At 37.3% G+C, this 221331-nt stretch overlaps 1 protein-coding gene and 2 long non-coding RNA genes across 5 annotated transcripts; 2 read left to right on the top strand and 1 right to left on the bottom strand.

Annotated features, from left to right (window-relative positions):
• Positions 1 to 16360: 16360 nt before the first annotated feature.
• Positions 16361 to 137798, top strand: LOC141278316 (uncharacterized). Its single transcript, XR_012330834.1, has 4 exons — positions 16361 to 16572; positions 135472 to 135562; positions 136882 to 136983; positions 137353 to 137798. It is a non-coding gene; the product is annotated as an uncharacterized lncRNA (long non-coding RNA).
• LOC109550809 (uncharacterized) lies at positions 58600 to 102465 on the bottom strand. Of its 2 annotated transcripts, none has more exons than XR_002177485.3 (5): positions 101780 to 102465; positions 90540 to 91890; positions 75772 to 75953; positions 69585 to 69740; positions 58600 to 60162 (listed from the first exon to the last, which is right to left on the bottom strand). It is a non-coding gene; the product is annotated as an uncharacterized lncRNA (long non-coding RNA). The 2 variants fall into 2 exon arrangements; XR_002177484.3 differs by having other exon boundaries at positions 69585 to 69743.
• A 4278-nt stretch (positions 137799 to 142076) lies between the features above and the next one.
• On the top strand, positions 142077 to 195773 carry SNX2 (sorting nexin 2). Of its 2 annotated transcripts, none has more exons than XM_019940897.3 (15): positions 142077 to 142233; positions 163956 to 164073; positions 168762 to 168925; positions 170296 to 170362; positions 170919 to 170962; positions 172674 to 172815; positions 176792 to 176870; positions 182559 to 182634; positions 183562 to 183675; positions 183932 to 184025; positions 185362 to 185567; positions 191921 to 192064; positions 193271 to 193351; positions 193476 to 193547; positions 195288 to 195773. In XM_019940897.3, the coding sequence occupies exons 1-15, from the start codon at positions 142126 to 142128 to the stop codon at positions 195336 to 195338; spliced, it is 1560 nt and encodes a 519-aa protein (XP_019796456.2). In that variant the 5' UTR covers positions 142077 to 142125; the 3' UTR covers positions 195339 to 195773. The 2 variants fall into 2 exon arrangements, with proteins under 2 accessions (XP_019796456.2, XP_019796457.2); XM_019940898.3 differs by lacking the exon at positions 142077 to 142233 and adding an exon at positions 142788 to 142810.
• Positions 195774 to 221331: the final 25558 nt, after the last annotated feature.

The raw sequence follows: 221331 nt of genomic DNA on the forward strand, positions 1-221331 counted from the left end.
ATTCATGGTTGTTTGTAGCTTTTTAAAAAGCAGAACATCTTTCTTTGTAAACTTAATGAGAAGAAAATTAGCAAACTGATAAGTAAGTTGCCTGAAAATGTTTCCAATTATCAATTTATTTTTTATTTTAAGAAAGTACCATCAGAGGTAACTATTCTAACTTAACAGGGTAAGTTTATATATATATATATATATATATATATATATATATATATATATATATATCTCAGACATCTTTGCTGCTCCAAAGAAAAGTAGACAATCCTTGGTTTAAGGCTAAGCACATCCCCAAAGAAAGAAAGAAGAAAGAATTAGAAAGGAAAGAAAAATGCTCAGACCATCTGTAAACTTGGACCTGCATCTTTGTGCTTCAGGGACAGTTGTGACAATTGTCCTGATGAAAGGGAATTTATGGGTGTAAGTCAGTTGTGCCAATGTAGCTCTGGCATATAGCTGTGGGTGCAGCTGGTGAATGCAAAATCAGCCATTTGCAAGAAAACATTTTTTCACCTTCACAAGATCCTCAAAGGTTTTCCATCAGCCTTTCACTATGAAATAATCTGTGTCTGACTTATTCCTTCTTAGACCATTGGAAAGACATTGAGGAGATCCTTGATCAATTTATATCCCAACATTGCATGATCTTAAGGAAGAAATTTTCAATCACTTCAAAAATTAGTTCCTCAGTAACTGACTTGCTTATACTATTATGGTAAGAATTGATAAAGTAGATTAAATAGGTAAGATTTCTACCTACAAAAGTGTGACTTGAATTCAACTTGCTCTCAACCCACAACATGTGGCCATTATGAAAATGCTAGCGAAATAGTTCTTTGGAAGAAAGTTTAAATAACCATGTCAGACGGTCATTTTTCTACCATTGGTTCTACTTCAATGCTCCCAAAACAGCATTATTTTATTTTTCTTATTAATTTAATTTATTTAACCTGAGACTTTTATAGGATGGAGAGGGAAATTTAACGTAAGTGCAGGATAATAGAGAATAATGAATTACGATTTCCAAGGCTATGCTTTCTTTTAGTTTTTGACATATAAGCATTTTTCAGCATATACAGTACACTTACTCATACAACTGAACTTTCTCCCCAGGGCTGGGACTGAGGGGAGGAGTACAAAACTTGAGGAGACAGGCTCTCTCAGAGTCGAGTGAACACACTTCAGCTTTGCCCCCTGGGTGCCTTACTTGCCTCACCTTAGCCCTGGCCCTGTTGGTCCCAGTCCCACAGGAGTAACAGCCAATCTGCTAAATTCACATTCATATAGCTGTTATTTTGTCCAGGCACAAGCGTCTGGTCATATTTGCTTCCTAACTCTCCATCCAAGTGAAAGAGAATAAATAACTGGCTTCAAATTCTAATTGCAGGCTAAGAATTATACCATTAATTTCTATTCTATATGGAAAGAAAACTCATCCTGTTTTATTAAGACAACTTTGTTCTTAATATTGTGTGGAAGATATCTTGGGTGCAAATTATTGCGTGATCCTGTTTTCCTAATGACTTGGGGAAATACATGGTTTATGTCAAAAGCTGAAACTTTGACCACAAGATTCATGATCAGTTTTTCCCATCACTGATTGTGATTGAAGCAAATTACAATACCATGTCTTCTTACAAATTCTTTCATTGATCCACATTTGTTTCTTGCTTTTAATGTTGAAACATACTTTTCAGATTCGTGTCTAGCATTGAATTACCTCAGGCAAGTGACGATTCTTCTGTACATTATTTGTGTTATCGAATAGTGATAAGTCTATGCAAAGCTAAGATCTTCTGCTGTAACAAGATGGTAGGTAATAACGAGAGCATTTAGAAAATATGACTTAATCCTAAAATATTGTGTTTGATTTCAATAATACATATCAAATTGTGGTTTGAAAATTTATTGGTGATATCATTGCAGAGTCCTAGAAAGGACCTCTGGCAATTGCTTGTGTAGTAAGTCATTGCTTTCCAAGCAAAGCATAAGGCCCAGTCAGTATCTTTATGAGTAAAGGATCTTGTGGAGAGAAATGTTTGGAAGTCTGTTTCTGAAGCATTTCAAAAAGGCTAGGGGAACAATGGCTATCTTCCCATAGGAAGAATTTAGAATTGCACTTCACAAGAGTGGGCTTGACAGCGTGAAGCAAGGGTTTGTCCATCTCTGGTTTGGGGGATATAGCTGAGTGGCAGTCATCTGTCCTTATCTGCAGAATCCTGGCTAACCTTTCTCTTCACCACATTATATTCTTCCTTATCATGCGCAGTAAACGCCGCTAAGGTACTAGCACATGGCATTCATTGGGCATTGTGTTTATATATAGGTTTAAAGAAATTGTCAGTTACAGCCAGGATCCCAGGCTAAGGGGTGGGAGAAAAAGGGCCTCCCCAGCCAGTTGAAGCACCGTCTCCATTTTGGACTCTCAGCCCTCGAGTCAAGTAGAAGCTTCTGGAAGTTCCCCCAGCAGAAGCACATGCTCTCTGGAGACCGTGGGGGAGACCTAAACTGTGGAAAGCACTATCGATCAGAGAGAGGAACAAGCCCTGATAGCAAATCCAGTAGAAACCTCACCACCTTTTTTTTTCTGAAGACCTTTTCAAATCCTTCTCTAGTCACTGAGTAGAAAGCAGTAAATTAGAGCAGCAGGCTCAGAATTTGGAAGCCTCTGGTAAGTGGGGCAGGCTGAGTTATTGCTTTCTGTAACCCTCCCGCCTGCCCAGGAGTCATACATAATTGAGAAGGAGGTAAATAAGAATTAAATACCTTAAGTCTCTTTTTTTCCCTGTCCTTTGATTACACCACGATTTTATTTATGATTCCCCAAAGAGAAAGAAATTTCCCTTATGTGCCATTGCTTTTGTAAATTGTTCAAGAATCACAAAAATGAAATACTTCACAGCGGGTTTTTCTCTGTTGCCTCTTTCCTGCTGTACTGACCCCTTTAAAGTGATGCTTTACCTCGTCCACAGCCACCCTATCCCCACCTCCTCCGAATACAACTGCCTTCATTTCACTGTATCTTATTTACCAAAGAAGATCAAATACGTCTCAAGTCCACACTGAACCTGGTGCCATGTTCACTGGCCCTGGCCAGGTTTTTCATCATATGATATTGTTCTGTGTCTCTGGGGTAGTGTTTAAGGTAGACAGTTCACATTTTTTGTTTTGTATTTGTGTTAAGAATTGAGTGAGCAGCTACACTCAATTCTGTGAAGAGTGAACAGTGAATAGAGGAAATGCAAACAACTCAGGTTTGGTTTGGTTTCAAATATTATTTTCAGTAGCTTGGGTGGAGCGGGGGCACATAAGAAAATGTTTACCTGAATTATCTGTGCAGTCTCCCAAAGTTGCACATTTCTTTGCCCAAACAGATAGAATTTGATATATGAGCTCTCTGAATCTGGAAGTTTCTAGCAATTGGTTCTTTTCTTTAAACAAAATTTCAGGACTTTTTTTTGTATCACTTAGTCCCACCACCAGGAAATTTAAGAGGTTGGGGATACAGATTCTTTTTTCATGTCATCTTCCAGCTGGAGGGAATTCCTTTTAATAGAAAGGATTTGGAGTGTGAATAACAGGTTAAATGATGTCAAGGCACAGACCAACGTGATACCGTAATGATGAAACCTTCATATAATGATTCTTACCAGATTTTAAGGGCGGGTGGGGAGGGGTGAAATGCACTGAGAAATAAAATCTGCCACACATGACAGGCAGGATTCTTTTTTGACTCAAGGTTACCAAATATTCTGACCTTCTACCCTTTGAGATTTTTCTACCACTCCAGCAGAGCAGAGAAAAACATGCTTGAGGAAGAAATAAAGCCCAAGATAGAGGACAAGTGACAGGGCAATGGCATGAAGGGGTATTTTATTCGAGGGAATGCAACTATAATAGGAACTCAGAGTCAGAAAATTGAAAGTCTCTTTCCCACCCATTTATTGAATTCACTTTAAGCTCCACAGTCTGCCTGGAATGAAACCCTGGGATTTTTTCCCCCTTAGTAAATTTCAGTCATATGTGCCCTTGTACTGTGTGCACTGTATTTTTTCATAGATACTCTTTATTTTATATTATCTATTACTATGTACATTTTACATATGTATATTTCAGTGTACTATATTCATCGTATACCTATTCATATCATATATATAAAGAATGGTATACCAAAATCATGTTCTATATGGGCAATTTAAGAGATTTCAAGAGTCCTTTTGGCTCTACTCAACTTTCACTTTATACACTGACTCTACAAATTAATCCCCATGTATGATCAGTGTAATAATTATGCTGTTTTGGTTAAGTTTCAGTGCCTAAGCTCAGACAAGTCATAGCTTCAGTAAATGAAAGACCCTGCATGTTCATTCATGCAAAGTCTGTCAGAGAGTTTTGAGGAATCACAGAAAATGGAAGAGATGCCAGAGGAGTAAGAAATAGAAAAATATACCAATTTTCAAAAGGAGGATAAAGATATATTCCAGAAATTAAAACTATAAAACTCATTTGACACTGATCTCTAGCAACAAAAAGCAATTTCAGGATATTTAAATAATTTGGAAGCATTTAGGAAATGATTACAATTAGCCAGCATGGTTGCACTAAGAATAATTCATAACAAGGAAAGCTAATTTCTTTATTCTATCATATTCTTCCACTGCTTTTTAAGGAAAAGCCATAAAGATGGTATATCTTAATTTATTATATTCTAATGGGAAAAATGAAGAATACCGTTAACTTATGAATTGCCGTCAAATGAGAGGGAGCTTTTAGTCAAGTCCTTCACTAATTTGCACTGAGTTTCATCTTGTCCAATATTTTTCTTTAATATCTTGGATGAAAAGTGTAGAGCAATTATATCTTGTTTGTGAATTACAAAAAGCTAGACAGGAGAGCAATTTCAGAAAATTAGTATTACCAAAAAAATCCTCAGTAAACAACTTGAAGAGCAAAGCTTATAAAACTTTATTTACTAAGAAGAAATGTAAAGGTCATCACTGAGTACAAATCTTAACTTTGCATGCACAGAATTAGGCAGATCTGTCTTAAGTACAGAGCTTGTGGAAAGAACTAGACTTTTTTGTTGATTGAAGGTGTAACATGAGCCAGTCGTGTGAAATATCTGCCAAGAAAACACCGGCAGTCTTTGGTTACATTTCCAGTCCCCAAGAAAATGGGAGGTTATCTTCCCACCAAGCTGCATACTAGTTGACCACACGTGGAGTATTGTATTGACTTCAAGGGAACACATCTTAAATCTAATCCATCGTCAACATGACAGAATTTCAAATATTTGAAGACAGCTTTCAAGCTGCCTCCTCCAAGCTCAGTATTGCTCTTCTTAACAGAACAAGGTGTGTCATCAGGACAATTCCTTGTTAATAATACCGCTCTCTGCACATTTGTCAACAACTCTTTGTAAATGCGTCACACGGGATTGGATGGGATGCCAGATGTAGAATGGCTAGTATAGAAGGGTGTAGGACCTTCACCTGCCCTGTGCAAGTTATTTTTGTATTTATCAAGTCTAAGATTATAGTGAAGCTACATCACACATTCATGTGACTTACAGTAATACTACTATACGTTTCAGCAAAAACAAATAAAAAGGAACATTGCCCACCCACTAAATATGCCTCTGAGTAAACATGAGATGAGAATGTGAATCTGGACACTCATGGGTCATAAATTTAATATTTCCTAAAGTTAGGGCTAAATATGATTCAAGAGTTTACAGATGGGTGTTTTTCCTCACCCCTAGATACATTGCCACTCTTTATGGGAAATTTTAGATTTTCAAGGTATTTGACTCAGTGAAAATCTTGTCTTTTTTTGACTTTTGATAACCATGTAAGATGCAACTCTTCTGTATATCTTGTTTTTCTTGGCAGTAACCTCACATTTTTTAACTTATAGGCAATTTTTAACATCACCAAATGCTTGTTAAATCAATTCTACTCTATATTATACTTCTAGAGTTGTTTTATTTTGTTTGAACCTAAGTATAGAATTTTATGTTTAATTCCTAGTATATTTCTTCCTATTTGACTCATCATTACAGATGATTGCTTTGTGGTATCAAATTGCTATTATACTCAGCCTTATGTCATCCAGTTTCCATGATAAGCCAAGGCCTGACCCCCCCCCCTTTTGGTCACCATTAGAGATTCATTAAGACGTTTGCATGAACTATATTTCACTGATTCTACAAATGCACATTTTTCCACATTTTTACATCTTTGAAATTATGTCTTAAAATCAGTGAGATCGTCAAGAGACAAGGAAACAAGCCATAGACTAAGAGAAAATATTTGCAAAAGACACACCCAATAAAGGACTATTATCTAAAATATACAAAGAACTCTTGAAACTTAATAAGAAGAAAATGAATAATCCAATTAAAAGTGGGCCAGGGGGCTTCCCTGGTGGTGCAGTGGTTGAGAGTCCGCCTGCCGATGCAGGGGACATGGGTTCATGCCCCGGTCCGGGAAGATCCCACATGCCATGGAGCGGCTAGGCCCGTGAGCCATGGCCGCTGAGCCTGCGCTTCTGGAGCCTGTGCTCCACAACGGGAGAGGCCACAACAGCGAGAGGCCCGCGTACAGCAAAAAAAAAAAAAAAAAAAAAAAAGTGGGCCAAAACTTTAATAGACATCTCACCAAAGAAGACTCTGATGGCAAGTAAGCATATGAAAATATGTTCAATATTATATGTAATCAGGAAATTGAAAATTAAGACAATGAGATACCACTATGGAACTATTAGAATGGCCAAAATCCAGAACACTGACAACACCAAATGCTGGTGAGGATGTGGAGCAACAGGAACTCTCATTCATTGCTGGTGGGAATGCAAAATGATACAGTTACTTTGGAAGACAGTTTGGTGGTTTCTTACATAACTAAACATACTCTGACCATATGATCCAGTAATCAGTCTCCTTCAATTGAAAACTTACCCACACAAAAACCTGCAAACAGATGTTTATAGCAGCTTTATTCATGATTGCCAAAACTTAGAAGAAGCCTAGATACCCTTCAGTAGGTGAGTGGATAAACTGTGGTACATCCAATCAATGGAATATTATTCAGCAGTAAAAAGAAATGAGCTATCAAGCCATGAAAAGAATGGAGGAACCTTAAATGCATATTATTAAGTAAAAGAAGCCAGTCTGAAAAGGCTACATAGTGTGTGGCTCAAACTATATCATCTGGAAAACACAAAACTTTGGAGACAGTAAAAAAATTAGTGGTTGCCAGGGGTTGGGAGTAAAGAAGGATGAAAAGGTAGAGCACAGATTTTTAGGACAGTGAAACTACTCCGGATGATACTACAATAGTGGATACATGTCATTATACATTTGCTCAATCCCATAGAATGTACAACACCAAGCGAGAACCCTAATGTAAACTATAGACTTTGGGCGATAATAAAGTGTCAATGTAGGTTTATCTATTTTAACAAATGTACCATGCTAGTATGGGAGGTCAACAGTGAGGGAGGCTATGTATATGGGGGCGACTAGGGGTATATGGGGCCTCTGTACTTTCCATTCAATTTTGCTGTGAACCTAAACATTTTCTAAAATATAAGTTTACTAATAAAAAATCAAAATCAGTGCGATCTTAAAATACCTGTTGGCCAGGTGACAGCCCTGACATAGCGGTCATCACCTGTGCATACAGCAACATAGTCATTGCTGCTCATATTATCAGCACTTCAAATGAATTATGTGCAGTGTTGGGACTTTTCATATTAACTTTAAAATATCTTCAAAAATATACACTATGATTCAACTTGGAAACAAAAAGATATTATAGATGTGAACAGCACAGAAACAGAGCGGGGGGTGCATATTTGATGTTAGTGCAGCAAAGAATTGCCATTGCAGTAAATGACCCAAACTATATTTTCTCAAGAATATAGGACCTAGGAAAGGATAGTCACCACACATGCATGAAGTCATGCTGTATTTTATTCCTGAGATAAGCACACAAAGACTATCACATGGCAGTAATGTATGTAAGCGAAAATTTTAAAATCCCTGAGGCTAGAGCAAAGAAATTTTATGCACTGAGAAAAAGCTGTTGTGACAATGTCATATGACTTAAGTCATAAAAATACAAAAGCAAGTCTAGTCAAATAGGAAATGCTGAAAAAAAGCTGAGTATTCTTTAACATGCCTCAGAATTAGACTGTCAATGCTAAAGGAGTCTCTACAGAGACCTAGGAGCATAAATAAGTTTAAAAGCCCTTTCAGTAAGTGTAAAATAAAAATTCTAAGTGATTAGAAAGCACATAATAGTTTTAAAGGCAGCAATTTTTTTTAGTAGTATACAAAATAATGGTGAGTCTTATAAACAATAGCATCTCAAGTCAAAGAAATATGATTTTACCAACTTACAGACTTAATCTATACATTCATTGATGATAAAACTTCCATGGTCCCTTAGAAGAATTGACGAGTGAACTGGCTAGTAGGCATTTTCCCTTGATAGATGGGAGGGTCAATATAAAACACTGCACATGCAAGGTCTACACAGGACAATAAAAAGAGTTGTGCATGGTTGTAAACGGGTGAATACAATCAACAGAGCTGCCTAATTCAATTAAGTAATTCAGTGACTGAAACTTGATGCACCTGGATCAATTGGAGCAGAACAAGCATAACTACTCTTAAACATACTGTTCTGGTGAAACTTGTGTACCTGTGTCTGTACACTTTGAAACATTTGATCAGTTAAAAGAACCTAAAATCCTAATTTGGGAGGCAGGAAATTTTTTTTAAACCAAGTTTATAGTTACAGGACACCCTAGTCTAAAATAACTAGTCAAAAGTAACTAATCTAAGCACCTTCACTACTAGAATTGCCTCTTAATTGTTCTACCTGCATCCATTTTGGCTCCCATCAGCCTATTCTCCATGCTTTTCTAAGTGCAAATGCACAAACACTAACAAATTTTAACATCTGAGTCATTTCTTCTTGCTCTTAAGAAAAATTCAAAACTCCTTCCCATGGCTTGATCCGGATTCCCTCTCTAGCCACATCTTACTTCATGACTGTGCTTTTGGCACAAGAACACAATTTTTCAGTACCTTATTTGAGCCATGTTCCCACTCATCAATGAGTTCTCTGCTTGGCGTTCACTTACCGTTTTCCCTCATTTGGTAAGCTCTCATTCATCCTTCGGCTGCCAACTCAGTTGTCACTTCCTGAGAGAAGCCCAGTCTCCCTGACTAGGTCAAGTTCACCTGTCTCACACACTTACAGTACCACGTCTCTCTATCTCATTGCAGTTAACATGGTTAAAAAGAAAATATTGTTATAACAAACGGCGGAGGAAATTTGTTTAATAAAAAGGGCTGAGAACATTCTAGAATTGAAGAAAGACATAGTCTGAGATTGAAGAAACATGGAAAATCCCAAGAAAAATATAAAAGCAAATTGATGCCTAGACACTCATAAATAAATTACAGAAAATCAAAACTAAAAGTGAAAATCTGTAAAGAGAAGACATTACTTAGAATGGCAATCACATTTAGAGAAGAATTCTAGTTAGCAGCAATAAAAGATAATAAAATAATATCTTCAGAGGCGAATGAAAATATTCTCAAATCAGAATTCTATAAATAGCCAAACTATTATTCAAGAATTAAAAAAAAATCATTTTCAAAGACCAAAAGATTATTTTACCTAGAGACTGCAATGGTTAATTTTATGTTTCAATTTGGCTAGGTCATGGTACCCAGATATTTGGTCACACATTATTCTAGATGTTTCCATGAAGCTATTTTTTAGATGATATTAACATTTAAACCAGTAGATTTTGAGTACAGCATATTACTCAACAAGATGTGGGTGAGCCTCATCTGATCAGTTGGTCTTAATAGAAAAAAACTGACCTCCCTGAAAGAGTAAGAGAGTTCTGCCAGTAGATAACCTTCCAATTCAAACTGCAACTCTTCCCTGGGTTTCCTCCACAATCTCATGATCTCATGAAACACTTCAATCTTTCTCTCCCTCCCTCCCCTCCCAATTCTCTTCCCCTTCTCTTTCCTTCCCCTTCCCTCCCCTCCCCTCCCTTCTCCTCTCTTTCCCTCCCTCTCTTCTGTTTCTGTGGAGAACCCTGACTAATACATAGAACTACACTAAAAAGTCATGTATTAAAAGTTATACTTTGATAAGGAAAAAAAATAACCCAGAAATAAGGGATGGATTACACTATTACAAGGACAATAAGGAGAAAAAACCAGAAAAACAGTAACATGCTGACAAATATAAATAAATATTGACTGTTTAAAAAGCAAGGACAGGGAGGGGCTTCCGGGAAGATGGCGGAAGAGTAAGACGCAGTGATCACCTTCCTCCCCACAGACACACCAGAAATACATCTACACGTGGAACAACTCCTACAGAACACATACTGAACGCTGGCAGAAGACCTCAGACCTCCCAAACGGCAAGAAACCCCCCCACGTACCTGGGTAGGGCAAAAGAAAAAAGAATAAACAGAGACAAAAGGATAGGGACGGGACCTGCACCGGTGGGAGGGAGCTGTGAAGGAGGAAAGGCTTCCACACACCAGGAAGCCCCTTCGCGGGCGGTGGCTGCGGGTGGCGGAGGGGGAAGCTTCGGAGCCGCGGAGGAGAGCAGAGCAACAGGGTGCGGGGAACAAAGCGGAGAGATTCCCGCACAGAGGATCGGTGCTGACCGGCACTCACCAGCCTGAGAAGCTTGTCTGCTCACCCGCCGGGGCGGGCGGGGCTGGGAGCTGAGGCTCGGGCTTCGGTTGGAGCACAGGGAGAGGACTGGGGTTGGTGGCGTGAACACAGCCTGCAGGGGGTTAGTGCGCCATGGCTAGCCGGGAGGGAGTCCGGGGAAAAGACTGGACCTGCCGAAGAGGCAAGAGACTTTTTCTTCCCTCTTTGTTTCCTGGTGCGCGAGGAGAGGGGATTAAGAGCGCTGCTTAAAGGAGCTCCAGAGACGGGCGCGAGCCGCGGCTAAAAGCGCAGACCCCAGAGACAGGCATGAGACGCTGAGGCTGCTGCTGCCACCACCAAGAAGCCTGTGTGCGAGCACAGGCCACTATCCACACCCCCCTTCCGGGGAGCCTGTGCAGCTCGCCACTGCCAGGGTCCCGGGATCCAGGGACAACTCCCCCCGGAGAACGCACGGCGCACCTCAGGCTGGTGCAACATCACGCTGGCCTCTGCCGCTGCAGGCTCGCAGAATAAATCCAAGGAGAAACGTGCTAAGACACATATTAATCAAACTGTCAAAAATTAAATACAAAGAAAACATATTAAAAGCAGCAAGGGAAAAACAACAAATAACACACAAGGGAATCCCCATACAGTTAACAGCTGATTGTTCAGCAGAAACTCTGCAAGCCAGAAGGGACTGGCAGGACATATTTAAAGTGATGAAGGAGAAAAACCTGCAACCAAGATTATTCTACCCAGCAAGGATTTCATTCAGATTTGATTGAGAAATTAAAACCTTTACAGACAAGCAAAAGCTGAGAGAGTTCAGCACCACCAAACCAGCTCTACAACAACTGTTAAAGGAACTTCTTGAGGCAAGAAACACAAAAGAAGGAAAAGACCTAGAATAACGAACCCAAAACAATTAAGAAAATGGGAATAGGAACATACATATCGATAATTACCTTAAATGTAAATGGACTAAATGCTCCCACCAAAAGACACAGATTGGCTGAATGGATACAAAAACAAGACCTATATATTTGCTGTCTACAAGAGACCCACTTCAGACCTAGAGACACATACAGACTGAAACTAAGGGGATGGAAAAGGATATTTCATGCAAATGGAAACCAAAAGAAAGCTGGAGTAGCAATTCTCATATCAGACAATATAGACTTTAAAATAAAGACTGTTAGAAGAGGCAAAGAAGGACACTACATAATGATCAAGGAATTGATCCAAGAAGAAGATATAACAATTGTAAATATTTATGCACCCAACATAGGAGCACCTCAATACATAAGGCAAATACTAACAGCCATAAAAGTGGAAATCGACAGTAACACATTCATAGTAGGGGACTTTAACACCCCACTTTCACCCATGGACAGATTATCCAAAATGAAAATAAATAAGGGAACACAAGCTTTAAATGATACATTAAACAAGATGGACTTAATTGATATTTATAGGACATTCCATCCAAAAACAACAGAATACACATTTTTCTCAAGTGCTCATGGAACATTCTCCAAGATATATCATATCTTGGGTCACAAATCAAGCCTTGGTAAAATTAAGAAAATTGAAATTGTATCAAGTATCTTTTCCAACCACAACGCTATGAGTCTAGAAATAAATTACAGGAAAAGATCTGTAAAAAATGCAAACACATGGAGACTAAACAATACACTACTTAATAACGAAGTGATCACTGAAGAAATCAAAGAGGAAATTTAAAAATACCTAGAAACAAATGACAATGGAGACACAACAACCCAAAATCTATGGGATGCAGCAAAAGCAGTTCTAAGAGGGAAGTTTATAGCAATACAATCCTATCTCAAGAAACAGGAAACATCTCGAACAAACAACCTAATCTTGCACCTAAAGCAATTAGAGAAAGAAGAACAAAAATCCCCCAAAGTTAGCAGAAGGAAAGAAATCATAAAAATCATATCAGAAATAAATGAAAAAGAAATGAAGGAAACGATAGCAAAGATCAATAAAACTAAAAGGTGGTTCTTTGAGAAGATAAACAAAATTGATAAGCCATTAGCCAGACTCATCAAGAAAAAAAGGGAGAAGACTCAAATCAATAGAATTAGAAATGAAAAAGGAGAAGTAACAACGGACACTGCAGAAATACAAAAGATCATGAGAGATTACTACAAGCAACTCTATGCCAATAAAATGGACAACCTGGAAGAAATGGACAAATTCTTAGAAATGCACAACCTGCCAAGACTGAATCAGGAAGAAATAGAAAATATGAACAGACCAATCACAAGCACTGAAATGGAAACTGATTAAAAATCTTCCAACAAACAAAAGCCCAGGACCAGATGGCTTCACAGGCGAATTCAATCAAACATTTAGAGAAGAACTAACACCTATCCTTCTCAAACTCTTCCAAAATATAGCAGATGGAGGAATACTCCCAAACTCATTCTACGAGGCCACCATCACCCTGATACAAAAACCACACAAAGATGTCACAAAAAAGAAAACAACAGGACAATATCACTGATGAACATAAATGCAAAAATCCTCAACAAAATACTAGCAGACAGAATCCGACAGCACATTAAAAGGATCATACACCATGATCAAGTGGGGTTTATTCCAGAAGTGCAAGGATTCTTCAATATACCCAAATCAATCAACGTGATACACCATATTAACAAATTGAAGGAGAAAAACCATTTGATCATTTCAATAGATGCAGAGAAAGCTTTTGACAGAATTCAACACCCATTTATGATAAAAACCCTGCAGAAAGTAGGCATAGAGGGAACTTTCCTCAACATAATGAAGGCCATATATGACAAACCCACAGCCAACATCATCCTCAATGGTGAAAAACTGAAACCATTTCCACTAAGATCAGGAACAAGACAAGGTTGCCCACTCTCACCACTCTTATTCAACATAGTTTTGGAAGTTTTAGCCACAGCAATCAGAGAAGAAAAGGAAATAAAAGGAATCCAAATCGGAAAAGAAGTAAAGCTGTCACTGTTTGCAGATGACATGATACTATACATAGAGAATCCTAAAGATGCTACCAGAAAACTATTAGAGCTAATCACTGAATTTGTTAAATTCGCAGGATACAAAATTAATGCACAGAAATGTCTTGCATTCCTATACACTAATGTTGAAAAATCTGAAAGTGAAATCAAGAAAACACTCCCATTTACCATTGCATCAGAAAGAATAAAATACCTAGGAATAAACCTACCTAAGGAGACAAAAGACCTGTATGCAGAAAATTATAAGACACTGATGAAAGAAATTAAAGATGATACAAACAGATGGAAAGATATACCATGTTCTTGGATTGGAAGAATCAACATTGTGAAAATGACTCTACTACCCAAAGCAATCTACAGATTCAGTGCAATCCCTATCAAACTACCAATGGCATTTTTCACAGAACTAGAACAAAAAATTTCACAATTTGTATGGAAACACAAAAGACCCCGAATAGCCAAATCAATCTTGAGAACGAAAAACGGAGCTGGAGGAATCAGGATCCCTGACTTCAGACTCTACTACAAAGCTACAGTAATCAAGACAGTATGGTACTGGCACAAAAACAGAAAGATAGATCAATAGAACAGGATAGAGAGCCCAGAGATAAACCCACACACATATGGTCACCTTATCTATGATAAAGGAGGCAGGAATGTACAGTGGAGAAAGGACAGCCTCTTCAATAAGTGGTGCTGGGAAAACTGGACAGGTACATGTAAAAGTATGAGATTAGATCACTCCCTAACACCGTACACAAAAATAAGCTAAAGATGGATTAAAGACCTAAATGTAAGGCCAGACACTATCAAACTCTTACAGGAAAACATAGGCAGGACACTCTATGACATAAATCACAGCAAGATCCTTTTTGACCCACCTCCTAAGAAATGGAAATAAAAACAAAAATAAACAAATGGGACCTAATGAAACTTCAAAGCTTTTGCACGGCAAAGGAAACCATAAACAAGACCAAAAGACAACCCTCAGAGTGAGAGAAAATATTTGCAAATGAAGCAACTGACAAATGATTAATCTCCAAAATTTATAAGCAGCCTATGCAGCTTAATAACAAAAAAACAAACAACCCAATCCAAAAATGGGCAGAACACCTAAATAGACATTTCTCCAAAGAAGATATACAGACTGCCAACAAACTACAATGAGATGTCATTTCACACCAGTCAGAATGGCCATCATCAAAAAATCTAGAAACAATAAATGCTGGAGAGGGTGTGGAGAAAAGGGAACCCTCTTGCACTGTTGGTGGGAATGTTAATTATACAGCCACTGTGGAGAACAGTATGGAGGTTCCTTAAAAAACTACAAATAGAACTACCATATGATCCAGCAATCCCACTACTGGGCATATACCCTGAGAAAACCATAATTCAAAAAGAGTCATGTACCAAAATGTTCATTGAAGCTCTATTTACAATAGCCTGGAGATGGAAACAACCTAAGTTTCCATCATCGGATGAATGGATAAAGAAGATGTGGCACATATATACAATGGAATATTACTCAGCCATAAAAAGAAACGAAATTGAGCTATTTGTATTGAGGTGGATAGACCTAGAGTCTGTCATACAGAGTGAAGTAAGTCAGAAAGAGAGAGACAAATACCGTATGCTAACACATATATATTGAATTTAAGAAAAAAAAATGTCATGAAGAACCTAGGGGTAAGACAGGAATAAAGACACAGACCTACTAGAGAATGGACTTGAGGATATGGGGAGGGCGAAGGGTAAGCTGTGACATAGCGGGAGAGAGGCATGGACATATATACACTACCAAACGTAAGGTAGATAGCTAGTGGGAAGCAGCCACATAGCACAGGGAGATCAGCTCGGTGCTTTGTGACTGCCTGGAGGGGTGGGATATGGAGGGTGGGAGGGAGGGAGACGCAGGAGGGAAGAGATGTGGGAACATATGTATATATATAACTGATTCATTTTGTTGTAAAGCAGAAACCAGCACACCTTTGTAAAGCAATTATACCCCAATAAAGATGTTAAAAAAAAAAGGAAGGACAATAAAATACTAGACATCAATACATAGAAAATATGAGGGACATAGAGTAAAAATGCTCTAAGTTTCTTGTATTAACAACCTTAGACTTATTAAGTATGCATTTAAAAATTGAGGGGTAGCCACTTAAAAGGACAAGTTTTGGATTACTTCTAAAAGATCAGATTAAAGAAAATTCACTTAAACCAAGACAAAAAAGAGAAGTAAAGCAAAGGAAAAAAAAAGAAAGGAAATTTGAAAACATTATCGTCATCATCATAAATATCAATAACCTCAATAAAAGTCACTAGATAAATTTGCTTATTAAGAGACAGAGACTCTCAGATTGAATGAAATACAAAATCCACATGGATAGGTCTTATATAATGTTGACTAAAAAGAGGAAGTTACAGAAAGAGAATTAATGTAAATTTTTAAAACTCAAAAAACAATTCTATATATAGTCTATAAATATATTCCTATGTACTAGAAGTACGAAAACATGAGCACACATCTACTTCAGGTTGCTACCCACGTCTAGGGGGGAGTGGAAATGGGATTTATTTTTGAGATATGTGCAAAAGAGAAAAACACTCTCTGTTTTGCAGTTTAGGTTCTTTCATGGTTATTACCTGCCATGTCAGGTGAGTCCCATCTGGATGACCGACTGTCCTATACCAAGGTTGAAAACCGATTCTACAGTGTCACCTGGAGTGTGTTAAGAAATGGGCTTTATTGCTTAAAGAGAAAACTCGTGTGGAAATCATGATCTGCAAGGGAAGACGCCACGTCTCCATCACTCTACCATCCTACAGAGATCGGTGAGTCTATGGGCTGTTGGAGGGACATTGCCCTTCTGTTTTTCTGCTTTTTTATAGGGTAAGGCAAGAAAGCTGCCTTATTAATTGGGGAGTACACTGGCTGCCTGGTGCCAGGAGGTCAGGATTTTGGATGTTAGCTGTTTACAGCGTTGTCTGGGAAAATTAGCTGCCCTTCACTTGAAGATCCTGGGGCCCACAGAAGTTTGCCAAACCGCTGCCTGGGTTAGAGACCACGAGAGCTGTGGGAAGCCGAACTTGGGTGTAGACTCTCCAGCAAGGAGTTGGGGGTGCCAGTAGTCTCAGCTGGACTGTTGCCCAAACAACCTAGGGTGGGTTCCAAGATCATTTTCAAAAAACATAGATCAATGCACTATGGTATCTGTAATGTTTTATTTCTTTTTTAAAAAGGGGGCAGGGGGAGGAGTGGGGAATCTAAAACAAAGACCACAATATACTAACAGTTGTTCAGCCTCAGTGGTATGTACATAAATGCTTGTTTCACTCCCTTCTGCACTATATTTGAAAGACCCCCTTCCCGGGAAAGCGGGGGTGGGATGAATTGGGAGATTGGGATTGAATAGATACACTACTATGTATTATAAAATAGGTGACTAATGAGAACCTACTGTATAGCACAGGGAACTCTACTCGGTGCTCTGTGGTGACCTAAATGGGAAGGAAATCCAAAAAGACGGTATATAAGTATACGTATGGCTGATTCACTTTGCTGTACAGCAGAAACTGACACAACAGTGTAAAGCAACTATACTCCAATTAAAAAAATGTTTTAATAAAAATAAAATAAAAGCCCCCTTCCCCATCCTCCAATCCCACTGCTTCCCTAAATTGTAATAATCACTGCTAAGACTTTGGTGTTTTTCCAGATCGTATTTTTCTATGGGTTAAAATATGAAAACGTAAAATATAGAGTTTGTGTGTTTGGTGGAGGAGGATCACTCTTGCTGTCATTTTGAGTTTTGATGTTAAGGCTTTTTGTTTGTTTCTACTTGCACTTCTGGAGATTCTGGATTGTTACATATTGTGTTGGCTTTGTGCCCCTTTGTGACTATGATAGATTGGGAATTAGTCTCTCATAACATAAGTATAACAGAATAAAAACTCAAAGTCTAATTCACATATTGTAAAAAGATGACTAAGAAATTTTATCATAAGGGTTGTTGGATAATCTGTCCCTTCATTGTCATTATCATCCATTAGAAGTCAAACAGATCCTGAAAAGATTTTTTTTCCTCCACGTAGAAAGTCGTTTTGATCAAACATGTGAAACTAGGTCTTGTGACCAGCTTGCTTCCTGTGCTTTGACTTTTACTTTAACCTTTACGAAAGGAAGTGAGCATGGTTTGCGTGTGTGCAGATGCACACGTGCGTGCTCTCTCTCCTGATGCTAATATCTCTTCATCTTCTGCTTCCTTTACTGAGCTAGAAAAAGGTTCCTTTCCTCCTTGGTTGAAGCACGAATTCACAATCTTTTTATTTGTCACTTTTTAGCCTGTTCTAGAATGTCTCCCTTTCTCTCCATTAAAGAGGGGTAAAATAAAATACCTCATTTTACACCTCTTAAAAGTAATTTTTATTTATACCACAACCCTTGAAGTTCACATTTTTTTCTGAAGGAAACTCCCCTGGCCACCCCCTTCCCTTCACAAGGCCACTGTTTGATCTAGTTACATTTTTATATGGAAAATATTTTCAGCAGCTCCGGTTGCTGATTTTACAAAGAATAAAAACAGAAATGGTCGCTACATTTGGCAGGAACACTTAGACCTGCGGAGTAAGCCACTGATATATTCCTGCTGCACAAATGATTTGTTTTGCTTTGTGAACTTGGACAAGCAACTCTTTCTTTTTCACAGCAAAATAGTCGGTAAAGGGGAAAAGACCAGCGCACCAGGAGGGAGCACATATTCTGTTCTTTAACCAACTTTTAAAAATATGTTTTACGTCAGTATCTAAATTACATTGCGCAGGCTGGTATTTTTTTATTTTTATTATTCAAACTCTTCTGAAGGTGGGTGTGAACTAATCCTTTTGTTTGTATCTCTGGGTTGGCTTTGATGAGTTAGATATTAAGTATGACTGGTCCAGGTGTCACATATTGATGCAGGGCATAAGTGTCAGCATTTAGATGGAGAATAATTGGATTCATATCTGTGTTATGTTTTCAAATTGCTGGGTCAGTTCTGGGTCTCCTGCTGTAAATTCTTCACTGCAGGTCCAAGTAAAAGGAATGTGACAGATTTAATACCTAGAATAAGTTATTAACTGTAAAGATGCATAAAACAGTGGCACTGCTGAGCAGAGAACATTACACTGCTCATAATTCTATAAATGAAAATTAAAGTGTTTTTTATATCAGGGAAATATTTTTCTTCATTAACTCTCCTGCTTTCCTCAAGGAAAGTCTTTATGTCTGATCTCAAGTTGAACAAGCACTTTTTGGCCATTTAACTCATGGATGTTTAAATTCTAAGATCCAAGTGTGAGAGGATGAATTTGGTAAGAGAAGGGAGTTGTTTGGAATGTTTCACTTCCCAACGGTAGTCAAGTGGCTACTGTTGACTGCAACCATGATCTTTCCAGAGAACAACATGTAGGCTGAATACCATTATAAAGACTCTGAAATATCACAATTTTTTGTCACAGTGTACTTGCCTTTCTGTCCTGGCCAAAAGGAGGGAGAATTGGATTCTAGCCCCACCAATTAATTAGAAAATTGTTAGACAGGAAGACAGGAAGGGGGAAAAAAAGAAGAGAAAGAGAAAGAAGCCAAGAATCCAGGAGGAAAAGAGATGGATGTTTTTCACCCCTCCCTGCAAGCACCAGCATTTTGAGCGATGACTGGTGCTGGTGGATAGCTTGGATTTTTCTGGGGCAGAATGTCAGCAGTGGCTAGTCGGTGCCTGTGGGACCACGCCACTCCCACCCTGAGAAAATTCTCCATTTCTGCAGCACCTTTTATCACACAAACCCAGGATGAGCGGGGAAATTCAACGCCACACCTAAATTCGCTCTGCCGTTCATTTTATTAAACATTGACTGAATACCCCCTATGGAAGAAGCCAGTCCTGGTTGATACAGAGTGTAGTATAAGTTACACAGGAGTTTCTCAAACTTCAGTCATTCAATACCACTTTATTTATTTAGCATACTTTTATGGAGACACCATTTTAAGCACTTTATGAATCTTAGCCCATTTAATCCACTTAACAGTCCAGAGCCCCCTTTTATGACAGATGTTGAAACTGAGGCTCAAAGAAATTGAGTAACTTGCCCCAGGTTACACCTTTACAAATTTTGCCATATCTACATCTCATTCATACATTATTTACCTACTTACTTTCTTTAAATTATTCACTTTTTTCCACTTAAATGAAAGTGTATTTAAGAAATCTTATCAGTGCATAAATGGGAAACAAACAATACTATGAGTCTAATGTGATAATTATGCTTCCAACTATATTTGAAGATAAATACGTATGCCACTTCACACTCATTAGTGTGGCTCTAATTTGTTTAAATGGAAAGTAACAAGTGTTGGCGAGGATATGGAGAAATTGGAAGTTTCATGTACTGCTAATAGGAATGTAAAATGGTGTCGCCATTGTGAAAAACAGTTTGGCGGCTCCTCAAAAAGTTAAGCGTAGAATTACCATAAGACCAACAATCCCACTGCTAGATATATTACCCAAAAGATTTGAAAACAGACACTCAAACAAATACTTGCACATGGATGTTCATAGCAGCATAATTGATAAAAGCCAAAAAGCAGAAACAACCCAAATGGCCATCAACTGTTGGATGGATAAACAAAATGTGGTACATCCACACAGTGGTATATTATTTGGCCACAAAAAGGGATCAGTTATTGGCACATAATACAAAATGTATGAACGCTGAAAACATTATGCAAACTGAATGAAGCCAGACACAAAAGGCCATGTAATGTATGATTGCATTCATAAGAAATATCCAAAATAGGTAAATCTATAGAGACAAAAATTAAATTTGTGGTTTTCAGGGGCTGGGCGAAGGGGAGAATGACAATTGGCTGCTTAATGCCTGTGGAATTTCTTTTTGGGATAATGAAGATGTTCTGGAATTAGATAGCAGCGATCAGAATACTTTGTGAATACACTAAAAATCGTGCATTTTAAAAGGGTGAACCTGATGATATATGAATTATATCTCAATAAAGCCACTATTTAAAAATAAATAGCAAAAATGGTAAAGGTGCTTCAGGGATACTGCAAATATTTTATTTATAAAGAACTACTTTTCTTTTCAAATAAGAATTTCTCTGATGCTTTTCCACTGAAACAAAACACAAAATAAATGGATGGTGAGGCTAGTAAAAAAGAATATTTAGATAGATATAGATATACACATACATACAATTGCATTTAAAAGCTGTATTTGTGTCCCGCCTAGAATAATTTCATATATACTATCAGAAGTAAAGGCACCAAATTTTGGGGAACATTGCTGAATATCATAGAGGGTAAGTTCAAGTGTCAGCAAGCTTGAGTTTGAATCCCAGATCTATAACTTACTATGTGAATTGAGAAAGTTTCTTAATGTCTCTAAACCTGTTTCTTCATCTGTAATATGGGGAAAATAATTGCTAGTAGTGAGGTGCCAGTATCAGGTAAGCCTGGGTCATTAACTTACGAGAACATTTCTTGAGCCCCTGCTCTATGCCAGTAAGGCAATATGCTAGAAGCATTATGTGTAATTTCATTAAATCCACACAGAAACCTCATGAGATCCAATTTAAACATAGAACCAAGAGGACAGCCTTCACTGTGGACAGTTCCACTAAGCACTATTGAAAACCTAATGCCTTCTAACCTCACAGCCATGCAAGTTATTATGGATGCAGAATTATCACCTTCTTCAAATTCCTTAAATTCAGTCTATTATCTTATGGACCATACTTTGTTTTTAAGATTTTAAAACATCAATTTATTATATAAAAAAAAGAATATGTCATTATTCTGATCTCTCATAAAATCTGTAACAAAAAATTATTTACATTTTATTTATATTTTATATGTTACCAGTTGCTAGTATCTTGCATATACCCTCTAAAAGATTATGTCTTAGATTGGTGAAAGAATTTACCCAAAATTCTATAAAATTTACCCAGAAGAAAAGATAAATAAAGTACAGAAACCATTATTCAAATTCAAATTTTAATTGACACTGGGGTCTTGGTGTATCCTTCTGGCATCTGAGAAGCCCACGCATGTACAATAACATTCATTAACTAAAAATAAATTTCACATGTGCAGATTCAGTGACAGTAATAATAAACAAATGCCAAATCACTAAAATATATTACACCCTTGCACCAGCAATTGAAATGAGCTTGGAGTCTCTTAAAGTCCACGTGGCAATAAAAGTATGGCCCCCGAATGAATCAGAATGGTGCGCATGAAACCCTTTTTCTTTTAAAGAGTCTATATAACATGTCCTGAAAGTAATAATTCAAATACTAAACATACTATTACTTCTATCTCTTGGTCTCGTATTTGACTGAATTCTTAGGAACCTACCTCACAGGGAGATGACCACTCAACTTTGCAAGGCAGTCAAGGTTTCTAAAACAGGCTATGTTTATAAGAGAGGGTCAAAAAGAACTAAAACAACTCTTAGTGCATCTGAGTTAATCCCTAGTTTAGTTTTTCTGAAAGTTCCCGATCTGTCCTTAATTATTTCTATTCAACTCACCCTTTACACGTACATAGTCAAGTAGGGAGAATTGGACCCATGGGTTTTACATTTTCATTAAAAGCCAGAGGTAAAATACAACCGACTTGAATTGTGGGTGGCAGCTCACTTCATGATTTCTTCAGAGGAAATTTGAACACATGGAGCTGGGCCGTGCAGCAAGATCACTACTTGCTTTGCAAGTGGGTGCATGTAGGCATTTGGCAAGCATTCACCAAAACTTCTTTCATTGGCCCATAGCTGAATTATTGTCCTTTCTGCTACCTTTCAGTTACCAAAGTAAAAAGGTCAGTTTCTTTATACTTAAAAAATAGTGCAAATGCAAGTTCTGTTAACAATAACTGCTTGTAACACACTTCCATTTCTATTAACCGTGTTAGGGCCGTGTTACTTTCTATAGTTCCTACGTTCTGGGAGCTGGATAAATGCTCCCTGACAATGCTAAGCCGTAATACATGTATATCTATGAATATATGCAAAAGTATACAAAGTATCAAATTTTTAAAAATCTGTGTGTGTGTTTCCATGTAAGTATTACTCTTCACAGTTACCTAAAATGTAAAGCTAGATATATGTATATATAAACACATACTAAATTAGAAAAGTATAAAAGTGTGTGTCTTATAATACACATACAGGGAAAAGACATTCTAGTTCAAACTTTAAATAATGGCTAAATACTTAGAAAATATCATCTGCTTACAACAATAAAATACTGAATACATTTATTATTCAACCCGCATAAGCACTCCTACATTTCATTAATGGTCTTAGATTTGTTTTCTGTTAATTAAATCAAGAAAGAATAATAACAACATAGGCTCCCTGGGAAAACATATCTGTAGTCATCTTTTTTTAATTAGAAATTTTAAAATTCTGTCTGAAAATAAAAAGAGAAAGAAAGCACATAAGTAAAGATAAAATGAACTGGGAAAGCTTGATGATGTATATGACAAATTAAAATTAAATAATAAATACATAAATAATTTAAAATCTATTGGGAAAAGATAAATATCTCAGTAGGAATGTGGGCAAAGGCCAGGAGCAGGCAAGTCACAAAAGAAAGAGTATAAATAGCCAATAAACATGTAAAAAGATATTCAACCTTAGTTGTAACCAAAATAAAGCTAATTTTCTTACCTAGAACAACCCCAAGTGTTTAGAAACTGATAACACCAAGGATTGGTGATTTGTCTCAATACAGGCACTCTAATTTTGTGGGCCAGGGGATAAACTGGTTCTACCTTTATGGAGAGCAATCCAGCAATATTATCAAGATGTAAATGTGCTTACCCTCAGAAACCACAATTCCAAGGAAATTCTTAAGGAAATAATTAAATGAAAGAGCAAAAAGTATGCATATACATATCATATAAATATCAACGTATACATACGTAGATGCATATTTCTACGAGTGTGTATATGTATGTTTGTATGCATGCAGTGGCATTGTATATAATGTCCCAATAATGTTGAAATAACCCAAATCTCCAAAAGGACAAGATCAATTAAATAATTTATTATGACCCTTTCTTACAGTGAAATAAACAACTATTTAAAAAATAATAATGTAGAATTATATTTATTAACAGGAAAACTCCAAGCGCTATTAAGTGAGTAACTAATCTTTGTTTTTTTTTGAGCTGCACTGGGTCTTCGTTGCTGCGCGCGGGCTTTCTCTAGTTGTGGCGAGCAGGGGTTATTTTTCGTTGAGGTGCACAGGCTTCTCACTGCAGTGGCTTCTCTTGCTGCAGAACGCAGGCTCCAGGCACGCAGGCTTTAGCAGTTGTGGCTTGCGGGCTCTAGAGCGCAGGCTCAGTAGTTACGGCGCACGGGCTTAGTTGCTCCTAGGCACATGGGATCTTTCTGGACCAGGGATCGAACCCAGTCCCCTGCATCGGCAGGCAGATTCTTAACCACTGTGCCACCAAGGAAGTCCAGTAACCAATTTTTAAAACAGTTTTCATCTTGTTTTTCTTTTTTTGCAAGAAATATGCATAACAAAAAGTCTGAAGTTACACTAAAAAACCATTTTTATCTCTGAGCAGTGAAAATTTTTGTATAATTTTTTTCTATCTTTCTATATAGTTTAAATTTTTTGCAATGTATATATTATGCTTATTAGAAAAATAGCTAACTTTATCTTATTTACACGTTCTTCCTCAACTTAAGGAATAGCAAACAACATGACTGTACAAGTCAAACTGTCAATACTGAGCCTCCTGGTTATCACTTGTCACCTTAACCATTCCCTTCTCTCTATTTAGAATCATCCAATTTCTAAATTGCAATTTCTAACTGTCCCTTGATCTGTGACCACAAGTAATCAACTGGAGTGATAGAAGAGTTGATTCTTTTCTTTTCCTAACACTCCTAGCACAGTTCTGGTACAAATACATATAATATTTACTCAATAAATATTGCTTCAATTGTACTTTCTCAAGGACCCTGGAAGCTTTTCAGTGCTGTACATGGTAATCTGATATCTATTTAAGGGCTAAATTGGATTATCTAAAGAATGAAACTATATTTCCCTGAGGTTTCTTCTAGATCGAACTAATTAGAGCTAAACTATAATATGTAGGAGGAAGGGATTTCTCTCATTTGAAAATAATAAAACAGAAGAGTCACCAAACTGATAGGACAGTTATTTTTCTACATTACTAAGCAATTATGAAGCGTGACAATGTGAATTTAGGGTGCATTTTATAAGAACCTCCTACTAGAGTTGGTATATGACTTGGGGGTTGAGTTCAGAGTACCCTTAAAGACCTTTTCTTGTTGTCCAGTGAGAGGCTATCACAGATCGGTAGGCGGGAGCCCACTCAGCAGGTAAGGTAGAAGGCAGTGTTTTTAGTTCACAGGAGTTGAGCAGAGCATGGCACATTCATCTTGTAGGCTTGTGCCCTAGGACCTTTTACAATAATAAATTCAAAAAATTGTATCATCCATTCATCACTATCCAAGTTTTAAAGTATAATTCAGGTCCTTAGAGATACTGGATTATATTGCAATTCTTTGCCACTGACTCATCTTTAACTAGAGAACTCACTACTTTGCTAAGTTTTTATATCCTTATCTGTAGTGCTAAGATAATAGGTAATCCTTAAAGAGTTTAGTTTAGATTGCTAGACTGAAACTTAAATATTAAATAGTATGATGTCATTCGAGGATCTGTTGTATTTATTACTATGTTCTTTAGGTGGGGGAGGAGGAGTTCTTCATTTTCATTCAAAACTTTGTTTTTTTCTAATTTGAAAGTAATACATGCTGACTGAAGAAGAAATTGTGACAGTCCATAAAGGAATGCAAATGAAAATAGCTCAACTAACAACATTACTATTTTGGTACATTTCTTATAGCCAAGAGGTTAAGAATGTGAGCTGTGGAAACAGACTGCCTGGGTTCAAAACCCAGATCTACCATTTACTAGTTTTGTGACCTTGAGCAAGTGACTTAGCATCTCTGTGCTTCAGTTTCTCAAAGCAGGGGGAAGGCATAAGAGAGGGCACCTTAATAGGTGGTTGTGAGAATTAAATAGGTTAATGTATACGAAGTGCTTAGAACAATGCCTGGCACATCATCTCAGGTTAACAAACTTTAGCTATTATTTCCTTTTTTTAATTTATACTTTAAATACGTAGAATCTAAACGTGTGGAATCATACTGTTTTGTATTCTGCTTTTTCACTTAACCATGTACCTCGAACATCTTTTCCTTTTCCTTTTATTTCATGAATATCTTTCCATGTCAATTAATATGGAGCTATATAATCACTTTTAATCACTACATAGCATTCAATTGTATGGAATAATCAAATTATTTAACCAATCAAAGGAAACAATTCTAAAGGATCTATTCTACGATAATATAATCTCATGATAAAGGTCCAAATTAGGTTAATAAGCCAAAAAAAAAGTAAAATTGTAGCCTGCTAATAAATCTTTAAAGTTTTTTAAAGCTGGCTTTTAAAACTAATGTAAGAAAAATAAGGGGGAGGGGAGGCGGTAGCACATAATGATCACTTTTTTTAAAACCCACTAATATGCAATCCTTATAATGTTCTTTATTGTTTATCCTTGGGAAATAATCTTAAAGGCTATCAAAAAAATTTAGGTGAGTTTTGGTTGGTTTGACCACCTATAAGATCTTGCTTTCGATTGTTTCAGAAGGTAAACTATCAATTAACTCTGATTATCAACAATTATGAAAAATAACAAAGATTTTAATAAGAAGAAAGCCAAATCAGGAATGACCTCAGATATTTGTCTTATAAAATATAGAGACCATTTCAGTACATGTTTCTATAGAGAACTTTTTTGGTTATGGGACCCTATAAAGTTTATGGTCTTATAGAAATTTTTATTGCTGTTTTCTGTTTTATAATGTTTACAATGCTGATGTCGAAAAAAGAGTCATCTTATCTTCTTAGTCTTAACACCCAAGGTTTGATTTCACAGTCAGGTCAGACTTCTAAGTTTTTTTGAGGTTTTTTTGGTTTTTTTAAATTTATTTTGGCTGCATTGGGTCTTCGTTGCTGCGCACGGGCTTTCTCTAGTTGCAGCGAGCGGGGGCTATTCTTCATTGTGGTACGTGGGCTTCTTGTTGTGGTGGCTCCTCTTGTTGCGGAGCATGGGCTCTAGGCACTCGGGCTTCAGTAGCTGTGGCACGCAGACTCAGTAGTTGTGGCTCGCAGGCTCTAGAGCACAGGCTCAGTAGTTGTGGTGCATGGGCTTAGTTGGTCCACAGCATGTTGGATCTTCCCGGACCAGGGCTCAAACCCGTGTCCTCTGCATTAGCAGGCAGATTCTTAACCACCACACCACCAGGGAAGTCCCAGACTTCTAAGTTTTAAAGTCACCTTCTTGTAGTCTGGAGAGGATATATATGGCCAGCAATATCATTGTAGCAATCTTAAAGACCAATCCAAAAAACCCCCAATTCCAGAAATATTTCACATCCCTTTTTCATTAGTTCTTTCTGCGTTTACCAGTCATTATAGATAGCAATGATGCAACTTACAGCATTATTAATCCACACTGGGGAGGGGATGATCAACCTTAAATAAATAAATAATTACTATTATTTCCGTTTTCTCCTGGCCCAATCCAAGTTCTTCAAAACCCCGAGTCTGTGCTAAATCTGAAATCTTTCTATATGTGAAGGTAACTTGACTTACCTGCAGGCTCGGTGTTTTGGACTTGGCCAGGTTCATTCACATTCTAGATGGATTACAATGGACATATATTTTCAAAGAAAGGACTTAGTTTGTGACCAGAGAATGTACAACCTGAGTTAAGAGACACTAAATGCTCAACTTGGGCCTCATTTTTTTTTCATATACTTACTCAAGGTTCCCAAACTATCCATGACTGAGAATCACTTGAGAAATTTTTAATGCAGGTACTCAGACCCAACCTCAAACCTACTGAATTAGAAACTTTAGGAACAGAGCCTAGGAATTTGTATATATAACACTTTTCCGAAGAAATACTAATGCAGACAGCAGACACCTGTCTCTGGACTGGAATATAGGAGCCTCTTTTCTAACTGCCTAGGTTTAACAATATATTCATTTAACCATATATTTCTAAAATCTTATTGTGGATATTTCTGTGGGCAATACCAAAGAAGTACCCTGTACTCAAGTGTACTGAGCTAGCATTTCCCAAAACACATTCCATGAGATGTCTAGAGATATTGCATGAAAACAGTGAGTCATGGTCAAATAAATGTGATAAACTCTAGGTTAAACAGATTTAACATATTTCTTCTCTTCCAGATTTCTCAGGGCCTTTAATACGTTATGATTTTTCAAGAGGGAATCCAAACTTCTTTGTACGTGGAATTCTTTTTTCACAGAGCATATCTTAGAACTAGTGGTCCAAAGAATACAGTTTTGGAAATGCTGGCCTACATTATCAATATCTTATGGACAATAACCATGACTTTATACATTTTTAACCCCTCATACTACCTAAAACAATTTTAATAACACATATAGGGTTAGTTAGTTTAACAAATTCTCAGAATCTAAAGGGTAGATTTATCATCCAAGATGATTGAAATTGCAAGTACCCACAGAGTAAATCTATCATGGACTGTATTACTTATTTGTATTCCTTGTCTACTTCTGGAGTGTTGGCTCATACTGGTGCCACCAGTAAAGCAACAGTTCACTTCTGAATTACCAATCCATTTGTCTCCTACCAGTATTCAAAAATTAGGCTTCTTAAGTGCTAATATTTATGCTAAGGAGGAAGCTGTGTTGTGGAATAGTGTTGGAACTGTGTGTTGGAATAATGTTGGAACTGTGACAGCAGAAACACCATAGAAGACAAGGAACTTAGCATGCCTTGGAGGTGAGAATGGTATATACATACACCAACCGTTCTAATCAAAGCAGATCAGAGCTTATAGAGGAACATAAGGACGCCAAGAAAGAATATATTTCCTAGCCCAAGGAAAAGAGCTTATTAGTCCCATGACTAATTCTAGCATAAGTACCTTGTTGGGCATTATCTTGCAGGCAGTGATACAGGAAACCATTATACAGCATGAAAAAGTGAACTTGGCAAATAAAGGATAAGAGGAATATCAAAATAATTTCTATCATCAATTCTCCTTTTCTAGGGCTGAAGCAAAGTTGTTTAATATTTTAGTTTTCTTCATTCTAAATGACATGAAAATGCTTCCATTTAACTGGGGGAGGGACAGCTGGAGTAAAAATCAAATGACTAAGAACTTAGAACTTTTACACTTTATCTTTCAATATAGAGAAGAAAAGAAAAAAAGACGATATCTTAGAGTGGTTTGAAACCAAATTGTTTCTCATAGTCTGCATCATGCTTTGATGAACTGGGGGTGGTTTTCATGATGTCATCCACATGGTTTAAATAAACAGTGTACTAAGGTTAACAAGCTGCAATAATAAAAGAACTAGTGGGAGATTATAGTTGAGCTAATTTGATCAACTACTTTTACTTCCAGAAGTCTGTAGATGAGACAGAAGCCAGTATACACATTTTGGCAGATGAAAAATCAGTTTGGTCACCACATACCCGAATGGTAATGAACATTCTTTCAAACTTCATTTTTCATCCCCAAAAGAGGAGAATCCCACTAATGCCAGTCACTGCTGCTCAAAAGCAGCAAAAAAGATAACTGTAAATAATTTTTGGAGCCAGAAACTTGCATTCCGTTGGATAGACTGAGGCTAGTCTATTGGCTCCTCCATTGTACCCTTAAATGTTTAAGTTTTCCTCTCATTATTTTCCTGTTAAAAATTAATTGGAACTAGGAATAACTATCTAAAGGTTTTAGTTACCATATGCTATGCCCTCTTTAAAAGTTGGTATTTTCTAATTATTACTCAATTACATGAAGCTAGAAGACAGTTTCGTATACATGGAGCATGTGAGTGAGCTGAGCAGTGAGCTTCAGATATATGAGGTGGGTTTATCAGCTTTCTAACATGTTGAATACAAGGAAATAGATCTTTCTGGTATGTAAATAAAAGAAATGGATCATAAAAGAAAGAGAGCTATTTGAATTCCATAATTGCTCACTCTATACAAGACACTAGCTTGGTGTACAGGTTACAAAGTTGTATAAGTTATGGACTCTGACCTCATTATCTACCAGAGATGATGACACTTGCACCAAACTATAACACCAGGTAGATAAGCCACAGAAGAGGCATAAAAAGATCTGTAGAAGAGTCAAAAATGGCAAGACTTCATCTGGTGACAGGAGTCAAGAAAAAATTCCTGAAAGAGCTTTCGTTTGAGTTGTTCAGGTCAAGGTGCAGGTATTTGAACATAAGGAATAAATCATAGGTAGCATGGAGAGAGGAAATGAGTTCTGTCCAAGGAATACTGAGGCATTTCTTTTGGCTTGCTCAGAGAAATTTGTGTACGTAGAAGGGAAAAATAAGGGTAGAAAGGTAAGTTGGGATTATTTTTGAACAACTTTGAATTACATGAAATTTAAAGTTGGACAAAATAGTGTAAGGAGTTATTGAAAGTTTTTCTAAAGAATATATCAGAATAAAAAAATTAATCTAGAAACGGTATGTAGACACTATTGGAGTTGGGAGAGTTTAGGTATACGGAATCAGAAACATTTATTAAGATAAGTCTGGTTGAAAGGTAATGAGAATCTGCCCTGGATGGCAGTGGGAACTGAAATGAAAACACAGAGGTATTGTGCAAGCAGAATCTATAGGACTTAGGAATTCCCTGGCGGTCCAGTGGTTAGGACTCCACACTTTCACTGCCGAGGGCCCAGGTTCAATCCCTGGTCGGGGAACTAAGATGCCACAAGCCCCATGATGAGGCCAAAAAGAAAAATCTATAGGACTTGACCATTGCTTGTGTGTAGTAATGAGATTGGAGAATTGAAGAGATGGATTTCAACCAAAGATGGATAACAAATGTTGGTGCCAATATTAGTGATACAAAAAAATGAGAAAGTGGGGTTGGTTTGATGGGTTTAGTTAGGTACATTTAAAATTTGGACACTCCAACTCAAAAACTTATACAGCTTAGAAAGTTTAGTAGAAGGGAGATATATTGGGAGTTTAAGAATCAGCTGATGTAGAAAGGAGTGTGAGTCCCTTCCAGCAAGAATTTGGGGTTCTCATTCAACAAATATTTAATGAGCTCTTAATATGTGCCAGGCACTGTGCTGGGCATGATTAGGAAAACTTAACTATATAAAACAGAGGGTGGGCTTCCCTGGTGGCGCAGGGAAGAGTCCTGCGATGCAGGGGAGTCCGCCTGCCGATGCAGGGGACACGGGTTCGTGCCCTGGTCCGTCCAGGAAGATCCCACATGCCGCGGAGCGGCTGGGCCCGTGAGCCATGGCCGCTGAGCCTGCGCGTCCAGAGCCTGTGCTCCACAACGGAAGAGGCCACAGCAGTGAGAGGCCCGCGTACCGCAAAAAAAAAAAAAAAAAACCAAAAACAGAGGGCTTAAAGTGTTCAGAATCTAGTAGTTTCCCACTCTGGTTTTTATCACTTATTTGCTGTATAACCTAAAGCAATTAACATTTCTGCAATACTTTGCTTATTTATATCTTAGGAAGATTGCAATGTACATATTAAACCACTTAGTGGTGGTTGTAGATTTTTAGGAGTCAAATTGTTTAGGATCATGAGGGAGTTACTGGGAAATGCTGTTACGAACAGTCATGAGGGCTAACGGAGGCAAGAGATGAGGTAAAAGCCAAAATCCCTGTCAGAGTGGAGGAGCACGACACATAGGAAATGTTTTAGTGAAGCCCCTGAGGTTAGAACCAAAGCCAAACTTTCCACTAGTGCGTCACTTTCCAACAGCGTGAGCCAGCTGTGGTTCTGAAGCACTCCCACGCCAAGTTCAAGCACTGGATCCAGAAGCCCGAGGAATGATATATAAAATTTCTGAAGAGGGACTCTGTACAGTGGGAGACAGTAGAGGAGTGTGAAGATTGTAGGAGTCTTCTTACAGTGATGGTGTTTAGTCATTCGGTTGATACTTATTGAGCGCCTACTCTGTGTGCTTGGTGCTACTTGCTGAGTGAGCAAAATAGACATGGTCCTTGACATCATGAGGTTTGTAATCTAGGGAAGGAGACAAATATTAAATCTCTAGGCTGTGATAGGTGCTATAAAAAAGAAGTGCACAGTTCAGTGAACGCCTCTGATGGGAGGCCTTTCATTTAGATTGGGGAATCAAGATGGCTGCTCCAAGGGAATGACATTTGAACAAATGAGGGATAAAGCCAATAAAATCCTCTATTGGGGTGGGAGGTGGACCACTATTCAGACCTATTCCTATTCCTGACTAGTAGAACATCCAATTGTAGAATCCTGAAAGAACAAAATAGCAAAAGTTTAAAAACACCAAAGTTGAACCCAGTGACTACAGTACAGAGAGAACAGGAAATATATAAGGTCTAGCCATGCTTATCACGGAAGCACTGTGTGGTAAAACCAGTGTCTGCCATCAAAATTCATGTGACATGAGGCAACTTATTGAGTCTGTGCAAGCCTCAGCTTCCTCCTCTGTAAGAGAGAAATAGTAAAAGTACATATTCCTGTGGTTGTTATGAGAATTAAATAAAATAATCCATAAAATTCACAGCATCGTCTCTAGCACTACCCCTTAATAAATGTTAGCTATTGGAAAGGATTTTTTTATTGAGATATAATTCACATATCATAAAATTCACCCCTTTAAAGTGTGCGATTTAGTGGTTTCAGTATAGACATATAGTTGTGCAACCATCACCACTATCTAATTCCAGAACATTTTGTCTTCCCGCAAAGAAATCCCATGCCTATTAGGAGTCATTCTCCATTCTTCCTTTCCACAGTCCATGGCAACCACTGATCTACTTTCTGTCTCTACAGATTTGTGTATTCTGGACATTTCATATAAGCAGAACCATATAATATGTGGCCTTCTGTGTCTGACTTCTTTCACTTAACATAATGTTTTCAGATTTCATATATGTTATAGCATGTATCAGTACTTCTTTTCTTTTTATGGCCAAATAGTATTCCATTGTGTGGATATACCATATACATTTTGTTTATCCATTTATCAGTTAATAGACATTTGGATTGTTTATAGTTTTTGGCTTTTATGAATAATGCTGCTATAAGTATTAGTGTACAGGTTTTGTATGGACATGTTTCCAGTTCTCTTGAGTATATACCTAGGAGTAGAATTCCTGGAACAAATGTCAACTCTATGTTTAACTTTTTGGGGAACTGCCAAACTGTTTCCTAAAACCATTGCACCATTTTACATTTCCACCAGCAATGCATGAGGATTCCAATTTCCCCACATCCTCACAAACAATTATTATGTGTTTTTTTTTGTTTTCTGGGTTTTTTTTTTTTTTTTTTTTTTTTTTTTTTTTTTGCAGTACGCGGGCCTCTCACTGTTGTGGCCTCTCCCATTGTGGAGCACAGGCGTGGGACGCACAGGCTCAGCGGCCATGGCTCACGAGCCCAGCCGCTCCACGGCATGTGGGATCCTCCCGGACCAGGGCACGAACCCACGTCCCCTGCATTGGCAGGCGGACTCTCAACCACTGCACCACCAGGGAAGCCCCTTTTTGGGTTTTTTTTAGTTTAGCCATCCTAGTGAGTATGAAGTGGTATCTCATTGTGGTTTTAATTTGCATTTCCATAATGATAATATTGAGCATCTTCTCATGTGTTTAGCCATTAGTGTACTTTCTTAGGAGAACTGTCTAATCACAGCACTGCCCATGGTTTAATTGGGTTATTCATCCTTTTGTTGTTGGGTTAGGTAAAGATTTTATTACAAGGTTTTATTCACTCCCATGGATCCTGGAAAAAAATCAGCTCTCTAAGATGGAGCAAGTCATTATTACTTGCTAGCTGCTACAGTAATAATTCTGAAGCAGAAGCTTCAGAATTAGCAGGCATGGAGGTTCTTTCATGGCTACGAAAAAAAAAAAAAAAGCAGGGTAGACATGTTCTCCTTACTGTTACCTCCCCTTCTCTAAACCCTTGCCCTCCTCCCTCTCCATGTTGAAACTCTATCTTACCCCCTCTTTCCCACCCCTGAGCACTCCCATTTCTGTCTCATGTGACATCTTGAACCATTTCTATATACAAGTATAGTCCAGAGAGGCAGGAAATTAAAGGGCTGCCTGTCTCATGACCCCTTCCAAGCACAGGGCCTGGAAGATGGTAAGAGTAAGATCAAACACCTTTCCTTTTCTGACCTCTTGTACTTAAGTCTGAACCTTGTCATTGCTGAGGCTGGCAGAGGCAGCATGAAGGTGGAGGTGGGGACAAGCGGGAATCCAAGAACTAGTGACAGAAAGTGAATTCTTCTTCCTTAGGAACTCTGTGTCCTAAGGCAAGTTACTTACCTTCTCCAGAGTTTGGTTTTCCTCACCTGCAAAATAAGATGATATCTTGCAGATAATAAGTTTGGATTTCCTCTGTCTTACAAGAATTTTGTGAAGATAAAATGAGCTAATGTATGTAAAAATGCCTCGTAATATGTTATATAAATGAAAATATTATTGCCTAGGAGTGAGAACTCAATTTCTGTATAGTGTCACAATTGTAGTTGAATAAGCTTTAGAAAAGTGAGTATCTTTATACAACACTTCTGGGTAGCTTCTGCAACATATAGTTTATATATGGAGTATAGTTTTTCATATGGGAGTTTTGTTTTGTAATTCCTAGTAGTTTGCAAAGGCTTTATTTGAAAATGAACTAATAAGTTAAAATCCCCTACATTCAACTTATTCACCCAGAAGCATGTAAATAAGAACTTATTTCTCTACACAGATATTTTATCTCCAAACTAAATTAAATACCATTATATACTTTAAGTCAAAATCTGAACTAGCATTTTTATCTAATTTATGTTGAGCACTTATGAAGTTCCCAGTAGTATGATCAGCATTACTTCATTTAATCCTCAAACATTCAAATGGGAAAAAAAATTATTGTCCCCATTTTCAAGATAAGAAAACTGAGACTTCACAAAGTCATGATCACCCATACTAAAAGACTAACCTGGAATTGGGAGTTTAGTCCATTTGGCCTCAGATCTCAGCCTTCGAACCCCCATGTTTGTGATATACCAAAGAGAAGAAGATTTCTGAAGAAATGGAGGGTGATTCTTCTGCATTCATTTGTTTTATTTATTTTCACATTTCATTAAAGGATTACTTTGGAGAGACTCCACAAAAGAAATCCGAAAAATTGGAGAAGATAATTGATTTATGGACAAAGGCTGATTGATTCCTATTTGAGCTTTAGTTAAGAAATGAGGGAAATTTTACTGAGTCAGAATTGTTAAAGATATGAATTACTAAAGGGAGTGGTAATGGGGTGGAGGTGGGGGGAATAAAGGGAGTTGCAATATCTACTTTTCTGAAGGGCTCCAAGCAGGTTAAATCTCATCTTCTAGAGACTCTGCTAAATTCAATTAGGAAACTAGAGTCAAAGGAGTGAAAAAAGCTAGTTAAATGATAGTCGCCACAAGAATATTATAGCTTATGAATGTTTATAAAGGAAAAATTCAAGTACCAAAGAGAAAAAAGAAAAACTAAAAATACCTTAAAAACCAATAATGTTACTAAAAGGACAAAAAAGGACTAAAAAAATGTATGAGTTAAATGTAAGTAAACCCACATAAACACACATTCATATACCCACTTTTAATTATATATATTATATATAATTATAAATATATATAAATATATAATTATATATATGTAATTTTAATTAGTTCTCAGCAGTAAGGGTAGAAATTTTGTTGTAGAACTAATCAAATCAATCCAAACTAAGTTCTATAAATGTACTTGCATGTCACATTCACACCATACTAAATCCTACCTCTTACATCTTTTAAAAATTTTGATTTTGGGGCTTCCCCGGTGGCGCAGTGGTTGAGAGTCCGCCTGCCAGTGCAGGGGACACGGGTTCGTGCCCCGGTCTGGGAGGATCCCACATGCTGCGGAGCAGCTGGGCCCGTGAGCCAGGGCCGCTGAGCCTGCGCGTCCGGAGCCTGTGCTCCACAACGGGAGAGGCCACAACAGTGAGAGGCCCGCATACCGCAAAAAAAGAAACAAAAAAAAAAGTCTTGATTTTGTTCTTTTTACTTTATGTATGTCTCATCTTGTTGCCGATTAGAAACTTGCTGTTTTTAAATTATTCAGTTGGTTCGGCCTTTAAAAGAAAGGACATGAACTATACTTCTACAAAGTATAAAATTAAAATATTTATTGCTTTTAAATTACCAGTTTAAAATAAAGCCCAGCACTGAGGATTTTTAAATTAAAAGCTTCATTCTGTTTCTCTTACTTTTTGCATGTACAATGCTGGACAGAACATAGATTCTAACGTGAACAATGAGTGAATAATGAAGGTAGAATTGAACCTCTAATGAGCAACATAATTCTTTTTCCAGAAGGTTAGACTACCAGTTTGCCTAGCAAGCTGTAGAAAGAATTTTTCACAAATCCTGCCAACTCAATACTTCCTTTTTATCAAATGTAGTTTCTTATTTTCATTCCACTTGGAGAATTAAGTTTGAAATACTGTCTGGAGTATTCTGCCTCAAAGTGTGACATGCTACTTTGTTTGATGGATGTCAGGAGCCTATTAAATATCATCACAGAGTAATGTATTTACTATGGAAGCAGTTGAGTTATTCCAGCAGTCTCAACAAACCAAATGCTTCTGTGAATAACAGCTGAGTTCTATCAGTGCTTCAAACGGGCCTAGACTAACTTAGGATGTAAGTATACAAGTAACTCATGACTAATTATCAATGGAGTTTGGTTCAAAGAGTAGCCAACATTTTCATAGATGGTTTTCACTGTACTAAGACATGCACTTTGGGACACATATATGTGCGTGCACACACACACACACACACACACACACACACACACACAAATGTGCACATGCCTGAATCAGGGATAAATCCATTCTAAAATAGTCCATTTTAATCACCCTTCCAGATATTTAGCTGTGGAAAGCTGTATGATGCCAAATTTTACATGGACATATCATTCCCCAAATACATTTTTTTTAAACTGCAAGTTGTAGACTTTATTTGAACTCTAAGTCAAAGGAGCAAACTGGAAAACAAAATAATATTTATGAAGCAATTGGAAATTTGAGTACTAACTAGATTCTCTTTCTTTTTACATCTTTATTAGAGTATAATTGCTTTACAATGTTGTGTTAGTTACTGCTGTATAACAAAGTGAATCAGCTGTATGTATCCATATATCCCCATATCCCCTCCCTCTCGCATCTCCCTCCCACCCTCCCTATCCCACCCCTCTAGGTGGTCACAAAGCACCAAGCTGATCTCCCTGTGCTATGCGGCTGCTTCCCACTAGCTATCTATTTTACATTTGGTAGTGTATATATGTCTATGCTACTCTATCACTTCTTCCCAGATTCCCCTTCCCCCCACCCTGTGCCTTCAAGTCCATTCTCTACGTCTGCATCTATATCCCTGTCCTACCACTAGGTTCATCAGAACCATTTTTTATATATTCCATATGTATATGTGCTAGCACACGGTATTTGCTTTTCTCTTTCTAACTTACTTCACTCTGTATGACAGACTCTAGGTCCATCCACCTCACTACAAATAACTCAATTTCATTTCTTCTTATGGGTGAGTAATAGTCCATTGTATATATGGGCCACATCTTCTTTATCCATTCATCCATTGATGGACATTTAGGTTGCTTCCATGTCCTGGCCATTGTAAATAGTGCTGCAATGAACACTGTGGTGCATGTCTCTTTCTGAGTAATGGTTTTCTCAGGATATATGCCCAGTAGTGGTATTGCTGGGTCATGTGGTAGTTATATTTGTAGGTTTTTTTTGTATTGTTTTTTGCAGTGCGTGGGTCTCTCACTGTTGTGGCCTCTCTCATTGCGGAGCACAGGCTCCGGACGCACAGGCTCAGCGGCCATAGCCCACGGGCCTAGCCGCTCCGCAGGATGTGGGATCTTCCTGGACCGGGGCATGAACCTGTGTCCCCTGCATCGGCAGGTAGATTCTCAACCACTGCACCACCAGGGAAGCCCAGATTTTATTCTTTTTGTTACAATTGTAAATGGGAGTGTTTCCTTAATTTGTCTTTCAGATTTTTCATCGTTAGTGTATAGGAATGCAAGAGTTTTCTGTGCATTAATTTTGTATCCTGCTACTTTACCAAATTCATTGATTAGCTCTAGTACTTTTCTGCTAGCATCTTTAGGATTCTCTATGTATAGTATCATGTCATCTGCAAACAGCGACAGTTTTACTTCTTCTGTTCCAATTTGGATTCCTTTTATTTCTTTTTCTTCTCTGATTGCTATGGCTAAAATTTCCAAAACTATGTTGAATAATAGTGGTGAGAGTGGGCACCCTTGTCTTGTTCCCGAACTTAGAGGAAATGGTTTCAGTTTTTCACCATTGAGAATGATGTTGGCTGTGGGTTTGTCATATATGACCTTTATTATGTTGAGGTAGGTTCCCTCTATGCCCACTTTCTGTAGTGTTTTTATCAAAAATGTGTGTTGAATTTTGTCAAAAGCTTTTCCTGCACCTACTGAGATGATCATACGGTTTTTATCCTTCAGTTTGTTAATATGGTGTATCACATTGATTGATTTGGGTATATTGAAGAATCCTTACATTTCTGGGATAAACCCCACTTGATCATGGTGTATGATCCTTTTAATGTGCTGTTGGATTCTGTTTGCTAGTATTTTGTTGAGGATTTTTGCATCTATGTTCATCAGTGATATTGGCCTGTAGTTTTCTTTTTTATGACATCTTTGTCTGGTTTTGGTATCAGGGTGATGGTGGCCTCGTAGAATGAGTTTGGGAGTGTTTCTCCCTGTGCTATATTTTGGAAGAGTTTGAGAAGGATAGGTGTTTAGCTCTTCTCTAAATGTTTGATAGAATTCACCTGTGAAGCCATCTGCTCCTGGACTTTTTGTTGGAAGATTTTTAATCACAATTTCAATTTCAGTGTTTGTGACTGGTCTGTTTATATTTTCTAATTTTTCCTGATTCAGTCTTGGAAGGTTATACTTTTCTAAGAATTTGTCCATTTCTTCAATAAAAAGGTTGTCCATTTTATTGGTATATAGTTGCTTGTAGTAGTCTCTCATGATCCTTTGTATTTCTATAGTGTTGGCTGTTACTTCTCCTTTTTTATTTCTAATTCCGTTGATTTGAGTTTTCTCCCTTTTTTTTTTTTTTTGATGAGTTTGGCTAATGGTTTATCAGTTTTGTTTATCTTCTCAGAGAACCAGCTTTTACTTTTATTGATGATTGCTATTGTTTCCTTCATTTCTTTTTCATTTATTTCTGATCTGATCTTTATGATTTCTTTTCTGCTAACTTTGGGATTTTCTTTGTTCTTCTTTTTCTAACTGTTTTAGGTGTAAGGTTAGGTCGTTTACTTGAGATTTTTCTTGTTTCTCAGGTAGGATTGTATTGCTATAAACTTCGCTCTTAGAACTAATTTTGCTGCATCCCATAGGTTTTGGGTTGTCTTGTTTTCATTGTCATTTGTTTCTAGGTATTTTATGATTTTGATTTTTGATTTCTTTGATTTCTTCAGTGATCTCTTGGTTATTTAGTAGCATATTGTTTAGCCTCCATGCATTTGTATTTTTTACAGCTTTTTCCTGTAACTGATATCTAGTCTCAGAGCATTGTGGTCGGAAAAGATACTTGATACAATTTCAATTTTCTTAAATTTACCGAGGTTTGATTTGTGACCCAAGATATGATCTATCCTGGAGAATGTTCCATGGGCATTTGAGAAGAAAGTGTATTCTGTTGTTTTTGGATGGAATGTTCTATAAATATCAATTAAGACCATCTGGTCTAATGTGTCATTTAAAGCTTGTGTTTCCTAATTTATTTTCATTTTGGATGATCTGTCCATTGGTGTAAGTGGGGTGTTATTGTGTTACTGTCAATTTCCCCTTTTATGGCTGTTAGCATTGGCCTTATGTATTGCAGTGCTCCTATGTTGGGTGCATAAATATTTACAATTGTTATATCTTCTTCTTGGATTGATCCCTCCATCCTTATGTAGTGTCCTTCTTTGTCTCTTGTAATACTCTTTATTTTAAAGTCTATTTTGTCTGATATGAGTATTGCTACTCAAGCTTTCTTTTGATTTCCACTTGCATGCAATATCTTTTTCCATCCCCTCACTTTCACTCTGTATGTGTCCCTAGTTCTGAAGTGGGTCTCTTGTAGACAGCATACATACACGTCTTGTTTTTATATCCATTTAGCCAGTGTGTGTCTTTTGCTTGGGGCATTTAATCCATTTACATTTAGGGTAATTATCGATATGTATGTTCCTATTACCATTTTCTTAATTGTTTTGGGTTTCTTTTTGCATTCTTTTCCTTCTCTTATGTTTCCCACCTAGAGAAGTTCCTTTAGCATTTGTTGTAAAGCTGGTTTGGTGTGCTGAATTCTAACTTTTGCTTGTCTGTAAAGGCTTTAATTTCTCCATTGAATCTGAATGAGATCTTTGCTGGTAGAATAATCTTGGTTGTAGGTTTTTCCCTTTCTTCACTTTAAATATGTCCTGCCACTCCTGTCTGACTTTCAGAGTTTCTGCTGAAAGATCAGCTGTTAACCTTATGGGGATTCCCTTGCATGTTATTTATTGCTTTTCCCTTGGTGCTTTTAATATTTTTTCTTTGTATTCAATTTTTGATAGTTTGATTAATATGTGTCTTGGCATGTTTCTCCTTGGATTTATCCTGTATGGGACTCTCTGTGCTTCCTGGAGTTGATTGACTATTTCCTTTCCCATGTTAGGGAAGTTTCAAGTATAATCTCTTCAAATATTTTCTCAGACTCTTTCTTTTTCTATTCTTCTTCTGGGACCCCAATAATTCGAACGTTTGTTTGTTTAATGTTGTCCCAGAAGTCTCTGAGACTGTCCTCAATTATTTTCATTCTTTTTTCTTTATTCTGCTCTGTGGCAGAATTTCCACTATTCTATCTTCCAGGTCCCTTATCCATTCTTCTGCCTCAGTTATTCTGCTATTGAATCCTTCTTGAGTATTTTTAATTTCATTTATTGTGTTGTTCATCATTGTTTGTTTGCTCTTTAGTGCTTCTAAATCCTTGTTAAACATTTCTTGTATTTTCTGCATTCTATTTCCAAAATTTTGGATCATCTTTACTCTCATTACTCTGAATTCTTTTTCAGGTAGACTGCCTATTTCCTCTTCATTTGTTCGGTCTGGTGGGTTTTTACCTGCTGCGTAGTTCTCTGTCTTCCCTTTTTGTTTAACTTACTGTATTTGGGGTCTCCTTTTTGCAGCCTACAGGTTCGTAGTTCCTCTTATTTCTGATATCTGTCCCCAGCAGATGAAGTTGGTTCAATGGCTTGTGTACGCTTCCTGATGGTGGGACTGGTGCCTGTGTTCTGGTGGGTGGGACTAGATCTTGTCCCTCTGGTGGGCAGGGCCACATCTGGTGGCGTGTTTTGGGGTGTCTGTGAACTTAGTCTGAGTTTAGGCAGCCTCTCTGTCAATGGGTGGGGTTGTGCTCCTGTCTTGCTAGTTGTTTGGCATGGGGCATCTGGCAGTGGAGCTTGCTGATGGTTGGGTAGAGCTGGGTCTTAGTGTTGAGACAGAGATCTCTGGGAGAGCTCTTGCCAATTAATATTACATGGGGCCGGGTCATATTTGGTGGTCCAACGTCCTGGACTCGGCTCTCCCACCTCGGAGGCTGAGGCCAACACCTGGCCGGAGCACCAAGACCCTTTTTGGAAGTCTGAGGTCTTCTGCCAGCATTCAGTAGGTGTTCTGTAGGAGTTGTTCCATGTGTAGATGTATTTTTGATGTATTTGTGGGGAGGAAGGTGATCTCCATGTCTTACTCCTCTGCCACCTTGAAGGTCACCCCCTAGATTCTCAAGTTGGCTCCACAAGCTTCAGGTTTGTTTAGAAACTCCAGTCCCTCTTTTAGCGCTCCTCCACCCCAGCCTAATTGGCTCTGTAGTCTATGCATGGGAAGGCTCCAAATACATTTTTATAAAATAAAATTGATGCTATTGAAAGCATGGATTTAAATCTAGTACTTTGAGATAGTTTTGAAAAATAATCTGTAAATTATTTTAAGAAAATATTTATGTTACCTATGTGTTCTCTATAATTTGGTTTACTCTTCATTTGAGCAGGGGTGGGGGGAGAGTATGTTACTTCAAAAGTATTTGTTAAGCACATGTGCACATGAGCTCCTTGAATAAGGAGAATTTAAGTGCTTTTTGGTGGGAAAATATTATCCTCACTGCTCTTTTCTCTTTCCTCTCCAAGACATGACTCATAGCTATTATAGTTCTCAGTTTCCAATGTGCTCATTTGAAATAAATGATGCTAGAATCCAGAGAATCATTTAGAGCCACTCAAAGCATTTATTAAAAGGGTTAACAAACCAAAATTTGTCATAACAAACTTTAATCAGAAAAAAATGAAACAACAAATGTCTTTGAAGAGACAGGAAGACACAGAGACCTGGAAAATTTGGCTTTGCTGCCTGATCATTTGGCTTTGCTGCTTCATGAGGGAGTGGAAAGAGAACTAGGCTAGCAATCACAGGAGCTGGGTTCTGGTCCTGGCTTCACTACCTCTTAGCTCAGCAGACTTCAGACAGCCATTCATCCTTCCTAAGCCCCTATTTCTTCATTTGTTAAAAAGAAAAAGGGAGACAATAGTACCTGTTTTCCTTTCCTCTCTATGAATGGTAGTCCATAACCAGCAAACAATCCCCAATCCTGAATCTCTTCTCTCACTGCCCCTTTGCCACAGGCCTTAAATAAAGCCTCGATCTCCAATGAGGACATTTCTCTCAGAGTAGTCTTCCTCCAATCTTATATTTAAAAAAAAAAAAAACTTCTGTCTACTCCTATCTTTGCTCTTTTCATCAATTTTCCCCCTCTCTCACCATTATTCTCCCTCAGTCATCAAAGCTCTGGCCCTAGGCCACCATGTTGCTCTCCAACTCAAGTCTTCCCATCCTTCAGGTAACTTCAGGTGCTGTATTCAAGAGTCAGGCAGGGGCTTCCCTGGTGGCGCAGTGGTTGAGAGTCCGCCTGCCGATGCAGGGGACGCGGGTTCGTGCCCCGGTCCGGGAAGAGCCCACATGCCGTGGAGTGGCTGGGCCTGTGAGCCATGGCTGCTGAGCCTGCACATCCAGAGCCTGTGCTCCGCAATGGGAGAGGCCACAACAGTGAGAGGCCCGAGTACCACAAAAATAAAAGATAAAAAATAAATTAAAAAAAAAGAGTCAGGCAGGGTGGGGTGGGGTGGGGTGGGGTGGGAGAGGGATACATTAGGGGTTTGGGATGGACATATGCACATTACTACACATAAAACAGATAACCAACAAGGACCTACTGTATAGCACAGGAAACTCTACTCAATATTTTGTAATAACCTATAAGGGAAAAGAACCTAAAAAAGATTTATAATTTTTATGTATGTAAGAAAAGTTATACATATATATATATATGTATAATGGAATCACTGTGCTGTACACTTGAAACTAAACAACATTGTAAATCAACTATACTTCACTAATAAAAAAAGAGAAAAAAGAGTCCATTCAACATACTGTCCCCTTAGTTCCTTAATTTCCTCATCTGCAGTCACTTTCTCACAGGATTGCTTTATCATCACCCCTAGCTATCCCACCTCTACAATCTTTAATTCATATATCCCACACTTTAAACACAAATTTCCATTCTCCCAGCACCTTTGTTCAACACCTCCACCAAACCTGCCTCCTGACCTCACTGGAGCCTCAAGCCTTCAAGATGCCTCTACTCTCTCCCAACCCACTAGTCCTTTCCTCTCTTCACTTTCCCCTACATCCAGCTTGGATTGCTTTCTTTATCATTTCAATAACTCTTGTAAAAACCTTTGCCAAATACCTTGTGCTTCCCTATTTTCATCTTACACATTTTGCAACATGCTCATCTTAGATACAACCAATAATCCAGTTTCTCCAGGCCTGCATCTGAGGAGCCACATCTTTTTTTTTTCAGAAAACCCCCAAACAGGGCAGATGGAAATGACTGAATTCATGACCACCAACCTCAAGAGGACCTTCAACCCTTCAGGGCAATTCTTTCATATTTCTTAGGCCATTTTTCTTTCCTACTCTCCACAAAGGCTATTTCATACTTCTCTGCTCTCAAGCCCACAACTTTCCTATTCTGAAAAGAGCCTCATCTCTTCCTTCAAAATAATTACAGAAGTTTTCAGCAAGGACTCCCTGATCTACTTTTAACCAAAACATAAGAAGCTACCTATAGGAACCTGACCTCCAGTTACTATATGTAGGGCCTCGACCAGTAGCATCAGCATCATCTATGGAGTTTTAGAAATGCAAACTCTGGGAGGGAGAGGGAGAGAAATCTGTATTTTAACAAGCCTTCCAGATGATTCAGGTATAAGCCCAGAGTTGGACTACTACTGTAGCAGAACTATTCCTCATCCTCTTAAAGGCCAACAATCAAGCTAAGCTCTAGATCTCTTCCCCTCTTATGTTCTCAGGAATTTTTCACTGTCTAGAATCCCTTCTCTTTCCTGTATATTCAGCATCTCCCTCTCCATCTTTCTTACTGACATGAAACATGTTCAAATATTCTGTATGAGTGATCACTTTACTGGGGATGTTTTACCGTATTGGCACCTTCCCAAAACAGTTCATGCCCTTGACTTCAAAGACATTATATTCTTTTGGGTTTTTCCCTACCTCTCTGGCTAGTTCTTCTCTTTCTCCTTTGCTGGCTCATCGCTTCTTCTCTGCCATTAAATGTTGGGAGTTTGCCTTTTCATTGTACACTAGCAGTTTCACTAGGTAAATTTTTCTACTTTCATTGCTTTGAGTGCCATCTATATACAAATTTATATTAACACTTAATATAGACATTTGCCCAGTTCACAGCATTTCTTAAGCATCCTAAAGGCATTCCAAATTCCACATGCTCAAAATTCAACTCATGATCCCCCTCCACTAAAACTAGGCACTCCGTAGTACCCATCTTTCCAATTAAAAAGTACCATCTTTCTCTTTGTCATTTCAAATATTCAATCCATTATAAAAATTCATCAATTTTACCTCTTAAATGGCTTACAATATCTGTTTAATTTTCTTGGTATTCACCACAAATACTCTAGACCAAACTTCTGTCCTCTTCCTTGTGGACTACTGAAATGGTTTCCTAAACAGGTCCTTTTCTCTTGCTTCCCTCTAATCCCTCTCCTAAAACACTTGAATGGCTTCCTATTAATCCTAGGATAAAAACTGAAGTCCTTTACTTGAATTACAGACCCTGCACCATGTATCCCTCATATGTGTCTCCAACCTCACTCCTGTCACACTCCCCACAGCTCTCCACTTGATCATCACACTGGCCTTCTTTCAGTTCCTGCAAATCTCCATCCCACCCAGAGCCTGCACTGCCCAAACTGCTCATCCTTTCCCCTTTACCTAATTAACTCCCACCCTTCCTTCAAATCTCAATTCAAACATTGTTTTTTCTAAGAAATTTTCCTGAACCAGCCTGATAACGGTTCACATTATAACTTCATATTTATTTGTGTGATGATTCAATTAATGCCCATCTCTCCCATTATAGTCTAAGCTACATGGAAACAAAGGCAATATCTGGTTTGTTAAGCATGATATCCCCAGTACTTTGCACAGTTCCTGGCACATAGTAGACACTCAATAAAATATGTTGCATATATAGTTATAAGATAATTTAATGATAAAGTGCTTATTTTGTGTCAGAATTAATGATCCTATATATTTTTTGTTTGGTTGGGGGTTTTTTGGTTTTTTTAATTGATTTATTTTTTTACTGAAGTATAGTTGATTTACAATGTTTTGTTAGTTTCAGGTGTGCAGAAAAGTGACTCAGCTATCTATCTATACATATATATAGATATAACTTTTTCAGATTCTTTTCCCATATAAGTTATTACAAAATATTGAGTATAGTTCCTTGTGCTATACAGTAGGTCTTTGTTATTTATCTATTTTATATATAGTAGTGTGTATATGTAACTTCCAAATTCCTAATTTATCAGTCCCACACACCTTTCCCCTTTGGTAACTATAAGTTTGTTTTCTATGTCTGTGAGTCTGTTCCTGTTTTGTAAATAAGTTTATTTGTATCACTTTTTCTAGATTCCACATATAAATGATATGATATTTGTCTTTGTCTGTCTGACTTACTTTACTTAGTATGATAATCTCTAGGTCCATCCATGTTGCTGCAAATGACATTATTTCATTCTTTGTTATGCCTGTGCAATATTCCATTGTATAGCACATCTTCTTTATACATTCATTTGTTGACAGACGTTTAGGTTGCCTCCATGTCTTAGCTATTATAAATAGTGCTGCTATGAACTTTGGGTGCATGTATCTTTTATTTTTAATTTTCATTGGAGTAGAGGTGATTTACAATGTCGTGTTAGTTTCTGATGTACAGCAAGGTCAATCAGTTATACATATACATATATCCACTCTTTTTTAGATTCTTTTCCCATATAGACCATAACAGTATTGAGTAGAATTCCCTGTACTATACAGTAGGTCCTTATTAAATATCGATTTTATATATGGTAGTGTGTATATGTCAATCCCAATCTCCCAATTTATCCCTCCCCCCCTTACCCCCGTAGCCATAAGTTTGTTTTCTACATCTGTAACTCCATTTCTGTTTTGTAGATAAGTTCATTTGTACCCTTTTTTTAGATTCCATATATAAGCAATATCATATGTTTGTCTTTGTCTAACTTACTTCACTTAGTATGACAATCTCTAGGTCCATCCATGTTGCTGCAAATGGCATTATTTCATTCTTTTTTATGGCTGAGTAATATCCCATAGTATATATATACCACATCTTCTTTATCCATTCCTCTGTTGATGGACATTTAGGTTGCATTCATGTCCTGGCTATTGTAAATAGTGCTGCAATTAACATTGGGGTGCATGTATCTTTTCGAATTATGGTTTTCTCCAGATATATGCTCAGGAGTGGGATTGCTGGATCATATGGTAGCTCTATTTTTATTTTTTTAAGGAACCTCCATACTGTTCTCCATATTGGCTGTACCAATTTACATTCCCACCAACAGTGTAGGAAGGTTCCCTTTTCTCCACACCCTCTCCATCATTTATTATTTGTAGGCTTTTTGATGCCATCTATTCTGACTGGTGTGAGGTAATACCTCCTTGTAGTTCTGATTTGCATTTCTCTGATAATTAGTGATGTTGAGCATCTTTTCATGTACCTTTTGTCCATCTGTATGTCTTCTTTGGAGAAATGTCTATTTAGATCTTCTGACCATCTTTTATTGGATTGTTTGGTTTTTTTTGATATTGAGCTATATGAGCTGTTAAATTTTTTGAAGAAACCCAAGTCATCCTATAGCCTTAGATAAGACCCAAATGTTCATTCTAAAAAAGAGACGATTATTAGAAAGTAGACTCATCTACCTATGGATCACAGTCTTAATCAGAGGCCAATCTCACAAGGAGAAGGGGTCATCATTTGTTAAGTACAAGAAAGTAGAGGAGAGAAGCAAGCATAGCACTACACAGCTACTATAATATCCCACACTAATGCTGCTTAGATACTGTCCAAACAGAAAAGCTACATTCATGTCAGGCCTCAAAGCTTGGTTGTCACTGTGTGTGTACTGCTTCATGGCTATTCTCTCTGGGCCAAGTATAGTCAAGGCTTTCCACCATGAAAATATTAGAGCATCACTCTTGCATCTTTCCCTCTCACCCTGAAAATGCTTTTATATATTTTATATAGCAGAGAGATCACAGGCATATGAGAAAACACAGTATGCCGGGGGGCGGGGGGGGATTCCTTAAGCTTAGAAAGGCAAATCATCAAATTGTGCCAATTACTTATTTCTGTAATACTTCAGTGTATGAACCACAATTTATACACCACTACCATTAAAAACTACAATATCTGTATGCAATTATAAAAATAATTAAACTATGGATTTACATAGAAACTAGTAGTGAGACAGGACCACTAACCTTAAGAAAGATCTATTTAGTCTACATGAACAATAAGTCAGAAATCTTTCTAACACTGTCAGGTAATCAGTATGTCACAGCTTTCCCCCATGAGGGGAGACAAAATCTAATGATCATTGACTCCATCTGAAAACAGCCAAAATCACATCAACAGATGGGTGACTCTCAATTAGCCATTTGTTAACCAATGTGGATGTCTTGGCAGCTCTCATGCAACTTCAACAAAATGAAGGAAGGAAGGCATGAACAAGGATGAAGGGATGAGTTCTCCTGGATCACATTTTTAATTTTTCATGACCACTTATATTCCTGATAGAAAAACAATTTGATGGAAAAATAATAACAAGAGAAAAAGAGACTCTTAGCCAACACAAATGGGGGCCCTTTCTCCAAGACCTTTATGGGTTACTATGTTTCTCAGAAAAGTTAACTTTTTGACTTTAAATCTGCTAATATCAGAAATATTAAAGGAAGAGGATACAGCCCTGAGTAATGCTCTATAATTATTAAAATTATAAACAAATTATTAATTTATAATAAAATTTATTCAGTATTTTCCTTTTAATAGCATTGGTTTTCATGCCATTAGAAATTTACAAATGTTAATGTTCAAGGACACATCTGAAGGCTTAAAATAGAGAAAACTATCTCCAAAACAAAAGCTTACCACCTTTAGACCAAAATATATAAGAATCACCAAGATGCTTGTTAACAATGTAGATTCCAAGGCATGTCTCCATAAATTTCAATTTAATAGAACTGAGGTATGGACAAGGAATGTGAATTTTAGTAAGTACTCCAGATGATTTATCTGAAGAGTACACCTTAAAAAAAACTGTCATGGAAAAAGAAATTTAGATTACTCTTATTCTTTAAATGTTAAAGAAAAGTAAAACCTTACCTCCTACAAATGCAGTGCAAGAGCAAGGTACAATATTTTAATATCCTCAGTTTTTCATATGACATATTACCAGGACATGCCAGTAGATTCTAGATCCAGTGTTTCTCAAACTTTACTGTTCATAATAATCCCCTGGGGATCTTGTTAAAAATGTTGATTCTGATTCATTAGGTCTGGCGCAGGGCCCGTGGTTCTGTGCTTCTAATAACCTCCCAGGTGATGATGTTGCCAGACTGCAGGTCACATGTTGAGTCGCAAGGTTCTAGACAGTGGTACTCAAACTTCAGCACGCATCAGAATTACCTAGTAAAAACACAAATGGCTATCCACACCCAAGTTTCTGATTCATGTGACCACAGAGACAGAGATTGGACTGATGCAGCTGCAAGTCAAAGAATACTGGCAGCCACCAAAACTCCAAAACACACAAAAAGAAAGAAAGAAAAAATGTATTCTCCCCTAGATCCCACCCTGGAACCCAGCCCTACCAACACCTTGAGTCTGGAGTGGTGCTGGAGAATGTGCACTTTTAACAAATTCACAGGTGATAATGATACACTTTGTAAATTACTGTTCTAGGCCATAGTCTTGGGGAGGTATTATCCCTGAGAAACACCTTTCAGAACTTAGATTTTTCTCTTTTCTCAAACTCTTTAAAGAGTTCTGGCAATCAGCAAAACAAGGTATCTCCACAGATCCTAAAGAAGAGCACAATCACTGTCTCCTGTTATTTCCCTTCTCTGGTCTTTTGGGAAACAGAAAGGACATGAACAGTAAAGGAAAGTGCATGTCTTCAATTTAAAACAGATGAATAGAGACTCATTTTAGGCAGAGATAAGAAGAGTTTGTGTACTTGGAATTTATAGCTTATTTTTACCCTAGTACAAAGCTTTGAAATGATGTCACTTTCCTCTAAAATCTATAACCTAATGACCGTCAGACAAAAATCCCTCTAGGGAGGCACTTATAGGATGGGGGCGGGTGACTCTGGGCTGACAAGCTCTTTCCATCACCTTCATGAGACTCCTATTAGTTCTTTTAGCCAGAAAGTGCTTTCTGTGATGGAACGTGCCAGCATCCGTATGGGGCTCGAGCTAGTCACCACCATGATGTGGCTGAGCAATGAGTGAAGTGGTACAGCTACGCTCAGGCTTCCCTGAAGAACCCGAAATGTCCACATTTTTTTTGTTTTTTTAGTTAGAGAATTAAGGGTCTTATTAAAATGTGCTTTAACTTGTAGGGCTAACCTGTAGACATCACTAGTCTCCACCTTGGCTTGAATACATCCATGTAGTCAAAAAATAGCTTTGAGCATCTGCCGTGGGCCAAACACGGGTCTAGGCACTGGAGATGCTTGTCAGAAGAGTGACAAGATCTCAGCTCACATGGAGCTTACACTGAAAGTGGGGAGGGAGCTAGTAAATAAATAAGAGAACAAGGCCACTTCAGAGAGTAGTAAATGATGTGGAAAAAATAAAACAGTTTGAGATGATTTTAAAAAGGACTGCTTCTTTACACTGCATGATTAGGGAAAGTTTCTGTGAAAAGGTAATTAGTAAGCTAAGATATGAGCAACAAGAAAAAGCCAACCATGGTGTTCATCAAATTACCTAGCCAAAGTCACTTACTATTTTAGTGTATTTTTAGGGCATAGGAGACAATTTTTGATGAGGGAGGAACAGGGAAAAATCAGGAAAGTCTAAAGAATTGGGTGCTGCTTTAGCAACAGGACTGGTGGGTGTGTGGGCTGCCATAGAGGCCTTGGGTTGCCAGAAACTACAGGAAGGCATGAGTTTTTCTGGATGGGTTATATTCTGAGCCACACCTCTCAACTATTTTTGAAATCGATGCATTAAAAATAGTCAAGCTCCAATCTGGTGAGGTTCTAACCCCAACTGAGTCATTGCAGTGGTGAAATACTTAATTATTTTCAGGTTTGAGCAGCTGTGAGGGCCAGCCCCACAGGCACACACTTCAAAGACTTGGCAGTTGTTCTCAATCTTTCTATTTCTGAAGCAGCAAAGAGCAGCACTGAACTTTTGCCAGTCTGGACAATATGGTCAATCAAAGCTTACTGAAGACCCCGACTGGGCAGATCCATGTTTGAGGTTCTTCAGTGAATTCAGAAGAACAGGATACAGCATCCCAGCGTCCCAGCCCAAAGTGCACCCAGAAACCCATTCCCACCTCCTCCCCTGCAATGCCCCCCCAACTCCAGTTTATTCCCATCTTTCATCTGGATAGATTCAACTTTAAAGGCAGGTAGAATTTTCTAGTCATTCAAGAATAATCATCGATTCACATCTTGCTGATTGGTTTGTCATTCTTAAAGTTTACTGTCAAAAGGTATGGCACTCAATGTTCTGAAGGGTTTCCATTCATAGGTGGAGAAAACAAGAAGGGCTTGGGTGGCAGTTGTCAGTACCAGCATTGGTCTTGGTTAAATATGTGAAGCGTGGACATTTTCGATGAGATCCTCTTCCATCTGCGGTCCTCTCTTGTTCTTCCTTCTCTCCCACATGCTTCCCAGGGCTTGCTTCTGGGTAACCTGCTTTTATATTGGTTCTCCATTACACCATTCCCAAATTCTGAAAAATTTTTCATTCTCCTTTCTGCATCACAATCTACCTCTTTCCCGTTCCTTCAAATCCCCGTTAGGCAACTGGTTAATCTGAAAAGTTGATTCTAGAACAGTGCTACTCAAAGTGTAAAGCCCCTACCAGCAGCAGCAGCATAACATGGGAATTTACTAGAATGTAAAATATCTGCCCATCTCCAACCTAATGGATTCTGGGGGAGGGAAGTAGTCATCTGTGTTTTAGATGCACTTTACATGATCCTTACATATACTTATAATTGAGAAACACTGTTATGGGGTATAAATAAGAGATTGTGGATTATTGTCACTTCCAGACGTCGTGTGTCTGCTTTTTAAAGAGGCACTGGGAGCCTTCTTCTAAAAGCATAGCTATGTGAAAACTGGGGAGATGTCCTATTGTGTACCACTAACCATCCTACCTACGTGGGATGGAGCCACTGGCTTCTACGGCCCTGAGAACCACACTGATGACAGAGAGGCTAGTTTCAAACAGGGACCTCAGAATGGACACTCAGAAGCCATCAGAACATCTTGTTTGAAGCTCCTGACAGGTAGCTTAGAATACCGTGGCACTCAGCCACAGCCCCAATGTTCGGAAGAGAAAGAAAAAGAGCTCCTAAAACATCCTCCCTCACGATGCTAATGGCCCACCTCTAATGACACATCATTTATTGAATGTGAAAGGAGGTCTGATATGGGCAAGGTGTGATGACCTGGCAATTTATTTTACTTACTGGTGTCACAGACATGTTTCTGTGGGCTCAGCAGGGTCAAAGAGCTTAAAACGTTATCTACAATAAGACAAACATGTAATTTTCCTCTTGCTTTATTCTTCTATTTTGCTCTTAATGATTAATTAAGAGACATTCCTCTACTTGAGAAATTTGAGATGAGGCTGTACCAACCATTAAGATCATTCATAATAGCTAACATCTACAAAATTAAGCTTGCTTGGGAACCCATGGGCCAGAATTTCCAGCTGAGGAAGAATTTTTATTAAGCCTTATGTGCCCCCCGCCAAATCTTTTCTGTACAGTAACATCCTCCCAGGCATAAATTTTCCATCAGGATTCAGCCTTCTCTGTAAAGTCTTTTAGGATGATGTGTCTTCTGGCTGGCAGTGTTTGAAAGTCAAGCAAACAAGCCTTCCAGGGCTCACATTGAGTTAAGAAAACATTTTCTGCATGACATTTAGGGCCAAATTAGGGACCAAAGTCCTCATTCTTTTACTCAAGACTAGGTTTATGTCTCCACAGGCAATGTGAAATGGAGTGTGGAGAAATGATCTCATGAAATAAATTAATTTAGACAGGATGCCTGGTTTGCTCATACCCCACAGAGTGTGTGTGTGTGTGTGTGTGTGTGTGTGTGCGCGTGCGCGTGCAAGTGCCCGCGCCTGTGCATGTGGGTTTAAGAGCAGGTTAGGGAAACAGTAACAATGAAGAGATGAAGGGAGAGCTCTACACAGCGGTAAGATCAGGCTTTTTCTCTAAGCTCCGCCACTTACCAGTCATGAGACCTTAGGCAAGACTTCCTGAGCCTCTGTTTCCTCGACTGTTATATGATTTTATGAGACCCATTTGACTATTTCCCTCAGGGTTGTGAGGAACAGAAGGGTAATTAACAACAGTATTCCATACTGATATATCAAGTTCAGTGTTACCATCATTCACTGTCCCTTCTAATATCTGCACAATTAGAGACACATTTTCTGGGGTACGTGTTCGCATGCCATGGCTTTGAACTTTCATTCTTTCCCACCTGGACCTTGGAGCCACACACTTACCAACACCAGATGAACTCGCTGTCCCAGTAATGATCCCAATCATAGCTGCCTCCAGAACAAGATATCAGAATAGGAAATTGAATCTGAGCTTCTCATATGGAAGGCCAGGGCATTAGTCATGGTGAGCACACTGGGGGTTTTTCATCTGTGTTTGACTGGTTAGGTTCAGTAAATCGCTTTCATTTTTCGTCAAGAGATTCCAAGTTTTATATATTTATTATCCCTCTCATTATTTCACAGCCAGCAGCGTATTTTACTTGTAGCAGTGCCTAACTTGGAATAATTTTGGAAACCACAGTGCTTATGAGGCATGGCTTACTGGGGCACCAGCAAGCAAACCTTGCTCTTTATTAACAGACTGGGTTAAATATTGCTTACATTTGCACCGTGGTGTGCCCTGCCATTTCACCTTCTTTTCCTGAACAACAGCTAGAGAACATGGGTATAATTCAACCTGGACCTCCCCATCCCCCTATCTCCACCTTGTCACAGTTTCAAGGAAGCTGGTATAAATATAATTTATGTCACTCCCCGCATTCATACTGAAAGGTATTGACCATTGAGTGGCGATGGCAATACCGTTATTTTCACAGCAAATGGCTTCAGTGAAATATAGTACAGGGTTGCCTCTTCCTCCTTCAAGCCACAGTCTACTCTTAAAAAATTAGTGTCCATGGGTGGTTGTCAATATAGATCAACCTAAGGGGAAAAATATGTCCACTGAGAAGTTCTTTGGCCTGAGACTATAATGCACAAGGAACATGGTGATTACAGATGGATTTTTGCCTCTATATATGTTTTTGTTCTTTTCCCACACTGCCCCCTCTGTGAGTTCACTTGGCTCATATTTTACTAGTATGACCATAAAGGAGTGAGTTTAGGTCACCCAGTTTATTTAACAAAACACAATTTGAGTCTCTGCCTTCAGAAATCAAATGTCTATATGTTTCAGTTAGTGTTATTTTTATAAATTTATTGAGATTATTGAATTGACACATTTTTCGCTAGTAAGGAAGATTTGGGTCATTCTTGTGAGTTCCCATTCAGACAATAAGATGAGATGGGAGGAGGAGGAGAGAGGTAGTATTAGAATAAGAGGAAAAGAAAGAGGAGGAGGATAAGACGGAGGGTAACATCCATGCTTATTCACTTTGGAATCAGGAGAGTAATAGAGAGTCTTACAGCAGGAAGTATCTAGAATGTCATTAATCGTATCTCAGTCTGGCTCTTGTGCATGCAAAGGACCTTAACAAATCAGTCACACTATTCTCTTTCTTCAGCTCACCTCAGAAATTCATGACGATACCACTGTTTTAAAAACTTAGGAAAAGACAGTCCTATAACTTTCTGAGTTTAAACTGGGCTAAAAATGGGGTTGTTGAACTGCTTTATCCCAGCACCTAGCACAATGCCCAGAACACTCAAAAAATCATTTTGGAGTGATGAGTGAGTGAACAGAGAATGTTTTCCTTGGATCTGTACTAACTAGCTCAGGTACAGTATGGTAACGTGGTTATGAACCGAGACTATGAAGCCAGATTTGGTTTCAAATCCCAGCTCTGCCATTTCTTTGACCTTGAACTTTTTTGTATCTCAGTTTCCTTACCTGTAAAGTTAAGATATTAGGATCTACTTCATAGGATTGTAGTGAAGATAAATTGAGTAGACTCTTCTTAAAATAGTGCATGACATAGTGAATCTATTGAAGTGTTTGCAGGGCAGCCATGTTGCATAACTCTATGGAACATTTTCCACACCACAATCTACATGAATAGCACCCCCTAGAGTTGTGCAGTGTACAACCTTCAAAGTCACACAGTGGCCCTGACCCTTTGCTATTATTAATTATTATACTCTGCTTAGACTCATTTTCTCTTATTCCTTTTTTGCTCCAGTATCCAAAAGTTATGCAGAGAAATATGTGCATGTGTTATCTGAAGTGCAAAATAAGAAATACCTTTTGTACACATGTAAGAAAATTAAAGCATTTTCTGTACTATGTGCCTTTTTAAATATTTTCCTTCCCCAAGCATGTGGAAAAACCTTCCAAATGAAGAGAATAAGGTCTATTCATTCAGGTAATAGCAATACACTTGGCCCAGGACCAAATCAGTTTCTTTAGGTTGAGAACATGCATACCTGCCAGCCTCAGCATTATTCTGTGATAGCCTGGAAGAAAGGAACAGTATTGAGAGAGGTCAAAAAGGGCTGCCCAGAAGTATGTCTAGTGGAATGTCTAGATCCCATCTCCAGAAACCAGGAACCACTAACCACCTAACAGACCAAAGCAGAAAAACCTCCATTGTGCCAGTCCCCTCTGATGGACCATAATTTTTGCCTCATCAGAAACACGCAAAGACAACTGCCTTAAGAGCATGGAGAAACCAGTTCCCACCCCTTGAGTTCTAGCTGCTCCTTCCTTCTCAGTGTTCAAATCAGTGTCCTTATGTGGCTTACAAGGACAACTTCACAAACAGAAAGATAGTTTTCTAAAAAAAATAATAAATAAAGGGGAACATATGTATATGTATAACTGATTCACTTTGTTATAAAGCAGAAACTAACACACCATTGTAAAGCAATTATACCCCAATAAAGATGTCTAAATAAATAAAGGACAAAAATTAACTTTAGAAACTCAGATTCTTTTCAGATGGAGAATTCCTTTCCTCCAAGAAACTTGCATTTAAAACTCAGTTAACAAAAATCCTCTCAGAAGCTGAAGTTTGTTTTTTAATATTTACCACAAGGTAATTAAATAGCCATTCACAAAAGTCCAGTGAGGAAATGAAGATGCGTTACCAAAAAGAGGAAGGATTTGCGCGCTTTTTTTTGCCATTCCTAGAGGTTAAAAGCAAAAGAATTGCTCCTCCCCCCAAGTTATTATATAAAGATGCCTGGATAAGTAAGGATTATAATCCCTAGAATTGCAAAGAAATAAAGGAGAATAGGAGTAGTTTCTTTCACGCTGTCGATTTCTCCTACCTCACCACCCTTTGGCCCAAACCTACTGAAATACGTGACAGAGGCCAACACTAAATTCTGGACTGATCTCAACTTGCCATTGTCTGAAGTTGAAAAATAAGAAAGGAAGAGACAAAGAGATGGAGGAAGGAAAGAAGGAAGGAAGGGAAAGTGGAAGGAAGGAAGGGAATGGAATTGGAGGTAAGACATTCAGTGTATTTGCTTTCTGCAGCAAATAATAGAAAATACCACAAGAGATGAGCCCTCCAGGGTGGATGTATCCAGGTCCAGCAGAAGCTTTCCATCTTCCCACTTCTCATCCTTGGCATATAGACCTTTATCCTCAGGATAATGAGGTGACCAAGCACCTGAAGAAATCTCATTCACATTTGAGGCAAAAGTAAGGCAAATAGGCCCAAAGCTTTCTAGTTGATGGTCTTTGTCTTTTTATTTGCAAAAGGAAGCCAGTCTTAGAATACTTCCCTCTATATCTCACTGGTAGAACTGTACCTGGTGATCACCACTGGATGAGACAGGTCTAGGGAATTTCAGATTTCCACTTCTGAGTTAGAGGAAAGCAAGGAAGATGATTGGGAATAGGTGTAGATTCGGCCAACCCAGCTCAGCAAAATGGACTGCAACAAATGCATTTAAAATGAAAGTAATTGAATTAAATTAGAAACCTTCCAGAATGTCCTGAACTGTTTTAGAGCAGCATCTGTGGTTGTAATGAGAACCTGACAATTAAATGCCAAGTCAAACAACACACTTGTTCATTCTTTATGCAGAGTAAGTATTATGGCTCTAAGAAATCTGGAGAAAAGGAGTATTTGCAATTCATTTGACTGGGGTATATTCCAGCTTTTGTTATACTGTATGGCGTAGAGAGTAAGAACATGGACTTTGGAGCCAAAGAGGCTTAGGTTCAAATTCTGACTCTATCACTTATAAGCTGTATGACCTTGGATAAGTAATGGGTTAGTTTCTATAAAATCCTATTTGTTCGGGCTTCCCTGGTGGCGCAGTGGTTGAGAGTCCCTCTGCCGATGCAGGAGACACGGGTTCGTGCCCCGGTCCGGGAAGATCCCACATGCCGCGGAGCGGCTGGGCCCGCGAGCCATGGCCTCTGAGCCTGCGCATTCGGAGCCTGTGCTCCGCAACGGGAGAGGCCACGGCAGTGAGAGGCCCACGTACCGCAAAAAAAAAAAAAAAAAAAAAAAAACCTATTTGTTCAGAGTAGTACTTAAATCCGATAATTATGTAAAACACCATGGCAGAACCTGCCAACTGTGCTCCACTTCTTTCTTGGTGGTAGAATTGTACTTGGGAAATACCTGCCCAGCCATTGACTACATTTCCCAGACCTTCTGGCAGCCAGGGGCAGCCAGCTGACTAAACCCCACCGAATAGAATTTAAGCAAAATGACACTTCTTAGACCATAAACACTGCACAACACAATCCGCCACACTGAATTTCCACTTCCTGCTGACTGGAATGGCCCCAGAGGGACTGTTGGAGACCACACAGACTACTGTGCGCCTGAGCCCCTGAGTGACTGGAACAACTAGTCCAGACTCTTACCTGAGAGAGAAATAAATTTCAACATTCCTTAAGCCACTAATTTATTGTTCAGTCTCATTATAGTAGCTTAACCTACCTTAACATTGATCCTGGCACACAGTAAGCCCTCAATAAATTGTAGCTACCCCTCAAATAATCAGGAAGAAGGAAATGTCATTGTGTATATTTTTTGCTTTTGCAATGAAATCACGGTATTAACACGAATAAGCAACTGAGTCCCTCTGTTTCCCTGTTCTAAAATCTATAAAGTTATCTTTTAACAGACTATTGCATGTTTATTAAATTAACCTTTTCAAAGACCATTGAGCACCTAAGGCTAAATTCTAATAGTTTAGTGAAAAATAATATAAGAGTGAGTGTTGATACAATTACCACGTTACTCTTACACAAGAATTCTTAAGCAAAGACTGTTGTTATTGAGGAAATAATAAGAATACACTAATCTAAGAAAGATGAAGGAATAAAACCCTTGGGGAACTCTCTGATCATATAGTTTCAAATAAAACTCTAGTGATTCAGTCAGAGCCATATTGACTTTAAGAAAATAGTAACTTAAGTAATCGTAACTGAGTTCCATTCAAGTAAAAATATTTAACATGCTCAAGGTTCAAATATATATATATATTTGTGTGTGTGTGTGTGTGTGTGTGTGTGGTACGCGGGCCTCTCACTGTTGTGGCCTCTCCCGTGTGGAGCACAGGATCTGGACGCGCAGGCTCAGCGACCATGGCTCACGGGCCCAGCCGCTGCACGGCATGTGGGATCCTCCTGGACCGGGGCACGAACTCGTGTCCCCTGCACTGGCAGGAGAACCCCCAACCACTGCGCCACCAGGGAAGCCCGGTTCAAATATTTTAAATCATAGAAATAAATTACCCAACTACACAATGATAGGAGAATTTGGGGTTTTGTACATCTTTCACTTGTTAGTTTTTTTAATTCCCGAAGACTTTCTTTTCAGTAAAAGAATTTATGTAAAGTATGCCTCCTCTCTTTTGACCTCTACTCTCACAACAAAGTAGGAGACCGCTTTATAGAAAGTGAGTCATTTATATATGCATACATATCCCTTTTTTCCTCATAATTTATAAATCTAAATTTAGTTCTCCTGGCTCTGGGGAGCATTGTAGAGCAATCCTGAAGGAACTAACTTACTTGAAACAGAGAGTCATGGATTCTTTTGATGTATAGCAATTAGACGGGGGCATTTGATTAAAAAGAAAAAATCGGTGTAGACAGTTACCTTCTTACAGAAATCAATATATAAGAGTATAGAATAAAGGACGCACCTAATAAGCAACTTATTGCCTCAAGTCCAATATGAATATACTTTTCTTTTTTAAAAAGAGAAGTTAATCACAGGTTCCCTATTTTAAAGTCTTTTTAAAAAATATTTTCATGTTTATTTTCCTTTTGGACACTTTTTTTTAGGCCGTGCTGCACAGTTTGCGGGAGTCACCCCCCTGCAATCAGGGATTGAACCCACACCCTCGGCAGTGAAAGCACAGAGCCCTAACCACTGGACTGTCAGGGAATTCCCCAAGGATTCCCTATTTTCAAGAAGTATATTAGTTCCCTAAGAAATGATCACCAAATGGTTTTTTTTCCCTTTGATCCCTAGAATCTATATTTTCTGCCTTTAATATTTAGGATTAATATCTAGATTCATAAATATGTGTTCTTTTAGTGTGACAGATTGCCTTAAACTTTGACTTTTTCATCTTACCCACACTTTTGAAGTGAATTTATAAACATGTATTTAAATTTTGGCTACATTTCTATACTTTTGATATCTAATTGAATATTAGATAAACTATGATATATTCACATACTTCTTTAGCATCTATTAAGTGCACAGCACTGGGGAAAGCACCCCTAGCCCCCTTTAAAAAGATAGAACTACAAGGTAGAGCAATGGGCAAGACCTTTGAAACCTCTTGGTTGACCATCCTCTATCTCTGAGGAGGGAAAAAAAGTTGGAAGCAATTTTTCCTATATCCAGGATCACAAACCCAAGTCACAAAAGCCTAGCTCTTCTCATTCCCAGTTCAATACTCTTAGTGCCTCAAATATATCATTTATTCATTCAGCAAAAATGTTTATCAAATATCAACTATTTGCTATTTCAAGTGCCAAGCACTGAGGATAAAATGAGGTGGGAAGTTTTTAAATTGCTTTAACAGCTGTTCTCAAAATGCTTCTCAGAGAGAGAATGGTCTTGGTTTGTGAAAATGCCTTGATAGAGGCTGAGGGTAAAAAGTAATCTTTAGGAGACTTAGAATTGGCTGAGCCAAAGCTTCAGGAAGAAAAGCCTGTTGATGATGCTGTTCAGACTTGGAAGTCGTACGGAGGCACACAATGAATTGCAGTTTTCTTCATCACTGTAAACAAAATGGAAACAACCAAAATACCTATTAAAATTAGAATAGAAAATGACTTTTTGATGGCTATGCCGTAAAGTACTAAGGAACAGCTTATAATAATGAAGTCAATAATATGTACTAACAGGGAAAACTCTTCCAGACATATTACCAATTGAAAAAGCAAGCTATGGAATAGCTCAGCCATTTCATACCAGTTATGTTAAACATACTCCAAAATACTCTATACTTTGCAAAGGAAATATATATACAAAGAGCAGTTATCTGGAAGGATACACACTAAGCAGACAGCAATGCTCACATCATCTCCGTAGGAGACCTAGATTCCACATGCTAGTCAAAAAAACTTGACCCATATCTTTAGAGTTTTAATTTTTACCAGGAGAATATATTTTTTTTAACATCTTTATTGGAGTATAATTGCTTTACAATGGTGTGAGAATATATTCTTTTGTTGCTTATATAATCAAACTTTAAATATTTTAAAAATAATTTTAAAATGAAATGAACTAAAACAACATATTTATGGATTTATGAATTCTTATTTATGGATCCTAAATTTAAATATTTTTTAAATAAATCAAATTTAACTTGAAATATTTTAATAGCATTAAAGCAAAATATAAAGGATATTGACATACTAGTTGAATTTTATGATCCATAATAGAATAAGCAAGAATATTTAATAAATAAGAATGGTTATTAAAGGAGATATTTGATACTCTTAAATTTTCTTAAAATACAGTTTCATAAAATTACTCTCATAGGTCTCACTTTCATATTTTATTAATTTATTAATTTTTTTTTAAAGAATATTTACAACCTAAAATGGTTTTGACCATGAAAAGGATTAGCTGTTGTGGACTAAATATTTATAGCGGCATGAGATAAGTAAGACCTTGTAAAATCTAGCCCCTTTTTAGCTTTAAGAAATAGCAGTAAACACAAGAAGCGTGATCTAATATGCACCCCAGTGTGGATCAAGAAATTTTACTTAGTTTATATGTCTTTATGTCTTGGGGAAAATATATTAAAGTACAATTTTAATGAGAATTTTCAAAGCTATTTGATTTCCTTCCTCTTGATAATCAAGACTAAAACTGCAAGTCCCTTCTTCCTGTATAACAAAAGTATTCTGATCCTGTGAGAGTTTGTGGTCACTTCAGCACCACCTCTCTAACTATGAGTTTTACCTATAATCTTATCTGTATGAGATTATCTTGACTCAGTCTTAAGAAAGTTGTATTTAAAATTCTGAGATAGTAACTTCTGTGAATTACCTGTCACTGTGGGAAACATGGGGAATGAAGGACTAGATCAAGGCTGTTGAGATTTTTTAACTTGTTTTTCCAGAAATATCAGATCTGAACTTAACAATTATCCACGTAAATAGAAGGGAACAGCCAAAAGTTATTTCTATTTTAATGTGGAAGGCATTAGATAATTTCTGAAGTAAATTTGCCTCCTTAATTATGTTTGTTTACATTGACTCTAAAATGAGTGTGGTTTGTATTCCTGAGCATGTATGGATTGATTTTCAGAGAAGGTGCTCAGAAGTAAGACAGGAATACACATGGTTTTAATAATGACTGTGGATACCCTACGAAGTACGTAATCCACACAAGGATAATAAAAGACCTTTTAGTTCACTCAATTATCTGGTTAGATAAATATAGACGAGCCAGGCTTCCCTTGTCCTTTTAGCACACTTTTGGGTGGCCTCCTTCCAGGTCCACAAGTATAGGCTCTAGGAATACATACTCGTTGTTATTCCAGGTAAAATATTTTTTACAATCGGTGAATCATTAAACCCAGCGAAGGTCACTCACACTGTTAATATTTTCTTCAAGATATTCTTACACAAGACCCAGGAAAATAGGCAGAGAAGAATTCAGTCTATGTGAGTAAGGACAATTACGAATCCTCAGAACCAAAGCTCCCACCATCTCTGTCCTTCCTGCCTTCATTTTTATCCTTTCTTCTTCTTTCATCCAGGTCTGAAGTATTTCCCACAAGAACCCAGGGCAGATCCCAGTTCTCCTAGGACATGACATGTTGGTTTTTCAAGGGAAATGCCTTCTCCTGAAGTTTTTTAAGGTTCCCCACCCCCCTGAAAAAAAAGATAGAATAAAAACTAAAGACGTTGAGAGACCACCTTTCTCCTTTCAACTTTAATTCAACTTCAGATTATTCACAAAGGCTCAAAGTCAAATAGTGTTATATAAGTGTTATATACAGTTAAAGGTGGGGGTGTGGGTAGGTGGCAATCATCTAATTCAGAACAGTCATTTGTAAATGGGAAATGGAAATGGAGTCCCACAGAGAATGAGTGATTTGTCTAAATGCACATTGTGAGTTGATGGCCAACTCTGATCACCTGGACCCAAGACCTTAAGACTTCCAGGGAAACCCTAACCAGAAAAATAAAATTAAGAACTATATTTAATATCTTATAATAACCTTAATGAAAAAGAATCTGAAAAAGCATATATATGTAAGTATATATATGTGTGTGTATGTGTGTATATATATATATATATATAATATATATGTAAAACTGAATCACTTTGCTGTACACCAGAAACTAACACAACATTGTAAGACAACCGTACTTCAATTAAAAATAAGTTAAATCTCCTTCAGAAAATATTATATACTTCAGTATGAACCCTAAGACAAGTAGCTTGAGAACTATGTCTAATTTGGGTTTTTCTGTAGTGCAACTAGAAGACTACCTGGGGTTGACAATATTTCAAAATTTCTTTCCTAATTATGAACATCTATTTATCTGGATGACCTAGTCTCGTATTTTTCCAGTATATTCAAACTGAGTGTGTGAATCTTTGCAAAAGTAGTATTTCTTGAGTTATTTTTCCGGGCCCTTTTAAAAGTCCCGCTGTGAAAACTATTCAAGCTAGAATATGCTAATAAGGAATGGAACTCTTTCTGCTGATAACATGGTTTCCGTTAGAGCATAGTCTACATTTGTAGTTGAAAACCTTATTAGTTGAGTTACTATTGTATGATCAAAAATACTTCACATTTGCAAAAAGAAGAAAAATATATTAGAATAAGGTCAGTTTGACAAAAGTGTGATATTTGCAAAGAGAGCCAAGGGTTATCCATCTAAAAGGCCAAGTTAAATAAGATACAATTAGACCTCATTTGGCCCCCTACCTCTCAGGATTAGTAAACTCACATTTCAGCTATCTTGGGGGAATGAGTTTCGCCTTAATTATCTTGTTTCCTTTGGCCCATCCACATTATTCAGACTCTTCTGACAGGCACTTTCAGCAAATATCACACTTCCTTGTGTCTTGCTGACCTTTTTTTCAAACTGGCTTTTCCTTTTCCTTCTTAAATGTTTTTGAAGAGATATCATATTTTATTTTGCTTAGAAAGATAAAATAAAGGACGAAAATGTATTCATCTACATGGCCATGAGAAGAAAACAGACATCAACAATGGAATTTTTAGAAAAACATACTCCCAACCAGTTCTGAAGATGCAGTCTTGTCTACAAGATGTACATGGCCACTAAACCTATGGTCTCCTGCTACACAGTGTGATCTCAAAGATGAAAAAATTCAGAGAAAAATATCTGAAATGCCAAAAATTAGCACAATGGAAAAATTTAGACCAAAAATTTAAATTTCAAAGGTGCTGAATGTGAACTAACTTGAAGTGACATAACACATTACTACACTTCAAGAGGATCTGAAGTTACCAGAAGTCTCCAGCATTTCTACCCGTTACCTCCACATCAGTTTCCCACTCTGGATGCCTCTTACCATCTATTTTTTCTGCTCTCAAGTTGCCAAGACTCACATGAGAAAGGCATAAAGTGTGCTGACTACTACAGGTTCATTCTTTGTTAATACCTTCAGGGTGTAGAAACACATGGACTTTGACAAAAGACAGGCCCTCATCTCCACCCTATCTAGAGTCTCTTTCTGGTGGTCTTATTCCTTCTCACAGCCTGAAATGTCATCTCTTGGTGCCCTGTGTCACCACTACCTGTGCTGGACTGGGAAGCTCCCCAGATTTCACAACACCTGAATTTGTGTATAAGTTCCACCACTGACTAGCTGAATAACCATGAGCAAATTACTTGAATTCTCTGCTTCTCATTTTCCTCCTCAGTTAACTCAGGGTAATCATCTTTATCATGGAAAGCCACTGTGAGGAAAGGTATATAATGTCCATAGTATAGTGTCTGGTACATAACTGGGTCATAATCATAATACTTCACTGTGACTCAGCAATTTTTCCTTTCTTTCTGTTTGACTTTATTGCATTCCTCACAGGAGGTACTCTAGACAGCTTCCACAGCCCTAAGATTCCCAGCTCTCCGTCTCACTCTTGGCCACCTTGATGTCTATACAACAAGGAAATCAAAGCCATCCTGCCAATGGTTCATGGCCCCCTCTCCAGCTGTCCCAACACCCTACCGAGCTCAGAGTTTCTCAGTACTTCACTCAGACTTTCCTTCGGGCTGTCTCACAGGGAGAGGCACCTCCACCCCTTACCCAGGCATACTGCTTTACTGTGGTCTTGTCTCATACTTACTTTTTCTATCACCTCTTATTCCCTTTCTCTCTCATGTGTTAGGGATTGAATAAATGTTTATTAAAAGTAGGTTTTCTTCCTACTCCACCAGTTCCTTCTTCTCTCTCTACAGTTGTCCAGGTATCCTAATTCAAAAATTAAATTCCTGAACTCTGCTCTCTTCTTGAGATAGTCCTCCCTCTGATCTTTTACCAAGTCCTCACTGTAGCAACATTTAGGGACTCAGGAGCCAGGCTGCCTCTTCCACTTACTAACTGTGGGTTGTCCTTAGACAACCAACTTAACCTGTGTGAACCTCAGTTTCTTTATCTCTAAGTGGAGGGGAAATAGAGTTGTTTTGAAGATAAGTGAGTTAAACCATCTAAAGCTCTTAAAACAGTGCTTGGTACATAGTAAGTGCTCAATAAATATGAGGTGTTAAACTTCCTCACCAACCACATACACCCCTTGCCTTCCAGCCATGCTTCCTCCATCCCCAGACTACCAGAGGCTTGAAATTTATTTCTTAAAGGTACTAATGGCCTCCTCATCTCCAAATAAATATTATTTCTCATTTTGCCCCTCATTCTCCTTAAACTTTGTACAGTTTCACCCCACCCTCCTCTGGGATATCCCTTGTCTTGGGATAAGGGAGGAATTAACTGTATGCTTTTCCTATGACTCTCTCCTATTCAGGTATGAGACTTGAGAGTAGCTCTGCTCCCAGGGGGCAGAATGGAAGTGTGAGGAAGGAAGTAAAGACAGACACCCTAGGGTTTTTGTTTTTTTGTGGGTATTTTTGCCCTTCAGTCAAAAGTGTTGGTAGAAAGGCTGTGTGATTCTCCCCCTCCCTTGCCTGGATTGGGTTCTCAGAGTTGGGGAGAGGAGGAGATCTAAAGAGAAATGTAAGATGATTAGGTGCAGCAGCCCTTTGGAAGGAGACATGGAACAGGTCCCGCACCTGCAGCCATCAAGGCTAAATCTACAGGGAGCAATAGAGTACGAATGAAGCCACGGTAGGCTGACACAGCCCCCACCAAAGTTTCCTTTGGGCCCCTGAATGGCTCAATAAGACAACAGTGCTCAACATTCCCATTCCCCAGAGAGATGAGGAAGTACTAATGGAAGACCGTAAGATTCAAAGTGGTCTTATGGTCATGTTGAAAGGACTCAGCTGTGAAGGGCAGCATGGACCGTGGGACTGGAAACCCGGTGGGATCACAAACATCTCAGAGGACACTAGTGAGCTTGGAAGCTGGCAACTAAAACCTTGATCACAAGGCTAGGGCAAAACCCTACCAGGCCAGCCACACACCTCTCCCAGTGCTCCATAGACTACATGCCACACAGAGGAGAAAAGACAAGGAGTAACACAGCCTCCCTAGCACAGAAATTGTCCTGTAGTTCTTTGTTTACCTTAGTACTGTACACACAATCATCAACAAATTTGTGTTGAATTGAGTTAATGCATTTCCTTGCTTCCTTTTGTTTTAAATTAAAATGGCACAGAAATCATCCCCCCATCTTTTTTTTTTTTCACCTTCACCTTAAATGACACATTAAAAAACAATATTGGTTCTGGATAGATGAAGAAAGGCTATGAGAGGACAAATTTAAGCATCAGTACAGTACAGCTAAGAAACTAATTTGGTCTGGAATGTTCAATAAACCACTAGAGGGAGTGTGTAAAGGTGTGATTGAAATAGGATAAAAAGTGCACTATGATGTTTAACTGGCAACCATGAATGCATGGTTGCCAGAAACAATCCTCTCTCCTTTATTGAAAAAAAAATGTAAATACTTAAAGTTAGAGGGTGTGTAGAATATCTACATATTTATTTCAGATCACACAAAAGTGTAGTTCAGTCACTAGTTTATGTAGACACTGAATTTTTTAAAATATGAAATGTAGGAATTTATAGCCACTCTATGCTATTCAGCCTTAAATAGAAACTTAATATGAGTTAACTCCCAGTCCTAATGTTATATTTTAGAACCATTCAATTCAAAAATTATATATTAAATCTCATCTCTCATTTCAAAATTGCAGAAGGAACTTTAGTGATCATTTTACAGTTGAAGAAAAAGAGGTCCAGAGTAGTTATCAATTATCCAAGTTCACATACCTAGCTAGTGGATAAACTCATACTAAAAACTTTGAGTCTAAATGAATAGAACATTTTAACAAGAAGGAAAGTTACACAGCAGATTTCCTATGTAAGATCCCAAGTAACAAAGTTTTCTTAGAACTTAGTGCATCCAGAAAATTCAAAATAAAATAATAATTTTATTCCTTACCGCTCAAGCTAAAAGAGAATTGGAATTTTTAAAATGATAATATACAGTATTGGGAAAGATACAGGGACATGGTTTTTCTCATTTATCTTGGTAGAAGTATAAACTGGTAAAATTTTTTTGGAATATAATTTAACAGAAAGAATTTAAAATTTTGAAACATAGATTCACATAAAGATTTATATTCAGTCATGGTCATTGCCACATTTTATATAATAATGAAGTAATGGAAACTTTATAAATGTCTAACAATCAAGGAATAAATATATAATGTGCATCCAAAAGATGGCATTCTATACAACCATGAAAAGTCATTATTCTGAAAACTGTTTAGTAACATAGGGAAACACATTGAGTATAAAATATATTACTTATATAGAAATACAAGTGTGTGTGTGTGTGTGTGTGTGTGTGTGTGTGTGTGTGTGTGTAGAATGAAAGAGAATTATTTTTAGCAATATAACTCCAAGTAATTTTCTCTTTATAATTCTTAGTGTTCTGGGTCACTGTAAGCAAGACAATTACAAGTCTTTGATTCTCAGTTAGAGAAAGTGACAGGAACGACTGCCACCTGGCTACTTCCTACTCATCTCACTGAAATTTTTTTAAATTTATTTTATTAAAGTATAGTTGATTTAAAATGCGTTAATTTCTGCTGTACAGCACAGTGATTCAGTTTTATATATATATATATATATATATATATATATATATATATATATATATATATATATATATATATATATACACACATTCTTGTTCACATTCTTTACCATTATAGTTTATCACAGGATATTAAATATAGTTCCCTGTGCTGTTTTTTATCCATTCTATATGTAATAGTTTGTCAGTGGACATTTAGTTTGCTTCTATGTCCTGGCTATTGTAAACAGTGCTGCTATGAACATCAGGTACATGTATCTTTTCAAATTAGAGTTTTTGTCTTTTCTGGATATATGCCCAGGAGTGGAGTTGCTGGATCATATGGTAGGTCTATTTTTAGTTTTTAAGGAACCTCCATACTGTTTTCCATAGTAGCTGCACCAACTTACATTCCCACCAACAGTGTAGGAGGGTTTAAACTTGCTCTTGAAAAATTCTGTTGGTTTACCAGTGAAATCACTCTGCTTTGCTTGAAAATTACACTAATGCTTCAATGGTTTCATGTCACTGTATAAAAGTTTCATAACTGGCCTTGTACCAAAAATTAGGGGCATGTTGACTGCCAGTCCGATTAAATCCAATGTTCAGATATTTAATTCTTTACTCCTGATTCATCTTTTCCTATTTCAGCTGCCTGTGTGAAATCTTCCAAGTGCTAATTCATTTGTCTCAGACCATGAGAGTCACGTTTTTTAGTGACATGAAGTTGGAGCCTTTGTGTTTGATCTATTGATGCATTCTTGTGAACTATATATTTTAAAATATATAATAATAGCAACTATAAAAGCAAATTTCACACATGGATGTTAAATTTCAAAATTTGGAAAAATGTATGTAAACAGAATTGTTCCATTTTTCCCTCTGAAACCAGCTAGAGCTCTCCAGGAATAGCAAGGAGCTTCTAGGGAACAACAAAAAAAAAGAGTCCTTTTAGGAGGTATTCACTGAAATCATCAATGGTAATCTGCCTAGGATTCCACAAAAGAGATTGTGCACTGAGGAGACAGGTGGGGCAATCTTTAAACCCTTTCCAAATCTAAGATTCAGTTACAGGCAGAAAGCAAAGTAAGCTCTCTGTTGTAGCACAGGACTCTATAAAGTTTCCATGAATAACAAAAATTATCATAGAACTGATTGTAATCAAACCAGCAAAGCACCATCATTTCTATCTAATGGATCATGAAAAACGTATTGATCCAAAAATATTAATACTCCATGTATTAAAATAAAATCCTAACTGTATATAAAAAAGGAGCCCCAATGGCTAAGGCACCTGAATAATCTCTAACAAGAAACATATTGCCTTAATTATTAACCTCTAGCAATAAAAATATGAGAGGAGCCAATTGGTCTTTTTTCTCCAACAGCTTTATCTAGTTCTCTAAAGGATGTCTGAAATCATCTAAGTAATATAAAAACTGGTGAAATCCTAAAAGGAAATTAGCAAATTTTAAGGTCAATATAAATTTCTTTCTTTTGGACTCAGTATATTTTGGTTTGTTTCGCTTTAGATGCTCTCTTTATATTTCCAAGTTTAAGTTATGGCTGTGAATAATAAATAGAGCACAGAAAAAGTGTTCCGCACTAATTTTTTTCCTCAAACACCTAAGATACTCTATGTCCTAACATTGTAACTCTAACCTCTAATAATCCAGTCAAATTTTATTACAACATTTTTGGTTTTAAGAAATGTTAGAAACCAAGAAAGGGCAGAAAGAATCAGTGAATATAATGATAAATAATGGTGAGTAATGAATATAATGGTAGGAATATTTAACAAAACCTTCCCTTTGGTAACAGATTACCAACCAATAAAGCAAATTTACTTAGATAAAAACAAAATATCTGAATTTTTAAAGTCCATACTATAGTTTTGAGATAACATGAATTTTCTACCATATACAAATACTATTTACTTCTTAAATGGCTCTAAGCAGTGTTGAGGAAAGTGAGTGAAAAACCTCATGGATGAGTTCCCAAAGACCTCCTGGCTGGATACATTTCACCAAATTTATGGGCATAATTTCCGTTTCTTGTAGAGTTCTTCCCTTAGACGAAGTATGTAGTTCCAGCTTCTTACCATGAATTAGAAAATAAGAACAGAGAAAATAGACATTTTTTTAAAATGTACATGTTCTATACTGTATGATCATATTGTTTAAAATGTGAAACAGTGATTATGTTGCTAATAACTGAATTTATAGACAAAAATTAGTTTTTCTCCCTCAAATTATTTTTGAAATACCTCTTTACCTTAAATGCTATAAGCATTTCCCTTCCGGAATTCACAGAGATTGAAAAAAGCATAAAGATACTAAATGCAAACTGAGTGAAACAATCATTTAATAAAATATGAATCCATAAATATCTGTGTCCCATGGCACAGCAACTCAAAATACATGAATGGAGAGCCCTATTTCTTATTTTTCTTTTCTTCAGAGAGATAATGTCATATCTTTTTTTTTTAACATCTTTATTGGAGTATAATTGCTTTACAATGTTGTGTTAGTTGCTGGTGCATAACAAAGTGAATCAGCTATATGTATCCATATATCCCCATATCCCCTCCCTCTCACATCTCCCTCCCACCCTCCGTATCCCACCCTTCTAGGTAGTCACAAAGCACCAAGCTGATCTCCCTGTGCTATGCGGTTGCTTCCCACTACCTATTTATTTTACATTTGGTAGTGTACATATGTCCATGCCACTCTCTCACTTCGTCCCAGCTTACCCTTCCCCCTCCCTGTGTCCTCAAGTCCATTCTCTACATCTGCGTCTTTATTCCTGTCCTGCCCCTAGGTTCTTCAGGACAATTTTTTATTTTTTAGATTCCATATATATGTGTTAGCATACTGTATTTGTCTTTCTCTTTCTGACTTACTTCACTCCGTATGACAGTCTCCAGGTCCATCCACCTCACTACAAATAACTAAATTTTCTTTCTTTTTATGGCTGAGTAATATTCCATTGTATATATGTGCCACATCTTTATCCATTTATCTGTTGATGAACACTTAGGTTGCTTCCATGTCCTGGCTATTGTAAATAGAACTGCAATGAACATTGTGGTATATGTCGCTTTTTGAATTATGGTTTTCTCAGGGTATATGCCCAGTAGTGGGATTGCTGGGTCGTATGGTAGTTCTATTGTTACTTTTTTAAGAAACCTCCATACTGTTCTCCATAGTGGCTGTATCAATTTATATTCCCACCAACAGTGAAAGAGTGTTCCCTTTTCTCCACACCCTCTCCAGCATTTATTGTTTGTAGATATTTTGATGATGGCCATTCTGACCCGTGTGAGGTGATACCTCATTGTAGTTTTGAGTTGCATTTCTCAAATGATTAGCGATGGTGAGCGTCCTTTCATGTGTTTGTTGGCAATCTGTATATCTTCTTTGGAGAAATGTCTATTTAGGTCTTCTGCCCATTTTTGGATTGGGATGTTTCTTTATTTGATATTGAGCTGCATGAGCTGCTTGTATATTTTGGAGATTAATCCTTTGCCAGGTGCTTCTTTAGCAAATATTTTCTCCCATTCTGAGGGTTGTCTCTTCGTCTTGTTTATGGTTTCCTTTGCTCTACAAAAGCTTTGAAGTTTCATTAGGTCCCATTTGTTTATTTTTGTTTTTATTTCCATTACTCCAGGAGGTGGGTCAAAAAGGATCTTGCTGTGATTTATGTCAAAGAGTGTTCTGCCTATGTTTTCCTCTAAGAGTTTGATAGTGTCTGGCCTTACATTTAGGTCTTTAATCCATTTTGGGTGTATTTTTGTGTACGGTGTTAGGGAGTGTTCTAATTTCATTCTTTTACATGTAGCTGTCCAGTTTTCCCAGCACCACTTATTGAAGAGGCTGTCTTTTCTCCATTGTATATTCTTGCCTCCTTTGTCAAAGAAAAGGTGACCATATGTGCGTGGGTTTATCTCTGGCTTTCTATCCTGTTCCATTGATCTATATTTCTGTTTTTGTGCCAGTACCATTCTGTCTTGATTACTGTAGCTTTGTAGTAGAGTCTGAAATCTGGGAGCCTGATTCCTCCAGCTCCATTTTTCTTTCTCAAGATTGCTTTGGCTATTCGTGGCCTTTTGTGTTTCCATACAAATTGTGAAATTTTTTGTTCTAGTTCTATGAAAATGCCATTGGTAGTTTGATAGGGATTGCACTGAATCTGTAGATTGCTTTTAGTAGGATAGTCATTTTCACAATGTTGATTCTTCCAATCCAAGAACATGGTATATCTCTCCATCTGTTTGTATCATCTTTAATTTCTTTCATCAGTGTCTTATAGTTTTCTGCATACAGGTCTTTTGTCTCCTTAGGTAGGTTTATTCCTAGGTATTTTGTTGTTGTTGTTGCAACGGTAAATGGGAGTGTTTCCTTAATTTCTCTTTCATATTTTTCATCATTAGTGTATAGGAATGCAAGAGATTTCTTTTCATTAATTTTGTATCCTGCTACTGTACCAAATTCATTGATTAGCTATAGTAGTTTTCTGGTAGCATCTTTAGGATTCTCTATGTGCAGTATCATGTCATCTGCAAACAGTGACAGTTTTACTTTTTCTTTTCAAATTTGGATTCCTTTTATTTCTTTTCCTTCTCTGATTGCTGTGGCTAAAATTTCCAAAACTATGTTGAATGATAGTGGTGAGAGTGGGCAACCTTGTCTTGTTCCTGATCTTAGTGTAAATGGTTTCAGTTTTTCACCATTGAGAACGTTGGCTGTGGGTTTGTCATATATGGCCTTTATTATGTTGAGGTAGGTTCCCTCTATGCCTACTTTCTGGAGGGTTTTTATCATAAATGGGTGTTGAATTTTGTTGAAAGCTTTTTCTGCATCTACTGAGATGATCGTATGGTTTTTCTCCTTCAGTTTGTTAATATGGTGTATCACATTGATTGATTTGCATATATTGAAGAATCCTTGCATTCCTGGGGTAAACCCCACCTGATAATGGTGTATGATCCTTTTAATGTGCTGTTGAATTTTGAATTCTGTCTGCTAATACTTTGTTGAGGATTTTTGCATCTATGTTCATCAGTGATATTGACCTGTAGTTTTCTTTTTTTGTGACATCCTTGTCTGGTTGTGGTATCAGGGTGATGGTGGTCTCATACAATGAGTTTGGGAGTGTTCCTCCCTCTGCTATATTTTGGAAGAGTTTGAGAGGGTTTGGGGTTAGCTCTTCTCTAAATGTTTGATAGAATTCGCCTGTGAAACCATCTGTTCCTGCGGAGAGCCCTATTTCTTGATAGAAGATGTTTTACCCCTACAAATGCAGTTTACTTAAGTCCCTAATTCTTTACTCACATTTTCAGGGTGACTTAATAGATGCCAAAGCTTCTGTTAAAATTAGGTCTATGACAAGCAACAATTGTGCATTTGTAATTTAAAATAACTGTTTTGAAGTTTGGTTTCTAATAGGTTAAAATTTTGCCATTTTCAGGCATTATGTAGACGTTGAAATAGTACTACCTATTGAATGCCAGTGAGGTTGTATATTTTTTACATAGAACTTTTTTTACGTAGCTCCATAGAACTATTTTAGAAACATGAAGACAAACATGTACTCAAGGCCAAAATAATTCCAAAAGGCCTAAGAATCAGGCCAGAGACCTAATAGAAATTAATCAATTATGTTTTTTTGTTTATGGGGCTGAGTATACTTTATTGTTTGGTGGTTTTTTTGTTTTTGTTTTTAGTTTTCAAAGAAATCTGATCCTAGAAGTAGCAGAACACCTATGTGATTTGCCAGGAATATTTATGCTATTAAATGCATCAAAGAGTAAAAGCCAGATAGAATCTGTTAGAGATTTCCCAGGATTACCTGACGATTTGGGGATCATGGCATTCTAGAGCAATCACGAACTCTAAATTTTGTAAACAAAGTTTAAAGTGATATTTTTCTAGGTGTTGTGTAATCTTTGAACCTCACTTTACTCATCCCCAAAAGGGATATACTAAAGCCTCAAAAGATTAGAGATAATATATTTAAAATGCATAGCATGTGGTGGCCACTGTACTGTATATGAATGGGAAAAAGGACATAACAAAAGCTGCTGAGGGAGACATCAAAATTCTCATTCACAAACTGTTTTGAAGTCAGATCTTACGGTAATGAAAAAAAAAGTAAGTAAAAAATCATGTAAATTAGGATAATCCATTGGGGAGGAGGAGGAGAGGGGAAAATAGTCCAAGCCCTCTCTGACAAAATTTTAAATCTCTATTCTGTAGTGATCTGGAGGTTTGATCTTAAAGTCATATTTGCAGACCTCCAAGAGCGTAGATCCAGTATGGTGTTGTAGCCAAAAGTTAAATAAAACCCCAGGCCTTGTCAGGAAAGGATATTGGATACAGAAGAGTATCTCATCTCAGAACTGCCTTATATGGAATAATGCATAGAGTTCTGGTTGCTAAACTAAACTATAATATAGAGTCAAGAAAAATAAAAATCCAGAGAAGGATATATAAGAAGTTTGTGACATACAAGTTTTGATTAAAAAGTATACATATCAGAATGCTTTCGAAGTTCAACTCAATCACCTTTAATGGGAGGAAGTACCTAGGCAATGCCTATGATCACCTCTTAAGTCTTATTACCATTTTCTTCCTTTTTAAAAATGTTTATTTTGAAATAATTTTAGACTTAGGGAAAAAGTTGCAAAAGACTTCCAGTATACCCTCACCCAGATTCCCCAAATGTTAATATCTTACATAACCATAGTATAATTATAAAAACCAGAAAATTAACATTAATATTATACAATTAACTCATCTATGGTACTTATTCAAATTTCACCAGTTGTCTCACTAATACTTTTTTCTGGGTCCCATCCAGTAGCTCACATTGCATTTAGATGTCATGTCCCATTTTCTCCTCCAATATGGACAGTTCTGTACTCTTTTCTTATCTTTCTTAACCTTGACATTTTTGAAGAGTATTGGCTAGTTTGTAGCATGTTTCTTAATTTTGGTTTGTCTGATATTTCTTCATGATGAAATTCAGGTTATGCAATTTTTGGCAAGAATAGCACAGAATTTATGTTGTGACCTTCTCAGAGCCCCTTATCAGGAGGAACTTGATGTAATAAGGTTCATTCCTGATGATGTTCACTTTGATCTCTTTGTTAAGGTCAGGTCTACCAAGTTCCCCCACTGCATTAATTCCTCACTGTAACTAATCAGTATTCCATGGAGAGATACTTCTGAGCCTCTGCAAATATCCTGTTTCTCATCAAACTTTCACCCACTAATTTTAGCATCCATTAATGATCCTTGCCTAAAATGGCTATTACTGAGGTGTCTGTCAAATGGTGATTCTCTATTTCCTTCAGTGCTTCTACATTCAGTCATTAGAATTGTACTATAAGGAAGAACTTATATTTGATTTTTTTTTTTTAACTTTTTGGCCACACCACACGGCATGTAGGATCTTAGTTCCCTGACCAGGGATGGAACCCGCACCCCCTGCAGTGGAAGCACGGAGTCTCAACGGCTGGATGGCTAGGGAAGTCCCTATTTGATTATTTATATCAATATGGACTCATGAATATTTATTTTATCTTATGGGTTATAATTAATTACTTTAAATTTTTTTGCTCAACTGTTTCAGATTTGACCATTAAGTTACTCCTTCCAGTCGGTTCCTGTGTCTTCTTTTTTTTGCATTTTTAAAAATTTTTTTAAATTGAAGTATAGTTGATTTACAATGTTCCTGTGTCCTTTTGACATGACTGCACATCACTTTCTGAGCACCTCCTTACTTTCTGGCACCACAAGATATTTCAAGCTGATCTTGTGCTTTTCCTGCTCCTGCCCTACAATCAACCACTTCTCCAAATAACCATTCTCTGTACAGAAAGGGAGAGAGTTAAACAGAATATTTCTAACTGTAGAGTTAGTCCTGAGTTTTTCTTATGTTTAAGCTTCTTTCTGATTGTAATACTTGCAGATTGTGTTGATTAATTTTATGTGTCAACTTGCCTGGACTAAGGGCTGACCAAATAGCTGAAAAAACATTCTTCTGGGTGTGTCTGGGAGGATGTTTCTGGAAAAGATTAACATTTGAATCAGTAGACTAAGTAAAGAAGATCCCCCTTACCAATGTGGGTAGGCATCATCTAATTCATTGAGGGCCCCAGTAGAGGAAGAGTGAATTTGCTGCCTCTGCTTGAGCTGGGACATCAGTGCTTCTGGTTCTTGAGCCTTCAAACTTGGATGGAATTACACCATGGCTCTCCCGGTTCTCCAACTCACAGATGGCAGATTGTAGGACTTCTCCATCTTTATAAATATGTGAGCCAATTCCTTATTAAATATATATAATATGTATATACACACACACAAACACACACACACACAGGTGTGTGTATACGTATATAAAATATTGGTTCTATTTCTCTGGAGAACCCTTACTTTCTGGCAAGGATACCAAGATCCTTGCCAGAAAGTAAGTTATTTGAAAAAAAAAATTTTTTTAAGTCTTACAGGACCATTTTAAACTTTGGCTGAGGCAAACTTTGTTGCAATTTCCCCAGCTAACTTCTGGCCTCCTTGTTATTATATTTCCTCATACATCAAGAAATAAGGTTTCCTTGGAGACCAGCAGTTTCCATCTACCATTTCAACAAAATATTGAATTATGTGATTCTTGGTAGAGAGTAACAAAAGCTCTCTTTTTAAGGGATTATTTTCAACATTCAGAGAGTTCCAGAGGGTTAGCTAAATCTCTAGTCTGAGTATTTTGGAGGATAACATATTTCAGACCCAATGAAGAAAACTGAGGAGCCAACATAACTCATTACTGTAGGGTTACAGACTTCAGATTTTTAAAGAAATATGATTTAGATTCAAGTAATGTGGCAAAAATTGCTAGCTCTTTCCAACATCCATTCTACCCTTCTTTCTTAATTGGTGGAGCCCCAATATGTTAACTGGGCACATAGCCACCCAGAATAAAGCTATACTTTCTAAGCTCCTTTAAATTTAGGTGTGACAGTGTGACCAAGTTCTGGCCAATGGGTTATGAGTAAAAGTCACACTTACAGCTCCCTGGTTATATTCAAAAAGAAATGGGTCATGCTCTTCATGTCCCCTTTTTCTTCTTCCTGATGGCTGGGACATGTACATTCCAGCAAGAGCTAGAGAAGCCATCTTGGGCAAAAACATGAAAGTCATATGTTAAAGAAGTCACATATTAAAGTCAACATGATAGAAGGGACCTAGGCCTTAACATCATAGAGATGCCATATTAGGTATGATCAGCTTACACAGGCTGCAACATGAGAAAGAAATAAACTTCTTCTTTCTTAAGCCACTGGTATTTGGTGACCTTTGTTTCAACAGTTAAACCTATATTTAACTAATATAGAGTTACTATCTAAAAGTGGTACTGCTATAACAAAAGATATATGTGATATTAACTTATCACTTGGGTATAAAGCAGTAAAAACTCAGATAATCCAGGGTGGAAAGTTGGTGACTCTTGTTATGCTGGGACAAATATTTGGTTAAACTGTGGCCTGCCATACTTTGGGAGATAAGCCACAAAGTCTTAGAGCCTATACCTTTAAGAGAATTAGTTAGTTAGAAAAACTGAGAATCTTTCTGTGTATTGGCTACTCCTTGCCACATTAAGGAAAGTTTTAAAAAAGCGATGATGAAGTCAGAGATGGTTTCCCATCAGAAAGAAGAAATCAGTTTCATTAAAAGAGCCCTTCTCGGGACATCCCTGGTGGCACAGGGGTTAAGAATCCGCCTGCCAATGCAGGGGACATGGGTTCAAGACCAAAACTGAGAATCTTTCTGTGTATTGGCTACTCCTTGCCACATTAAGGAAAGTTTTAAAAAAGAGATGATGAAGTCAGAGATGGTTTCCCATCAGAAAGAAGAAAAATCAGTTTCATTAAAAGAGCCCTTCTCGGGACTTCCCTGGTGGCACAGGGGTTAAGAATCCGCCTGCCAATGCAGGGGACATGGGTTCAAGACCTTGTCCGGGAAGATCCCACATGCCGCGGAGCAAGTAAGCCCATGCACCACAACTACTGAGCCTGCGCTCTAGAGCCCATGAGCCACAACTACTGAAGCCTGCATGCCTAGAGCCCATGCTCTGCAACAAGAGAAGCCACCACAATGAGAAGCCCACGCATCACAATGAAGAGGAGCCCCTGTTCACCACAACTAGAGAAAGCCCATGCACAGCAACGAAGACCCAACATAGCCAAAAATTAAAAATAATTAATTTTTTAAAAGAGGCCTTCTCTGTTTTGTCTGAATTCTAAGTTGAGTAGAGTATGGTAAGTGGGCCCTCAAATGGTTGGAAAAGCTAACTCTTCTGTACCAAACACTGAAACAATAATAAGAGTTAGCTCTAAAGAACAGCTGTAAGAGGAAGTTAGAATGTAGTCCCCACCTTTCTTAAGCATAGGACTGCACACCCAAAACCAAGGCCCCCACAGCTACTTCTGAGCCCAGATTCATCCCTGTCTCCAGTGACTAGCCTGAACCACTGGGCTCGCCTACAGCTTGCCCCTCCATCTATGCACCTGCATGCTCTCAGCCAAACTTCCAACAGTGGCTTCCACTGCTGTGCACCTATGGTGATTCCCTGCAGCTGGTAGTGCACACCAACAGCTAGGTCTCCCATAGCTGTTTGTGAAAGAAACTGCCAACCAAGAACACTTTACCTAGTAAAGTTTTCCTTCAGAAACGAAAGCAAGATAAAGATTTTCCCGGACAAATGAAAGTTGAGGGAATTCATCACCATTAGACCTGCCTTACAGGAAATGCAGAAAGGAGTTCTTCAAGCTGAAAGGAAAGGATGCTAAGTAATAACATGAAAACATATGAAAATATACAACACACTGGTAAAGGTAAGCATATAGTCAGATTCAAAATACTCTAATATTATAATATGGTGATGTGTTAACCACTTAAGTATAAAGGTTAAATAACAAACATTTTACAAATAACTATAGCTACAATAATTTGTTAGCAGATGCACAATATAAAAATATGTAAATTGTGGCATCAGAAACATAACATGGTTGAGGGGTTGTTAGTAAAAATGTAGAGTTTGTGTATGTGATCATAGTTAAGTTGTTATCAGTTGAAAATAGACTTGTATCAATAAGATGTTTCAAGTAAGCCTCATGTTAACCACAAAACAAAAACCTATACTAGATACACACAAGATAAAGAGAAAGAAACAAAGTATATCACTACAGAAAATTATAAATTCACAAAGGAAGATGGTGTGAAAAAAAGGAACAGAGGAACTAGTAAAAGGCCTGAAATTGACAAGATGGCCATAATAAGTCCATACCTACCAATAATTATTTTAAATGTAAATGGATTAAATTTTCCAATCAAAAGACATACAGTGGCAGAGTGAAAAAAAAAAAACCCAGCTATATGCTGCCTACAAGAGATTCACTTCAGCTTCAAGGACACACATTGGGGGAATTCCCTGGCAGTCCAGTGATTAGTACTTCATGCTTTCACTGCCAAGGGCGCAGGTTCTTTCCTTGGTCAGGGAACTAACATCCCACAAGCCAAGAAAAAAAGAAGGACAAACATTATGTCAAAGTGAAGGTATGGGGAGAGATATTCCCCACACATGGAAAACAAAAGAAAGCAGATGTAGCTATAACTATATCAGACAAAATAGAATTTAAGTCAAAAACTGTAACACAAGGCAAAGAAGGTCATTATATAATGATAAGAGGGTCAATTTATCAGGAGGATATAACAATTGTAAATATATATGCACCCAGCATCAGAACACTTAAATATATTAAGTAAATATTAACAGATCTGAAGGAATTAATAGACAGCAATACAGTAATTGTAAGGAAGTTCAATACTCTACTTTCAGTAATGGATAGATCATCCAGACAGAAAATCAATAAGGAAACATTGGACCTAAAGGATACTTTAGACCAAATTGACCAAACAGATCTAATAGAGATACATAGAACATTCCACCCAACAGCAGCTGAATGCACATTCTTCTAAAGCATACATGGAACTTTCTCCAAAAATAGATCATACATTAGATCACAAAATAAGTCTTAGCAAATTTTAAAAGATTGAAATCATACCAAGCATCTCTTTTGACCACAATCAATAAGAGGAGAAAAACTGGAAAGTTTTCAAATATGAGGAAATTTAACAACACACTCCTGAGCAACAGACAAGTCAAAGATAAAATTAAATGGGAAATCAAAAAATATCTTGATACAAACAAAAATGAAAACATATGGGCTGAAGCAAAAGAAGTTCTATGAGGAGAGTTTATAGGCTCTGTTAAGAAAAAAAGAAAGATCTCAAATAAACAGCCTTTATACATCAAGGAACTAGTAAAACAAGAACAAACACAGCCCAAAGTTTGCAGAAGGGAGGAGATAAAGATCAGATCCGAAATAAATGAAATAGAGACCAGAAAAGATAGAAAATATCAGCAAAGCCAGGAGTTGATTTTTTGAAAAAGATAATAAAACTGACAAACCTTCAGCTAGACTTACCAAGAAAAAAAGAACAAGAACTCAAAATAAAATTATAAATGGAAAATGAAACATTGCAGCCGATACCATAGAAGTACAAAAGATCATAAGAGACTGCAATGAAGTATACATCAACAAATTGGACAACCTAGGGAAAAAATGGAAAAATTATTAGAAACATACACCCAATCTACCAAATCTGAATCATGAAGAAATAGAACATCTAAACAGACCAATAACAAGTAAGGAGATTGAATCAGTAATCAAAAACCTCCCAAAAAAGAAAAGTGCAGGACCAGATGGCTTCACTGGTGAATTCTACCAAACACTTAAAGAAGAATGAATGCCAATTCTTCTCAAACTCTCCCCAAAAATAGAAGAGGAGACAACATTCCCAAACTCATTTTACAAGGCCAGCATTACCCTGATACCAAAGCCAGCAAAGGACACTACAAGAAAAGAAAACTACAGGCCAATATCCCTGATAAATATAGATGCAAAAATTCTCTATAAAATACTAACATACCACATTCAACAGCATATTAAAAGGACCATACACCATGGTCAAGTAGGATTTATCCCTGGGATGCAAGGATGGCTCAACATACATAAATCAATAAATGTGATACACCTATTAATAGAATGAAAGACAAAACTTATCTGATCATCTCAATAGATGCAGAAAAAGCATTTGACAAAATCAACATCTTTTTGTGATAAAAGCTCTCAACAAATTGAGTATAGAAGAAACATACTTGGGAATTCCCTGGAGGTTCAGTGGTTAGGACTCTGCACTCTCACTGCCAGGGGCCTGGGTTTGATCCCTGGTTGGAGAACTAAGATCCTGCAAGCCACACGGTACAGCCAAGAAAAAAGAAGTAACATACTTCAACATAATAAAAGCTATATACGGCAAACCCACAGCTTATATCATACTTACTGTGAAAGATTGTAAGACTTTCCTCTAAGATCAGGAACAAAACATGGAGGCCCACTTTCACCACTCTTATTCAACATAGTATTGGAAGTCCTAGCCAGATCAGTTACGCACCAAAAAGAAATCATAGGCCTCCAAATCAGAAAAGAAGTAAAATTGTTTCTCTTTACTGATGATATGATCTTGTACATAGAAAATCCTAAAGATGTCACCAAAAAAATTGTTAGAACTAATAAATTCAGTAAAATTTCAGCATACAAAATCAGCATGCAAAAATCAGTTGAGTTTCTACACAGTAACAATGAACTATCTGAAAAATAGAGAAAACAACACTATTTACAATACCATCAAAAACAATGAAATATGGGTAAATTTAACCAAAGCAGTGAAAGATCTATACACTGAAGACTATGAGACACTGATAAAAGAAATTAAAGAAGACATAAATAAGTGGAAAGCTATTCATGTTCATGGGTCAGAAGAGTTAATATTGTTAAAATGTCCATACTACCCAAAGCCATCTATAGATTGAATGCAATCCCTATCAAAATTCCAATGGCATTTTTCAATTCTCAAATTGTATGGAACCACAAAAGACCCCTAATATCTAAAACAATCTTGAGAAAGAATGAAGCTAGAAGCATCACACTTCCTTATATCACAAAGTAATAGTTGTCAAAACAGTATGGTAGGAGACCTTCAAGATGGAGGAGGAGTAAGATGTGGAGATCACCTTCCTCCACACAAATACATCAGAAATACATCTACATGTGGAACAACTCCTACAGAACACATACTGAATGCTGGCAGAAGACCTCAGATTTCCCCAAACCAAGAAACTCCCCACGTACCTGGGTAGGGCAAAAGAATAAAGAAAAGACAGAGACAAAAGAATAGGGACAGGACCTGTACCTCTGGGAGGGAGCTGTGAAGGAGGAAAAGTTTCCACACACTAGGAAGCCCCTTCACTGGCGGAAACAGGGGGTGGCCGGGGGAGAAGCTTCGGAAACATGGAGGAGAGCACAACAACCGGGGTGCAGAGGGCAAAGTGGAGAGATCCACACACAGAGGGACGGTGATTACCAGCACTCAGCAGCCTGAGAAGCTTGTCTGCTCACCCACCAGGGCGGGTGGGGGCTGGGAGCTGAGGCTCTGGCTTGGAGGTCAGATCCCAGGGAGAGGACTGGGGTTGTCTGCATGAACACAGCCTGAAGGAGGCTAACGTGCCACAGCGAGCCAGGAGGGAGTCTGGGAAAAAGTCTAGAACTGCCTAAGAGGCAAGAGACCATTGTTTCAGGGTGCGCGAGGAGAGGGGGTCCAGAGCACTGCCTAAATGAGCTCCAGAGACCAGCGCGAGCCGTGGCTATCAGCACAGACACCAGAGGTGGGCATGAAATGCTAAGGCTGCTGCTACAGCCACCAAGAAGCCTGTGTGCAAGCACAGGTCACCATGCACACCTCCCTTCCTGAGAGCCTGTGCAGCCTGCCACTGTCAGGGTCCCATGATCCAGGGACAACTTCCCAGGGAGAACACATGGCATGTCTCAGGCTGTTGCAAAGTCATGCTGGCCTCTGCCACCACAGGCTCGCCCCACATTCTGTACCCCTCCCTCCCCATGGCCTGAGTGAGCCAGAGCCCCCTAATCAGCTGCTACTTTAACCCCGTCCTCTCTGAACGAAGAACAGATACCTCCAGGCAACGTACACGCAGAGGCGGGGCCAAATCCAAAGCTGAGCCCCGGGAGCTGTGCTAACAGAGAAAGGGAAATCTCTCCCAGCAGCCTCAGGAGCAGCAGATTAATTCTCCACAATCAACTTGATGTTCCCTGAATCTCTGGAATACCTGAATAGACAACAGGTCATCCCAAAATTGAGGTGGTGGACTTTGGGAGCAACTGTGGTCTTGGGGTTTGCTTTCTGCATCTAATTTGTTTCTGGTTTTATGTTTATCATAGTTGAGTATTTAGGGTTTATTATCACTGGTAGTTTTGTTTATTAATTTGTTTGTGCTCTTCCTTTATTTTTTTATATATAAATATATTTTTTTCCTTTTTCTCTTCTTTTGACTGTGTATGTGTATGCTTCTTTGTGTGATTTTGTCTGTATAGCACTGCTTTTACCATTTGTCCTATGGGTTCTGTCTGTCTGTTTTTTGTTGTTGTTGTTTTGTTTTATTTTTCTGTGTAGGTTTCAGGTCTTGTTATCTTAGTGAATTTGTTTTTTGGTTTGGTTGCTCTCTTCTTTCTTCCTTTTATTACTTTTTAATTTTTTTATTTTTAATAATTTATTTTTATTTTCTCTTTTTTTCTTTATTTCTTTCTTGTTTTCTCCCTTTTATCCTGAGCTGTGTGGCTGACAGGACCTTGGTGCTCTGGCTAGGGGTAAACCCTGAGCCTCTGAGGTGGGAGAGCCAAGTTCAGGACATTGGTCCACCAGAGACCTCCTGGTTACAAATAATACCAAATGGCAAAAGCTCTCCCAGAGACCTCCATCTCAACGCTAAAACCCAGCTCCACTCAATGACCAGCAAGCTACAGTGCTGGACACCCTATGCCAAACAACTAGCAAGACAGGGACACAACCCCACCCATTAGCAGAGGGGCTGCCTAAAATCATAATAGGCTCACAGACACCCCAAACACACCACCAGATGTGGTCCTGCCCACCAGAAAGACAAGATCCAGCCTCATCCATCAGAACACAGGCACCAGTCCCCTCCACCAAGAAGCCTACACAACCCACTTAACAAACCTTAGACAGTGGGGGCAAACACCAAAAATAATGGTGGGAATAATGGGAACTGCAAACCTGCAGCCTGTGAAAGGAGGCCCCAAACACAGTAAGTTAAGCAAAATGAGAAGACAGAGAAATACTCAGCAGATGAAGGAGCAAGATAAAAACCCACCAGACCAAGCAAATGAAGAGGAAATAGGCAGTCTACCTGAAAAAGAATTCAGAGTAATGATAGTAAAGATGATCCAAAATCTTCTAAATAGAATGGAGAAAATACAAGAAACTTTTAACAAGGACCTAGAAGAACTAAAGAGCAAACAAACAATGATGAACAACACAATAAATGGAATTAAAAATTCTCTACATGGACTGAATAGCAGAGTAACTGAGGCAGAAGAACAGATAAGTGACCTGGAAGATAATATAGTGGAAATAACTACTGCAGAGCAGAATAAAGAAAAAAGAATGAAAAGAATTAAGGACAGTCTCAGGACGTCTGGGACAACATTAAAAGCACCAACATTCAAATTATAGGGGTCCCAGAAGAAGAAGAGAAAAAAAAGGGACCCAGAAAATATTTGAGGAGATTATAGTTGAAAACTTCCCTAACATGGGGAAGGAAATAGTCAATCAACTCCAGGAAGCACAGAGAGTCCCATCCAGGATAAATCCAAGGAGAAACACACTAAGACACATATTCATCAAGCTATCAAAAATTAAATACAAAGAAAAATTATTAAAAGCAGCAAGGGAAAAGCAACAAATAACATACAAGTGAATCCCCATAAGGTTAACAGCTGATATTTAAGCAGAAACTCTGCAAGCCAGAAGGGACTGGCAGGACATAATTAAAGTGATGAAGGGGAAGAACCTACAAACAAGATTACTCTACTCAGCAAGGATCTCATTCAGATTGGAGACAGAAATTACAACCTTTACAGACAAGCAAAAGCTAAGGGAATCCAGCACCACCAAACTAGCTTTACAACAAATGCTAAGGGAACTTTTCTAGGCACCAACAATAACAGACCCAAAACAATTAAGAAAATGGTAATATGAACACACATATCGATAATTACCTTAAACGTAAATGGATTAAATGCTCCAACCAAAAGACACAGACTGGCTGAATGGATACAAAAACAAGACCCGTATATATGCTGTCTACAAGAGACTCACTTCAGACCTAGGGACACATACAGACTGAAAGTGAAGAGATGGAAAAAAATATTCCATGCAAATGAAAATCTAAAGAAAGCTGGAGTAGCAATGCTCATATCAGACAAAATAGACTTTAAAATAAAGACTATTACAAGAGACAAAGAAGGACACTACATAATGATCAAGGGATCAATCCAAGGAGAAGATATAACAATTGTAAATATTTATGCACCCAACATAGGAGCACCTCAATACATAAGGCAAATGCTAACAGCCAAAAAAGGGGAAATCAACATTAACACAATCATAGTAAGGGACTTTAACACCCCACTTACACCAATGGACACATCATCCAAAATGAAAATAAATAAGGAAACACAAACCTTAAATAATACATTAAACAAGATGGACTTAATTGATATTTATAGGACTTTCCATCCAAAAACTACAGAATACACTTTCTTCTCAAGTGCACGTGGAACATTCTCAAGGATATATCATATTGTGGGTCACAAATCAAGCCTTGGTAAATTTAAGAAAATTGAAATCATATCAAGTATCATTTTGGACCACAATGCTATGAGACTAGATATCAATTACAGGAAAAAATTAGTAAAAAATACAAACACATGGAGGCTAAACAATACACTACTAAATAACCAAGAGATCACTGAAGAAATCAAAGAGGAAATCAAAAAATACCTAGAAACAAATGACAATGAAAACACGACAACCCAAAACCTATGGGATGCTGCAAAAGTAGTTCCAAGAGTGAAGTTAATAGCAATACAATCCTATCTCAAGAAACAGGAAACATCTCAAATAAACAACCTAACCTTACACTGAAAGCAATTAGAGAAATAAGAACAACAACAACAACAAAAAAAAAAAACCCAAAGTTAGCAGAATGAAAGAAATCATAAGGATCAGATCAGAAATAGATGAAAAAGAAATGAAGGGAACAATAGCAAAGATCAAGAAAACTAAAAGATGCTTCTTTGAGAAGATAAACAATATTGATAAACCATTAGCCAGCCTCATCAAGAAAAAAAGGGAAAAGACTCAAAATCAACAGAATTTTAATTAAAAAAGAGAACTAACAACTGACATTGAAGAAATACAAAGGATTATGAGAGATTACTATGAGGAACTATATGCCAATAAAATGGACAACCTGGAAGAAATTGACAAATTCTTAGAAAAGCAAACCTTCCGAAACTGAACCAGGAAAAAAAAGAAAATATAAACAGACCAATCACAAGCACTGAAATGGAAACTGTGATTAAATATCTTCTAACAAACAAAAATCCACCAACAGATCATTTCACAGGTGAATTCTATCAAACATTTAGAGAAGAGCTAACACCTATCCTTCTCAAACTCTTCCAAAATATAGCAGAGGGAGGAATACTCCCAAACTCATTCTACAAGGCCACCATCACCCTGATACAAAAACCACACAAATATGTCACAAAAAAGAAAACTACAGGACAATATCTCTGTTGAACATAAATGCAAAAATCCTCAACAAAATACTAGCAGACAGAATTCAACAGCACATTAAAAGGATCATACACCATGATCAAGTGGGGTTTATTCCAGGAATGCAAGGATTTTTCAATATATGCAATTCAATCAACGTGATACACTATATTAACAAATTGAAGGAGAAAAACCATATGATCATCTCAATAGATGCAGAAAAAGCTTTTGACAAAATTCAACACCCACTTCTGATAAAAAACCTCCAGAAAGTAGGCATAGAAGGAACATACCTCAACATAATAAAGCCCATACATGACAAACCCACAGCCAACATCATTCTCAATGGTGAAAAACTGAACCATTTCCTCTAATATCAGGAACAAGACAAGGTTGCCCATTCTCACCACTATTATTCAACATAGTTTTGGAAGTTTTAGGCATAGCAATCAGAGAAGAAAAAGAAATAAAAGGAATGCAAATCAGAAAAGAAGAAGTAAAACTGTCACTGTTTGCAGATACATGATACTATGCATAGAGGAACCTAAAGATGCTACCAGCAAACTACTAGAGCTAATCAATGAATTCGTTAAATTAGCAGGATACAAAATTAATGCACAGAAATCTCTTGCAGTCCTGTACACTAATGATAAAAAGTGTGAAAGAGAAATTAAGGAACTAATCCCATTTACCATCGCAACAAAAAGAATAAAATACCTAGGCATAAACCTACCTGAGGAGACAGAAGACCTGTATGCAGAAAACTATAAAACACTGATGAAAGAAATTAAAGATGATACAAACAGATGGAGAGATATACCGTGCTCTTGGATTGGAAGAATCAACATTGTGAAAATGACTATCCTACCCAAGGCAATCTACAGATTCAGTGCAATCCCCATCAAACTACCAATTGCATTTTTCACAGAACTAGAACTAAAAATTTCACAATTTGTATGTAAACACAAAAGACCCTGAATAGCCAAAGCAATCTTGAGAAAGAAAAATGGAGCTGGAGGAATCAGGCTCCCAGACTTCAGACTCTACTACAAAGCTACAGTAATCAAGACAGTATGGTACTGGCACAAAAACAGACATATAGATCAATGGAACAGGATAGAAAGCCCAAGGATAAACCATGCATATATGGTCACCTTATTTTTGATAAAGGAGGCAAGAATATACAATGGAGAATAAACAGCCTCTTCAATAAGTGGTGCTGGGAAAACTGGACAGCTACATGTAAAAGAATGAAATTAGAACAGTCCCCAACACTATACACAAAAATAAACTCAAAATGATTAAAGACCTAAATGTAAGATGAGACACTATCAAACTCTTAGAGGAAAACATAGGCAAAGCACTCTGACATAAATCACAGCAAGATCCTTTTTGACCCACCTCTTAGAGAAATGGAAATAAAAACAAAAATAAACAAGTGGGACCTAATGAAACTTAAAAGCTTTTGCACAGCAAAGGAAACCATAAACAAGATGAAAAGACAACCCTCAGAATGGGAGAAAATATTTGCAAATGAAGCAACTGACAAAGGTTTAATCTCCCATATTTATAAGCAGCTCATGCAGCTCAATATCAAAAAAAAGAAACAACCCAATCCAAAACTGGGCAGAAGACCTAAATAGACATTTCTCCAAAGAAGATATACAGATTGCCAACAAACACATGAAAGAATCCTCACCATCACTAATCATTAGAGAAATGCAACTCCAAACTACAATGAGGTATCACCTCACACCGGTCAGCATGGCCATCATCAAAAAATCTACACACTATAAATGCTGGAGAGGGTGTGGAGTAAAGGGAACCCTCTTGCACTGTTGGTGGGAATGTAAATTGATGCAGCCACTATGGAGAACAGTATGGAGCTTCCTTATAAAACTAAAAATAGAACTACCATATGACCCAGCAATCCCACTACTGGGCATATATCCTAAGAAAACCATAATTCAAAAAGAGTCATGTACCAAAATGTTCATTGCAGCTCTATTTACAATAGCCAGGACATGGAAGCAACCTAAGTGTCCATCAACAGATGAATGGATAAAGAAGATGTGGCACATATATAAATGGAATATTACTCAGCCATAAAAAGAAATGAAATTCAGTTATTTGTAGTGAGACCTAGAGTCTGTCATACAGAGTGAAGTAAGTCAGAAGAAGAAAAACAAATACTGTATGCTAACACATATATATGGAATCTAAAAAAAAGAAAAAGTGCTTCTGAAGAACCTAGGGACAGGACAGGAATAAGGACACAGATGTAGAGAATGGACTTGAGGACATGGGCAGTGGGAAGTGTAAGCTGGGACGAAGTGAGAGAGTGACATGGACATATATATACTACCAAATGTGAAATAGGTAGCTAGTGGAAGCAGCTGCATAGCACAGGGAGATCAGCTCAGTGCTTTGTGACCACCTAGAGGGGTGGGATAGGGAGGGTGGGAGGGAGATGCAAGAGGGAGGAGATATGGGGATATATGTATATGTATAGCTGATTCACTTTGTTATAAAGCAGAAACTAACACACCATTGTAAAGCAATTATACTCCAATAAAGATGTTAAAAAAAAAAAAAAGAAAACAGTATGGTACTGGCATAGAAACATAGACCAATGGAAGAGAATCAAGAGCCCAGGAATAAACCCATGCATACATGGTTAACTAATATCTGATAAGGGAACCAATAAGAGTCAATGCGGAAAGGATAGTTTCTTCAATAAATGGTGTTAGGAAAACTGTATAACCACATGTAAGAGAATGAAACTGGAACCCAGTCTTACACCACTCACAGAAATTAACTCAAAGTAGATTAAGTACTTAAACATTAGACCTAAAACTATAAACTCCTACAAGAAAACATGTGGCGAAAGCTCCTTGACATTGGTCTTAGTACACAAGCAACAAAATCAACAACTCGGACTAATTCAAACAGAAAACTTCTGAACAACAAAAGAAACAGAATGAAAAGGCACCTATGGAATCAGAGTAAATATTTGCAAACCATCCATCTGATAAGGGGTTAATATCCAAAAATTATAAAGAACTCATGCCACTCAATAAAAAATTAAAAATGGGCAGAGGGCTTGAATAGACATTTTTCAAAAGAAGACATACAAATGGCCAACAAGTACATGAAACGGTGCTCAACATCACTAATCATCAAGGAAATGCAACTCATAACCACAATGAAATATCACCTCACACCTGTTAGAATCAAAAAAAAACAAGATATAACGAGTGCTGGGGAGGGTGTGGAGAAAAGGGAACTGTTGGTGGGAATGTAAATTGGTGCAGCCACTGTGGAAAACAGTATGGAGTTTCCTCAAAAAATTAAGAATAGCTACCATATGATCAGCTATCTCAATAAAGCTGAAATTAAAAAAGAAAAAAGAATTACTTGGGCAAACAACAAATTCTCCCTTTGAGGAGACAAAAAAAAATTCTGATGGAAGAGCATAGAGGTAGGAAAAAACCTACTTGGTAATGAGAAAAGTACTTACTAAGATTAGAGAAAATAGTGGGAAGCCCATGGCAAGGAAAGAGTCTCTAAAATGACTGGTGATTGGGAAAGGGGAAGGAAGAAAAGGAGAGCAAGGCTGTTCCTAAGAGGGAGTCGTGGTGGAAGCTCATTAAGAGAGCCAAGCCAGCTACATAATTGAAACCAGAACTGGTTGGGATAAAAGTAGAGGTTTAAAAAGTGAGATCATAAAACCAATCCCAAGTAGGCACAGTGTTTATACATAGAGATGGAATGTGTCCTAAGAGACTTCAGAGGTCTCTTGCCTGTTTTCTAAGCAGGACTTGAGCTATAATGCCCAGAAGGGAGACTTCGGGGCAACAAGTAAGCACATTCCCATTTCACAGTCCTCTTAGATGGGAAATTCCTGTGTGCTTTATATATGGGAAGCTTTCTTTTAAAATGCAACAATGTAAATGAAATTAGGATGAAAAGCAGCTATTAAAGCTCCTGCAATAGAAACATTAAGTTCTACTTGATTAGGGAGTTTGTTTAAATAATGTGATTTGTACTTACCTTAAAAACACATGGGGCTTCCCTGGTGGCGCAGTGGTTGAGAGTCCACCTGCCGATGCAGAGGACAAGGGTTCGTGCCCCGGTCCGGGAGGATCCCACATGCCACAGAGCGGCTAGGCCTGTGAGCCATGGCCGCTGGCCCTGCGCGTCCGGAGCCTGTGCTCCGCAACAGGAGAGGCCACAGCAGTGAGAGGCCCGCGTACCGCAAAAAACAAACAAACAAAAAAAAAACACATGAAGCAATATGGTCCCTTCATGGACTTACGGGCCTGTCATCTGTTCACAAACTGAACTAAAACTAGGTATTCACCATATTGGTAAATATTTCTTTCTTCTTATTCCCTTGAAACTCTTCACCTGCTGAGCAGAGTCCATTACTCATTTTAAACAATACTTATTGCCAATATCCTAAATGTAATATTATTTAAAAATGAAAAGAGGCAGTAATTAAAACAATGGTTATAAAATAAAATTGAATTATTTTATTATTTTCAGTTATTTTCTTAACTGAATTTTAAGAATATAAAATGGAGTAGTCTAGGTAAATTTTGTATATTGATTTCTAAAAATATTTTCTTACCAATGTATGCGTCTCAGTTTTAAGTTTCAGCGTCCTTTTCTCTATAGTAACTGGGGAATTAGCATAGTCAATTTACGTATTGCAATATGAATTTTGAAAATGATCACCATAATTAGGTCAGAAAGCCTGGCTTTGTGATTTGCTCACCAGAAATTAATTCTAAGACCACTTCCTCTCTATATGACCTTGCACAAGCCACTTAACTTCTCTGTTTTATCACTTTTAAAATGAGAATAAAAATATCATTTTTACCTACCCACAGAATTTGCGGAAGCAGAACTGAGAGAATATTTGTGAAACTGGACTATAAACTGTCAAGTACTTGTGAGCTCCAGGGTTTCAGTTTAGGTAAAGCTGCTTCTAAGAGCTTGCGATCTCCAATTCTTTTCCTTGCTCAGTCCTATTCCAATAATGCCAGGCTCCCTTTTGCCTTCTGGGTTCTTACATTCTATCTCCCTCAACTCTGTGTGAAAAATGGGGATTCTATTATCTACCTTTTGGAATTAGTATAAAGACAACCTGGAAAGTCCCTCGTGCAGTGCTTAGCACATGGTAGACTCAAGAAACTCAACTAGAGATGGCCAGGAGCCTCAGAGACCATGTAATCCACTTACCTCTTTTGCACTTACCTCTTTTTGCGTTCACTTCTGGAAAGTGAAGTCCAGAGAAGTAAGGAAATTGCCCAGAGTTATACATTGAGCTGTGGATTTAGATTCGATCCCAGGTCTCTGGAGTCTCAGAGCTCTTTCCGCAGCAGAAAGCACCTGCAGACTGTGGCAGCGTAAAAACAAATGCATGACAAGGGGCAATCATCAAGGAACGTATCCTACTGGAGTCTTCCAGTGAAACTAGTATGAGGATAAATTAGAGAGGTGGGGGGGAAGAAGAGACATAAAATAATCTCCTTTACCCATGTATTCAGTGATATATTATAGGTCCCCTCCTGCCCAAGTCTTTTAATTAAGGGTTTTATTTTTTGGTAAAATATATTCTGATACATTCGCATAACAGAAAAGTATGCAACCACCAAAAAGAATGAGGTAGAACTGAATGGGAAAAATATTTACAAATGATATGACCAACAAGGGGTTAATATCCAAAATATATAAACAGCTCATACAACCCAACATCAAAGAAACAAACAACCCAATTAAAGGATGGGCAGAAGACCTGAATCGACATTTTTCCAAAGAAGACATGCAGATGACCAACAGGCACAAGTAAAGATGCTCAACATTGTAAATCATCAGAGAAATGCAAATCAAAACCACAATGAGGGCTTCCCTCGTGGCGCAGTGGTTGAGAGTCCGCCTGCCGATGCAGGCGTGCCCCGGTCCGGGAAGATCCCACATGCTGCGGAGCGGCTAGGCCCGTCAGCCATGGCCGCTGAGCCTGCGCATCTGGAGCCTGTGCTCCGCAACGGGAGAGGCCACAACAGTATAGGCCCACGTACCGCAAAAAAAAAACCACAATGAGGTATCACAAATAAAAATGTTGGCGAGAATGTGGACAAAAGGGAACCCTTGTACACTGTTGGTGGGCATATAAATTGATTCAGCCACTGTGGAATGGAGGTTCCTCAAAATACTAAAAATTGAACTACAACATTATCCAATAATTCCACTCCTGTATATATATCTGAAGAAAATGAAGACATTAATTTGAAAAGATACATGCACCCCAACGTTTATGGCAGCATTGTTTACAACAGCCAAGATATGGAAGCAACCTAAGCGTCCCTTAGCAGATGAATGGATAAAGAAGATGCAGTATATATAGCCAATAGAATACTACTCAGCCATAAAAAAAGAATGAAATTTTGTCATTTGCAACAATATGGGTAGACTTGGAGGGTATTATGCTTAATGAGATAAGTCAGACAGATACAAGTACTACATGATATCACTTATATGTGGAATCTAAAAAATAAAACAAGCTACTGAATATAACAAAAAAGAAACACATTTACAGATATAGAGAACAAACTAGTGGTTACCAGTGGGGAGAAAGAAGGAGGGAGAGGCAAGACAGGAATAAGGGATTAAGAGGCACAAACTACTAAAAATAACATAAATAAGCCTCAAGTATATATTGTACAGCACAGAGAATATAGGCAATGCCTTATTATAACTATAAATGGAGTGTAACCTTTAAAAATTATGAATATCTATGTTGTACACCTGAAACTTATGAAATATTATACATCAACTATACCTCAGTAAAAAAAGAAAAAGAAAGAAAAAAGAGCTAGATCAACAAGCACTAGCATAGAAAGCTGTGCCTAATATATTTAGGGAAAAAAGAAAACAGCTGCATAGTATCCACAATCCTGGTCCTATTTTTGTTTTATGTGTATATAAACATGGTAATAAGTCTGGAAGGACATCTTCCAGACCATTAGTAGTGGTTATCCTTCCACATTTTAAAGACTTTTCCCCTTTTATTTTATCTCTGTATTGTTTAAATTCTCAGGAGTATCTATGACTTTGATCATTAGGGAAAAATAAAGCTTTTATTTAAAATTTTAAAATGCTATTGAAACAAATTAATGATTAATTGCATAAAAGTTCAATTATCCATATTTACACTAAGCCAGAATGGAAATGAAATTAAAAAGTACAATGAAAGATTAGAGCTTTAAGAAAAATAGAAATATTCAGCCCCTTCCTTTCTTAAAGATGATTGCTATCTAATAGCATTTCCTTTATATGAGAGAAAATTAAACAACAGACGAAGCACATTTAATACTTCTAGTGGAACATCTTTTCCCCATATCTCTGATTTAACAAAAAAAAAGCAAAGCAGGCTATCTTGGAAGCAGATATGAAAACTCTCTCTGGCCCCAGATCTAAAAAGGAAATAAACCCAAATTATGCCCCACAGCACATGCACAGCTGCCCCGCAGTGTTTTCATCTACTGTTATTCTGTGTCTTAGTGCTAAGGCTCTTTAGCTCGTCTGGAAATCCCTTGAAATGGTCGTCCAAAGAGTGTACATAAGTGCATGCATACATTTTTCTGTGGAGAAGGACTGTAACCTTCACCAGTTTTGCAAAGTAATCTTTTTACATTTTTTTCACACCCACAAATATTAACCACAACATTTATCTATTCATACATATCCAAATATTCAACAGACATTGAGAGTTTTCCCTTCCATTTATTGTTATACATGTAGTAGGAATGTTATTACCCAAATTACATGGCTCATTTCTTACTCTCACAACAATACTGTAAGTAAAGATTAGCCCTGTTTTCCCAGTGAGGAATATGGAGACTAAAAGGTGATCACATTTTTTTATATTCCTGCCATTGAGAGTTGGGGGTCTATGCCCCTTCCCCTTGAATCTAGATGGGCACTCTATGTTGACTAATTGAATATGATGGAAATGATACTGTGTCTTAAGAGAAAGCAGCTTCCATTTCTTGTCCTTTGGAATCATAGTCCTTATAAAGCCAGCCACCATGTTGTGAGGAAGCCAATGCCGCTCCATAGGGAAGCCCACATGGAGAGGAGCTGAGCTCCCAGTTGACACTCAGCACCAACCTGCCGGCCACATGAGTGAGCTGTCATGAAGTGGACCCTCCAGACCCAGTCCATCTGACCCAGCTAATGCTGTGTGGAGCAGAGATGGGCCATCATCTCCCTTGAGCCTGTAGTAAGCAGAATGATGGAGAAGTATTTACTTCCTAATCTTCAGAACTTATGAGTATGTTGTCTTACGTGGTAAAGAGGAATTAAGGTTGCAGATGGAATTCAGATTTCTAATCAGCTGACCTTAAACTAGAGAGATTCATCCTGGATTTTTTTAGGTGGGTCCAGTGTAATCACAAGGATCCTTGAAAGAGAGAAGCAGAGAAGGTCAGAGTGATTCACTGGGAGAATGACTTGACCTGCTGTTGCTGGCTTTGAAGATGGAGGAAGGGTCTTGAGCCAAGGAGGGCAGGCGGTCTCTAGAAGCTGGAAAAGGCAAAGAAACGGATTCCCTCTTAGGGATTCCAGAAGGGAATACAGCCCTGCAACACTTGATCTTAGCCTACTGAGAACTGTGTTGCATCTAACCTCCAGAACTGTGAGATAGTAAATTTGTGTTGTTTTAAGCCATCAAATGTGTGATAACTTGTTATGGCAGACATAGAAAACTAATACAGACCCCCTCCCAAACTGCACCTTTGTGAACAAAATACTGTTTAAATCTAAACATATAATTTCTTTAAAATGATGACTATTTTAACAGTTAATAGTGCATAAGAGAGCAACTAAAGACTCTTTAGTAGGCTATTGAACATTTTTATGGATGCCCAGGCCTTTTTTTTAACCTGTTTGAAGATGGTTTATAGATTTAATTTTCTATGTTTAAGTATCTTTTTTCAATGTGGCCATAAATGCCCTTTTAAATTAGTGACAGTAAAAATAGTTATCCTGGAGATAATTATATCTAGTGATTAGGTTTTACAATAAAGCTATTTTAATCAGTTTAAATAACACTCTTTACTGATCATTATAGTACCAGATAAGAAGAGTTAAGTTTTTCAGGTGGAGATGAGACGCAAGAGGGAAGAGATATGGGAACATATGTATATGTATAACTGATTCACTTTGTTATAAAGCAGAAACTAACACACCATTGTAAAAAAAAAAAAAAAAAAAAAAAGAAAGTCAATGGAAACACCCCATTCCAAGAACAGTTGGGGAAAACTATCATTATACAAAGATGTAAAATTCACTGGGTGACAGAGTGACTGGTCTTTGTTTCCCTAGAGGCTGCCCATCAAAATAGCTTCAGGAGCAAGTTAATAAGGACACATTTAAGTCACAGGAAGAACTTCCATTGTAACCCAAGAAGAACTTACAACTGTGATGATTTAAAATCATTCTATAAGTTAGGACTCTTTCCATTGCATATGATGGAAAATCCAACTCAAACTTAATTAAGAAAAGGAATTTGTTGGTTCATTTGTTTGCAGGCTCAGGGACTGTCTAGCTTCAGGGATAACTTGCTCCAACGGGTTATGCAATGTTCTGTATGCTCAGTTCATCTCCAAATGTTAATTCTGTCCTCCTCTGTGTTTTGGCTCCATCCTGAGGTTATCTCCCAGGATATAATGGAACAGGGGAAATGGTCCTTCCAATAAAATAAGGCTGAGCAGAGGGGAGAGGCCCTAGATAGGGCGGGAACATACATTGGGCAGCATTGTGTTCACTATGATAGTACTGGCATAACATGTTAGTAAGAGACATTTTGAATATTGTTTATATTTTTTTAAACATAGAATCATTTAGGCTCATAAGCATTTATGGTCTGATATACAAGTGTATAAAATATCAAGCCCAGCCATTTGGATACCTAATGAGATAATGATTTCAGTCCTCTGTAAGTCAGTTTATGTTCTTTCCAACCTTGTCTCCCACATCTGTCCAGGCAAACTTTGCTCCAGCCTCACAAATTGGCTCTTCCAGATTGCTTATCTCTATTCCGTGATCTTCCAGATTCCTACTACCTGGAATGTCCCTTCCCTCTTCATTCTTTGGATCTAAATTCTCCTTTTCCAAGGCTAATTCATAGTTATTTCTTCTGTGAAACAGTTGAGAAATAATGATCCTTTCTCCTAAATTTTCTCATAATTTTTATATTAAAATTTGCAATTTTACCACCAATTTCCACTCTCCAGACTATGGAAGATATCACTTTGATGGTGGCAGCTCTGTCTGCTGACCTTTAATGTGGCCCTAGATTTCTTTTCCATATAGTACTCCTGGAAGTCCTAAATAACCAATCCAAGTTTGTCATAAAATGAAACTAATTGGCTATTTTGATTGAACACTGGTTACTATATCGTCACTCTTTCACATTTGTAACTCTACCAACTCATATCTTATGAGCATAAAGCTTTGCCTCTAGAAAATATTCAATAAATGTTTGGGAAATAGAACTTAACTGAATCGAGGGCAAACCCTAAAAGCAAGTTGACAGCGGTAACTGGTCAAAGCTAATATGAGTTAAGAATACACACTTCTAACATGAACATTTAAAATGTGAGAACTCAGTCTCCTTTCCCCAAAAAGTGTGTTTTCACAAAATGTGAAATAAAATCTTACTATATAGAAAAGTTTTCCCGGAGGAAATGGTTGAAAACCATTTAAAGCAAAATACTGGCATTTAACTATTCCCAATCCTAAGAAATAAAATATTGTAATAGATTTGCTTATTTAGAAAATATAATATGTGGCAGGTGATGCTTTTAAAGAGCGGGGGAAATCCATTCTCATAACTAGAGCTTGCTGGGAATAATTTCTGGAGTTGTGGAAAGTTATTGTGTATATTTTTAGCCATAATTTTAGATGACCTTATAGCTTTGGGAAATGCACCATTTTATAGCCCAGAAGTGATTACATAAAATCGTATTAAAGTGATTACAATAAGAACTACATAGGCAGTAATGTTTGCTGCTTTGCAAAACACTTAGCCCAGGAGACTCTTTAAAGCTGAATGGAACAGAAAGTGCTGGTAGTCATATTAGACCTATTCATCCAGTAAACAAAAGCACTCACTGGCAACTACAATCCAGCACTATTTTCTCTGAATCTCACATCTCATTCACCACTGAACATCAAAGCAGCCAGTTGCATCCTTGAAAAACAGAACAGATTGTTTAGCATCATTTCATAAATATCCCCTCACCTTACCCCCATGTCATTTTAATTTTAAATGTTCTAGTTTGAAGGCACTAATTTCTAATTCATTTAGGCCAACTATGAAGGAGATATAAAAACAACATAAATATTTAAAAAATTTAAATGTCTCTTAATTTAGCCTGCATAAAACTTCCAAGTTTTTAAGAATCTCAACTAATAAATATGGAAGAAATTATATGCAACCCTCAATAAAATAATAAATCTAGTCAGTGAACATCAATGACCATTAATACCATTAGGTAAAATATTCATGGAGAACTTTATAATGGATAGGTCAGGTTGACAACACCTGAAACCATTGATCAATCTTAGCGTCATTAAAGGTATGTCAAGCAAACTGTGACACATTGGTGATTTTTTTTCTTCTATTACTGTATAACATATTACTGCAAAGCTTAGTGGCTTAAAACAACAGTAAACATTTATCATCTCACACAGTTTCTCTGATCGAGAATTCAGCAGTGGCTTAGCTGGGAAGTTCTAGCTCAAGGAATCTTGAGGTTGTAGTCAAGACATTAGCTAAGGTAACAGTCATCTGAGTGCCCGCCTGGGGCTGGAGGGTCCACTTCCATGATGCCTCACTCACATGGCTGTTGGCTGTTAGGGCCACTGGAGTGTGTGCATCTGCCTTAACATCTGGCTGCCCCCAGATTGATTGAGTCATACAAAAGGAAGAGAAGAAGACTCTACAAAATCTTTTATGTCACATAGCATCACTTCTGCTGTGTCCCATTGGCTCACAAGTCAGTTCTTCTATTCAGTGTGGGAGAGAACTGACTACACAAGGACATTAATATGAAAAAGTAGGGGTCAATGGGGGCCATCTTTGTGGTCAGGTACCACAAATGCGAAGCAATCCTCTAAAGTATTCTTGCCGCCTCCCCTGTAAAACCATTCCAGAATCTAATCAAATATCTAGGTCTAACTACTAATTTATAGGAAATTAGGGAGGGGTGAGGAATGGACAGAGGAACAAATTAAACAACACAACAAGGGAACAATCAGTCAATTCCAGAATGTGGGACAATCTAAAGAACAAGATTTGATTTCTTCAGTCAATAAGTGGTATAGGGGTAGAGTTACAGATTAAAAGAGATGAGATATCCTCTCACACCAGTCAGAATGGCCATCATCAAAAAATCTAGAAACAATAAATGCTGGAGGGGGTGTGGAGAAAAGGGAACACTCTTGCACTGTTGGTGGGAATGTAAATTGATACAGCCACTATGGAAAACAGTATGGAGGTTCCTTAAAAAACTAAAAATAGAACTACCATATGACCCACCAATCCCACTACTGGGCATATACCCTGAAAAAACCATAATTCAAAAAGAGTCATGTACCAAAATGTTCATTGCAGCTCTATTTACAATAACCAGGACATGAAAGTAACCTAAGTGTCCATCAACAGATGAATGGATAAAGAAGATGTGGCACATATATACAATGGAATATTACTCAGCCATAAAAATAAATGAAATTGAGTTATTTGTAGTGAGGTGGATGGACCTAGAGACTGTCATACAGAGTGAAGTAAGTCAGAAAGAGAAAAACAAATACCGTATGCTAACACATATATATGGAATCTAAGAAAAAAAAATGGTCATGAAGAACCTAGGGGCAAGACAGGAATAAAGACACAGACCTACTAGAGAATGGACTTGAGGATATGGGGAGGGGAAAGGGTAAGCTGTGACAAAGTGAGAGAGTGGCATGGACATATATACAGTACCAAACGTAAAACAGATAGCTAGTGGGAAGCAGCTGCATAGCACAGGGAGATCAGCTCGGTGCTTTGTGACCACCTAGAGAGGTGGGATAGGGAGGGTGGGAGAGAGGGAGATGCAAGAGGGAAGAGATGTGGGAACATATGTATATGTATAACTGATTCACTTTGTTATAAAGCAGAAACTAACATACCATTGTAAAGCAATTATACTCCAATAAAGATGTTTAAAAAAAAGAGAGATTAGAGAGATGTTAACAACTAAATGATAATGATTCCAACATATCAATTGTAAAAAGACTTTTTCCACAGCTGTGAAAATTTCAAGGACTGGGTATTAGGTGATATTAAAGAATCGTTGTTAGGCACATTCAGTGGGACAATGGCATTGTGGGTGAGTATATGTATGCCCTTATTTCTTACAGTTACATGTTAAAGTATTTACAATTGAAATGCTATGGTATCTGGGATTTGTTTTTATTTTTTAATTTTTTTGTTTTGCTTTTTTAAATTTTTATTTTTATTGGACTATAGTTGATTTACAATGTTGTGTTAGTTTGTACAGTAAAGTGGTTCAGTTATACATATACATATATCTATTCTTTTTCAAATTCTTTTCTCATTTAAGTTAATACAGAATATTGAGCAGAGTTCCCTGTGCTATACAGTAGGTCCTTGTTGGTTATCTATTTTAAATATAGTAGTGTGCATAAATAATCGAACAAAAGTAACCAAAAGTTGGGGGGATAGATAAAGCAACATTGGTGAAAAAGTTGAAAATTGCTGATACTAACTGTTGGGGTTATGGGAAGGAAGGGAGGGAGGGAGGGAGGGAGGGAGGGAGGGAGGAAGGAAGGAAGGAAGGAAAAAGGTAGCAAGCTTCAGTCTCCATAACTGAAATAAAGTTAATCACATAGCCAACTATCCAGAACATAGAAAAACACTTCATTATGTATATAATGCTTTTGTTTGGGGAATTTCTTTAATTTCTTTCTATACCCTCTACTTAGGGATGTCACAGTGATTTCAAATGAAGAAGTCAAAACCTGCACCTCTAATGAAAAAAAAACACATTAATTGTGAAACTTAAAATTCTGTCAAACTGATCACTTGGGGTTATGTAGAACCATATAACCTGATTTAATTAAAACGTGGTGTTCAATAAGGAATAATTAAGTAAAAGAACACATGTTTTCTTACCAAAGGGGCCATGTTTCCTAACCCATTAGTGAGCTCAAATATGTGTGTTCATGTAAGACCAATGGCTGGCTTCTTTCTAGGCTGCAACAAGGATTGCATCTGTCTCTTGATACTCCCAATATGGCCCCCAGCACCTTCTGTACTGACTGGCAGCTTGTCACATATGCAGACTTTCAGGCCCTACCCAATACCTACTGAATCAGAAACTATATTTTAACAGGATTCCCAGGTGATTGATATGAACAGTGTGTGTGTGTGTGTGTGTGTGTGTGTGTGTGTGTGTGTGTGTGTGTGTGTGTGTGTGTGTGTGTGTGTGTGTGTGTGTGTGTGTGTGTGTATATCTCACACTCCGCAGCATGTGGGATCTTAGTTCCCTGCCCAGGGGTCAAACCTGTGCCCCCTGCAGTGGAAGCACAGAGTCTTCACCACAGGACTGCCAGGGAAATCCCTAAACAGTATATTTTGAGAACCACTGCTCTAGAATTCATGAGAATGCTTCAGATTCCTATTCTCATCTTTCACGTCAAATCTTACCACTGGATGTTTTCCTCTCCATATCTGACCTAGGCTTTCAGGATGTCAGATATAGCATCCTGGCACAGACCCTAGCACCTCAAAACTGTAAGTCCCTCAAGGGCAGGAAACGGGTCCAAAATCATGTCTATATCCACTTTAATTCTTGCCACATAGTAAGGACTCTAGTACTTTTTGGAAAATGAATAAAATGGATGGCTAAAAATCTGTCTTTTGATATCAAATGAAGGAAGTATGAAGCTTGACTCCTCCACTTACTAGCTGCACTAAAAAGAAATCACAATCCCTATCTCAAAGAATTATTTTGAAGATTAAATGAAATTAAATGTACCTGGCATTATGTATGCATTCCATTATAAGGGCTCTGGGGCTTTTTAATGTATTAATAAAAATAGTACTGTATCTTTTCCATTTTTAAGTATTGTCCTCTGTCTTAGTCAGCTTGGGCTACCATAGAAAATGCTGTAGGCTAGGTGACTTAAACAACAGAAACTTATTTTCTCACAGTTCTGGAGGCCGGAAGTCCAAGATCTACATTCCAGCAGGGTTTGGTTTCTGGGGAAGACTCCTTTCCTGACTTGGGGACAGCCACCTTCTCACTGTGTCCTCACATGGTAGAGAGAGAGCTCTCTGGTATCTCTTCCTCCTTTTATGAGAATAAGAATCCCATCAGGTAAGGAATGCACACTTCTGACCTCATTTAACCTTAATTACCTCTAAAAGGCTCCCATCTCCAAATACAGTCACATTGAGGTTTAGCATTTCAACATACAAATTCTGGAGGGACATAGTTCCCTCCATAGCATCCCCAATACATGGCATTGCAGTATTCATAACAAATATTTTCCATGTTAGGTATATCTACCTTGATTATGGCAACATGATTTCTGTTTCTTTGGCTCTATAATGTTTTAATGTTTCCCTCATTCTAATTTTTGTGTTTACTTAGTGTTATTTGGATCTCTTCTCTAATAATTACTCTTTCTGCTAGGTTCCTCAGAGTTCTAATAACACAATTCAGCTATTTATGCTTCTTAAAACTTTAAATCTTGGATTAAGTAATAAGATGTCAGAAGTGCAAGTAATATTATACACATTTTCCTATCCTACATCAAGATAAAAAGTTTAAATATGTAATTAAGACATTCTAAAATTTTACTTTCATAAAGAATATACAAACTAGCATTCCTCCTTTAATTTTTGAATTCATCTCTGACTATTCTTCTGCTCCCTATTCTGATCTAAAAAAATCATAAAATTCTTTAAAAAGAGCTACTATCCATCTGTAACTGGCAACATTTATTTTTCAAATGGACAAGCTTTTCACCTAATCTCTAAATACTGATGTGTTCTATAACTGCTGTGATCATATGAAAACCATTCCCAGTTGAACTCTTAAATATTCCCCAAAACTGCATAGAAATAGATAAAACTCAGAGAAACACTTAATGAAAGATGGTTATTATTCAATAAACCTCTATTTCATGCATTGTGCTTGGCAAGAAAAGAAAGATAAGAAAAACAGGTTCTTCTCTCTGGGAGCTGGTTGGCTAGTAGGAAAGGCATACATATAAACAAAAATTAAATAAAATGTCATCCTTGATTCTTTAATGAAAATGTCTATAAGATACAAATGATTCGTGGTGTTTTAAGTATACATTGACTGTGGTTATAAATCAATATTAATGAAAGGAAAACTCCTCAAGAGCATTGTCAAGGTTTGCTATCTTTTTTTTTCCTATTTTACCACACATTTATTCAATACTTGAAGCAAAGCAGTGTGTGCTGATTATGGGATGTACAATGGTGAGTAACAGCAGTCTTATCTCTGAAGGATAAGGAGATAAAAAAGTGTGTCCAAATATTCACAACCCAAGGCACTGTGGGTTACCTGCCACAATGATGGTCTGAAAAAGAATGTGTACGGGAAGAGAGCTTACCTGAATTCGTCTCTAAGGGAAGCTTTCCTAGAGAAGGTAGACTTCATTTTTTTTAATTGAAGTATAGCTGATATACAATACTGTGTTACTTTCAGGTGTACAGCAAAATGATTCAGCTATACATATACCTATATACATAAATATATATATATACATAAATATGTATATACATAAATATATATACATTCTTTTTCAGATTCTTTTCCCATATATGTTATTACAAGATATTGAATAGAGTTCCCTGGACTATACAGTAGGTCCTTGTCATCTATTTTATATATGGTAATATGTATCTGCTAATGCCAAATTTCTAATTTATCCCTCCCCTCATTTCCTGTTTGGTAACCATAAGTTTGTTTTCTATGTCTATTTCTGTTTTATAAATAAGTTCATTTGTATTATTTTTTAGATTCCACATATAGGTGGTATCATATGCTATTCATCTTTCTGTTTCTGACTTACTTCATTTAGTATGGTAATCTCTAGGTCCATCCATGTTGCTGCAAATGTCAATATCTCATTCTTTTTATGGCTGAGTAATATTCCATTGTATATACATACCACATCTTCTTTATCCATTCATCTGTTGATGGACACTTAAGTTGCTTCCATGTCTTGGCTATTATAAATAGTGCTGCTGTGAACACCGGGGTGAATGTATCTTTTTGAATTTTCATCTTCTCTGGGTATATGCCCAGGAGTGGGATTGCTGGATCATATGGTAGTTCTATTTTTCATTTTTTAAGGAACCTCCCTACTGTTTTCCATAGTGGCTGCACCAGTTAACACTGCACCAGTTAACACTGCCACCAGCAATGTAGGAGGGTTCCCTAAGTTTTCTGTGTTCAATTCCTCGGCTCCTATTTTCTCTTATATACATGCTAACTAAGCTTTGATCCCCACGACTCCACTGAAATAATCCTTATCAAGGTCACCAGCTCCCTAGGTAATCTCAGTCTGCCCCATGGTTTAAATTCCACTGTAACACCTCACAGATTTATTTCTCCAGCCTGGATCTCTCCTCATCTGAACTCTAGACCATCCACTTGAATGTGAAATAGATGTTTCAAAATTATCATATCTAAAACCAAATCCTCAATTTTCTCCCGCAAACCCTCTTCCCTGACCATTCCCCCATCTTCCTATTTACCTAGGTGCTCAGGCCCAAAACCCTAGAATTATCCTTAATTCTTCTCTTTACCTTACATTCTTCATTAAAAAATCACCAACAAGGGCTTCCCTGGTGGCGCAGTGGTTGAGAGTCCGCCTGCTGACGCAGGGGACACGGGTTCATGACCCGGTCCGCGAAGATCCCACATGCCGCGGAGCGCCTGGGCCCGTGAGCCATGGCCGCTGAGCCTGCGCGTCCGGAGCCTGTGCTCTGCAACGGGAGGGGCCACAACAGTGAGAGGCCCGCGTACCGCAAAAAAAAAAAAAAAATCACCAACAAATCCCGTTGACTCCACCTGCAAATAATATCCAAAATCCAATGTTTCTCATCACCACTAATGCTCCCCCTGCTCCAAATCATCATTATCTCTTGCCAGAATCCTGCAATAGCCTCTTAACTGGTCTCGCGGCTTCCCACTCTTTCTCCCTTACAGTTAATTCTCCCCACAGCTGCCAGAGGCATCCTGCTAAAATTTCAGGCAAATCAGGTCACTCTTCTGCTCCAAAAACCTCCAATAGCTCCCCATCTCCCTCAAAGTAAAAGCTAATGCATTCGGTGGCCTACAAGGCTCTACACAACCAAGTGTTGCCCCTCTCCCTCCCCTTTACCTCTCTGAACTCATCCCAGCTCCTCTCCCTACCCTTATTGTGATCCTGCCTCGCTGGCTTCCTTGCTGTTTCTCAGTCACACCAGTCACAGCTGCTCCTGCTTTAGGGCCTTTGCTTTGCTCCTCTCTCTGCATGAAAGTGCTCTTATGCCAAATACCAGTATGCACAGCTTGCTCCCTCACCTCTTTTAGATCTTTGCTAAGATACCAGCTTTTCAGTTAGGCCATCTGTTTCAGACAGGGTTCAATTAAATGAGCATAATCACTTGAAACTAGATAGATAGATGATAGATAGACACATGTAGGAGGGGGGAGAGAGAGAGATTGATTTCTTATAGGGATTTGACTTTATACAATTGTGGGAGCTTGTTAAGGGGTCTCTCTAAGGCTGTTTTCGTTGCATCTGGTGTTGGGGCTTGATGTCCACAGATCAGAGAATGGGAAGAAAAGATAGATATAAAACTGGAGAGAACAAGGACCAACTGGAATCCAACAGGACGCGTTGGAACCCATATCAGTTCTCACTGCCTCCAACCTGTTGATGTGGGTGTCCTACATGAGAAACTGGTCCCCTTCATCACAGAACTAAACGCACACCTGGCCCAGGAGACAGAGAAGCTGAAGCAGAATGCAGTCCTGGCCACTGCCCCCTATTAATGAAGTGAGCCCCCAGATAAGCTGCAACACACGTGAGCAATAACACCTGTACAGACCTTTCAAGCATAAAAAAACAGTATGGTAGCTGTTTCACGTCTTCCCTCTGAATATTACACAGGAAACATACAGGGAAGGGGAAAATTCAGCCTAGCTGACTCACATTACAAAATTAGTACAAAATCACAATCTAGCCTTCAGCACTTACTGTCCTTCTCCTCTGCAATATTTTTCTCTACGGCACTAACATTCTATATATTTTACTTTACGTTTGGTTTACTGTCAGTCTTGCCCCACTTAAATGTGAGCTTCGTGAGGACAGGGATTTTGTTTGTTTGTTCGCTGTTCTCTGCCTACGGCCCAGAAGAGTGGCTGGCACGTAATAGGCCCTCTGTAAATATTTGCTGACTAAATGAATTACGTAAGCATTCTGATGAACATTTTTAATAGAGCTCTAATTATGATTGTCTATCAGACGGTCACAGACAGATTTTTCTAACTGAGCAAATGAGAATTAGAGGTATAGATGATAAATTCACAACCTGTGGGCTATAACTTATTTCCATTCTCTATCCCTTAGGAACAAGGAACAAATTTATAGAAAATAGTGAAGGAGCAAAAAGATGCTTTTCAACATCTTTCAGGTAATATGAGGAATAGTGAAGATAAGAGTTTGTTAATGTAAAAAAGAATGCTTATCACCAGATTTCTCATGTTAAATTAGGCACTTGATAAATGTACTTGGCTGCTACTGACGACTTTCTGTAACATCTTGCCTTGTCTTCCACTCTTTTTTCAAAATGTGCACAGTAGATGGAGACCCGTGCTCAGACATGATCATGAGAAACAGAGATCAGTGCTTCATTTTCCCCTGCACATTTTACAAACGCCCCTCCTCAAGGAAAACTCCTCCATCACCCAATGGTAGCATGAATTGCTCCTTTTTATAGAATCCTATTATATTAGTTCACCTGCACCTGTTATCTCTTTATGAATCTCTGTCTGTATGTCTCACAAGCCCACTATAACAGTCAGGACCCCAATACTACACTGATGGCACACACACACGCTGGGATAATTCACAATGAACTTGTTACATGGGTCTGGGCACCGTATAGAGGAACCACAAGAGATAGCCTAGAAACCTGGGCTAGCTAAAGGGTGCTGTCACACCATAGGCTCACAGGGAGAAATGGTTACCAGAAGGAGAGAGAGTTATAAACAGGGAGCCTCTTTGGGAGGAGCTGAGACTTTCTGTTACAGCCAACCTAAGGTGACTTCACAGGGAGGTCACCAGGGTCATACCCTGACCTCTTCTCCTCCCTTCCTCTAATTTCTTGTCGGGACAACCCATTGGCTAACCCCAACCAGGAGCCAGGAATCACAGGAACTCACTGATGGAATCCCTACCAGTCAGCTTCCTGGGACAGACAGCATGTTGGAGAAGAGTGTGGAACGAACCTAGAATGGCACGTGGAAGCTATTCAGCTTTCACCCAGTGAAAGCGGGGACTGGGTCTCCTGCTTCTCTTTTTATCCCCCAGAGCACCTTTCACAAATCACTTGGTCTGTACATTGTATATGCACAACAGATACCGGTGGGGTCCACTAACCTATCTCAGAACAGTTGGGCAGAACTTCCATATCTGTAGAAGGGATCATAGTTTTATTTTAAAGACTGCAGTGAGTCCTGACATTACCTCTGAAGGATCAGAAACAGCCTGAAAGGCAAGAATCTTCCACTAAGAGGCATTTGTGACATGATCAGAAGCAGGATTGAAGAGTAAGGCCCTGAAACACCTTCAAAAATATTATTGGTTAAGTTAGTTGGTATGGTGACCTGGAGGTGCCAACACTGCTCTCTAGGTGGGAGTCATGGAAATGATGCAGAGAACTCTAAGAGCAATAAAAAACTCAGTTCCTTCCATAGCATGCCTTATGGTCTAATGCAAGAGGGTATGAATTCATGGACTGGGCTCACAATACAACATCAGTCACTGGAAAGCAACTCCCTCACACAAAGAGGTTTTTAACCAGAGTCTCGCAGGTTTATCTTATTACTTGTTCTATTACTCTTTTAGCCTTGTAACTTTATATGTATGATTTATGTGTCGTGTTTAAATCTTGGTCAGTGACAGATATAAAGGAAGATCAATAAGGGAAGGAGAAAGGTGCCTTAGAACATTGGAACTTAATTTTTTAAATGTCAAGCTAAGGAAATCAGAGAAGGCAACTAGGAACATGGTATATATCTTAACGACCAATTAATATTCTACATGCCTTTCATTAAATGGATACCTCTTTTAACTAGCTATATTGCTTTCACTCAGCAGCCTAATAACCCAGAAAGTAGTAAAACTAAATGCCTACCTTATTGATTAGCTGTCAAAAATAGTATAATATTTCACCTTTCTCATAAAATATGTGCTAAAAAATTTATTTGGACATTAATATACAAATTTACCTCTTGAGTGGGATGTGCTATGAATCCAAAATAATATGCTTCCTTTGGTCTTTTCAAAGGTAACATTCTTGTACAGAACTTCAGAAAATATATATATATATATATATATATAGCAATTTTCATAAATAAGAATTTGTCTTTGTCTTTCACATATGTTCTTAGTTCTCTTTCTAGGGTTTTAAAATAGCATAATTTCTTTATGATCACATTAAATATCTTTAAAAAAGAAATAAATTGCATTAACAAGTATTAAGCAAAGCTCATTTTTTCATTCCTGGAGACATATGCTAAAAATAAAAAATACTGGGAAACAATCATGTTTTTCTCCCAGAGGGAAAGGGCCCTGTTTTACTTTCCTTTGGGTTCCCAAAGCTGAGGCTAATGCCTACCATATTATAAGTGTTTTATAAACGTTTTAACCAACTGTAAACCATATCTGCTAAATATATAGCTGTATACATCTACTGTCATTAAAACTCATGCTCTAAGAATTATCAAATGGCTGTAAGTGTACCACACACGACTTACTCCAAACTATTTGGAATTAATTAGAACACTTTCCACTTCTGGGAACAGAAGGCCTTGTCTTAATGGTCTGAACAATAGGAAAATTGGAAAACTTATTCTCATGTGATAGGAAGTCATGAGACAGGATGAGCTCAGGATTGGTAAAGTTAGCAGCCCAAATACATTTCCAAGGACCCTTATTCTTTCCATCTTTCTGTTTTGCCTTCTCAGCACATCAGCCTCATCCTTACACTAAGTCCCTCCACGGATCATTCTAGAAATGAATACAGTATTCAGAGACAGAAAAGAAGAGGAAAGAGAAAAGAAAAGAAAAGACCTTTTTCTCCCCTGAGTCTCTTTTTAAGATCAAGAAAAAGTTTCCCAGAATCCACCCCTTACACACCTAGCAAGCTTCTCCTCAAATCTCATGGGCCAGAAGTGTGTGTGTGTGTGTGTGTTTTAAGGAGACTACAACATCTCAATTCTTTCAAGAATAATTTTCCTCCTACAGATTAATAGAGCACTCAAGAATATAGCTAAAACTTAATTGTAAATAACATGTTTATTATAATTCAAAATTTAAGAAAACTATGATTTTACTTGTGCAGCAGACATTGTTGACTGCCTACTCAACAGCCATTCCCTTTTCTCCATTTTTATAAAAATCCTCATTTTGTCCAGATGTCCTTTTCTGAAGTAGTTAAGATATTGTAAAACAATATCTTAAAAACAAACAACACTTGTTCCTTTGTTTCTCAATAAATTTCTGTATTATTAGCAGAGGTCTTCAAAATCATCTCACTGCTCTTGGTTCATACTAATATGTATTCACAATATTATTTTGTTTCCTTCACTGAAAAGCAGGGTGTTTTTGTTCACACTGCTCTATAGACCTAGGATACAACTGTGAACAATACAGACCAAAATTCCTGTCCTCCGGAGCTTACATGCCGTTACTAGTGAGATACACCTCATATGAGAGGCATTTTAACATTAGGTAACTATTTTTAAATAATTAACATTAGTTTTTGATACTCTTTTACAGAACAACCCAGTTTCTCAAAATTTATCCTGAAAAAAGTCAAACATGGGTACAAACACGTTTATTAAGTGAACTACTGAGTTCACAATAGTCTACAAAACAAGAAAATTGGAGATAGCCTAAATGTCCAAAATCAGAGAACTTGTTAGGAAGGAATTATTGTGCGTCTATAGAGGTAATCATTAAAAATAATTATGCTGTTTATTATTTAGAATAGTAGGTAGCCAGTAAACATAATTATGTGGAATAATATTTATCTGTAAAACTGTTCATGATAGAACACGAAATGAAAAAGTGAGCCACATAGCAGTATGGAAACTATAATAATGTTTTGTTACACATGAATATGAATAACACCAAAGTGTTAACAGTAATTTTCTCTGGGTGATATGATTTAGAGGGAGGTTTTCATTTTTGAATGTGCTCTGACTTGATAAATAAAAAGGGAGAAATTAGTTATGAGTGCTGATTTTAAAGTCTCCTGTAATAGCATCAACCGTTTATCAAGTGCCTCCCATGTGCTAGCCAATGTACTCAGAACTCCACATGTGTGCTCTCACTTAATGCTTTCAACAACTCTGTAAGTTAGGCATTGCTACTTTCTCCATTTTCTCCTCAGGCTGTAAAAGGGCTTGAAGGAAGTTAAATATCTTGGCTAAGACATACACTAGTAAGTGGTTCACCCTGAATTCAATTCAAAGTAGTCTAACTCAGAGTCCAGTCTTTTAACCATTGGTGTTCTTCTGTCTATGAATATAGGCAGTTAAAAGCAAGTTAAGGGACTTCCCCGGTGGCACAGTGGTTAAGAACCCACCTGCCAATGCAGGAGACACAGGTATGAGCCCTGGTCTGGGAAGAAACTCTAACATGCCATGGAGCAACTAAGCCCGTGCACCACAACTACTGAGCCTGCACTCTAGAGATGGCAAGCCACACTACTGAAGGCTTTGTGCCTACAGCCTCTGCTCCACAACAGGAGAAGCCACCACAGTGAGAAGCCCACGCACGGCAACAGAGAGTAGCCCCCGGTCGCTGCAACTAGAGAAAGCCCGCGTGCAGCAGCGAAGACCCAACACAGCCAAAATATTTTAATTAATTTAAAAAATCAAGTTGAATATGGCAGAAAATCAATGAATTAGATCACAAAACTTAGGGGGAAATAAAAAAGGATAAACAGAACTGTATCAAGAAGGCAGATTAACTGCAAGAAACTATTTCCTTCTCCAAAAGAATATCTTGGAAAAGAACAGAATAAGAACAGAATTGTATACACAAGAAGTAGTAGTATATTTTTATGAAAACTGGAAAACAAAATTAATTGCTAGCAGCGAAATATTTATGATTCCCTGTAAAAAGGAGAGCAGACAGTATACAATTCAAAGTATGTCCATCCTGAAATATGTACCAAAGAGGACTACTCAGAAACGTGGGTGTGGATCTCAATCACACTAACCCCATAGGCAAAGAATAGGCAAAGAATATAAAATTAAAGGAGAAGCACTAGCTACTAGATAACCACCAGAGTAAGTGGCTGGAGACCAGCATTCTTCAAAATACGTTGAGGTATTTCCCCCCATTCCAGAGTAGCAGATACTCAGATGCAGGGCCCTGGGCCCCTGGGGATACCCAGGAGGACCTCCTCATCCAGAAGACAACTGCTGTTGCACCTGGATGTTTCCATTTCCTAACACTCTCTAACAAACCACCCCAAAATTTAACAGCTTAAGCATGATTCTTTGGTTTGACTGGGCTCAGTCAGGCGGTTCTCCTGATGATTTTGTTTGGAATCTGCAGTCAGATGGTAGCTGGGGCTGGAACATGCAAGATGATTCAGTCACATGTCTGGTGCCCAAGCAGGGATGTTTGCAAGACTGGGATCCCTCTCATTTATCACCCTTTACTGGTCATTCATGAGGTCCTGCTAGCTAATTCTCTTACAAAACTATACACAGCTTCAGTCAAGAACCAAGTCTGGTTTATCATAGGATACTGAATATAGTTCTCTGTGCTATACAGTAAGGTCTTATTGTTTATCCATTCTCTATATAATAGTTTTCATCTGTTAACCCTAACCTCCCACCCCACCCCTCCCCCAACCCCCTCCCCCTTAGCAACCACAAGTCTGTTATCTATGTGAGTCTGTTCCTTTTTTGTAGATAGTTTCATTTATGTCATATTTTAGATTCCACGTGTAAGTGATATGATATGGTATTTGTCTTTCTCTTTCTGAATTACTTCACTTAGTATGATAATCTCTAGTTGCATCCATGTTGCTTAAAATGACATTATTTTGTTCTTTTTTGTAGCTGAGTAGTATTCCATTGTATATATGTACCACATCTTCTTTATCCATTCATCTGTTGATGGACACTTAATTTGCTTCCATGTTGTGGCTATTGTGAATTGCGCTGGTATGAACATAGGGGTGCATGTATCTTTTTGAATGAGAGTTTTTTCTGGGTATATGCCCAGGAGTGGGATTGCCAGATCATATGGCAATTCTATCTTTAGTTTTCTGAAGAACCTCCATACTGTTTTCCACAGGGGCTGTACCAACTTACATTCCCACCAATAGTGTAGAAGTGTTCCCTTTTCACCACATCCTCTCCAGCATTTGTTATTTGTAGAGTTTTTAATGATGGCCATTCTGATCAGTGTGAGGTAGTACCTCATTGTAGTTTTGATTTGCCTTTCTCTAATAATTAGCGATGTTGAGCATCTTTTCACGTGCCTATTGACCATTTGTATTTCTTCAACATCCTATGATAAACCATAATAGAAAAGAATATATTGAAAAAATGTATATATGTATATATATATATATGTTTAACTGAATCATTTTGCTGTACAGCAGAAATTGATACAACATTGTAAATCAATTATACTACAATAAAAAAGGAAAAAAAAAGGAGAAAAACCTTTTGTAAAAATTAAACTCCCTATACTATATCAAAATTAAACTGAAACAAACCAGGATTAAAAGTTTGCAGAAAGAAATATGCCAGACAGGGGATTTGTATTCTTAATATATAAAAAGACTTTACAAACAAACATGGAGAATATGAGCTAGTGACATAAATACACAACTCATACAAAATACATGTATATGGGAAAATTTTAACCCACTAGTAATTAAAGATAACAAATTAAAACAATAAGACTTTTTTTTCTGCCAAACAAAACACAAATATGTCTGGTTCTTTTTATTCTTTTATCCCCCAAATAGCTAGTACATTACCTCCAACCTAAAAGCTGCTTCAAAATAATAATAATAACAACAATGACAAACAAAAAACCTAAAAGCTGTTCCATAAAAATTTATTGGATTAATTAATTTAATACCTGAAACAGAACTGGTGTGTCTAAAAATTATAAAAAAGATAACCAGTTTTTCAGCGTATTATCCCCCTGTAGAGAAATCCTATCCATTGCTGCTTTATTTCTTCCTGTCTACTGCTGAGGTTAACTCTTTAATAACTGAAGATGAAGCACAATAAATTTATTTATGTGTTCTGCTAATTAACTTCTGTTCTACTGTAATGGTTTTATGAGGCGAAGGTTAAAACTATCCTAATAGAGAAAAGCGTTTTTTTGAGATTACTTGTGGTTTTCACTCAATGCAAGAAATCATGAAAAGACAAATGGGGTATATACACTGATAAGTAAAGCAGACGTGACCCTTCCACTCACACCATCTACCATAGTCTAGTTGGGAAGAAAGACCAGAGCTTATGCTCAGTGCTGTTACAGAATTGTACCAGACACCTCCTGTGCACCACTGCTCAGCCTCTTAGCCCCACCTCCTAATCCTGGCGCAGCTGTGGTGACCAGTGACAGTTCCACCAGCTTCCCGTTCAGCCTGTTAGGAACAGCACCTCACCTCAGTCTGTTCCAAGTATCTCTTGCTCCCTATTCTGGGGCTTCTTGGACACTGTCCCAGGGGTGCCCACAGAACCCACTTAGTGCTCACACATACACAATTGCATATGAGTGAGTCCTCTGCTCCCCAGCAGAGCCGCCCTCTGTAGACTGCATCACCTACACCCCATTGTCCTCTCGCTGCTAATGGGGCTTAGCCAATGAGGGGGCATTGGCAGGAGATCAGTGAGCAGGAGAAAAAGGTGGACTTTTCTTCCTTCACTCCTGCCCTGCTTCAGTAGAAAGTTCTGGAGGAGGCTTCGTCCCTTTACAGCTACAGCTCCTGTTGGGCGACTCCTCTTGCTTGGTTCCAGCGCCTACCAGGCCATTTCCTCCCCTGTTCCCTTTAAGCCTAGGGCAGTAATTACTTTCAATTGTGGCTGGTCCCTGAGTGCTTCAGCATTTCTTGTTGGTTCCGGTAGCCCTATCTTCACTTCTGTAAATGGCCCCTTCAATAAATTATCTTCAAAATCCCAGCTGGGCGTGCCTTCTGTTTCCTGCTAGAACCCTTCTGATACAATTATGCTTACTGAGAGTCTTACCTAAGAGCTAATTAGCTACCTCTTTTGTAAGAAAAGTACAGGCAAGAAGAACACAGGCAGTAAATCGGCGTAATTTAATAAATAATGAAGTCTATGCTGGAAAGCTGAAAGAAAGAAAACAGGATGAAGAAAGCATAGCAGAAGGAAAAGGTCTTGCTCTAACAAATACAAACCACAAGTTTGATAGGAAAATGAGAAAAAGACCATTCTTATTTGTAAAACTAAAGATACAATTACAAGGCTAGTGAAAATAAATCTAAATACAAGAAATGCACAACTTGTATTTATTGTTTTTGATATTTAACCAAATTAAGTTATCTTATCCATATAAACAGTTTCCAAATATGTTCATAGGAGGAGGTACAGGGGACCAGCAATGCTATTCACTCTAAAAAAATGTGTGTCAGCTATTCACATGTTTAAAATGATCATAAACAATGACTTTCAAGTCTCAATACTATTAGCGCAGGTCACTTGATTTACAAACACAGTGATAAATAAATGAGATTTTAGTAAACACTAACTGTGGGCCGGGTCCTGCCCTGACATGTTCATGTATATCATCTCCATTTATTTTCTTAAAAACTATACTGGAATATGTAGTTGTCAACTTGATTTATTTAGGAGCTTTCTTTCTCAGAATCCCCTTCTCTGTATTGTTCCAAGTTAAAGCTGAGCAAAGAAGAACCTCTTGGGAGGTTGTCAGATACAGTAACAGACAGATGCAGAGGCGCCTGGCGGGTCCCAGCTTGTCCTCGCTGTCCTCTGTGCCGCGTCCTGCTCAGCTGTCTGACCGTTGACCCTGCTGACCAGCTATGGACCCAGGCTCACCACAAAATGCGTGACTGTGGACTAATACTACGCATACCTTGGATGAGAAAACATTTTCCTTTCTTTTTTTTTTTTTTTTTGGTTTTTTTTTTTTTTTGCGGTACATGGGTCTCTCCCATTGCAGAGCACAGGCTCCGGACGCGCAGGCTCAGCGGCCATGGCTCACGGGCGCAGCTGCTCCGCGGCATGTGGGATCTTCCTGGACCGGGGCACGAACCCGTGTCCCCTGCATCGGCAGGCGGACTCTCAACCACTGCGCCACCAGGAAAGCCCCACATTTTCCTTTCTTGTACCACCTTACTCAAGAATCACATTCCCCAGAGGTAAAGGTTGGGGATCCAGTCAGTCTAGCTTGGATTACTTGCCTGCCCATGAGGACAAGCACCTATATAGTTCCACCAAGGGTACTGCACATTGGGAAATGGGTAACTTCTCAAAAAGGAAATCAAGACTTGGGAAGGGAGAATGGACACTAAATGCCCCCCCCAAAATAACGAAGACATCTGTTGTCCACGCTGTGCGTATACCTAGGATGTTCTGACATTGACCGGCTAATAATAATAGATAATATTTATGCAGCACCTTCTCTGTGCCAATAACAAAGCCATTTACATGTACCGCCTTATTTAATCGTCACAGCAGTCGTAGGAGGTAGGTCATTTTCTTTCTGTTTTACAGTGAAGAAAACAGATAAAGTTAGCATTTTGTCAGCTTCGATTCTGTGAAATATAACCGGCCTGAGTTGGTACCAGTTAAAGTTGTTGACTCTAATTTCAGAATTACTAGATTTTCAACCCCAATTTTGCTGGAATTTTCGTTAATCCATCATACAGAGATCTCAGTACTGCTAATTTATGTTGTAATGACTAAAGGATCCTATAAATTTCATCCTCTTCACTTCATAGGGAAGTTCCAAGCATGCATAAGATATTCTGTTTTTTATTATTATTCAATTTATTAACATTAAATTTTAAAAACCTACTTTTGCCTTAAACTTTAATTATAATTTATAAATCCTATTATTCTATTTGGCAAATTTTAACAATCAGTTTTAAGGAAGCTTTTATAACTTAGTTAATCTGATGCTTTAAAATATTCTGTCACAGAAACGGGAAAAAAAAATTCTGACACTGAATTTATAAACGTATTATATTTTATTTTTCAGTATTACAATGGACTCACAAACAAACCTTCTCAAGAAGTCAAGTGATTCTTTTCTTCACAGCTTTATTAGATATGAGTCATACCACACAGTTCACCCATTTAAAGAGTACAATTTAAAGTGCATAACTCAGGGTATTCACAGAGTTGTGCAACCACCATCGCAGTCAGCCTTAGGACATTTGCATCACCCCGTAAAGAAACCCCACACTCCTTAAGTGATTCTTATAAAAGAATCAAATAAGTTACATTTATAAGTAAGATGAATCTTAAATTCTCTTAAATGTTCTAATTGTACTCTTTCTAAACTTAAATTTTAACTTAACATCACAAATGTAAAACTGTTATTCAATTACTCACTTTAAATTGGAATGATAGGGTCCTTCTAACAGGCCAAATTATCTAAAATGTTTTAAATATCTAAATATAGATTATTCCTTAACAAAAATATATTAACAAGGGCTTCCCTGGTGATGCAGTGGTTGGGAGTCCGCCTGCCGATGCAGGGGACACGGTTTCATGCCCCGGTCGGGGAAGATCCCACATGCCGCGGAGCGGCTAGCCCCGTGAGCCACGGCCGCTGAGCCTGCGCTCCGGAGCCTGTGCTCCGCAACGGGAGAGGCTGCAACAGTGAAAGGCCCACATACCACTATATATATATATATATATATATATATATAAACAATATGGATTATCTACTTCATCACTTCCATATTTAATTCCAAATTTTCCCCGAGATAAAAATACTCCTGCCCACTAAAGAAAAATTGTAGTATAGACATAATTTGCAATTTGCTCCTTAGAGCAAGTTTGGGGAAATATTTTCTCAGCTAGATGAAGTTGCATATCAATAAGAGATTTTGGCCAGGGTTTGAGAGCTAGAACAAGACACACTCAAAGCAACTTTTCTCATAACCAAGCAGACAAGCTAAGCCTACTGTCATAGACACTATATCAAGAGACTTGGGTATCGTTGCCTTAGTGGCAGCTGAAGGAAGGGAGTTCAGGATAACCTAAAAGAGAGAGGGACCCAAGCAACATGATGGTAGGCAGAGGCTGGAAAGAAAGTTGTTTGAGAAGAGATTGTTATATGTTGAAGACAGCTGAGAAGTTTTAGGACAAGAATGTCTAATACCCTGAACTGCAATTATCCTCTGTTGTCTCCCAGCCTTCAGTAGAAGTCTGATAGTCCTATATTTGAAACATAGAGGTAGGAGAACAACGAACTAAGAGTAATGTAAGGAACCAGTAGTCTGTAGGAACAGACAGCAGTGGGAGTGGATGCAGAAGTGACCTGGGCATTCCTCTCTTCAGGAGGATTTATTAAGGCGTCTCCAGACTGCAGCGAATGGGATGGGAGCTTGGGAGTGTTCTTTGGTTATGAAAGAAAAGGGTGATTCCAGAAGGACAGAAGGTTAGGGAATTACCAGGCAGCAGAGGCTTGGGTTAAAGGAGGATGTAGTCACATGTTTTTTGGGTTTTTTTAACATCTTTATTGGAGTATAATTGCTTTATAATGGTGTGTTACTTTCTGCTTTATAACAGAGTGAATAAGTTATACATATACATATGTTCCCATATCTCTTCCCTCTTGTATCCCTCCAACCCTCCCTATCCCACCCCTCTAGGTGGTCACAAAACACCAAGCTGATCTCCCTGTGCTATGCGGCTGCTTCCCACTAGCTATCTATTTTACATATTTACAATAGCCAGGACATGGAAGCAACCTAAGTGTCCATCAACAGATGAATGGATAAAGAAGATGTGGCACATATATATAATGGAATATTACTCAGCCATAAAAAGAAAAGAAATTGAGTTATTTGTAGTGAGGTGGATGGACCTACAGTCTGTCATACAGAGTGAAGTAAGTCAGAAAGAGAAAAACAAATACCGTATGCTAACACATATATATGGAATCTAAAAAACAATGGTTCAGAAGAACCTAGGGGTAAGACAGAAGTAAAGACACAGACCTACTAGAGAATGGACTTGAGGATATGGGGAGGGGGAAGGGTAAGCTGTGACAAAGTGAGAGAGTGGCATGGACATACAGTCACATGGTTTTCTAAGGAAAACTCTTCTCTGGAGAAGAGATGATGGGTTATTTCCTATCATTGTTCTAAGACCAAATCACAGACTATCTCATTTGTGCAGAGTTACAGAATTCTACAGTTACATTCAGCTACTCAGCACCTCTGCAGCCAGAGAGTACTTCCCAGATCCTCTTTTTCAACCAACGCTAATGGAAGAAGGTGTCAGCCTCTCATATTCTCATATCATGAGGAAGGAAATGAATCATGTGACTTCTGTGGCACCAAGTGCTCTTGAATTGTCTCAATACCTCCAAGAAGTTTGAATTTTGATCTTTCTAAGTAAGCAGAATGTTTTGTAATATTTTCGTTCGGGTTGTTTGTCTATCTTCATAACCCTCTGATTTGACTTTAAAGATTTTTAAATAGTCTTTTATGTGGGACTATGCTTATGTGTCTCCAAACAACTGATCTGTTTGAAGCGAGTCAAACCATGGGCTAATAGAAAACACACAACAGTTAAACTGACAACTTGCCTTCATGAACGCTCAAACACTGGGCCTTTTTTCCCACTCCTAATAACGATTCAGTAGCCCTTTGTATCTAAATCAGTCCACCGGGGTTTGGCCCTTTGAGCTCCCAAGCGTATTATAAACAGAGTTTTGAGAGCTCGGTGTTACTGTACCTCCTTTCACTGTGTTTTATTAGCGAAGGGATGCAAGAGAGGAAGGGTGTGCCTTGGTTTGTGCCATCATGCCCGGCTGCTGCGTGCTCTTTCATTCAAGCCACTGTGGCCTGTCCTTGCTGTCCCAGGCCCATGTCTCCACCCAGAAAGGCCCCCATGCCCCCTCAGAGAAGTCAGTGAATGCTTTGGTGAGAGAAGTTGAAAAAATGAGAACGGCAGTTAAGGAACGCTTCCACTTAACGTCAGTAAACAGTTCAATTTACCACAACTGAACTTCGGCGACATTTTATAGCTTGCTCTGTGGGGGAAGTCCTGTTACTGAAAGACTTGACAGCCCACTGGATATGTGTGGTAGCTTCACAACTGCTTTGGGGATAGGAGGTGTGGGTAGACGATTACATGAAAAGGAACATATTTTTCTGCCTGGGAAAGAAGAAAAGTTCATGCAAGATTGAGCAGAGCTATAGTAATAAGTTTGCTTCTTTCTTTTGTCAAGGAACACAGTGTCAACTGAAAAAAAAATGCACAACATAAAAGTTGAGAATTACGTTTTATTTGGCAGACTTTCTGAGGACTGAAGCCTGGAAGGCAGCCTCTCAGCTAGCTCTGAGGGACTGCTCCAAAGAGGTAAGGGAGGAACCAGGATATAGAGGAGTTTTTGCAACAGAAACCAGGTAGTTGGAACATCAAAAGATTACTGTTCGTTAAAGAAAACCAGACATCTCGAGTTAATGAATTTAGTGCTTTTCTATCTATGGGGAGATGCAAGAGTCTGGGCTCATTGAAATCATTCCTTTAATAGGCACCTTAACTATCGGGGCCAGTGTCCTGCTTTTCTCCATCCTGAATCCCTCAGGGTGCACAGTTGGGGATGGCTGCAGTGGCTGCCGGCATGACGGCCCCAACATCTTTTGTTTACTGATGTGACAGGCGACCTTCTTCATCCACAACAGCATCCTTTGCACTGCCCCTTCCCATATGAAAAAGCCTTTCCCCGTGCAATGGAGAGATTCTTCTGGGCCTCAGAATAGACCATGTGAGCTGCACAGTGAAAACCAAAAATGTGGCATTCCTTGCAAAGAAAAGAGATTAATTTCAATATTGCATCTCAACTCTCCTGTAAAATATGCCAGGATTTTTTTTTCAACACAGTGGTATAGGATGATCCATTTCCTAGTTGAGATTATATTGAGGTTTTTTTTTTCCTCTATGTAATCGTGAAATGCACATGAAACCAAGTGAGTAAATAGGGTATTACAAGTTGAACTGTGTGCCATCCAAATCCATATGTTGAAGCCCTAACTCCCATCTCCTCAGAATGTGGCCTTGTGTGGAGATAGGATCCTTGCAGAGGTATTCAAGTTAAAGTGAGCTCATTAAGGTAGGCAGGCCGTAATTCAATATGACTGATGTCCTTATAAAAAGAGGAAATTTGGACACAGAGATACACATACAGAGAAAATGCCATGTGAACATGAAGATGGCCATCTACAAGCCAGGGAGAGAGGCCTGGAACAGAACTTTCCCTCACAGCCCTCAGAAAGAACAAACACTGCCAACACCTTGATATGAAACTTCTAGCCTCTAGAACTGAGACATTAGATGTTTGTTGTTTAAATCATCCAGTTTGTGGTACTTTGTTACAATAGTGCTGACAAATTAATACATAGGGCAAAGCAAGAAGCTCTCCTCCACCTCCAGCCACACCACACCATAATTTGGCTTTCTGCTCCAGAAACACAAGCTCAGATGCCAGCAGTGCCAAAGCAAATAATCCAAAACAGTGAAATTAGCTGGATGGACTAACTGGGATTGCTAAAGGGGATTGAAGCAGACTGGAAATTACACAGGATCCAGCTATAGTCATTTGTTACCATGCATAAATATAGGCCTAGCTTTGCCAGAGAATCTGACTTTTTTAAGAGAAACCCAAAATGTAGACTTTTTAAATGTTGAAATCTCCATATTTTTAAATATTGACAACTAACTGAAAAGATTTCTATATTGTCCTGACCAACAATCTATGGGCCACATAAAATTTGTGCGAGGACCACTTCAGCCAAGAACCTAATGGAATTTTAAGGAGAGATTACACAGGATGCTCCCAGAGTCTGAGAGGAAAGAGTCAGAGACTTCATTTCAGCCAAGGACCCCATTTCAAAGCCTCTGTGCGTGTAACTGGGGCCGAGGAACAAGTTCTGACCAATGGAAATGTCGCTGCTATGCTGTTGCCAACTTGGGTCCTTGGACTCTTTAATCAATAGAAATTGATAAGAGGCCAGAAGAAAAATTCAAGCAAGTTTTTATTGGGACTTTATTGCTACAATACAAGGGAGCAAAAATAAGAAACAGGTGCTCTTGCTCGCTCTCTGAGGAGGGCGGCTGGTTCCTTACATGGGGTGAGGTTGGGGGGTGGCTTAGGGGGTCTGTCCACCCCCTTGGTGGTGCTGTATGCAGGATCATGTGCAGTACCCTCCAGGTACCTCAGGAATGGCAGTTGGTTTGTGGCCTTTTTGTATCTCATTGTTCATAATTGCACTGACTGAGCATGCGTGCAGTTATTTTTAGTCCCTTGCAGTTTCTTTGTATTCTGTTGCTTGAGGAGATATTAGTCCAGGTGCAAGTACTCCAGTAAAGGGTCCCAGGTCCCAGGTCCTAGCCTGTCTCAATGTCGAGATTGGCAAATATCTGGGATGCATCCCCTTCCAGAACAACTTTGGTGGTACAGACTGACAGACCTTGCCATTTTTTTTTTTTTTTTTTTTTTTTTTTTTTGCGGTACGCGGGCCTCTCACTGTCGTGGCCTCTCCCATTGCAGAGCACAGGCTCTGGACGCGCAGGCTCAGCGGCCGTGGCTTACGGGCCCAGCCGCTCTGCGGCATGTGGGATCTTCCCGGACCGGGGCACGAACCCGTGTCCCCTGCATCGGCAGGTTGACCTTCAACCACTGCACCACTAGGGAAGCCCGACCTTGCCATTTTAAGAGATCAGATTTAATTTGACAAGGGTAAGGACCTGGAGTATGAAGAAAATTACAAGCTATTCACATATAGGATACTTCTCCCTGACCCTGACCATAGAAAAGAATGAGAAAAGAGACAGGGAGAGAAAGTTGCCTTGCATTAAGATAATCAGGGTGCACAGTTCCAACCTCCTCTCCACAATCTGGAGGAACAGGAAAAACATGACATAGGGTCAAATTCCCAACTTCATCTGTGAACGGCACACAGTAAGTAATGGGTGGTAGGTAGAAATTGTTCCTTACCTGAGAACATCTAGGAAGAATTTGCTACCCTTTCTTCATTCATTCCCTATAAAAGGTCCGCTCAGAAACACACAGTACATATACTGATGGCTAAATTGTCCATTTGTCTTTTGCCCACTCCTCTTTCTCACTAGAAATGGTATGGGATAATGGCTGCTAAGTGAAATTTGTACTTCCCTTTTTTACTCCAAAATTATACCATCAACATAATCATTATAAAACTTTGATTGAATAATCTTATCAGTCATAGTTATACTTCCAACATCTACTTGGTTACTGAATTTAATGAAGTAGTGACATTCTTTGGTCTTGCAACTTGAACTTTCGGCTCTTTCAAAATTCTCATTCTCACTTAGTTGTAAACCCCTGGGTCTTGTGACTCAGATGAATATATATTAACTTGCTTTTGCCTACTTATCTAGTAGCCTTTACTGCTAATGTGAGTTTATGACTATCATTTCTCCTTCTGTCACCCTTAAGGCTTTTGCTGACTACTCCCTCCATCCCCCCTCCCATCATTTCTTCTCCCCAAACCTCCCTGGACAAGCCTTTATCTCATTAAGCTGAGTATCCCAGTATCATGCTTACCATGATACTTTCCACATTTCTACATGTCAAAAATAAACCTTTTGTAAGGAAATAAACTCATTTAGTTAAGGACTGGCATATACACACATAGAAACATTGACCTTTTGTGTCAATATCTGGTAGTTGATTTTGATTTTTTTATTGTAACATTTAACAAACCTAATGGCATTAGAGGATTATATTGTTCAGGTCTTTTAACCATGTGACTGCTTATCTCACATGTTTACACTTGAGAGCTAGTAATTGTAAAGTCAAATAAGCAAGTAATGTAGATGTTATCTACAGAAAGAATTCACCTTTCTTCTATAAGAGAAGAACACAGGCTGTTATAGAAGCAGAAGGTGAGTACATTTTTATTGTTGTAGACTTCAGTCACTCAGCCAGAAATATTTTTTTTTGGTCATTTAAAGGTTAACTTGAACAGACTGCATTTTGCATAAATGTAAACATGTTCATCTTCATCTCTGAATCAACTCAAGGACATAGTTTTTCATACATCACTGCACTATTCTCAATACTTCTGAATAGATTCCCTGGTGAAAAATTGATCATAGGGCTTCTGTTTGTTGTGTGAACTTCACTGATCTAATGTGTATCATGTTTTTGTTCTTTTGAGCTTCTAGACTTATGCTCCAGGGATTATTTCCTAATGGGTATTTTTGCCAGCAAGTTAGGCACAGACTCATAATTCCTTTAGCAAAATGTCCTGCAGTGGTTTGGGAGTGGCTGTAGAGACCTCAAGGTAGGCAGATAATTGGGAAGCTAATGGAAGGGTAGGAGCAAAGGATCTGATCTAGGATCAGATAAGAGGCATACCTTCAGGGGTTGCAGTCAGAGTGCTGGAAGGTCACAGAGAGCCAGGGAAGTCAGTGGAAAAATACACCCCATGAAAGAGGTAGGGAAGGGCCCAGTTCCCAGGAAACGGCTGAAAAGAATGACACAGAAACCTGGCTAGCAGAGGTTCGAGGTGAGTTTCCCCTTTGTGGAAAAGTAAGGGACAAACATGAGCCCTGGAGACCTGAGCATAAGGACGCCAAGCAATCCTTCTGCCATCTCTCTAGAAGTAATTAAGGGGGCCTGACAACAGGACTGATAGCCAAGAATAGCACAGCCATAGTACTCAGGGCTTCAAAACTTCAGAAAAAGCTAGAGCAATTTTTCATTCCTTATTAGCAAGGAAAAATCTAGTGTCTAATCACCCTTGTTTACTGCAGAGGAACAGAGCAATCTGAAAATGACAGGTGTTAAAAAAACAAAATTTAACTGAGTACATTTGAAGATCTAATTGACTTTATTCAAGTATTTATGAATCAGGTAGCATCCCATCTAGCAACCAGAAGGGTGCTCCAAGGAGTTATACAAAATGGAAGGTTATTATAAAGGCAGAAGGAGTGTGGGGCAAGGAAGTTATTAGCAAAAGAAAAGAAAGGATTATTTTGGGCCAGGACATATTTTGGTGGGGGGGTGGGGAAGAATATGGTGGACCGGGTTTTATCGTGCATATTGCCTCTTCTTCCTCTAGGGAATAAAGAGGACCCACAGAGCAGATTACCTTATAGGTGCTGACCAGAAAATTCCAGACTGGTTGATTAAGATTACCTTTCTGGTGAAATTCAAAACTGCAATAGGTTAGGTATTAAATAGGTTTGGTATCATGGTTTGGCACCAGTGACGCCATTTGATGCCTGTGGTTTTTCTCTTTAACACAGAGTGCTTAGAGCAAACAGCTAGGTTAAAGTTAGAAGTAGGAAAGAGAACTGGTACTTCTCATACTAGTGCTTACCTGAGTAAAAATGCATAGCATACCTTTCCACTCAGTAAGACTTTAACAAAAATTCATTAAAAGTATGAAGTAATATTTTTAAATACTATACATGAATACAGCAAAAAGAAAAGTCCTACACACCATCAGATGCTTCACTCACTGTAACTGTCCTAAATAACTGCTTACTTTAAATCCAGTTTAACTTCCAGGTTTGAGTAAGGCACACTTTTTTATTTTTAAACAATGATTCCCAGGCAACTGATTACGTTTATTCACAAAGTTCCATTCAAGCTGCTGCCATTTTTTCCTTTGAACTTAACTCTGGCAGTGGAGATTTGACTGCTTTCTGCTTTCAGGTCACCAACCCCATGCTTCTTCTTATCTTACCTTATGGTCTAAGGGGGGGGAAAAGTATATATATATACACACATATATGCGTGTATATACATATATTATATATTTATATATAATATATATTTACAGTCTACCTCTATCTGCATATACCATTTCTTCCTGTTAAAGTGGAAGGAACATTTCTCCCCCTACCTGAAATCAGACCTTCCCCTCTGTGCTGAGTTCCATCTACTTCCACCTGCTCAGATTTTAAGTAATCATGGTGGAGCCTTAGAGTGGAAAACTCCACAGGTGATAAATATTCATTTCTAGGAAACTATTGACATGGGAAAATGTTCACAATATATTCCTAAATGAAAAAAAATCAGGTTACACAACAATACGAATAGTAGAACACCATTTTAAATTGGTAGATTGATAGGTAGGTGATAGATAGATACGAATGAGAAAATGTGTATATTAGAAGTGATTATTCTTCAGTGGGTGAGTGGGGCTGGAGGTAGGGGCTTTGTATTTTCTAATATGTATGCACAGAGTTGAATTATGTTTGTAAATTAATGGTTTTTTTTAAGAAGATGTTGGGGTAGGAGTTTATTAATTAATTTATTTATTTTTGCTGTGTTGGGTCTTCGTTTCTGTGCAAGGGCTTTCTCTAGTTGTGGCAAGCAGGGGGCCACTCTTCATTGCGGTGCACGGGCCTCTCACTATCGCGGCCTCTCTTGTTGCGGAGCACAGGCTCCAGACGCGCAGGCTCAGAAGTTGTGGCTCACAGGCCTAGTTCCTCCGCGGCATGTGGGATCCTCCCAGACCAGGGCTTGAACCCGTGTCCCCTGCATTAGCAGGCAGATTCTCAACGACTGCACCACCAGGGAAGCCTTGTAAATTAATTTTTTTAAGTTATTATTTTCAGGTAAGTCTAGAGGAAAATGTTACAAGGAAGTAGTACAGAGGTGAAATGCCATGAGATCCGGTACATTTCCTAGAGAGGGCCAGCCAATTAATCTCTGAGCTTTCTAGAAGACAACACAGAGGACATTCAGTTAGTTACTGATTCATAAATTCATAAGATAAAAACAGGTCAGTATACTAGTATGTTATTAGTCCCATTTTTCAAGCACAGAAACAGAGATACTAATTGCTCAAAGTTCCATAGCCAATATGTGGCAAAAATCAGAATGAACACCTGCTATTCCATATCCAAACACATTCACCTCTTCATTATATATGACTGTTAAAAAGAAGATGAAGTGAGAACAGAAAACATGGAGGAGGTGTCATTTGAATTTGACCAGGATAACGAGCAGAATTTCAACTATGGGGGAAAGGAATAGAAAAGACGTTTGAAGCAGGAGTGAAAATGCAGCAGTAGAAAAGCAAGATCAGGAAACAAGAGGCTATTTGTTTAGAGTTATGGTTCTGGGTATCCAGCTTATGTGAAATGTAAACCTTCCTTACCCTGTGAGTTAATATATTAAATATTTTTTATTAAAATCTGGTTCCGAATGTGATTCAACATCTATAAAATCATTTTCAATGCAAATAGCAGTCTTCACAGGAATTTTGTGAAGATGAAATATAACATATAAAATATTTAACATTTACTTGATATAACATATGAAATATTTAGCATGAGTAAGCACTCAATAAAAATTTTAGTGGTTATTATTATTTTAATTATTATTAAGTCAATATAGATCCTTCCAGGCATTCTCTAAATGCATCATCTTAAAAACATGTTTGTTTGTTTTTTCATTTTTTTTAACACCTTTATTGGAGTATAATTGCTTTACAACGGTGTGTTAGTTTCTGCTTTATAACAAAGTGAATAAGCTATACATATATATATATCCCTATATCTCCTCCCTCTTGTATCTCTCTCCCAGGCTCCCTACACCTCCCCTCTAAGTGGTCACAAAGCACTGAGCTGATCTCCCTGTGCTATGTGGCTGCTTCCCACTAGCTATCTATTTTACAATTGGTAGTATATATTAGTCCATCCCACTCTCTCACTTCGTCCCAGCTTACTCTTCCCCCTCCCCGTGTCCTCAGGTCCATTCTCTACATCTGCGTCTTTATTCCTGTCCTGCCCCTAGGTTCTTCAGAACCATTTGTTTTTTTTTTAGATTCCATATATATATATATGTTAACATACGGTATTTGTTTTTCTCTTTCTGACTTCACTCTGTATGACAGACTCTAGGACCATCCACCTCACTACAAATAATTCAATTTTGTTTCTCTTTCTGGCTGAGTAATATTCCATTGTATATATATGCCACATCTTCTTTACCCATTCATCTGTCAATGGACACTTAGGTTGCTTCCATGTCCTGGCTATTATAAATAGAGCTGCAATGAACATTGTGGTACATGTCTCTTTTTGAATTATGGTTTTCTCAGCGTATATGCCCAGTAATGGGATTGCTAGGTCATATGGTAGGTTCTATTTTTAGTTTTTTAAGGAACCTCCATACTGTTCTCCATAGTGGCTGTATCAACTTACGTTCCCACCAACAGTGCAAGAGGGTTCCCTTTTCTCCACACCCTCTCCAAAATTGATTGTAGATTTTTTGATGATGGCATTCTGACTGGTGTGAGGTGATATCTCATTGTAGTTTTGATTTGCATTTCTCTAATGATTAGTGATGGTGAGCATCCTTTCACGTTTGTTGGCAATCTGTATATCTTCTTTGGAGAAATGTCTATTTAGGTCTTCTGCCCATTTTTAGATTGGGTTGTTTATTTTTTTGATATTGAGCTGAATGAGCTGCTTGTAAATTTTGGATATTAATCCTTTGTCAGTTGCTTATTTGCAAATATTTTCTCGCATTCTGAGGGTTGTCTTTTCGTCTTGCTTATGGTTTCCTTTGCTGTGCAAAAGCTTTTAAGTTTCATTAGATTCCATTTGTTTATTTTTGTTTTTATTTCCATTTCTCTAGGAGGTAGGTCAAAAAGGATCTTTCTGTGATTTATGTCATAGAGTGTTCTGCCTATGTTTTCCTCTAAGATTTTGATAGTGTCTGGCCTTACATTTAGGTCTTTAATCCATTTTGAGTTTATTTTTGTGTATGGTGTTAGGGAGTGTTCTAATTTCATTCTTTTACATGTAGCTGTCCAGTTTTCCCAGCACCACTTATTGAAGAGGCTGTCTTTTCTCCACTGTATGTTCTTACCTCCTTTATCAAAAATAAGGTGACCTTAGGTACGTGGGTTTATCTCTGGGCTTTCTCGCCTGTTCCATTGATCTATATTCCTGTTTTAGTGCCAGTACCATACTGTCTTGATTACTGTAGCTTTGTAGTATAGTCTGAAGTCCGAGAGCCTGATTCCTCCAGCTCTGTTTTTCTTTCTCAAGATTGCTTTGGCTATTCGGGGTCTTTTGTCTTTCCATACAAACTGTGCAATTTTTTGTTCTAGTTCTGTGAAAAATGCCATTGATAGTTTGATAGAGATTGCATTTAATCTGTAGATTGCTTTGATTGGTGTAGTCATTTTCACAATGTTGAGTCTTCCAATCCAAGAACATGGTATATCTCTCCATCTGTTTGTATCAACTTTAATTTCTTTCATCAGTGTCTTATACTTTTCTGCATACAGGTCTTCTGTCTCCTTAGGTAGGTTTATTCCTAGATATTTTATTCTTTTTGTAGCAATCGTAAATGGGAGTGTTTCCTTAATTTCTATTTCAGATTTTTCATCATTAGTGTATAGGAATGCAAGAGATATCTGTGCATTAACTTTGTATCCTGCTACTTTACCAAATTCATTGATTAGCTGTAGTAGTTTTCTGGTAGATTCTTTAGGATTCTCTATGTATAGTGTCATGTCGTCTGCAAACAGTGACAGCTTTACTTCTTCTTTTCCGATTTGGATTCCTTTTATTTCTTTTGCTTCTCTGATTGCTTTGGCTAAAACTTCCAAACCTATGTTGAATAATAGGGTGAGAATGGACAACCTTGTCTTGTTCCTGATCTTAGAGGAAATGGTTTTAGTTTTTCACCATTGAGAATGATGTTGGCTGTGGGTTTGTCATATATGGCCTTTATTATGTTGAGGTAAGTTCCCTCTATGCGTACTTTCTGGAGGATTTTTATCAAAAATCCGTGTTGAATTTTGTTGAAAGCTTTTTCTGCATCTATTGAGATGATCATATGATTTTTATCCTTCAATTTTTTAATATGGTGGATATTATCTTTCATCACTTTAATATGGTGGATATTTAATATATAATCTTTCATCACTTTAATATGCTGGATATTATCTTTCATCACTTTAATTATGTCCCGCCACTCCCTTCTGGCTTGCAGAGTTTCTGCTGAAAGATCAGCTGTTAACCTTATGGGGATTCCGTTGTATGTTATTTGTTGTTTTTCCCTTGCTGCTTTTAATATATTTTCTTTGTATTTAATTTTTGATAGTTTGATTAATATGTGTCTTGGCATGTTTCTCCTTGGATTTATCCTGTATGGGACTCTCTGTGCTTCCTGGACTTGATTGACTATTTCCTTTCCCAAATTAGGGAAGTTTTCAACTATAATCTCTTCAAATATTTTCTCAGTCCCTTTCTTTTTCTATTCTTCTTCTGGGACCCCTATAATTCGAATGTTGGTGCATTTAATGTTGTCCCAGAGGTCTCTAAGATTGTCCTCAATTCTTTTCATTCTTTTTTTTTATTCTACTCTGTGGTAGTTATTTCCACTATTTTATCTTCCAGGTTACTTATCCGTTTTTCTGCCTCAGTTATTCTGCTTTTGATTCCTTCTCGAGTATTCTTAATTTTATTTATCGCATTGTTCCTCATTGTTCGTTTGCTCTTTAGTTCTTCTAGGTCCTTGTTAAACGTTTCTTGTGTTTTCTCCATTCTATTTCCAAGACTTTGGATCATCTTTACTATCATTACTCTGAATTCTTTTTCAGGTAGACTGCCTATTTCCTATTCATTTTTTAGGTCTGGTGGGTTTTTACCTTGCTCTTTCATCTGTTATGTGTTTCTCTGTCTTTTCATTTTGCTTAACTTACTGTATTTGGGGTCTCCTTTTCACAGGCTGCAGGTTCGTTGTTCCCGTTTTTTTTGGTGTCTGTCCCCAGTGGCTAAGGTTGGTTCAGTGGGTTGTGTAGGCTTCCTGGTGGAGGGGACTGGTGCCTGTATTCTGGTGGATCAGGCTGAGTCTTGTCTTTCTGGTGGGCAGGACCACATCCGGTGGTGTGTTTTGGGGTGTCTGTGACCTTATTATGATTGTAGGCAGCCTCTCTGGTAATGGGTGGGGTTGTGTTCCTGTCTTGCTGGTTGTTTGGCATAGGGTGTCCAGCACTGTAGCTTGCTGGTTGTTGAGTGGAGCTGGGTCTTAGTGTTGAGACTGAGCTCTCTGGGAGAGCTTGCACTGTTTGATATTACGTGGACCGGGAGGTCTCTGGTCAACCAATGTCCTGAACTCAGCTCTCCCACCTCAGAGGCACAAGCCTGACACCTGGCCGATGCACCAAGACCCTGTCAGCCACACGGCTCTCAGGAGACTCCACAGCAGCCTCTCCAACCTAATATTCTTTGCATCTTCCATCCATGTTAGGCCCAGACAGCTGGCCTCATGGAGCTTCTTAATGCCCTTCTTAAAGAGGCACTCCTTAAATTACTTTCAGGCAAGTCTAAAAACATGTTTTTAAAAATGACTAAAGTATCATTTTTACTTTATTTCTTTATTTTGATTAATTAATTAATTAATTTCTTTATTTTTGGCTGCGTTGGGTCTTCGTTGCTGCGCGTGGACTTTCTCTAGTCGCATTGAGCAGGGGCTACTCTTTTTTGTGGTGTGCGGGCTTCTCATCACGGTGGCCTCTCTTGTTGCAGAGCATGGGCTATAGGTGCACGGGCTTCAGTAGTTGCAGCACTCGGGCTAAGTAGTTGTGGCTCGTGGGCTCTAGAGCTCAGGCTCAGTAGTTGTGGCCATAAGTCACAGGCTTAGTTGCTCCACGGCATGTGGGATCTTCCTGGACCAGGGTTCCCATGTCCCCTGCATTGGCAGGCGAATTCTTAACCACTGCGCCACCAGGGAAGTCCCTGGCCTTTGTTATTTAAACTGGAAAGTGACTGTAGAAATTTTAGATGACACTGGCTGAAGAACCAAATGAGAATCAAGTGGAAAAGGAGGCAAGTCATGAGGGAGGCTGTTTGCTGCCCCTGCACATAAACTCAGGTCTCTATCCACAGCCTTAGGTTTTGAACATCATCAAAGAGCACTTATTTGATTAACACAATAAGAATCCCTAAGATGTATATTATGACAACACACTTAAATACCGAAAGATCTGATAAACATAAAACTACGTATCAGTTGGTTAAAGAACTAACTTTCTAGTTCCAGAAGCAGATCCAAAGGCTTTTATCCTCTAGATCAGTGGTTCTCAAAGTCTGATACTCCAACAATAGCACCAATATAATGGACAACTGTTTAGAAAAGCAAATTCTTGTCCCCACCTCAGATTCTTTGAATCAGAAATATTGAGGGTAAAGCCCAGAAATCTGTGTTTTGTTAAGCCCTCCAGGGGATTCTGGTACTCAGTGGAACTTGAGAATAACTGCTTTCCATAAGTCAACTTTTACACAAGGACATAGTCCCACAGAGTGTGGAAAAAGTATAAACAGATTGTTATCTCACCATGCTCTCATGACCAAATGAGGGAGAAAGAAAATGATCTTTAGTGATCTTTAGCCAAGAGTTAGTTTCTCTAGCCACTTAGGCAAGTGGAGGAGGTAGGTGGGTGGAGACATTCAGACAGCCAACAAGTCTTCAGGGGAATTGAGTCTGACTTTGCCCCAAAAAACGAGGTCAATTTAAATTAGCAAGTAACTGTGACACTGGCAGCATGAACTGGGTGTGTGCTCTGTTGCATTATGCTATCCCAAGAGATGGTCATTGTTCCCTCCCTCCCACTGGGCTGGCTGGCTGTAGTCCTCTTATTGACAGAGGCAGGAAACAGGGACAGGACTGCCCATCACATCAAGGGAAGCCAGGCATTCAGGGAAGGGGCTGCCAGGCAAAAGGGACTCTCCAAGCCTTTGAAGACATATATCCAAAAGTCAATCACACACTAAAATTTAGATAGAACTTTGGTACGTAAACAGCTGTATTTAATCCCATACCATCAGCCTATTTTATATCTAAAGTCTATGGCTTCAAATACTTTGAGAATCTGGCCTCAAAGATAGAAAGCCTCATTATAAATCGTATTTACCTGGAGGGTCTTGGCCCCATACCAAGAGATTATCCTAGGGAATTCTCACAAAAACAAACTGACAACTATAATTTTTAAAAATGTCCCCACAATCACATTTTCAGGGAGTTTAAAAAAATTGTTGGAAAAAAAATTATTAGTATAATCTCTACCAGTTAAAATATGGTTTCTCAGATCCTTTTCAGGGCCATTTTATATAACTTATTCATGAATCATTATATCACAAATATAGAGAAGATTTAGGTTTTTTATTTAATTAGAATATTCCTTTAAACATAGAGGACAAGGAAATGATATGTAAAGACTGCTCTTTCACTGGTAAAATGTCAACTTTCATATAAAACACACTGAAGAATAAGATATTTTCACTGTGGACACTGAGTAATGAACAAAAATGTCCCAGTCTAACTCTGTGTAAATTACACACTGACTCTATGTATAATATTTTTTTTCCATGATGCAAATATTTTCCACTTATTCTCGTTTGCCGAGATAAAACCACTTTTCAATTACTTCCTTAAAGTGGCACCACCTCCTTTATTTCTTCTGAGCCCTATGTTTACTTTCAGCTAAAGATATTTTTAAAGTTTCAGGCTTCACTGGAGATTATTTTAGAAAAGGGTTAGATATTGGCTTAAGGAAAATTTTTTTTATTTCATAAAAACTACCAAATGGATGGAATTTCTTCTGATTCTAGTTTACTGGCACACTGGTTTCCAAAAATACAGAGATATTATGGAAATATATGGAAATTGCTCTATTGATTGAAGGAGAAATATCTACTTTTTGTACGTACATTTTTCTAGGTCATGAGAACTTTTCTGACCAGGAGCTCACTCCAACAGCAGGAATTAAGTTTCTTGGTAAACTCAGAGCTCTTTTGAGGATTTACTTGTCTAATAATGGTGCTTTGATCGAGAAAATATAATTCCCATTCAAATGTCATCAGATTCACCGCTTTTAGGGATGATTTAAGTGTGATATAAAAACAATAATATTTGAGATTTCCTCATTAGTCTTAACTTTATATAGATCGTATACTGTCTTGAAATAACAACACACTGAGCTCTTCTGTGGTCTGATGAAAACTTTTCACTATCGCTCCCACCGTCTTTAATACTTCTTAACGTGAAAAGAGCAGTGTGCGCAGGAAGTGAAATGTGTGTCTCCATATCTTTGCCATCTCCAGGCCATCATTCTGCCTCATCTGCCTAGAATTTAAGGGATGAGACTTTTCTGTTTGGCTGTGTACATTATCTCATCTAATCTTTCCAAAAAACCATTAAGGAAGTTCCTATTTTTATTCTCCTGCTCTTACAGATGAGAGACTCGAAGCATAGAGATATTCAGAAACTCCAAAGCCTGCGTGCTTCGCCACCACACAATAGTAGCAAAGACAGAGAAGCCTCAACCAATTCGTATTCATGAAATGTACAAGAATCCCTCCCAAATTATGGGACCTACTGCACACATCCTTCTTTCCAAAGACTATGATTTTTCATAGTGTTTACTTTTTAATAATAGTAGTCATGAAAAAGAAGAAAAATCCTGCTTATCAGAGATGATCTGTAGTTGTATTATTTGGGATTACGTTTGGCTGTATGTGACAGAAATTCCCAAACAATGATGGCTTAAACCAAATAGAAGTGTGTTTCTGTCTGATATAAAAGCCTGGAGGTAGGCCGCCCTGAGTTGATACAGCAGATTCTCAGAGCCAGGGACTCAGGCCCCCTCTAATTGATTGCTCTACCAGTCCCAAGTTTACTTTATGGTCCCAAATGGCTGTTGGAGTGCCAGCAATTACATTTAAATTCCAGCCTGCAGAAGGAGGAAGTGGGGGAAAGGGCACTTTTTTTTTTAAAGATGTTGTATATATTACAACTGTTTACATTATATAGGATGGCCAGAACTTATATGGCCACCCTTGGCTGTAAGAGGAGGAAAAGTTCTCTTTATTCTGAGTTACCATGATGCCTGCTGAAACCTGAAGCTTATTATTAAGGAAGAATGGGGTATGGTTGGATTTGAATTTAGGGGATCAACTCACAGTCTCTGCCACAGAGGGGTGGGGGGGATTCATCCATGTTCGGAGGACAGCAGGGTAAACTGGGGACTGTGAAGAACAGGATAGCTTATGACCATAGAGGTCTCGACCATATGTAGCCAGATTTTTTAAAGAGAATCCAGAAATCTGGATTTTTATGTGAAATCTCCTGAATTTTAAATCTTACCAGTTGATTAAAATATAAAAAACGGTGTGGGCCAAATAAAACCCATCTGTGTCAAGGCTGCAGGCTGAAAGTCTGCTTCCTTTGATCTAAAAGAATTGGCTTTGTTTCTTTTGTAGATTTATTTTTAATTAAACAACAAATATTGATTGAGGAGTACAATGTGGAAGGTACCACGTGAAGGACGATGAAAGACAAAAAGATATAATCTTTCATTGGCACAAGAAAATGTCTGATGTAGGAGACAAGGTTCATGACTAGAATTGGAAAAAAAAAAAAAGAGGTTGCAGTAACTCTTTTTTAGTTTTGTTTTATTTCGTCTTGGTTTTGGCCCAGTTTCTTTACCTGACCCCCAATGCTGTATCTTATTTCCTTAGATCTTTTCTCCACGTTTAATAGTTTCCGTCCCCATTTCAGCTCAACCAGGTAAATAACTCTGTCCCTCGAAGTCTGTATTCATAAATGCATCTCTTAGAAATATCAAATATTATCCTCCTTATTTTGTTGCCAATGTTTTATTGTACTGAAAAATTGCTTTAAGCCTTTCTTTATATGCTCTAGTTCTTGTAAAGTTAACCATATACACCTACATGACATAACTTATGTCTGAACTTGACTTCTTATCCTCAGAAGAACATATGATGGGACAAAAATTATTAATATGTAAGTGTCTACAACATTCACTACTGCTCCTCCCAGCAGTAGAGAGATGAGAGGCCTGGGTGAAGCCACCAAAGCCACTCAAGCAATTCTCTTGACTTGAGAGTTTTCCCCTGCCCTGGGGGACCTGGGACACCCAATCCTCCTGCTGTCCTCTGGCGCTGTCATAACTGGCAGACTGGTGCCAGGAACAGCTATATAATCTGCAGGGCCCAGTGCAAAATGAACTTGTTAAGAATTTCAAGACCAGTGACAGCAAAGCATTAAACTAAACATGAGGTGCTTCGGAGTGCAAGGTGCCGTGTTGGCTACATAGCTCTCATGGCCATGAAGCTGCATGACTGTGGTAGTGCACCTGTGGGCACTTGGAGCCAGGGAAGTGGGTGGCAGGTGTGTAGCAGGAAAACACGGCCCAGAAACATAGGGTGAGGGTTTTTTCAGGGGCATTTTGGGGTGAGAGAGGGTCGTTTACAGAATGAGAAAAGGGAGGGAGGGAAAAGGATAAAGGCTTTTTGTTTGTTTGGAGTGTTATGATTTGGATGTCTCCCTTTAGGGTGTTCAAGAAATAGAACTGAAAAAAAAAAGAAAAAAAAGAAGAAATATAGGTGAAGAGGATGGACCTAGAGATTATCATACTAAGTAAAGTAAGTCAGACAAAGACAAATATCATGATATCACTTATATGTGGAATCTAAAATAATGATACAAATGAACTTATTTACAAACTAGAAATAGACTCACAGACATAGAAAAATTTATCGTTACCAAAGGGGAAAGGAGGGGAGGGATAAATTTGGAATTTGGGATTAACATATATACACTACTATATACAAAATAGATAAACAACAAGGACCAACTGTATAGCATAGGGAACTATATTCAATATCTTGTAATAACCTATAATGGAACAGAATCTGAAAAAGAATACATATATATGTATATACGTATAACTTTGCTGTGCACATGAAACATTGTAAATCAACTATACTTAAATTAAAAATTAATTATTTTTGAAAAGAAATAGAAGTGAAGAAACAATTTTGAAAGGATATTTTATTCCGTAGGACTCTGTGACATTCAAGGACTGAGATATAGGGGTCGTAACTATATAATCATTTTACAGCTAGTAGTAATGTCACTGTTTAGGGAATCACTGATACTTTCAGAGTAATGGTAGTTTGTTCGCATGTATGACCTGTGAGAAAGAAAACACTATGCTTGACTTCCTTCCTTCCTTCCTTCCTTCCTTCAACAAATGTGAAGTCTTTCATTATCTTTCAAAAAGAAGCTTAAATATCTTCACTTAACTATTGTTAAAATTAAGCAACCAAATGATTACTCTCCCAATATAATTGCAAAGAAGATCATAATGAATCTTATTTTATCATAGCTGCTACCCTGTATGTCACATCACTCACCAGAAGCTATGTTCAAGGACAAGGTCTCTCCAGGGTCTTCTCGACTTGTTCCCCTTACCTCACACATATCCTTCCATCTATGCCTGACTGCTGTCTTCACTCTCACTATGCCTCCTAGATGCCCAATTCCCATCCAAATGTTCTTACATTGTGAATTTCTGCCCAGAAAGTTCCTTCAACCTCCTTGCCTTGACTAATATGTCACTTTTCACCAAAAATATAGCTCATACTGGGTTCTAAATATCACTTTAATACTATCACTTTTTAATCCCCTCGGAAAAAAATGTCTTCTTTGGAATACACGCCACCTGCTATCCCTCCTTGTCATTGGAAAGCATCTATTTTTGGTCACTCCTCCCTGTTGAGGGGGCCCCAAAATTCTTAGCTGCCTTTTCCCTCCACCAAGCTCATCCTCAAAATATCTAGCCTTGAATCAATCCTATCATCCTCTTGCACTCCTACACCTCCAATTCCACACTACAGGAGAAAATCACACAAGTGTTGGGATTATTGCTGCCAGAAACATATGGCTTCTCTCTCAATAGGCTTCCAGTACCGTCTGCCAGTTCCTTACATGTCCCTGGTGAATGTCCTCGCTAAATCTTCAAAAGATCTACCGAAAATACTTCGAATTGCCACCTGTGCTGGTACTGACTGCTTTTCTCTTAGAAATTAACCTTTCCTGGCCCAATAAATAAATAAATAAACTATGAATTTAAATATATGTGTAAATATCTATGTACCTATATGTATATATAAATATATAGATATCTTGGGTGTGGACTTTTGCGTTTCCCGCGCCTATATTTATAAACAAGTCTGAAAATGCATCCCCCTGTGGTAAACTGACTGCACTCATGGCCCACATTAATGGCTTCCTTTTCATACACCCTTTGCCCTACAATTTTATAGCCCCTTCCCATTCTGATCCTGGGCTTGGTTATGTGACTTTCTTTTGTGAAAGCTTGAAAACGTACTTGTATGTGTCTACCTTCTTTTTTGGAACCCTGCCATAGCCTTGAAAGGAAGCCCAGTCGAGGAGAAGGAAAGCACTTGGAGCAGAGCGAAACTGTCCTACCCCAAACCAGCCTTGTCTAGTCAGCCCCCGGTCAACCCCTCAGCTGACCACAGATACACGAAGAAACCCTACAAGAAGATTTGCCAAATCCGGTCCAGCAGATCTACCCTGCCGACCTGCTGACTCATGAGAAATAAGAAATGGTGGTCATTTTCAATGACTAAGTTTGGGAACGGTTTGTTATGCACAATAGCTAGAACGGGCTCTAAATGGCCCTTTCTCTATTCACAAAGGAAGAAGTATACCTTCTCTTTTTTAAGACACATTCCTCTGCTTGCTCTTTATCCCATTCCTGCCTGTATGCTTTCAGACCTCATCCATTCTGATTATTTCTCTATGTTATATTCTCAACCTACTGTTCTCTGTTCACCTCTTTCCCTAATATATAAACATGTTTAAATCTAATTAAAACATGCAAAAAAAATAAACCTGTGTCTTCAGCAAGTTACTGACCTATTCTGTGTTGCTTCCATTTATATATTTTAAAAGAATAGTCTATACGTGTATATTTGTCTGGATCTGCCATAGAGACAGAACCAACAGGGTGTGTTACATATATAGAGAGAGATTTATTTTAAGGAATTGGCTCATGCAACTGTAAAGGCTTAGTGAGTCCAAAATCTGATGAGGTAGGCCAGCAGGCTGGAGACTCAGCAAAGGGTTGCAGCTCAAGTCCAAAGGCAGTAGTCTGCTAAAATTCCTTCCTGCTTGTGGGGAGGTCAGTCTTTGTTCTATTAAGGCCTTCAACTGATTGGATGAGGCCCACCCACATTATGGTGCGTGATCTGTGTTACTAAAATGCCACTGATCTACATGTTAATCTCATCCCAAAAACACTTTCACAGAAACATCCAGTATAATACTTGACCAAATATCTGGGCACCATGGTCCAGCCAAGGCAACACATAAAATTAACCATCACAACTTGTTGCATTCATTTTTTGTATTCATTAATCATTCACCTTTTCAGTTACCATCTTATTAACATACCCAAGGCAATGGATACTGCTAAACGCTCTCTTCTTTGTTCTTTTGCTTCCTTTTGCTCTCTCTCCTACATTGCTTCCTATCTCTTTGTTGCTTTTTAGTTTTCTTTATGACACCTCTTCCTTTACCTGCTTTTTTAATGATCCTAAGGGTTGTGCTTCCCAGACTACCTGGGCCCTATCATATACTAGTGGCTTAAACTACCAAATCTGTATCTTCCACTTAGCCCTCTCTTTTGAGTTTCATATTCACTCATCTATTCATTGAAGGTGTTCATCGCATACTATCTTATTGAGCAATAAATACTATTGTGGTTTGTGGCAACCTCTAAAATGGCCCCCAAGATCCCTGCCTCCTGTTAGCCGCACCCCCGTTTTATCCCTCTCCTTGAGTGTGAGCTTCTAATGAACAGAATACAGCAAAAGTGATGAGATGCCACTTCTGAGATTAGGTTACGGAAGGACTCTGGCTTCTGTCTTCTTCACCCTCTCTGTCCTTTCTTGGCTCACTCTGTCTTTCTTAGAGTTCTTACTCTAGGGGAAGCAAGTGGCATGTTGTATGAAAAGCCTTATGGAGAGGGCTGTGTGCCAAGGAACTCAATCTCCAGGCAACAGCCAGCAAGGATCTGAGACCTGCCACCAGTCATGTGAGTGAGCATGGAAGCAGATCCTCTCCCAGGTGAGTCTTGCTTGAACTGACTGCAGCTCTGCTAGATACCTTTACTGCAGCCTTGTGAGAGACTCTGAGTCAGAGGCACTCAGCTAAGTTGCACCTGGATTTCTGACTCACCGAAATCATGAGAAAATAAATATTTGTGTTTTTAAGCTGCTAAGTTTGCTATAATTTGTTTTACAGTTATAGATCACTAGATGAGGGCTACGCAGGATCCAAAGTCAAATAAGAAATAGCCCTGGAATGCAACGATCCTGCAGGCTATCAGGGGTGATAGAAAAGTGGCCATGATCACAGTACAATATAATAGGTGTTATAGAAACATACACAGTAAGTGATGGGAGCACAGAAAGAAGAGAATTTCCATCCTACTTGAAGGCTGAAGGATTCAACTGGCAGATTTTATTTTGTCATTGAATGAGCAGGCTAAGTCATTTGATGAAAATGAGGAGAAAAGGTGATGGGATACTTCATGATAAAAGAGAACCTTTACTGGAAAGAATAGTTGAAGGATTTGGAAAAGAAACAAATGGTGGTATCTAGGCAGTGGGGAGTTGCTGTTAGAAATCACGGACTTACAGGCTCTCCAGTTGAGGTTGGGGTTTACTTTTCAAATGCTCTTAGCAATATGGATATAAGATTAGAGAAGCTGATGACTGAATTTGAGATTTCAGAAAAGATATAACAGAAAAGCAAAGGACCGAGGAAGAAAAAGAGGCAAGAAAAAGAGCAAGACAATTCTTAAAGTCCTGGTAGAATTTAGGTTGAATAGGGAAAGAAAGACAATCAAAGCTGCTAAGAGTTTGGGGAAATGAGGCTGAATCTGACCTCCCACCGATCAATAGGGCCAAGGGAGTCAATGCTAGGTTTGGCTCAAGCCTAGGTCATACACTCCATTCCTGAGCTGGAGGAGACTTCCAGGCTAGAGTAGGAAAGAATGGTTACCCAGAAGGAAATTCAGATATGCTACCATAAAAAGACTGAATAGATGCTTTATAACAGAGACTGCTGGTTTCCTACAATAGTCTTCATTTTTTCCAGAGTAAGGGAACCCCTAGTTTTTAGGGGGTGGCATAATGATGGCATTTTCTAGTCTCCTGTAGCTAGGATGGCCACGTAAGTAAGGACCTGATCAAAGGGATGTGGAGAGAAGTGGTGCGTGCACTTTCTGGACTATGCCCTTAAAGTAAAGGGGATGTCATTGCGTTTCCCTTTACTCCTTTTGTGCCTGCTGGAATGTGGTTTGTGGTGCTTAGCCAACGTGGACCATGAGGAAGAGATTACACCCTAGGGAGAAGAGGACCACAGAAGGAGCCTGCCATCCCTGGATGAGCTCATGGAGCCTTCATCTTCCCACATGAGGGATAATTACACTGCATTTTTCTAAAGCCACTTGGAATGTGGTTCTGTGTTACAAGCAGCTGGACCTGTATTTCAACTAATTTAAATGTCTAATAAAAAAGACATGCTGGGAATATAAATGACCATAACATAAGACAGAAAGTAGTAAGCAATAAACAGAGGCACAGGTAAAAAGGATACAGAGAAGAATCACCTCAAGACGCAATGTGAGCTTTCAAAAGAGATTAAAGTTTCTGATCAGTGACAGGCCACAGACTGTCCATAGGTGGTGGAATGCAGGCCAGGGAATGTGCCTCAACATCTGATTCCAGACGGGCTGACGGCAGTGGCAATGGTGATTGGAGCATGACAGTGACAACTGGCCCATGCATCCAACTCACCCAGGCAACATTTGATACCAAGCAATGACTTGGTATACTTACTTAAATTAGTTCTGGTTTGGGTTGATACTTCTTGACAATAATCATAGAAATTCAGAAATTTAGGGGTGGAAGAAATCCTAGCGACTAGAAAATCTTCTGCTCCAATACCCTTAAAAAAAATAATAATTACAGTGACGCTAAGTAAGTCTGGCACATAGCTAGTAGAACCCAGGCCTTCTAACTCCCAGGTCAGTGAGGGCTGAGGGCTTCTATATATTTAATTTGTAAAGAATCCCTGTGAAGATTTCTTCTCCAGCAAAATTGTAACTTCAGGTTGCTACCTGCAATGCCTTTTTATTTTTCCATGAACAAACCTTGCATTGGCATAGCAATCTTTAGCTTTCAGAATACTTTCACATTTTTTCTCATTTGATCCTGACAATAATCCTATGCGGTGAGGTGAGGTAATTGAAGCTGAAAGTCTTCAAGAGACCCTCCGACAATGAAGATCTATTAATCGGCAAAGGGAGTTGCGTATGATGCTCTTACTAATCATCCACTAATTTTCCTAATTGTCATTTTTCCAGCCTTTCTGACTCTTACTTTATTGAGGAAAAATATTGTGTGCTGCCTTGTGATGAAATTGGAGTAAACCTCAGACAACAAGTTATTCAGGGTGGTCTTTGTTATTTGGACCTGCATTGTCCAATAGGTAGCCTCTATCCACATGCGGACTATTTAGATTTAATTAAAATTAAGTACAATTTAAAACTCAGTTCTCAGTCACACTAGTCTCATTTCAAGTGCTCGGCCACCGGCTACTCTACTGGACGCTACTGATACAGAACATTTCCATCATGTCAGAAAGTTCTATGGGACAGCCTAGAGATCTAAGAGACACGTCTCTCTTCCACCAATACTCAATCTTGCCCTCTGTGCATAATCCAAGCCCAAAGACTGGTCCCCAAGCTCTCCCACTTCCTAAAGGAGATTTTAAAAGCGGTAACGACAACAGAAATCGTTTGGCCTAGTTCTGCTAAGAAAGGGACGTGGCAATAAAAGTCCAAGATTCTTCCACAAAAGTCAGTACAGCAAGTGGGCGGTGAAAAGGTGGCCGCGACCCAGACGTGGAGGTGGAAGGAGAGGCAAACGGGCGGGGCTGAACGCGGCGCGCGCCGGGCGGGCGCAGTCTCGAGGCCGGGGGCGGGGCCGCGCGCGGCGGGCCGGGGAGGAGGGGGAGCACAGCGGCCCGCGCGCCAGCCTAGCTGTGCGTGCTCACGTGACAGGTCCGCGAGGTCCCGCTCGCGCAGTAGTCTGGGCGAGCGAAGATGGCGGCCGAGAGGGAGCCTCCTCCGCTGGGGGTCGGGAAACCCACCGACTTTGAGGAACTGGAGGACGGAGAGGACCTGTTCACCAGCACTGTCTCCACCTTAGAGGTGAGACCGCGTCGCCGTGGGTGCTGCGCTCCGTCGCTGCCGCGCGTCTCACCTTTCGGTGCCTTTGCCGTGCCCCGACTTGTCCCTCCCCACCCCCTGGGATTTGCAAGGACCTGGTTGGGGCGACACCTGTGACGCGGGCCCCACCTCGGGGACCTGTCATTGGGCTGGAGTTGGCCTGGGCGGCTAGGCCTGCTTAAGAGAGCAAACTGCGGGCCGGGGGGCCGACCTGAACCCCTGAGGGGCCGGGACCGGACAGAGCATCGCAGTGCCCTTTCTCCGTTCAGCTGGCCCTCGTCAGTGTCACTTGCACCTCTTCTTCCAGTGCAGAGAAGGTTTTGCCCTGGGTCCCCGCAAACCTCACCGCGCTGCCGGGCGACCTCCGCAGCCCCTTTTAAGAGGTGCTTGCTTTTCCCTTCCCAAGGAAGGGTGTGCCTCCGAAAGGGGAGAGCAGTGAAGAGAGTGCTCAGTGGCCGAGGCGCTGGAGGGAACGTGTGGATGCACTTTTCCCGGTCCTGGCCCTTCATGGACTGCTAGTTCCCCTTGAGGGAGGTACCTGTTTTGGACTGTTAAATAGGTAAATGCATTTGACCGGTCTTGCTTGTCTTCTTTAGTTCTTAAGCTTTTTAAGGAACATAGTGTTGATAAAATATACAGTTGAAGGGAGGGAATAGTTCAGGAAACTGCTGGGCGGTGGGGGAGGTTTTTTTTTTTTTTAAGTTACCAGAGGAGAAATAAAAACAGATCCTCACTCCTTTTTCCTCTTTTCTCGCATGATCAGCGATCTCTGAAGCTAAGTCTTCCTGTTTTTGTCAAAGGAAACGCCCTCTATGAACTTAACTGTATTGGGCCTCCTGTATCCAGTTCATATTTGAATTGCTTTGCCTTTGATGAGCGCACACACACCTCATAGCCCAACTTTAAGTGTGTGTATGTGTATTAAAATATAAGCACATTTCCCAGAGAATTATCTTGGGCTGTACTTCTTTATAAACTGCTTTTCAGTAGGCTTTCCTAGCTTGTTGAACTCTGCAGCAAATCAGTTGGAAATTACTGTAAAATATCCATTATTTGGCATTCACTTAGCTGAAACTGGAACTTCCGGCACCCGTTTTCGGTACTGACCACATTCTGCTAATTGTATATGCAGGTTCCTGCCCAAACCCCACCTGTCCTCAGGATTATATGCTGCTTGGGCCTAGGGATAGTGCCTTGATCATCTTTGTTTCCTCACAAAATCTTGACCATTGATTGTATTTAGCAAATGTTTGCTGAATTAATTGTCAAAACCAGCATCCCCTAAGAATTAAAAATTATCTTGCACAGCAAATTACATTTTGGGGCCAATATCCTTGTAGTCCTTTATGTATACTCTACAGCTACCTTAACACGTACTGAAAGTTAGTGTCTATGCATAATCCTAAGACCTGTATTCCTTGTGAGAGCTACAAAGGTTTTCCACCAGCAAGGATCAGAATAAACTTAATTAACATAATTTAAACTAGAATATTGTGAACACTAAGCATTCTGTTTAATTGAAGTCTTTTAAAGTTGAGTAAAAGGAACTATAACTTATATTCCCATTTGGATGGGACTTTTTAATAAGGTATTTGACTTTTCAGTAGAAGTCTACAGAATTTTGAGTATGAATAAATTTATTTTGGTTACTGCATTATGAAAACTTTTAAAAAAGTTGGTTCTGATTGTTCATCTAAACCCCTTATTTCGTGAGACTCAGGGTATTAATTTTAAGGTAGTATAACTGTGAGACTTAAAAATTCAGAAATTTTTTTTTTGCTTTTCAAACTATTTGGGGAAGGATAGGTAGCAGCATTTATTAGTATACCAAAGCTGCTCTAAAGGAATGTTTTTTCAGTATGCCCCTTTTCTTTTGAATAGTGCTTCTCAAACTTCAGTGTGTAGGGGAAACCATAGGATTCTTGTTTAAAATGCAGATGCCTTTGCCTCACTAGAATCTGCATGTTTTATAAGTGTTCTAGATCATTATTTTTCAAACATTATATATAAGTTACCTAGAGGTCTTGTTAAAGCAAATTCTGATTCTGTAGGTCTCGGATAAGCCAAATTCTGCATTTTTAACAAACTCCTCATGACATTGCTTCTAGTCCCAAGGACAACAATGAGTTGCAAAGCCCCAGGTGATTCTGATACAGGTCATCTGCTTTGAATAGTTCTTACCTAAGCCGTAAATTGTAAGAAAGGCATAAAAATTAATGTCTTTCTATTTAAAAAAAAGTAAGTCAGAGTTTTAAAAATATTATGCATGTAGAAACTTTTTCATTTGAGGGCATTTGGAGGAAAAAAATCAGTTGAAATCCATATAAGTGAAAATCAAATTATACACAGCTTCCATGTCATAATTGTTAAGCTTGTAATGACTATACAACTTAGTGTATATGTATGCTATGAGTATGTTTTTATCCCAATATTAAACTTTCCTTTCAAAATTAAGAACAGTCACATAAAGCTATGTTCAGTAGCTAAAGCATATTTAAAACCCCTACTGTATGTTTCTGTTGTGACTATGAAACAGAGTGGAGAAGGGCTGGCATGGGGGCAGGGAAGGGACTGAAAAGGGAAAATATCTGGCAAAAGCTTGTTCTTTTGTACCTGAGAGGCTTTACATTGTTTAGGAATACCACTTTTACTGCCCTTTTTTTTTTTTTTTTAATGATATAGTCCTAAGCTTAAAAGATGCTTGCCCTAAGGCAGCATGAAGTAGTAAGACAACACCTTAAAAAGGTCAGGAAATTTCTATTATATGCCTGTTCTTTTTTTTTCTTTATTGGATTATAGTTGATTTACAGTGTTGTGTTAGTTTCACCTGTTCTTTTTTTAAACAGCTTTATTGAGTTATAATTCACGTACCATATAACTCACGCATTTAATATGTACAATTTTATGGGTTTTAGTATATTCACAGATACTACAACATTTTCATCACCTCAGAAAGAAACCTCGTACCCTCTCACCTCCGTCCCCATTCCCTAAACTCCTCTGCTCCCAACCTTAGGCAACTACAAATTCACTTTCTGTCTCTATAGACGTCCCTATTCTAGACTTTATATGAATGAAATCATGTAACATGTGGTCTTTTGTGACTGACTTCTTTCACTTGGCATAATGTTTTCAAAGTCTATACTTAATTCTTTTTTATGCCTGAGTAATAATCCATTGTATGGCTATACCACATTTTGTTTATCCATTTTGTCATTCATTGGACATTTGCATTGTTTCCCCATTTTGACTATTATAAATAATGCTGCAATAAACATTTGTGTACAAGTGGAATTGCTGGGTTATATGGTGACTCTACATTTAATCATTTGAAGAATTGCTGGAGTGGTTTCCCAAAATGGCCACACCATTTTACATTCCCACCAGCCATGTGTGAGGGAACCAGTTTTTCCACATCCTCACCAACACTTGTTATTATTCGACTTTTTTATTCTATCCATCATAATGCATGTGAAATGGTTTCTAAGTGTGGTTTTGATTATATTTTCTTGAAGACATCTTTGCATATGCTTGTTGGCCGTTTGTACATCTTTGGAGAAATGTCTGTTCAGAGCCTTTGCTCATTTTTCAGTTGGGTTATCTTTTTATTTTTTATTTTTATAAATTTATTTATTTATTTTACTTTTGGCTGCATTGGGTCTTCGTTGCTGTGTGCAGGCTTTCTCTAGTTGCAGCGAGCGGGGGCTACTCTGTTGTGGGACACAGGCTTCTCATTGCGGTGGCTTCTCTTGTTGCGGAGCATGGGCTCTAGGTGCACAGGCTTCAGTAGTTGTGGCGTGCGGGCTCAGTAGTTGTGGCGCAAGGGCTTAGTTGCTCTGTGGCATGTGGGATCTTCCTGGACCAGGGCTCGAACCGGTGTCCCCTGCATAGTCAGGCGGATTCTTAACCACTGCGCCACCAGGGAAGCCCTGTCTTTTTATTTATAAGAATTTTTTTGTATATCGTAGATACAAGTTCTTTACCAGATACATGATTTGCAAAAATTTTTTCCCACTCTGTAGATTGTCTTTTCATGTTCTTGACAGTGTTCTCTGAAGCACAAATGTTTTAAAAATTTGATGAAGTCCAGTTTATCTGTTTTTTATTTTGTTGGTCATGCTTTCAACATCATATATAAGAATCCCCTACCCAATCCGAGGTCATGAAGATTTATATCTGTTTTTTTTAAATTTATTAATTCATTCATATTAACAATAATCAACCTATTACGTGTCAGCATAAATCACATTTTTAACAGAAAATATATTTTCCAAAACAAGAGAAAATATGTGAGGAGTGGCATTGTTTTACATTAAGTTCTTTTTACATAAATTTACGTCACATTTTTTTACTCAAAAAGAAAGTCACAAAAATTATAATCATCCTCATCAGTTCACTCAGTCCCATGTAATTAATTTTTTTTCATCTTGATCTTTTGTTAGCACTTTTATGAATTCATCAGTTTTCCATTAGAATTCTGAAAATGCTTATTCATTCAGTTCAGCAGTATAGTCAGTTACCAGAAACCTGTAATTTTCAGAGTCTTTTCCATGAATTCCATGAATATCTGTTTTCTTCTAAGAGTTTTATAGTTTTGGCTCTTAACATTTAGGGGTTTGATTCGTTTTGAGTTAACTTTTGTATATGGTATGAGGTAAAGTCCAACTTCATTGTTTTGCATGTGGCAATCCAGTTGTCACAGCACCATTTGATGAAAAGACTGTTTCTCCATTGAATGGTCTTGGCATCCTTTCTGAAAATTGGTTGACTGTAGATGTTTACACCTGGTTCTTGTACTAACCTCAAATCTTAAGGTCAGCTGAAGTTAAGTTGAGAACCACAGTTTCACCAACACTGTCACATGATAGTTTATAGTGCATTTCAAATGAAATTTCCAGATGGGAGGTTCACAGGTCTTAGAATTCCTTTCCCACCATGTAACCCTATGCCATAATTGCTCAGAAGATACTGTACTTAGTTGACTTCAGTAAATACTTGAGTATTTACTCTCTACCATACTTTTTAGATGATAACAGGAGTGCAGATACTAGCAAGATAATGCAAATCTTTGAGGACAGAAAATCTCCAGTGGAGAGGCAAGATATACAGAAAGCTCTGATACAGACAGACTGTGACTATATGATCTGAAAACACTGAAAGTACCAGTGAAATGGGAGCGATTCTAACTCCTATCAGCATTCCTGACACATAGTAGATGAACAGTAGGTGTTTCTGTTGGCTAGGAAAAGCCATTGAGATGATAATATTTAAGAGAGACTTCGAAGGGTGGAATGAAATTTCAGTGTGGGAGAATGGCACGTGTCACTTAAGGTTCAGTCCATATTTTAGGGAACCATAAATAATTCTGAGTGGCTGAATATAGGATGTTACAGGTTAATGTGGTGAGATTGTGAACAGCTTTGAAATTTGTTTTGTAGGCACGTGAGAGCTCTGGAAGATTTTCAGGGCAGTAACATGATCACCTAGGAAGCTTAATGTGCTAGTGGTCTGAGGGATAAATTTGAGTGCGAGGTATCATTGGTAGGTTGATGAGCCAGAGGTTATTTTAAATCTGAGGTTAAAAGCCTCAAGAAGAAAAGTGCAAATAATAAAGGAGAGAAAGAAGTTGATGCAATAGCAGATTAAAAGATAGACATCTTAAGACTTACAATGTCTAGGGGAAGGAATTATAAGTTTATTTCATTTGGGAATAAGTTACACCAATGCAGATACTATCAGACAGCTAGAAATACTGGGTGGCTAGAGATACAGATTCAATACAATTTATTGAATGGTGACACTAAACCAAACTAGTTTAGTAGAAATCTAGTCCTTGCCCTTACGGAGTATATGAACCAACAGGAGTCAACATAATAAACAAACCTGTGTGAACAAGCATCTGCAATACCAGGTGATATATGTGTAATCGAAATATGCACATGGTACAGAAATAGTATAGAAAACTGGAGTGACTTAATTGCATAGAGATGATCTTTGAAACCCTGAAAAGTGGGTGACATTATCAAGAGAGCAAGTAGAGTAAGACTAAAGAGTCTTTGGATAAAGAACTGAAGTTAGTATCTATTGTTCTAACACAACAGGTAGTAACAGCATATATCTTGTTTTCCTAATTCTGTCTTCTTTGGGTTGGCATCCAACTTTAAATGTTTTAATTTTTTTGAAAATTTCATTATGAATTACCTATGTTTAAGAGGAAAGACATTTCGTGACCAGGTATTTAAAGGCAACAGCATGGAAAATACTAGAAAGAGATTTATGACGAGGTATAACTCTAATTGACTACTTTCCCTGGAAGCCATTAAATATAAGGGTTTTGGAATGAACTATTTTTAGTGCCTGTAAAAAATGTTATTCTATGTAGTTGCTTGAGGCAGAGGTGCTCAGTTTTTTCTTAAAAAGAATAATTTTATTTATTTATTTTTTTTGCCATGCTGCACGGCTTGTGGAGTCTTAGTTTCCTGACCGGGGATTGAACCCAGGCCCTCAGCGGTGAAAGCTCAGAGTCCTAACCACTGGACTGCCAGGGAACTCCCCAGATTTGTCCTTAATGTTACTTTTCAAATGCCCACTTTCCTATAAAATTGAACTCTGGTGTTTTTTTCCTGTGATGATGGTTTTTAGTTGTGATAAAATTTACCTCAGTAAAGTTCACTACCACCTCAATCAAGATACAGGACACTTCCATCACCTCCTAAAAATTCTCTCATGTAGTTAACGCCTCCCACTCGCAGCCTCTGGCACCCACTGATCTGTTTTTTGCCTATAGTTTTGTCTTTTCCAGAATTTCATATAAATGGACTCATATAAATGGAATTATATTTTTTATAAATAAAACAGTATGAAATTTCCTGAATGTAGCTTCTTTAACTTAACCTAAAGTATCTAATATTTATTGATGTTGTTGCATGTATCAGTAATTCATTCCTTTTTGTTGCTGAATTTAGTATTCCATTGTATTGTGTATCACAGTTGTTTGTTGTTGAATGTTTATGTTGTTTACAGTTTCGGGCATTAATGACTAGAAACGACATAAACATCTTATGTACAGTTTTTTTTTTTTTTTTTTTTTTTTGTGATACGTGGGCCTCTCACTGTTGTGGCCTCTCCCGTTGCAGAGCACAGGCTCCAGACGCGCAGGCTCAGCGGCCATGGCTCACGGGCCCAGCTGCTCCGTGGCCTGTGGGATCTTCCCAGACCGGGGGATGAACCCGTGTCCCCTACATCGGCAGGCGGACTCTCAACCACTGCGCCACCAGGGAAGCCTTACGTACAGATTTTTGTATGAACGATTTTCATTTCCTTTGGGAAAATACTTAGAAGTAGGATTGCTGGTTGTATGGTAAATACATGTTTAACTTTCTAAGAGACTGCCAAACTTTTTGCCAGAAAGGTTCAAGGGAGATAAAGCATAGGGAGATGAAGTTAATTACTTTTAGTCTTGCAAGTTAATGGCTCTAGTAATGATATAACTCAAGTTATAATAATAACTAGTAATATAACCCAAGACCATGTCCATTAGGACAGTGTTCTCCAAGTCTGAGAATTGATAATATATGGTTTCATTAAAATGAAAGCATGATGTTTCAAGACAAAAGTATGTTATGGTATTTCCTCCCATCATAAAAGTTATTTTAATATTGAAGTTTTAGGGACTTTCCTGGTGGCGCAGTGGTTAAGAATCCGCCTACCAATGCTGGGGACACAGGTTCGAGCCCTGGTCCAGGAAGATCCCACATGCCATGGAGCAACTAAGCCCACACACCACAACTACTGAGCCTGCACTCTAGAGCCTGCAAGACACAACTGCTGAGCTGGCATGCCACAACTGCTGAAGCTGCACGCCTAGAGCCTGTGCTCCGCAACAAGAGAAGCCACCGCAATGGGAAGCCCACGCACTGCAACGAAGGGTAGCCCCCACTCACCATAACTAGAGAAAGCCTGCCTGCGACAACAAAGACCCATTGCAGCCAAAAATAAAATAAATAAATACATTTCTTTAAAAATATATATTGACACTTTATTCCTATTCAAAGAGTCACACTTTGTATGTATTATTGAGTGTTTGAATCCTGAAGGCTAGTCTGAAGGAAACTAAGTGCCTCTGGATTTGCCTGTTTTAGTCTCTGGTCAGGTTTTCATTCATTTTATCTCTGAAATATAAAAAAATTGTAAAAGATTCTAAGAAAGAAAGAGAAAGAAGAAAAAGATAACTGCCAGACTGTTTTCTTCCATGATGGAGAATTCAGTTGTTCCACATCCTTGTCAGCACTTGTTAGTGTCAGTTTTATTTCAGGCAGTGGCACGCTTGGGGCTGGCTTATACTGACTTGAAAGAACTGATGTTTAAATTTTCAGGAATTTTGTAAACTGTTTAGTAAACAGCCATTGTTAAAAATTAAATTATATAAACATAAATTATATTAAAAAAACAAAGGTAATGAATATATAAAACTTGTCGCTTCCTAATTACTATGTTTTACTAGTTTCTGTATTATGTCTGTTGTATCCGTATGGTGGAAAGTAACATATCTTCCTAGCTCCACATTCAGTCGGGAGAAATCAGCCACAGAGGGTATGTTTATGCCACAGAAATAAGCAAAAGCTAAAATTCAGGGTCTTCTCTCCCAAAGACCTGATTGCTAAACATATACCGGCATACCAGTGATTTTTAGCCAGTCTAAAAGGTATGTAGTGTTATCTAATTGTGGTTTTAATATACATTCCTTAACGGTTAATGAAGGTGTGTATCTTTTCACATACGTGTTCACTATCTGAAAATTGTCTTCTTTGGTGAAGTGTTCTTTTGTATCTTTTAGCCATTTTAAAATGGGTTTCCTTATTGAGTTTTGAGAATTCTTCATGTATTCTGAATACACATCCTTTGCCAGATGTGTGTTTTGAAGATATTTTTTCCCAATCTGTGCCTTGTTTTATCCTTTTTTAATTGATAGTACTTCATATGTTACATATGAAATCCTTGGCTAACATTAACACAAGGTCACAAAGGTTTTGCTTATGTTTTTTCTATAAGTTTTATAGTTTTAGCTTTTATATTTGGACTTCAGATGGATTTTGAGTTAATTTTCTTATGAGTTGAGGTTCATTTTTTTTTTTTTTTTTTTGCGGTACATGGGCCTCTCACTGTTGTGTCCTCTCCCGTTGCGGAGCACAGGCTCTGGACACGCAGGCTCAGCGGCCATGGCTCACGGATCTAGCCGCTCCACAGCATGTGGGTTCTTCGTGGACCGGGGCATGAACCCGTGTCCCCCGCATCGGCAGGCAGACTCTCAATCACTGTGCCACCAGGGAAGCCTGAGGTTCATGTTTTTGAATATAAATATCTTGTTGTTCAACCACCATTTACTGAAAGATAATCATTTTACAGTTTGTTTTATGGCTCAGAATATGGTCTTCTGTGGTAAATATTATGTGTGCACTTGAAAAGAATGTATTTAGTCTGATATTGGGTGGAATGTTCTATAAATATTGTTAGTTGATAGTATTTTTCAGTACATGCAACAAACATCAGTGAATTTCAGATGTTTTATATTAAGTTAGAGAAGCTAGACTTTAAAAGTTTCTTCATTGGGTTGTCTTTGCATCTTTGTCAAAAATCAGTAGAGCATATATATTTCTGGACTCTGTTTCATTGATCTTTTGGCTATCTTTTTGCCAGTTCTGTGCTGTCTTGATTACCTTGATTAACTGAGTCTTGAAATCAGGTAGTGTGAATCCAGTGACTTTGTTCTTTTCCAAATAGTTTTGACTATTCTAGTTCTTTTGCCTATCCATATAATTTTAGAATCTATTTATTGATTTCTATCAAAAATTCCTGCTGAGATTTTAATTGAGATTGTAATGAATCCATTAATTAGTTTGGGGGAGAATTAACATATTAACAGTATTGAGCCTTTAAGCCATAAGTATACTATTTCTCTCTTTTTTTTTTTCTTTTAGGTCTGTCTTGATCTTTTTCATCAGTGTTCATAGTTCTTAGCATACAGATCTAGTACATATTTTATTAGTTTTACCTATTTTATAGTTTTTTGGTGCCTTTATATCTTTTCACGTTTGCTCATTGGTGGCATATTTACCCTGCTTTCTGCAACTGTTGCTAAACATTCTAGTTCTAGTGGGTTTTTTTATAGAACCTTTGGGATTTTCTATGTAAACAGTCATGTCTCTGATTAGAGTTTTATTTCTTTCCAATCTGTATGTCTTTCTTTTTCTTGTCTTAATGCACTAGTTAGAACCAATATTGTAATACTGAACAGAAATGGTGAGAGTGGGTATCTTTTCCCCTTTCGTGCTAATAGGAGGAAAATATTCATTTTTTTCTCCCTTAAATATGATTTTTTTTTGGTAGATGACCTTTATTGGGTTAAAGAAGTTTCCTTCTATTTCTAGTTTTCTGACTTTTGTATCTCTGAATGATGTTGATGTTGGTGAATGAGTTTTCTGCATCTAATAAGATGTTCATATAATTCTCTTTAGTTTATTGATAAACTGGATTATATTGATTGATTTTCAAATGTTGACTAAACCTTGAATTCCTGGCATAAACCCCACACAGTCATAATGTGTTTATACTTTTTATATATTGCTACATCCAGTTTGCTAGTGTTTTTCTGTCATTGTGTCTGTGTTTGTGAGAGATATATGTGTGTCATTTTCTTTTACTAGTTATGTCTGATTTTGGTATCAGAAATGCTTACCTCATTAAATGAGTTGGAGAGTGTTTCGTCCTCTTCTATATTCTTGAAGAGGTTGTGTGGAATTAGTCATATGTCTGCCTTAAGTGTTGACAGAACTTGCTAGTAAAATCATCTGAACATGTTTTGTTTGCTGGGCGATTTTTAACTTCAAATTCAGTGTATCTGATAGATACAGAAGTATTTCTTCTTGTTGAGCTTTGGTGGTATGTGACTTTCAAGGAATTTGTCTGTTCAGTGTAAGCTGTGAAATTCATGGGCATAGGTTTTTCGTAATACTCCATTATCCTATTACCGTATCTGTGTAGTCTGGGTAATGCCCCTCCTTTTTCATTGCTTATATTGGTAATTTATGTCATCTCTTTGTTTGCTTATTTATTCATTCATTTTAATCATGCTAAAGGTTTGTCATTTTATTGGAATCTTTCCAAAGAATCCATTTTTGGTCTCTTGGTTTCTTGTTTATTTTTTGTTTTGTGTTTTAGTTTCATTAATTTCTTTCTGCTTGCTGTCTGTTTAGTTTGCTCTTCTGTTTTGTCAAGCTTTGATCATTGGTTTAAGACTTTTTTTTTTTGAGTGCTAGTATTTAGCTATGTATTTCGCTGTAAGCACCGCTTTAGCTGCATCCCACAAATTTTGATACTGTGTTTTTGTTTTTATTCAATTTAAACTGTTTTCTAGTCACAATTTTCCCTTGTGATTTCCTGTTTGACTTATAGGTTATTTAGAATGTGCTAATTTCCAAAATTTGAGGATTTTCCAGATAGTTTTCTGTTGCTGATACAGGTTTATTTTATTAGTGTCAGAGAATGTTTTATGACTCCAGTTCTTTTACATTTGTTAAGGTTTGTCTGATGGCCCAGAATGTGATCTGTTATGGTGAACAGTTTGTGTACACTTGAAAAACATGTATATAGTCTAATGTTATTGTTGAAGTGTTCTCTAAATGTTAAGTCAAGTTGATTGATAGTATTTTCCAGGTCTTCTCTATCTTCCCTTATTATCTATTTATTGTATCAATTACTGTAATTTAGTATTATTGTAATTTCTTGGTAAATTGATCCTTTTATCACATGATACCCCTCTTAATTGCTGGTAATACTCCTTATTCTTAAGTTTATTTTATCTGATGTTAATGTAACACTCCAGCTCTTCTTTGGTAACATGACATGTTTTTTCCATTCTTTTACTTTTAACTTACCTATGTCTTTAAAGTAGGGTTTTATAGGCAGCATATTGTTGTGCATTGTTATTTTTGTGCACAATATGGTCACTTCTGTCTTTTAATTGGGGTGTTTAGAATATTTACATTTAATGTGATTATTGGTGTGATTGCATTAGATCTAGCATTTTATTTGATTACTGTTTTTCTCTTCTGTTTTTCCCTCTGAAAACAGAGGGAAATATATACCTAAACATTTACAGTCCAATTAGAGTTAATATTGTACTTTGACACAAAATTCAGAGCCTTACAACCATATAGGTCCATTTATCTTCCTTCTTTCATGTTGTATTTCTCATGTGTATTACATTTCCATTCATTGAAAACTTTACCATTGTTATAATTTTTGCTCTCATAGTTACACACATTTTAAATAACTTTTAAGAAAAGAAAAATGGTCTATTTTATTTCCACAGTTACCATTTCTTTGGTTCTTTTTTTTTAAACATTTTTATTTATGTATTTATTGGCCTGCATAGGGTCTTAGTTGCGTCATGTGGGCTCTTTGTTGTGGCATGCGAGCTTCTCTCTAGATGCAATGTGTGAGCTCCAGAGCGTGTGGGCTCAGTAATTGTAGCACGTGGGCTCTGTAGTTGTGGTACGCAGGCTCCAGAGCACAGGCTCAGTTGTTGTGGCATGCTGGCTCTCTAGTTTTGGTGCATGGGCTCCAGAGCCTGGGCTCAGTAGTTGCAGCACATGGACTCTCTAGTTGTGGCACGTGGGCACAAAGGCTCTCTAGTTGTGGCATGCGGGGTCTAGAGCCCCCGGGTTTAGTTGCCCCACAGCATGTGGGATCTTAGTTCTCTGACCAGGGATTGAACCCATGTCCCCTGCATTGAAAGGTGGATTCTTAACCACGGGACCACCAGGGAAGTCCCACATTGCAGCCATTTTTAATAATGAGGCTGCATCTAGTTTTCTCTGAAGTTGTCCTGTTTGGAGTTTTCATTTTTTTGGATCTGTAAATTAATGTCTTGCACCAAATTTGGAGCGTGTTTAGGCATCATTTCTTTAAATATTGTTCTGCATTGCTCTTTTTCTAGGACTTCAGTAACATGAATGTTAGACCTTTTTATACTGTTTCACAGATCCTTGGGGTTCTGTTCATTTTCTTCATTTCTCTTTTCCTCTCTATTACTCAGATTGGAGATTTCCTAGTGATTTATCTTCAAGGTCACTAATTTTTTCTTTCAAGAACTGTAAAGGGTAAACTTTACCCTCCTGGTAAGGTAACAGATTAACTTGTTTTATGGTTGCTGGAAGTTGACGTGGTAAAGGACTTTCTTAAAGCATAGCAAGTATTGGGTTAGCCAAAAAGTGCCTTCGGTTTTTAAGTAAAAATAAAAGACACACTTTTCATTTTCACCAAGAACTTTATTGAGCAATGTATTCAACCTTTTGTTCCACTACCTTCTGCCATTTTCCAGGCAACTTGATAATTCCATCTTCCCAAAACTTTTTGTCTTTTTGAGCAAAGAATTGTTCTAGATGCTTTTTTTTTTTTTTTTTTTTTTTGTGGTACGCGGGCATCTCACTGTTGTGGCCTCTCCCGTTGCGGAGCACAGACTCCGGACACACAGGCTCAGCGGCCATGCCTCATGGGCCCAGCCGCTCCATGGCATATGGGATCTTCCCAGACCGGGGCACGAACCCATGTGCCCTGCATCGGCAGGCGGACTCTCAACCACTGCGCCACCAGGGAAGCCCTGCCTATTTTTTACTTTTAGATCATTGTTTCTGTATTCTATCCAGAGCTTTTAGTGTTAATCAGTGGGAGAAAGAGGATTAGGTGGGCTTCTTTAGTCTTCGTTGCAATCCAAAGCACTAATTGTTTTGTTTTGTTTTTGTTTTTGTTTTTTTTTGAAGAGATATTAGCAACCTTGAAACTTTTAATAAAAATAATCTCTAGAAAACTACTAAATGATGATACAGGGGAAGAAAAGAATATATATTTATTAAAAACTCATTGCCTGTCTCAGACAACTATAATTCTGATCACCCAGAAGCTGTTACTGTACCCTTCCACCATCACTTTCTTGTTTGATGGACCACTCTCTCCTTACTCCTTTCCATCCAGTGGAGAACAACTCTTCCTGAACTCACTAGGAAACTGAAGGAGACATGGAGAGGCAGGGGCAGAGATAAGTGAGTCCTGAGAGCCTTTAATGAGTGACTGCTCCATGACTGCTCTGTGAGCAGTGGAGCAGGGCACTCCATGCTGCTGATGGATGGGCACCAATAGAAAGTGCATGCCTCATAGTCTCCCCACAGTGGGGTGACTGCTGCCACCACAGCCATTACTGGAGTTGCTCACCCGTCCACACCATTCCCATCTTGTTCTCCACTCTCAGGCGCTGAACTATGATATAAAAGAGTCCTTTTTGTTACATCAACATGCCAGTTTTTCATTCTCTGACTTTGATGTCAGAGAAAAATGAATATCCAAGATATTAGAGTAGTATAAACATTCAGTTATGATAAGAATACGTTATAGGTTGTTAATAGTCTACATATATTATAACTATGGCCTGCATTACAATTTTTACTTTGAATAGACGTATCTATTTTAGAGAATTGAAGAGGGAAAATGTAGTTTCTTTTTGTTATTCAGATATTTAGCATTTCTGTTGCTTTTCCTTCATTCATTGTTTCCTCTTGTATCATTTTTCTTAAGCGTAAAGAATTTCCTTTACTGTTTTTTTAGACCTGGTTTATTGATGGAGAATTATCTTGTTTGTGCTTCATCTGAAAACTGTTTTACCTTTATTCCTGAACGGTATTTTTGCTGTTTATAGATTTGTGGGTAGACAGTTCTTTCTTCCATCACTTTGAAAGTATTCTTAGACTGTTTTCTTAGTCTTTGTGATTTTTGATGAGAAATCTCTGGTCATTTTAATTGGTGTCCCCCTGTAAAAATGGTTTTTTTCTCTCACTACTTTCATTTGTTTCTCTAATACTTTTATTTTTAGCTGTGTGATGATGTGTGTAAACATAGTTTTCTCTGGTTTTATCCTCTTTGAGGTTTGCTCCTATAAATTTATGTCCTTCAACTTCAGGAATTTTCAACCATTTCTTCTGTAAATATTTGTGCAAAAATTTTTCATCTGTCCAGGAACTTCAGTGACATGAGTGTTAGACTTTTTGATATTATCTTACAGACTCCTGAGGCCTTGTTCATTTTTTTTTTAATATTTACTTTTTTATTTATTTGGCTGCATCGGGTCTTAGTTGCGGCATGCAGGATATTTTGTTGTGGTGCACGGGCTCAGTAGTTGCGGCACAAGGGCTCTCTACTTGTGGCACACAGGCTCTAGAGCACGTGGGCTTAGTTGCCCTGCAGCATGTGGGGTCTTAGTTCCCCAACCAGGGATCGAACCCGTGTCCCCTGCATTGGAAGGCGGATTCTTAACCACTGGACCACCAGGGAAGTCCCCCTTGTTCATTTTATTCAACTTTTGTTTCACTGTTATTCAGATTGGATACTTTATGTGGATTTATTTTCAAGTTCACTGACACTTTTTTCTGTCATCTTCAGTCTTTTATTGAACCCATCATGAGAACTTTTTTGTGTGTGTGTGTGTGTGGTACGCGGACCTCTCACCGCTGTGGCCCCTCCCATTGCGGAGCACAGGCTCTGGACACACAGGCTCAGCGGCCATGGCTTACGGGCCCAGCCGCTCCACGGCATGTGGCATCCTCCCAGACCGGGGCACAAACCGACGTCCCCCGCATCGGCAAGCGGACTCTCAACCACTGCGCCACCAGGGAGACTGAACTTTTTACTTTAGATACTTTTTTTCAGTTCTGAAATTTTCCTTTTTTTTTTTTTGGTAGTTTCTGTTTCTTTGCTGTGAACATCTTTCTTTTCATTCACTTCATATGTATTTACCTTTATCTCATGGAGCATAGTTAGAAAAGCTTTTAAAAGTTTGTTTGATTAATACTTCGAACATCTGAGCTGTTTTGGGTTGGGATCTGTTGATTGTCTTTTCTCTTGAGATTTGGTCACAGGTTCATTACACAGGCATTAAATTATAGCAGTGAGCTGAGACTGACTATTTTTAAAGTTGCGTTTAGTTTTTACAAATTTTGGTGTTTTGTTTTTTCAAAGTTATTATCAAGCAAGGTTAAGAAATGCAAAAAGAAATCGAATCAGGTGATTTTAGATTTAGAAATTGTGAAATAGTAAAATGTGTAGGTAAAAAAAAAAGACTGTTATAGCAATTTTGATATACTTCTCATTAAATAGACAAAAAAATGGTACTTAAGGAAATTTATGTAACCATAGACAAGTTAGTGTGCAGGCAGAACTACAATCCAGAGCTTTGATCTCCAGGAAATTTTGGTATTCAAAAATAAAATCTTTGTTCAAAATGAAGTTGAGGGTACAGGTATATTATATGTAGGTCCTTAATGCCTGTATCTTATTCAAAACAAGTACAGTTCTCCCTCAGTATCCACAGGGGATTGGTTCCAGGACATCCCACAGATACCAAAAATCCCTTTTATGGAAGTCTCTTATATAAAATGCCATAGTATTTGCATATAATCTATATACAATCTCTCCCATATATTTAAAATCATTTCTAGATTATTTATAATACCTATGTCAATGTAAATGTTTGTAAATAGTTGTAAGTACAAGGTAAATGCTGTGTAAGTGGTTGCTGGTGTGTGGCAAATTCCAGTTTTGCTTTTTGGAACTTTTTGGAATTTACTTTTTTAATATTTTTAATCTTCAGTTGGTTGAATCTGTTGGAACCCCAGAAACAGAGGGCCACCTGCTGAAAACATTTATTTTTAATGAGTAGTGTCAGGAAACCGGGTCACATGTGTAACTATTTCTCTTATATAATGGCATATTAAAAGCATCTTTCTGTGTCAGTAAATGCCACTCTGCTACTACATTGTTTGAAAAATAGACTACTTTTTAGAGCAGTTTTAAGTTCACAGCAAAATTGAATGGAAGGTATAGAGATTTCCCATATAATGCCCCTACACATGCATTTTCCTTCATTATCAACATCCTCCACCATAGTGGTACTTTTGCTACAATTGGTGAAGCCACTTTGACACATCATAATCACCCAAGATCCATAGTTTACATTAAGGTTCACTTAGTATTGTACATTCTCTGGGTTTGGACGAACGTATAATGATATATGTTCACTGTTACAATATCATACAGAGTAGTTTCACTGTCCTAAAAATCCTCTCTGCTCTGCCTGTTCATCCCTTCCTTCCCCCAACCCACTGACCTTTTTACTATCTCCATAGTTTTGCCTTTTCCACAGTGTCATATAGTTGTAATTATACAATATGTGGCTTTTTCAGACTGGCTTCTTTCACTTAGTAATATTTAAGTTTCTTCTGTATTTTTTCATGGTTAGAAAGCTCATTTCCTTTTAGTTTGAATAATATTCCATTGTCTGGATGTACTGTAGTTTATTTACCCATTCACCTACTGAAGAACATCTTCATTGCTTCCAAGTTTTTGCAATTATGAATAAAGCTGTTGTAAACATTATGTGCATGTTTTTGTATGGGTATAAGTTTTCAGCTCCTCTGGATGAATACTAAAGTTCACGGTTGCTGGAATGTATGATAAGAGTATGCTCATCTTATAAAAGTACTGCCAAATTGTCTTCCATAGTGGCTGTACCACTTTGCATTCCCACCAGCAGTGAATGAGAGTTCTTGTTGCCCCACATCCTCATCAGCATTTGGTGTTGTCAGTGTTCCAAATTTTGACTTTAATAGGTATATAGAATGTACCACTATGAGGTATAACGGTGTCTCATTGTTGTTTTAATTTGCATTTCTCTAATGATATATGATGTGGGGCATGTTTTCATATGCTTATTTGCCATGCGTTTATCTTTGGTGAAGTATCTTGAAGGTTTTTGTCCTGTTTTTAAACCGAGTTGTTCATTTTCTAATTGTTTAACTTTAAGAGTTCTTTGTATATTTTGGATCACAGTGCTTTATCAGCTGTGTGTTTTGCAGATATTTTCTCCCAGTCTATAGCTTGTTTTTCCATTTTCTTGACACTATCTTTTGCAGAGCAGAAGTTTTCATTTTAATTTTAGTGGAGTCTGTCTTATCAAGTCTTTCTTTCATGGATTGTGCCTCTGTTGTATCTAAAAACTCATTATGAAACCCAGGGTCATCTGGATTTTCTTCTATGTCATCTTCTAGAAACTTTATACTTTTGTGCTTTACGTTTAGGTCTGTGATCCATTCTGAGTTGATTTTTGTGAAGGGTGTAAGGTCTGTGTCTAGATTCTTTTTTCACATGTAGATTTCCAGTTGTTCCAACACTATTTGTTGAAGAGACTAATTTTTCTCCATTGTATTGCCTTTGATCATTTGTCAAAAAATCAACTGGCCATATTATGTGGATCTATATCTGGGCTCTCTATTCTGTCCCATTAATCTGTTCTTTTACCAGTACCACACTGTGTTGATTATTGTAGCCTATGGTAAGTCTTGAAGTCAGGTAGCTTCAGTCCTCCCATTTTGTTCTTCTCCTTCAGTAATGTCTCTTCTGGGTTTTTTGCTTCTCCGTGTAAACTTTAGCATCATTTTATCGATAGTCACAAAATAACTTGCCGGGATTTTGATTGGTATTGCATTGAATCTGTGGATCAAGTCAGGAAGAACTGACATCTTGACAATATTGAATCTTCCTATTCATGAATATAGAATATCTCTTCATTTATTTAGTTCTTTAATTTTGTTCATTAGAGGTTTTTAGTTTTTCTCATATGGATATTGTATTGATACGTATTTTGTTAGATTTATTCCTAAGTAGTTGTTTTGGGTGCTGATGTAAATGTTTTTTTTTTAATTTCAAATTCTGTTTGTTTGTTGCTGGTATATAGAAGTGATTAACTTTTGTATGTTAACCTGTATCCTACAGCTTTGCTATAATTGCTTATTAGTTCTGGGAGCCTTTTTTGTCAGTTCTTCTGGATTTTCTACTTAGAGGATCATGTCATCTGTGAACACAGTTTTATTTCTTCCCAATCTATATACCTTTTATTTCCTTGTTTTGTCTTACTGCATTAGCTTGGACTTGCAATATGATGTTGAAAAGCAGTAGTGACAGGGGGGATCCTTGCCTTGTTCCTGATCTTAGTGAGATAGCTCTGAGTTTCTCATTAAGTGTGATGTTAGCTCTAGGTTTTTTGTAGCTATTTCTCAAATTGAGGAGGTTCCCTTGTATTCCTAGTTTACTGAGAGCTTTTATCATGAATGGGTGTTGGAGCCACTCTGCTACATTTTTATGTAGCTGTGCTTTAGGGTATTTCAAACCTTTCAGTATTATAGGCAATCTGGTTGACAAACTTGTGGCCAATTCTTACACATATTTGTAATTATTTTCTTAGAATTCAGTTAATAGATAGTCATTGAGTGTTTGCGGCCAGGAACCTGATAAAAAGTAATAAGCAAAATAAGACATTCTTCTTTCCTTATAGAATTTGTAGTCTATAAACAGATAATAATTATAATATAGTATGGTAAGAGAAATTATGGCAAAAGAAATAGATATGCTGTGGAAGCATATATATCACTCACCTAACCAGACTCAGCTAGAGATGAGATTGAGGTGGTCAGGAACATCTTCTAGACGAAGCTTATAATAAAAGCTTATTTGTTTCCAAATTTCTTCAAGAAAAAATGCTAAGGTAAATAGAGGCATACCTTTGTGAGAGTTTGGTCTATAAGCATGAGCTATGAGCTCCTGAGAGAAAAAAAAACGCTTTTTAAAATTTTCCCATAAGGAATTTAAACTGTTTTTGAAAGCTCTTAAGAAATGTCCTCATGCTGAAGAGGATAGTTTACTCAAAAAGCTGATCAGAAAATCTTATGAATTAGGAGTGGCCTTAAAAGATGATTCATCCTTGGGGACTTCGCTGGCGGCACAATGGATAAGACTCCACACTCCCAGTGCAGGGGCCCCAGATTTGATCCCTGGTCAGGGAACTAGATCCCACAGGCATGCTGCAACTAAGACCTGGTGCAACCAAATAAATAAGTAAATAGTAAAAAAAAAAAAGAAGAAGAGACATGTCTCAGTGTTCCCTGGACAGTGTTTAAAAAAGAAAAATTATTCATCCTACAAAAAATTTACTAATCTTAAAACAAAGTTGATAATTTACCCTTACTAAAATTAAGAACTTCTATTCATCAATACCTACCATTAAGTAAGTGGAAAGGCATTAAGTACGGACTGGGAGAAAAATATTTGTGATACATATCTCACAAAGAATTTGTATCTAGAACATGTAAAGAATTACAAATCAATAGGAACAATAGAAAAAAATAGGGAAAATATTTGAAGAGACCCTTCCCGAAAGAAGATATCCAAGTGTCCGTTAATCATATGAAAAATTGCTCAGCATCATTATTCATCTGGGAAATGCAAATTCAAACCACAAAAGATACACTCTACACCCTCCATAATCGCTAAAACGAAAAAGATGGAATATAGTAAAGTGTTGACAAGGGTGTGGAGCAACTGAAATTTTCATATATTACCGGTGGGAGTATAAATTAAATAACCACTTTAGAAGAATGTTTAGTGATATCTTCTAAAGAACATTCACCTACCCTATGATCCAGGTATTTCACTACTAGGTACATACCAAACAGACATTTGTTCACTGTTTGCTAAAAGATATATGTACTAGAAAGTTTATACAGTGCTATTGGTAGTGGTATAAAACTGATAATGAAATTTGAAAACCCAAATGCCCATCAACAGTAGAATGGATCAATTATGATGTATTTACACAGTGAAATATTTACAGAAACGAAAATGAGTGTCCTATTATTACATACAATAATATAGAAGAATCTCATATATATAACATTAAGATAAAAAACCAAATACACAACAATATATTTTGTATGATTCCAGTTCCATGAAGAGTGAAAACAGGAAAAACAAATCCATGTTGGTAGAAGCCTGGGTGGAGAGAGGGTAAAGAATGGGAGGGAGCATGAGTGGAGCTTCTAGGGTTGATGATAATGTTCTCTTTCTTGATCTGGGTGCTGATTACACAGGGATGTTGGGTTTGTAAAAATATCTAGCTGTGCACTTTTGACGTATTCAACTTCCTTTTTGTTATTTTTTTAAAAAAAAAATAGTATTGGTTTTAATTATTACTATAAGAAAAATGTGATAAAACTAAAAGCTTTACAATCTTCATTCCATTTTGCTGACCTTTGTACTTTAAAAAGTACAAAAATAGTCCCTTAGCTTAGTTGAAATGTAAATATTTGGGGGAGGGCATATTTTTAGTTTGAAACTATAGAAATTTTAGAATAATTGTAGTCTCAATTTAACTACTGTTAAAGCTTCCTCTTACAATAAAGTAAGTAGTTGGAACTCCTTACTCATGCAACATGTTTTCAAGATATGATATTTATTATTATGTCATAATATTATATACTATGTAAATCATTAAAATTTGTTTTTGTTAATTATAAGTCAACATGGCAAATTAGTGTATCTAACTGGGTGACTAGAGAAGATTTTATTTTTAAATCTTAAGTGACTTCTTGTTAAGAAAGGAGAAAGTGAGTAAAAGTATGTTTTTGATTCATTCTTACCCTCAAAGGAGGAACTATAAATAGCTGTTAGTCTTCTTTTCTTATCAAGAGAATATTCTATTTCTGTAGTGTATAGAGATATAACAGACAAACATGGCAATCCATTGTCAATTATTGTTTTTTTAACAGTCAAGTCCATCATCTCCAGATCCAGCTAGTCTTATTACAGAAGATATTAGTACGAACTCCAATGGTCCAAAACCTGCAGAAGTTGTGCTGGATGATGACAGAGAAGACCTTTTTGCAGGTAATTATAAGTACCTTTATTTAAAAAAAAATAATTGTCAATTATAGCATATATTCTGTTAGAAAATATTCTCTAAAGCAGAACTGACATTTTGTGTAAAGTATTAATGGTAGCTCTTCTTGTTACCAACTGAGGAGGATAGGAAATTTCAGTTAATTTGCTTTGTGAAAAATAAAGACTGTTGAAAGAAGCACAAATGTGATCCTTTCTGGTTTTAAGCATGTGAAAATAAGTCACACTAATAATTTGATTATTTTGATCAGTACTTGGACTCAAACAAACGGTTGTGGCATTCATACTTTGAGAAATAGCAAGTGATTATATTTTCTTTTTACTTACAAGTTGTCACAAAGCAAAATTAAACTCTGGACTTAAAAACCACTTAATTTAGGGACTTCCCTAGTAGCGCAGTGGTTAAGAATCCGCCTGCCAATGCAGGGGACATGGGTTCGATCCCTGGTCCGGGAGGATCCCATATGCTGTGGAGCATCTAAGCCCGTGCACCACAACTACTGAGCCTGCGCTGTAGAGCCCGCAAGCCACAACTACTGAAGCCTGCATGCCTAGAGCCCGTGCTCTCCAACAAGAGAAGCCACCGCAATGAGAAGCCCGTGCACCGCAAGAGAGAGTAGCCCCCGCTCTCTACAAGCAGAGAAAGCCTGTGTGCAGCAATGAAGACCCAATGCAGCCAAAAATAAATAAAATTTTTTTAAATAAAAAAATAATTTAAAACAATCTCTTAATTTATAGTCTACATATATTTGAAATCTGTTTTAATAAAATGCTTCAGTATTTACCACATGTTCCATTTTGATTGAATTTTAGGTGAGTAAATTGATATTTCAGGAATTTATTTTTGATATGGGGGCAGGATTTGGTGTAGTCCATTCTACCTTTTAAAAAATTGGACTCTTTAAAACAGTTATCTGTTTTAAGATTAAAATTTAGGTACAAATTAATGTTTGGATATTAAAAAGCAAAATCTTCCTTAGAATTAGTGACACAAATAATTAAAATAGTAAATCTTTGTGTATTTAAGAGCTTAATTTACCTAAACTGGCTTTCATGAGTTAAAACTTAATAATACATCCTCAGCTTTTATAGTGGTTGAATATTCAAACCATCCTGTATTTTTTTTGGCTGCGCTGGGCCTTCATTGCCGCACGAGGGCTTTCTCTAGTTGTGGCGAGCGGGGGCTACTCCTTGTTGTGGTGCTGTGGCTTCTCTTCTTGTGGAGCATGGGCTCTAGGCGCATGGGCTTTAGTAGTTGCGGCACACGGGCCCTAGAGTGCACGGGCTTCAGTAGTTGCAGCACACAGCCTCAGTAGTTGTGGTGAGCAGGCTTAGTTGCTCCACAGCATGTGGGATCTTCCTGGACCAGGGATCGAACCCGTGTCCCCTGAATTGGCAGGCGGATTTTTAAACACTGTGCCACCAGGGAAGTCCTGGCAGGCAGATTCTTAAGCACTGCACCACCAGGGAAGTCCCCTACAAATATGTTTAAAGATACAATCCTCCATCACAGAGGTCCATATAATTTCCTGCTTGATATATGAAAAGTTTTCACTGAAGATAAATTCATGTATTTTATGAATTCACGTCAGAAAGTTAAAAATGTGATACCAAATTCCAATCATTTTCCTACCCCCACCCCCCTTTTTTTGTAGGTGCCTTACAACTTAGAGTATAATGACAGTTAACCAAAGTTGTAATACTCCTTTTTCTTTCCTTTCATGGACTTTTTTCCAGGCAGTCCTTAAAAGTTTTTTCATGGCATTTATGTTTTAATCTGAAAGATGACACAAGTTCTTTCTCTGCTAAGTAGGTGCTAATCTAAAATTGTGCCTATTCCTCTAATAGTAGAGGGTCATACATAGAACACTTAGATTATCCATTTTATTAAAGGATCTTTCACCTTTAAGTCTCAGAATTCTGTTAATGAGTGTGCTGAAACTCTAAAAACAGAACTGTGTGTGTGTGTTCGTGTAAGGAAAGAGGGTTTTCTTGTTTACAGTGTGCCCAGCTGATCAGTTTGCCACATGCGGATTATACAGTGATATTTGCCCACTAAGCTTGATTAGAAAAATCTTTTTTTGTGTTTTAGTCTACCTAGTGCAGCCTATACTAAATATAATGATACAAATATGGTCAATGTCAGTGTTTGTTTTGTTTGTCTTTGTTTTTAAGGAGGGACATGGACTAAGCAGTAAAAATAGTTATTTGTTTCTTTTGTTTCTTTTGTTTATGCTTTATCTTTCATCTTAAACTCAGCTGCATTTCATAATGACATCATTAGGTGTTCTAAGACATGTATCAGAGGAGAAACTATAGGTATTGCTCTAGTGATTTAGCCATTTGGTTTTAAAACCATAAGATTAGATGGTAATTGGTATGTATGCTCATGTATTTTGGGTAGCATTTCAAATACTATTATGTCAGAAGTGGTATTAGAAAAAGTTCAAGTGTGACTTTTGTTACTGTTACTAGCTTACTTACAGAGTGTTCACCAAATATGGGTGACTACAGAGCCCCTTTCCACCATTACTTACATCCTGCACTAAGCTACACTGAACATACTAGGAAGCTGTCCTAGAAGAATAAGGGAGGGTGAGCAAATTGCCAATATTGAAATTGTCCTAGACTTTTAGAATTGTTTCTGCCAGGGTATTTAGCTTATTTCACTTACACTTTTCAGCAAATGATACCAAATCTAAGTTTAATGAGTATTCCTTTGTTTAAAAAATTCTCTGGTGTCTGTGGTATGAGCGAAATATTACTTAGCTGACATTGCCATAATCAGTTTATACTTACCTGCAAAGTATCTCTTCCAAGGAAATGCTAATCTTTGTACTTACATATGGGGCATTTTATGGAATCTTTAGGTCTGGTTTTAATTAATTTTTGTTAATTTGTAGTATGTTAGATCACTTTTACTAAAAAATTTTTCATGGGAAGAATTTAAAGCAAATTGTACATTGGTCTGCTGAAACTAAATTTCTATCCATTTTATTTTCTTTTTAAAAAAATTTTTATTTTTTTTATTGAGGTATAGTTGATGTACAATATTGTGTAAGTTTCAGGTTACAACATAGTGATTCACAATTTTTAAAGTTTATACTCCATTTATAGTTATAAAATATTGGCTGTATTCCTTGTGCTGTAAAATATACCCTTGTAGCTTATTTATTTTATGCATAGTAGTTTGTACCTCCTAATCCAAGAGGTAAGATACCACTTCAGGTAAATAACATGTTACTAGTGATATACTTTTTGAGGTATTAAAATGACTCACTATCATTACTACCTTCCCAAACCTCAAGGAATGTAGGAAACTCAGGTTAGAAATGGCTGATCTGATCCTGTTTCCTTTATACTCCTGCCTGCCTTTTCCTGGTAGCATTCTATAAACCAACAGATTATCATTTTGGCCCCTGATTGTAATTTTCACTTTTCTGGCTTTGCTTTTAGCTTATGCTGTTATGGTTAACTCCTGAACAGTATGAGTTTGAACTGCTCGGGTCCACTAATGTGCATTTTTTTAAATTAGCAGATACTACAGTACAGCTTGATCTGAGGTTGACTGAATCCAAGGATGTGGAACCTCGAATACAGAGGAGCCACATATATGGAGGGCCCAACTATACGTTATACTCAGATTTTTGACTGTGTGGAGGGTCGGCAGCCCTAACTCCCGCGTTGTTCAAGGGTCAACTGTATTTCATTTTCGTGGAATGCTTCCCTCATTTTTTCTCTAAACTCATTCAGATCTTCTCAATTCAGTTTCATAAAATATTCCTCATTTTCCCCAGCCTAAATTATTCTGTCCCACTTAACTCAAATTATAGCGTTTATTCTTTAGTTCATACAGCAATTAAATGTCTTGTAATTTTCTTTTTCTCTTGGCTGTTATTTTTCTTTTATTATTATTTAATATTCCACATGCTTATGTCTTGTTTTCCCAACTAGATTATAAACTCCCTGAGGGCAGGTATGATATTTTACATTTCTTTATGGTTCTCCATTGCATTTAGCACATGTTACATAGCTTGTAGACATTCAGTTTATCGATTTGATTTGTTTTTAAATATATTTAATTTTAGATTTTTCAAATGAACGAACACTTTAAATGAAAACCTAAGCACCTGTTTGTTTTGCGTCGTATTTGTGTATTCAGCTAATATCCAGTAATCTTTAGTGGTTAATTGCTTTAGATTACTAACATTGTGGACTTTCCATAACAAAGTTTTAATCCCAGTTGGGATAGTTCTGGGCAGTTTTCTGCCATGAAATTTGTGTTCATATGTATAAAAGAATAGTAATGTTAGCCTGAATACAAGATTTTGGAAGGTAAGTTACCACAAGTATTAGATATATTACAGATCCAAACACAAATGAATGTGGAATTATCCACGTCATTGCTTTCCTACTGGCTTTATCCCTACCACTAGTATAGACAGTTATGCTGACTTACTGGGATTCTTCCTAAAATCAACAAAGTCACTGTTGGTTTTAAAGTTTTGATAAACAATTAAGGAAGGATTCATAAATTATTTATAACAGTTATTTTAAAATAATATTTTGATATTGTGGATCATATAAAAATATTTTTCATAATTTATTGACTGCTCTGTAGACTATTGGGAGTTTGTTACCAGTGTCCTCAACTAACTTGTTTAATTTTTATCTAGAAGCTACAGAAGAAGTTTCTCTGGACAGTCCAGAAAGGGAACCTATACTCTCCTCAGAACCTTCTCCTGCAGTCACACCTGTGACCCCCACGACACTCATTGCTCCCAGAATTGAATCAAAGAGTATGTCTGCTCCTGTGATCTTTGACAGATCCAGGGAGGAGGTATGGAAAAATGTTTATATTCTAAGTTAATATGTAAATAATACATTTTTTGTCCCCCACCCAACATTTCTTTACTGTTAGTCATTTGTAATCAAAGCCTTTTAGTAATGTTTGGAAAAGAACACTGAACTAAAGAGGTCAGGTGATTTGGCTTCTAATTTTATCCCACCCCTTTTTCATCCAGTAACTTGGGCACATCACTGTCCTTCTCAAGTCAAGCAGTTTGTCATTTGTGATCTCATGATGGTAATGTGTGCCTCTCAGTGTTCCTTCTCTTGGTCAAATAAGGTAATGTCTGAAAGTGCTTTGAAAACTTAATCACAATAAAGTGGTATCTTGAGTAATTTTATTTGATAAAAGTATAATAAATGTTAATGGGTGATGTCGGCAGAGTAAGAGATGTGTTGTGAGTGGAGAGGAAGCATGAGGACCTTCTAAGGTGTAATGATGGTGTTTTTTCTTAATCTACATTCTGGTTACGAAGATGTGTTTACTTTGTAAAAATCATTGAGCTCTTTACCTAGGATTTATATACTTTATGTGTGTTACAGTTCAAATAAGTCTTACTTTTAAAAAATCTGTACAGGAGGGCAACTTTGAAAAAAATTATCATTAGAAAAACATCCCTTTATTTTTGGTAGCTTTAGACTATTAATATTGCTTTTAAAATTTGTAAGATTTAAGTTTCTGTGTTTTCTTCTTGAAAGTAACAAAAATTTCCCTCAGAACTGCTATTAATAAGGATTGCTTATTTACAATGGATGAAAAGTGCTTCTCTGTAGTCCCGTAGGTTTATCATTTTTCCTACTTCTTTTTTCAGTGAGCTTTATAGTGCTTTCATTGGCTTCAAGAAGAACATGTGTTTACTAGGTAATTGGTGAAATCATGGTGCTCAAGTTGCTTATAATTCCTGCAAGTATATAGGATTCTACTGGCAAAAGTAATGGCTACCTCCTGGTTTTTAAAGAGGAGAGATACAACCTTGAAAAATACTAATGTTAAAAAAAATCAAGGAATTAATTATTTTCATAATCTGAATCTGAAGATTGAGTATATAGAACAAAAACATTCCACAATATTCCTACAGAAGACTACAACATTTTCTATATATCTGAGGAGTTGGAGGAAAACAAGATTTTCTGTTCCTTCTCCCAGTGATGCTTTTCCTGTTGTCTTTGTGTGTGTGTGTATCTTTTACATAGTCAGGAAATGTGAAAGCTTTTATTGTTTTTCATAAATGGAGTGCTGAGTGACTTTTCAAATTGATGTGACAGTGACCCTAATAAAAGATAGATGGTAAAAATTATAGTTATTAGTATTATGACAGTAATATAAACTGGAATCTTTAATAACAAAAAAAATTTTTCTAGATTGAAGAAGAAGCAAATGGAGATGTTTTTGATATAGAAATTGGTGTATCAGATCCAGAGAAAGTTGGTAAGTTAATATTTATTATATTTTGTACTTGCTGCTTTTTTTTTTTTTTTTTGCGGTATGCGGGCCTCTCACTGTTGTGGCCTCTCCCGTTGCGGAGCACAGGCTCGGGACGCGCAGGCGCAGCGGCCATGGCTCACGGGCCCAGCCGCTCCGCGGCATGTGGGATCTTCCCGGACCGGGGCACAAACCCGCGTCCCCTGCATCGGCAGGCGGACTCTCAACCACTGCGCCACCAGGGAAGCCCTCTACTTGCTTCTTTTTGATAATTAGCTTGGTTGTTAATGTGCTATTTTTCTTAACTAAATGCATTATTACAATATTAAAATGGTGCTTTTATTTTTAAACTCGTGGCAGCTTGTTTTGTTTTTTTCCCCAGCTTTATTGAGGTATAATTGACAAATAAAAATTGTGTGTATTTAGGATGTACAGTGTGATGATTTAATATATGTTATAAAATGATTACTACAATCAAGTTAATGTATTACCTCATATAGTTACCTTGTGTGTGTGCATGTGGTTAAGCTTATGATTTTTAATAGTTTGACTTTTCTTGTAGGTGATGGCATGAATGCTTACATGGCTTATAGAGTAACAACAAAGGTAAGTCTTTTGCTCCTTTAAAAAAATATTGAGCCCTCACCATGTGTAGTATGAGGATACTACAGTGATTAAGGTGTAAGTGATCACTGTCTTTACAAAGGTTATCATCCAGTAAAAGTTGCATATAAATAGCTACAATGAGTTCTGAGTGGTTTGGTAGGTAAAGTATTCCGGGAGAGTATGCGGGAAGGGATCTAATCTAGGCAAAGGTAGGAGAAGTGATTTGGGTGGGAGAGGGACAAAGGGATTTGCTTGCGTAAAAGCCAGAAATCAAGAAAGCATTGTTCTTTCTAGGATCTGCAGGAAGTGATGCCAGATTAAATTGTTTGGCAGTAAGCCTTCCTATATTATGAACAGCCACATTAGGAATTCAGCCTTCATCCTTAGTATATATAATGGAGAGCCATTGAAGAGGTTCAAACAAGAATGGTACAATTGATCTTTGTTCTAGAAAGCTTTCTCTGACTCAGTATGGATTGGGAGGATCAAAGTAAAGGTCAGGATTTCGAGTTAAGAGGCGGTTGCAATCCTTAAAGGGATTGTAGGCCTTCAAATCTTAAAGAGAGAGGATCTGAAACAGTCCTAGCTGTGAGAAGCGATTCTTAATACTAAGGAATTAGTTCTAGGGATGAGTGAAATAAATGGCTTCTTGTGATGTATAGGAGGTAGAATCAGTAGAGCTTGGATGTAAGGAGTGAGGAAGGGGGGATGCCTAAGTGTGTCTGTGTTTTTTTTAATCTTTATTGGAGTATAATTGCTTTACAATGTTGTGTTAGTTTCTGTTGTACAACAAAGTGAATCAGCTGTAAGTATACATATATCCCCATATTCCCTCCCTCTTGAGCCTCCCTCCCATGCCTGAGTTTTTTTGTCCCCGTGTCCCCCCCCCCCCCCCCCCCCCCCCCCCCCCCCGCGGTACGCGGGCCTTTCACTGTCGTGGCCTCTCCCGTTGCGGAGCACAGGCTCCGGACGCGCAGGCTCAGCGGCCATGGCTCACGGGCCCAGCCGCTCCGCGGCATGTGGGATCTTCCCGGACCGGGGCACAAACCCGTGTCCCCTGCATCGGCAGGCAGACTCCCAACCACTGCGCCACCAGGGAAGCCCCTGAGTTTTTGTCTAGAGGAACTTTGTGGTTGTTGGAGTGATCCTGGAGAAGAGGCAACACAAGGAGAGGAGCACAGTATGGAGTCAGATTTGTTAATTCATTGAACAGATACTTATTTATTAAATACCTTGGGGTCAGGCTCTTTTCCAAGGACTACAGTATAGTAAAAATGCCCTTCACTCATGGAACTTATGTTGGAGCAGGGAAAAATATGGTGAAATTGAGGTGGCAGTGAGATTTAAGTGGAGGTTTCCCTTGGGCTATGTATTATTGGACTGAAGCTCAGAGGAGATCTGGGCCAGAGGTAAAGATTTAAGAATCATTAGCATAAATACAGGTAGAGTCAATGAGATGAGTTAAGGGTAGAATAAAGCAAACATTTTCTGTCCTCTTAAGTTTCTGTAAAAAAAAAAAAAAATTCTATGATTTGGGTGTTTTTCAGTTGTTAGAAATCTTTACATCACATTAGTTAGCTACTCTGCATTTTTTTCAGAGTAGATCAGTGTGTGTGATATGTATATATGCATGTTCACAATTATGTATTACATTAACTTCTAAAAAATTGTTTAGTTTTCAAAATTTGAAATACCTCTTCTTCACTTGTAGACTTCTCTTTCCATGTTCAGTAAGAGTGAATTTTCAGTTAAAAGAAGATTTAGTGACTTTCTCGGTTTGCATAGCAAGTTAGCAAGCAAGTATTTACATGTTGGTTACATTGTGCCACCAGCTCCAGAAAAAAGTATAGTAGGTAAGTATGAATTTTTAAAAATTTATTGTTGTTACTCTTACTAGTTCAGTTTTAACTGTATAGACGTGTATATTCCATGATCATTCACTATCATGACATCTCAATATCTAGAAATACTGGATTTAAGTATTGTTTTTGATAGTCATTCATCAACTGAAGAATGTATAGCTAAGTTTTATTTTCTAACACTTGAGGATTTGATTTATATAATGTTGTTAAATATTTGACAAGGTGAAAGCAACTAAAAACCCTTTTAGAGTCATTAGAGTATCTTATTATTGAGTAACACTTAGAGAATATTCAATATTATTAGTATATTAACATTTTTCTAAGGGTTTGGAGGTGTTTTGTGCTTAGCTATACATTGTACAAAAAGATTTGATCTAGCCTTGCTCACACAGGAGCTATTTAAACTCATCTTAGTTTATTACGTACTTCAATTTAACATTTAAAAACATTTCTACTTTTACAGGTAATAAAGGCTTACTTAGTTAAGAATATGCAGAATATTACAAAAGAGGAGGAGAACCTCCATTTTCCCACCATTAAAAAACATCTGTCATGTCTTAAAATTTTGTAGTATATTTTCCAAGCTTTTCAGTCATAGGTTTTTATTTATCTTTTTTTTATATACATGATTATTATTCTGAAAAGTATTCAAAATGAATTTTACTTATCTTTAAGTTATTGTTTTTACTTTTTTAAACATTTGATTTGAAAAGCAGTTTTATCCATATCTTTTATGATTTTTGAAACCTGATATATTTAAATGTATTTATTATATTCTTTCTCTTTTTTAATTTTTTTTTTTATAAATTTTATTTATTTATTTATTTCTGACAGCTTTGGGTTTCTGTTGCTGTGCGTGGGCTTTCTCTAGTTGCAGCGAGCAGGGGTTACTCTTCATTGCAGTGCGTTGGCTTCTCATTGTGGTGGCTTCTAGTTGTAGAGCACAGGCTCTAGGCACTCGGGCTTCAGTAGTTGTGACATGTGGGCTCAGTAGTTGTGGCTTGTGGGCTCTAGAGCGCAGCCTCAGTAGTTGTGGCACACAGGCTTAGTTGCTCTGCGGCATGTGGGATCTTCCCAGACCAGGGCTCGAACCCGTGTCCCCTGCATTGGCAGGCGGATTCTTAACCACTGCGCCACCAGGGAAGTCCCTATTATATGAGAATTTTAAAATTGTATTTATTAATGCACTTAAAAATAATAAACTCGGGGCTTCCCTGGTGGCGCAGTGGTTGAGAGTCTGCCTGCCGATGCAGGGGACACGGGTTCGTGCCCCGGTCCGGGAAGATCCCACATGCCGCGGAGTGGCTGGGCCCGTGAGCCATGGCCACTGAGCCTGTGTGTCCAGAGCTTGTGCTCTGCAACGGGAGAGGCCACAACAGTGAGAGGCCCGTGTACTGCAAAAAAAAATAATAATAATAATAAACTCATTACCTGTTAACAAATTAAAAAATTTTTGTGAAAAATAATTTTTATAAGACAAAAAAATTTATTGAGTGGCTTGCTTTTGTTTTTTACATTTTTGCAAAATCTCTTTAAATTGTGGTTTAATAGAAAATAGCTGTATTTTCGTATCTGTTTCTACACTCTACCTGTTGTGATACAACACATCATATAACTTTTGGAAAACTCCACTGAGCGCTCATGAAAGAATGGGAGCAAAAAAGACACAAATAGCAGCTTAGTATTATGAAGGTCGATTTTTGTATATATCCCCCATCAGCCCAAAGGGTCTCAGAAACCTTACGAATATGCTACCCATACTCTGAGAACTGCTAGTCTAGTTAATAATGTTATTTCTCTGTCCTCTAAACTGTTGCAGTGGTATCTTTTGGCCTCCCATTATCTATGTAGTGAGCTTGAGTTTCATTTATCATAAATTGTTATTAATATCCTTTTTTCTTTAAGTTGTACAGCTATTTTTATATATCAAAAGAGAAAAAAACAAAAAATAGTTTTTCTCATTTTGATGGCTAGATGCACTAGTTTAGGCCTTAAACATTGAGCCAGAAAAAAAAATTTTTTTAACTAAATTCTTATGCCCAAGTTTGTTGTGTTTCAAACTAATATTTTGCCCTAATAATCTTCAACCTTCCACAAATTATTGAATTAAAAGGAGATTGAAAGAATTTGAGGCAACCACATAAAATGCAGTTTAAAAAAAAGATATAAATAAATTAGCAGGAAAAATAATTGTAGTTAAATAAAAGATGAAGCCAAGTTAAACAGTTTCCTCTAAACGTGTGCATAAAGTCTGAACTTCAGTTATTGAAGGTGGGTAACAAGTTTTTCTGTGAGGTTCCTGGCAGAAAATCAAGTAGAGAAGCAGTCATTAAAAAAATTTCATATTGTCCATCAATTTTTAAAAATAAAAATGAATATATTGTCTAAGAAAAATTTTAAATATGAGAGGCCCTTTTAATTATATACCCAGTGGTTTTCAAGTAACAAACACAGTGGTGTAATAAGAATAGTAACTTCTCTTTCCTGGGAAGCTGTAACTGCCACTGAAGGAAGAGGGGTCTTTTCATTAGCATATAACTGTTACTGCTTTTATAGAACCTTAGTTGACTAAAAAGCACTATTTTTGTGAAGCTTTTAAAAAAGAGCAACAAAGAAGTTGAAAAGTATTAAGGAGTAACTGCTTACAGTTAGTTTTTATTTACCGCAGTGGCGCATAATGGTTACTTACCTCTAGGAAGTAGCATGAGCAGAAGATCACAGAATTTAAAAAAGCAAAATATTATATAGTGGTAAGGTTTTTTTTCACAAAACCAGAATATGTGAAATAACATCCCACACCTAGTAGTCCACTCAAGGTAGGTAATTTTAAGTGTTTGAATGAGTTTTCCTTTTCAAACTATTGTATTTCAGAGGAATTATGTTAAAACATTCATAGGTGATAATATCGTTTTTCACCAGGTGTACCAACCTGAATAAGAATTACATGGTTTTACATGATCTATTTTTAAATGGCTTTATTGAGATATAATTCACATGCCATACAATTCATCCATTTAAATTGTATAATTCATTATTAGCTTTTCATATATTCAGACTTGTGCATACCTCACCACAGTCAGTTTTAGAATATTTCTATTACCCCTTAGCCATCATCCTCTAATTTCCTCATCCACTCCCAGTCCTAGGCAATCACTAATTTACTTTCTTTCTCTATAGATTTTCCAATTCTGGACATTTCAAAAAACAGGGAACCATATAATACATGGTCCTTTGTGACAAGCTTCTGTCAACGTAGCATAATATTTTTAAGGTTCATCCATGTTGTACATATGTCATTACTTCATTTCTACAGAATCGAATTTTGAGAGTAAAAAGAACAGGGAAAGAAGAAAAATCTGCAATCTGATAGTAGTGTTAAAATTGAAATTGCTAATACAGAAATGATCAGCATGATTTTTATTCTCTAAATTTGAAGAGTTCTAAATATCTCTGTGAAAGAGCTCATTATTTCAAACTGTTATAAAACCAGCTATGATAAATAAACATGTTCTTAGAATCTGCAACAGAGGAAATACTTAGCATATTAATGGATTACACTTATTTTTATTTTTCTAGTCCCCAAAGTAAAGAACGTTAATTATTGCTCATATGAGATGAAGATATCAAATGTGCTTAAATTTACTAATTTGAACTCCGTTATGCATATTGAAATGCAAACACATTTTAACTTACCAAGAGTTTAATGTATGTCAGATAGAGTCCAAACAGTTATAGGTTAGAAAACTACAGACACAGCTCAACCTCTGCTTTAGCTGTACTCTTTTAAAACTTACCTTATAAGTGCTTGCCAAGTACAGATGTTAATTTCTCAAAACTATGATACTAGTTATAATTTTAGCTTTTTTGTCAAGTTCAAATTTAAAATATATTTTAAATTATGCAGAAATGATTATAAAAGAATGTTTCTCAGTAATAGAAAATCATGAGTCTTCCAATTTTTTCAAAGGCATGACCAAGGTCAAAGTGGGTAAAGAAGATTCATCATCCACAGAATTTGTAGAAAAACGAAGAGCAGCTCTTGAAAGGTAATTCTAATCAGCTGTGTTTTATTACTCTAATGTTTTTACTTCAGTAGTATAAGTCTAATTCCATTAAATGGCACAAGTATATTTTAAGTATTAAAATTCTCAAAGTACCACTTGATTACTCTTATTAAGTGCTATAAGCTTTTATTAAGAAAATTGATTCATTCAGAAGTACTGTATACTTGTTCCATTTTTATTCTCATTATAGTCTAACAAAGTAATACCTATTTTCATCTGAATTATTTCCTTTGAATTATTACTTCAAATAATACTGAAATGTTATTAAATACAATGAAAAATTAGGTTTGTGCTCCCTCCTTCAACTCTTTATAATTGATTTTGACTTGAGTGTACAGAAGTATTAGTCATTGCTCAAGTTGACTGTATAGTTAAAGGCTGATAGATATATATGCTGTGCCTTGCTTTAGACTTCTTGACCTGACACATTTCCTATGGCTTTGAAGACTTGTGTTCATTGTGGCCGACTAAACGGGAAATGGATGGGAGGAATCCCACTCCCAGAATCTTAACATTTCTTCCTTGCTATGCTGAAAATGTGAGAAAACAAGTTCAAAACTGTCTTAAAGCCCAATTTGTAGTACATAAGTTGGTAATTACCTGCACTTAATACATTTTCTAATTTCATAGTTTTTGTTTGTTATTTTAATTGAATGTGCTTATTTGTTCTCTGTCTTATTTTCTCTCTTGGCTTAAAATTAGTGGTTGGCATAGATAGGACAGATTTTAGGAAATAGTATATATATCTATAGGGTACAAATTATTTTGTAAAACTCTTTTTGAGGCAGTGTATTTCTGGGTTTTAGTAATAAATTGTTTCAATTTTAAGAAAATACCACAGTAAAGTCAGGTTTGAACAATTTGCAATAAGAAAAGCTAGTGTGCAGCTTAAAATCTTAAAGACTTAAAAGATGAGATTATGTCTATGAGACTCAGCAGTTACTCAGGAAAAGGATTTAAATTGCATTGAAAGAAGTTTAATTTAGGCATTAAAATTGATTCTCTTGTGAAAGAGGTCATAGAATGAGTGTTTTTAAGAGTAAAGGTAGATAATGTGCTGCCTTGATTTTGCTTAGTCCTTCCTGAAAGTATAACCATGACCTTTTGAGAAGGCTTTCCAGTCCTATTTTTCTGTGAGTAAATTTGAAATATTTTGGATGGCATTCTTGATAAGGAAGTTAATGAAGATTTATTGTACCAAGGGCATATAATTTGATTCTACATTCACCTTTCTTTTAACTTGAATGCATTGCATAGTACTTAAACCATATCTTCATTCACTGTGTAACACTGAGGAGAGTTTTAAGGAAATATTGAAGCTTGACCTAGTGCATATGTGAAGATAGTTTCTTACTGATAAATGTTACTTGTTAAATACTACCTTAGTGGAATTTGCAGTAGTGGGGGGGAAAAAAAAAGGAAACAGTGTACTGTGAGTTCATTTTGTATTAGAAAAGATAACTAAAGAAAATATAGGTGTAAAGATACAGAAGGAAAGGAGCTGGAATGATTTTTCTCAAGTGATTTTTCTGTGGCATTTCTTAAAATTTAAACATTAGAATAGGCATATTTGTGGATATATAACCTAGTTGGATCTGGCGGGTCAAGGAAGTATTTCTTTATTTACACTCTGGTATTCATTTACATATTTATTTGTTTGTACAACTTAGAGAATCCAGATAACTATCTTGAACAAAAGGATAAACATCTGGTATTGAAATATGGGAAGAGAAAGGGAGTGGTTAAGAACCCAAGTAATTTCCCTGTGCCACACTCAGTAAAGTAAGCAGAAATTACTTCTAAGTATCCCGAAGATCGCTCACTTGATTTTCTTAAGAGTGCTTCATATCTTACCTACAAGCATATTGAATTTATTTTATAGTAAGGATACACTTCTGTAAATATAAACTAAAAAATGTAAAGTAGCATTATACAGTGTGTAGGGTTTTAGAATCCTTTCTCTGTTGAAGCCTGCACTCAATTACACACTACACACTATCTGTGAGGCCTTGGACAAGTTATTTAACTTAAATTCATTGTTCCTTTTCTCTAAAGTGTAAGTGTATCATAACAAGCACCTGAAAACCCAACTGGCAAAGCCTAAACAGTTAGTGTCGGTTGATTAATCCATTCGTTCATATCAGGAAGTTTGGAGGTAGGCAGATGTTTAGTATTATCAGATCCATCAGGAAATCCTATTGCTTCCTTCTGATATCTGGACAACCATTTTTTCACCCGTCCACTACTAGTCCAAATGTCTGAATTAACTGCGGTAGACTCCTCATTGGTCTCCTTGTTTCCATCCCTGTACCTCTACTCTTTTTTCTAATATAGCAGCCAGGGTCATCCTTTTAAAACATGAGTCAGATCATCTTCCCACTCCTGTTCGTCCACCCACCCAGTTTCAGTCAATAAAAGCCAGAGTCCTCATAATGACCTATAAATTCTTACATGACTTGCACTGCTCACTCTGTTACCTACTTGATCTCCTATCCTCCTTGATCACTTTGCTCTAGGCCACACTCACCTTTTTGCTGCTCCTCGAAGATCCCAGGCATCTTCCCACCTTAGGGTTCTACCCCCTACCCTGCCCCCACTGCCTAGAAAGCTTTTGTTCCCAGGTATCTGTGTACCTAATTCCCTTGCCTCTTTCAGATTCAAACATTCAGATGTCACCTTGCCAGTGAAGCCTATTTTGATTATTGGTTTCATTCTGACCTATTCTGTTTACATCGCCATCAACCACACCTTACACACTTGATCCCATTTACTTGTCCTTTCTCCACTTGTCCTTTCATTTTTCCACAGCATTTGCCACCTTATCACATACTACATAATTTTTATGTTTATGATTTATTGTCCGTCTTCTGTTAACTAAAATTAAAGCTCCAGGGACTTCCCTGGTGGTCCAGTGGTAAAGAATCCACCTTATAATGCAGGGGACGTGAGTTCAATCCCTGGTCAGGGAACTGAGGTCCCACATGCCACAGGGCAACTAAGCCCACATGCCACAACTACTGAGCTCATGCGCCTCAACTAGAGAGAGCCCACATGCCACAAACTACAGAGCCCACGCGCTCTGGAACCCACAAGCCACAACTACCGAGCCCACGTGCCCTGCAGCCTGCGCGCCACAACTAGACAGAAGCCCACGCGTCGCAGGGAAGGATCCTGCATGCCTCAACAAAGAACCTGCGTGCCGCAACTAAGACCCGATGCAGCCAAAAATAAATTAAATAAATAGTAAATAAATCACTTAAAAAATAAATTAATTAAAGGTCTACTAGAGAAGGAATCCTGTTCTCTTGTTCACTGGTACATTCTGAGTACTCAGAACGGTAACTGATGTGTAGTAAATGCTCAATAAATGTTGAATGAACAAATGAATGTCATCAAAGACCCAGGCTCTTTCTACCTGTCTATTCTCTCATTCTTAGCACACATGTCTGAGTCTTAAGCGAGAGAAATATCTTTAACTCTGTTCCTCTCAAGCATTTTGTATAACCTGCTTTATTTTGTTTTGGTAAGTAAGTAGGAATTTGAAAGCCCTAAGTGATTCTAAATGTACCAATAACTTTTCCTTAGCACAATTCTCAAGAACAACTACTGACCACCTCTTGTTGAATCTGATACTTATTTTTCATCAGTTCCATTGCATCTTCCAACTTCTGTCTTCCTTCAGTGTCTCTGCTTCTCTCCATACCTCTTTTCGTGTACTTTTCTCACATTCTTTTCCTTTTTGTTCTGTATCCTTCCTTTATATATCTACAACCCTCTCTGACCTTAATTCTGAATTGATGACTATTTACAAATACTTTTTTTAATGGTTAATTGCTCTTTATTTTCATGTAACCCTTAAGAAGAAAAGTTTTACCATCTCTTTTTCTAGAATATCATTTTCCAAAATGGATTCCTCAGATTGCTAGTATGTGGTAGGGTGAAAAAAGGAAATCTGTTGTCAGTTGAGGTTTATAAATGTAGAGTGTAACAAAGTTAAACCAGGTGTTTTTCCTGCAGTACTTCTCACAGCATTTAATATGCTGCTGTTCATTATAGGTCTTAAAGAAAGGAATATGTATGTAATATATTTCAAACTTTCTTGATTGTAGAACCAGTCGTTTTCATGGAATATTGTATGAGACTAGTATTCTGCAGAACTCACTTTAAAAAGCTATTTTAGAATATAAATAGTATTAGGTATTTCCATTTAGGTAGAAATATTAGAATATTTCTTAAAGGTTTGGGTACTAGATGTTTTGTCTTCCTGCTTGTTCATTTTACAAACATCTGAGTGCTTGCTATTTATCAGCTGTTGTGTGCACTCAGATGAACAACTTACACAGACTGCTTTAAGCAGTGCACAGTCTAAGTAACTAAATAACTCACCTAGAGTAGTACTGGAGAACTTCAGTGTTAAAATTGTAAGTAAAATTCCAGTGGGAAAATACCAACATTTCTTAAACTTACAGGATTAGTGTTCTACTGCATCTCTTTTATACCTTTATAAAGTAAGCCTCAAATACTTTTTAAAACCACAGTGTAGATTGCATTGTACATATCTATTAAATGCTCTGTTTCTGTTATAATGACTTCTTGTGTGGGCTGTTGACTTAAAGTGAAGTTTAATATGGTGTGTATTTTATTTAAATATACAAAAACAGAAGTTAACATTTAAGCAGTGATTAGTCATTTTAACCATTATATATAGTGTTTGACTTTAGAAAAGATTATCCCTTTTTTTAGAAACTATTTTAGGCATACTTTATAATCTTGTAAAGAGATAGAAGTCATCACTGACTACATTTATGCTGCAGAAATAAAGGTATATTAACTGTTAGGTAAAATATTATAATTGAAATATTATTGCATGTTACTAATCTGGGGAAAGAGCAATTTTTTAAAAATGGGATTAGTTAAGTAATCAATGATCATCAAATAGTGAACCTTTTTTTTTAATGAAAGATTGGTAATTTATTATGAATGTCAGGGCTATACCTTTTCTAGTAAAGGAAAATTACTAAAGTTAGGCTAATAGTGATTTAATAATGATGTTTCTCTTTTTATTTTATGTGATGTCATATAAGGAAGACATTTATCAAAAATAGCAGAACCTTAAAAATAAAAATATTGAAGAAAATTTAGTCCTTGTCAAATAAGGACCAAAACTTACTTGATAATTAAAATCTGCTGCCAAGAAAAAAGAAATTGGTAGGCTGCTCTCCATTTTGGTAATGATGACAATTTAAAAAAAAAAAGTTTAACTGGACTACATAGTAATATATATATTACTAGAATATGTATAGTAATAACTGGAAATATAATGACCCACCGAAAGATAGCATTATTTGATGAATTTACCTATATACCCTTTTATAACTCTAATACTTCGCAGTGAGAAGTTTGATAAGTTATTTAACCTCTCCCCATTCCTACCCCCACCCCCACCATGTCTCTTTTTACATAATTATGAATTTTCAAAAGATGAACGAAAAGCTTTTTAATCATTAAATTGCTATAAGATTCTACATAATTAGAGTGAAGGCAAACTGATATGATAGGAGGCAAACAGAGGACATCTTTTTTTTTATTTTTTAATTTTTATTTTGTTGAAATAAGATTTAAAATAAGATGGTACTGATAAATAAAGGAGCATTTTATTCTTAAATCTAGGTATCTTCAAAGAACAGTAAAGCATCCGACTTTACTACAGGATCCTGATTTAAGGCAGTTCTTGGAAAGTTCAGAGGTATTATTTCTACTTTAAATTTTTATATGTAAATGTTCTCATTTATGATTATCAGTGTAATAATTTGTATAAGAATAGGTGTTCAGTAAACAGTTGCATTAATAGATGGAATAAAGCAAAGATTTTTTTTTGCTTAATGCTTTAATTAGCTTTAATTACTTTAAATTACTAACAAAATATCTTCTTTGCGTTGATAATTGTAGGATGATCATTCCCTTTCTTGAAAAATTAAAACCAGATTTAAAAGAATGGCTTATAAATAGTCTAATTCTGAATTCCCTAAGTTGTTGCTTAGGCATTGTGTTGAAATAAGTTTATTCAGACCTCATTTTAGAGATAGTTGAATAATGTGTGTTTGTGTGTCTACATTCTAATCGTCTTATTAAGGTTTTGAGGTGCAAATTTATGATTTGAAAGAGCTTTAATTATAACCATGCTGCTCTTTATATTTGGCACATTTTATCCTCTAATTGTTACCGTTTGAGATTTGTTTTTAAATTTACTTGAACCCCAGAATTGTTAAAAAATTCAAAATCACACAGTCCTAACTAAACATAAGGAGATCTTTCTCAAGACTTTCTTCTTTTTTCCTTATTAACAGTTTATTTCTGCTAGCAAACAGGTGGCCAGTGTTAAAGTGCTTGGCAATTTCTTAATATATTTTGACAGAGTGTTGTTCCATCTAAATGTAAACGTGCAGAAGAAAAACAAATGGAAAGTCTATTTTTTAAGTTTTCCTTTGAGAAGTAGTGTATTTGAGAAATTACATCTCACTATTGAAATGTATGAGAGTGAAGAAAATACAACCTCCTTTTTTTCTTTTTTCTTTTTTTTCGGGGCTGTGTGTGGGGGCAGTCCCTTCTGTGGCCAGTTAAACCTCCAGGCTTTTAACCGGTTTGTTTGCCCTTATTTGTCATTCAATTCCAGCTGCCTAGAGCAGTTAATACACAGGCTCTGAGTGGAGCAGGAATATTGAGGATGGTGAACAAGGCTGCCGACGCTGTCAACAAAATGACAATCAAGATGAATGAATCGGATGCCGTAAGAGCTGATTTTTTGACTTGAATAATGAGATGAATTAATGAGCCCAACAGTTGCATTTTAAAGCTGTACAAGTAGAAAATAGGATATTAATTTGCTTATTGAGTTTAGTTCTCAGCACATCAGTTGACCACCATGGTTATACATGGTTAATTTGTTGCTTTAAAACAAGGAATGTAGCTTGCTATTTATTGGTAACCTAATTTACAGTGGTTTGTTCTGGCTAAATTAGCTCCATTTTTCATTTTTTTCTTAGTGGTTCGAAGAAAAGCAGCAGCAATTTGAAAATCTGGATCAGCAACTTAGGAAACTTCATGCCAGTGTTGAAGCCTTGGTCTGTCATAGAAAAGGTTTGTTTGTCTTGTTATTTATATGTTTAACGCTGTAAGTTAATTCAGATATTTTATTTAAATTTTATTAAAAATGAACATTTTAAAGTTATGAATATTTTAAAGAGGATGTTTTCTGTTTCAACTTTGTTATTTAATGTTTTCTGTTCCATTTTATGTAACTTCTAGTTTAGAAGGAGAAAAATCTTGAACTTGTAAAAGTATAGTTTGAATTTTGGATTAAAACTGATTAACTCTTTGTTAAACATGTTTAATGAATGAATGAAGGTGTCTTATTGATAACTCTTATATAATTAAGGAATGAAATTCAAAAATGAATGATGAAATTTTTCTTTAAAATGTTAGTTTTGTACCTATATTTCATAGAGAACTCTGGAGTATTTTCTTCATTTTTCAAATACCATATTTAAAAACCTGGAGGGGGTGTTAAAAATTCATAGAAAATTTTAGTTGTAATTTTTTGATTCCATGGTGAGGTTTTTGGTTTTATTTTTGAAGAATACATGGCTTTTACAATCATCTTTCTAAAACAATAAATAATTTAGTATGTGCCATTCCCAGCAATACATTGCAAAAAATAATTACAGAAAATCTACTGGTACATTTATTATTGAAAGTAACTTATAACAGTTTTTGCTATTTGTATTCTTTCTCTTAGGGAACATTTTATGGTTCTTTAAGAGAACTTTACATAATGCAGAGCAACAGAGCAATCCAAGCAATATAATAGTTAGTCCTTGACATCTGTTTTTCTTTATTTGATGTATCTGAAATAATCACATGGAAAAATCTTTTCAGAAATTCTTAATATTTCACTACGCATTGTTGTTGCACACAAAGAAGAAAAGAATAAGATTTATGTGAATTGCATGTACAATTTTACTTTGCTTTCCTCCTGTGAGCTAAATAATATTCTTATCAAAAATTATAGACATTATTTTCAATAAATGTTTAAAGGCCAAATAATGTAGTATAAATCAATTGTGAGCGTTCCCAGTGCTTTCCATATGAAAAATATATTTTTTGTCTTTTTTAGGACTAGACAGAGAAACAGTGAGCACTTTAGGGGAGAAAGGGAAGGGAGATTATTATATTATTAAACATAGTTCATCCCCTGGGAATATAGGCAGTGGTTCTTTTAAATTTTCAGTAGAGCTCTGAGCAGTTAACATTTATCTGCCCAAGGCATTTTAATGACTGATTGTTGCATGTTAATTATTTTAAAATATTTGAGCAGTTTGTGAATAGATAAAATTTAGAACGACAGTAAAAAAATCAATGCAATATTAAAAAATTTCACTAGTGAACACTAAAAGTGCATACTTTTTAATTTCAGAACTTTCAGCCAACACAGCTGCCTTTGCTAAAAGTGCTGCCATGTTAGGTAATTCTGAAGATCATACTGCACTGTCTAGAGCTTTGTCTCAGCTTGCAGAGGTTGAGGAGAAGATAGACCAGTTACATCAAGAACAAGCTTTTGCTGACTTTTATATGTTTTCGGAACTACTTAGTGACTACATTCGTCTTATTGCTGCAGTGAAAGTAAGCCTTATTTTGTAATCTTCCTTGAATTCTTCATACTTCAGTGTTTTGCTTATAAGAAGAATATGGTATCCTATTAGGCATGCATTTAAGTGTGTAAATTACATACTAGTAAGTATAAAATGGCTTCAAGATGATTATTCATAGCTTAATATTCTCTTCCCCTATGCCTTAGACAGTACAATAGGCAGAATTGATGTTTTTAAGAGATCTAAGGATGCCAAATAAAATAAAACCATTACACACTTACTTATGTATTTATATATAGAAGTTTGCAGCCAACTGATAGCATTTGTTTACTCCTTCTAGCATAAGCTGAAACTACCCAGTGGATTCTGTTATCATTAGTAAAGTTATAATAAGAAGCAGGAAAAAACCAGAACTGATTATTGCATGAATATGTTTAACGGTGGCTTTGGCATGAATTTGGACTATAAGCAGACATTCTGTGTATATGTCACCATCTAATTATAGACAAGATGGGACTAGATTAGATAAAAAATTGTGTTACCTAATGGTAATGTTTAAGGATGAACAGTCTTAAGTTTCTGAATAGTTAAGAAAGTAATCCCATTAACTAATGAAAATTAGTATTTTATAGATAACTCCAATATTCAGATAATGAAACTGAACTGACTTATTTTATGTTACATGTTTTGGAATATACTTTTTAAGATCTTACGGTGTCTTTGAATTACTGTTAGGAACGTTAGTTCTCATGGCGTCTGGGGGAACTGGAAGTTTACATTGGATTCAAACATCTAGAAAGTTAAATTAGTATTTATAATCAGAACATTGATGCATTGCATATTATAGACGATTCTGTTCTCAGGCTAATGATGACAGTTATTACTAGAGGGTTCTTAGCATTTCAGAGTGGTACTTTCTTAGGTTTAGGTTTGTCTACATTACCAGTTTTGTTTGTATTTATTCTTAGGTGTTACTCTTTCAGTTTTTATTGGAGTGTAGTTGATTTACAATGTTGTGTTAGTTTCAGGTGAACAGCAAAGTGAATCCGTTATACATATACTTATATCCACTCTTTTCTTTTTTAGATTCTTTTCCCATATAGGCCATTACAGAGTATTGAGTAGAGTTCCCTGTACTATACAGCAGGTCTTACTACTTACCTATTTTATATATAGTAGTGTGTATATGTCAGTCCCAATCTCCCAGATTATCCCTCCACTCCCTTATCCCCTGGTAACTGTAAGTTTGTTTGCTACATCCATGACTCTACTGCTGTTTTGTAAATAAGTTCATTTGTACCCTTTTTTTTAGATTCCACGTATAAGCAATATCATATGATATTTGTCTTTCTGTGTCTGACTTACTTCACTCAGAATGACAATCTCTAGGTCCATCCATGTTGCTGCAAATAGCATTATTTTATGGCTGAGTAATATTCCACATCTTCTTTATCTGTTCCTCTGTTGATGGACATTTATGTTGTTAGATGTTACTCTTTATATTCCTGGCGGTTAATTTTTCTTTTCACCTATTTAAATATATTAATATAGATAGTTATCAGTTCATTTTATATAGGCAACTTGTGATATACAGAAATTCAGTTTACAGATAATGGTTCCTGTTTCTCACCTGCTCTCACCTCATTCCAGAGCTCCCACTAGCATGATAGCTATTATTAAAAAGTATAACACCTGCAAAAAACCTGTGGGTTCAGAAAGGGACAGTAGGCACTGTCTGTGAGAAGTAGTACCTGCTGAGAAGAGCTAACCTGGGACAAGACTCCCTGACAGGGTTGGCCTCCCTGTGTGTTGGATGCTTATCCCTCAAAAACAGCTTTTCTCATACTGCCTCTGCCTTCTTACTGTTTTTTTACATTCCATGAAATTACAGTTATATCAGTGTTTCCCGGAATGTTTTCTACATAACACTGACACCGAAAGATGTGCCACAGTCAGCTGAGTTTTGGAGATAATGTATGCAGTATCCCTGTCTTGCAGATTCAGAGTGCATTTAAAAAGCTCAGGACTGTCTAGCAGTAAAAAAAGACATTTAACTTTATTTAATCCAGAGGCTTCCAAATTCATATGAACAGGAATTCTTTTCCACTTAATATATTTTTACATATATGCAACACACTTTGGGAAATACTGAATTAGTGATTCATTGACTAAAAGGAGAGTTAAAGAGCTATGGTCAAGTTATACCTTAAGATGAATTAAGCTCTTTCAGATTGATTTTCTACTGAAACCTAGCCCAGGTCAACTTCATAAAGGAGTTGAGAAATTATGGAGTAAGATGACAAGGCATTTTTTATGGTCTTTATTTTTTGTTTGTTTTTTATTTTAAACTAATTCATTTGTATTTGAAAGAGTAATACATGCACAGAATAATTCTAACAGCCCTAAAAGGGAAAATTTCTTTTTACTAAAACCTCTAGTTTCTCTTCCCTTGGTGGAATTCTGTTAGATGTCTTTACAGAATTAGCTGTGCACATTTATGAAGCGAATTTTCTCTTTGTTTTTCTTTCCTTCTTTCTTTCTGTTTCTTTGTCTCAGCCCCCTTCTCCTTCCCTTCATCTCTTCCTTCCTTCTTCAAAAAGGCACATATTATATCATGATTCTTTGCCTGCTTTTTTTTAACCCACTCTATTTTAAAAAGGTCTCTTTATCAACTTACGTAAATATATGTTGCATTCTTTTAAATGGTTGTATCATATTCCATCATTTAGTATATAGATGGACCTTGTATTATTTGATGAGTCCAATATTAAATATTAAGTATTTTGATAATAATTCTTTGGGCATAAAATTCCTAGAAGTAGAATTACTTGGCCAAAGGGTATATGAAGTTTAAATTTCAATAAACGTTGCCATATTACTGTCTGAAGATGTTATACCTCTTTATACTCTCACACCAATATATGTGTTGCTTCTTCTCCCACCCAGTGGTGGTTTTTTTGTGTGTGTGTAAGTTTTAATTTCTTTAGTTATTGTGAATTTAAGCATGTTTACAAATGATAAGCCATTTGCACTTCTACGAATTGTTTATGTTTATGCCCAGTTTTATTTTTTGTCTTACTGATTTCTAATACCTGTTTAATACTATTTAATACTTAGCTCTTTCTTTTATCCGTATTGAGAGTACTTTTTAAAATGATGGTAATTTTGAAACTAGGAGCATTAATTAGAATTTAGGGCCAAAGTAGGGGTACTGAGAACATGAGAAATTGGGGCCTTAAAGAAAGTGATGAAGTTCATCCACTCAGAATACTGCCCAGGCCTGGCCTTGTAGCCAGGGAACTCCTGTTTCCCTCTTTTGTATAGGCTCTGACATCTGGGACTCTATATTTTGGATAATACGGTTAGTTAGCTCACGTGTATTAAGTGGTAAACTTGTTAGATGCATTTTCATGTATTGGCCTTCTGTGAGCCACTAGAGGAGGGTCAGGGATTGAGGGTAATAGCTTTGAATGTTTTTAGCACTAGAATCTTCATAAGGAATTCTTACAGGGAATGCAGATCTATAAAATACATAAAATAATTTTTTTAAAAACCAGTAGATGGATTCCCCAAGGAGTTTAACATCTTCATCGTTTGGCTGTAAGTAATCAGCATCCTTTCAGGACTCCAGGAATCTAGGCAGCATACTTTCAGATTCACTGAATTAGAATATGGTATTAATTAAATTAAAATTGCAGCCTTAAATTTCCTGATTGGCCAGGAAAACTCCACAACTGCAACCTTGTCTAACCTAGATGAACTTGCATACAATTGCGTACCATAAATTGGCGGGGGGTGGGGGATGTCTAAAGTCAATCATCAGTGTAAATGTATCCCTCTTGTAGAAGAAGCTGGTTGTACCACAGTGGATTAGTATCTTGACATGCAGAGGCATACATTAAGTTATGATTTGATATTTGGGGATTGACATATATACACTAATATGTATAAAATAGATAAATAATGAGAACCTGCTGTATAGCTCAGGGAACTCCACTTCGCTGTACAGTAGAAACTAGCACAACATTGTAAAACAGCTATACCCCAATGGGAAAGAAAAAAAGATAGCATTTTTAGAAGATCAGGTATGGTTCTGATTCTTTTTTTCTTTTATATTCTGGTGTTACAAGGGTAGGAAACCAAGTGAAGAAAAAGTTAATTCTTACGGAGTTGAGATTAATTTTTTTATCTAAAATAACCTGACTTTAGTAGCTTTGCCTTTACCATAGCTCCTATATCTGTACCACAGTGAACATGTGATTTTTGGAATATTATGAGATAATAAACCGGGCAGAGACCAAATTAGTTTAAGTTGGTGTATCACTGAAAAGGCCAGTTGATATATACTAAGAACTTCAGCAAATATTGAAATTAAAGGGCATTTTGGTTCGCTGTTGCACTGTATTGGTACATATTTTAAATAATCAAATTGTTATTGAACAGAGGAATTTATAAATGAAGAGCTGATATGGCCGTGTTCCTTTAAAGGAAAACTAGGCCTAAAGTCTTAAATTGCTTTTAAAATTTGTGTATGTGTAGGGGGTGAGGCACAGGGATTGTTTGTTTGTTGTAAATAATAGTGACTTTTTGAATGTATTTGTGTTAGATGTATTACTTTTGTGATTTTGGCCCAAATTAATTTGGCTGAAGCAAAATCAGTTCATAATGAGAAATGTTTTAAGGAGAATGTAGTCTTTTAAACATAAAAAAAGCAAACAGAGAACAGTAAGACTACTGAGAGAAGAGAAATTATATGAGATGACAAATCTAGTAAAATGTATTTAAATGCCTATAGAGTGCGTTTAACTTACCAGTTTGCCTGGGATGTCTCGTCCTGGCTAATTAAAATGTGTACGGTGTTTAAGAACTCTGGATTTGGAGTTTTTAATATTCTTGCCCACATTTTCAAAATATGCTGTATGCTGTAAATACAGTCCGATTATGGTTTTTTTCTATTACTTAAGTTATTATTATTTGCACTTCTGGTAGAAATCTAAGAGTTAATCAACTACGTTTATATGTGTATGTTATCTAGAAGTAATCCATAATAGTACTTACTAATTATTAAACATCCTCTAGGTTAAGTCACCATGCATGCTATATACTTTTCATTTTATTCCTAGTCCATAAATCTAGATCTCATTTCACTGTTTTATATTTGGAAGAACTGTGGGTTATAGAAATTAAATGAATTTCCCCAAGATCATACAGTGACAAAACTAGTATTTGAATCCAAATTTGATTTGTTCCAAAGCCTACACCTTGAAAATACACTATCTACGTGCTTTCTTCTTCATCAGGTTCCTATAACAGCATGTATTAATTTACTGTTTCTTGATCCAAAAGCTCTCTATCTGGAATAAATGAAAATAACACTGTTTCACCCATGTTATTAATGCTTGCTTCATTTGTTCAATTAATAAATACTAAAAAAAGTGAATATATCCCCAACATCAAGCTAGAAAAGGGATTATTGTTGTATTCCAGTCTGTCCATCAGTTTTTTTTTAATGAAATTTCTAATTAGTGTCTTACATTCATATTTCATTTTTTTCCTCCATTCACTTGCTCTTGCTCTACCAAACCCCTTGAAAGAAGTCATGGAGTTGGTTGAATTGTTCTGTGACGATCTTTTTGTCTATTTCTTCATTTAATTCTGCATACTAGATACATATATCCATTTGCGCTTTTTACCTTGTATAGGACTATCTCTCCCCCCGCCCCCGGCATTTTGTTATATCTTTACATTGTTTTGCCTTTTCTTTTATTTGCTATTGGTAATCTCTTCCACCACATTTTTACTTTACTTTCTGTTATCTTATGGCTTTTCACATTTCCTATTTTTAATTTTTTGGCGTATTTCCAACACTTAAATCTGCTTTTGATATTTTAGTAGGAAAACTTTCAATTGTAAATATGACACCAGCATTTTCCTATTAAATCTTTCTTCAAAGCATAAAACTCTGTTAGGAATCTTATTATAAGCCACATTTTAAACCCTAAAGGTGGGACTTCCCTGGTGGTCCATTGGTTAAGACTCTGCACTCTCAGTGCAGGGGGCATGGGTTTGATCCCCCTGGTATGGGAACTAAGAAAAAGAAAAAAACCCTAAAGGCTAGTGAAATGGATTTTATATGTAGTTTTGTTTTTTGTTTTTTTATTCTGAGCTCTTACATTTCATCCAATTACCAGGTTTTTGTTTTTAAGCAAATGAATATGGACCTCTATTTTCTTTGATATTGGCGTGTTTATTTTCAATATCTCATTATATTAGAGTAGTATATAAGTACTTGGTTTTATTGTTTTTCGTACTATAGCACTTCTAGTATTTTGGAAGTATTTCAGTGTTAATTCCCAGTAGTAATATTATGTCATTCACTTATAGGGTGTATTTGACCATCGAATGAAGTGCTGGCAGAAATGGGAAGACGCTCAAATTACTTTGCTCAAAAAACGTGAAACTGAAGCAAAAATGATGGTTGCTAACAAACCAGATAAAATACAGCAAGCTAAAAATGAAATAAGAGAGGTGATTAATACAAAATGCTTTATTTATCTCTTTACCCAAATTTTCCATGACTCATTCATATATGCATAATTTTTCATAAATTTTTTTCTGAACCATTCAACACTTAGCTATTTTTTCATAACTTATGAACTGTTTTATAATTACTTTAACATTTTGATCATCATTAAAATCTCCAGATCCCTTTGTTACTTTCACATAATTATGGAATGGATAAAGAAACATACAAGGAAAAGATTTAAATTAACTTTGAATTAATGATCACACATTTCTTTTGAGATGGTTAATTTGATTTCAGATAATTACTTATTTTGTGTCTAAAACTGGTTTTAGAGATAGACTTGTCCCACATGTAGCTGTCCAGGCGACATTATCCCCCATATATATGTATTATATATGGTATTTTAGTAAATTTGTATAAGTTTATTATAATTTATACACTTTTTTTGCCATGCTTCAATAAGGAAATTGAAGAGGTAGGACAACCTTTATATTACTTAAAGTAAATGTACCTGCTCTTTGAAGAGTATGTACCAGTGTTTTGGTTACATAGTGGGAAAATATCATTTCATTGCTTAAGTCTTCATTTATTTTATTTTAGCTGTTCCATTGGTCACTAATCACAACGTTCATTGTTTATGTAGTGAATTTAATGTTTACCGATAGGTGTTCAGTAGACCATAATTGCACAATTTTTTTTAATCTGTACATTTCACCATTACAAAAATGTTTTTTAAATGTTTGTCATATAATTTTTCTAATTAATTATTTCCATGGGCATATAAATTGTGATGAACATGTATTCTTGAAATTAGCCAGTAGTATTGATATATTTTGAAATAATTTAAAGGCATATAAAGAAATGAGAAAATTACACTCTAACACTGCTAAATTATTTGATGGTGAATTTTATACTCAAAATCTTTTCATCTAAATTAAGGTGTGGAGACTGTAGTTCATTAAGCACTAGAATATCCTAATCGTAAATCTGACAGTAAAATATTAATGGAAATTAAGCTGATGTGCATTTCCACTACTGAAAAGTTACATACAAGTTTGAATGATGCCAAACTGGGCTTTGCCAATATTGAGCTTTCAGGATTTTTAGGCACTGCATTATAAATCAAATGAGTGGTCATGACAGCTAGTTCTATAAATTTTTCCCAGGCAAGATTAAAAAATTTGTACCTTTTTGTTTGTTTTTGTCAGTGGGAGGCAAAAGTGCAACAAGGAGAAAGAGATTTTGAACAGATCTCTAAAACAATTCGAAAAGAAGTGGGAAGATTTGAGGCAAGTATAATAATTTCACACTTTTCTTAACAACTTGGTCACATTTTGCCACAATATCATGGTAAAATCAAGTTTGGTTTTGTACTAATGGACCTTTTTTTTCCCATGTATTGTACTTTAACAGAAACAACGAGTGAAAGATTTTAAAACTGTTATTATCAAGTACTTAGAATCATTAGTACAAACACAGCAACAGGTAAGGTAATTTTTTATAACTTAAAAACTTCTAGAATTTGTTTTTGATATGCTTTTTTATTTTAAAGATGATAATCAATGAAATGAGCTTTACTTGAGAAGTAATAAATGGAGTAGAGAAAACCAAAGACAGCAAAGGAAGAATGGTAGTAAAAGTAATTGGAAATTCTCGGGTCCTTTTTGCCCCTACTGCTAACCTCTAGGAAAGATACACTTTTCCCAGTTTTAGAATATGAGAAACACTCTGGACTACTTTTCCCTTTTTCTCAGTCGTCCCAGTTTTACTTCCCTATTGATCATAGCTGTTTGAGTACATTCTTGTAGTAAGTTCTTCTCTTCCATACCAGCTAGAACTTAAACTAAAAACTAAATTTTAAAGGTTTTTTAAAAAATGTTGTCTTGATTTTTCCTTTAGTTTGTGTGGGTTTGGTGTTGATTGTATACCGCAAGTGGCATTTGTCTCCTTAAATAGAGAAAACCATGGATTTTAATGTTATATTAAAGAAAAGTCTGTAACAAGATAATATCAGAGGTTTGTTCCTGTGTATTTTAATATAAATTTGAGTAATAGATCAAATTATTTAATATCTTGAATAGAAGGATTTCTTCCTCCAATTCTTTTTAAACTATATAATATCAATAGATTAAATTTTTAAATTAGGTGATAATATTATATCTTCAAATTATATTTGTTTTTTATTTTAAATACTTAGTTCATAAAGTCAGATTCTTTAAATATAAAAAGAAATCAGAGGCTTCCCTGGTGATGCAGTGGTTAAGAATCCACCTGCCAGTGCAGGGGGCGTGGGTTCGAGCCCTGGTCCGGAAAGATCCCACATGCTGCGGTAGCAACTGGGCCTGTGCACCACAGCTGCTGAGCCTGCGCTCTGGGGCCCGCGAGCCACAGCTGCTGAACCCTGTGCACCTAGAGCCCGTGCTCCGCAACAAGAGAAACCACGGCAATGAGAGGCCCACGCACTGCAACAAAGAGTGGCCCCACTCGCTGCAACTGGAGACGGCCCACACACAGAGCAAAGACCCAACTCATCCAAAAATAAATTTAAAAAAAATTTTTTAAATGAATAAATAAAACAACTATCTGTTAAAAAAAAAAAAAAAAGGTTATATAAGCTTGTTTTTAAAGGAATTGTTTTAAACTTAATGTTAAACTTCATGTTAGTTTATATGTCAATCTATTCTGTTCTATTCTGTTCTCTGGACTCTGGACTATCCAGGAAAGACTGGCAGCTAATTCCTTCCAGTCTCTTTTACATTTGCTTGGATATTTTCTTTTCTTCCTCCTTTTCTCATTGTTTTTGGCTAGCAATAACAAAATGTGAATATCCTCTGAATTAGGAGATGTTATCACTTTATATTGGAAAAGCTCATTGCAGTTTTATTATTTAAGGTAATCTTATTTAACTTATACTAACAAACTGTTCCTATATATACAATTCATAAAGAAATCTTTAAGTTTTTCAGTATTAAAAAATTTTTTTTCTTACATCAAAAACTAAAATTACCCAGGAGTAATTAATATTTTAAAATAATTTATATATGAATTATATTGACAGACTTAATATAAGGGAATTTAGATGATCCCTTTAAGAACCAGACTTTAGTAAATGTTAATCATTGTTAGCTATTTGTATAGATTTTTTTTAAATGCTTCACAGGATATATTATTATAAACGACAAAAAGATTATGAGAATGTCTTTTATTTTTTGTTATCATCCACAGCTGATAAAATACTGGGAGGCATTTCTACCTGAGGCCAAAGCCATTGCCTAGCAAGAAGGTTATTCCTGTTAAGAAGATCTTGGATGCTTGTTCCAGTTATGCAGAATTCCATAGTGAAATCATCTAAAACCATCTAAATAAACCACTATATATTTTATGAATTACATGTGGTTTTTTATAAATATATATTCTGACATTTTATTACAAGCTGCATGTCCTGACCCTCTTTGAATTAAGTGGACTGTGGCATGACGTTCTGCAATACTTTGCTGAATTGAACACTATTGTGTCTTAAATACTTGCACTAAAAAGTGCACTGCAAGGCCAGAAAATTTTACAATATTTTTTTCTTTACAATATGTTCTGTAGTGTGTTCGCCCTCTTTATGAAGTGAATTATCAGTGCATTGATTAATGTTCACTTATACATTCCTGTACGGAGATGATGATTTTGTGATTACAGTAATAAAATGATATTCCTTGTGAAGTATTAGTAACAGATTATTTGGGTATGTAAACATATTAGGGATCTTTTAAAAGCATTTTAATAGGAAGAAACTTTTTCTTTTAGATGTATATAGGTGATGCTATGATCACTAATTTTTTTAATTCACAAAAAAACTGAACTCTTTCATTATTAAATGATTCAAAGAAGGAAGGTTAATTAAGTTTTTTTATCTCTTGGTTCAACTTTGGGGAGTGCTCTTGTCTTGAGTAAGGGAGTAAATAATTGTGTTTGCTTGTTTTTATCCATTCCTATTATAAGTGCCCAACTTAAGAATTAGGAAAAAGTAGATGTTTCTCTTACAGGTCCTGTGGATTTTGCTCATTTTCTATTATCTTCAAAGTCCAAGACTTTGCATATATTTAATTTATTCCTTGCCTTTCCTTTGTTTTTTGTTTTAAACTAAAAGTAGATCATCTGTGGTTATCATTGACAAAGAATAGTGCCATGCTAAAATACCCTGTGATTTGATGAATAACCAAGGCTAGTGCAAAGGAAATTTGAAGTAAAATGAAATTTGTCTTTGGCAGCCATCTCACCTATTTCTGTATCCTGTTTAGATGGCAATTATATAACCCTTAATGTTGATGAAAGTTTAGTTGTAACTGGGATCAGTTATTTCCATTTTTTAAAAAGTATTCTTAAAGATGCCCCTCTTCTCAGGCTTAACAACTGTATCTCCCTTCCAGAAGAGTAGAATGTTTTATGTGTAACTGAGTCCTTTCTAGCAGCGCACTGGATACAATTAATATATCAGAGTATCCTCAGGATATGTTTGCTTCCACTTATTTTAGTTGAAATTTTAGGCCTACTGTAGGTGTTGTTCATATTTATGATCCTGGTACCCAGAAGAATGCTTGATACATAATAGGGAATAATAAAGACGTGATGAATTGAACAGGAAAAAAAAAAATCCTGAGTGATGCAAAATAATGTTTGCTGTCTTGAGAAGAAGGAGAAATTGAAGCAGAAATAGTATAGTCTTCTGTTGTTGCTTCTGTTGGAGGTAACTTAGATACGTTTAAGAAATGAGTAATTCCTATTAATATGTATCAGATCCTATCTTGTTGTCCTGTTAATACTGAGCAAAAATATAGGCTTACTGGGAAGATGAGCTAGTATTAGGTACATAGGTTATGCTTACACATAGGATAATTTAGTTATTCAAGCCCAAATCATCCATTCTGCTGTGGTACATGTGTAATAACAGTCAGTACCTCCAAATAAAATAATAAATATTTTCAGACTTGATCAAGCTGAAGAGAGTAACAGACCTGAATCCATTCCAGATTTCATTCCCCTTAACAACCTTTACTAAAAGATAAAGAGGCTGTTGGAAATTTCAAGTATATTATATGAACTTCTGATACCTATGTACATTTTAACAGGATTTACTTTCTTCAACACTACACCTATCTCCACCCATCAACCTTCACATCTCTTATTCATCTTACTAGAATACTTTCATTCCAAATAAATAGAACAACAAGAGCATTAATAGTGCTGATAACATAATCTTTTCGTTATAAAGGTCTGAATTTTAATTTTTTTTTTCTTTAACCGGATAAAAGTTAAAGAAGGACTAAGGCAGCATAGTACAGTGGAACAAGCTGAACTTGGAGTCAACATACTTGTGTTCAGTCTCTTATCACTCAGTAGCTGTGTGACACATCTATAAAACAATATAAAACTCATTCCTGAAGTGCCTTTCTACTTTAAAATATGTTGTTTAAAATATCAAACTTCAGTATAAATATTCTATTAGAGAATCAAATCCTAATCAAAACCACCTTCTATTAATAAAGTAAAACAAGGCTAAAGCAAAATAAATGTGTGTAAAAATATGATTTCTAAAATGTAAAGTAAGTTTTTTTATTGTATTTTTTGATGAGGTTTTTTCAACTATTCATCTTGTTTTATACATATATATATTTATACTAGTGTCAAAATACCCTGGTTTCATTGTTGCTATTCTTTAAGCCTTTTTATTATTCAGATATAGCAAAGTTTTACAAATTCCTTGTACAAATTGTTTCATAAGTGGTTTTTAAATATAAAATAAGCCTCTTAATAAATCAGGTTTCTTTAAAGGAAGGAAATCAGATGAGTAAAGAAGGAAGATGATTATATCCCTTTAAAAAATATTTCTTGATGTCTAAGGGAATTATAAAGACTCTTTTTTTTTCCCCTAAAGCATGTGACTAGTTATAAAGCTAAATGTCTACTTCACTTTCTTGTTATGGCTCCCTGCATGGATAGTCATGTGATTAACAAGAGTCAGAACTATATAGGATGAGCAAAATTCATCCTGTTTTAAAGGAAGGAAGGTCGAAGGTCGCTGGTAGGAGAGAAGATAACAGCTCGAAAAAGGAAGTGCAGTCACTAGCTTGAGATCTTTGGTTGCATTTCCATATCCACTAGCAGGAAATGTATATGTTACACTGTCTCTCTTTGTGATGGAGTCTCTTTCAAAGTATTGAAAAAAAGAATAGAATCACCATCACTTATCCAAAATCCGGAATCAAATAAGTTTCATTTCTAATCCTCATAGTGAAGGATGTAGTTTCAAGTAATAATGAAGGTAAATGGTTGGCCAGACACAGAAACAGCAAGAAGAGGGGAATTAAAAGAGTAGTATTAAAATTGTTGCTTACTCTGCCTTTGTAATCAAGGCCATGAAGAGATGTCATGGCGATCTGTGGATGTGGTCTTTAGAGTTTAGACCAATGGAAATATAACATGAGCCACATACGTAATATAAAATTTTTCTATAGCCAGATTTTAAAGAGTAAAAGAAACAGGTAAAATTAATTTTAATTTTTAACCCAGTAGCTCCAAAATATTTTAACATGTAATCCAATATATTAAAAATTACTGTGATATTTTAGTCCTTTTTGTACTAAGTCTTCAATATCCAGTGTGTATTTTACACTTTCATCATATATGTGTTCGGACTAGCCACATTTTAAGTGATCAGTTGTCACATGTGGCTACTGGCTATGATTTTGGACAGTGCAGATGTAGACAATGCCGTGGAACTGGAAATGGGGAGTGAATCCAACAGCTGTTTGTTATTTACCATCCCAAATCCTGTGAAGAATTCAAAACTAAATAAAAGGGACTAGTAGGTGTTGCTCTCAAAAGCAAGTACAAAAAAAAAAAAGCAAGTACAATTCAGGTGCAAGACTTTATAGCACAGTGCTCTGCAAGCAGTGGTCACTCAGTATCTACTGTGAACAAGTGGTAGTGCTTTATTGCCTGATGGAAACATAGAGACTATAGTACAACTTCCTTATTTTACAGATAAGCAAATTCAGAGCTTAAGTCATTATGATCTGATTTTTCCTCTTAAATCTGTTAATCGTCTGTGAACATTCTTCCTTGAAAATGTATGATAAACTTTTTGAGATTCCTCTTCTAATCATTAACATAGAATTCTAGGAAGTCCTTTGGTATACAGAGAATTTATTTCTTCAAACTGTTACTTCAGAAGTGGCTAAGAATAGAAGATTATACAAAACAGGAAAGTTATGGCTTGCTCTAATCTTTTAATGCACATGAAGAAATTAAAAATCCTCATCTTCCTTTCTCTTGTCACATAGTCTTTTTTTAATTCTCAAAAAATTGAATATTTTAAAGTATTTTTCTTAATTAACTGGGTCAAATGGAAACTTTGTAATTAAGGACAATTAAGGTGAAGCTGCCCCCGTGTTAATAAACAGAAAACTATTTTTTTTAAGACCAGTTAATGGGATAAACTGCCTTAAGGGACTACTTTGAGAAAAAGTTCTATTTAAAATTTATATATATGTAACTGTTTAAAAAATCAGACAGAGTTTAACAAAACTGAACAATAAATTGCTACCTTATTGCTTCCATAGTCAAGTCTCGAGTTATCTTGATTTTAACCTGTATTTATTTCCTAGATCTTTATTTCAACTCTTCTCACTATATGTGTGTATAAGTGTGTGTGGATTTATGTGTGTACATAAATGTGCATGTTTATGCATGACAGGAGGCTTTTTAACCAACCTTATTTTCTAAATTTCAGTTAAAAATGTTTCTCAGCCTCTTGTAACTGGGACAAAGCAAAATGCTTATGTTTTCAGTTACGTTGCTTAGGTGTCATTTTTTTGCCAAGACCAACTTGAGTTGATTATGTGTCTGAAATCTGTTCCCTTTTCATTTCTACTTTTTCTCTCCACAAGATCTTGTGATCGTGATAAAGTCCAAATTATCCAGAATCTGGTTTCAAACCACTTTTCCTGTCTTGATCCTACCCCCTTGCCTAATCAGATGATGCCCCCGTCTTGTGAGCATGCTCTGTCCTTTTCTGGCTCAGTGCTGTTGATGTTACCTTGTCTGAGTTATCTTTTTCCCCTTTACCAGCAATTGGTTAAATCCTATCCAGTCTTTAAAGTCCACATCTTCCATATATCCTTTTTAGTCTCCTAACTAGAAGGAAGCAAGGAACCTGTGGGTTTCTCAGCTGGACTCTAGTACTTGGCACCATTCAGATTGGGCTTACCAATGTCTACCTTGCATTATAGCTGTCTTTCTGCTTTGAGGAGTCTGTATGCTTCTTGAGGAATGACTATGCCCTTGTTACTTCTTGTAAAACCTAGTATGGTACAGCCAAGAGAGTGTAATGGGGTGATTAAAAATACAGTTATGCATCTGCCTGACAGTTTGAACCCTGGCTCAAGGATCTACATCATTGACTTTGAGCAAGTTATTTTTCTCTAAAACTTAGTTTCCTTATTTGTAAAATGGAAAGCAATAATAGTACTGTTCAGGTGCTCCTTCAGGGGATTAAGCTGATTGATGTGAATTTCTCAGCAGTAGCATGTGCTTAATAAATATTAGCTATTATGCATCCAGTAAGTGTTTACTGAATACTTAGTCTGAACAGAGTACCTGCATTTTGATTATTTTACCAGCCTTTATGGCTTCTTCAAAGCAATGGGTGTATATTTGACTGGGATCTAGTTGGGCTTACCAGAAGGGATCCTTCTAAGAACAGTCTGCCCCTGAGACCTGCTCTTAGAGCCCTGAGGCTGAGGATCGGAGGTGGAGGGGAAGAATGCTTGCAGTCAAAATCCGTTTTTATTCAGCCAGCAAAAGTTTAGAACTGCCCCCCACTACAAAGATACTCTAGTTAAATGAGCCTTGTCAGAAACCTAGAGACCTTTAAAGAAGCTTGGGGACAAAGGAAAGAAGGGTGAGATAGAAATGTAGCAATTGCTTAGGGAAAGAAGTTTGTTTCCACACACAAACACATGTAAGAGGCTTGAATATGCTGCAAACTAAGGGAAGTAGTAATCAATGAAGAAAAAACATGGAGAATAAAAAGATCATGACAGCAATTGATGGAACAGCAGTCATACAGCCAACTGATGGTGAGGGCCTGACACTGCAGTGGAAGTAGGAAAAGATACTTTAGGGAGATGGAAATAAGGATGGACAAGTGTCATTCCTTCATTCAGTAGATATTTGTTCAGTCTCAACTGTGTCAGGCACTGAAGCAATGGATTGGGTATCAGGAAAGAACAATAATGCCCCGATTTCTGGCTTTGATGACTTAGGATACTGCTGCTTTGATTAACTGAGATAATATAGGAGGTACAGATTTGCAGAAAGTTATACAGGCATGTTGTAGTTTTAATTGAAGTATAGTTGATTTACAATGTGTTAGTTTCTGCTGTACAGCAAAGTGATTCAGTTATATATAGTCTTTTGTATTCTTTTCCATTATGGTTTATCACAGGATATATCACAGGAATATAGTTCCTTGTGCTATACAGTAGGACCTTGTTGTTTATCAATTCCGTATGTAATAGTTTGCATCTGCTAATCCCAGCCTCCCCCCATGTTGTTTTTGATGTACCTTTGGACATTCAAGATGAAAATATATGAAAACATAGGCAGGGCTAGGTATTGCACCATCAACTTAGAAATGTGAACATGCTTGATCCCTTAAAACCATGATTGTTAATGAATGCCTTCTCAGAGAACAAATAGAATGTGATCAGCCTACTGAGGACAAAATTCCATGTACAACTAACATCTAAGGGAAGAATGGAAGTGAAGAAGTCAGGTAGATGGAAGGAGCCTCAGGAAAAAAGTATGGATGTTTCTTCCTCCAAACAAAAAGGAAAGGAAAGAAAGATATATTTGGAAACAATGCCTGAATGCTTTTATTTTCGTAGTGAAATAGGAAATTAAGCCATCATCAGGGAATGATATCAGCAAAAAAGCCAAAGAAGAGATTGGGGGCCAAAGAAAAATGGTAGATGTTTAGAAAACACAAAGAAAAATGGTAGATGTTTGAAAACAAATCGAGAAGGGTAAGAGGGCTATGGATGAGTACTGACTTTCAAATAAGTTTGGAAATCAGGAATTTAAATGAAGCCAAGGGATTTCCCTGGTGGTCCAAGGGGTAAGACACTGCGCCCCCAATGCAGGGGGTCCAGGTTGGATCCCTGGTTGGGGAACTAGATCCCGCATGCTGCAACTAAGAGTCCACATGCCACAACTAAGAAGTCTGCATGCCACAACTAAGAAGTCTGCATGCCACAACTAAAGATCCCATGTGCTGTAACTAAGACTTGGTGCTGCCAAAAATAAATAAATATTTTAAATAATAAAATGAAGCCAACCAAGGGACTTCTGTGGTGGTCCAGTGGTTAAGACTCCACACTCCCAATGCAGGGGCCCGGGTTCGATCCCTGATCAGGGAACTAGATCCCACATGCCACAACTAAAAAAGATCCCACATGCGGCAATGAAGATCCTGTGTGCCACAACTAAGACCCAGCACAGCCAAATAAATATTTTAAAATAAATAAAATGAAGCCAAACAAAGAAAGTATCATTTTTTTTCAGCCATGAAAAAGCAGGACTTAAAACAGATTGTTGGATTCATTCGAGATTAGGGATTGTTGGTGTGTGTGAGAAAAGTCAAGGGGGAAGGGATTTTGAAATAATTTAAATGACTAAAAGGAGATGAAGGCAAATGAGGTGACAGGCACAAATTGGGGAATGTAGATGTGGTGAGGTGAAAGAATTGTTTTTCTTGTAATGAGGAAATAAGAATGAAGAAAGTGGTCAAAGGAGGAAACCTAAGTTTCAGAAATGACATTAATATTTAGTGTATTGCCACTTTTTTAAAAGAATAACTATCAATATGACAACTGCGTAGAGCTCTTTCGTAGTGCGATGAAGCTAATTTCTGCGGATTCCTTTAATTTACTTTTTGATTTGCTAAAGTATTGAAAGCTTTTTGCATATCAGCAGATAAAACTCGACTTTAATCTTCTGATTTTTAGATTAATGTTTATCTCATCAAATCACTACATGGACATAGTCTGAAAACTAAACTAGCATTGGAAAGGCTAATTAATAAAATACAGTGTTTCTGTGCCCCACAAACTGCAATTTCCCCAGTCCTTTTCCTCAAAGATAACCTCTTTCTACTCTTAGCTGTTTCTTCTGCCATTTAAATACTTCACATTTCTAAGTAAAATACATATCCTGCTATCATTTGAATCACCAATTTTAGACATCATCCACTTATCTTTTTTATGGGAAATGAGAGTTTATTTCTCTTAGTCTGCCATCCGTCTGCTTCATACACTCATCTCCCACTTCAATGCAGTCAAAATTTTTGGTTAAATCAGTAATCAATATTTGCATTTTTATGCCTTTACAAATATTGTTCACTGCTGAGAGTGATAGTATATTTAATTGTGATTTTCTTTTTTAAAAAATAAACTTTATTTTTAGAACAATATTAAATTTACAGAAAAATTGTGAAGGTAGTACATACAGAGTTACCATATACTCTATACCTGGTTTCCCTTATTATTAACAGTATAGTACATTTGTTATATAATTAATGAACCAATACGGTTACATTTTTATTAGCTAGAGTCCATAGTTAATTCAGATTTCCTTTGTTTTTGCCTAATGTCCTTTTTCTCTTCCAGGATTCCATCCAAAAGAACACATTACATTTAGTTGTCATGTCTCCTTCTGCTCCTCTTGGTTGTAACAGTTTCTCAGAGTTTCCTTTTTTTCAATGACTTTCCTATTTTTTTTCCCTGAGGTAGAACATGCCTTGATTTTTTTCATTTGGTTGGTGCTTGTTTTCTTTTTAATCTTGCTAATTTTTTCCATGTCTTCCTACAGTCTCTTAGTACATTTCCCACAAGATCACTCAGATCAGGTAATTTAACAATTCCAATTGCTTTCCTTAGGACTCTCTCTACTGAGGACTTCTGCTTTCTCTGAACTGGTGCTCTGGGTCTGTTGTGTCTCTGGATTTGCCTTGCTCTCAGCTGTGGAATTGACCTTACATTTCTCCTGGGATCCATTCCTTATATCCTGGGTTTCATGCCTTCCTCCTTCTTGGTTTATTCTCTTGTGTTGGAATAGTATATTCTCTAGTAGTTTCTTAGGTTAAAAAGAAGATATGGCAGAAAGCATTGTGAAAGTAGCCCTCAGAATGTCTGCCTCTTGAGTCAGTTTGCTCCGGTCTGGACTGGTTACGTTTTTATGCCTGTTGCACAGACAATCCTGAAGATTCCCTTTGCTTCTCCCCAGGGTTGTATTTCCTGTTCTGTATACCCCACATTTTCCTCCTTCTTGATTTATTCTTTCATTTTGGTAGATATACAGAGTAGGTTCCTGAAAATGATGCATAGAAACTATACTCAAGACTTAAATTATCAAGGATTAAGGAAAATTAACTCATTATATGTTTGAAATCATTTTCTCTAGAATTTTGAAGACATTGCTCCATTGTCTTGTACCTTCCAGTGTTGCTGTTGAGAATTCCAAAGCCATTCTGTTTTCTGATCTTTTGTATATGAATTGTCCCCTCACCACCACCCCTTTCCAGAATATAGGATCTCTTTTATCTCCAGTGTTCTAAATCTCATACGGATTTGCTATAGTATATATCTGTTTTCATCATGTGTGGGTGCTTTCAGTCTGCAAACACGATATTCAGTTCTGGACGTTTTCTTGAGTTATTTCACTCATGATTTCCTCCCTTCTATATTCTCTCTTCTCATTCTGGAAGACTCATTATTTGAATATTGGATGTCCTCGACTGATGATGTTATTGTTCTTTCTTATTTTGCATCTGTTATTTTGTTCTACTCTCTGAACTTTGTTCTACTCTCTGAGTGTACTCTTATTTTCTGATCCTATTATTAAGTAGCTTTCTGTTCTTGTTTCATAGATGCAATGTCTTCCTGTATCTCTCTGAGGATATTAGTGATAGTTTACTTTTTTAAAGTTTTTTACTCCTTGTTTCTGTTTTCTCAAAATTATTTTTATTTCTCTCCCATGTTAGATGCTTTGCTCAGCTATTTGTTACTCCTTGGATATCTTCTCAACATTAGCAGTGGGAACTGAAAGCTGATTGGAAGCTCTGTCAAACTAAAAAAAAATGTTTGTCCAGCTTTATTGAGGCCTAATTGACAAAAATTATATACATTAAAGGTGAATGTGATGGTTTTATGTAAATATACATTGTGAAATGATCACCACAATCAAACTAATTAGCATTTATTACCTCACATAGTTACCTTTTATTTTTTCATCTCCGCATCCCCATCCCCTCTGGTAACCATGAGTTTGTTCTCTGTACCTGTGAGTCTTTTATTGGATTGTTATATTTGTTTTCTTTTTTAGATTCCACATATAAGTGATATCATACAGTGTTTGTCTTTCTCTGTCTTACTTTATTTTCACTTAGCATAATGCCCACCAGGGTCATACATGTTGTCACAAATGTCAAGATTTCATTCCTTTTTATGGCTGAGTATTATTGCATCGTATGTATGTATATGTATACATATATACACACATATATATACATATACGACATCTTTATTCATTAATCTATTGATAGACACTTAGGTTGCTTCCATATCTTGACTATTGTAATAATGCTACAATGAACATAGGAATGCATGTATTTTCAAATTAATGGGTTTTTTTAAATTTTTATTCAGATATATACCCCGATGTGGGATTGCTGGGTCATATGGCAGTTCTATTTTTCATTTTTTTAAAAATTTTTTTAATTGAGGTATAATTGACATATAAGATTGTATTAGTTTCACATCTACAATATAATGATTCTACATTTGTATATATTGTGAAATGATTATCACCATCAGTCACCATATATAGTTACAAAACTTTTTTTTCTTCCAATGAGAACTTTTAAGATCTATTCTCTAAGCAACTTTCAAATTTGCAATACAGTATTATTAACTATATTGTTAACAATTATACGTCTGCATAACATTTATTTTGTAACTGGAAGTTTGTACCTTTTGACTTCCCTAACCCATTTTGCCCGCATGTCCAGCAACCACTAATCTGTTTTCTGTATCTGTGAGCTTGGTTTTTGTTTGTTTGTTTGCTTTAGATTCCACATATAAGTGAGATTATATGGTATTTGTCTTTCTCTGTCTGACTTATTTCATAATGCCCTCGAGGTCCATCCATGTTGTCTCACTTGACAAGATTTCATTCTCTCTTTTTTTTTTTACATCTTTATTGGAGTATAATTGCTTTACAATGGTGTGTTAGTTTCTGCTTTATAACAAAGTGAATCAGCTATACATATACATATACATATATCCCCATATCTCTTCCCTCTTGCGTCTCCCTCCCTCCCTCCCTCCCTATTCCACCCATCCAGGCAGTCACAAAGCACCGAGCTGATCTCCCTGTGCTATGCGGCTGCTTCCCACTAGCTATCTACCTTACGTTTGGTAGTGTATATATGTCCATGCCTCTCTCTCGCTTTGTCACAGCTTACCCTTCCTCCTCCCCATATCCTGAAGTCCATTCTCTAGTAGGTCTGTGTCTTTATTCCTGTCTTACCCCTAGGTTCTTCATGACATTTTTTTTTCTTAAATTCCATATATGTGTGTTAGCATACAGTATTTGTCTTTCTCTTTCTGACTTATTTCACTCTGTATGACAGACTCTAGGTCTATCCACCTCATTACAAATAACTCAATTTCGTTTCTTTTTATGGCTGAGTAATATTCCATTGTATATATGTGCCACATCATCTTTATCCATTCATCTGATGATGGACACTTAGGTTGTTTCCATCTCTGGGCTATTGTAAATAGAGCTGCAATGAACATTTTGGTACATGACTCTTTTTGAATTATGGTTTTCTCAGGGTATATGCCCAGTAGTGGGATTGCTGGATCATATGGTAGTTCTATTTGTAGTTTTTTAAGGAACCTCCATACTGTTCTCCACAGTGGCTGTATCAATTTACATTTCCACCAACAGTGCAAGAAGGTTCCCTTTTCTCCACACCCTCTCCAGCATTTATAGTGTGTAGATTTTTTGATGATGGCCATGCTGACCGGTGTGAGGTGATACCTCATTGTAGTTTTGAGTTGCATTTCTCTAATGATTAGTGATGGTGAGGATTCTTTCATGTGTTTGTTGGCAATCTGTATATCTTCTTTGGAGAAATGTCTATTTAGGTCTTCTGCCCATTTTTGGATTGGGTTGTTTGTTTTATTGATATTGAGCTGCATGAGCTGCTTGTATATTTTGGAGATAAATCGTTTGTCAGTTGCTTCATTTGCAAATGTTTTCTCCCATTCTGAGAGTTGTCTTTTCATCTTGTTTATGGTTTCCTTTGCTGTGCAAAAGCTTTTAAGTTTCATTGGGGCCCATTTGTTTGTTTTTATTTCCATTTCTCTAGGAGGTGGGTCAAAAAGGATCTTGCGGTGATGTATGTCATAGAGAGTTCTGCCTGTTTTCCTCTGAGACTTTTATAGTGTCTCATCTTACATTTAGGTCTTTAATCTATTTTGATGTTATTTTTGTGTGTGGTGTTAGAGAGTGTTCTAATTTCATTCTTTTACATGTAGCTGTCCAGTTTTCCCAACACCACTTATTGAAGAGGCTGTCTTTTCTCCATTGTATATTCTTGCCTCCTTTATCAAAGATAAGGTGACCATAGGTACATGGGTTTATATCAGCTTTCTATCCTGTTCCATTGATCTATATTTCTGTTTTAGTGCCAGTACCATACTGTCTTGATTACTGTAGCTTTGTAGTAGAGTCTGAAGTCCAGGAGCCTGATTCCTCCAGCTCCGTTTTCTTTCTCAAGATTGCTTTGGCTATTCAGGGTCATTTGTGTTTCCATACAAATTGTAAAATTTTTTGTTCTAGTTCTGTGAAAAATGCCATTGATAGTTTGATAGGAATTGTACTGAATCTGTAGATTGCTGTGGGTAGTGTACTCATTTTCACATTGTTGATTCTTCCAATCCAAGAACATGGGATATCTCTCCATCTGTTTGTATCATCTTTAATTACTTTCATCAGTGTCTTATAGTTTTCTGCATACAGGTCTTTTGTCTCCTTAGGTAGGTATTTTATTCTTTTTGTTGCAATGGTAAATAGGAGTGTTTCCTTAATTTCTTTTTCAGGTTTTTCATCATTAGTGTATGGGAATGCAAGACATTTCTGTGCATTACTTTTGTATCCTGCTACTTTACCAGATTCATTGATTAGCTCTAGTAGTTTTCTGGTAGCGTCTTTAAGATTCTCTCTATGTATAGTATCATGTCATCTGCAAACAGTGATAGCTTTAATTCTTCTTTTCCGATTTGGATTCCTTTTATTTCTTTTTCTGCTCTGATTGTTGTGGCTAAAACTTCCAAAACTATGTTGAATAATAGTGGTGAGAGTGGACAACCTTACCTTGTTCCTGATTTTAAAGAAATGGGTTCAGTTTTTCACCATTGAAAACGATGTTGGTTGTGGGTTTGTCATATATGGCCTTTATTATGTTGAGGTAAGTTCCCTCTATGCCTACTTTCTGGAGGGTTTTTATCATAAATGGGTGTTGAATTTTGTCAAAAGCTTTTTCTGCATCTATTGAGATGATCATATGGTTTTTCTCCTTCAATTTGTTAATATGGTTTATCACATTGATTGATTTGCATATATTGAAGAATCCTTGCATTCCTGGGAGACACCCCACGTGATCATGGTGTATGATCCTTTTAATGTGCTGTTGGATTCTGTTTGCTAGTATTTTGTTCAGGATTTTTGCATCTATGGTCATCAGTGATATTGGCCTGTAGTTTCCTTTTTTGTGACATCTTTGGTTGTGATATCAGGGTGATGGTGGCCTCATAGAATGAGTTTGAGAGTATTCCTCCCTCTGCTATATTTTGGAAGATTTTGAGAAGGATAGGTGTTAGCTCTTCTCTAAATGTCTGATAGAATTTGCCTGTGAAGCCATCTGGTCCTGGGCTTTTGTCTTTGGAAGATTTTTAATCACAGTCTCATTTTCAGTGCTTGTGATTGGTCTGTTTATATTTTCTATTTCTTCCTGGTTCAGTCTCAGAAGGTTTTGCTTTTCTAAGAATTTGTCCATTTCTTCCAGGTTGTCCATTTTATTGGCATAGAGTTGCTTGTAGTAATCTCTCAAGATCTTCTGTATTTCTGCAGTGTCAGTTTTTACTTCTCCTTTTTCACTTCTAATTCTATTGATTTTAGTTTTCTCCCTTTTTTTCTTGATGAGTCTGGCTAATGGTTTATCAATTTTGTTTATCTTCTCAAATAACCAGCTTTTAGTTTTATTGATCTTTGCTATTGTTTCCTTCATTTCTTTTTCATTTATTTCTGATCTGCCCTTTATGATTTCTTTCCTTCTGCTAACTTTGGGTATTTTCTGTTCTTCTTTCTCTAATGGCTTTAGGTGTAAGGTTAGGTTGTTTATTTGAGATATTTCTTGTTTCTTCTGGTAGTATTGTATTGCTATAAACTTCCCTTTTAGAACTGCTTTTGCTGCATTCCATAGGTTTTGGGTCTTTGTGTTTTCTTTGTAATTGTTTCTAGGTATTTTTCGATTTCCTCTGATTTCCTTAGTGATCTCTTGGTTATTTAGTAGTGTATTGTTTAGCCTTCATGTGTTTGTAGTTTTTACAGTAATTGATATCTAGTCTCATAGTGTTGTGGTTGTAAAAGCTACTTGATATAATTTCAATTTTCTTAAATTTACCAAGGCTTGATTTGTGAACCAAGATATGATCTATCCTGGAGAATGTTCCATGGGCACTTGAGAAGAAAGTGTATTCTGTTGTTTATGGATGGAATATCCTATAAATATAAATTAAGTCCATCTTGTTTAATGTATCATTTAATTCTTATGTTTCCTTTTTTATTTTCATATTGGTTGATATGTCCATTGGTGAAAGTGGGGTGTTAAAGTCCCCTAATATGATTGTGTTACTGTCAGTTTTCCCTTTAATGGCTGTTAGCATTTGCCTTATGTATTGAGGTGCTCCTATGTTGGGTGCATATATATTTACAATTGTTATAGCTTCTTGGATTGACCCCTTGATCATTATGTAGTGTCCTTCTTTGTCTCTTGTAATAGGCTTAATTTAATAGTCTATTTTGTCTGATATGAGAATTGCTACTCCAGCTTTCTTTTGGTTTCCATTTACATGGAATATCTTTTCCCATTCCTTCACTTTCAGTCTGTATGTGTCCCTATGTCTGAAGTGGGTCTCTTGTAGACAACATATATACGGGTCTTGTTTTTGTATCCATTCAGCCAATCTACGTCTTTTGGTTGGAGAATTAAATCCATTTACATTTAAGGTAGTTATCGATATGTATGTTCCTATTACTATTTTCTTAATTGTTTTGGGTTTGTTATTGTAGGTCATTTCCTTCCCTGTGTTTCCTGCCTTGAGAAGTTCCTTTAGCATTTGTTGTAAAGCTGGTTTGGTGGTGCTGAATTCTCTTAGCTTTAGTTTGTCTGTAAAGGTTTTAATTTCTCTGTCAAATCTGAATGAGATCTTTGCTGGGTAGAGTAATCTTGGTTGTAGGTTTTTCCCTTTCATCACTTTAAATATGTCATGCCACTCCCTTCTGGCCTGCAGAGTTTCTGCTGAAAGATCAGCTGTTAACCTTTTGGGGATTCCCTTGTATGTTATTTTTTGTTTTTTCCTTGCTGCTTTTAATATTTTTTCTTTGCATTTAATTTTTGATAGTTTAATTAACATGTGTCTTGGTGTGTTTCTCCTTTGATTTATCCTGCATGGGACTCTCTGTGCTTCCTGGACTTGACTGTTTCCTTTCCCATATTAGAGAAGTTTTCAACTATAATCTCTTCAAATATTTTCTCAGCCCCTTTCTTTTTCTCTTCTTCTTCTGGGACACCTATAATTCAAATGTTGGTGCATTTAATGTTGTCCCAGAGGTCTCTGAGACTGTCCTCATTTCTTTTCATTCTTTTTTCTTTATTCTGCTCTGTGATAGTTATTTCCACAATTTTATCTTCCAGGTCACTTATCCATTCTTCTGCCTCAGTTATTCTGCTATTGATTCTTTCTAGAGATTTTTAAATTTCATTTATTGCATTGTTCATCATTGTTTGTTTGCTCTTTAGTTCTTCTACGTCCTTATTAAACATTTCTTGTATTTTCTCCAGTCTATTTCCAAGATTTTGGATCATCTTTACTGTCATTACTCTGACTTCTTTTTCAGGTAGACTGCCTATTTCCTCTTCATTTGTTTGGTCTGGTGGGTTTTTACCTTACTCCTTCATCTGCTGTGTGTTTCTCTGTCTTCTCATTTTGCTTAACTTACTGTGTTTGAGGTCTCTTTCACAGGCTGCAGGTTCGTAGTTCCCATTGTTTTTGGCGTCTGCCCCCAGTGGCTAAGGTTGGTTCAGTGGGTTGTGTAGGCTTCCTGGTGGAGGGGAGTAGTGCCTGTGTTCTGTTGGATGAGGCTGGATCTTGTCTTTCTGGTGGGCAGAACTGCATCCGGTGGTGTGTTTTGGGGTGTCTGTGGACTTATTATGATTTTAGGCAGCCTCTCTGCTAATGGGTGGGGTTGTGTTCCTGTCTTGCTCATTGTTTGGCATAGGGTGTCCAGCACTGTAGCTTGCTGGTCATTGCATGGAGCTGGGTCTTAGCATTGAGATGGAGATCTCTAGGAGAGCTTTCGCTGTTTGATATTACCTGGAGTTGGGAGTTCTCTGGTGGACCAATATCCTGCACTCGGGTCTCCCGTCTCAGAGGCACAGGCCTGACACCCAGCTGGAGCCCCAACACCCTGTCAGCCACATGGCTTTCTCTTTTTTGTTCACATAGCTCCTGGGTTTCAGCTTTGGATTTGGCCCTGCCTCTGAATGTAGGTCACTTGAGGATGTCTGTTCTTCACTCAGACGGGATAGGGTTAAAGTAGCAGGTGCTTAGGGGTCTCTGGCCTACTCAGGCCATGGGGAGGGAGGGGTACAGTGTGCGGGGCGAGCCAGCGGCGGCAGAGGCCAGCATGACGTTGCAACAGCCTGAGGCGTGCCGTGTATTCTCCCGGGGAAGTTATCCCTGGATCACGGGACCCTGGCTGTGGCGGGCTGCACAGGCTCTCTGGAGGGGAGGTGTGGATAGTGACTTGTGCTTGCACAGAGGGTGCTTGATGGCTCCAGCAGCAGCCTTAGTGTCTCACGCCCATCTCTGATGTCCGTGCTCATAGCCATGGCTCATGCCCATCTCTGGAACTTGTTTAGGCAGTGCTCTGAATCCCCTCTTCTCGTGCACCCAGAAACAATGGTTTCTTGCCTCTTAGGCAGGTCCAGACTTTTTCCCGGACTCCCTCCCGGCTAGCTGTGGTGCTCTAGCCCCCTTCAGGCTGTGTTCACGCAGCCAACCCCAGTCCTCTCCCTGGGATCTGACCTCCAAGCCGGAACCTCAGCTCCCAGCCCCCACCCACTCCGGCGGGTGAGCAGACAGCCCTCTCCGGCTGGTGACTGCTGGTCAGTACTGATCCTCTGTGCGGGAATCCCTCCCCTTTGCCCTCTGTACCCCTGTTGCTGCGCTTTCCTCCGTGGCTCCGAAGCTTCCCCGCCACCACCCCTGTCTCCACCAGTGAAGGGGCTTCCTAGTATATGGAAACTTTTCCTCCTTCACAGCTCCCTCCCATAAGTGCGGGTCTCATCTCTAATCTTTTGTCTCTGTTTTTTCTTTTTTTTTGCCCTACGTGGGGAGTTTCTTGCCTTTTGGGAAGTCTGAGGTCTTCTGCCAGCGTTCAGTAGGTGTTCTGTAGGAGTTGTTCCACATGTAGATGTATTTCTGATGTATTTGTGGGGAGGAAGGTGATCTCCATGTCTTACTCCTCTGCCATCTTCAAGGTCTCTCCCCTTTTTTTTTCTTGTTGCAGTCTTTGTTTTAAAGTCTATTTTGTCTGATATAAGTATTGCTACCCCAGTTTTCTTTTGGTTTTCATTTGCATGGAATGCCTTTTTCCATCCCCTCACTTTCAGTCTGTATGTGTCTTTAGATCTGAAATGAGTCTCTTGTAGGCAGCATATATATGGATCTTGTTTTTGTATCCATTCAGCCACTCTACGTCTTTTGATTGGAGCACTTAGTCCATTTACATTTAAAATAATTATTGATAGCTATGTACTTATTGCAATTTTGTTAATTGTTTTCTGGTTGCTTTTTGTAGTTTTTTGTTCCTTTCTTCTTCTTTGACTCTCTTCCTTTGTGATTTGATGACTGTGTTTCATGTTTTGTTTTGATTTCTTTCTCTTTTTGTGTGTGTTATCTATTATACATTTTTGGTTTGTGGTTACCAGGAGGTTTATATATAAGCATATATATAATTATTTTAAGTTGATGATCTCTTAAGTTCCAACACATTCTACCAACCCTATATCTTTACCCTCCCCACCACAAATAATGTCTTTGTCATCTTTTTGTGTTGTGTATTCCTTAATTACTTATTATGGATATAGATGATTCTACTACTTTTGTCTTAAACTTCCTACTAGCTTTATAATCTTACCTTTACTGTACTATATGTTTGCCTTTGCCAACGAGATTTTCCTTTTGTAATTTTCATATTTCGTGTTGTGTTTCTTTTCTGCTTAGAGAAGTCCCTTTATCATTTCCTGTAAAGCTGGTTTGGTGGTGCTGAACTCTTTTAACTTTTGCCTGCCTGTAAAACTGTTTATCTCTTTTTCAAATCTGAATGTTAGCCTTGCTGGGTAGAGTATTCTTTGTTGTAGGTTTTTTCCTCTCACCACTTCAAATACATCATGCCATTCCCTTCTGGCCTGGAGAGTTTCTGCTGAAAAGTCAGGTGACAGTCTTATGGGAGTTCCCTTGTATATAACTAGTGGCTTTTCCCTTGCTGCTTCTAAGATTCTGTCTTTATCTTTAATCTTGCCATTTTAATTACAATGTGTGTTGGTGTTGTTCTGTTTGGGTTCATCTTGTTTTAGACTCTGTGTTTCTTGGACTTGGATGTCTGTTTCCTTTCCCAGGTTAGGGAATTTTTCAGCTATTATTTCTTTAAATAAATTTCTGCCCTTTTCTCTCTCTCTTCTCTTTCTGGGACCCCTATAATGTGAATGTTGGTATTCTTGATGTTTTCTAAGACTTCTCTTAAACTATCTTTACTTTTTTATTTTTATTTATTTATTTATTTATTTATTTTTTGCGGTACGCAGGCCTCTCACTGTTGTGGCCTCTCCCGTTGCGGAGCACAGGCTCCGGACCCTCAGGCTCGGTGGCCATGGTTCACAGGCCCAGCCACTCCGCGGCATGTGGGATCTTCTCGGACCGGGGCACGAACCCATGTCCCCTGCATCGGCAAGCAGACTCTCAACCACTGCGCCACCAAGAAAGCCCATATCTTTACTTTTTTAAATCCTTTTTCTTGGCTTAAAAAAATAAATCTTGGGTGATTTCCACTACTCTGTCTTCCAGGTTGCCAGTCCATTCCTCTATATCATCTAATCTACTGTCAGTTTCCTTCTGTTGTATTTTTAATTTCAGTTATTATATTCTTCTGCTCTGTTTGGTTCTTCTTTATATGTTCTAATTCTTTGTTAACATTCTCAGTGTGTTCATCTATTTTTCTCCTGAGTTCATTGAGCATCTTTATGATCATCACATTGAACTCTTTTTTTTTTTCAATTGGGGTATAGTTGCTTTACAATGTTGCTTTAGTTTCTGCTGTACAAGGAAGTGAATCAGCTATGTGTATACATATATCCCCTCCCTCCCACCCCCCCCCACCCCCATCTTTATTGGATAGATTGCTTATCTCCATTTGGCTTAGTTCTTCTGGGGTTTCATCTTGTTGCTTCGTTTGGAACATATTCCTCTGTTGCCTCATTTTGTCTCATTCATTGCTTTTATTTCTATGTATTAGGCAAACTGATTACATTTTCCAATCTTGAAGAAGTGGCCTTATGTGGGAGACATCCTATGGGGCTCAGGAGTATACTCCTTTTTGGTCACTTGAGCTGTACACTCTAGAGGTGCCCCCTACGTGGGCTGTGTGGGCATTTCTCTTGTGGTGGGCTCACTACTAGGTGGGGCTGGCCCCCAACTTAGTTGGCTATCAGGTCCTGCCTCATATGGAGGCTGTCAGCCTGCTGATGGGTAGGGCTGGGTCCCAGTGGGGCTGACTGCTTAGGGCTGGTGTTGACCTGCTTCTGGGTGCATAAGGCCCTGGTGCTGATAGGCTAGAGGGAGGACTCCAAAATGGTGCTTGCCAGCATCAGTCTCCTTGTGGAAGAATGAGCTCCCCAAAATGGATACTGCCAGTGTCTGTGTTCTCAGGGAGAGTATCAATTGCCTCCTACCTCTCCAGCAGGCCTTCCAAGATCAGCAGGTGTGTCTAACTAAGGCTCCTTTCAGATTACTGCCCCTGTACTGGGACTTGGAGTATGTGAGATTTTGCATGTGCCCTTTAAGCAGGGTCTCTGTTTCCCACAGCCCTCTGGCTCTCCTGTACACAAGCCCCATTGGCCTTCACAGCCACATGTTCTGGGGGCCTGTCTTCTCAGTTGCAGGAACTCTGGGCTGGGGAGCCCCATGTGGAGTTTGAACCCCTCACTCCTTGGGGAGAACCTCTTCAGTTGTGATTATCCTTTTGTTTGTGTTGTTGCCTACACCAGGAATGTGGGTCTTGACTATACTGATCTCTACCCCTCCTACCAGGTCTTGTTGTGGTTCGTTCTTTATATCTTTAGCTGTGGAAAATCTTTTCTGCTAGTCTTCAGGTCATTCTCATCAATAGTTTCTGTGTAAATAGTTGAAGTTTTGGTGTGCCTGTGGGAGGAGCTGAGCTCAGGGTCTTCCTGCTCCACCATCTTGGCCACACCCAAGGCCTATCAAATTTGAACATCACTGAAGAGTAATCTCATTGGGCTGTTTGTAGGGAATTTCCAATGTTGGTATTTCTAGCTTTTTTTCTCTTGGGCTTGTCAGATTTCCCAGAGAATATCTTCATGTTTCTTGCCTGGAAGGTAAAGGTGTAGCCGCCAGCCTCTATAAGGTTTCAGCATTCAGCATTCAATATGTATATGATCATTTACTCCCAGACCCCAACTATTTTTTGATAAGAGTTTCCATGCCCTCAGCTGGGCAAGTCAACTTCTGATGCAAAGACTCTCTTTTTTACTCTCTCTTGAGGAAATATCCTCTGGAACTGTGCAAAGATGGAAGAGGGGATTAAGGGATTTTTCCCAATTCTCAGCCTTCATTCAATCTTCCTTCTTTTAGCCAACTACCTCCTATTCTAGATGTATCTTCTGTTCCTCTCGCTGATCTTTTTGGGTATTGTCCTGTGTAAATCAGGTTGATTTTTAGCTTTCCCACTGCTGGCTTTAATTTGGCTTTTACTTGTTTGCTGAAAGTTACTTCTCATCTATCTGCTTTCTAGCTTATAAAAATCTTTTTGCTATTCTCTCTTCTCCTGCTTTTCCTATCTTTATGCGTCAAAAAAAAAAAGAGAGAGAGAAATTCCTTGTTGCAGTTTTACTGGGGCTAGATGGAGTGAAATTATGTATGTTCAATTTGTTATCTTAACCCATAAATCCTAACATTAGTTTTTTTTTTAAGTGCAACATAATATTCATAGTGTAGGTACACCAAAATATTTTTACCCATAATATGGTAGAATTTGTTTCTCTGCTCATGGTTATGTGTTAGCTACCCTCCACAATAGTCCCGATTAATTCTTGCCTCCTGAGACTCAAACCATTGTATAGTGGCTTTCACACTAAATAGGCTAACCTTTGTAACCAGCAGGATATTGCAGAAATGATGGAGTGTGAATTCTTAGGGTAGGTGTACTTTCTGCCCTGAGCTTTTTTGGATATTTTTGCTTTGGAGGAAGCCTCGATGTCTCTATGGAGAGGTCCAAGTGGCCAGGAACTGAAGCTTCCTGCCAACAATCAACATTAACTTACCAGGCATGTGAGTGAACCACTTTGTGAGTGGATCCTGCAGTCCAGTAGAGTCTTAAGTTGTAGCCTTGGTGTACATCTCGTCTGCAACTTAAACTGCTCCCAGATTCCTGACCAACAGAAACTATATAATAAGTACATATTGCTTTAAGCAGCTAAAATTTGGGGGTAATTTTTTACTTGATAATAGATAACTCATACAGATTTTTTTTCTTTTTTTTTTTTTTGTCCACTTGCATGCTCTTGGGAATTGCGTGTTCACACTGTGTCCATTTTTGATTGTGCCATTAAGAAAATTATGTATTCTTTACATATAAAATATACATTAATGCTTTGTCATATGTGTTGCATTTATTTTTTCAGTTTATTGAATGTTTTTTAAACTTTACGGTCTTTGGTTTACATTAATTTTAAATCTTTATCTACTCTAATATAGTATAATCTTTCCCCTAATGTCTTTGACATTTGTTTTTTGTAATAAGACTTTGTCTGCTTTAAGGTTTTGTAGCTCTGTTTCTTCCTAGAGCTTTTTACTATACGTGGAATTCACTTTAAAAATGAATTTTACTTTTCTTTCAGATGGCGAGCCAGTTACCCATAAACTATTCATTACACCACTTATTTATACTATTTTTAACATTAATTAAAACTTTACTATTTAAATACTGATTAAAACTATTTAAACATTCAGCTATTTATTGAATAGCTTATTTTTTTACCCTCACAGCTTTGAAATACCATTGTTGTTTCATATTATGTTCCCATCTATTAAGGGATTTATTTCTGAGCTATTTGGTTCCCTTCATCATTTGTCTAATTTTGCTCCAGGATTATACTGGTTTAAATACTATGGCTTTATAGTATGTTTTAACATCCTGTAGATTAACTTATCCTCTCTCTTTTTTTTTTTTTTTTGTTCAAACCTGCCCTGGCTATTCATTTTTCAGACAATCTTGTCACGTTTCTTAGCTGGTTGGGCATTTGATTGTATTAACTTTATAACTTGTTTTGGTGAAAACTTACCCAAGAAAATCAAAAAATATTGATCCTTCCCATTCAGAAACATGATAAAACTATTTTCAGATTTTCTTTTGTGTCCTTTAATGTTTTTTTAGTTTTCTTCATATGGGTCTTGCACATTTGTTAAGTTTATCTTTAGAAATTTTATAAGTTTTTAATGCGTCGTTAATGAAGTCTTTTGGTTTTCCCTGTTATTTTCTAATTGGTTAATGTTGTTGTGTAAGCAAGCTATTGAATATGAAATCTATTGATTTGTATATGATGATTTAATATCTGGCACCTTATGAAACTCTTTTATTAGTTCTAATAAGTTGTTAGTTGATTCTGTTCTATGTAGGTCATTTCATCTACAAGTAACCTTAGTTTTATAGCTTCCTATCCAATATCTATACCTCTTATTTATTTTACTTGTCTTATTGCATTGGCTAGGGCCTCCAGCAGAATGTCAAACAATACTTGTGATAAAGTTATTGACACTATTCTTATGCTTCCTTATATGATGTTGAATAGGATATTTGCTGTAGGGTTGTGGTAACCTTTATCAAGTTAAAGATGGTTCTTGTTATTTCCAGCCTGTTAAGAATTATTAGGAAGAGGTGTACTGATTTATTAATGTTGTTTCAAATTTTATTTTCATTTTAAAAAAATTTTTATTATTATTTTTTATTCAAACAGAAAGTCACAAAAATTATAATCATCCTCATCAGTTCACTCAGTCCCATGTAATTAATTTTTTTTTTCATCTTGATCTTTTGTTAGCACTTTTATGAATTCATCAGTTTTCCATTAGAGTTCTGAAAATGCTTATTCATTCAGTTCAGCAGTATAGTCAGTTACCAGAAACCTGTATTTGTCAGAGTCTTTTCTATGAATTCCTTGAAGATGAAACCCTTTTATAGGAACATTTTTGCAAAAGCATCAGAGTACACCCAGAACTGTCTGTAAATGACAAAAGACTTAAAAATTAACACGGTTAAAGATTTGATGAAAGTTCATAGTAACGCAATTGACAATGAAATGTAGTTATTTCTGAGATATACATTTTAAAGTAATAACTAGAATTATGACTTACAACATTATACCAGAACATATAAGATTTTTAGAAATTTCATGTAAGGTCTGAAACATTTATATTAACATATTTCCATACAAATAACCCACAGAAAGTTTAGTATTAGTCAAAATTTATTTTCATACTCATTTATTTTGGTTCTTTTCTAATCTGACAATGTTGAGAAATACGGCAACAGATTTCCTAATGTTTAACTATCTTTATATTACTGGGATAAATCTTGTTTGGTCATGATATGTTAGTCTTATAACTGAATGTTGAATATGTAATATATTCTAGATAGATTTTGGTCAAGACTTCTAATATAAGTTGGTATTTAAAGCAGTTTATCATTAAGTTTGCTGAAATATACTTCTGCCCAATACTAGGTAAATGTGGTATTTTTAGTGTAGGGATTTCATACCCAGATTCCAGCAGAATTTTGTTATTTTTCTTATGTAATTTTCTGGCCTTTATTAACAGATACTAACTGTTCAACTTCTTACATGTGTACTTGCCATGTATTTTTATTAATGTTCTGAGAAGATATTTAGTTCACCTGTCACAGATTATAGAGCCATACTAAAAGATATGTAAGAACATCACAATAATACATTTGCCATGTTCTCTTACTTTAGTGCTATTCTCTTCTTCCCTTTAGAGTGGTTACCCACAGAACTTGATTAGAAATTTAGCTCTTCTAATTATTAGCTAGTAATTTCATAGCTATTTATCCTCTGAGCTTTAATTATGCCATATGAAATAACAAATTATAACAATTATAGCTGCGCTGATAGACCCTCAAGAACACACCCACATTTTGAGAGCTTGTATATATTTTCAGCCAGGCAAAATTACTCAGCTATTAGAAGACAGCAAAAAAGGAAGAAAAAAAAATGGATTCATTTGGACCACCTGTCACATCTTCTTGGACCCATACATTTCTGACTTTTAAGTCCAATGGGTAAATAGGTGAGCCAAGCCAGACAAAGATATATATGGCAGGCTACTAGCAGGCTGTTGTGGAAGGATCGTATAAAAAGCATATTAAAAGCTTGATCAGCAATCTGTAGCCCAAGGATTTTATGATTACATAATCCTGGTTTACATTACACACTGAGCCCTTAATAACCTGTTTCCACCAATCCTGAAATTGTTTGGGGGGGTCTTCTGCCACAGGAACACTACTTCTTAGTCCCTGAAAGCCCTACTGTACATAACACTTCCTCATGGGGTTGTTTTGAAGCTTAAATGAGACATGGAATGTAATAACATCTGGCATGGTACCTGCTGGTTTTGTAAAGATGAGTATTTAAATGCTTATATAAAGCTTTAACAAAAAATGTGCCTGGCAATATGCCAAGAAGAGGATAAAAAATAATTTTTTTAAAGTACTTTCTGTAGAATCTAGGGCTGAGGCAGATAAATACATGGCACAATACCGTGTGATAGTCACCAGAGGTTTAAGGGAACTTACAAGCCAGGCTCGGAACTGAGACAGCATGGAGCCCACAGAGCTGTTTGGTTACATCTGGAGGTGCTGGCCAGTGGAAGAAAAGAGAAAGCCTAGTCTGGTTATAGGGCACAGCCTATTCTGAGGCATGGCATTCTGACAGGCGGACACACCCTGGAGCTGCAAATGTGTGGTGAGAAGGTGGGGTCTTCACTTGAGGCTACTGTAGAGGGCTTTGCCGGGTCCACATCAGGCAAGTTCTTAAAGCAAAGGGCCTGATTATTCCTCTTTTGCATGACTAAGGTCTCATCATAAACTTCAGAGTTTCAAGTTGAAATGCCCCCTGGCCTCAAGGGCAAACTGACGTAGTCACAGCTGTTCACTTGCAGCCCAAGAAACTTGCTATACAAGTCACCTTCAAGTTTCTATTCTGCCCTGTGCTCTAACCTAAGGAAGAAACTCGGAGTTTGCAAATGTAATCTGATAACCAAATTTCCTCATTGGAACACTTCATCTTTTAGGTATTTTCAGGTTATTATGTTCTGGCCTGAGGGGCAGATTCCAGCCCTCACCTTTCTTTCTTCTTTCTTTCTTTCCCCCGTCCCCCCCTCACGTCTTCTATTTTTCTCTTATAGTTAAAAAGCCCTATACAGGCAGGATTTTAGAACTGGAGCATCGGAATGTGTGTCTTAGTGAGCAACCGACTTTAGGGCTCTGTATTATA

The sequence above is a fragment of the Tursiops truncatus genome, chromosome 3 (assembly GCF_011762595.2).
Source record: "Tursiops truncatus isolate mTurTru1 chromosome 3, mTurTru1.mat.Y, whole genome shotgun sequence".
Taxonomy (NCBI): domain Eukaryota; kingdom Metazoa; phylum Chordata; class Mammalia; order Artiodactyla; family Delphinidae; genus Tursiops; species Tursiops truncatus.

Coding starts and splice junctions, on each gene's coding strand:
- SNX2 (XM_019940897.3), top strand. CDS start 142,126: ATGGCGGCCGAGAGGGAGCCTCCTCCGCTGGGGGTCGGGAAACCCACC. Junction 182,635..183,561: donor AGTTCTTGGAAAGTTCAGAG/GTATTATTTCTA, acceptor ATTCAATTCCAG/CTGCCTAGAGCAGTTAATAC. Junction 193,352..193,475: donor AAGAAGTGGGAAGATTTGAG/GCAAGTATAATA, acceptor GTACTTTAACAG/AAACAACGAGTGAAAGATTT.